A 255,577-nucleotide genomic window follows, 5' to 3' on the forward strand; every position below is an offset into this window, starting at 1 on the left:
CTCAGTGTTTCTTTTGACACGGTGAAACAACATATACTAGACCGTTGAAAATGCGTGGCCCTTCGGGTTTTGTACTAAACTGGTTTGAATCCTCCAAAAGAATGGGGATTACGTGTTACAGGAATTAGCTTGAGGTACAATATGACGGCGGAGTTCCGCAGGCCCCTTTCGGGGCCCTTTTTGTTTAACATTACTGTTTCCCATGGCTGTTTATGGAAAAAAACAAAGAAGTTACCATAGATGCGGCGCACACAAATTACATAGCCTTACCCCAGGGGACTATAGTCCAATACAAAAAGGGGACAAAGGGTTTTCCAAAAAAAAATTAACGACGGATGTGCCGAATTTTCTGAAATAAGAAGGAAAAAACTGGGTGGTTGTTTTAAAAAAAAAAGGGAACGTTTAAAAGCTCCCAGCTTCAAACAACAATTTTAAAAAAAACAGACAAACCAGAAATTGGGGTAGCATGGCCCGACCTGAATTAACGCCCCAAATTAAGACAAAAACAAAGTCAGCCCCTTCACTTTGAATAATCAAGGGTTTTTAAGGACTTATGGAAACTTGGAAAAAAAGGTCCATGCTTTTCTTTAGTAGAATTGAAACTGTAACGGGGGTTTTACAGGTTCCCTAAAAAAAACATCAGACAGTACGCTGATTCGAACGGCGCTGGTCCTCATAAAACCCAAAAGGGCTGGATACACACTCCGTCCTGAATCTTTTTTGGCTTTCCCGTGCTCAAAGAATTTATTTCAAAGTACTCTTGCTGTTTATAAATCCCTTAAAAGGGTTTAGGTCCAAAATACATTTTGAATTTGCTATAAATGACCCCCCCAGACCCTTTAGGTCATCTGGGGGAAGGTTACTTTCGTCCCCGAGTCGAAAAAAACAGGGTGAAAAAACAGCTTCAGTTCAGCTCCTATTTTGGGAAAAACTCCCGAAACCCGCAAATTTGTGTACCTCGTTTTTTAAACAAGGGGAAAAACCTTTTTTTTTGATGGCCTTTCTTTAAAGAATGCTTTCTTGAATTTTTTTTGCTAAACGTAACTTTTTTTTGTGTTTTTTGGTCCCAATGTTCTATTGTTTTTTAAGGTTTTTATGGTTTTTAGTTTTTTTTATTATGATTTAACGTTGTGACTTTTGGACATTTTAATTGCCCCGTTGTGAAATAGTTACAAATAAAGCCCTGCCTTTCCTTGCCTTTCCTTTCCGTGTTTTCATTTTTTAATTTTTACCCTTCCCCATGTTTTTATTCATCAAGAATGGGCTTTTCGCGCCAAAAACCGAGGAAAAACTTTATCGGTTTGCTAACCAAGTAGTAGCTAGCGCGTTAGTGGGGGACTTTAAACTAATGTTTTACGGGATTACCAAAAGAAACTAGGTAGGCACCCCTTAACCCCTAACTTTACAAATAAAACGTTTGCGGGACACCGATTACTTGTAGAATATTTATATAAACTGGCTCAAATATTAATGATAAAGCCCATTCAATAATGACTGTTAGAAAAAGGGAGCTTTTGACCTGTTGGTGCATTGGCGGCTGGTTGGCTCTTGATGAAAAGTCAGGGGATCACCAAGTCTAATCTGCTGAGGAGGGATATGTTGTCGTAGAGATGTCTCACTCAGTTAACGTGTAGGACAACAACTAGGCCTACAGACTGACGGGTAACGCTAAAGGACATCATTCACATTATAAGTGTAGGCAATCTAAGACAATCTAAAAAAGATTTGAATTACACATTTACATTTTCTTAAGTGACTGGCAGTGGTGCATTAAGGGTAGGGCCTACTATTATTTTGAGCTTTGAGGCACTACTTTACTTGAGCGTTTCCACAGTTTATGGTTTCCAGACTCCAGTTATGCTTCCAGCCTATACTCGAAGGAAATTATACACTTACAGTACTTAGTTTCTAAATATATAATGTCTTGAGTTATGTGAGATAACTTTCCTACAATTTTTGTTGTTGCATAATGTAGCCTACTTTTACTTTTAATATTTTGATCATAATAGACTACATCAGTAGCCTACTTTTACTGAAGTAAAGGATCTGAGTACTATTAGTATTTATTAAAAGGATCCCCATTAGCTGACGCCTAGATGACCAGTTAGTCTTCCTGGGGTCCAAAACAACATTTAATCAGACAATATTAAAACATTACATGACATATACAGAAAAGAAAGGAAAGGAAAGAAAAAAATACAACAATATCTACATACAAAGCTGAATAACAAAAGAAAAGAAACAAATACAATTAAATAAAAACAATAGCAAACCAAAGAAATAAAGAAATATCTTGAAAACAAATACATATATATATATATATATATATATATATATATATATATATATATATATATATATATATATATATATATATTACAGTATATTACATGGTGACCATTAAGGTAGCTCACATTGACCACTTTTCACCACACAATCAAAACCTCATAAATAATTTAAGTGAAGGTAAGATTTGTCTTTCCTGTGATAGAACAAATGTTACTTGGGATTTTATTCCACAAAAAAATAGCTCTGTAAATGAATGTTTTTTTTCAGGTTATTAGATTTTGGTAAAGGTAGAATCATCTGCCCCCCCCCCCCCCCACTGGCTCCTGTCTACATCCTCCATCCCTGACAGTGAGCTAAAGTTACAAAGGGATTTTACATGTTATTGTTTTCTGCAATAATGTTCACTACTGGGTATATTATTCAGGGAGTCTGGTATATGTTGCCAGGGACTCCATTAAGTCATAAAGAGAGCTTCAGTATCAATAAAGGCCAGCTGTCTCATTAACCTCTGCTAGTTGGTACAGTGTGGTTTGTGAGTTGTTGAGCTAGTCTGTTCAAACCCAAAGCTGTTCTGAGAGAAAGATTGAATGCTGGTAATAATGGTGATTTTTACAAGGAATAAATATAATTGGAAGTGTTTGGTTCCATGCAGGACAATAAAGACTGAACTGAAGAGGCAAAAAGACAAGATGTCCAGCTGGAGGAGGATAAACACCAACCAGAAGGATCTCTCACAATCTGGCAACCCAAATAGGCTATTCTTTAAAATGAGTTATAGACCATTACTTAGAACTTAGCGGAAAGCAATACCAATTTCTCATTATGAAAATTATGAAGTAATAATAGTTTACTTTCCTGTCAGACTACTAAACTATTATTTTAGTGGGCCAGGCTACAAGTGTGCAATATTGGAAAAGGCCACAAGATGTCTTCCTCGACTACTGTCAGTTCCTTGTATTTCTATCGTATGGTTTCTATAGGGTGCATGCTATAACATGCTCCAACTGTAGACTACAACATGTTAAGCTCTAATAGAATACAGTGTAAACAGAACTGTGTGACATTGCTACATTTTAATCAAATATACAGGCCTAAATTAAAATGGGTAACACACACACACACACACACACACACACACACACACACACACACACACACACACACACACACACACACACACACACACACACACACACACACTATTTGGCCGACGAAAAAAAAAGTCCCCATGCCCCTCCCCTTTATATGTGCCTGGTCTTCTCGGGTAGTGCCATGGAGCCGGTGGGGGTGCAGTTTCAGTGAAGATTGGTCGTAATGTAAATATGATCCCTTCCCCATCTATTAATCTGAATCGGACCCGTTGATTTCAGTGTGTGATCGGCCGATGCTTGCATGTTGGAGTCTTCCTCGACGCGACCTGATCAGAGTGGCATCCTGTCACTGTTTTTCCCCGCTTTCATGAGAAGGTGAAGCCTTCAGAAAAACACCGCTATGAGACGAATAACGGGAACGGCGAAGGATGAAACTTTGATAGAGCTACAGAACGCGACGGAATCCCAGACTTCAGGTAGGCGTACTAAATAAAGATACACTCATTAACCTTTATCCTTTAACTGGGGTCATGAGGAGGTTTGTCAAATGCGTTATATTTGTCATCAAGACTCTTCGGCTACTTCTACTGCTTGTTGTAGCTGCTCTGGCAAAGAAGCCCTCTACTAGGCTACATGGTTAGTAGGCTAGTAGTTGGTAGTCTAATCCTTATCCCAAATAACCGGTAATCCAATTAACAAACGATTTTGAAGAATATACCGTCATATCAAAATAAAAGCCTATAGAAAGCCAATATAGCAACCCATAAACGTTAAATAAATAGACCCACTGTAAGGTTGGTGTAAACACTCTTAAGTGTAAATCCTTATATTAAAGGGCATTGAGCAAAACGTGACTGTTCAAAATCTGAGTGGTACTCTGTAACATATGATTTGGTTACTTCCTGGTATGTGTGTTTTCCCTACATCTTAATTAAATTACTTTTTTAAGTTTTTAAGTTATGTAGGTTATGTATCTTGGTGTCAGTTTGACAGCTGTTCTCAGCACTGAGATGGCAAGCAAGCATAAATAGACAGGATCTTGATCTTGGACATCTCAGTCAGGAGGTAAGAGCTGGCAAGTCTCAAGGATTGCTGTATAACAGATAACAAAAAATCCATTTAAAAAAAGTGCCCACAGGCACGTTTTATTCTAGCTGACGTGTGAGACAAAGTACAAGTTACCACAATGCAAACAGATCTAAAACTTGCTTGGTCTTTCTGTGAGAATTTAGTCTTTTGGTATGCCCCTTTAAACTGCCAGGTCTTTCCCAAATTGAGGCAGATTTGTAGGGTCTGGGTAATTGAAGTCACTTGTCAGACGTCATCACTGTAAAATCTCCGCAGATAGGCCTACTGAAGCAGAATATCCCAGAAGCATCTTCATTTCCATGTTTTTTCATTGTAAATTAATTGATGTTGCCAAAAGGGCAAATTATCAGTTGGGAAGCATGTGAGCAAACAAATCATTTTTTTTCTCCTTTCTGCCACCTTTTGAGCTTAATATGTGTGTCAGTATTGACATAGATTGCCTTTCCCTGAGATAGTCAGGTTCACTGACTCTGTGCTAAACAGCAAGCCACTTTCAGCCTGTGGTTTCAGACAGGGTGGTCCTGAGACCTTCAGGAGGTTCGCAGTCTGGACAGGTTACCCAGTCGTAGTTTTGCTTTTAGCCATTAGGGTGATGGAATTAGCCATATGTATTGCATGTTTCCATGTACTGTTATCATTGAGGACACCTAGTGAGTAAAGAGTAATGGTTTCTACTTCTATTTAGCTCCATAAGTCATAATAGAGGAGGGCTGTGGTCCCTTAAGTGTTGCATTATGTCTCCCATATCTTCCACAGCAAATCTGCCAAACTGAGAATAATACAGAGTAGGTTCTTGCATTCAACCTTTATGCTAAAAGCCAATTCATTTTGTTTGTTTTTCATAGCCAGTACAGGGATACAAATTGTTGTGTTATCCGTAATATTTGAAATGTCACACAGCTACTGTCAAATGGAAAGGAATTTGGTGTTTACAAATGGAAAAACACTTATAACACTTATGGCCAATTGTGGTTAAAGACTAATTGCTCTACCATAATGGAAGGCTCACTTAAAAGATCTAGTTGCCAATGTATTAATCCAAAAACTTGTTTTTCTGTGTCCAAGGAAGCAGATCAGTCTGATGTGCCGTGATTAAGAAATGGCTTTTAGACAAAGTGCTACAACACCGATCTGATGTTTTCAATCCCTGTTTACATAATCTATGACTCCCTTATCTCGAGGACTGAATTCTAACGAATATTCTCATTGACATTTTAAACTCTATATTCAAATATGCAGTTTTATATTCAAAACTACAGTAGCTGAAGCCATAATGTCTGTAGAAGTCCAGTAGTTGTGCCATGTCAGATAGGTCAGGAGACATGGTTTCCAGTAGAAACTTTGGTTAGAAGCAAAACTCACATGGAGGATAGGCTTAAGATACAATAAGTGCATGGTGTGTATTGACTGACCCTATGTTGACTCTTACTTGTCCCCTTTCATTGGAAAAGTCTGGTGCTTGTGTAATAAGAGCAGTACTGCATTTTAAAGGAGAATTCCAGTCTATTCCAACACATAGCTCGGTTGTTTGTAAATTTAAACATGTTTTTAGCCTCTAAACAAAAATGTCATTAAAAGTGCCTACCCATGTGAAGTGATTCCTTCAGAGTGAACACAGGGAATCTGACTGTTCTAGATGTGAAAGAAATGCATGAAAGTTCTGCTAATTCAGCTGTGTTTAGTTCCGGCAGTTAGAGTGCTTAGGGACCGTCTCCAAACTACAACACAGAAAAGAGATAAAACAAAAATATGTAGGCTATCAATTTAATGATTAAACAAGGTAGTGTCTCCAAACTTACCTCAATTATAACTTGTCTCCTGCTAGTTGTACTACAGCACTTACTTTAAAAAAATAAGCATATGTTTATTTTTTGAAAATATGTTTGTATCTCTTTTTGGTGTTGTAGTTTGTAGACGTCTCAAAGCACTCCTTGCAGTATCAACACCGGAACGAAACAGCGCTGAATTAGCAGAACTTTAATGCATTTCTGTCACATCTACAGCAGTCAGATTCACTGGGTTCAATTGGAAGGAATCACTTCACAAGGGTAGGCACTTTTAATGACATTTTGAACATGTTTAGAGGATAAAAAGAAGTTTAAAACTTGCCCTGTTTAAGCCTGTTGGGTGCTAGCTGTAGCAGGAGGATAACACGGTGTAGACAGCACTGATTGGTTTCATTTTTCTCTCTACTGACCGCACTCCAAATTTAGAAACAACAGAGCTACGGGTTGGAATCGACTTGAGTTCTCCTTTTAATGAAGATGGCAGTTTTTTGTAGAATAACTGGTCTTAATGGACACACCAATTATTGAATATGTCCATTTAAGCATCATTAAGATGTAATATTTAAACTGCATCTTAGAACTTTATAAGCAATTCATACATTAAGATGTAGTGACAGTCCTGTTATGAGTGTAACCCAAAGATAACAATTCTAAAAGTGAAATTACTCTATGAAAAGTCACTAAAATTACTACTTGGAAATAATTATATGTACTCTTGATGACTTCATTTAGAAATGTAGTAAATTAGTGATTTTTTGAGGTGTTTTCTTTTTGTGTCAGCTTCACGGTTATTAAAATCTGTAGCTACGTTATGTGTCAACATAATGAAATCCTGATCAGACCTTTTCCCTTCGTAAACCCAACACTCTATTATGTTAATCAAAGAGTTGATAATGAAGACACGTTTATTTAGGGTGAGCTGTGGGTGAATAGACTGCTCTTGTTCTGCAAAAGCTTTATTCAGGCTCTTATCAGGGCAGACCTTCAGCCTCATGTGAAAGAGGAAACAGAGAAAGCAGAGGAAGGGGTCTGTCCTCCCCATAACAATACTAATTATAATAACAATACATTTTATTTATATAGCGCTTTACATGGTACTCGAAGACACAGATGAAACAAGCATATTAAAACAGTAAAATCAGTAACTAGCAGTAAATAATATGTAAGACTATTGTAGGTGGAAGGCTAATCTGAAGAGGTGTGTTTTGATGAGTGATTTGAATGTGTCCAGGTCAGTACAGTCACAGATGTGTATGGGTAGAGAGTTCTACAGGGAGGAGGGTGCAATGGTGAAAGCTCTGTCCCCCCAGGTAGGGTGCTTGGTCCTGAGTGGTGGGGAGAGGAGGTTCGTGTCAGAGGAGGGGAGGTTACGGGGGGGATTTTGGCAGTGGAGCAGTTCTGTGAGGTAGGATGGAGCCTGGTTATGGAGGGTTTTGTGGGTAAGGAGGAGCACTTTAAACGTGTGTTGGGGAACAGGGACCAGTGTAGATTCTGGAGGACGGGAGTCATGTGTTTGCGGGAGCGGGTGTGGGCGAGGAGGTTGGCAGCAGAGTTTTGGATGTATTGAAGTTTATTTAAGGCTTTTGCAGATGAACGATGATGATGTGATGTGATGTGATTACGGCATGAATCAAAGTATTTGCACCAAAGAAGGTGAGTGATAGGCAGAGACAGGCAATGTTTTTGAAGTGGAAGAAGGCAGTTCTGGTTATTTAGTTGATGTATTTCTTAAAAGTGAGGTTGACTCCGAGGTTAAAATGTGTGGGGATCAAGACAGGGTGGAGTTGTTGACAGGGAGATCAAAGTTGTTGGTGTTTTTTGTGAGGGATTTTGGGCCGATGATAATCAAGCCAGATTTATTGTAGTTGAGTTGGAGGAAGTTGGTTAGTATCCAGGTTTGAATATCAGTGAGGCAGGGTGGAGGATGTAGCTGCGGTGATGGATTTGGGGGAAATATAGATCTGGACATCATCGGCGTAGCAGTGGAAGGGGAGACCATGTTTGCATATGATATTCCCGATTGGCAGGATGTAAAGGATGAACAGGAGAGGACCAAGCACCAAACCTTGGGGGACGCCTTGTGACAGAAGAGCACCGGTGCAGTTGTGGATGTGGATGAACTGTTGTGTGTTGGTGAGATAGGAACGGAGCCAGGAGAGTGCGGTGCCAGTGACGATTCAGTAGCTTTCAATTCGGAACAGGAAGATGGAGTGGTTGATGGTGTTGAAGGCTGCAGTGAGGTCAAGCTTGATGAGAATGGTGAGGTAGCCAGAGTCAAAGGAAAGGACAAGGTCATTGGTGACTTTGTGGAGGACTGTTTAAGTGCTGTGTCGTGAGAGGAATCCAGATTGAAATGGTTCATGGTTATTGGAGGTGAGATGGGTTTAAATTTGAGCAGCGACAACACGTTCCAGGATTCTAGATAGGAAGGGGAGGTTGGAGATGGGTTGGTGGTTGGACCTGATATCCGGGTTGAGACTAGGTTTCTTAAGGATGGGGGTGACAGCTGCAACTTTGAGTGGTGTGTGGACTGATTCAGAACCGAGAGAGGAATTGATGATTTTAGTGATGAGCATGGCGGTGGATTGAGAAAGGTCTTGATGAAAAGCTGATGAAAGCTGATGGGATGGGAATAGGCAGCCAGAGTGTTTGTTTAGAGCGGTGGTTACTTTGGTTGTGTTGGAGTGTATTACCTCGATCCCAGCTGAGCTTTCCGAACACTAATTTATAGACAGTCATGATTGATGTCCTACTGTGCTCCTGGATGAACACAACATTTACTGTGACATCATAAACAATTACAAAGCAGTTATTTGGTGTCATCTTCATTAGACTCAACGCTTATCTGTAGTGGGTTGCCTGTTTTTTTGCATCTATCAGGGACAGTCAGCCAATAATTCTTATTAAATGACTCTAAGTGCTCTCAATAGTAATAGTAACTCATGTTTTAAGAGATTTGGTTCCATTTAAGGGGATCTTACTCTGTTCTCAGCAGCCATGTCGGATGAAGTCATCTTCCAGTCAGAGGTGAAACAAGGCCAACTAGTTGCTATGGAAACAGGCCTTGTAATTGCATTACCCCCTTTGATGGAGGCATGATACTAAATAAGCCATGGAAAGCAACAAGAATACAGTAGAATTGTTGGGATATGTTTCATCTCACATGAAACATATCAAAGGCAAACAACCAGGCCAAAGGTTGCATGTTATGCAAGGAAGAGAGCAACTTTCTGTGTCCTAATCTCTGTTGACTCCTTGGCAACTCATATCCTCAAATGCCTTCCTCAACAGACTATCATAGATATCAAACAAGGAATTTTAGTTTATGTTGGGTCTTATGCAGAGGTGAAAAGGGAGATTATTGTGCTGAAGTAAAAGTACTGATACCTTGGAGAAACTCTACTAAAGTAAACATACTTTTGTACAAATGTACTTAGATAAAAAAGTAAAACTTAGGTCAGTTAAAATTTATTCTGAGTAAACATTACTGCGTTACATTTTTGTAAAAGACATGACCACTTATGTTAACTATGCTGAGGTACAATAATGCCATAACCCATAAGGACCTGATCCTTATTCTGATTGCATTGTTGTGCATTTGTACTGTTCACTAAATAGTAACCTGGATACGACCGCCATTCCTCAGCCATCCCACCTGGTGACGGCGGACTCTCTACAGGTGAATGTAAGCTGGAATGTCAGCTGGGTGCAGAGTGTCACGTCTATCAAGCTCTGCAGTGACAGATACATTCTCACAACTTAATGTGGCTTTTGTTTGTACTGTAATGGATGTGACTTGAAATGTAGCAAAGTATGAAACTTGTGATAAAAAGTACTTAAGTTAAATTAAAATTACCGATTTTTAGTACCCGAAAAAAGACATCTGTGTTACAGTAAGAATAGTAAATTTAATTTGTTACTTCCACCCCTGGTCGTATGAAGATAATACAGTATCCCCTCTACCCTGCACAAAATCTTCTTGTGTATGAGTTTGTGGTGTTTTGCACTTTTCAAGCTTTCCGGGGATTGTCAGGAAATCTCCCCTTTGGGCCAACAATATCCTGATGATAAGAAAGGAAATTTGTATTTGTCATGACAATACAAACAAGCATATATTGCAATGCAAGCAATACATGTTTGTATCGTACACAAAAAACAACTCGCACTTTAAGCGCACTACTTACAAAAAATAAAAGATGATATTTGTGTTACTTTGTCAATGGTTTTCTCTCCTCAGTGGTCGTGATTCCTAGGATTTATATGTGCTATTAGTTGGTATTACATGGTATTATTTTACAAAAAAAGGTTTGATAAATTATTTTCACGTCAAGGACCATTTAGTAGCTGTTCTGGAGCTGTCAATCATATCATGTAACTCTCACCAGCAGACGAGTTTGCTGAGTTACAAAGTCAAATTCAATTTCCAGTTTCTTTCAAGCCAACAAGACGAGAAGAGCTTAAAGCACTCACTTACTCTAATAACAAAATTCATAAGTGACTGAAGTGGTTTATGAACTTTCCGTTTTGTATATAGTTAGCAAATTTGACAGGAAATGTGGGGGGAAAGATAGAGAGGATGTCTTGTAGAAGACCTAGCCCTGTTGGAGCTCAGGATGTTGTGGTTTTACTGTACACACCATGCCTGCTAGACAATAAAGACTCATTTCACTCACATGTTTTTGTATGAAATTTAATTTTTCCATCTAGTCCGTTATTTCATATGTGAGTGCCTTCCACATTTGCGTAAATTACCTCAATATTGAAGACACACATTTGGCTTGTCTGATACTGTAGAGTGGATGACTTTCACTGTGATGCATTAAATTTAGATCAGAGTGCTAACCTATATCATATGAATATTTAATCAACATCTAAACTCCATCAAACTCTTGCTTAGAGGGAAGTTGTAGGCCAATCTGGGACATGTTTGTATCAATTCCCTTGAGAAAAGATTTATGTCGTCATAATCCGGAGCTGTGGTTATTTAGTCAGCACTTGTTGAAGTGCAAAGCAAAGCAATGCTCTAAGGTGTATCTGTTTGAGAGGAGTATGCAGGGCGGTCTAGCTGAGTGCCAGCCTCGTGGGAGAGCTACACAAGAGCTGTTAATTTCTGACTTCTCTGAATTCTCTGGCTTTTTCTGACAGTCGACACCCACCACAGCCTGCTTGAGTCAGAGTGAAAAAAACCTATTTGATTTGTTATTGGATCAAATGTATTTTACCTATTGCGTCATTTTCAGATGATCATCACTGCTTGTATAGATGTTGTGATACAGATGGAAGCCCTGGTCTGATCACCACAAGAGATAAATGTTCAGTTGTTTTTTTATTTTCTCTGCAGTGCTCAGGGTAAGTAGGCCCTGAGCATTGTTTCACACTGTGAGACTTTTTTGTATAATTCTTGTCCATCAGAGTGTCTAAGCAGTTTGAAAGCCTGCACATTCACCACTCACAGTTTAACACTAACCTGTGTCTATCTGTCTGTCCTTTAAAGATGGTCCTGCAGTGTTGACCGCATTCAGGACAAACCTGCACTCAGGTACGGGCAGATCAGAGGCTTTATGTGATGCCTGTCTGTCCGTCCTCTCATCATCACCCTCGATTTCTCTTTACATCTTCTCATTGTCTCTCATTGAAGTCTCCTGATGAATGGACCATATTTTCTGTTTCTGTTCTTTGAATTCAGCTTTCTGGTTTGTCTACTAATCAGACCCAGATGTCTGTGTGTTTCTGTCTGCTCTTCAGCCTCCATCTCAGTTTCCTATTGTATCTGCAGAGCCTGGCTGCTGGTAGCTATAAGTGCACTGTGTTCTGTGTTCATGACTGGAGCGTCCAATCTGCACTGATGCATTCACTTATTGAGTTGAATGTTCACACGGAATTCAAGTCAATTAGGGCTTTGTGATTTCACAATGTACTGTATACCATGAGAAGAAATACATTTTTCGATGACCAGATAATTGGCTATACTTTTGTGAGCACTATCTCTTTAAAATCTCAGGTTGCTGGGCAAGGGTGAAAATCAATGGGCAGGACAGCTTTATGTCAATATTGGATTTTCATAAAATGTTTTCATCAATGTAAAGAACCTTTTGATTTTTTAAGGTATTGCATTTTCTGGATTTGCAAAAAAACAACAGTTTATTTGACAGTTATTCAATTGACCCATAAAAAGTATTATATATTACATTATATGTCAGTATCACAATATAACGTTACATATTGTTACGGAACGGCCCTGGAGGTTTGACCCAAATGCAGAGAGGCGAGGAGAATGCAGCAGTTTGAAATAATACAAATTTAATCTGAACAAAAAGAGTCTTACAAACAGGTAAGCATTAGGTAAGTAAATCCAGAGACACGGGAAACAAGGCAATCCAAAGACACAGGTAACACGGCAGCAAGGAATACGAGGGAGACCTTACACAAAAGAACACAACAACAAGTACAACGATAATCTGACAACAGACAAGGGGAACACAAAGACTAAATACAGAGGGTAACAAGAGGCAGGGAAGGTGACACACAGCTGGATCCCAGATGTCCAAAACAAAAAAGGCAGAAACAACCCAGGAAGGGTGGAGGGGGCTCGGAGGTAGGACGACCAAACAGTCAAAACAAAAACAAGTCCAAAAAACAGTCCAAGGAGGGCGGCAGGGCTCATGAGGAGGAAAAACAAAAAGTCCATGGGCATTAGAGAACAGGGGCCATGGCCACTTGGGAACTGGGGCCAGTGGGCACTCAAGGACTGGAGTGCTGCGGCCAGCAGCGAAGACCGTCCCTTCTGGAGGCCAAATTGGCCGGCGAAGGTAGAGCTCTTCAGGTGGCCGAGGAGGACGTCGAGGGCTCTCAGGTGGCCAAACAGGACAGCGAAGGTAGAGCTCTTCAGGTAGCCGAGGAGGACGTCGAGGGCTCTCAGGTGGCCAAACAGGACAGCGAAGGTAGAGCTCCTCAGGTAGCCGAGCAGGGCGGCGTAGGCGGTACCCCTCTGGAGGTCGAGCAGGATGGCGAGGGCTCTGAGGTGGCCGGTGGTGAGGGCAAAGCCTCTCGGAATGGTGGCTGCAAAGGCAAATCCCCTCAGGAGGCCGTTTGCAAAGGTCATATCCCTCTGGCGGCCGAGCACGAAGGCGATATCCCTTAGGAGGCCGTTGATGAAAGCTGACCCATTCCGGAGGCCGGGCAGGCTGGCGAAGCCAGAACCCCTCTGAGGGCCGAGCAGGCTAAGGGTGAGCTAGGCTGAAGACAGGCAACGGCTCAGCTGCTGGCATGTAAAATACAACGGTGGAGCACTAAATGCGTGTTTCAACTGGGTGTCTCACGTGAATATAGAGACAGATTTTCTGTTTCAGGCCACTGATTTCTTTAATTATTAAGGGTGAAGGAGTATTGTGTCACCATACAAATGCCCCCCCCCCCCCTTCCTCACTGGCCTTTAATGCTCTGGCTAGTGGAGGTGCAGCAGCAATTATGGACCTGTTTTATTTTTCTATGTACCTGAGAGTGGAGCTTGACCTGTACCAGGAATTGAAAATCAGCCTCTGCTGCTTCAATTTGTACCATTCTTTTTAAAAGCTGTCTTGGTGAGTCCCCCTTCTTTACAGAAGTTAAAAGAAAATCACTGTCCCTCCATCACATTCACAAGCTTATGTGAGTTGGAAGCCCTATAAAATATATTTGAAACATTTGTATATCCCATCATCAAAAGCAAAGAGAAAATTTCATCTCATTCAAATTGGGGCTTTGTCATTAGCTTATGGAATTCTGTCGCTGCCATATCAGGGAGCAATGGTCTTCAGCTGCTGACCATTTGGGACTATATGTGGTGATTTAAAGTGTCACTTTGATTTAGTCCCCACAAGAGGTTACTGGCATATATTTTGGCATTCTGCTGTTGGGTATGTTCACAGGAGAATATCTCAGCTATACTGTAAATATACAGCAGCTGATGGATAATTGGCTTGCTTGGGTGGAAATTGTATTAGTTAATTTGTGCCCTCAAAAGCCATGGTTGCCAAGGTAATTTTGCGTGAATTAACAATTATGATGTAATAATACTGTAGTTATTTTGAACTTGTATGCCCATTTGTGTCACTGTGGTGTAGTCTACATTGCTACTCAGTGCTACGAAAGGCAGGCTACTCTGTGAATATGACCCCTTTCTCTCAGTGGAATTAATACACTGTAAGAACTTTGCTTCTGTTTGCTCAAGCCAGGTTGTGATAACTGGCTGTGCTCTGTTGGAGTGAGACCAAGATTAAAGAGAAAGTCGGCTTCACAGTCAACGATGCTTCCAGAGAGCCCATTGGAAAAATCGTGTTGTGTCGTTAACCCTTTGTACAGCTCAGGGATTCCAGGTGGCATATTTTCATTCCTTCCTTGTGAGTGTCCAGCCCTATCATTGAGCTTCCACATGGCGACACCGCAGTCCCTCTCTCATTGGCTCCTACTGCTGTCTGTCACTTTATTGTGTCTAATCAGAGGCAGCTGGTTTGAAGCTGAAGGAAGAGATCTTTGTGTTCTTTGTGTGCTGAATGTGGGTTTTTTTAAGGCAGAGATACAGTAACAACGCGCACCCCGGGCCCCTCCCCCTCACTGATATCATCATGCACGCTCTAGCCTCCCCCACAGGAAGTGCTGCTTTCCCACCATTCTGGAATAATAGGGGAGCAAGCAGCAAGCAGGGCAATGCTTCATGAGCAAATTCCTTCTGCCAGAGTGGAGGGAGAGAGAAGTACTCCAGGAATGTTATGTGTCATTGTGTTGAAGAGATGAAGAGGTGTGTGTGTGTGTGTGTGTGTGTGTGTGCGTGTGCGTGTGCGTGTGCGTGTGCGTGTGTGGTTTAGCTAAATTACTTGATGGTGTTGGGATAAGTTGAGAAGAATATTCCTTGTACAATGTACAATGTACTTGTTAGGCTACTGTGAACATTTTAAAGAAGCAGATGTCAAATTCTAACAATCACCTTATTTTTAGGGCTATTTTACCTTGTTGGGTGTGGGTGCAAGTAAACAAGATGGTGGAACCGATGACTAAAAGTCAACTTTTTCTTGGTACAGTACATTGGTACATGTAGTTTAGTTTTAGGTTAACCAGCCATAAGTCTCTGGGTCTGTGGTATTTATCTCTGTTTGAGTTTAGAAGCCTTCCACTGACTGAGCTCATTTACATGACCCTTTAGCACACCTTCAAACAGCAGGCAAAGACATTATTTACAATTTAGACAAAATTATAATTATAAGAACTTACCTTTTATGAGAAACATGCACGAGAAGGGTCAGAGAACTTTATATATATGTATATAACATGACAATAAACACAGTCACTTCTTGCTAAACATAACATATTTAAGTTATTAGACCATTTTAGCAGCTTCTGTACATATGTTTATTTTTTCAATAATAATATAATATGTACATTATATTATTATTATTATATTATAATAAATAAAAAAATACATGCAAATAATTTTTTTTTTTGCAGATGGAAACGGTGGAAATGATGTTGATTCCCTTAATGTAAGAGTGACACTACCTGGATTTACAGAGGTAAGTCTGATATTTCTGTGTGTGTTTCTACACAATTACAAATTGTAAAGGAAGAAGTTTGGGAAAACATTTTGGGCAATAAGCGTAGTCCCTTTCTTGTTAAGAGTTAGAGGAGAAGATTGATACTACTCTACACCATAGACTGTATGGTCTGTATGCTACATTTGAAGCTACAGCTAGCCGTTGGTTAGCTTAGCTAAGCATATCAACACCTCTAATAACCACACAAACTACCACATTTTATATTGTTTTTTTATTCCGTACAAAAACAAAAGTTTAAAAACATATTCTGCTGGTTGCTTTGCAACTTCACATAGACAGCAAGCTCAACCTGTCACATGTCTTGTCTGTTACATTACATGTGCTGAGCTAAGATAATTAGCTGCTGGTTATATATATATACACTGTATATTCCCAAAACGTGTAACTGTTCCTTAATTGTTACATTGTTAAATAACATGTTTACAATCTAAAATCAACTTTCCAATATAAAAAATTTCAGCAGTAGTCATGGAGTTGGCTTTTGTTATTTTTGAAAATCTTTCATGCAGCCACAAAGTGGTTTAATTTATTGTTTATGTTTGTGTAAAATCGTAGGCTTAGATGACTGACCTTTTGTCGACTCACCGCTCACATCGCTGAGTCACAAGACCTCTGAGTCTCACAAAGTCTCCTCTCATTTCTCGAACAATGTGACAGAAATAAACTGTTGCAGCTCAAACAGGAGCCTGTTGCCAGTCTGTTGGGATCAGTGATTTACTGAGGCCAACAACCAGATGGTTTATCATCTTAATTGATAACACTGATTACATTGTGTTTCTGTGATGTATGACTCTAGAATTCAGTGCATGAATAGATCAGTGCTAATCTGTCAAACACTTCTGTTTTCAATGTTCTCATTAGGTCCGAACATGACTAAATAACAGTATAACGAACAGCGTTACAGGAGAGTCTGTTAGTGGATGTGAGGGCGTGATAAACCAGCAGGGTGGGGTTCAGTAAACTACTGAACATACTGGCTACTGCTATGGTCAACCCTTTATGTTGTTGCTTTAGCTATGCTTTGTCACTCATTTGTGAGCAAGACGGGCCTTCGAAAAACATTGCAGACAGAAATCACCACTCCGAAATGGACAAACTGGAAAATTTAGGTTTTTCAAATTCTTTTCTTGGCTGCAAACAGTGACATCCTAAATCTGACTGGGAAATTAAAGGCATTTTGTAAAGGGTTGGTAAAGGATGTGAAGATATTAATAATTAAATTAACATTTTTAACAATGCATTTTATAACAAATTTCAAATAAAGTTTTGCATTAAAAAAAAAAAGGTAAATTCCTGTCATCAAAATATCTCAGTTTAACTTCAGATTAAACCGATTGTACTCTATCTAGTGTCTGCAAACTAATGTTTGTAACAACTAAATGTATGGTAATGGAAAACTGTACAAACATTTCACAGTTAGAATCGGATCATTCCACTGTGTGACAAGTGTAGACTGATAGTCTTATCTTAAATTCCAGGTTTGTTAGAGGTTATGAAATGCATATTGATGAACTAATCCACAATACTGTAACAGCACTACAAATAAAGACATATACTGAATTTTGTAGAGACCGATTACATTATAGAACATACTGTAGATTACAAAAGTTGATATAGAACATGTAGAGCACATTTCTCACTCCACCATCAACTATTTTGGTATAATGACAGGCTGTGGTTGTACCATGTCCAGACTTTTTCAGTTTTCTGTGGGTTCTTTTACTGTCATCATGGCCTCCCTCTTAACTTTTTCCCAAGATAACAACATTCTCTTGAAATACTTTTCAGTCCTGTGCACCGCAAATGTCTACTACCTACTACGAGTACTAGTCAGTAGCTCATAGTAACCTAAATTACATGTATAATTCTGGGACACAATGTGCTTCTCTGTATGTGTTATACTGTATATCTATCAGTGTCCCTTTATGTCTGTCTTCAAGATTTATTTCTTGCTTTGTCAGTATTTATTGTAAGTATTCCATGTCTTTTTGCTTTCGGTTCCCACTCTGTGAAAAAAACTAAATGTCTTATTGTGTTTGTTTGTTTCTCCTTTAGACCGAAAAGCTACAACCAAACACAGACACTGTGTTTTTTAGGGACGGAGTTCGGAGGATAGACTTTGTGTTGTCTTATGTAGATGACAAAGATGGAGAAAAGAAACAGGTAAGTGTAACAGAAAAGTGATAAGTGGCAGTCAATTGACTACTCAGCATTTTTAGAGTGCGACCAGTGACTAACTGTGATACTGTTGGCAGCGTTACACAATTTATATCCAGTATAGGAGTACATGGTTCTACAAAGAGGAAGTGAGAGAGAATATGTATTTTCCACAGACGTACAACATTTTAGAGGGCTACATTGTGTTATTTGAATGTGTCAGATACATATTTACTCAACATTGATGTGAAAATAAGTATCAGACTCATTATCGGCAGATATCCAATATGAAAATAACTGTTCCTAACTGTCTGGCAAACTGTTTACTCTTGTGGACGTCATATGTTTGCTAGGTTAATCACTGTTGTACTTTTTCGTTAATAGTTTCCTCCTAGCATGAATCACAGTGTAATTAATTTGACAGTGAGATAATCTATGCTTGTTGGATTCAGTTTCCTTGTCACTGTACACTTTTCCTTTATGCTATCTAATTGTTTTTTAATTTGTAATCACTATGATTGAATTTGTGGTCCATTAGGGTGTTCACAATTACTTCCAGTGAAAATCTCAAAGGCCAACTCCTTGTCTTTAAACTTTATTGGAAGCGTGTTTAGCTCTCTGCAAAGCTGTCCACCTGTATGCATTTTGAAGGCAGAGAACCATTCTAACAAATTCTTCCTATTTTGAAGCATGTTATGGCTACATCATTATCATCACCATCATCATCATTGTCATCAAGCAGCGATATGAAAAGGTCATAGAACTGAGACTGGAATGGCCACATTTTCAACCTTAATATACCCAGAAAGATTTCAACACTCTTTTTCAAGAAGGCTGTTTTCACACTAACATTCACACTAAGAAGCTGCACAGAACAACAACAGTACCAAAGATCACACTCTGCTCATAGGATAAAACATTCATCATTCAAACATCTTTGTATTTCTGAAAAGGCACCTCTTTGTTTCCATGGACCAAAATTGTGGAATAGCTTTAACAGACCAACCTCAAGTAGTCTGTCGCCTCGCTTTTAATTATTTTGCTTGATAGTTATTTATTTATTTATTTAATATTGTGTCCCTTTGTTTTTGTTTGCCATAATTTTTTTTAAATTTGTTATATTTTAATTGAATGTGTATGAAAATATTTATTTGTGTAATTTTCAAAGCACTTTATGTATGAAAAACAGTATTGGTGTTGTATTATCATTCTTTTATGTCAATCAAAACAACAATTGTTTTCCATGGTGGACTTTCTATCACTGACTTTTGGAAGATTTGGCAGGGTTATGTCTAAAAGGGTTATGTCTAAAACATAAATGTGCTCCTCACTGCCCCAACAGTATTTAGCTAGGTCAGCAATTGAGGATTTGCCTCCTCCTGTGTCCATTGATAGGAGCATGACATGTCCCCAAAATCCCTTTGGAATTTAAAACAGTGTCTTTATTACAGCAGTTTTTGTGAGAAGCCACGCCCATTATCACACCAACTTCATGCCCCCTATTTAATCAGTCTGTAACCCCACAAAGAGTCAAATGAAGTTTTTGCAGAGGAACACAGGGGCTTTGTTAAATATCTCTAACATGGGTGAAGGAGACTGCGTGAGTGTGTGTGGCTCTCATGCTTGTGGTTTGTGTATTTACAGGAGAGGAGGAGGGAGTTTGAGGCCAACCTTGAGAAGATAGGACTGCAGCTGGAGACGGAAGATAAATCTGTAAGAAAGTCAACCACAGAGTAGCTGCACCACCTACTGGATTGTTTGCTGAGGCACACCGTATTCTACAGAAAAAAGTCTTAAAGGGATGGCTCAGTTATAGGCACAGTAGACGGCCATCTATTCCATCACTTGAAAGGAAATTGTCTAAAATTGTATTTTTTCCTCTTCTCCATCCTTGTTTCAGGACTCCAAAGACCAAAAGACATATTTCTTAAAGATCCATGCTCCGTGGGATGTACTGGCCACCTATGCTGATGTCTTAAAGATCAAAGTTCCGTTCAAGTTGAGTGATATCCCCCACAGTCAAGATGTCCCACTGGAGTGGCTCTCGCATCCTTTCCGCCTGCCAGAGCACATCATGCGTCCCCAACCTGACTACTTTACCTACCCCTTCGACAAGGCCAAGACTGACTTCTTCCTTATCACTGACAAGGATACTTTCTTCCCGCCTTCCACAAGAAACAGAATTGTTAGTATTTCTTATCTAAAATCCACTTGCTACATTGTAAATATTTCTTGGGTCCAAGATTTTAGGGTTTGTGAACGATAAATCATTCATAATTCTTCTGGACAGACTGAGCAGACTAGACATGTTTGCCTGTTTTGGTTTTTACTCTGCAAGATTAGACCATGCACAACAATGAAGCAACATGTAAAATGTATTTAGCTAAAAAGTTCCTATGAATCCAAATCCCTGAATCTCTTGTCAAATCCCATCCTTGTTATAAGGTGTACTACATTCTGGCTCGCTGCCCGTACTACAAAGAGGGTCGGAAAGAAAGAGAGAAGACGGGAATCAAGCGACTACTCAGTAATGGGACGTATACTGCGGCCTTTCCACTACATGATGTAAGACATAAATAAAATATTATAAAATATTTTAAAACATGATAATAAAACACTGACAGGAGCAGTAATGTAGAGCTAGTACATTTTACTGTTAATGCTACTTTATTATTACTACTACATATATACTATTTGTATTTTATTTCATTTTCTTTTTTTGTTTTCATTTGTTGCATGTGTATATACATATATATGTACATTGTGTGTGTGTATATATATATATATATATATTATATATATATATATATATATATATATATATATATATATATATATATATATATATATATATATATATATATACATTTTTGTATTCATGTATTTCTCCAAATGATTTGTAGATGCGACCAGAATATGTTTGTTAAATAGGTTAGTGGTGTCTTGTAATTCCATATGGAATTGGCCAAGTGTTTGACATTACACAGAAATTAAGTAAAACAAACTAACTAACTAACTACTATGACCTTTCTGTGGTAGTAAATTGTAAAAAATGAATTTGTTTGTACATTTCCTAGTTATAAACCCATACTATCTTAATCAGCATGGTCTCAACATAACATGACATAACATTTATTTGTTCCTTGCTAATGACATCATATAGCACCAAGCATTTGTTTTTCTTTTTCACTTTCATTTTTTATTGAAACGTGTTGAAATGTTTCTAAAAATGTTAATGTAAGAGATGGAATAAAAGGAATAGTGTAACATTTGCAGAAACACACTCATGCACTTTTATTTAGGTCTTTTTCTTTAATTTACAAAGATCTTTTGTTAACAACTCCATATTGCGTTGTTTCTTTTCCTTTCAGTGTCAATACTGGAAAAGGGCAAGGAACGCTGAATGCGAGAGTGAGCGCTACAACCTTTACAAGCACTGGGCCAGGTTTCTCTGCTTTTACAAAGAGCAGCCTCTCAACCTCATCAGGTAAACAGGCAACACCTAAATGTTGTCATCTTTTGTTTCCACACAAGATTTAAGATTTTTTTCACTGAAGAGTGTTTAATTAAGATTCTGTGAAAAATCAAAAAGAGAGAGTTGCAGAGTTAAATGGGCTGTTTTTTTGGTTGTAGAAAGTACTATGGGGAGAAGATTGGGATCTACTTTGCCTGGCTGGGCTTCTACACAGAGATGCTGTTCTTTGCCGCTGTCATGGGCTTTTTATGTTTCACCTATGGAGTGCTCAGTTATGATGACAACGAGTCAAGGTTTGTACCAACAGAGGGCATCAGGGAGCTAACAACCATGTGGCCAAAAGTATATGGACATCTGAATATTACACCTATGTGTGATTGTTGATCCTTAAGGTCTTAAATCAGCATTAATCCGCTGCTGTAACTGTCTCCACTCTTCTGGGAAGACTCTCTACAGGACTGTTGAACCTGGCTGCTGAGATTTCTTCCCATTTAGCCACAAGAGAATTAGTGAGGTCCAGTGATGTTAGACAATAAGCCCTGGCTAGTTCATCCCAAAAGTGGTGGGCAGGGATTGAGGTCAGGGGTTCTTTCACACCAAACTTAGGAAAGCAATTTCTTTAAGCGTGGTTCATTGTTATTTTGAAACAGAAATGGGCCTTCCCCAAACTGCGGACACAAAGTTCTTATCAAAATATTGTCATAAATACAATTTAATGCTCTTGCTTTAATATTTCCCTTCATTGGACCTAAAAGGTCCAGCCCAAACCAGGAAAAGCAGCTTCAAACCAAAAGTACACACACATATGTGGACAGAGGAATCCATATACTATATAATATATTATACTTATGCCTTTAAGATTACCTAGAAGATACACCTATTTTGATTTTGTAATTAACTGTTGTTCCAAACTAGATGCTAATTGTTTTTAAACCATTTTTTTCTCTCTCTCCTTTCAGCAAAGAAATATGTGATGCCAATATTGGAGGCAACATTGTGATGTGTCCACTTTGTGATAAAAAGTGCCCTTTCTGGAAGCTCAACTCTACGTGTCTCTCATCCTGGGTAAAACATTACACTTCATATTGTTAACTGGACACCACTGTAAAACCTAAAAGTGTATATTATAAACTTTAATTTTAGTGTGTGTGAAATTTGCTCAGATATCTTTAGTAAATTGCATCCTGCTGAGTCAGCAGTATGTCACCCTGTTAATGCCCAGCATGTCACTGAGGAACTTATTTTTTCCATATTCTCTCTTCCAGCAATCCCATCTGTTTGATAATGAGGGAACGGTATTCTTTGCCATATTTATGGGGATTTGGGGTAAGTGTCAGTCGATGCTGCTCTAACTGCGTTTAACCTGTGTTGGAGATCCAATTGGTTCCCCCTCCTGTGAGACAGATTTTCACAGTTAAAGCCTTTTCACACTGAAGTATCATTTATCCGTACTGCTTGAACCCAGAACAAGATGCCAGCACAATTATGTTGTCATATACCAAGCAGTTGGAAAGATTGCCCAGCACGCTAAAGACCAAGAGCGCCTAAAGAACTGGCCTCCTGAGCAGCAGTTAGCTGAAACACATTACACTCCTAAAACTCAACACAGGCACTCTATGTTCTTAGGCAGTGCAGCATGATTCAGGTCATAAAATAAAATGCTCTGTCCAAAGAAAATTAATGGAAACACCTGCACAACACAAGACTTTTCCTTATTCAACAAAACCTATTTGTTAGAGGTCACTCACAAACAACGGTTTCACAACTTTTTGTGTCCTTCTCTTTATATCTATTTGGCAGTAACTCTGTTTTTGGAGTTCTGGAAACGGCGTCAAGCCCGGCTGGAATACGAGTGGGACCTGGTGGACTTTGAAGAAGAACAGCAACAGCTTCAAATCAGGCCCGAGTTTGAGATCCGATGCACTAACAGGAGACTCAACAAGATTACTAAGGTGCTTTGAACGTGGAAAATAAGCATGCCAAAATACATGTACTTTGTGTTTTGGAAATAATAACATGGCACCTGTACTTCTAAAACAATAAATAATAATAATCTTTCAGGAGATGGAGCCATATCTCCCCATCACGAGCAAGTGTGCTCGCTTCTGCCTCTCGGCTGCCACTGTTATATTCTGGGTAACTCTGTTGTGTCTGTGTTAGTGTGTCACGTGTTTTATGCGATTTACAATAACACATAGTACGTATTTGTCCCTGCCTGTCCCATCCTATTAACAGCTTTATGTATGTGTGGTTGTGTGTGTGTGTTTGTGTGTGTGTGTGTGTGTCTGTGTGTGCGCCCCCAAAGATTTCTCTGATAGTGGCCTGTATTATTGGGGTCATAGCATACAGACTGGCAGTGTATGCTGCCTTTGCAAGTATCATTAAAGATCCTTTGAGGAATATCCAGTTGGTGGGCAGATTCATCACTCCACAGCTAGCGACTTCTGTCACTGCCTCCTGCATCAACTTTGTCATCATCATGATCCTCAACTTCTTTTATGAGAGGGTGGCCATTTGGATCACTGATATGGGTAAGAAGATTTCATCTGACATTTACTGAATAAAAGAAGGGCTGAGAAGAACCTAAACACAAATGACAGGAGCGTACAACAGAATCATTTGGTCTATTCATATGAAAAATAACATGGAACGGACATGTTTACACATTTTACTATGATCTACTATCTGGTGTTTGCTTCCTGTAGAAATCCCAAAAACCCACCTTGAGTATGAGAGCAGGTTGACCATGAAGATGTTCCTCTTCCAGTTTGTCAACTACTACTCGTCATGCTTCTACGTGGCCTTCTTCAAAGGCAAATTTGTGGGTTATCCTGGCAAATACTCATATATGTTTGGCAAATGGAGCGGACTGAGAAATGAGGAGGTGAGTTGTATTGCCTTCTACAATATTGATTAGAGTTTGTGTACTGAACTGAGATGTATATATTTTAAGGAAACATCCCCATAGAAAAGGGCTGCTTCATGTCGTCACAATTTTTTAAAAGTAAGGACAACTTTGTAATCTGGTGCTGCCAACAGGAAGTGCATCACATAAAAGTGTGTTTTGTAAAAACTTAAAAAACCTCTTGCTGTCCTAGTGTGACCCTGGAGGCTGTCTGATTGAGCTGACCACACAGCTGGTGATTGTTATGTCAGGAAAACAACTCTGGGGGAACATTCAGGAAGCTCTGCTGCCGTGAGTCCACCCAATCTCTGTCCTCCGCCCTGTCTTTCACCTCTTGACTATTCACCTCAATAGAACTCAACTCAAGAGAACCATTTTCAACACACTTTTGTTTTTTACAAATTGTATTTTGGCAACTTCTAGTGCATTTTCTTAATGCAAATATAGTGCACAAGTTATCATCAAGTGAGTGCATGTAGATTTACCCTCAATAAATCTAATTTCCTTCCATGAAGCTAGCCTGCTTCATATGCACACACCCATGTCAAAATGGAGAGAATTTTTGGTTATACTTTACTTGAAGGTATTTACATAAGAGTGACATGACACTGTCAAGAATGTGTCATAAACGTTAATGACATAACGCTTCTTTTAGTAAGTGCCATTTGGTTTTGTCATGACAAGTTATGGTTAGGGTTAGGTGTGTCATGACAATGTCATGACAGTGTCACGTGTTCATGAGATCATGTGTTCATGACATGACAGATATTTTCAAGTAAAATATTACCACTTTGTTTTACTTCTGATTGTCATTAAAAAATCCTTGCCTCACTGCCCCACAAACAGGGATTTTAAAGAATAGGCTAAGAGAAAATAGAGGTCTGCAACCATTGAGTCTCCATCATGTCTATTTGGAAATGTCTTGTTTGTTGTGCAAATCCCAATGTCAGATTTTAGCAGTTTGACGTCTGTTTCTTCTTCTTCGTGGGATTCTTGACAGGTTAATGCGCAACTGGTGGAATAGCAGAAAGGGACGGCACCGTCCTGAGAACCATTGCAGCCGCTGGGAGCAGGACCACGTCCTGCTGAACTTCACCCAGCTGGGATTGTTTTATGAGTACCTGGAGATGGGTGAGATCATAGACAGGGGAACAAGATAAATGACTGCACGATTACATGGATGCTGTCTTTTTTTCTATCTATAAAATGTCCCTGTTTTTCACTCTTTTCCCTTTTTTCTATCGCTAATGCTCTCTGTCTGCTCTGCCTGTCTTTTCAGTGGTCCAGTTTGGTTTCATCACCTTATTTGTGGCCTCTTTCCCCTTGGCTCCGCTCCTGGCTCTGTTCAACAACATCCTGGAGATCAGGGTGGACGCCTGGAAGTTTACCACCCAGTACAGACGACCGGTGGCGTCCAAGGCCCGAAACATTGGAGCGTGGCAGGAAATCCTTAACACAGTGGCCATTGTGTCTGTTGTTACCAATGTGAGTGTTGTGCAGTATGTGTAGAAGTGTATGAGTATGTTTATCAGTAACATTCAGTAAGTATTTGGGCCTTTTTTGTGCTCATTTATATATTTTCATGTATTATAAATGTGTAACAGGCTTTTTAGCATGATGCTATTCATCTAACTAACCCCTTTTTGAACAGCTTCACTGCAGAAGCAAACATTTCAATGAAAGCCATTTGTGCTTACTTCTGTCCCAGGCTTTCATAATGGCGTTCACCTCAGACATGATCCCCCGTTTGGTCTTCCTGTATGCCTATGGTAAAGATGCCAGCATGAGGGGCTACGTTAATGACAGCCTGTCAATATACAACATCTCTCAGATACATGAGAGCAACATGCCCGAGGAAAAAGACAACTGGTTTATTAACTCAACTGGCACCTGCAGGTATTACAGTTTAAAGAGCTTGTTGTGCATTTGGCTTTTCCGTATTTAAACAACTGTTTAAATAACTGTGCAATGTGACAGGAGTCGCTTCTTGTGATAAACCCACATAAAATGGTTACTAGTCTCTTTAGTTACCCTCAGCTCTATGGAACTTTTATCTGATAGTTTTAGTTTTTAACACTACAGTCTCATCTGTCTCACAGCGTTGCTTTTAGCTGCATCAGGTAGTTGTTTTCAGGGAAAAGGCTCTGTTAAACTATGCTAAATAAACAGACAGACTAAGTTAGCAACTAGCTGGTGAACACAGAGGAGCATCCAGCAGCTGAAGAGCTGTGTTTTCTGGATGTGTAAATCAGAAAATATTTAATATGTTAGGCCTATCAACTTTATACTATTACGTCATTGTTTACAGTTTGTTATTCTGCCCTAAAGTGGATACAAATTAAGTCATTGTATGACAGAATGTAGGTCATTGTTGGCTTGAAAGGTGCAACATATCATCTAAATAAATATTTTTTGCTTTAAAATTCCAGAATAATTATTAGTGTTTAAGTCTGTTGTTTGAGGTATCTGAGTTCCAGAGTCTTATAGCATTTACTGATGTGCACTGGTACCAGCCCATTTTGTTTAATGATTACATTAATGAAACATTACTGACGGTGTGATGTTGTTTTGTACAGATACCGTGACTACCGTTACCCTCCAGGCCACATAAAGGAGTACACTCAAACAATGCAGTTCTGGCACATATTGGCAGCCAAAATGGCCTTCATTATTATCATGGAAGTAAGACAACACAGCTTTTCCCAACTCCTTACTCAAAGAATAATGGTTCAGAATTAAAGGATTATATGTTTACTGTGTGATAATCATTTCTCCGCAGCACGTGGTCTTCATGGTGAAGTTCTTCGTGGCGTGGATGATCCCAGACGTCCCGTCAGATGTGAAGGCTCGGTTTAAACGAGAACGCTACCTAATTCAAGAGTACCTGCATAACTATGAGGTGGAGAGGGTCAAACTCCAGCTGAGTGCCAGTTTTATCACAGAGCCACAGTCAGAAATGTCCCTGATGACAGACAAGCATGAAGTGTTGTCTGAGTGCCTGTAGCCACTTGCTTCACACCTCCCTACTAACCAAGGCAAGAACGGAATGTCTGGTTCCACATACAAGGGCTTCCATCTTTGGGATAATAACGCTATTATCTTTTCTTGCTGAACGGACGTCTCTACTAGGATCTGCGTAGAGGTATCCAAAAAAAAAATCGAATGCAACATTTCACTTTGCTTAAAAAATCTACATCTTAAATCTGCCATAAAAAGATATTTGGAAAATAACAGCAGAAAGAGCAAAAAGATTGTAACGGCAGCTTGTATCAATCTCCATGCAACGCCTTCAAACTCTCCATTTGTCATGACTGAAAACAATAATCTCTGTATGTGCTGTTAAAGTTTAAGTGTGTGGTTTTACATTGACATTAGGTGTAATTACCCTTTAAAGAGGGGGTTATGTTATCATTAATTAACGTGGCTCCGTGTGATTCTTGAGAATACACAAGGGACTCGACTGTTTAGAAAGACGATATATGTCAGGTTTAAAATGTTTGTGTTTGAAAGAAAATCTTATAATTTTATGAATACATATCCTTTTTTTCTGTCATTGTATATTTTTTTTAAAGTGGTAACTACATCACGTTTATTTCCACTGATCTATAGCTGGGCTATGAGACTCTCAGTTTTATAATTTGAGTGTATTGTGTTTAGGGAAAGGCTCTTAAAAACTGTGCATTTAAAAAAAAAAGTACCTCCATCATACTGTAGCGATGCTGTAACTATCATATCGTTCCACCCTGACGGAGTTAGTAATATGGTGAGACAGCAGCTCCAGGCTCATGCATCTCATCCTTCAAAAGTATTTCCAACTGGCTGCGGGACCAATTATAGAATTTCAACCAAGAAAAAAACAAAGAAAAATATTGAAAGTTTCTGATTTAATACAATCAGTTTGCGTGTGCATGAGTTTAGGTTGTATGTGTGTTGGCTTTACTCTTCTCACTGATAATAAATGGCTTATATTTCCGTTTTCAGATTTCACATTGTTGGTATCTCCGCATAGGCAAAAAACAAATGTACCTTTATTTCAGAAATGAACAGAAAGGGGAAGAACTGGTTGTATTCTGGTTGGGATTTCAGTGAAAATAATTTAATTCATGACTTTTAGTAACCCAATCCTACTCGCTATCTGGTTACTAAGTGTTACTGTAGTAGATATAAAGAATACATCACCTATTAAAATGGGTTGTTGTGCAATTAATTTATTGATCTCCTTTTGATCTGTAGCCTGAAGCTTTTGTATTTAGAGTTAATTCACACTACTCCTTTAAAGATATCTTTTATCAATTTACTTGCAACACCTTATTCCTTACTTTGTACTATTCATTGCCTTTGTACTATCTATGTACATTTTATGCTATACATTAGTACTTTATCAAGGGACCAAATTAGTAAGAAAACACCTGAGATTATATTTCCGTACAGATTTGTCATTTGTGTTATGAAATGCAGGATCACTTTTTTATCTTCTTAACTGCATTAGATTTTCTGTGATTATATGGAAACCTCTGTAATTGACTATGAATGTTGCAGTTGGGATTTTTATCTATCAGAAAATTCTATTTGACCGTTAAAAACAAAGCCTGACCAACTCACGTCTCAGGATTAAACATCTGCTCTTGTTTGTTGAGCATCACTTGTTGATGAAGTTTGCAGATGTCAGATGTGTGCAGAGCTTGATCCTGCAACATGCTCAATGCATTTCCCAACAAGCAAATGCCTTAAACCTCTGTGTTTACTTGTTTTTGTATGATTTTGTAATGAGAAAGTTTCATATCATTTGTTGCTACTGCTGCTACTGTAGTCATTGCAAAGCTGTCTTGTCTGTTTTGTCTGGCTTGTCTGGTTTGTTGTGCATGAATTGCTGTAAATATTTTGTCAGTTCTATTTGTATTGTAGCCAATTGTACATAAATGCAGTAAAGCTTGTAATATTCAAAATAAATAAATAAATGACTAGTTTTGTTTTGAGTTGTATTTGCATGTAGCCTATACAACAACATATGGATTTAAAAAATCAAATAAAACCATTGTGTGACACAAGGTCAAGAAAAAGGCTTGTTTCACTCAAGATCCTCTCTAGACATGTTGCAAGATGTCAAAATACTTGGAAAAACCTGCTTGAATACTAACTAGTGTCTCATAAGGTTTTTTGCCACACAAAAAAGTATTTCCTCATCGAAAAATCCGTAATCTATTTGTCTATGTTCTATGTTTATTTCAAACGTTGAACTACTGAACAACTGTGGTCAATGTAAAGTCCCTTCTCATTGTGTGTGAGTTGAATACTGGACCATGATTGGCTACCAAACTAGTTGTTGTGTTACAGTCCCATACCTACAAGGTTTAAGGCGAGCACACAGCTCTCTCGCTTCAGCAGATTTTTTAGCCTTTATTTATCCAGGTAAGTCGATTAAGAACAATTTCTCATTTGCTACGACGACCTGTCACATTCACACAGTTACCCATTCCCACCTGGAAGCTGCCCAGTGCTGCTCTTGTTTTATTATTTTCCTCATTGTATATATCTTCTTATTTTTACTTTTTATATTGTTTACTTGAATGTTATGTTTGTCTGTGGACCAAATTGGTTAAAATGTCTTGTTGTCACCGTGGGATTGAGGGAAACGCAATTTCGATTTCTTTGTATGTTTTGACATGTAAGTAAGTAAGTAAGTAAAATTTATTTGTATAGCACTTTTCTCAGATAAAGATCACAAAGTGCTTCACAACAAAAGGAAGCATTAACAACTCTCATACATACAGTGCATTACAAAAAACAAAAACAAAAGAATAACACGTACACATAAGACCAGCCTAACCACCCTACAATCTAGTTAAAAGCCTCTTTAAAAAGCAGAGTTTTCAACTGAGTTTTAAAATTTTCCACACAATCTAAGCAGCGCATGGAAGGAGGCAAAGCGTTCCACAACCTCGGTGCAACAACCTGAAAAGAACGGTCCCCCCTAGTTTTAAAATGTGTAAGGGGGGCAACTAATAGTCTCTGACCTGTTGATCTCAGACTGCGTGAGGATGTACGCAGCTGGATCAGGTCTGAGATGTATGGGGGGGCTTGTCCTTGTAGGGCTCTAAAAGTTAAGACCAAAATTTTGAAGTGCATTCTAAAAATCATGACATGTGAAGAAATTGACAATAAAGCAGACTTTGACTTTGACTTTGTACAACTACAGTCCGATCTGCGGGCCACTGGGCAGCTCCACAAAGCAGTCCTTCTCGTGTCAAACTCTTATGTCATTCTGCACAGTGAAGCCTAAACATTCAAGATACGCTACAATGAGCAAAACACAATGCTGTGTGGAGGGTTACGTAAAGAAAAAAAAAACATGATTTAGCAAAAACACATATATGTGCAAGAATGTGAGAGCAAGCTGCAGTGTCCGGTGTGACCGCCAGATGGTGCCCAATACCAACAAATGACAAGAAAGACACTGATCACTTTTCTTTTTTCTCTTTTGTTCTCTAATCCCATCTTGATCTAATTTAAAGATTTAGGATTATTATTGCTGTTGTTGTTATTATATATTATTATTATAATGTTATTGTTTTGTTATTGTTGTTGTAACAATTCCCATTAATATTATTTTTTCAAAGGCTAGCCTTTTATTATTTGACTACATTTGGTCTGCAGAAAGATCGTTGTCGGATGACATATCTTTGAAATCTCGTAAAATATATGTATATATATACTTTTTAAATGCTTCCGAAATTTTGTGCATGCTTCTGTGGGAACATGTGGTTACCGGGGGGATGAAAATAGGCTTACATTATTGATGGATTCCCACATTGAGCAGAGGAGCTTGTTGGAGGGGGGGAATCCACTCCTGCTCATTTGGTTTCCATAGCACCGCCCTCGGGAGAGCTGCAGCTTTCATATACGGGGGTTGACTGTCCTTGTTTTTTTTTAGGCTAATACTTTCTAAGCATTAAAACGCCAAGTGAAAATATATAGGCCTAGGCTAATCGAAATATCTAAAGTTGCAGGCCTATTGTGTCTCGCATAATTTATGCTGCGTGATAAAGCAACCGGTTGAACTGTAAACCTGTCCTTTTCTCGCTAGTGTTTTATGAAATGACTAATGCAACCAAACTCATATATATATATATGCATTAACATGTTGTAGTTTGATTTTGGCCTTTGTGTGTGCTCAGCAGCTGGCCAGATGTTGGACGCAGAGCTGCTGTCGCTGACCTCGGTGCTGAACACGACGTCAGATGAACCTGCGCGCACCACAGGAGACACGATACAGCCTCACTCCCTCTTTGATTTATCGAAGCATCTCCAAACACTTCTGCTTTCTTAACTTTGAGCTTCTTTTTTATTTCTCTATCTCTCTCTTTTTCTCCCGGACAGATCCACAACAGATTCACGACGGTGGCTATCGTTTTCACTCATTTTGGTTTTCCGTCGTGATGGCACTTGGCGCGGCTACTGTACGCCAGGCGGGAGATAAGCTGGTGATGGCTGAAGGCGCACAGATCGTCTGATTTCTCTCTCCCCCCCCCCCAGCTTTAGCGCTTTCATTGTGAAGATTAGACTCGTGTTTTGGATCGTCTCCTCCCTGGACTCAAAATTATCACAACTTCGTTTGTTGTTTTCGTTGTTGCCGCTGCAGTCGGCCATCCGGCGCCGTACCATGACGATTAGGCAGTAAAATAATAGTGAGAAATAGGACTACACATAGAAACTGGATATGGAGTCAGTGAAGACGAGAGCCGCGGCCGGGGTGAAGGAATTTGCGGGGAAGACCCTGGGTCATATGCACAGGTAAGGAAAATCCTTTTTTCTGTCATGATTGGCGCGTGCCAATTTCCTCGCGTTAAAGTGTAGCCTAATTATTTGCATGCTTGTTTTATTTTGTTTAGTTTTTAACCAGAGAGGAGTCAGGGTGGTGTGTAGGTCTGCAGGTCACCAACCACTGTTTTACAACTTACACGGACATAGTCACGCCTCTAGAAGTGAGAAGAAGATGATTCAATCAAATAGGCCTGTGTGTGCGTGTGTGTGTGTGTGCGTGTGTGTGTGTGTGTGTGTGTGTGTGGTGTGTGTGTGTGTGTGTGTGTGTGTGTGTGTGTGTGTGTGTGGTGATGATGACAGGGGGTTTGGATGAACCTAAATGCCTGTACGTGAGTCTCATTGGCAGAGGTTATAGCCTACAGCACGTGCAGGCCACGCGTGAAGCATTTCATATCACCTTTAAAAATCAGTGACGCACGTAAAATGATAAACCTGCAGCATGCGTCTCATATTAATTTAAAATGATCACGTCGTTCGTTTCACCCAATATGTTTTATTGGGGGTTTCGACAGGACATCTTGCTAGTTTTTACATCTCCAGCTAGATTATTCCCTTTTGTCGCTTAAGCATTTGGGGCCTCGCTGTGCTTTATTTCTTACAGTGTGGAGTAGACAGGCTACAGTAAAATCACATGCAATTGATGATCTGCAGAGGTTTCCTTTCAACGAAGTTTAGTTCTTTCATATTTTTCTGAGGCCTTTGATACAAAGTCATACATCAATTTGCATTTTATTTGATTCTTTTTTTGTGATCCTAATTAATTAGCCCTGTCCCTCCGTTTGCAGACACATGCATTTAAATGTTTTTATATTTTTGAAATCGGAATTCGGGCAAACCACGTGTGGCATATAAATGTGACTTTCCTGGAGAGAAAAAAGGTGGGCTTTGAGGAATGCCCACAGACGTGCGTGTCTGGAGGTGCTGCTCGGTCCAGTGAATGCTAATGAGTGGAAAGTCAGCAGGCTGCTGCAATGCGGTACGCCTGGTTCCAGCTCCGCAGGCGAAGTTTGTTCGTTTCTTTCTATTCATATTATGTTCTTATGCACAAATTCAGAAGCAACTTTTTGCTTTTAATTCGTTGTTCGTGTCTGTTGCGTCACCTGACGTGAGTCCTAGAGACATGGCGCTCCTAATAGTGTGACAGAAGAAAATACAGTATGGGGGCCTCTCCTCCAGTAGCCAACAGCTGCTAAATTATGGGGGTTCTGAAAGAGTTGCCTCCTGCATTGTGTTGACTAAGATGACAAGAAATTTCAGATCCATAATGAATTATTCACACAAGTCGAAATATAACTGGGCCTTAAAAATGTTTTCTATTATGGGAGCGAGCTTAGATTTTTTTGTGTGGGGAATCAAAATGATATTTTATCAGGGGACACTCGCTAGACACTGTCCTCACCTGGCTGTTGCAGACTGATAGAGAGGAAACAGAAAACCGGGGAGGTGATCGAGCTGACGGAGGATGGGCGGCCCCGGGAGGCTGTGGAGAAGAAACCCCCGCTGTGCGACTGCAACTGCTTCGGCCTGCCCCGGCGGTACATCATCGCCATCATGAGTGGCCTGGGCTTCTGCATCTCCTTCGGTATCCGGTGTAACCTGGGCGTGGCCATAGTGGGCATGGTTAACAACAGCACCATCCACCAGAACGGCAAGATCGTCATCAAAGAGGTGTGGCAACGGCAGCGAGCACTTCTGACGTAAAAGCATCGTAGACATGCATGCCTCGAGACACAAGACAAGAAAATGTAATGAAGAGGAAGATTCATTCCTCCACACATGAGAAAGCTCACAGCACAAGCTTCACGGGCCTATGTAAGGCCTACTGTCATATTAAGCCATACACTCAGTTAAATGCTCCCACTAACCATGGCTGGTGATTTCATTTTAAAATGTCAGCAGATATTTGGGCGTGAGAAATAATTGAATGCGCCTACGATATTTTAAAACATGCCCACATCGTTAATGTGCCATAGAGATGATCCTGTATCATAATGTCAGATAGCGTTTATAGCATTCTCTTTGGGTAATATGATGCAATTTTAAAATGATCAAATGCATCTTTGTATCCTGTGCTAAAAGCCTAAATCTTAGCCTACATAGCCTATATATATAGATTATTGCCATACTGTTAACCTTATTCGAAAATAATTTTTTCCTTGACATCGCCCATTTGCTTAAAAGGCAAATAAGTTCAAAGACACACTAGGTCTAGGTCCTACTGTTTAAAAATATGTCTCAATGAGTGAATTTACAACCGCCTACAGGCAACATTTAAAATAGATCCATAAAGGCCTATTTGGGTTTTTTGCGTTTTGGTCAAATTAACCAAATAATCTTACCTGCATCCAACAGCTAACTTCCACACAGCTTCTCAGTGTTTTTTTTTTTTTTTGACAGTGCAGGACACATGAATGATTTTGATGCACAGATCAATCGAAATCAACCGTTGCAGGCCTTTTATCAACGGGCCCTAGACCAGTCCTTTCATATTATAAGAATAAGCCTAAATGTTTTTCGTTTGTTTCTTGATGAATAACCAACAGAGGTTGAATGTTCAACAGAGGTCATTTAACATGTTCCTTCCTTGCATATTGTCGCCCAGAAAGCCAAGTTCAACTGGGATCCAGAGACGGTGGGACTTATTCACGGATCTTTTTTTTGGGGCTACATCGTTACACAAATCCCGGGAGGATACATATGCTCCAGGCTGGCCGCAAACAGGTAGGCGGCGCTCCCAGTGAATAACCAGAAACACAACAAAGTGACATTCATTTGGTGGATTATGATTGTTTTTTTTTTTTAGCCTACCATTGTTGGCCAATTAAACGAAATTACTGTTGACGTGGCTATCCCTTCCTCTCACTCCCATTTTGTAGCCTTTTGTTTGTATTTTTTAGTAGGCCTAAATGAGTGGCATTTAGGAAATGAAAATGAACAGCATGGGACTGGAATCAATTCATTAAAAATGCAGCCAAGGCCAGAAATAAAAAATGGCGTCATTCTTGCTGAATTATGAATTGAATTGAGTTAGGCTGAGTTTCCCTATCCGCATAACGGCAGCAGACAGTCGGTGTCTGTAAGTGATGCGGAGGTGCAGGAGAGGCTGAGCAGCGGGCTGGCAGGGCTGCAGCCCCGTGTCAGGCCTTTCTGCCACCCGTTAATGAGCTCCCTGGGGCTTTAATTCACATGGGCACTGCCAATGCGTCATAGTAATTGTTAGAAACACTATGAGCCACATAGCCTACAATATTATGGTGTACGTTTTAGGTATTGAATGTTTAAATAGGCTGTGCCAATTGGTGACATTAGCCTACGTAAAGAGAAATGATTCCGCTTACAGCTCAACACGAGAGGCCTGAATCTTGAGCAGACTATCGTTTATAAATTTAAAGGCAATTGCCTATTAACTAATAATAGGCTAATTATGAAAGAGTGCAGCCAAAAGTAGCCAGTAGGCCTAGTCTAACAAATCTACCTGCTGTAGGCTATAGCTGATTTTAATGTAGCCTAGTCCTATCGCTCTTTTTTCTTTTTTTTTTTTACATTTTTTCCCCCTGCACCCTGTTGTCTGTTCCTGGTATTGTTGATTGGCACGTGGATGTAATCGAATCAATTGGTCTCGTGCCCAACAGTAGTCTCGACCGGATTAGGGCTTGTCCCCCGCGTGCGGATGAAAGGGGCGGGAAAACGTGACAGAAATGAGAAATAGCTCGGCGTTTACGGATGGCCTGGCCCTGCCTGCGCGTGAGCTCACTCTGCTCAGCTGCTGGTAAAAAAAGTCCTTTCTTTTTTTCTACCTTTAACGACGAAGACAAAGAAGACACCTCATGTTATTTCCTAATGATTCCTTACAGTCTAGGCTAGGCTACTGTCTAAACTGAATGAGCAGTGCTGCAGGCGTTTTAACAGCAGTGGCAGACACTCTCCTTTTTTTATTATTGCTAATTAAGTCAAAATACGCAAATGTTAAAAAGAAATAGTGATCCATACATTACCTGTTTGCATCTAGGCCTATTTCAATGACAACTTAAAAATGACATGTCATTCTGCACGAATAACATCCTTCAATGAAAGAGTAGGCCCACCTAAGTAAAAATGGTTGCTAGGCGACCCATGCGTATCGACGTATGTGACTTTGGGGCGTTGCTGCTTAAAATATTTATTTTTATGACGTCGGAGGAGCACGTGCCAATCACAACCGAGGACACAATGTACGAACAGCGTTGATACGTGATATTTTAATTGAATATACACTACAGAGCTTTTTAAATGTGACAGAGTTCTGTTCTTTCCAAAAGGAGATAAAAACAAAGAGACTTTCAATGGGCTTTCATGTAGAATACAAGTCGATAATCTTCCATGGTTAATTTTGGAAAAGTAAGGTGTAGTCTAATTAAAAAAACCTCAAGGCCAATTTTATATTTTAAATATTTTCCTTAAAAAATAAAGGTATTATTCATCTAAGGGTTCTAATAAAAAAGGGTTCTCCTTGTAAACCATGGCACAAAGCTACAATATGTTAATAACATACATTAAGTTTAGAAGAAAAGAAGAAGAAACGTTATTATTTGTCATATAAAATCGTACAGTTGCCTTCAATATAATATTATTCAATCTCTGAATTTATTAAGCCACCCTAAACATTAGGAGCAGTGGACAGCCACATGCAGGTTCCGGGGAAGAGTTAAAATAACCATGAGGGGAGTTACTATAATGTGATATTTAAAATATATCTTATCATTTTCAGGGTATTTGGTGCAGCCATTGTGCTAACCTCGATTCTCAACATGTTGATTCCCTCGGCTGCCCGAGTCCACTTTGGGTGTGTCATCTTTGTCAGGATATTACAAGGGCTGGTGGAGGTAAGAGAATGTTAACATCTTTATTCCTTCCCTTCAATACAAATCATGGATCAATTTAATTTATTTACAACAATCTGCACTATTCTCACAATTTATAGAACATAAAGGTCGTGTCTTTATTAAGGCTGTCAAAAGCTGATGGTTTGCAATGACACACAATACAGAGGGGCTTTCTGCAAATGTTACTCCATGAGAAAACAAAAGAAAGACTGTACCATGCTCAGGGTATTTAATAGAAGAAATGTGAGATGGGCTGTATTGATTCAGTGCACTACAGCTGAGTGTTTGTGGGATAGTCCAGAGTCCAATTTGGGTGTCACACTTTGTATCCTGGAAACACAACAGCAAAGGTTTACAGACAGATGCAAAGGAATATGCTGATAGGCAGAAGAACATCAATCCTGTAGCTTCGTAGTGAAACATGACACAGCAATCTGCCTGCTGTGTAGTTGATGTTGGTGAGATGTGTCTGTCTGCAAAATACAGCAAGCTGATGCCACAGTTCTTACATATGCAAATATGACAGACAATGGAATGTAAAGATGATGTTGTTGGTGGGCATTTTTTGAATAGAGGGGGGATCTTTTTCAGGACAGGGGAATGCCTGGCTGAGGGTTTTTTTTAAATCTTATTTCAATGCTTTTGGACAAATGGTATCAAATGCTTAATCATGATGGTAGATAATTATTTCACCAGTAGCATAGCATCATACAACATGTCTATGAAAGTCTTTGCAGATTGTGCTTTACGTCAGAGTGGTTTGTTCAAATTAGTGACTGATAAACATATAATGACTGCAGTGCTGCTTCGTTCCACGCACAGCTCATCAGGACCTCTTTGCTCACGGTACCGTAGCAATTTGTTCATGTTAATTACAAGGGTGAAAATGTTAATGTTTCTTAGTTATTATATCAGACATCTGTTGGCTCATGATCAAATCTGAGAGTGTATTCCCTCAGATTGTTTGAACATCCTACAACTCCCAAATGAGTTGTCTTTACAAGAAATTTGCGTGGAAACCCGTTGCCTTAAACCGTCTAAGTTTTTACACAAGGTGAAACATAACAGGTCAAGTTGTATCATCACTGATTGATAAATTGATGCAGCAGACAAATCAAGTGTACATTAATAGTCGTTACTAAAAAAACATTAGTTAACATAAGTTATTTGTGTTTTAATATAATAAATATGAAACATTAAGCCTACTTATCAAAACTACAGCAAGAAAGCATTCTTATAAATATGCTTTTTTCAGTATAGATTTGAGAACAATGTTTTCAACACGTTAGTTCCAGTAGAAAAGAAAAGATGACATAGACTGTAATTTCCAACATGTTCTGCATGGCTCTAAATGATTATGCTCTACCTCACTGCACAAACCCCATTGCCCCCCCCCCCCCCCATCCCCCCCATACAAACCAAAACCCATGTAACATAAATGCAATCCAAAAACTGTAACAGAACATTTTTCCAATCCCCTTTAACTAGGACAGAAACCGTTCAGAACATATGTTTTTTCTACCATGAGCCTTTGCGTTGCTTCAGCATAGAACATTTCCAATGACCCCGCCCCTCCCATACACTAATGCAACCCGCAACTCGTGTTTTCACAACCTTCTACCCGTAAAAGTTCCCTGGAACGGCAGTCAAACCCGTGATTTATTACTCGTGAACTCGTGCCAGATTTTTGTACTACCAGTTACAGTTTTGATGTCACATACACATAAGCAGCACCTGTTGATGCTGTACAGATGCCGGTGATTAACAGTGAGAAATAGAAATAAATATACTTAAATGGGCAACGTAAAGGAATTCCACACATTGTAATTAAAACAATACACATACGATTGTGTACTACTACAGGTTATGTTTATTAAACGGAGCCCAAAAAATGTTGCAGGCTAGAAATTGCTAGTATTAACTAGCGCTAGCTAACGTCAACGGTAGGTAGCCGCTAGCTAGGGTTTCTCGTGACTTTGCCTGGAACGCTACCAAGTCATGAGTCGTGACTTGAAGTCGTGACTTAATGATTTTAAGGCTATTATTTACTGGAATAATACTATGTTGCATAACACCCATCAAGAAATGGGTGCAAACTAATGCCTATAATTTGTTCATTTTCTTCATTTCCGATATGGAGTATTGACCACTCTGTAAATACATACATTTCTCTAACAAGCTGTGTGTGTCAGGAGCACTTAAAATAATAGTGTAAAGAACATAGAGTTCCAGTTTGCTGCTAATGTTTTTTGCATGTTTCTTCACCATGAATTAACACAGACTGTGTGTTTAGGGAGTGACCTACCCGGCCTGTCATGGGATCTGGAGTAAGTGGGCTCCACCGCTGGAAAGGAGTCGCCTGGCCACCCTCTCATTCTGTGGTATATACTTATTTCTCCTATTGGTATTTATAAATTTGTATCAGAAATGATGTGTTGCATATTACTTTATTGGTCAAGAAGCCTCCAAGCTTTAACTCCCCCGTTTCACTGTCTGTCAGGCTCTTATGCTGGTGCTGTGATAGCGATGCCCCTGGCTGGAATCCTGGTCCAGTACTCAGGCTGGTCCTCTGTGTTCTATATCTATGGTAATATTGCTTGATGATGCATGTGTGTGTGTGTGTTTGTGTGTGTGTGTGGTGTGTGTGTGTGTGTGTGTGTGTGTCTGTGTGTGTGTGTGTGTTTGTGTGTGTGCCCCCCTCCCTACAAATGTTTTAGTGTGTCAATAAATAACCCCCCATGTTTCTCTTTGGACTGGATACAGTCCTGGCTGGGTTTAATTCTCTCAGGCATTTTGGAAAGATCAGACTGCCATACACTCACTGTGTGTATTACTGCTGAGGTCAGAATTAACTGCAGTTCTTCATCTGAAATGATCTAAAGTTCTGACATGTTATCTGTCTGTATTGTGCAGGATGCTTTGGCTTGTTCTGGTATTTGTTCTGGATCCTTGTGTCTTATGAGAGCCCCGCTGTACATCCTACAATCACTGATGAGGAACGCTGCTACATTGAGGAGAGCATCGGAGAGAGTGCCAAGTTATCGGGTCCTTCCGAGGTAACATCAGAGACTTAAGAAAGACAATAAATATAACTCACTCCTCCCAACATTCTTTGTTTTTTAACCTTTTGTGTTGTTGTAACGACTACTAGAATAACCAACACAATACCAAGCTCCAGTTTCAACAGCCATTACCATCACCTTTTGTCAGAGAGACATGACCAAATGTACAGTATGTGAAAATGCAGTCCTTTGTGATTATCTATTCCAGAAATTCAAGACCCCTTGGAGGAAGTTTTTTACTTCCATGCCCGTCTATGCAATCATCGTGGCCAACTTCTGCAGGAGCTGGACGTTTTACCTGTTGCTGATTAGCCAGCCTGCATACTTTGAGGAAGTCTTTGGCTTTGAGATAAGTAAGGTGAGCTTACAACACAACGGACAACTGACAAACCGGCAGCATAAATTGAAAGATCAATAAACTATTTTTGAATGCTATGCGGATAAACACTACACTAGTGGCAGCCGTTTCATTGTGACACTTTGCTCTTGAAATGATTTATCCTCAACGTCAATGTCAGTGCAACTGGTGGCCTGAGGGTCATTGTCATGGGCTGATAGATTACATAAGAAGGCAGCATTGGTTCCAATGGAAACAAACAAGTGTAAAAGTCACTGCTATCACAAATTGTTTAACAGTGATGTTTTTTTTAAGGTGAAATGGCATGGATTTCCTGTAATAGAAAGATAAAATATAACATAGAATAAGGGATTCATATGGAATAAAAACATAAAATCAATGTAACCTATAACCTCAGATGTAAATTAGCTCTATACTAGTTATTATACAATGCATGAAATGGCAACATGTTTGATCAATATTGTACACAATCTCTTAAAGCCCCTAAAAACTTCATATCTTATTTCATATCTTATATTTCATATCATTTCATGTGTCATATTTTATGTTTCATAGTTTCATTTCTTAAAGAGATGTTTTGCTGATTCAAATCCAGCTCTGTGTCATGGCAGTGTGGGCAGTGTGTGCAGATGAATGATGTCTGGTTTGCCTCTGTGCCGCAAGTGCACAGATCTCCCCACGGAACGGAGCGGCGGAGGTGTGTGGAGATCTGCCGGATAACACAAAACGTGCACTGGTGACGCAGAGAGAAACCAAATGCCCTTCATCTAAACACACTGCCCACACAAAGATGAGCTGGTTTAAAATTGTTAAAGTACCCCTTTAAGTATTTATAACATAAAATATTTATGATGAAATAAGAAACAATCAAATAAAAAATTGGTGAAAGCATTGTGTTTATTATTGTTAAGTCAGTAACACTCAGAATATCAGCGAATTGTATTCTATTCACCATGCAGTGCACTGCTTTTACCCATTTCATTTGTGTCCAAGTTCTGTGTGAAATCTATCCATTATCGTGCCCTCAAAAATTTAGAAAATGGAACAAAAAAGCAGTACCCATGGCATCAATCCCACAAATAAATGTTTTGGTATTTCTAGATGCAAAAAAGAAAAAAAAACAGTCCTGTCATTGTCAGTGATGACACTAAATTATGATTTATTAATTTATTGTGCTGTCCTATTACACTGCAGTTGATTTGGTTGACTTTCTGCATGTGGTTGCAGGTCGGCATGCTGTCTGCCCTGCCACATTTGGTGATGACCATCATCGTGCCCATCGGGGGCCAGCTGGCTGACTACCTACGCAGCAGAAACATCATGACGACTACCACTGTCAGGAAAATCATGAACTGTGGAGGTGATAAGTCTGAATTGAGGATGAAATATCATTTTCCACACCTCTCTCTCTGCACAGTTATAGGGTGTTACTTTCATGGTGCTAGATTCATGCGGATTCTTTTGTAGTTGCTCTTCACTGCCAGAGACATGGTTGTGTTTATATTTTTGTAAAATCTATCTGCTCAATACTTAGTTGACCAGCTGATTGTGACTGTGCATTGATTTCAAATCTGTCACTTACATAATTGAGTGCAAGCCATGTATCATGCTTAATTCAATTGGCACCGCGATGACCAACAGCCTGTGGGCTTTGTGTGTTTCTGTGTGTGTGTGACCTGCTGTCTGTCTCTGTTAGGATTTGGCATGGAGGCCACATTGCTTCTGGTGGTAGGATATTCCCACAGCAAAGGGGTGGCCATTTCCTTCCTGGTGCTGGCAGTGGGCTTCAGTGGATTTGCTATATCAGGTCAGTACAAATAAAACACACACACATTCTCCTCAATCAGAATGTAACTTACGTACAACTTAGGATATGACATACTGTAGTTAAATAATAAATAAATGTGACAACGATGAGGTCGTACTGTGTCTAATGTAGTGTGGCTAGTGGAAAGTATAGTTTTCACAATACAAGGGCTAATAGATAGGGGTGTCTAAGGAATGGCTAATAAGCCACATTTGAAGGGTATACATGTGTGAATATGTAGAATACGTTTCACAACAACAACTGTTGGAGTTACTTTGCTTTTTCCTCGCATAATTTTGAAGAAAAAAGCCTGTACTTTGTAAAAGAATGTAAACAAGGAAATTCAGAATCAGATTTCAGATATTAGATTTTAACTGTCTGACTAAAGGAACCTCCCAGCTATTTTATGCCATTCATTCAACAGATATTTTAACCTTAATGCTCAGGTTTGTGACTTAGTACAAAATCAGTTTCTTGCTTGTTGTTCTTGAGCTTTCTGCTCAAGTGTTTAATAATTCAGTGCTAGCTGTCTCGGGGGATTTGCCAGGCAGGCAGCGTGAGGCAGATCGCGAGGACACTTACTCATTCAGCCAGTCGGAGTGGGGGAGGAGGAGGATGTGTGGCGAGTTGCTGCCAGTTTCTGCAACAAGATGGTCTCCATTTGTGCTACTTTTATCAACAACTGTGTCTTGCTTCCGTTGCTTTTATTACGTAATACTGTCACAGTGTTGCCACAATTTGGCCTTTTAATGTGGTAATCTGACAATCAACACTATTTTAATTTTGTGTTAAAATTTGTTTTCTTGCTCTGTCAGGCTTTAATGTCAATCACCTGGACATCGCTCCACGCTACGCCAGTATCCTAATGGGAATCTCCAATGGCGTGGGTACCCTTTCTGGGATGGTTTGCCCAATAATTGTTGGTACTATGACAAAGAACAAGGTAAGTGGTTCTCCATTCAAGCACAAGCCATGTCAGTGATAAAGATCCTCTCATTTCATGTTTGCAATAAGTGTTTTAATTCTTCAAGAGCTAGATAAATCAACAACACTTACCCTATTATTAAGGCCCCTTATAATATGCAGTATAGAATGTTTAAGACAAGGTTTACACTAAAATGTAGCAGTAAGCAGACATAGGTGTTTATTCATGCATTTTTCAAAAACTGTATCTTATCATATACATCCAGAGACAATTTCTTTTACACTGCAAGGGAAGCTCGGCTTCCACTAAAATGTAAAAAAATTAATCGACAAATTTGTACTATTGTGTTTACATTTTATTGACTAAAAATGCATTAGAACACATTCATCTCAAAGACAAGTTCGTTCAGAATCAGCTACATATAGCAGGTCGACTGACTTGATTTCCTTCTCATACAGCCCCCTAGTGTCACAGTGCATGTCCCTGTCGAGGTCTAGCATCCATGGACTTCAGTGGGGCTGCTTTCTACTTTTTTTTCAGTGCTTTGAAACTAGATGGTCATTGGATAAATGCTGGGATTATGTCCTGCCCACGGACGCTCAATGTCTTTGGGGGTGAATGGAGGAAGGGTTGGCCTGAACGCTGGGCTTCTGCGTGATGATTGGAGGGTTTGTCAAAAGGCTGTATCGCCTTTTGATTGACAGTGATTTTGTACTATAAAAAGTCGCCGAAGATATATAAGCCTAGTCCCTTTGTCCCAAGTGGAGTTAAACACTGCTGCAACCTATTTCTTGGTAATTGCTTGGCGATTTAGCCAATTTTCATCATACATTTCATACAGTTATACACCACATTCCTTGTTTTAGTTTAACCTAGTTCCTAGATTTCCTTCTTTGAGTTTAACATTGTTTTGTTGGATCATTCGTTCATGAATTGATTCATTCATACAGTAGGCTAGGCTAGTGACGTAGGGGTGAACTAGCCAGCTAGCAAACTGCACATGATGGCACCTGATTTTGGCAAAGCCATTTGAAAGTCTTCCTTGCGAGGAGAAACTTTAACTAATGAATTAAACAGCATGGCAGATCAACACCTAACATTGATTTAGTGCAAAAGATATGGAAAAGTAACAGGTCTTTTCAGCTCTCGTAATTGCAGGTCATGGTGTACGATAATAATTTATTGTATTATAATAATTAATACAAAGCACATACAATTCAGTTTCAGATAAAGACAAATACGATGACTAAGCAATAGGACTTTTACTTAAAGCAAAACGCTCGCCAAAATGCAACCTAGAATCTTTTTGCGAATGTACCCGAGTCAAACTTTTGTTTAAAAGCATAATTAGGATATTGCCACTTTTAAGATTGACAGAATTTTCATTTCAGTCAAATGGCCTTTTGAGGGGATTTTTGTATTGGCTTTTTTCACAATAAGATACATATAAAAAATGTCCAGACGTTTCTTTTCAGGGTTTAAGATACAACAACTTTGTTTTCCTTCTCTCTTCAGACTCGAGAGGAGTGGCAGTATGTGTTCCTGATCGCCGCCATGGTGCATTATGGAGGAGTGATCTTCTATGGAATCTTTGCATCGGGAGAAAAACAGCCGTGGGCCGACCCAGAACTGACCAGCGAGGAGAAGTGTGGCTTCATAGACGAGGACGAGCTGGCAGAAGAGACGGGCGATATCACTCAAGGTTATGGTGCCTTTGGAGGTCCGCCTAAGTCCTACGGTGCAACCACGCAAGTGAACGGAGGCTGGGCTACAGGTTGGGAGAAGACGGAGGAGTACGTCCAGGAGGAAGCCCAGGCAGGAGGCTACGGATACAAGAAAGATGAGGGATACTCCTAGACCAAACACACATTCACTGACACATGAGTAGACTTATTTTCCTGAGTGTGCATCAGTTTAGTCATAAAAAAATCAACAAATGAGAAACAAGAAAACCTACAATCTAGTGTTGTATTGTTTGCACAGATTCTAAAAAGAAATATTTAAAAAAGTATCAACTAAAAATTTGTAAAATGTGTCAAGAATTCTAAGATATTAAATTAATAGAGGTGTAACACATATCAAATTGGCAGCCTGTATATGTATTATTATGCATATTGTTAATAGATATATTCATTTGGAGTGCAGTGTGTAAATGTGAATATTTTTATCCCGTCAGCCTAGGCTTTCTGACCACACTGAAGCCTGTAGGGTTCCATAGAAGCTGCCCATCAGAACCAACCCCTTATTTATCAAATTAACTGTTACACAACAAGGTCCTACAAGCCAGCCATTACAGTGTATAGATATGTCACTGCACATCGTTGTAAACAGAAACTAGACACTGTGTTGACATGGATTGAGCTGTATCTCTCCTGAATGCACTCAGAGTAGTGTTTCCTTTTAATGCACAATATGATGATTTTTGCTTTCTTATCACTGGCTTCTGTGTGTGTGTGTGTGTGTGTGTGTGTGTGTGTGTGTGTAAAAATGTTCTGGTGTAAGTGACCTAGTGTAGACATAAGAGTGTCATGTAATGACTTGTGATGACCGTTTGGTTACACTTGCATAAGGTAAAAAACAAGGCTGTCCAATGTATGCTATATGGGATCCATTTTGTACCTCTGCAGCTGAGCGTTTGATTTTAGCAATTTCAACCCGTCACATCTCAGCAGTATAGTGCAGGAGTAAAGCCATTCTCATCATTATACTCACCATGACTGTCAAAATTCTCGCTGTACCAATGCATTGTTAAATGAGTCATCTTAAATAAAACATATATGACAGAGATAACTAGAACGTAACGATGTATAAGAGTTTATAGATTCAATTTAGACCAAGAGATGTACGGTCATACGACTATATAAAGAGTTTGTGCAATGCAAAGACTTTGGTAACGTACAGATTAGCCAAAATCAGTATGAGAGTGTTACCATATTAGAGCAGCAAATCTAATTGTAAATGAGAAGAGGAGAAAAAATTATATTTAAAATAACGTAAAGGATATTTACATGATCAAATGAATGAGATAGTAATTCTTAATGTTAAGCACCTGAAAACTAAGTATTTCTCAAAAACAACTATTTATAAATATGAAGCAATTAAACTAAAAAAAGAAAAGACATCTTTAATGTGAAATAATAAAAACTTCTAACATTAGCAGAAGTCCAAGTGTTAATGCAGGATCACACTGATAAAATTGAGATGCTAATTGAGAAAACGTGTTTTCAGGGCCTTTAAAAACTAAAGGGAGAAGAGTTTAAAATGTCAAATGACAGAAGTTAAAGTGAACATTCCACAACGATTGTTTAAATGTTTACATAGATCTATGCTTTGCATAAAGTTCACCAAACAGAATATTTCTATTCGCAATTATAAAAAAGCAGGATGGGCAATCACAAATGAGTGCAATTTGGACAAACTGCCATTTGTCCATTTCCATCACAAGTAAGATGGAAGTAAGATGATACATTTTATGATTTGATGTATAATGTGAAGGCCTTACTGGCAATGAAAAGTGTATTAGGCTCCTGAATAGAAAGAACAAGCAAAACACCTCCAGAATCTGTTTTGTCCTCATTCTGCACTTACACCGACAAGGTCTGAAGGGGATCAATTTTGTCACATCTATGGAGACCTTAAATCAGCACTTCACAATATAGATGTGTGTGGATGTGTATTTATGCATGGAACCAAGTGAAATTTGTAGTGTGTCTTTTTTTCTTCTTTTTTTTCAAACTTATTTGTCTTTGTCTCAGAAACTGTTACTGATGCTTCAATTTCTTTGCACAATCAACCAAAGGTGAAAAGCAGAGTTAGGTTTTAGCCGAAAGTCAAATATTTTTTAAGGGAGTACAGACCATCAGCAGCGAGGTTCCAGCATTAGGACCCCAAAGTGTGCAGGTGGCACCAAAACATTACTCAGTGTACAAAGCAATAAATCCATAGTAACAGTTCTGGTCAAAACATCATGAACAGTCATTATGTAACTGTTTTTATGCATTTGTTTAAGAGTCGTGTTTTTTGTGATAACAAATGTAGAAAATAAATACTTGTAAGGAAAAAACATAGAAATACACTGTATGTATGACAAATATAGTAGTAGAGTCCAACACAAACGTCTTTGACAACAAAGAAGTGCAAGGAGTTTGTGACGGGGCTGCTCACCCGATGAGAATGATAAAAAGAGCTCCAGCGGATGCTCTTCTTCTTGTTTTTTATTGTTATCGTCTCTCTCTCTCTCTCTCTCTCTCTCTCTCTCTCTCTTCACTTTTTTGTTTGATTAATGTTCTTTATTCAGTGGCTGGAACCCCGTTTCCCTACTTAACCACACATACCTCCCCCTTCACCCTGTTAAAAACTGATTTCATTGTTACAATAATCATTAACATTAAGAATAAAACCTGAACAGGCGAGTCTACATTTTTAAAAATGACAAATGTGCAACCTGAAGTAATTAAAAGTTTCCTGTTGTTGTGCCTCTGAAGTTAAAGTGTGATTCTATGGCTTCTCTTGCTGTGTAAATTGAGAGGTTTGTTGGTGTTGAAATGAAATACTCTATATCCTTTTTTGATAAAAAAGCAAAGAAATCTGTGTGTCCCGACTATTTGTGACAAAGACAGTGCTGAAGAACATAACATGTAGAAGGGCATTGTGTTTTTTAACTTTATACATTTTTTAGCAACTTCCATTGCTACGCATACCACTAGGTGCCGTAATCACATGGTGCTGTCAACACAAGTTAAACATGCATGCAATACTGATTGTTTTGAACAGGTGGGGGCAGTGGGAACAATTTGTGAATACGATCATCACTTTATAAGTTGACATGGCGACCTTGTTTGCTTATTTACTGTACACATCCAACAGTTATGGAGAAACATTACTATTCATTTGAAGTTGTATATCTGTCCTCCTGATGACTGTAAGTCCAATATTCACTCTCTTTTTAGTAACTCCTTTAGCTGCTAAATGCTCCACTGAATATTTCATCTCCATGTGGAGTTAAAGAATACTTTATAATCATGATCGGTGGCCTGACAAAGCTACGGTCACAGACTGAAGTGACATTGTGAGCCAATGTGTGGAAAATTGAAATGATCTGCTACTTCTTTTTTAAGTCATAACAAGAGTTATGTCGAGACACTTTACAGATAGAGTAGGTCTAGACCACACTCTATAATTTACAAGGACCCAACAGTTCTAGTAGTTCCTTCCAGAGCAAGCAACAGTGTGACAGCGGCGAGGAAAAACTTCCTTTTAGGAATAAACCTCGGACAGACCCAGGCTCTTGGTAGGCGGTGTCTGACGAGCCGGTTGGGGTTGAAATGAATAGTGGCAATAATAGTCACAGTGAAAGATAATGGAATAGTGACTAAAATAGTTTGTCGTAGTTCATGGCATAGCAGGGCACTGCACCGCAGAGCGCAGCAGGATGTAACAGGGCATCGCAGGACATGTAGCAGGACCACAGCGACAGCTGTAACCATGATTTTGGATCCTCCCTGAGCAAAGGAAACATGCTGGGGGAAAAAAACATAAGGACTCCGGGGAATTACTCCCCAGAGCTAGGTTAGTAACGGGCATTTCCCGTTACCTTAGACATTAATGTTGGAAGGTCTACAGCATGGGTCTCAAACTCGCGGCCCGGGGGCCAATTGCGGCCCGCGGGATGATATTTTGTGGCCCCCTACTTGACATCAAAGTTAAGTGTTAGTGCGGCCCGCGCGTTCTGAAACTTTTTATCATTGTGCTTGTCACTTATGGGCTACCGTAGTAGTCTCCTGACAGCGGCGTAACGGTTGTCAAGCTAGCTAAGTACTCTTTGCGGCAAATGCCTGAGGTTTGACAATGTGATGTCTGTTGTTGTGAAATTCACTAACCATATCAGATCTAGGGGCTTATAGCACCGGCAGTTCCGCGCCCTGTTTGGAGGAAATAGTTGGTTTTTTTTGGAATACTTGATGCGGCCCAGCCAAACCCAGACTCTACTTCCAGCGGCCCCCAAGAAAGTTGAGTTTGAGACCCCTGGTCTACAGGATAGAAGAAATCTTAGGATAAATCAGGTCTTGTTGTTCTGTCTAGTGCTACTGCGTTCAAAGGTGAACCGTTTGAAATTGAGGGCAAAAGGTGATGAAGTTGATCTCTAACTGTTATAATTTTATCATTAAAAAAGCTCATGAAGTTGTCACTACTTAGAGGTATAGGACTAGATGGCTCAACAGAGCTGTGGCTATCTGTCAGCCTGTCTACAGTGCTGAAAAGAAACCTTGGGTTGTTCTTATTTTCTTCTATTAGTGATGAGTTCTGCCAATTTTCTATTTAAAAAAGGGGAAATCTAGTGATAACATTTGAAAAAAAGTTCAACAAATTTATGGATGTTGATTAAATCGTCTGTCTTTACAGCAGATATTGACATGCCTGGCCAAATATGAATTAGTCTACAATGACTTCCCCCGAAGAAGAAGAAGAACAAGGTCACATTTTCAAACTATCACAATTGATCAGGTAGAAAAGACTGTATAACTTGGGCAGTTGCAAAAAATCGTTGGTGGAAAAAGGCAAAAAAAAATGGCAGGTACAGATACTGTGTGACTGATGAGGGAAATGAGGAACAGGTGAGCAGGTGGGCGGGGAAATGGTTATAAAGGAGCCTAGGGAAGTGGCTTAAAGGAGGGACACGGAGACTGAGGCAGGCATTGTGACAATTGTATACTGTGACAACATAACGTACCGTATACATTTTTTTGCAGGATTTTTCTCACCACTTATTAATCAAGATGCAATAACATAAACATAAATGTATGAGGTGAAAAAAGTGGGATGAGTTTTTCAGTAGAGTGAGTGTTAGCTGCTCCACCAAGGCCACATAAAGTGCACAGTTAATGGCTGCCCTCCCCCCCCCCCAACGGTGAAATCAATAGGCTTAGTCCCCAGTGTTCGGCTAGACCTATCGAGGAGCCCTTATTGAGCTATATGGAGGTGTTAGTTTGATTCACGAGCCGATCCCCACCTCCACCAACAAAGCTTCTCCACACAGTTCTCCCAGACGCTCATCAGAGGAGATACTGTACAACAAAACACGGCAGTATGAACTTGAGAGGTGATAAATTATTTATTTGTTTCTGTCAGGTAAATGTCTCACTGAGATCCTCCACTAACGTGAAAGGCATGTTTTTTTGTTTTTTAGCATAAATCTCTTTTTATGGACAAGAGCAATATGTAAAACCTCAGAAATAAAGTTTCTTTACTAATATCATAACCATAAAACATTTTAAAGATGAATAAATCAAATAATAATAGTCATTATAATCCCCACTTTATACATTTCAAGCTAGACATATCATGTGGGCAGGAGGTTTACCAACAACTTAGATTGGGCTTTTCTGAATCATTAAGAATATTATCTGTATCACTCTTTAGTGGAAATGTAAAAAAAAAAGAAAACATTAAAGTGCTCATATTATGGTCATTTTCAGGTTCATAATTGTATTTAGAGGTTATATCAGAATGTGTTTACATGGTTTAATTTTCAAAAAATTGCTGCAGCTCCTCTTTTCACCCTGTGTGTTGAGTTCTCAGTTCTAGCTACCGAGGGACTTTTGTTCCATCTTTGTTGAGAGTCGCATATGTGCAGTAGCTAGTTAACAGTGTTTCCTGTTGGGGTGGACTTAGGGCTTTTTCACTTTGTAAACCTATAACATACACAAAACATCACAACTCAACTTAAATACACTCGGAAGGAATCACTTCACATGGGTAGGCACTTTTAAGGACATTTTGAACATGTTTAGAGGCTAAAAACAAGATTAAAACTTGCCCTGTTTGAGCCTGTTGGGTGCTAACTCTAGCAGGAGGATGTTACGATTCAGGCAGCATTGTTTGTTTTAATTTTTCTCTCTACTGACAGTACTCCAAATTTACAAACAACAGAGCTACGGGTTGAAATCTACCTGAATTCTCCTTTAACAAGGTAAAAACCAAACCAGACACAAGTACAAGTATTTATTAAGTATTAAAACATGTCTGGAGAGGATAATTAAGTAACTCAGCAACAGCTATGGATATTTTTGTCATAAATATTAACTGAAGCAGACCAAAACATAATGATTGATGGTAGCATGTAGTCCAACTCTGCTAAATCATCCCCTTTAGCGTTGCACTGTACTGCAGTGTATCTGTGTATCTTCTCATCTCTCTCCTGTGTAGTTTACCTATAGATGTCTATCTATGAAGTCATTTTGTATTGATTCCTGTACTGTGTCAATCCGTATTAGTGAAGTAAAATTCAGACCACATTCTCTCTTCTAACATCACGTCAGAAAACTCAGCAGAAGCTCTGAAAAGCCCAAGGTGAAACAGAGATCAGTGTTTGATTGACAAACAACTTCTGGTGATATTACACACATTTCTGTCAATGTATGTGTGTGTGTGCTTGTGTGTGTGTGTGTGTGTGTGTGTGTGTATGTGTGTGTGTGTGTGTTATTGTGACTCTTGTCCTATTTCAGCTCATTGCTTTTGTTAATTTGACAGGCTCAATAAACGTGTCACCAGCCACCCATGAATGGTATTTTCTCAGAGTCAACCAGTCAGAACCGTCATCTTGTCCCGGTGCAAGTGAGGGAGGTGACCCATAACCCTTTGTGACAATCAATCCTCTTTTACACAAAACCTGCCACTGCCTCTCTTGACAAAAAAAAGGCAAAATAAAAATAAAAATCAAGATTAGATCAGTCTCGGTGTCTGCAGAAACACGTCACCCGGCAGCTCTTTTAATGTACTCTTGGGTTTTAACGTTGTCACTTGCATCATATATATAAACTTAGCATGGGGGCGTGTGCGTCTGACAGCATGGATGCTAAATTGAGAGAATGTGTGCGCATATGTTCAGCGTCTTAAATGCCTGCTCAAATGTGGGTGGGGGGCAGGTGCTGCTACAGTCTCAAGGGAGCGGAGGGGGTGTGTGTGAGAGGAGTGGAAGTGGATGCCAAAATCACTCTTTAATGACTCGGGGGCTGTGCTCATGTTGTGCTCGGGCCCCTGAGAGCCTCTGCTGATCATAAATAAGCTCCTGATTTGCACAATGTGCCTCCAGCACCTCTCACTGAGTCAAGGGTTGATGAGAAAGTATATGTCTTTAGATATTGACTTAAGTTAAAGCACGACACATGAGCATCACTTTAGTTACGACTGAATTAATGATGGGAATTCTTATCCTCAAAGTATCATAAACAGAGCATTTCCTGCTGTCTTTTTCCATACTTTATGAATTATTAAACATTTTCTGTGTCACTTATTAGCATTTTTCAGAGTTGCTTCATTAAAAATAACTGCATGAAGGGAAACGTCTTTGTTTTGGTTCAAGGAAATGTGTTGTTACTTCATGCAGCCTCTCCTGCTTTCTGCAGTCACATACAGCCACACGTGAGCTGTCCATGGTGCTCAACGAACGATCACTGCGTAAAGCAACCATGGGCGTATTCACTGAGCTGTACATAGATGTGCAGAATACAGCATGGCATCTTTGCATTCAAGCCCTTAAATGATCCTGTTCTATATGTTGCACCTCTACAAGAATCCGTGCCGGTTGGCTTGGGAAACAGCAGCAGGATCCTCCTCCTGCACGAGTCAGGAAGCATGATTGGTTGCACATGCCAGCCTTTAGCACTATCACAACAGCTGGTATATATTTAGCTGGTCCCGACCACCTCCTACTCCTCTCTTCATATGAAGCCTCCTCAGGAAGTGCGTCATAGGCTTGTCAAGGGGGAGCCTCTGGGGCGAGGCTATCTAATATTACTAAGTCAGAAACTCTCCTTCATCAGGCCCTGTTCAAGATCATACACACACACACACACACACACACACACACACACACACACACACACACGAAGAAAGACACTTGTATCAGTATTATGCAAGATTATGTGCATGAAGCTGAAAGGTCTTTAGATTCAGTTCACATGAAGAAATCATGACAATGACCAGTTTTAAAATAAGCTATTGTAAGACAGAATATACAGGAGAAGAAATGAAAAGAATAGCTTTCTCTCAAGAGGAGGCACACAATTGTCCTGTAATAAAGGGTTCTGCTGGTTTGATCACAAATTCCACCGTTATTCAGAGCAAACAAACATTTGTTTTTTAGAGGGTTGCAAGGGATAAATCTAGTAATTAGGGTTACAACTTTCATAGTAAACTCATTCTGTTTTTTTTTCTCTCACAGAAGCACTGAGAAATATAAATATAAAATTATAAATTATAAATAGTCATTTGAGTGTGTCAGGATTGCTAATTCCTTGCTTCAAAAAAACCCTTTTTTGTTTTTATTTAGGTTTTTACTTTAAGAAGAATCACTTGTTGCTTTCTTTTATCTTTGCAGCTAAATTTCTCCCTGTAGTGTTTTGTAAGCACATGTAAAAGGGATATTTAGATGGAGACAAAACCCAAAGACCAGAGTTTTGCAGCACAAGTTGCTGAATAAAAGATGCAAACCTTAGGAACATGGGCAGGAAGGGGAGGGAAGCATTTTTCTCTCAGTTAATGTAGCTAAGGCACCTGGATTAAAGGGTGTGTGTGTGTGTGTGTGTGTGTGTGTGTGTGTGTGTGTGTGTGTGTGTGTGTTTGCATGCACATGCATGTGTGTATGCATGCGTGTGCGCCGTAGTTCCTTATTCAGGCTCCCCTCTTAATGCCCTTTCACCAGATGGGAGCTAGCGTGTGTGTGTGTGTGTGTGTGTGTGTGTGTGTGTGTGTGTGTGTGTGTCTGGTTAGGAGGGGGGTATTTTCCAAAACCCGAGCATCAGGCCTCCTTTTGTCCTCTTGTCGGTCACTGATGGCTTCACAGTGGGGTGACACACACACTCCAAATCTCATTAAAAAGTGAGAGATGGGGGAGGGCTTAATGTCTAATGGGACTGGAGAAAAAATATAACAACAAAGTCCAATTTTTGATATTTTGAATGTTGTCTAAATGCTTTTTGATGACATTGTTACACTTACAATAAGGTATCAATATTAATAAATTAAGGAAAACCAAAATTGTCTACATAGACACACACACACTTCCTTTCATTCTTTATTGATTTAATGGACAATAGTTGTCCATTTAGTTGCAGTGATGTGACAGATAGAGAGGTCTCAAAGCGGAGGGATAAGACAAGGACGACACTATCATCGTCTGTTCTTTTGTTCTGCGTTTAGAGAGACGGCTCAGAGCACCCTCCTCACTGCCAGGGCTGATTGTGATGAATCAATTTTCTACAAATTTTGTTTGTGTTAGATAAAGACAACCCTGACAAAAACACGTGTTAAACAATCTAAATCTAAAAAACAGGCCTTTTATCATCTCATGTTAAACCATTTGACGTAATTGCCAGTATGAATGGCCCAACAACAAGCCCCTATTTACACACTGCAATTTACTTATTATGGTTAGAAATTGCTTTGCAGTTTCGGGCAATTACCCCCCAACCACAGCAGCAACCACACACTAAAGCCCCTTAATTGGAAACAAATAACTGAGTCCAACCCGTTTATTTTATTTGTTAGTGACTTCCTGTAGCCATATGCAACTCCAAAATGTAACTGCCACATGTGACCTGTTCCTTTCCTTTATGTGTGATGCTTGGTTGTTTGTTTTGACTATACTGTATTACTATTTAACTTGTAACTGGTGTGCCATCTTGGCCAGGTCTCCCTCAGAAAAGAGATTTCAATCTCAAAGGACTTCCTGGTTAAATAAAGGTTAAATAAATGAAAATTTGTAATGAGAACTTCACAGCACTGATTTGCATCCAGCTAATGGATACTGTTCTGTGTCACTGCGGTGAAAAAATATTGATGCGTAGCGCCTTTAAGAGCTGAGTCTGTGAATGGCAAAACCTCAGGGCGAGTGTATGTGGGAGAAAGGGGACAGACAATAAACAAATAAGAGGAAATACATAGGAGACACTGCCAGCAAAATTTGCTTTGAAAAGATGATGGGAAAATGTGCAGCTTGATATTTCACCTGAAAACTCCCATTAGTTTGATATCATACCTTGTAAGATTATACGCAGACTGGTTACATTTAATTGCTATTTCAGATTGTAGTTTTTATTGAATGATTTAATTAAATTGAGTGGAGATAACCAGAAAATCAACTCATATCAATGAATCATGTGAAGTTGTAAAATACTGTAAAATGTCAATAGATCCCATTTGTTTTTCTTTGCATTATTGATGTTTCTCTACCTGTGTCTTGCACCTTCCCGGATTTGTCTCATTTAATCCGAAACATTCTCCTACCTATGTAAATATTTTAAAGAAATAGTACACATATATGACCCTACCTTTCAATGTCACATGTTACTGACTATTGAAGAAATGTGCAGTATTATTTGAGCCACATGTTGACAATTCTGGTAGATTTTAAAACACTTACAAAGTGTACACCTCCTGTGAGCTCTAGATGGACACATCACTCATAGACAAGATAACGCCTCTGACAGACTAAAGTAAGATCCGTGAATGCTGCAGAAAAAGAGTCAGATGAAAAAGATAAGATAATGTCATGATCTTTCTTTCAGCATGTCAGCTTCCTTTGTTATTTGCTCTTTTCCTTTTGCTCTGTCTCTCCCTCCCTCTTGCTAACTCTGTCACTGCTGCATGGTGACTCAGACACTGCAGAGATGCTACATCTGAATGCTATATCGGATGAGTCACACACGGATTGGCCGCTGTGCATCTCGGAAAAGTTTTTTATCTACATGCAAAAGTACACAAACGCTGCACAAACACACATTGGCAGGCTGTAACCTCAAACTCCAGCAGATTTGGCTCAACAGACAGTGAGCTGCCATGATCAACGTGTCAGACACAGCTTATTTTCCAAAATCTCCTCTGCACCTTCTCTCCTGACTGAACAAACAAGCTGATCTTAATGGTGTTCCCTTCACACTGCCCTGACCGCTGCTACACAAGAAACGTGTACACACTAAGTAAATCTGTCAATCCACTGCTTTACAGAGGGGCAATGTTTTTCTTCATTCCCTTGCTCTTTCTGGCCATCTGTCAGTCTTTATCCCTTCTGCTCAAACCGAGAGTTTTTAACACACACACACACACACACACACACACACACGCACACACGCATGCACACGCACGCACACACGCAACGTCTTTGTTTCAGGTGCTTCAGCAAGTCAGTCAAGCTCAGCAACTCTCAGCAAGCAGTAATGGAAATAATTCTGAGGTAAGTGAATAGTTTCATGTAAGAAAATATTGTACATTTGACCTAATACCCCTCAAAGCTCACCCCTGCCTTTCTTAGCATGAAGTAGAACCTACGGTGGCCTTTATGTAACGTTAATGTCTCTAGATCCAGAATGTGGTGTCTGAAGGGCTCAATCTACTTAGTTTCAGGTGATTACACATATATGAAAACACAATTTTGAAAATAATATTCAATGTCTGCCAATAGATCCCCTTAACTCCTACACACAGCTACTTTAAGTCCCCCTATTTAGTATTTACATGCAGTATATACACACAAAATAAATGGCTTATAACATCATTATCTAGTTGTAAACAGATATAAATGTATTTGTCAACAACTAAAACTCCTCCTATGAGCACCCATAAATGGAGGCTGGTGCATAAATATTAATTAATGGAAATGTAGTAAAACGTAGGTGTGTGTGTGTGTATATATACATACACACATATATATAATAATTAGTGCAAACATACTTTATTAGTGTACAGTGTACAGGTTTCAGGAGTGGGAGTACTACTGCATGTGTGAAAAATCCCTTTGTGGCTCCAGAGGGAGCTGTGGGAAATCATATACAGTGTTGTCACTTTAGGCAACATCAGTTGGGTGTGAAGTTTGAAAAGGAATTTTTCTTTTGTGAGTGTGGAGTTAGAAACAAGTGAGCTCACCAGACCTCTGTGGACCGCTCCCAATCTCTGCTTGGGGCTAGCAGCACTAGGAATAAAAAAGACAGTATCTTTTACTCTGCTGCATCAATTTTTCAAACTGTCCAAGGTCATACAGTCGTTTGTTCACATGCATGACATCTGAGAGTTGAGTTAAACAGTGAAAACAGAGTGGGAAATAAAAAGATGACTTTGTGAAATTTTCAGAAATGCACAAAGAGATACATTGGATATTAACATGACAAAGGATCCTATTACTGTAGAAAGACAATACAAAAGCAAAGGCATTTTCAGGCTGGAGTGATGTGATTTTGACGAACAAATATCTCAGTGACATTGGACTCAGATCCCTCTGTGAAGAAAGCAATAAAATCAATAAAATGACAATATGCAATGAAACAAATCCGAAACATTATTCTTGTGTTTTTTAAACCTTTTTCAATGGTGAAAGGCGTAGGTGACATTTGAGTGCTTCTGCATCTGTTTGTAAGATGTGTGTGCATGTTCTATTGATTAATATGTGTCTAATTGTATTACTTGTGTGTGTCCTTGCCTGTTTTTCTTCTTTTTTCCCCGTGTCTTTTGTCCATGTTTCTAATACTGAGATCAGTTGCTATGGAAACTGGGATACTAAAAAGGAAGAGGCAAAAGAGAGAAATGTGGTTGTCAGAAGACATTCTGGGACCACGAGGTCAGGCGTGTCGCACTCACGAGTGTTACAGGTGTTGCAACACCCGCACTTTCACAGAAGCATGATTCCACCCCCTGACTCTTTTGACAAGGTTGATGCCAAAAGACTGAGCCTGTGCAGTGTGTGTGTGTGTGTGTGTGTGTGTGGTGTGTGTGTGTGTGTGTGTGTGTGTGTGTGTGTGTGTGTGTGTGGACTCAAGGTTCACGTTTCTCCACAGTGAAGTACATTCATGTTTCTTCTTTTCATTCATTATGTCATACAAACCCACAAAGATATAGACACAATGACAGGCATTCACCCATCCACTTTTCTGTTCTCTGTATTTGCAAATTAATGAAAATGTTATCCCACAATAATGCTCATATTCACTGATAAACCTTTGTTCGTCATCAGACAGGGAGTGAGGGTGTGATCCTTGACATGTTGACAGGGGTTAACCGACTGGCCAGTGATAATACAGCAGTTTCAGGCACTCCATCACTTGATAATTACATTACACTGGTACTCCATTGCTTCCACTCGCTCCCAGTAATCTTGTTAAAATCTCAGTGATTGGAATCGCAGTGACAGAGAGACGAATGACAGCCGCCTGGAGCAAAGCCCTCTCCACATCTGACTGAGGGTTTTTGAAGTGCATTAAGCTTTTGTCTGGTAACCATGGAACTGCATAGGCATACAGGTACTAAAAATGCACTTTTAATGCAGGTATTCCCTTTTTGGTTCCCATCAAAGATCTGTCCATTTGCTGTTTGCAGTTTTAAGATGATTGAAGGACCTGCACAATGTTGGATTGATTTTTCATTTCCTTTTTCTTTTTTTAAACTTAAATGCAGATGCATGAAAACACAGTGGTTATGCCCCACTCCTTTAAAAGTAAAGATGGCTCCCCTTTTTCCTTTTTTAGTTCAGCATCAAGGGCGTTTGAATAAGTTGCTATGCTACCCTCTGGTGGCCATTTTGTAACACTCCCAAGAAACACATTTCCTGTATCAGTGTATTGCATGTTGATTTGTTTTATGTAGAGAACTGCAAAACAATGCCAAACATTTTCATAAAAAATACTGTTTTCATGCGTCTTTATTCCCACATTCTTGCTATGGACTCAAAGGTAAAGTGCAGTCATTCCCCCGCCTGGAGTCCAGACTGGCTCCACATTTAGACGACTCAGTGTGACAGGTAGTTTAATTAAAGTAAAGGTGTGCCCTGCAGCTACTGACCCCCTGGCCTGCCAGCCTGAGCCGAGGTATCCAGCATTCATTTGTCATGTGCACAACTGGCTGACATATTATTTATGAGTCTATTATATGAATGCCTCTAAGCCATGCAGCCAACGACAGGCGGTGACAGTAAAACAGGTTTTCAATGCTTTGTAGGGATAATAAGTGGTAATTAAGACAATGCCAGGACATGATATAAATCACAAAAAAACCTTTGAGATGAAAAAGGCAGAGTTGACTATTTTCTTACAATAAATAGAATGATGATGAGAGCACATTTTATGAGATACAAAGTACAGAGATAGATAACAACATTTATGAAAAATTTAATGTGGTTTGTGGTGTAGTACCAGACTCCTAAACTGCCACCCACATCTCTAATTCGTTCAGCAATTCAAATAGAAGTAAGGTTTAAATAATCGAGTGAATAAAGGGTAACAAAATGGCAAATGTCTGATTATCAACTAATGTAAAACTGGCTGTTGTCTTAAGTTCAGCATTGCACTTTAAAGTTGGGGTATTCAAAAGAAACATGTCTAAAAAGGAAATGATGAAGCTTGATGCAGCAAAAGGCAAGATATCCTGAATCTTGGTCCCTTAGCTCATCATACATCACATCCTACATTTCCCATAATGCAACTGACACAACCAATAGCCTCTTTTTGTTACACCCTCCCTGCATGACAAATGCCCACATCATTTAAACTCAATGCCCTTTGTTTGTAACACAGGCACTCTATTTTAAATGAGCCTGTGCTGGAGACAATTCCTCTACAGTAGTTTCACAGGTTGAATAGTTCTCCATGACGAATAACCTGATCGTTTTTCCGTTGTTAGGTTGGGTTGAAATGTATAATGTTTACATGTGGGGAAAAAAAAGCCAATTTTGCACTAAAACGTTCTGAGTGTACATGAAGAACTCTTAATGTGTGAAACTCGACATGTGCTTTGTGACATTTTTTTCTAAGAGGCAATACAAAGTATTTAAAACCTGAACAAAAAAATGGATGCATGCACATATTACATGGGCAAAAATAATCAATTACATGAACCCAGCTCATTCCACCTGCTTTTATCTGACAGAATGATAAAACACTTGTGAGTCTCTAATAAGTGTGTCCCCATCTGATGGGCCTCAGGTCCTTTTGACCCAAGGGACCAATTTGAGTGGTACACAGCACATGGTGCCCTGTGCTGAATTATCGACCCCCACATCCACCACTGCAGTGCTGAGAGGAAGGCGGATTAGGGTTCAGTTGTCTTGGCAACCTGCAATGCCATCTGTCATGTGTGTGCTGATCCACATCGTGTAGCTGAGACATTGTTTTAATTCAATCATTTTCTTACTGCCTGACAGACCTCCGGTTAAGATACAAGAACTCATTTTAGCATGTCAGGGCCGAGTTATAAGCATACAAACACACAACCATAAGACTATAATTGGATCCTTAAACCAAAGATTTGACATTTTGAGAAATACACTAATTTGCTTTCTTGCCGAGACTTAAGTAAGAAGTTTGACACTGTCATGACTGTGTGTTCAATATAAGACTACAGCCAGCAGCTGATTAACTTAGCCTGACTGGTAACAGGGAGAAACTAGTTTTGTACTGATAAAACAAGCTTTAGTGAGCTCTAGAAGTGCTGCTAGGTCTTTTTTACCTTCAGACTGAGCAGGCAAGCTGTTTCCCCATGTTTCCAGTATGTGTGCTTCCCTACCCTGTGGTACTCTGCCCCAAGCCTACTAGATGTAAACCTTTTTAGCAAATGTTACTTAAACAAGAGTAACTGGACCATCTTGTGATGGGATCACACCAGCCGCGACTCCAAAGTGGGCCAGTTGGGTAATGTTTTGGGGCCGATGGCCCCTCCATGCTTTATACCTCCCTACTTTCGGCGCCCTTTCTTGGATCACACCCATCTTTAAACTCTGCCTTTATTTTGAGCTCAACTACACATCTGTAAGTTTTGTGACTGCATTTTGCTCGGTTGTGGCGCTATCACAGTGACAAAATCTATCCGGCTTTGTCTACACAAAAAAAGACTTGTTAGTGGGATCAATTCATTGTTGGTGGTTATGTTCTATATTTGGGATTTATTGACAAGAAGAGAAAATATGTAAAATAAAACAAAGGCTACACAAATGAACATTAACACCTTGTGAAAAGAAAATGAATAAACTGTGTACCTTACTGTGTTGTCTGGTTTTCCTTTACAATCCAGGCTGTGTTCCAGATGCTGAGGGACTATTTGGTAACTCTGTGGGTGCTTCTGAGTCATAAAATTGGTTTAACAGGTCTTTAAAATCTCATCAGTATGTCCGCTATACCATGCCTGCTCAAAGGCACATTTTGCCTCTATAGCAGAGACTGATCCACACTCAGTTTAGCACTCAGTGTTTCAGAAGCTTCTCTTAAGCAACAATTCACTCAAACGGTTCATTGTGTTTGGTATTTCAGGGGGGTTGGGTGCAAAAATGAGAAAGTGTTTTGATAATATTTAATCTTAACTGCATGTAGCATGAAGTGAAACGAATGCACAAATACACACAAGCAAACACACACACACACACACACACACACACACACATTAATATTCACAATAGCATCAGATGAATGCTAAGCAGTGCAAATGAGCAGGAGGGCAGCAGTGAAGTGTACCGATGGAGGAAGAGGGAGTGTGTCTGATAGACGTTGTGACATGAGGGACTCTTCCCCTGGGAGAGGGCTGCAAATGAACCAGCAGCCACACCTGGGACCACACACACACACACACACCACACACACACACACACACACACACACACACACACACACACAAGAAATGATTGATGCTGCTTTCTGCTGCTAATAAAAACTAGAAAAAGACAACTTATCCTTTTGAGAAAGTGTAATGTAAGCCCACACCGTCCTGGCAGCAGTAATCAAAATGCAAGGAATAGTACACAAGGTATAATTTGTCGATCTAAATAATGTTGTAATACACTGTTTTCCCTAAAAGTTCGAAATTTTCTTGGACACCCATTGTCTAGAACCATCTAAAGTTTTTACACAAGTTGAAACTTAACAAATCAAGTTGTGTTAACACAGAGCGGTAAGTTTAAAAATCAAGTTGTAATTACTAAAATTCATTAGTAAACATAAAAAACAATTCTCAAGTCAAGTTGTCTAAAACAAGCATGTTAGGTTAAAGCTTTAATGTGTAACTTTTATTTATATTAACAAACGTTTGTCACATACAAGTTGCCAAATGAGTTGACACAATTTGTTTGTTTGTTTGTTGACACATAAACAAAATCAACACACTGGGAACAATGAAAACTAAGAAACGCAAACACCACAAGAAAGCCACTGCACAAAGAGACGTTCTACTTCTGGTGGGTTCAACACACGTTATGGCAGTGTTGGTTGGTTCAATCCCCTTTTGTGTCTATCTTTAAGGAGCTGCCCAGCCTATAGGGAGAACAAGTAGCGTCTTATATGTACAAATTGTCTCTTTTTCCCATGGGCCTGTTTCACAAAGACTTTGATTATGGCTCACCCCCAATTTCAAGAGGATGCGGAACGGCTGCGGAGCCGCTCCGGAACGGCGGTGGAGTCATTAGGTTTCTGTTAAAGTCTCCGTCCCAACTCCGTCCCAGCTCCGTCCCAGCTCCGTCCCAGCTCCGTCCCAGTCCCGTCCCAGCGCCGGCGATCCGCAGCGCTCAGGAGCAGCTATGCAGAGCTTCTATTTTTGCCGGATGCTGGAGAGCTCCGCAGCAATTCAGCACAACACAGCACAGAGTTGTTTCCTCTCTATTCCTCTGGATGGAGACAAACTGTTGTTGTTTTGTGGTTCTGTTCTACATGAATTTGCGAGATCTCGTGGGCCCTCGAGACTTCAGCTGTCAGTCACGGACGCAGCCACAACAAATCCGGACCTGGTGGGTGATGATGGACGGCAGAGCACGGAGCCGCCACGCAGCGGAGCCGATCCACAGTTGTTGGAAATTAGGTGTTAGATCTAGCAAACGTTCAGACTTCAGTCCTAGCTGCCACTGAGGCCTCTGGTCAGCAGGTGCTACCGATTGATATCATGGAAATATGGCTCTTAGGTCTGAGTTTCCCTGTGGGTAGGTATACTGTAGGTGGCTAACTTTATAGGATTAAAGTAATAATTTCAAGGTAGTAGCTCAGTCCATAGGGAGTTGGGTAGGGAACCGGAGGGTTGCTGGTTCAAGTCCCCGTACAGACCCAAGTATGGTGGTGGACTGGTAGCTGGAGAGGTGCCAGTTCACCTCCTTGGCACTGCCAAGGTGCTCTTGAACAAGGCACCGAACCCCCAACTGCTCGGGGCGCCTTTCCATGGGCAGCCCCCTCACTCTGACATCTCTCCATTAGTGCATGTGTAGGTCCTGAGCATGTGTGTGTAGTTCAGGCCTGTGTGTAATGTGTGTAATAACAACAGAGTGAAAAGTGTAGTTTCCCCTTGTGGGATTAATAAAGTATAATAAATAAAAATTAATGAAAACGTTTCTTAAGTCACTACTATGAAAGCCCTTGTATTTGCAGTATAAAGAACTGGGTGTGTGTTGCAACATTACTGGGAAAAATTACATGCGGCGCACGGTCAGTGATGAGTTTTCCATCACACAGCTGTGGTTGGTCCACCAGATCTGGTGCTAACACAACCTACTCGCTCTTCAACTATTGTGTGTGAAGCAGCTTACTGTGCTGGCCCATTTATCAAATACAAACTGACTGACAACACTGTTTGGATCTTTGGGGAAGTGAGATCCAAAATCACACCTCCATTTAGCGGCTACAGAGCTCCGTCAGAGCTCCGTGGTATCAGCGGCAGCTGGTAGATGTGTTCACCTACCAACAGGTGACTGTGAGTCGGGTACAGATACCACCAGATGAGGGCTCTTTCAGGGGTGATGTAGTGAAGATCAGACAAAAAAAAGTGACAACATGCGGCTACAATAGTTAAGTTCAGGAAGTATTTTGTTTTTGCTCGGTGGTGAACTTCGCTTGAAAGCAGTTTGTGTTTTATATTTTCTTTATTTTTACAGACTCAAGGTCCAGATGATAAAAAAAAAAAAACACATTACAAAAGGGGTTAAGACCAGACACAGACATAAATACATATAAACAAACTGATCCCCAACAATATCACAACAAGAAACACACATACATACAAATTTACCAATTGCAATGCTCAATGATTAAAACAAGTACAGGTGCGTGTTCCAGTGATTCCAGAGTTTTGACGAATATCTGGTATCACTAAGTGCAGGATTGATTATAGCATTTAAATAGTATTATTTGACTCAGTTAATCGGCATATAAATCTGTACATAAACTTCCTCAGCACAGCGTAGAAGGTGGGAACATTACAGGTCACACACAGATGGCCAGCACTGGTCCATCTTGGACGCTTCATCAAGATTCTAAATGCATCATTGTATGCCACCTTTATCTTGTTTATCTTTGCTTTACTGTAGCTGCACCATAGATGAGCTATGTTGACACCACATTGTGCATTGCGTTTTGAGATTATTTTCCATTAAATATTGAAGTTCATAAATGTGTGGTGTTTTGGCATGCTTGGCCAAATGGCACTTTCCATAGTGTTAAAATGGGGATTTAATTATTGCATATTTTGTTTTGTTGTGCATGATCAAAAAACATTCCCTCCCCCCCTCTGTTTTTTTTTTACAAATCGCACCCTGCTTAGCTTTGTGAAACTATCCCATGGTTGTACAGATCAGTACAGAATTCATTGAGTAGGCTGGAGAACATGTTTGATAAATGGTCCCCTCAAATTACAAATAATTTCTAAACTATAGAAATAGAAACAACTATAGGTACATGCAATCAGAACTAAAAAAAAACACAACCTAAAATTTGCTTTCATGTCTTTATGCACCGTTTCATTGGAACTGTGTTTCTATGGAAACCAAGTCGACTTCCTGTCAGCTGTCGAGCTCACAAAAAAATCAGCCAACAACCGCACCAATAAATTCAGCCTGCGCCAAATTTGAATGGTTTTATTAGAAACTGACTCATAGTTTGCTTACACTATGTCATGTAAAGTTTTCTAATGTAACTTTTCTCGCGTTGTTTAATCGTGTCAAAGAAAGCCAAACAAACTATGTGTTCAGTAGCTAGCTAACACGATCTTGTAAGTTGACGCCACACGTTTGCAGGCGTGTACAGGAGAGAGTTTAACAGTGAGGGCAGCCTCCAGCCTCCTTGTTCCAGTGTATTTTACATTTGGCCAACCTGACGGCGATGAACATCTGGCACAGAGTGGTGTGCGCGTGTCAGTGAGAGGAACACTGCAGGCGAGAAGATACTGAGAGGAAACTTTGATGAAAAAGGAAATCTGCTGTTTCTGTTAGCGTTAAGTAAGTATATTTTTGCATGCTAATGCTACTGTTCATTTCTAATATTGATAAAAGTTAGGACTTTAATGTTGCACATGTTGACAATTAGGATGTTAGGTTGATAGGTTGGTAAGACAAACTGTAATTATGAAAAAACGTTTGTAGAAACAGTGAAATAAGAGATATCTCTTATTTCACTGTTTCTACAAACGTTTTTTCGTCATGTCGCCAGTGTTTGTAAGTATAGGTCGTTCACTTTAACTTCTCGTTTTTGTTATAATGTTAAACATTGTTATGTTTTTGTTTATGACATGGATAGCGCAGCAGTTTCGAATTTAAATATAATTCCAATTGGTTTAAAATTATTTTACAAAACGATGACTGAAGTGAGTTGTCACATGCATTTTACATTGGCATATAGCACTCATGAATGGGTGTTTTCCCACAATTTAAGATCAGAACTATACAATTTAAAGCGTTAATTTTTTTAGTTTTTTTTTAGTTTTTTGTGCAGTTAATATTTTCCAGAAAAAGCTGTTAAATTGCCTTGTAGTCAGAAGACCCTAACCCTAATACTGTATGTTTTAATGTGGGTTCTAAAATTGAGTTAAAGCTTAAGTTTAAGCACTCAGTATACCTACACAGAAATAAATCCTCCAACATGTTCATGATGTCTGACCATTGCCTCGGTAGGAAAAAGAAAAAGTTGAGTTAGAACTCCCTCAATGAACAGACTGTTCAGAGGGGCTCATTGTTTATTTAATTTACCCCACACTAAAACAATCAATCAAAAGTATATGTGTGGCCTATATTTTAAAATCTTGGTGCCAAAATTGTATTTTTTTGTGTTTTACTGGAGCAGGAGCACAGTAAGTCTCCACTGTTCAGGGTGCAGCAGGCAACAGACCTTTCCATCCTGTGTTGATATGAGGTTTATTTAGTCTAGAAGCAGCGTAAGGAAAGCCACTGGGTGAGAGCATCGCTGAAACCTTTACCTCACTATACCTTACTATGCTGTTCTATTCATTTAATGCCTTTTATTCATTCACTTGTTTTACATGACCTCTTTTAAGCTGGGACATTTTACACTGAGGCACCAGATCATTGACTCAAAACTGACAGAGAAAGCTTTAGCTTCAGCAGTGCTGTCGGACATCCACTTGAAGTTATTACCGTAATGATTTATTATGAATGTTTTTTTTCAAACAGTTGCCACAGAGAGTGAATATTGAACAGGATTTGAAAGACAAAAACAGAATGCATAAGCCTGCAGGTGATACAGTAACAGCATTTTTACTGAAATTACTTTGTGGAAACAGCGACACATGTTCCTGACTGAAGAGAGGATTCTTTTAAGTGACACATTTGCTATTTTCTTTCCAAAGTAAACATGAGAGTGGTGTCTGTCATGTAAGGAAACAGAATTGTGTAATCTAGTTGTGAAGTTAGTTGTTTACCAGACATATGCTTTGGTTTCATTCTCCAAAGATTTTTGCTCTCATTCCGAAAAAAAAACAATTAAAGGCTGTGAAATACCACTTAAGGAATTCTTACTTAAAGTTATGTAAAGTTAATCAGGTGGAATAGAAACACTGATACAAGCATGGGCCTGTGTGTGTGTGTGTGTGTGTGTGTGTGTGTGTGTGTGTGTGTGTGTGTGCGCGTGCATGCTTGTGTGTTGTGTGTTTACAGACATGGACCCTTAGCTCTCCAGGAATATAAAGGCTGCTAGTGTCTGAGAGCTAGGCCAGTAGCTGACCTTTGCCTTCCCTTCCCCACCGAGCCATCCTGTAGCCGAGGTGTGAATATTGCACCTGGATGTTTTGTTAGAGACAGACGCTCCCATGCCCTGCTGATCAACCTGTAAACCAGCGTCAAACTTGGCAGGCAGCCCCTTCTCCATTATACCATGTCTCTGTCCCACGTCTGCATGTTTACAAAAGACCCTTTTCACTATGTCCAGTAAGAACCGCGTGTCTACAACATCCTCACATTTATCTCACACAGGCTCTGCTCAGAATTCCCTGACATACATAACTGCATGTACATCTTTGCCCTTTCTTCTGTGATCATGTGCAAGGGATTTGTCATCTGCTTTTTGCTGGGATACTGTAAGGCAACTTTACAACAAACTACATTTGAACTTGTTATAAGGATCAGCAACAGTGAGTTACAGGTACTTCAGTGCAAAAACACACAGGTGGTGTAGAACTAAATGAGCTCAAAAAGCCAGCTATGATGCTGCCTTTCTGGGTCCTAAACATCTGCCCTCCAGGTGTGCTTCTATTTGACAATTCTGCTAACAAATAAAGTCTTTGTTAAAGAACAGATTTGTATTAGACATGCTAGCTGCTCCAGTGATGGCAGCTCTGTCCCTCAGTCGGTCTATCCACCACTTTGGTCAGACTAAAATATTTCAACGTTTGATTAACTGCCATGACATTTTTAATAAGACACTCTTGTTCCCTTTAGGATGAATTGTAATCTCTATGATTTTTTTCACTTTCCATTTACTGTTATCCACATTTCAATTTGTCTAATACTTTGATTTATGACCAAATACCTGCAGAAGTGATTGCATTAGCCTTGACTGTACATCTAATTTAGTACTAATTAGTAAAGTTAGCATGCTTACACATTAACTAAACTAGAATGTGGACATGGACATGTTAGCACTGTTACTCATCTTTGCATTTAGCTCAAAGCACTTTTCTTTTGGCATCTGAGAAGCCTTACAATTCACAGATCTTTAAATATACTCAAACTGGACTTCCCAGATCGTATTCCATGTCTCACCAATACCTTACATAAACAACACAGCCCCCATCATCGCAGCCCCTTGTTTAAATGCCGGGGATGTTCTCAGTCTGAATGTTTGCTTAGTTTTATTACTTTACAGTGAAACTTTAGTCAGTCATCTGGAAAAAATCAAGCTTATCCCAAGTCTCTACTGTAGATTACTCAGCAGACCCAGTGACCCACTGAATGTGTTGTTGCCTTAAATCTAGCTGATTAGCAGTGAGTGTTACTGGCAGTTTCAGCATGTCTCTGCATGGGGCTGAGCTTTATGATGGAGGCTGCTCTGGGAACAGGACAAATGAGCCATATAGCCGCACCAGGAGACTGGCTCAGGGCTGCAGCTGTACATATTATTAAACCTTTAGTCAGTCAGTTTAATCCCTTTGATTAATGACTGTGTGTTGTGAGTGTGAGGTCTGTACATAGAAGCCAGTGTATATGTTGTTTCAACATGTATTGTTGCTTTTTTATTTGTGTGGACAAAATGTCACAGAGAAATATCACAAAATTCTTTTCATTGCAATGCTATTTGGATTTAAAACATGGAATTGTAGTTTTATTGTTATTACAGTAGTTCAATTCTTGATTTGTAACCAAATCTAAAACCAAACTCTCCAAATTGTGACAAAAACTTTGGTAAATTAGACTAAACTCAGTTCATGCAAAATGTCCAAATAAAAACCTAGGAGCATTAAAAAGCATCTAATATTTGGTCCACCAGGGTCTGTCAAAGACGGATCTTAGCTGAAGCATGGACAGCGAAGTGGAAGCGATGAACACCAGTCAAGACGGTCCTCTGAGCCCGAGGCTTCTGACCGGGTTGGGGATGAACTGTCTTCTTGACCAAAAGTACAGACATTCTGGGCCTGGCCTCGCCAGTCCTCAGGAGTACAACCAGTGGCTGCCTTATCGCCATGATGCCAGCCTGCTGCCTATGAAAGAAGACCTGGCCTTCTGGTTCAACACACTAATGGGTGAGACAGTTTTCCTCCACCTATTTTCACCAGGGGTTTTGAAATTAATCATTGCATCGATGCATTGCAATGCAGACCTGGACCATTCTGCATTGATGCAGTGACAGACTATAATCGATTATTGCCTACTTATGTTGCATGTTGATTTTTTGCCTTTTGTCTGTGGTCTGCTGTGTTCAGACTCCGCTACATTCATGAAGTGTATTTTTTAAGAGCAGATACAAAAAAGAGGAGTTTAAATACATATATCTGACTGCTTGAATTTGTTGATGAAAGCCATGTCTAGCAATATACAATAATATTTAGGAGGTGATGCATTGTGATGCATCGTGGTATCAAATCAATTTGAATAGTTGACAGGATAATCACAATCAAATCAAATTGTGAGACCAATGAAGATTCACAACCCTAATGTTCACAACACTGTCTGGACATCAGCTACAGTAAACAATTATCTAGAGATTAAAAACTAAAGATTAAGAAGATCTTTATTTTCAAGAATAATTTGAAAAGCTGCACTAGCATTAAACACGCAGGCAAATTAACCTACTTATTATCCAAAATCCTTGAAATACTTCTTCATAAGGCTGTGACTCCAGGGTAAGGGATGATCCTTCGTAAAGGAACATAAAGGATCTGTACATGCCGCAGCCTGTTGGAAGGTATCTGGAAAGTGACAAGACTCCAACAGGATACGTTGTTGACTTACAGTATGCAACTACAGAAGCTACAAAATAGCTTGTGAGCCAAAAAGTTATATTTGGAATCAGAATAGAGCTTTTGAAACCTGATTTGTTTACCACCTCACATCTTTTCTTAGACAAAACATTTCTGTGGCTACATTTGGTATTTGGTAAATCCATACATCTGAAAAACAGATGTCTTCCCCTTGAGATTTTCTATGCAATAGGATATTGTAACAAATATGTGATTACTGCAAAAGGCATGTGCAGTTGAGTATACCATGTGTAATTCTCAGAGAGAAACAAAAATGGAGGTTTACCAGCTTATCAATCACGATCAAAAGATTCCTGGGAACTTTAATTTTTATATTGAAATTCAGCAGATAACTCAAACATCTGGGTTAGGATTCATTTTCACCTTCACTTAATGAATAACGGAGACATCTGACAGCATTATCAGCTAATCCTTTGCATTTTACCTTGTTTTCTTTGCATTTCTTCAACATTGTTCTGATATTTTGTCAGCTTTGAAAGACCCAGCTTACGAAAAAATTGTAGTCAAAACTTTTATCTGTTGCTGCAAAACAATACAACAAACTGTTTTTAGCTGCATGTTATGTTATTGAGATTTTTATTTTGCAGATTTTGCATTGGAATAGCCTATATTGTTTAAACTCCTCTTTTGGAAAGAGCTTAGTATTTTTATGTGATAATTGGCAAAAAGCAAGATGACAAGCCTTGAGTATTAACTATGAGTGTCTGTACATAATTCAGTGTTTGTGTGTGTATCCTCAGGTGTGGACCTCAAAGCAGACAGTCTGATGGAGAAGTTGGATAACGGCGTTGTCCTCTGTGAGCTTGCACAGCTGCTCCAGGACAAGATGATGCGCACCAACAATGGCAAGGTGCTGCAACGACAAAGTAACGCACACATTCACACACATATATGTATACAGAAGGGAAGAATCAAGCAGATCACAGAAACACAAAACCAGTTCTCAGAAATTAGATATACACTCTAGAAAGCTTGAAAGTTTGTTACGGAAAACAATCACAGTATGTCCGAGGATGTACAGTATGTCAGGATCTGGTGGTGCATTCAGTAATTACTTAGCCTCACCTTGCTACAGTAGATTATGTTTTGATAAGATTGTGTTCCGGATTTGTCCGCCACACACAAATACATAATAAATAGATTTTTGTATTGTTTCAGATGTTGTTAACATGTTTCCACTTCCTGTGTGGTGTGTGTGTGTGTGTGTGTGTGTGTGTGTGTGTGTGTGTGTGTGTGTGTGTGTGTGTGTTGAAAACAGTCACAGCCTTTAATCAGAAGAGTGATCCACTGGCGAGCTGATGCAACTTCTGGATCATTCTTCGCCCGAGACAACACTGCCAACTTCCTCTACTGGTGTCGAAAGATAGGCGTCGATGAGGCTTACCTTTTTGAGTCAGAGGATTTGGGTGAGTTAAGACCAGAGATTGTGCCTAACATTATGGATTTGAGGAGCTCTAAAGGGAATCATGTCATGCAACACTTGTAGTATTAATTAAACTAAAATCTTTAGACGTTAAGTTTCATCTCACTGAGGCAGGATTACACAACAAGTCACAAGAGCTGTTTCTAGCCATTTGATTGTGTATTTGTGTTCGTCTCTCTACTGTAGTCCATTTGTTGGGTGAGAACATCATGTCATTTATATTTCTCCTTAAATATTTCCATTCCTCCTCAATCCCTCAGGTGCTGTTTAATTAGTGTGTTTAGTGACAAACCTTTTTCCCACTTCTGACCCTTTGTCTGAATAAATTTGAATGACTCAGCATAATGTGTCTTATTTTGTCAAAAGATATATACATTGCACATAATTTGTTGCTTGTACAAAATAACATGCATGCTTGAAAAATTAATGCATTCATTTTTACTTGTTTGTTTGTGAGAATGATAATGTATAGGTTAATCCCCCCCAACAATAGGTCCCACCCCCCCTCCCCTGCAGGCAGACTATCCTACTTCACTTGACTAAATGAGTGACGGCGAGAATAAACTTACTGTACTTTGACAGGCTTCAGTTTACTGCCTCAGTGACACAAAGAACAGATGATTACTCTTCTTCTTGTCTCTCATCTTCTTTTCTTGCTGCAGCCATGATGATGGTAATGGTGGATATCAAATACAGGTGAATGAAAATAAAATACCAGTGATAGTGACATATTTTCTGTTCATTACAATTGTATTTTGTTGTTATATTATACAAAGTTTCATGCATGCTCAACCAAATCATCATCATCATCAACAGATTAACTAACTGGGACTTTTTCTGGTCCAAACTGAGTGCACAGAGCCTCCTTTTTAATGTACAGGTAGTGGATTGGAGGCAGGAGAAGCTGACTTGTCTATGGGGCTTTCATGCCCTCATGCCCTCAGCTGCACATCCACAGGATTTCCTGCTCAGCTTCAAAGATAGAGATGCACAATAGAGACAGATTACCTCCTGAAATGGGCCCTCTCTGTTCAGACTGCAGCTGCTGTTTTCTTTTGACACAGACAAAAGTTTATCTCCGGAGACATCTTTCCTTTCAGATGATTGACTTTTTTTTATTTCTACCCCTCCAACCCCTTTGTTTGTACTTCCTGCGCGTGCTGTGTGAAGTGCTCCACAAGCAACCTAGGGAGGTGTGCCTGTGCTTGATGGAGCTGGGACGGATTGCAGCCAGGTAACTGCCCTACCTGTGTTAATTCAATTCAATTCAATTTTATTTATAGTATCAAATCACAACAAGAGTTATCTCAAGACACTTTACAGATAGAGCAGGTCTAGACCACACTCCAGAATCCACAAGGACCCAACAGTTCCAGTAGTTTCCTCCAGAGCAAGCAAAAGTGCTGTTACAGCTCAAGTACATCACAACTGAGTCACACTGAGCAGAACACATCAACTCTCTGGGTTTAATTTTTCTTGATGTTAGAGAAAGTGTCCTTCATCTGCTGACAAAGACAAAATGCCCAAAGATGCAACATGCTTAAACAATGCTAGGCATTTCATCAATTTATCCTATACTCTTAATTTTTTTTCTTTAATTTAAACTGGTCATCTGAGACTTTTACTTGTTTTACCATGTTTATCCATTTCTTTTAGATAACACTTTAAGCATTTTATCCACCACTTGCAAAAGTTTTGCTCACACTTGCAACAAGTTACAGATGACTCAATATGTGAATATAGTTTTTAAATTAAATTAGTTTAAATTAGTCGAGCTACTTCATTTTCAGTCTTTCTACATCCCCTGGTGACTGCAGAAGTATCCCCTGGGGTTCAAGTGTTCACTGGGGTGGAAATCTTCTCCTGTGTGTTGATTTATCCTGAAGATTGCTGAAATATATTTGTTAAAACTCTCTCTTAGGTATGGAGTGGAGCCTCCGGGGCTGGTGAAGTTGGAGAGAGAGATAGAGAGGGAGGAGGCGGGGTGCTTATCTCCATCATCCCCTCTGCCCTTCTCCTTTTTTCCTGCATCATTGTATTCACCATCACATTCATCCCTACCCCCAGCCCCCTCTCCTCCTCCTGCGCCCCTCACTCCAAGCACAACCTGTCTGTCTGAACCCTTCGCTGCCTCCCTTGCCTCTGATCTTCCATCAGCCACAACAAACCCAGTACCTACATGTTTATCCCCTCCTCAGCCCTCCCTCTCAGCCTCTAACCCTTGTACAACCACAGCCTCAACACAAACACCTTTGTTCTCTTCATCTTGCACCACTAACACATCTGCTTCAGCTTCACTGTCAGCACCCTCGCCAGGCCAAACACTGGTATCCACTCCCAAAGTCTCCTCTACCGCAATAACCAGACACACTCCCACAGCTACAGCTCCCATCACCTCCTCACCTGCAGCTCCTCGTTCCTCTAGCACATCCAAAAGCAGGAGGAGCACAGGCACCAGCAACATTTTGGATGATATTGTACGTCAGTGAAAGTTATCTTTTTTGAGCTTACAGATACTTACATATACATATCTTGTATGATTTGCCCTCTCTTTGTCTAACCTTTTCCAGGTGAGAAACATCATCGAAAACCCCCCCTGCAGCTGTCCGATCAAGTTTCTTGTAGAGAAGCAACCTAAAGGCTGCTACCGTGTTGGGGATAAAGTTCTATATATACGGGTGAGTATGTTCACGCTAACCCTGTCTCCAAGCTATTATATTTATATTTGAGAGACACATTATGAAAACTTAAAAAAAAGAAAATTGTTTCAGTATATCATCGGTTTCATTCGTAGCAACCAAAGCAGGATTAAACCTTCTAATGGTTATGTTTTGGCACTCGCAGTAGGTTAAAGTTAGGGAAATATGGTGGTTAAATATTGAAAAGGTCCAGACTTGAAGCACAAGACAGGACATGTTTATTATTATTTATCCGCAACCAGCTTTCCTAACCATAATCTAAGATCCCACACAAGATTTAATATGTGAACCACACTCACACGTCAATCCTCTACACTGACCTCTTCTCAATGACTTGTGTGCAGTGCAAACAATTTAGCACTTTCTACTCCTGAGGAAAGATTGCCACTGAACATAATTATTTCTGCAATTATGTTTCACATCAAAACACAACAGTTAAAACAAATTAGTTGTAATTGAATGTATTTTCTAGAAGGCAAGGTTTGTTCAGGATGGAAAATTAATACATTATTTGAAATTAGAGACATTCATGTAAAATTAGCTGCGTGGAATAATAACTTGACACTTTGATACCATGACTTGTTAGAAATAAACCCAATCTAATGGTTGGCCAAATGAAGATGCGTCAGAGATGCTACACCACATAATGAGATGTGAGGTGCGAAGGCCCTCAGGTTATTAATCAACAGCTGAGTCAGCAACAAGTGCAGTGTGTCAGAGTGACTGATAAGCAATGGTTTGGGATGGAGACGTAGATGCCTTTCAGCCTCCCTGAGTCGTGCACAACCCGTGTGCGTCTGTACAAAGGCTTGAGGAATGGCCTTCGGGGAGGCAGGGTTGCTTGGCAACCAATGGTCAGGATAAGACTGAGCTGACAATGATTTTATTCAGCACATAGACCTTCAGCAAAGAGTTCCAACCTGAAGGAAAAACAAACACGTCTCTTTCAGAATGATTTGGCGAAGATATGACCGTGATGTGCGGTTCAAATGGCAGCCCACTTGGGAGTCCAAGTCCATTGAGGTGTGGAGGGTTTTGAATATAAGAAGGTTTTACTTCACTGGCTGCATACAACCATCCAATTATACAAAAAGAAACAACATAACAGCTTCAGTGTATATTTATTTTACACTGTGTAGAGTGAATTGTCTGCAAGGCATTATCCATAAATCCATTAAAACTTACTGTACATGCTTTACATTGAAGAATAGTTTATTTTGAACAGGATATGATCTCACAATATATAACATCAAAAGGCAAAGTTCCTCCCCTTCCGATGGACCTGATGGGACCTTAATTTGAAAAAATGGTAGTGAACAGGGAGAGACTAATTATTTTTTGATCCCGTTTGATGTGAGCCATGAATTACACATATGATGTCTGTCAATTAAAAGATAATTTTGCAAGTCAACAAAGTTACTGTTTGTTGTTTGTTGTTGTAGTACCATTTAGTTTTGTGTGCTCAGTGAACTACATCTCTCGCCTCCCACAGTATACATCACCTTGCATGTTGCTTGGTTTGCTCGTTAGCTAGCTAGCTTAGCTACGTTCCACAACACACGTAACCTCATCTTACCAGTTGCGTTCCATCCAGCAAAGGTTAATCAGTCGAGAAGCGAAAAAACAAGCAAGATTCGTTGCTTGTGTGAGTAACTTTATATCTTGGTACAAAACACATAGACACCAAAGCTTCAGAGAGACGTCACCCATTTGACTTTGAAGTGTGTAGTCTTAGTATTTTCACAGTCCTATACCTTTTATTAAAAACTGAGACTTAATTTGACAAACATCATATGTTTAATTCATGGCTTAATTCAAAAGGGATCAAACAATAAGTTGTCACAGCGCTGTGGAGGAGGGTCTGGCTAGTTCACACAACATTTCGGGATGGGTGAAAAACGTGCTCTGGTTAATTGGCATTTCTTTAAACCAATCACAATCGTCGTGGGCGGCGCTAAGTGCCATACAGTGCAACGATGCCACTGCAAAATAGTCTCCGGATGGAACTTGTTTTGGTGGAACACATGTACATTCAAAGGTTGTTTTTCAGAAAACTCAGATTGGACAGATGGACTGACCCTGCAGAAATCTGAGGAGAAGTTAACCATAGTCCTCATAAATTGACCAGAGATTAAAATTCCCAGACAAAGAAAGCAAAGGTAACAGACATCCACACAAAAGGGTGAAATCCGGCAGAATTTCCAGCAGGAACGGAACAATCCCAGAAGTTGAACATTGTGGATATAGACTACACAGAGGTGTATCACAGCTTTGGTGGCAAATTGGCCACTAGTTGAAACCAATTTAATTGTTTTTATTGACCTATCACCCTGCTAACTGGTGATCAATACTAGTGTCAGCGTCTGCTTGCGTACAACATAGTTTCAGCTACATTTTAGACTGGCTGACAGACAATATATAGTAATGTCTCCCTTCAAGTCACAGAACACCTGTTTCTCCACAGCAGACCTGTCAATGTCAAAACGGCAGCACTTGTTAGAACACCACATCAAAGAAAGGCAATAAAGATATGATGATAAAATCCTGTTATTACTTCATATCAGGTACAGCAGAAGGCAAAAACAACTTTTATTTCTTTCATATATTAATATCTCAAGGATTGTTTTTCTAAACTCTCTCAACTGCTGACCTTTTGCGTTCACCTTTTCCATGCAGCCTACAAGCAGAAACAATGTTCCGCCATAACTCTGTAGCCGTCTGTCAATTTCAAGGTATAATTACTAGTTTGTAGATGCTACTTGCACTGCTCCCTTCCCTTTTCTCAAACACACCTCGGCTGTGTGAATAGAGCGCTGCAGCCCATCGACCCTAACTCCATCCATTACCTTGAGCTGCCTACATGTGTGCAGAGAAAAACGCCATGAACCTCAATTACCATACCACGATAACCTCTGTGCAACTCCTAGGAGAGCGTGCCATTCAGTGTGTACAGATCTTTTTAAAGAGCAGATACTATTGATTACCGAGACAAAGTCATTAGTGAGGGGTTTAATCAGACACCGTGTTAATGAGCAGCTGAGCGTGACCGCCCCTCCTCACATGTAAACTTTCTACCCCACCTCTTCCCCCCTTCTCTATTCCCTCTGGAGTCTATTCAATCCTGCTGGCCCTGGAGTGCTCCGCCATTCTTTGGTGTTAAAAAAGAGGGAGGCTTTTCTTTCTTCTCTGTGCCCAATTAGGCTCTCCTTCAGCTTTGTAGCAGCGACACTGTCTGCCTGTGTCAATGGAAGGAAAACACATTCAAACACCTTTCAATATCATGCCACATCAATTATTTGTTCATCATGCTATCTACATAAAAGATAAACCTAAAAAGTAAAATGTAGACATCTTGTTGTGAAGACGAAGGCAAAATCAGGACCAACATGAGGATGATGACATTGTTTTTCTTGCCTTTAGCTTAACATTTTGGTAGAAGACCCCTTCACCATCCTTTGTTCTAAAGTGTCCTTGAGCAAGGCATTGACTCCAAAGAATCTCCAGGGTCTTTGTTGTGTAGGTGACCCTGACCTTTGACCTTACATTGGAATGAGACTGCAGTTAGACCCATTGGTGTTTTGATCTAAATGCTAACGGCAGCATGCGAACATGGTCACTGTGGTAATGCTAACATGTTAATTCTAAGCAGGTATGATGTTTACCTTGTTCACCATCTTAGTTTCGCTTCTAAACACAAAGTACAGCTGATGCTGATGTCATTTTTTTTGCAGGTATCGTCTCATTAGATTAAAGATTCACCTTAGTTATTTAAATTCATCCTGAGGGGAAGATGAAACTCAAATGTGTATCATATGGTGGTGCTAGAGGAAAACTTAAGGAATCACCAGCGTCATTAGGCTTCGCCCCATAGGGACTGTGGATGTCTGTATAAAATTCCATGTCAATTCATGCAGTAGATGTTGAGATATTTCAGTCTGGATAAAAGGTGGTGCACCGACCGACTGACGTTGCCATCTCCAGGGCCATGATGCTAGCATCTTTCTCCTCATCCTTTAAAATAAGTCAACTCTATATCATTTATATGGCCGAATATCAAAAACCTGCCTCAAAGGGCTTCCAAAACTGTACAACATACGACACCTTTTGTTCTTCCGAAAGAAAAGGTAAAAAATCTTGAATAATTAATTAGAAATGGCAAAGTTCCCCCCCTTCTCTCTACCCTTTCTCACGTAGCTGTGAGCAAAATAAATAAAAGAAATGCCAAATGCTATTCCACAAAAAAATCCATATGCTGTCCCAGGGGCTCTCAAACATGCAATATATATTCATAAATACACTTTAATTTATCTCAGGTAGCCCAAGACCTGAGTACAGCAAAGAAAATAGAAAAATAGAAAAGAGACACACATGTGCCTGCATCAGCTCATATTCTTTAATGCTGCTTAGTTTGTCTATGTACTGTACATTGTAAAAAGGACTAGCTGTACTAAAAAAAAAAACACCATCAAGAGCAGTGTATGTGGCTAAAGCGTGCCTCCTACTGGCAGGTGTTTAAATGACTCCTCACTGAGTACACTCATGTATCTTTCAGCAGGAGAGAGAGAGAGAGAGAGAGGAGAGAGAGAGAGAGAGAGAGAGAGAGAGAGAGAGAATCAATGGATCTGCCAGGGAGGACACAGGGGAATCCAGGCGGTAGTTTATGAGCTGCAGACGTAGCACACTTTGTACGGAGACCTGAAGGGGGGGGGGGGGTCTGCCTCACAAAGAGGGCTTGTGTTGACTATTACAGTGCAGAGAGAGGCTGACTTTGTTTTTCATTAAATGATCAGTTTGATAGATTAATTGGCAGCATATGTCCCTGCTTTGCAACAGTTATGATGCATAATATACCATTGCATATAGCAATATAAAAATTATATACTATAATAAAAGACAGATTTATTTAATCAGGCAACAGAACAAGAAACTGAGATAGTCAAACAGCCACACAACCAGCACATATAAAGCCAGATAACCAACAATCAAGTGACATATGGATTTCTAAAAACAATTAGATGATTAATTTAATTTTCTTCCTTTTTTTAAACATCTGAGAAAAGCTTTGAAATCTCCAATAATCTAAGCTGGTTTAACAGAATCAAGCAACTTTATTTAAACATAAAAGTGTTCACTACATTGTATGAAAAAGAGATTAAAGGTGAGCATAAATACTGACAAAATGACATTTAGTTGGAACTGACAATTGGATTTATTTATATTTAATTTCTTAACAATTAACTTTAGTTAATGAATGAATTTTTGAGAATGAAGACCAGTCAGATTTACAATCGCTCCATGTCTGACAGGTAAGTGGTTTATTCAGGATGTCGGACTTGACCCCTGTCAACCTCAACATTTTAATATGCAGGATGACAGCTGAGACAGACCACGTCTGGGCTTTCCTTTCTGTGTTGCGTTGTGTGTCCATGCTTGTACCATTGACTTTTCATCCCATACATGTGACACACACCTCCCAAAGAAGAGTATATCTGCTTGGATTATCACATTCTTAATGGCTCCGTAATGAAGGGTTTATTGGCGATAAGGCAAGAAGGGGGTGGGCCAGTGCTGACAGGACAACGGATGGATTTGCTAGGCCTCCTGGGAATGCCATTGCCTCCTGGGAGTTGAGGGTCTGCACTAAACTCATCTCAATTTCTCCTTTCATTTTTCCTCCCAGGCTTTATATTGTGGCTGTAGTTGCCATGGCAGCGGTTAGTTTTCAGCTGTAAGGACGGCTGTCTTTAAAGGATGTGTTGATCAAATCCAACTGACCTCTCTACTGCTAAAAGAAAGACTGGCTATACATTAGTCCTTTTAGTCAAAATACTATGTTGCAGGTCCATGTGGGTGTGCCTTTGTGCGTCACTGCGTGTGTGTATTCATGTTCATATGTGGATTAGTCCTGCGTGTGTGCTCAGCTGGTGCCATGAGATGTTGTTTCATTTGGTTTAATGAGATTTTGACAAAGCTATTTGAGAGATCATTTGCCTTTCATAGCCAGAGCTACACATGATTGCAAATATTAGATTGGTGTATGTGTGTGTGGGGGGAGGACTGCTTTCCATATAATTGAGAATTCTATTCATAAACACATCCTGGAAGAAAATATATGCACACTTTTCCCCCTGCGTTCCCCTCCTTGACTGTGCTTCCATGTGTCACCTTTGCAGATGCTGAATGAGCGTCATGTAATGGTACGTGTAGGCGGAGGCTGGGAGACCTTCTTAAGTTACCTGCAGAAACACGACCCCTGCAAGGGAGGAGGGCCATCGGGCAGATCCGAGGTCAGGGTCTGCAGGGACAAAGCGAAGCCGCCTAGTTTAAACATCTCACCTGACAGCTACATGGTGGTCGGTGCCCATTACCGAGGCAAGAAGTAGACTCTCAAACCGCTCGCTTTTTCTTCTAGTTCTGAAAATTTGACTTAATCAGACCAAACTGTACAAGGTCAATGATTTAACATATAGTTTTAATAATCGATTAATCGCCTCAGTCACGTTTCAAAAAACGATGCCTTTCTGCTCTTTTTTGGGGGACATATATGATTATCAAACTAAATATATTTGCATTTTGGACTGAGGGGTGAATTAAACAAGCAATGTGAACACATCACTGTGGGCTGTGAGACATTTTCACTACAGACTAAATATGAAATAGAGAAATAATCAGCATTAATCAGTAATGAAAATGATTTTTAGTTGCAGCACAGGTTGTTACTGTATATAATAACTTTAATTTACTCAGAATCATCAAATATTCTATCAAGGACGGTTTTATGTGGTACTGTATGCAATAATGTCACTATGAGTTAAACTATACATTTGTACTGATAGTTTAGTTTGTAAACATAAAGCTATGTGTTTATGTATCATGATACTGTAGTTTGTATATTTGAGCTTTTGTACTTTGTTCCAGCAGTAGTTTGTGTAGTACACGTAGTATTGTGACTTTTAACGTATGGAATTATTTTCTTATCTTTACTAGATAAAACCTGTGTTGGTTTCTGTTAAAAAATAAACGTGCTGTGTTAAAGATAGACAATCTATACACACCCTAAATCACAGCTTTTAACATTTTTTCTTGTATTATGCATCATGATTTTTCATTTATATAATATGCTGGACCATTATGGACCTGTAGCAGAGACTGTATCACCCCAGTCAAGAGGCAAAGACGGGACACATCAGGTCCTACCTCTAGATGGCACCAAGTCCTTAGTGAAATAAGGCCAGGCCTCTTCGCCTATCTGGAGGAGGTGCAGTCAACACTGCTGTTACAATCCTGTCTTATGTCTCCATTTATCTCTTAGTTGGACAGACAATCTCTTTTCAGTTAAATAAATTAAAATATCACTGTTTCTTGCTGTATTGTTGTACATAATCATACTGTAAAGGGCAATCCATTCTGAGAGAAAGTAATATTACAGCACTAACTGCAAATGTTACCAATGACAGGTATTTACTGTTAATAACAATGCATCTTGGGAAAATAAAGGAAAAGGTGGGTATTACACCACTGCCAGTATAATACTGTAAATGCAATTAATACAGTAAAAAACTGTATGTCTATTTACAGTGAAATACCTTAACATTTAAAAAAAAGTATGGGTACTGTAAATAAACAGTAGTTCAGTGGCGAAGCTGCTGCCAGTATATTGCTGTAATTATAAGGTGAAAGGTTTTACAGTGTACCTCATGCCCAGAGGAGAGTAAAAAAAACACACTGCCGCCTCATCAGCAAGATTTGGAGGGTCACATAATCATTTTTTCTAGTGTGCAAACTGCAGAATACAAACATAGAAAGTCAAAACAAGTAATTACATGTTTTATTTCAGTAAAATAAATAAATTAAAAATGCACACAAGTTTTAATATATTAAAAGAAACTAACTGTAATGAGATCATGCAAGACTGTTATGTCTTTTTAGTCCCCACACATCTGCTGTGGATTCAACCAGTATAAATGACTTGTAGAAAATAATAGCTGTGCTACTGAAACAAGTACCACTCTAAACGGTGGCGTTTTCACAGGGCATTTCTCACTGCACATTGAGTACATTTCTAAGTTCCTCATGAAACACCGGAAGTTGCCACTTCATAAGGATTTTACAACAATTTCAAATGCATTGTTACACTGTGTTGACCTCATTCCTTTTCTAAAGCACATATTGTAATTCTTAATGTTTTGTCAATCTTGCTACTTTGTGCTACTGTTTTTCAGTGTTAAAACGCAATCATTTTAAAATACAGACATTGTTCTGTTGATGGTGTCCTTGGGATTTACTATTGGAGAGAAGGGGCATAAATATGTGCTTTAAATTTGTTGCTTGTAATACTTTTTTGACAAAGTCCTGCACATGTGCAGTGGTGGCACATCAGTTCTGGAAAATACAGATTTCCCAACTATAATACACAAAAAACTTGTAAGAATTATGTGCAATTGTGTTTCAGTCCTAACAACACATTATACTTGCACCATGTTATACATTACAGTTCACTGCTCACAGTAATACGTATATTACTGCGCATCAGTTGGGGTGTGAACTTAACACTTTATAAAACCAAAACACCAAACAGCATTGCATTCTGTGAGTCGCAGGATGTCAGAAAATACACTGACTCAGTTGTTAGTGTAATGACCATATATATAAAAAGTTTTATATTTATGGTATGTCCTTGTTTCTGGCATTAATATTTTAACAATAAGAGCCTAGACTGACTGACCCTAAACACACAACATGGTATAAACCCAAACTCTTTGTAAAAGACACAACAGGGTGCTTATTACATGCTCTGATCATCCACCTGTTCAAAACCAGCCAAGTGCAAAGATTCAACAAGACACTGAAGATACAGTTTTCAATCATGCCTCAAGTAATATCCTCGACTTCTGAAAAGTGGTAGCCTCATGAGGAGGTTAATGGTGATGGTGAAAGGACTGAACATCACACACAGTGTTGTCAACACACATTATAACACCTTTTTTTTTTTAAGAAAGTTATTTGACATAGCTGATAGAATATCTTATGACTCATTTCCAGCAATTCATAAAAATGCCATCACACATGGCTGTATATTCTTGTTTCATGAACCTGTGACGATTTCAAAATAAATGAGTTCTAATGACTGTGTGTGTGTTGTGTGTGTGTGTGTGTGTGTGTGTGGGGGGGGGGGGGGGGGGTCATATCTGCATCAAAGAAATCTAACGGCTGCAAGTTATTATCCAAAAGTGTCACCAGGAGAACCGCTTCTACCTTTATCAATGAGCAAACTAAACCTTTCCTGTGGCCCCATCCCATACTACACACTATAAAGTTAGTACACAAAAACTGGTGTATCTTACAGATTCGTACTAATGATACACAATTCAAAATGGGCACCACACATTAATCCAACTGTCAATTTTAAAATGGCACTTTTAAATAAAAAATATTTTTCCAAGAATGCATTACTTTATTTTGTTGTATTCCAAATGTTGTCCATTAACACAACACTTAAAAATCAAACCATTTTATACCTGTGATTTTAAGTACACTTCATTTTGTCATTTTCCATGTGTGAGCTAAATACACAAAACTATTACACAGAATTACAGCTTAAACATACATCACTGCATACTGTCATTCTTAAATTACTGTTTGTGCTTTTTTTTATTCCAGATTTAGAGGTATTTTTTAATTTAAACCATTTAATCATGTTCAGACTAGATAATACACAGTGTGCCATTATGTAACTTAGTACACAGTAAATACATGTTTTACTGCTCAAGAAATGATACAAGATGTGTTCAACACATCGATCAAACTGGAAATTTGGAATGCCTTGTCCATCTTGAACTTTTAAATCAAACTTGTTTTATGGATTTTTTACATCCACGTTTATAAAAAACAAGCTTCTCCATTTCCTGTGTGCATTGCATTGTGGGAACAAGGATGTCCATCTCATAAATGATCTTCCATATTCTGCTTGTTTCCGCCGTGCTGAGACTTTAGTCAAGATATGATGACACTTTGGCCCTCTAATGTGTGATGTTACTATGTTACTGTACTTAGTGCGGATGATGATTTGTGCTTTTGTTTTTAACGGGACACTGAAGTTGCATCTTTTTTCCTTTAAAATTTGCTTAACTTGCTTGTATTACACAAAAAGGCTGACCAATATTGAGGGTAAACAATGGAGCAATCAAATACTTCCTCTACAGTTTGGTTTCTTGTTTTGCTCTCGTCAGCAAACAACCGGGTTGTGTCTGTCAGTTTGGTACCGCAAAACACCTTTACATGATTCCAATAATGGATTCATGCTCCTATAAATGTAACTCTTTATCCTATCCTACTGTCAGCCATCATCACTTCAAAACAAACAGAAAAACAAACATTCGTATTCAAAATCTACTTTACACAAACAATGATATGGATCTACATAGAGTTGCATTTGTACATTTAGAATCTTTAAAGAAGCATCAAATGATTTTCTTTTCAATGCAAATTTACTCCACTAGTGTATTTTATTGTACTGACCACGCTAATCGATCCACGTTGTGCTCTGCAGAGGCTGCAGATGTTACCCTGGGGCTCATGGTTGATATCAGTTAGTGTGCTACACTAAAGATAAGCTATGGGCAGTCAGTGCCAGATTTCTTTTTTTTTTAACGTACAATAACACCTAACTGAATGAGGAATGCTGACAAGACGCTCTGGTATGATGTCTGTGTTTTAATTTCCTTTTGGAGGATCTCTCCCATAATTCATCTGGAGTAATTGAGCATGTGTGAAAAAGCATGTGCTGGTGTGTGTGAGTGTGTGTGTGTGTGTGTGCTGCATGGGAGTGTGTGTGGCTTTTTGTATTTAAGAGAGCACCATTTTAAGACAAATTCTCTTCAGAGAAAACAGTCACCTTTAGATCGCCATAAAATCAGCATGTCAAACTGTCAACAATGTCTTCTTTGTGCTATGAGAGCCATGTCCCAGTCATACATTACTGTAGGTGTTAGTCTTGGTTTTCCTGAATCTCCCTCTGGGATTTTCGAGATTAGGTGTGTACGTTTGTCATTACTTTGCTCCTTCTGTCGCAACTCAGGCACACTGAACACTGAAGGGAGATGGCGATGTCGTGGGTGGTGTGAGATGGTGATCAGACAAAAACTGTTTCAGAGTTAAACATCAAGGTTGGAAGGGTGTGGTTTGTGCGTTCGGTGGGTCAGTCGCTTCACAACGCCTCCGTCACACGGTTCCATTCTCCTGCCTCGGCTTGTGGGTCGTTGTGCGAGCGGGTGTGCTCAGGGAGGGGGCCAAGGTGCAGAGGAAGCCAGCCAGCAATGTGAGACCGAGGCCCCCCCAGGCACAAAACATGGACCAGCCATAGCCATGGCTAATGTCCTCAGGGAGGCCGTACATGTAGCGGGGGTAGCGGGATAACTCAAAGTTGATTCCTGCCACGCATGTGCACAAAGAGATGATGCAGCATGTTCCTGTGTGAGCGGAAGAGACAAGCAGTGATTTTACATGGTTCTAGTTTGATTATTAAATACATGTGCTGTGCATCTTACTGCAGGAAAGGAATCATGTAACTGCAGGACATTCATCTAGTGTATCATGCGAACCCAAAGATGCTCTCTGTTGTCACCAAAGAAATACAGAAATTTGATTTTGTCTGCATGTTTGTGTATGGATGTTGGCATATGTGCTCTCACAGTACCTCCCATGAGAAATAGTAGCCCAGCTACATATTGCATGAGGTCATGCTGCTGGCAGCATCCCAGCACTCCAATGATCCAGCCAAATAGAATGATGGACACGGCCATGCCCACGAACCCAGCCGTCATTCTTCTTAGATCTGCAGACAGAGGGAAAAACGTCACAACTGAAAGTGAACAGTGAATCTGAAGACTGTAGTTTGATCTAGTAATTACTAATTTTGAGTTGTTGCAAAGTTGGAATCTGTTGCCCTTGAACTGCAGAGCTGATGGTGAAGCATCTCTTTCAATCTACCACACTAACATGTTTAAAACCCAAACACATATTTATTCTTTATTTAGTTGTTTTTTTTTAAACTTCAAGTATGCTGAGATGTACACTTATCTGGAGATACAGATTTCAGATTTCAGTTTCAGCTGACCTGCTGGTCACTTATTTAAAAAAATATACTAAACAGTCAGAACCACTTCAAACTTTTACCCCGATAAGCTACAACAGATGATACAATTGTAATGGATGCTAATAGTTTAGCTGTAATAGGTATAGAGAAATCTAGAGTACGGGTATACATACTGTAATACTACTAAGAATAGGAATAATAACTTAGAAAAGGCTTTGGTAGCATGTTTCAAACACAAGATATCAGAGCAGAAGACTGAATTCAATAGTAAAAAAGAGGGTTTAAAAACTGAAAATCACACTGATGTAATCCAAGGTCAAACAACTCCTTCACTCTTTCTCTTTGAACAAGGATATAAAGTAAGAAATACAAGCCTATCATTGATCTGTCAGACCTAATGACCGCAGATAAGTCACACTAAAGCTAACGGCTTCCTAATAGTGATGACCTGATAACCTCTGGCCATGAGTCTAGACGTGGGGGAAAAGAGACGGGAAAAAAAATACAGTACATATGTGTACATATGTATATACATATATATATATATATATGTATAAAAAAGACAAATTATCAGGTTCCAAATCAAGTACTACATGAGCAAAATATATATATATAAAAAAGACAAAGTATTGGGTTCCAAAGCAAGTAACATAAGCAATTACAAATAATAATGTAAAAACAGTCAGATAAATTAAAACAAACAGACAAAGTAAGCCAAATAAGTAAGTACAAAATAAACAGATATGAAAGCAACAGAATCAAGAATTAGAAGCAGCTTTGTACAGGTGAGTTTTGAGAAGTGATTTAAAATGGGGCACTGACTCAGCGTGCCTGATCTCCTCAGACAGGGCATCCAAAAGTCTGGGGGCTCTAAAAGCAGAAGCACTGTCACCTTTGGTTTTAGGATTACTTTGGAACGGATAACAGGGATTTGCGTGAGGATCTCGGGCAGCGTGTTTGGTCAGAAGGGGAGAGGAGCTCGCAGAAGATGGTGCCAAAACCAACAGGGCCACAGGTAGCCAATGTAAAGAAGCTTAAACAAGTGTAATACGGTCACATGTTTTGAAACTAATTAAGAGCAGAGCTGCAGCATTTTGTATGAATTAGAGGCAATGTAGAGGCTTTTGGGAGAAACATGTACAGGGAGTTGCAACAGTCGAGAAGTGATAGGGCCCACAGTTGTGCCTTGAGGAACGCAAAATGTCATTTAGTCAACTAAACCCCTGAATGCAAAATAAAAAACATGTCTCAAGCTTAAAATGGTTTTTGAATGAGAAGACTTAAAATTAAGTATTGGCCATAATTGGATGGTAAATTGTTGATTTTCTCAACCTTTTCTCTTTATTTTTTCTTCTCTCTCATTTTAGTGCTAAAATGATCAATTAAATTAATTGTTTATTGGAAACAGAGGCAGAAAGCAGAACACTAAATGTTGGTAAACAAAAAAGATAAAAGAACAGATACTATGTAAGTCAACAAGTCTTACCAACTACATAACGACAGAAAAACACTTTAAGACTTACGCAGTGCATGCCACTCATCCTGTCGTATGGTCTTTGTGATGTTGACGGGTAAATTTCGTGGTAGGATGGACGAAGAGTAGTGATACTTGACTGGGGTACATCTTTGAATTATTCCTGGTGAAGAGAAGATGGAAACAATTATAACTGGAGACCAAACATCTTTAAATATAAGAGAGAAAATGAAGTAGAAATCTCATTCTGAACCTTTGCCCATCTTGTGGGATTATGAAATAATATAAACACATGGTAGAAAAGCTTAATATTTATTTTACACCCTCACTGAGTTTTAATGAGTTGGCCCCATTAACCTCGTGTTCCCAACCACTCCTACATTGTTATTAAAGGGGGATTAGGAAACAATATGGATTATTCTAACTAAAGCTACACAAAGAACCTTCATTGTTCCGATTTAAAGTGAAAATGATTTCAGTGCAATAAACTGCATTACAAATAAGTCTGGTAATTTCAGAATTTGAAGTATTTCGGAGTCCAGCTCCTACTCCATAAAGTCACAACAACAACTTTATATATTTTAAGGACTTTCTACAGTACTTTATATAATGTCACAACAGGCTAGATGGCAGACATCTTCCTTTTTTAATAAGTACCTCGATAGTTTGATAATTCTAAATTTCCATATCTTTTGTCCAACCTTTAGTCAGACTTTGTTAAACTCTTCTAATAGTCAGGTATGTGATCTTCTAGGCTTCGATCTGAACATTCTTTGTTGAGGCACCCAAGGCTACTATAGAAGGAAGAGGTTTATATTATCAGGGTGGCGTTTTAGTCCAAATATTTCATGTTCTTTCAGACAGATCTCTCTGGTATAGAAAATCCAACATGTGATGCCAAATGGAAGCTTGCTACCTTTAGGCATTTGAGGTACATCTAAAGCTAGAAGCACACATGAGACGGATGTGTGAAATGGAAACTACTGCATGCATAACACCATTTACTGTTGAGATGATGTCAGTACATCTAAATAATCTTGTATCAGCAATTCAGCCTCCAATACCAAGCTGCTTGTGTAATTGCAATTTTAATAGTCTGTCTATCTCATAGGAAACTGTGTTTTTTAATTACTATAACTGACAAAATGGTGAGCAAAACGTCCAATGCCCTGCACACATATATGTGTGTGAAAGGCCTGATAAAATAAAATGACATTTAAAGATCAACACTCAATGGCGCTCTACACTCAGTGCAAATGCACTGTACGTGGAGCATATGCTCAAAACTCTTAGTGTTAATTTGAAACCACAGCAGCGCGTAAATCTGTCCACACCAGCAGAATTTGTTATTTTCCTGACATCAATGCTGTCACAACACTGTGATCATCAAGACTGTAATCATAATTAGACAACACTATTATATCTGTGCACTGTCAAAGTTCACGAGGAAACAATTTCTGAACACAGTTTTCTAATTTGCATCACTTGAAGCCGGTATATTTATTGTTGGCCTGTAAGAGCCCTGACATAATTTAAAGTAATGTAGTCCCACGCAAATCTGAATAGATGTTGACATCTGATCTCTTTTATGAGTTAAAACTTGATCATCCAGCTTTCAAACAGAAGTGTATGAACAACTTGTGTTGTATATTTATGTGTGTAATGTAAATGTCAATTTGATTTTAAATGCATCTCTAATGTATTGAACATGGCAAATGACAGAGGAAAGCTAAGCCAAAAGCTGTATTTTGGCTTTTTTTACTTTGGCTTAAGCTTTTACAACCCCTATATTATATACAGTTCCCTCTTTTAAACCTTGAGGCTGCTATAAAAACTTTGTGAAAACAGTGTTAATGTATGATATTAATTGCTCAGATATTGACAGTAATATTGCCCCTAAGCATGATTATTGAAAAGTAACAAATATGATCTTAAGAATCAGACAAGGCTAAGTAAGCTACATATAGTTCTAGTTCTAGGTCTGGGTCTACTAACATGATAGGTAAATAGATTCCATTACATACCAAGCCAGAGGTGCAGCAGCTGGTAGTAGCAAGCACATTTAATATATTTTCATACTTTATGCCATCCAGTTAAAAAAAAAACAGTATCAAAGTACAGTCTCAAACTTTAAAACAGAACTAAATCAGCATCATGTCAACTACAGTATTAAGATAACAAGCTTCATCAAGGTAGTATGTGTTGCAGTGCTATTGCATTGGACTTAATGCTATAAAGTCTAGCCCTGTATGACAATGAGGTACAGTCAATTAAATAAAAACATAACTGTATCGCCATTATGTACACTTTATGTGGATAAAAATGTATTTGATGCACACTAACTACACTGTTGTAACTATACCATGATTAAAGAAGAGTTAAAAGCATTATACTTATTTTGTTCCAGAGCCTATAGACCTTGAGTTATTAATTTTAGAAACATTTGAACAATTCCAATGGTTCAACGTAATACAAAATGGTATTATTCGCAGGTAAGTAAAGAGGTGCGGGCTCAAACATAGATGGATTTTGATACAACATGGTGTGGTTGACAATTTTCAGAGTCAATGCTTGAAAGAAAAAACTGTCACTGGTCTGTTTTTAGGTAAACTGAGGTCTACTTTGACAGCAACAACAACAATTTGTGACACCTATATTTTCTCTGCATGGTTTCCCTCTTGTGTATCTGCTCAGTTTTAGTATGTTGGGTCTGGATCAGATACAGCAAAAAACAAGTGAGGCCTGAAATATGGCTTCTCATTGTTGTTCAGTGAGGGGGGCTGTGCATTGTGTTTTCTCTGCTGTTGACAAAAATTAAAACCAAATGTGTTGATAATTCAGCTTCATTAGTAGCATGAAATCCCCTGTTTAATGGCATTAACCTTTACGCAACGTTGAGTCTCTTATAGATGCAAAACGGGTTCAGAAAATAGAGGAGCAGCCATTATCTCAGAGAGGGGGTTCACTCAGCACCATGGACAGCGAAATGTACAAATGAAGAAAATAGATACAATCTTCTAATAAATTACATCTTCATCTAGTTGTATAACCTTCAGAATGAAAACGCAGTTAGACATTGATGAGAAAGGAGAGAGTGGGCCTCTGTATCATCCTGTTTGTGTCAGGCTAGGTGTGAGCTCATCGCTGAGCCCCACGGCCTGGTGCACACAAGAGAAGGCAGACTGCTCGTGTTTACCTTTGTAAATAAGGTCCTCGGTCTCCAGATCGAATCCCTCCCGGTGACACTTCCTCCAGAGCCCGGAGACGGTGGAGTTAAACTGCCGACTGCAATGAGACTCCATGGCAGACGCAGCGGCCAGAAAGTGCCGCTTCCCCCTGATGAGAGCTCCAGCATCTGGGCCGTTACCTTTCCTCTCCAGGCTCTTTGGAGGCATCTGGAGGGGGAGGTTGTGGTTCGAAATGTAGATGTACCCTGGGTCGTTTCGCTTGTTGGCATAGTTTTTACACCTCTCTCGATGTCTCCTCGCGTCGGTCTCGTACCAATAATCGGTGCAAATCGCCATGGCGAGCAGCCCGAGCGCACAGAAAGCCAAGAAGAGCCCTGTGCCTGTTAATATTTTCATAGCGGCCATCTTCCCCCGTTCGATGGAGAGCCCAAACAATCGCAAGAAGGTTCCTCCGTGGCCGTGGTGGTGCTGGTACCGCGTGAAATGAATCACGACGGCACTCACAGCCTCATGCAGTCCTGCACTAGGAGCATGATGGTGCAAGGCCAGCGCTGTCTGGACTGGATGCTGCGGTCAATTGTTGTGGTACCCGGCGGATGCAATGTTGTTCCCACCATCTGTTATGGTACAGGAGGAGAGGGGATGGATGGCGACCAACGCTGTGAGGAGGAGGCAGGGGCAGAGATGTAGTTGCGTTGTCTCTCCTCCAGGTTGTTGCGGGATGGAGAGGACAGGAGAGTGCTGCTCTGTCACGGGGACGCGGTCATTTGTGACGCTGGAACGGTTACCTTTTGGATTTGATAAACATGTAAAATACAGGTGCAGTGGAGGGAGGATTTAATCATATGCAGTTGCTTTATTTTCCTACCTAGAAATTTAAACAGCAGCAAAACACAGTGGTATCTATAAACAATGAGTGCTAATATTATTGGTGACTTTATTACAGTGTTTTTTTATTTGCGTGGAAACCCGTGTAGGTTTTCACACAAGGTGAAACTTAACAGGTCAAGTTGTATTAACACAGAGCAGTACGTTGATGCAGTCAACTAAAATTCATTTGTAAAATAGATTTTTTTTTTCCTGAAATGAGCATGTCAACGTTAACATGCAAATGACCATTACAAATATAAAATAAACCTACTTCTCACTACTAAAATTATTTGTTTAGCATCTATGAGAAATATTGTTTTTCCTTTACGACAGCCTCATTTTAGGAGCAATGTATTCAATACATAGATTCCAAAATAACAGAAAATACAATGCATAGGAATTCCCTATATACTGTGTGTACTGTGTAGCATTGAAAGTTTCACCAGGAAGACAGTTACTGATTTCCAAGCTGAATGAGACCTGTTTTAATTGCCCTGACCCACCCATCCCTGCAGGGTGTCTGTCATGGTGCAACAATAAATAAACATGAACACTAAAATCCACCATACAAAACTACCAACATAAATGCACACCCAAAATGTTACCAGAACATTATTAAAACACACTTTAACTAGGACAGAAACCGTTTAGAACATTTTTGTTCCATGAACAATTCAAATGACCCCGCCCCTCCCATACAGAATCTTAACATCCTTAGTTATCTCTGCTAATATGATCTGTGCACTGCATACAGAAGCTGCTTATTACAAACAACGATTATGGTTTAGTAATGAATATGTTTTTTTTAACAAAGCATGAAATAAGTAGTGACCACTAAAAAGTTTAGTTACTAAATCTGGGTTTGCAGTGTTGTAAGACTCAGCCAATCAGCCTAATGGATATGAGATGAGTGCTAGCTTAGATGACCTTCCTTATGACATGTTTTCATATGTTTGAAAATTAAACGTAACATTTTAGAAAATGTATGAATTACTCATCATGCAACCCTATCATTCCAAGTTACAGGTCAGCATCTAAAATGACCTCTAGGGTTTTAATTTCTACAAATTGTTAATTCAAACCATCTTTTTTTATACAGGGTGATCCAATAATTGTTGCACCTTTTAAAATTGTAACTAGTTATTGTTACACTGATCTTGTTTTTCTTAGTCTTCACCTTGTAAAGTGCCTTTGAAAGCACCATATAAAATACATGTTTTATTATTAGTCTGAGATACAAGATACTGTATATAGATGTTTGCCTAAAACATTTTTTTAAAAGTGACAATGATTTGTTTGTAGTGATTAGTTTATCTTTCATTATAGTATACTAATTAGTAGATCCAATCGTTGTACATTCACTTTACGATATGGTGTATACAATAATATAATGCTTCTTTTTTTGCTTGTTATATTCTGACTGCATTCTTATAACATTGTAAACATTGTACACGCTACTTTGGAAATACTGTTCTTAGTCATGGCAATAAAACATTAGAATTGATTAAATGCCTACATTGTTACACACACATGCACCTTTAGATCCTGATTTATAAAAAAGGACTCACAAAAACAAAACTCAGCCACTGTAAATGACGGACCATCTGTTACAGAGCTTCTTCAAGACAATGCCTGCTAGCACAGGAACACGATCTAACGGATTGTTTTCATGTGTGCAAAACTCAAAGTTAGGGTCATGTTAGAGACCATCACAGTTTTAGTGTATGACATGTTGACTTCAGCACAGGCGTTAAATCAAAAAAAGTTGACAGAATATTTGAGGATTTTGTGAGCAGAGCCACAAAACAGCTGAGCAAACGGTTATATTTGTCATCCACAAGATCAGATTTTTTAATACAGACTCCAGAAATGTAACATGACTAAACTATGCAGTTTTGGGAACACAGCTGACTATCAATAAATGATTTGTCACTTGTCTTTGCACTACAGTGTACATAGTGGTTGTTTGTTGTCTTCCTGTGCTGTGACCGAAGACGGCTCCCACAGTCAATAGGCTGCTCAGCACAGGCTGATGACTAAGGAAGGCAACCCGTGGTGGAGTCGTTATGGCAACAGAAGCTTGCCAAACAGATTGTGTTGAAATTGGACAAGTGTGAACACACAATCAATACCCCCCTCCCTCCAATGCCATATGACATTTTAGGCATATATTTGCAGTGAAAACATATGCTCACAGTGTACAGGTTTTTGTGCCGCGAGGTCACAACACAATGTGCTGCCACAGCACTTTAGGCAGGTCTACCAATTAATATCAGGATATCCTAATCCCATTGAGCTAGTACATGGTCTTTTTGACATAAAGTTGATAAAGAGCAGATCCTTCTAGATGTCAGACATGTTAGTTTATTTCTTCAGGAGTGGAAAATGTCACCAAATATTTATTAACATAATGCTATCAATAATCCTGCATGGTTAGGTTTTTTTTTTTAAAGTTGGTGTTATCCATCCCTCCCTAGTATCAAAATATTTTAAGTATACTGTATGTCAAACTTGAATATTAACAAACAGTAGCAATCTTTTTCATTAATTCATCTCAACTTTATCACAATTATTTATTTAAGCAAAGATCAAAAGGTGCAGACAAGATACAAAACAGAAAAGAATTACTTTGGTGTAGACCTGCCACTGGTGAAACAGACCATCCTGACTTCTTGGCACTTACTTCTCAACAACATCAAAATGATGAAGTGGTGGTGCATGTCTGATAAAACTATGTTGCTTGTCTAATTTTCAATAAATATGCAGCAGCCACATCATAAACAGCAACAATACATACAATGGTTTAAACAATTTATGGTTGAATACATTTTAAAGAAAAAAGGTCCTTTTAGAGGTCTAAAAATACCTATTCTGTGGAGTGTGTACATCAGGTGTACCTGCGTAAATGTGTGTGCAAAACAATGATTGTCTGATAAACAATATAAGACAATTTGGTAACAGAGATCCATACGAACCCTCTTAATTCCCTTGAGGTTTAAGTCTGGAACAATTTTCACCCCCAAATGCCCCATCAGCAGAACAAGAAGGTCCTCCTTTCAGTCATAAGTCGTAAAGTGCCGTTCTTCTGTCAGATATTTGTTTTAGTGTAATGTAATGAAAGGTTTCCTAGAAATGAGAGGTACCAGATACAAGCGTTTGTTGGAGAATGCTGAGTTTTAGTTTCTGGTTAAGGCGAGAGGGTGTTTTCCTCCATGTTCACTCAACAACTGCAGAAAGCACAGCCATGACAGCCACGCCACAGAAAATGAGCATGATCTGCAGTAGGGACTGCCTGGTAAAAGAAAAACAAAGAGTACAGATTCAGACGGATTTAAGGACATTAAAGAAATACGGCATCTGCTTATTTCCACACCACAGAACAAGATATATAAAGTTTTGATTGTAAACGACCTTCTTACAGTGTCACCATTGTATCAACTCTAACAACACAAAACAAGTTAAAGATACCATGTGAAGTTTGTGCCTACTATAGTGCTATGGAGCCATGTTTTTTTTTTTTTTTTTTTTTTTTTTTTAAATAAAAAAAGGGTTGTGTTTGTGTCCTCACAAGGATGCATACCTTAAACTGGACTCCTCTAGCAGGTCAGGCACCACATTCACCAATGATATGTAGAGGAAGCCTCCAGCGGTGAAAGGCAATATCCAGGCAGTGGCATTTTCTAGAAACAGTAGGAAAGACTTATGTGTCATTCTGGCAACTGTAAAAGGGTTTCATTGTACGGTATGCATACTAAGACTCTTACAGTACCTGTGCCTTCTGGTGACTGAGCGCACAGAGCAAAGCAAGCTCCCAAGACACCAACTAGCGCCGTGGACAGCTGCAAGCGGGCAGCACTCCACCGGTCAAATCCAGCCCTCAGCAAAATGGCAAAGTCTCCCACCTGCAAACAATGACAGTTCACACAGTGGAGGAATGACTAAACATTCAGCGTGTTCACAAGCACTGTAGCAGTCTGAATCACCCCATGTACTTTCTGGTATGCAAACACCTTAAATTTCTATATTCAGAAATTATATTGTACAATCTAACCAAGGACTTTGTAATCTCACCTCGTGGGGGATTTCATGGAGCAGGATGGCAAAGGTGGTGAGGAACCCGACCTGCAAGAAAAGTTACATTAACACTGCTTTGTCTTACTTAAAGAAATGTGCTCTGTGGCATTAAAAAGGAAGATGTATGACAAATTCATCCTTTAGAGCAGAGGTCTTCAACAGGGGGGTCCACAACCCTTTGGGGGTCCTTAGAGTTACTCCAGGGGGGCCGCCAAATAATTGTTTAACTTTTTAACGTTTTTCAAAAATAAAAAGGTCTGAAAACATACATTAATCTGCAACCTTTTGCCTTACACATGTATGTTTTACATTAAAAACATGATGTATAAATAATGTGTAAATATCAGTCCATCCACCCAGTTTAATATGCAACTCAGTTTTTTACAATATAAACCACTGGTCAAAAGTTTGGGGTTACTTACAAATTTTCATACAACTCCATTACAGACAGAATACCAGCTTATCTGAGTGGGTGACTGATATTTATTGCAATTTCTACATTGCCCATTATCAGCAACCATTCATCCAATGTTCTGTTTATTAATCTGATATCATTTTAAAAAACTAACTGAGAAAACATTGGAGAATCATTTTACATGTAAGCACATAATGTAACCTGTAAACTGCTGCCCTGGTTTTGAAGTGACCCCAAACCTTTGACCGGAAGTGTACGTAGTAGGGGGGTCCCTGTTCTGTCTCTCTTTCAGCTCAGGGGTCCTTGGTCTAAACATCCTTGAAGACCCCTGCTTTAGAGCACCTGAGCTGAGTGCTAAGCTCTATGTGTTAGCTTGCAGTGCATAGTGCAAAGAGGCAAAATGTAAAAGACAAAGTACAAACTTTGAGCTGCTTTAAGCTGTCGCAGCGTTACAGTTCTTTAAGTCCTTAAAACATTTTGTAGTCCAACATGAAGAGCATGATGAGACCTATCGATTGTGTAAAGATCATAACCATACATAAATTCCATGTAGGTGAAAGGCTATTGGCTGCAATTAGTTGTCAACTATTTAAGTAATTGCCAACTACTTAGATGTGAATGGTTTTTAGTTTCTTTACTCATCTATGACAGTGAACTGAATATGTTAACATTTTTCTTAAATGTAAACATTTCAAAAGTTAAGAATAGTAGAAGATTAAAGCCAAAAAAAACTAAATAAATAACGAGAAATGTATACTGAAAGTATTAGTATGTCAATATTAGTACTTAAAAATCTGTTAATAAAATTCAGTTCAAAACAAATGCACATTAAAGCCTTATTCCATTACAACAACAATAACCTTACACCAGGAAGCAGGAAGATGTAAGAAGCTCAAAATCCTTAAATTTAAAAAGTGAATAAATCGGTAAGGTCGGGCCAAAAAAAGGGAATGTAAGTGAATGATGTAATGTGGTCTGCAGTTTAAGCCCCATAAAGCTATTATGGCACTCGCAAGGCCCAGCTCACTTTAAGATAAGACTTTGTTGATTGTTGAGGGGGAATTCACAAGTGTTATATCCTTAAGTGGCATTTACTAATAAATAACATCACAATTTTCTATGCTCATTGGCACATTCAGAATAAAAAAAAAAACGTAATCTCTGAACTTCTTCATTTTAATTTAACACTGCGTCTATGCATATCATCTTCACACAGCATTTCAATGTGGCAAAGTCACATTGTGATAAATGTGCATGAGAAATAATAGAAAACACCAGTGAGATGTCTTGTATGTGTATGTTTGAGGAATCGAGTTAACTTCCTCTCTGGCACATTGATCCATAGTTCATGCTGCTAGCCTTATGTCTCTCCAGCTGGACTCTCTCCTTCCCACAGCTACAAATATACAGTAACCTAGTGAAGCAACGCAAATACATGTTACTGCGCTTTAAAGTACACCTTTTTGATAAAGCCTGTGGGATAATGCAACAAGAATAAGTTTTCAAGTGAAAACGTTTGCTGTATCTTGTAATGAATGTCTACTGAGTGGTCTTCTTAAGACTGTGGGACTGCTGATACAGGTCTGCTGATCCGCCAGTGAGTCTGCAAACACTGCCCTCACACAGAAGGCATTTTGTATCCAAATTCCACAGATACGTTTGTGCCCATTGCATTCATTACGTACAGTATTACAGCGTTCCTTGGGGCCATTTTGCAGCTCTCCTGCATAACACTCAACCTTTGAAGTGCAACAACAAGAAATATAGAAGATGTAGCCTAATATTTACATGGAATGGACATTTAACACCTCTCTAAATACCTCTTATTCAGTTTCTGTGGGGGTCAGGATTTGCATATCACCAAGTTAATTATTAGCATCTAAAAAGGGCAACTCATCTACAGGTCCCTCATTATACTATCACATTTCTCCTTCATTATAAACGGAGTACATTTTGTGTTTTCTTGGCTGTTGGTCAAGAACAAATAATAATTATGGAGTTAGTCAATGAGGACAATATCTGTTATTTGAAGTTTCATATTTATTTAAGTAGCTTAATAATCCTAAAAGTTGACATGATAGACAGCCTAGTGTCAATGTATGCACTATATTTATCAACAATGATTGTCAGTTCATAATTGTGTGCTAATTTGGTCTGCAACCTCAGGGAGCCATTTCCCCCGCAATCATCCTTAATGAAGACCAAGAGCTCATGTATAATAAATATGCATGCTGAGGACTCAATGTGAACGTAATCACACTCTCACGCATGAGTTATTTGTCAAGATAATGTTTACATTCCAACCACACTATCAGCACAAAACTCTGCTTACACACTGTTGATAGCTGGAGCCCCAAATCCATAACTGCACTCTCTCTTTTTTAAAACAATTCCCTCACTGCTAGGTAGCAGTTAAAAGGCATTTCATTGTGGAATGTACTGGAATGTACAACTGACTGCATATAATAACTAAAATGAATTAGATAAGCTGCATTCTGAGAGTGTCAAAACATTATTGTAATTTCTTCTGGAATATTGAGTTAATGTAAAAAAAAAATTGCTTTATTTGAAGATATCTACAACAAAGGGATATGACACTTATAAACATCATAAACGTGTCAAATGCTATGAACATGTCATAAACGCTTCTTTCAGTAAGTGTCATTCGGTTTTGTCATGACAATTTATGGTTATGGTTAGGGTTCATGTGTTCATGACAGTGTCATGTGTTCATGACAGTGTCATGTCACTCTTATGTAGATACCGCCAAGTAAAGTGTTATTAAATATTCTCTAGACTGTCTTTATCCAAGAGAAAAATCAGGACAGAGAAACGGAGCACCACAAAACAAAGTAACTTCTTAATCTACATCCTACATATTACTCTAAATGTAAAACAGGGCGAATGAATGTGGGTGCTCTCATTCATTTTTTTGTGTATGAGAAATATAGATATTCCAAGAGTATTTTATTGCCTTGTTGAGATTGTCACAGCCTCTTACCTTTTTGCTAACCTGGAAACTTCCTGCTACTGCCAGTCCATGGGTGAAGTTGTCAATGCAGTTGGCCAGGAGGTTTAGGTATCCACTTATCTGTGACACATGAAACATAACGCCACTGTTATTCATATTGTCCTTGATTGGTCAAAACTACAAGAAGTTTGGTCAACAGGAATGTAATTATTTAGCAGTCACAACATTCTCTTTTGATTTACAATTCTGGTTGTATAGGTTGAGATTTTGGTGACTAAATAGATCCTGTGGTGTCAGCTAAAGTTACTCCCAGCCTTGTAGTCGGACCTCCTTAAAATGAGGCAAAACATGAGCCGTCCCTCTCAGGAAACAAAAGGCTGCTGGTGATGTGCCACACATTTCTAGGTCAATTTTTTTGTTGGTGTAGTACATTGTTTAATTGCACAGGTGTGATGCAATGTGGGTCAGGTCGTGCTAAAAGACTAGTGTGAAAAATAAGTATTAGAAAAATGCAAAAGAAAGGCTAAAAATTCAAGATGAAATATTATAAATGCTGTATATGTAAAAGAAAAAGTTCAAATATGTAATGTAAAAGGCCGTGCAAATGATACGGTTTCATTGAAGCAACTATGTTGGTGGTTATCAACTAAACAACATGAATATGTTTAGAGGATTGAAGAAGCAAAAAATGCATTGCTTACATAAACAATCCCTATCAAGCATTTCCTACAGTGGCGTCTTTAAAGAAAAAGATCATTTTCTGTCTTTTTTGTTAACTGGAAAATGTTTTGGTTGTCAGAATTACCTTGATTTTCTCTGATCTTTCCTGCAGACTCTGCTGCTTGGAGGATTTCCATGACTCAGCATGGTGCACATTTTTGAGTGTTGCCACTGCCTTTCCACTGAAAGCTGAATTAGACTGTGACTGTGGAGAATAAAAAAGGAAGAAAAATAAGGCAAAAATGGCTCATCTTGTCACCCACGTACACCATAACTCCAACCTCTTTTTTTCAAAGTTTCTTATAAATAATCTTTATGTTCCCATTACTATTAGTGTCCACCATCAGAAATGTATGCTTTTAACTTGAAAAGGCTTGTCTCCCCTAAAATAAACAAACACCTTAGCCACTAGCACCAGTCTTACTAGATAAACAGTGAGTTTATGGTAGCCTGGTTTCAACAGTGCAATAAACGTGCATTTTATTGTTGCTCCCACTCTGTGTCAAAGGCTTTCACCTCCTGCCAGTAGAACAGCTGGTGAAAAATGTCCTGATTATTTTCTAGTCATAAACAGTCACTTTTTCTTCCGCATCATTTTTCAGACATAGCAGATGACCTTTAAATTCCAACACTGCTTAACATGTTTATATTTTGAAGTCAAAAGAAAAGACTGATTTATTTCAGGCTATAGCCTCCGTTTTTTCCGAGAACTGCCCAACTTCCCTGTTCCCTCAATCTGAAACCACTTACGTTGCCATTTAGACTGATATTAAAATGAAGGGAGAGGTGATTAGCCTGCGGTGTTCTGCGGCAAGGAAATGTTTGCCCCGTGTCTACGATTGAAGCATCAGGAAATAATAAAGCTTGTCGACTTACCAATCTCCTCCTGTGGTAAAAACAGGTAAGAGCTCAATTGTTGCTGCAATACAGCCAATTTACAATGTCCTAGAAATAAAATAAAGTGACTGAATTTCTTCTTTGCATTTCCATCCAACACACTGACCCAATTCAAGTAAAAAGAAGTTCAGCTTGTTACAGTCTTTGCATTTTGGAAAGATTTGCCTAAACACAAAGTATTGTAAAAGGACAAATACTTATAACAATCTTTCCCACACTGTCACGCTCTGTTGTTGTCTGTCTATAAGCTGAGTGCTCTCCTGTGGACACTGAAATGGCTAAAGTAGCTGCTTCACCCCGGCACTATAAATAGACACTTATTGAGCTGAGCCGTGGATTCCAATCTTCTCCCTCACTGGCAATACAAAGACAAGAGGGAGAATGAGACGGCCTTTACAAACATACTGCAACCAGCTACTCACTGTCTACAAAAGAACCATGTGCTAAAAGAATTCTGTTTGTCAATCTTGCGGGGGCAAATTTCATGTTACACTATTTATAATATCATCACTAAACAATGAATTTCAAGTTTGATGCTCATTAGGAAAATCTCATTTTGACACTAGTCAACACAGTTATTTCATGAATAAATCTGGGCAGATGTAGTACAGAGCAGACATAATATCTCATGTGGTTTAGTTTGCTCATTGATCCATTTTATAATTACACATACTAAGATGTTAAAAAAACAGTTTGACATTTTGAGGAAAAAAAAAACGTATTTGCTTTCTTCCGGAGAGTTAGATGAGCATTTTCACACCTGAAAGTCCGAACCAAGGTTCAAGTTTTTATTACATTGTGAGTTAAGGTTAAGTTAAGTTGAGGTAAGTTGTGGTTTCATACTGCAGTTCTGCAAGCGCACTAAAGATCTATACGTGACAAAACCATGTCCTGCCATTATCACATGCGTGAATTATTTGATTGGTTTGTAGACGGACTTCCTCGTCCCCTCATATGCACCTCTCTGAGTTTTTTCTAGTGACTGCTATTCTCCCCTACTGCCGCTGCTCTTTTTGTTTTGTTGCGATGATGAGAAACAAGACACGAGAACTTTCTTTCTGGAGCATTTATTCAGAGACAAACGGAAACCTACACTGTGCATTTACTACCACTTAACAAGTTATTTGCTGATATCTTCTCTGCTGTCTGCTCCGAGCACATTCACCGTCACTCACTCTCTCATGTAGCCTACACACTAAGCGCCAAGCTATTTCTTAAAAGGAGCTTCCCCGGTCTTGTAAAACCTGGAGAGCCTGCCAGAGCTTTTGGTATTTGGTCCAAAAGTCTGAATCACCCAAAAAATGCTTTCACACTATAAACAAACCGGATCATGGACCATCTCTTTTGATTGGACCAAAAATTGGTCTTTTGATCTGGATCGTGGTCCAAGGCACCTTTCACACCTGCAATTTTGTTTCGGACAAAACTGACAAGTACGAAAGTCTGGACCAAATGAGGTTGGTGTGAAAATGCCCTGCATCTGTCTGGTTAGCTTAGCAGAGACTGGAAACAGCTAGCCTGGCTCTCCCCAAGGGTAACAAAATCTGCCTCTAGCGCCTCTAAATCTCATTAATTTAAATGTTTATCTCTAATACAGAGATCACTGATTCTGTAGGTCGGTTGTACAGTAAGTTATCCAATGCTACAGTCACCAAAACACTGACAAATATGCAGACCAAGCACTAATAGACCAAGCATACCAAGCAAAAAAAAGGTCAAGGCTTGTATTAACATGTCTGTGTGCAGTGAGACTCCTTTGGACAGCAATGAGCATATTCCTCTAAAAACATTTCAGCTGCAACACTTACAGCAGAGTTAGAATTCAGGTCTGAATCTGAAGTGGGGTCCTCGTGGCTGACTTGATCTGGGAACATCTTCTCCAGGATGAGAAAGGCCAACAGGCCAACAATTACCCACAAGCCCTGGGTCATGTTGTGGTTGTGTTTACCAGCTAGGACGGAAGCAGAGAGATTAAACATAAGACTGAGTGAGCGAATGCACTAAGTGACAACCTACACAACATTCACAAAATGTATGTTTGAAAGCAATGCAATGTAATGTAATGCATGATTAATATATGTCAAAATTATATCATATTTGAAAAACTACTGTTCCTGAATGAGGTTCACTGACATACCCGGTCATTGCTGTATGTTAAAAGACAAGTAAGGCAGTACAGCAGAATAACATAGTTTCATACCAGCCAATTTCAACCAGAAATATCTTATTCTTAAGATGGGTCAAAGAAAGATTAAATAGTTTAAATACAGAAGGTGGTGATGGTATTGTTGGAGAGGAGACCCACCAGAAGAGCCAGAAAATGCCCACGCCTCAGGAAGGAGGTGAAGGAATACATCACCAAGGAGACCACCAATAGCAAAGCTCAAAAGCTGTTTCAGCTTCTGGCCACCAGCTGAGAAAACACACACACAGCGAGAGTGAGGGAGGGAGAGAGAGAAAGTAGCAATAATTTGTTTAATAAAAAACTGTATATTGATTTGATTTAACTGTGACGTCCTGCTTCAGGAGCCAATAGAGAGAGGTGAAGGGCATCCGGAAACTTCCTACACCTGAGTAACTTGGGCCTCAGTCTACGTGGCTTTATAGCTAACCTCTCTTTTCTTTCCCTACTGACTAGCACACATTACACTCATCCACAAGCTAGCATAATTATTTTACAAAAAATTAAATGTGTGTAGAATTTATTTCATGTTTGATTCCCTTTTTGTCACTGACTTTAGGCCAGGTTGTGACATATTTCATTTTGGCTTGAGATCAAAGCCACAAATTATTATTATTATTATTATTATTATTATTATTTTAAATAATTATATTATTTTTTTTAAATGGCACCTCTTCTGGTCATCTTGTCATCAATTCTAACAAGTAAAACATGACAAACACACACCAAAATCTGAGTGTCTCTGGCTCAGGCTACCAATAAAGCAATACAGTGATTACTTGTGTGCTCCGCTAAAACATTTTTGCTGTAGGAGACATTTCCTCAGTAGTGACTAACCTCCATTCAGGACTGCACTTGAAAACCCCAAAGCCTAAAATACATCTGGAATGCCACGTTCATGAGGGTGGAGACACTCAAGAGGCTGCAGGCCTCTGACTGACCTACAGTAACTTAGGCCTGGTTATTGAAGCCTTCGTATTTATCCTTGACGTTCCACATCCGGGATTGCTCTGTTGCATCCGCCGGATTTCACTCATTTAGGTCGGACAGCTGACGCCTTGGGCTACCTTTGTTTTGGCATTTTAATCTCCGGTCAATTCATAAGGACTATGGTTAACCTTTTCTCAGATCTCTGCAAACTATCGGTCTAATCTGAGTTTTCTGTCGCACGACTAAAACAACTTTTAAAACCTACACGTTCCACCAAAAAATGTTCCTTCAGAACCTATTTTGCTGCGGCAACGCTGCTTTTCTCCAGTGCTTAGCACCGCCCGAGACGATTGTGATTGGTTTAAAGAAATGCCAATACACCAGAGCATGTTTTCCTCCCATCCCTAAATGATGTGTGGAGTAGCCAGACTCTCCTCCAGCACGCTTTGGAGGAGGGTCTGGCAAAGGTAGACTATTAAAGCGTTTACGCTCAAGTTTCTTTTCTAAATAGGTGTATTCAAACACACGTGTGTTCAAGCATAAGTTAAGGAAAAAAAAAATAAAGAACATCAACTATTCAATGTTTTTTAAATTCTTATAAAAAAAAAATTGTACAGAAATTCATGGTCCCCAAAGGAAGAAGCCAACAAACGTGGTTGTGTGACTTCTCATCTAGTGCGACCAGCAAATTAAGGTTTTCATCCATTTGTTAATATCTCAACATCCATCACATGTGTTAGGGGATGAGGAGAGCGGAGATTTATTAGAGAGACACTGCAGAGCTGGAATTTTAGGTATATAGTTAACGAGCTAATGAGACAGAAATATTTTCTTCTTTTACTGCAGAAATTTGAACTCTGGACTCTTCTGCTGTCAACACTGCAGTCATTTGTCAGTGTTTAACGGTTTAACATTTATATTGCGCCATTTGTGTCCGTGTTGACGTGTATGCATTGTAAATACTAAGGATATTATTATTACTCAATGACTAGCTCATCATGTAGTGCAACGATACAGTACGACATCCTCCTGCTTTTTCAAAGAAATGATATGACAATTTAGAGGAGATATTTTTTCTTCAGTTACAAAGATATCATTAAGTATCACTGAGGAATGTCTTGCAAAATGTTGTACATTACAGAACTGTCTATGTTGTGTTATCATTATTGCCATAAGCAAAACATGATATTATAGTATTGTGAGTAATTCACAGGCATGTGTAGGTTATATGTTGCCATCTCTTACCTTCCGTTTTAAGGCTTGCGCCAGCTTCAATGGGGATCACAAGAAGGGGGAAAATCCCACTGAGGCCAACAGCAACAGAGCCCACCAGGGACAAGAGCCAAACATGAGCATGTTCGCTGTATAAGAAGTTTGCTACTGCCTGGAGGTCTGGGAGGTAATCTGTCAAGCTGGGGCCGGGTCCCGCAGCAGTGGCTGTTGCGTGAGCCATAGCTGATTGTGTCATCTTGTGGCTGCTTGATGCCCCCCTGGAGCTCAGCATCAGCAGGGTAACTGGGATCAACAGAGCAGCTAAAGCCCAGCTGGGCTTCCTACAGCTTCCACCTTTCATCCGTCCCACGGTCCAAACAGCCCTTGCACCCAGTAATGCTGCAAGTGGAGCACACTTTCAGAAAAACAGGCCTCTCCTGCGCCTTCTCAAACCTGTATGAACATTTTAAATAAGCATTTAATTAAGGGACAACTCACAATTATTTTCATTATCGATTAATCTGTTCTGTAGTTCGGTAAGTTAAATGTCAGCAGAAAATCCTTTCACAATATTTTCACGCTCAAGGTAATCTTCAAATAGCTTATCTAGTCTGACTGCTAAATCCCAAACGCACTGGGTTTTATATCATGCAAGACAAAGCAAAGCGACATTTCCATGAAATTGAAAAAAGCTGGAACCAGCTTGCCTGCACTTTTGCTTGATCTAACTAGATTGTTGTTACACTGATCAGGAGTGACGCCAATATTGACAGTGGCTGATGGTATGACGATAAGGTATCCCTGGCACCGCTTGCGTTCCACTGCCACATACCATTTCTTAACAGCAAGTGCAGCTTAAATGTAATGTTTTGTACTTCTTAGTTTCTAAGTTAAAATACTTAACTCATATCTTAAAGTTGATTAATCACGATCTTGATTTACCCTGTCCACGATTACATTTTTAAATGACTACTACTTTCTTCTGTGAGTTTTGAACAGACTGTATAAAATAGGTTTTAAAGCGCTCAAAGTGCTGCAATGCTCTCCCTTCCCTTCGTCCGTGTTAACAGGCTTGTGGTGATGCGCAATGTGCTATAGTTGCCAAAAAAATCTGGTAAAAATTAGATTATCGAGTAAATGTCCTTAGTTTTAGTCTTTGTCAATGTCTTTAATAGAGCAAATAATGTTACACATAGACGTGTATAGTTTCCAACTGGGAATCCAGGAATTTGGTCATTCCATGTAAAATTGAACACAACAAAGTCCGTGCCCCTCGCCTGGCATCATGGCGGTACCAAAATTTTGTAAGAAAGCGGCAGAGTCCTATTTGATTATGACCGTATTAGATAAAAGCAAGAGCCCTGCAGTGGAAGGTGGTGAAATCTGTGGCCAGTTTATTACAGGGAAACATCCCTCGAATTTGAAAGTAGCCTACATTTGAGAAACGAACACAAGGAGGCTCACCTAGCTTACCTAAAGTAGAACGCCAAAGCCCCCCCCCCCCCCCCCCCCCAAAATAAAAACAAAAAACAGAAGCTAACCCCGGTAACGTTACGGTCATGAATATATGGATACATATGGCCAGGAGCATGACGGAGGACAGAGAACATTACAGGCGTGCTTTCACCGGCGACCCGACAGCTGGTGTGTGAGTTGATTGACTTCAAAAAGTTCGCCACTTTACTCGAACCAACATTCAAAACACGTGTTGATGTATGTCTTATTAAGTCCGTTGGCTAATTACGTAGGTTTTTCTCCTGGAACACGTCAAACACATTCTGCACTCACTGCTGCGCCTTGTGTTGACTGTTTACAGATCTGTGCTCATAATCATATGTACATTCTATGTACTGGTGTTATTGTTGAATACATTGCGAATACTTATTTCTAAAATTGTATGATGTTTTTTTTGAGTTATTATTACACAATACTTTTTCTGACCTTTTCGAATTTTGAGTAAGATTACAGGGGCTAGGCTAACAATAGGAAATAGTTTGTGCCAGTGAAACACGAGTGGGATACTGCTCCAGGGATCAACACTTACAGTACTGTGCAAAAGTCTTGTTTAAAGGTGTGAAGAAATACTGTAAACTAAGATTGCTTTCAAAATTATAAATAGTGATTGTTTATTTTTATTAATTTACAAAATGCAAAGTGAGTGAACAAAAAAAAATCTAAATCACATAAATATTTGGTGTTACTACCCTTTACCTTCAAACCAGCTTCAATTCTTGTAGGTACACTTGAAAAAAGTCAGGCAATGTTGAGGATCATAGACGCAGTGCTCGGCCAAGGAAACTTAGTGCAGCAGATGAAAACACATTAAGCTAATTTCCCTTTAAAATCTGAAGATGTTCAGCAGTGACATCAGCTCAGAACTGGCAGAAACCAGCAGGACCCAGGTACACCTATCTACTGTGTGGAGAAGTCTAGCCAGAAGTGGTCTCCATGGAAGAGTTGCAGCCAAAAAGCCAGACCTCTGACATGGAATGAGGCCAAGCGACTCAACTATGCACAAAAACGTAGGAACTAGGGTGCAGAAAAATGGCAGCAGGTGCTCTGGACTGATGAGTCAAAATTTGAAATATTTGGCTGTAGCAGAAGGCAGTTTGTACGCCAAAGGCCTGGAGAATGCTATAATAATGAGTGTCTGCAGGCAACAGTGAGGCATGTTGGAGGTTCCTTGCAACTTGGGGCTGCATTTCTGCAAATGGAGTTGGAGATTTGGTCAAGATTAATGGTGTCCTCAATGCTGAGAAATACGATAAATAAGAGATACTTATCCATTATGCAATACTATCAGGGAGGCGTATGATTGGCCCCAAATGTATTCTGCAGCAGGACAATATCCCCAAACATACAGCCACAGACCGGTCATTAAGAACTATCTTCAGTGTGAAGAAGAACAAGAAGTCCTGGAAGTGACGGCATGGCCTCCACAGAGCCCTGATCTCAACATTGAGTGTGTTAGGGATTACATGAAGAGACAGATAGATTTGAGGAAGCCTCACAAACAGACCATCTGTGGTTAGTTCTCCAAGATGTTTGGAACAACATACCAGCCGAGTTACTTCAAAAACTGTGTGCAAGTGTACCTAGAAGAATTGATGCTGTTTTGAAGGCACACCAAATATTGATTTGATTTAGATTCCTCTTCTGTTCATTCACTGCATTTTGTTAATTGATGAAAAAAAAAAAAAAAATTAACACTTCCATTTTTAAAAGCATTCTTTAGTTTACAGCATAACCTGCCTAAAATTAATGTATGTACCGAACCCAATACCACTCCCAGGACTGGTACATAACCACTAATGGCAAACCATCAAAGTGCATGGCATTAGGGCTTATTTGCTTATTAAGTAAAAACATATTGTACATGATATGAAATCTATATTGCAAGTATACTAAAATTTGAAGTTATTCTACTTTACCATTTTTTATTAAAAAAAAGGAGCTCTTTGACAGGTCATAAAAACCAGGTTAACTGAAATTTCCAATGAATTCCTTCCTGTTCATAATGACCCTAACTTTTGAGACATTAAAAAAGGGAAAGTCAGTTTTTTTTATCTAGGTTACCGTTTTTATGACAGGTCAAAGATGATTTGATAATGATTTTCATTTCAGTTGACACTGTGTGGATACTTCCAACTGTTTTTCTGAATTCTGCATGAACAAACAAAAAAGTTAATATTGTCCTATTTTCACGGACAAGTTATTTTTGTGCTTGGAAAAGTGAAAGGTGTAAAATGTAATTGTCCGAAGAAGGAAGTGCAACAAAAAGTGAATGTAGCACTGTATTAGCCACTTTTCAATCACGGCGCTACTGCATGAATTGGGTTAAAAGTAAAGCTCTGCTAGGTAAAGAAAAGTCCAGAAACCCCAGATTCCAGTGAGTGTTTGCTTCACTTTGGCAGCAGCCTTTAGATATCCCCCACTAACACAGAACGTTTAGGGAACGTCCAACTGTAATGTTCTGCTGCGGTTGTACTGTACCTCCACACAACATTCCTGTTTGGTTGTTTTTTGGGAGTTTTTGAAGTAGCATAAAAAGGTTTACGGTCACTTGATTTACATTCACTCAAAAATGATTGGTCTTATAAAATCTAGGTAAGATAAACAGCATAGCAAGATAATCTATTTATTTAAGGCTGATATAAATTTAGCTTAAAACAATACTTTAATGCTTGACTTTGGTTTTTTAACTGAATTAGGTGAAAATACTTTAAACAAGAATCTATCAATAGATCAATTTTCACAACTAAGAAAATTAATTTCTTTCATTTCACTTCTAACAAGTGGATCAGTTTACAAATCGAACCGTTACACCCCCACGCCAGTAAGGGGAAGACCTCTGCTCTGAGGTGACCGATTCAAGTGTTCCGTGTTGAAGACATAGCTTCAGGACCGGACCACGCTAGCTTCACGATCTCACGAAAAAGTAAGTGAAATACTTTACAGTTTAATCATGTTGTGGTTGTAATGGAAGGTTTGTGGTTTAACGTTAAGCCCTTTACCTCGTAGGGCTTTGTTATATTCCGGTTCTGATCAGGTTGACCAAAAAGAAAGGTTTTGCTGAAGTGAACAACTTACTTTAGCTAGCGGTTGTTTCCCCCTCGTCACCATCTTGCCAGTCAAGCAGTGAGTTGCTCAAAATCTTTTCTTTTTAGTAAACTCTTTGTGCGCAAACAATGTTCTCAATGCTCGAGTTCAGTGTGGAGCCCCTGGTGAGACTTAAAAGTGGCGCTTCCGTCCTAATTTTGCATTTAAACGAAAGTTTGACTTGGGTACATTCACAAAAAAAAATCCTAGGTTGCATTTTGGCGAGACTTACGCTTTAAATGGACCGCACATATATATTGGGATTTGTTTGGTGCTTTGCACAATGTGTCTGCTTTGCCGCATTTTATGTTTTGTGTCATTGTGTTGACCTGCTTGCATCCTTGTTACAAATAAGATATACCAGTTCTTTTAATTAGTTTTAGTGTACAGTATATAAAGCCAGTACAATCAAAGTCTTTTTAGGCAAGTCACTCCACGGCCATCTTGCAACGCACTTCAAGCAGTTATTGGCAAGCTAAGTGAAGGGGAAAGCAGACAGGAAGGGACATAATATGTTTAGGCTACACAGCTGCAATACTGGCTTTACAAACTAACCCCATGTATTTTCATGGATGCTATGTCTCCCCATTAGGAAGTCTCTGGGTTACAATGTGCAAATCGGGTCACATACAATGATTACACTGACTGTATACATTCAAATATTATTTCTGCAATCAGTACAAATTGTATGGTCTTTTATTTCAGATGAATCCGTTCCACAAACAAGAACGCATTACAGAACGGAGCGTGTGTCTGGAATCACCTGTCAGTAACTTAACATTTATGCATGCATTTAAGAAACAGTCATATTTTTCCTACCATGGAACTACTGACATTCAACCTGGTGCATATCATTTGACTGTACTGATGTGTGTGTGTGTGTGTGTGTGTGTGTGTGTGTGTGTGTGTGTGTGTGTGTGTGTGTGTGTGTGTGTGTGTGTGTGTGTGTGTGTGTGTCTTCCTTTCAGGTCAGCAGACGTCATTAATTTGACTTGTAACTTAGCTTCATTTTGAATTCTATTCTAGCGGCCTCTCAGAAAAAAACTTTCCTGTGCTGGGCAAGCGCTGAAATTTTCCTCACACAGACGGTAAATTTAAATTATTCTATGTGATGTTCATAATAATAATGTTAATAATACTCAAACTATCAATATTTGTTATCAGAAATTTGTCTTGCTTTTGTCAACGTGTTCATTCTTAGTATGACATATCAAACTATTGTTTCTTTCTTTTTAGGCCAGCTGAGAAGGACTGAGCCTTCAAAATCCTGGAACTCTATTAACATTTATCTACGGTGGCGCTTCAGATCCCTGCACACAAAAACCACCAGACACAAGAACCGCTTCTTTCTCACTGCCATCACTCTCTTGAACTGCTGATAAGTGGGGCCATCCCCACTTTGGCCATTCACCTACACATTACATACTGTATTTTCCAGTCTATAAGTCACTTTTTTTTCCTCCATAGTTTAATTTTCATAGTTTCTTGAAAAAAACAAAAGGAAGCTAATCGCGGGCTGAAAGCAAGATGGCTGAAGGAACAGGTCCACAGAACGGGCTTACGGGAAAGGCTTGTCAACGGTATAGTTACTTTTCCACGCCCTGGTAGTTGTTCTGTGTGCTATTGTATAGTTAAATAGCTTATTGTGTTACCGTTAGCATAACAGGCACCTAACATATTCAGCTTGTTGTTCTGTGTGATAAATGTCTTTTCTTGGATTTTGTAAAATACATCTGTAATTAAATGTAACTACAGTCCAGTGTGACTTTTAAAATACGGTACTTTGTCATTCCAATATGCATCTTGCACACTACATTTGCACTATTATGTGTCTAGATTGCCAATAAAACTGATTCTGATTCTTGTATATATTTTTTGTAATTTTTTATATTGTATATTAAAGTTTTAAATCCCATCAAGTTTGCCTGTTCATTCAAGCTAATGTATAATAATTCATTCCTGCTCATGCACAGACAGTTTAAAGTAATAATAAACTTCATCAACAACATCATGGTGGTTAAAGTTTTTTTTTAAGTTAGGGAAATGGAAAACAGAACGTTAGGGGAACATTCTCTAAAGGTTGCAACGTTAGGGGAACGTTAGGGGAACGTTCGCTGTAACCAAAAACTAACGTCACCAGAACGTTAAAAAAATAAACTTTATTATGCAACCAAAACACAACCAAACTTAACATTCAGGGAACGTTCTGGGGACCAAAAATTGTTAGCTGGGGATCTGGTCATGCTTACGGGGTAACACTTCATTTAAAGGTTCGTTAACCTTAATGAAAATGATTAGTAATCTTTTCCAGAAAGGTTGCAAGAGAGTTATTAGCTAGCTAGTGTTTGAAAGCGTCTGCTGCTCATCATTTTCCTGTCTGGCATTTAGCAGTACAGTCGTTCGGATGAAGTGGTATATGCTCAACTATTACATATAAAATATACAGAAAATTAAAAATACTAAGTCCTACACTGACAAACAACGCAGCATTTACGTTACACTGAACGCTGTGCTTTTGAAAACGGCATACTGAACTAGTTAGCTAACTCTGTGAATAAAAGTTAGCAAGCTAACGTTAGCTGGTAAACATCCATCCAGAGCCATGTTGACGCTCACAGCTTGCTAGAGATTAGCTCCGACAGCAGCAATCACTGCAAATCAACGATACCTGCTAAAAACTAGCATCAGTTGGAGTAAGTTAGTGCTAACGTTACGGGCCAGAAACCCTCGAGAACCTTTAATAACGACATGAATGTGACATTTTATGTTTTAAATACCTTGTGGTTTCGACAGTCTTTGCACCAGTGTGTCCCTGCCATCCAGGACGGCTTGATGAGGGGAGACTTGCAGTGCAACGTTGACTTTCACAGCAGACTCAAGCTGCGCAGGGCAGGGATCCGCTAGCTGCAGCACAGGAGGTCCCTACGGCTCTCCCAAACAGCCACGTATCAGGATCCTGGAGGAGGGAAAACACTAGAAACAGAAGGAGAGCCAGGACATGGATCCCGCCCCACCAAAGGTTTCAGGAAGTAACTTATTTTTTTGCCCCAAAGACTGTTTTTTCCTCAGCCAGAAGTAGCCTGAGGGGAGTTTTGTAATCAATAATAATGATTACACTATGTAATCAAGTAGTTGATGGCCACATATAACACACAAAGTCACAAAAAAGATCCAATATCAATCAACCTGCAAGTTGTAAGCCTAGTCTAGTTGAATTGGAAATCAGCGTCAAAACTTGCACATAGGAAGATTAGGGCCACATGTGAAAAATGTATTTGTTTAAGTCATTGTTGTAATATTAGCGTCAGAATTTGAGAATAAACTTAAATACATTTAAGTGGAATTTAAAAGAAAGTTTAAACATTTATTTTAGTTATAAGACCCACATGAGTTTTACTTGAATACATGGATTGGAACATTTTCATATACCCCAGTCCTATCGGAGCTGTTTCAAATGTGTTAATGATGCACTATGCTCACAGTTTACTCCATATGCCTATGCTTGTCATTTGTAACACAGTGACACCGATTCACATTTCACTACAGTCTTATTTTTCTTATAATTCCCAACAGGTAGTCTGCATACCAGACAGCAGTGCACTCAAATGAGGTCCTTGAGAACAACATTGACGGTATGGCTTGCACCCTTATTTGTAATTTGCTACTCCCTTTGTTCTACACTGCTGCTTGTTCAAATGTGCCTGTTGGAAATGGGCAGATTGCTTGGCCTCCTGTATTGCTGCTTGCAGCATTCTCCAAAACCATTTTCCCCCCGAAGTAACTCATAGAAAGTCCCCAAAGCACTTAATATACAACTCAACCATACACAACTGACTTACGGTGCATTTGTACTTCAGAGGAAAACATTGAACAACTACATTTTCCTGCATTGCAGATTCAGATTTTACTCACAAAATACCACAATTAAAATACATGCATTATTGTTCATTAAACTATTCAGCATTATAGTTGAAAATGCTACCTTGAGCAGATGTTAAGTACATTTAAGTGCATTGTCCTGGTAATGCCTTTCTTTTCATTTTAAGTAAACATTTGAATATGTTAGTTTAACTTAAAAAAAAATAAAGCAAGCCACTGTTTGCCTGTATTATATTATATTGACCATTTCAGTTAATCTAGTCTCGCCAAAAAACGATAATTCCCTGTTTCCATTCAATCTTTATTGTGCATTTGCTTGCATGCGGGTCACCACATTTGTGAGATGGACAGCCAGACTGTATTAGTTAGATGAAATGCTTTTTTTCCCAATTTTACTATTTATGGATATATAGTACAATTTAATATGCATACTGAGCATCTTGGGCACAAAGATGATGTAGGCCCTTTTCACAGAAGACATTTTAACATGTCACGGTAGGAAAAGCACATGTAAATATTAAAGGCATGTCCCACTATCATGCCTTACTGGGGCACTTGATTAAAACAGAGCCATCATGTGTGTAATTAGTAGCCTAACAATGGTTTTCCTACTACAACAAAATATGTCATTACATTTTATTCATATGAATAAATAGAACTGTCTTGGAAAGACAAAAAAAGTGTGCTCAAGAAGGTCAGTCAAATGTTTGAAGGTGCTCTTCACAGACAGCATTCTGTGCCGCTATGTGTGGGTTTCTTTTCCCTATGTCTTTTAAATTTTCTACTATGAAATAGCCAGTAAAATAAAAGCTTTTTAATTTTGAAGAAGAGTGCCTTGGATTTTTTTTTTTTTTCCTCAAAAAAGAAGAAAATACCTTTTTCATATTTGGAGTTGCTACAGTATTGGATGTCATCGCTCCAGACAGTTTTTACTAAGATGTAAAATGTTGTAAAAAAAAAGAAGGTAATATAAGTATGTCTAATATGTTACCTCAAAGTCTTATACCCAAGAACACATAAGGTTCCCCATTTGAGCAGTTAGGGTTTCACTACCTTATGTGCATAGTCACAGCACTCAAAGCACCGAGGAACTGACCTATTCAACACATCATCAGCCCAAGTGGATGCAGTCAGTGCCAAATCTAGGTTGCAACCTTTTTTGTATCAATGACCTCTGTCAATGAAGCTGTGTTAGACTTCATTATAGACCTCTTCTAATCAGATATAAGCTATTCAATGTGATATACATGTGGAATCGTCTTTGGCTCAGAGCATTGTTGTCTGGGAATAATTACAAAACATCATATGTAATGCTTCATAAGTCACAAGACCAACCTACCACCAAGTGAAAGTACATATAAAAGAAAGAATATATAAACTTTATATGAAGTTACAGTATAACTGGTATAGCCCATATCAGCCTCAAACCAATGTTCTCTTTGGTATACATAGAAACCCAAGATCAGTTGAAATGGAGAAAATGGAGTGTATTAATAAACCGAACATGCCACAGGAGATATTTGGAGAAAATCAAAACTAGGAAGTTGTGTTGTAAAGAAATTACAGAGCCTGTGTCTATCAATACATGTGCTTTCACCCCTCATCCACAGTTCATTTGGTTGTGGACTGCACTGGAAAATTTGTGATTTTATCAGTGGTGGAAAGTACATTACCTCAAGAATTGTTATGTCTTTTTGTGCATCCTTGTGGAGGCTTGGGGCATTGAACCTGAGTGGACAATGTTCAAAGTTTCCATTGCTGAAGCTGCGGTGGAGAGCTGTGGTCTTAGGGTCTTAGGTGCTTCAAGGGGCGGTAACCCACGAACACCCTGGTGGACACCAGTATTTAGGGAAGCCATCTGACTGAAGAAGGAGTCTTTCCGGGATATGTTATCCCAAAGGACTTCCGGAGGCAGTTGCAAGGTACCGACGTTCCCAAAGGGCTGCAGCCTCTTCCGTGACAGAGGCAAATCAGCGGGTGTGGGAGAAGTTTGGAGAAGACATGGAGAAGGACTTTCAGTCAGCACCAAGGTGCTTCTGGAAAACCGTTTGCTACCTCAGGAGGGGGAAGCGAGGAATCATCCTAGCTGTGTCCAGTAAGGATGGGACGTTGTTGACCACAACTGAGGAGGTAATAGAGCGGTGGAAGGAGCACTTTGAGGAACTCCTAAATCCAACTGACACGTCCTCTGTGGTAGAGGCAGAGCTGGAGGATGATGGGGGATCGTTGTCAATTTCCCTGGTTGAGGTCGGAGGAGGCCCCTTAATGATCAGTGTTACTCAAATTTGGTCCACAGCAGGTGGAAAGTTGCTTTTACTTCCTTACTGTCCCATTCATAATCTAACAACCCCTCAGATTTATTTTTTGACCCTTAGGTTGGGAGTCATTGAGCCAAATCTACTAAACAGTGTATAAAGTATTTAAAACTAGCTCTACCAAAGATCAGCTACAGTAAGTGCAGCTCACACATGAATAACAAAACATAAAACAACTTAAAATACTATATATTATAAAATAAAAATATCATCATATATTAGCATAATCTTTCTGCAGAATGAGTACATTTGGCTGACAATCCTGTACTGGATTTTGAATGAAGGGAATTTAATTTCAGTAGTTTTTTATTCATTTATTGGTAGTTTTACTAAGCATCTGTATACTTCTTCCTCTCTTCTTCCCATCAAACTAAATCAGTTTTGAAATAGTAAATCAGTAACAGTATTCACTGCCCACAACAAGCATCTTGCTCCCATGGTAGGGGCCCTAGGTAGTAAGCACTCGCATCCCCAACTCACTTTTAGTAGAGCAATAAGGGTTCTTAATAAACTGTCTGACCAGCAGGTGGTGTGTATGACAGTAATATGCTACATAAATTATCAAATGACATTTGCCCTGACAGCCGAGAAAACAAATCTTATTGTGTTATCACAGCAATAACATTTTGTCTGCTTCTTAAACCTGTTTTGCATGTGTTGCTAAACACAGCAGTCTCTGCTGAGTAAAAGCAGGACTACCAGTCCAGGTGTATTTTATATTTTGGGTAAAAAAAAAAAAATACAAAAAAAAGAAACATAAATAAATATAATAATAATAATAATAATAATAATAAATAAAAAGAGACTTTTTTGTTTAACGTTTAAGATTTATTAAAATAGACCAGCTAGTTGCGACAGGCGGACTTAGCAGAGTGAGATGTAAAGATAGCAAAAAACATGATTAATATCCGCACTGAGTCATCCTTGTCTGACTTGAGCAATACATAAAGAAAGAGGAACTTGGTTTTTTGGTGGGATAGAGGCCCAAAGCCATATACGAGTGTATAGGGTTAGTGTGAATGTTTGTGTGTGTGTGTGTGTGTGTGTGTGTGTGTGTGTGTGTGGTGTGTGTGTGTGTGTGTGTGTGTGTGTGTGTATATTCATTCAAAAACTCAAATGTTACTTCAGAGATTGATACAGCATATCAGACATACTATTGTAATAAAGTACTAAAAGTACTATAATAAGGGTGGTGGCGTGTGTGTGTGTGTGTGTGTGTGTGTGTGTGTGTGTGTAAACGAGCAAGCAAGCGTGCAAGCTTGTCCATGTGCCTTGTGATTCACCCTTGCTAATAATACCCATAGTCTTGGCTGATAGTTGATCTGATCTTGTGGAGTCCAGAGAAAATGAGGAATCAGGAATAAGAAGTGAGAGGGCTGGATGTCCCCTTGCATGCATGTTGAGCGACTGTTCCATGTCATTGTGAAACACATGATGGCCACTGAAACCTCTGGTGACTATCAGCCAGGAAGCATGGGCCCTCTCCTGTCCTACCACGTAATATTCAATGTGATTTTCTCTTTTTTTTGTAGATTTCAAAAGAATCATACGTGAAACTGAAATAATTTTGTTAAAAGCCCACTTGTTGCTCCAACTTTAGGCTACATGCATGCTTGCTTGATTGCTTGTCAGGCTCACTGATGATGTTGTGCTTGTTGACAGCTCAGATCGTACGGCACAAAATTGCATTGCATGTCAGAGTGAAAATTTCTTCTGTTGGCTGGTAATTTGTGGCTCACACTGTGATAAGGCATGCAGACATAATAAATCATCTGACAAATGTATTTCTCTTTTTAAAAGAGATTACATTTGCATTACTTTCTGCACTGGAATTCTGCTATTTTCATTGTTAAATGGCCAATATTTAAATGCATAGTTACATCAGTAAGATGTTTACCGAGCTCTCTTGTTAAATTTAGTTTATTTTTCAATCATTTTAGTGCACAAAACAAACAACATGCGCATTTAATTGTTGTAAAATTAGGGCTGCAACTAAGGATTATTTTCATAGTCTATTAATCTGTTGATTATTATCTCTATTAATCAATTAGTTGTTTGGTCTATGCAATGCCGCAAATGGTGAAAAATGGGGATTGGTGTTTCCAAAAAGCCCAAGATGACGTCCTCTTGTTTTGTCCACAACTCAAAGATATTCAGTTTACTGTCACAGAGGAGAGAGGAAACTAGAAAAGATTCACATTTAAGAAACTGGAATGAAAGAATAAGACTTTTGTCTTCAAAAAGTTACTCAAACCGACAATTGATTATCTAAATAGTGGGTAATTAATTTAAAAGTTAATTGTTTCAGCTTTATGTAAAATATTTGCTTATTTGTTTATGTATTTGTAAGTTATAGTGTCTTCTAAAAACTATTTGCAATGTTTTATGTGTGATCAAACCTTTCAGTATCTTTAAAAACAAATAACTGCCATTTGTTACTCAGCACCTTCTGCAAATGAAAGGTGGTATTATTTTGATAAAAGGCCACAAAACACCATGGACCTGTAGTGGCTTCTCTTTTTTTAAGAAATGCGCTCCTCTTATTCAGGCAGTGAGATCTAATAAAAAACATGAATGAGCTGATTTGAACGCTTGTTAATTATTCCAACTTTGTATAACACATGGGTTCCACAGTTTCTGTTAAAACTCCTGAAATCTGTTAGTCACACCCAAATGCATGCCTCATATTACAAACATAGTTCTGTAAATACATGCATTTTTTTTATTCTATTCTATCACTTTGCTTTTTTGAAACAATTGCTTTCGTTGTATCATGAATGTTTAGTTATTAATACACAACAAATTTGAAAATGAAAATAGATCTAGTTTAGGCCACAGGCTTTCAACTAAGGATATTCAAGATGTGACAAAATGAACTCAACTCATCAGCATCAGGAGTTCACACTGTATTTACAGCTTTAAAAACTGGTTTTGTAGGAAGAGTTTGTCACCTTCTGGTTTTAATAAGGAACAAGAAGAAGGAGAAGAAGAACAAGAAGAAGAAGAGAAGAAGAAGCTTTATAGGACCAACCTAAATTGGTAAAATTAAGGAAGTTTTTAGTTCCCCTGCTAATTCAGAGATATATAGAAAGCCTGCATTTTTCAACCACTTTGGCAATTTGCTTCCAGTAGATCAACAACTCTCCTCTGGACACCTTTACAGTTCATCAATGGATGTTGTACAGAGGGCGACGGTAAGACCCAAACATTTGTTCTCCGAGTCTGACTGTGGGCGTTTCCTGACCATCCTTATACGAGCACGCTGAGATGATGTTTTATTATTACTTTGTGTATTGAATATAGTGTTGAGTTTATGACATGACACTTCTGGTAAACAGTGCTTTATTTGCAAAATAGTTTAATTTAATTGATTACAGAACTGTGTTTTTTTGTTGGTTATGCCATTTTTGTAAGAATTCATAAAAGAAACTTTTAAACTAGTTTACTTTATTACTAAAGCCTGCTTTGAAAGCCTGGCCTGATAGATGGCAATTGAAACGCTTTGTACTATTTTCCTGTGCAAGGCTTGTATTTACTAAAACTGCCCAACTTAACAAGAAATGTAGTTTGTTTCAATTCTTTTGGGGGGGGGGTTAGCAATGTATTCCTGTTTTTATAAAAGCCTACTAACTGTGAACTTGTTACTGTCTTGGATAATTAAATTTTTTTGCTATACACAATAAAAATAAGTTATTATTTGCATTCATCTAATATAAAGAATGGAGCACTGTGCCTGAGGGATTTGTAAGTTTCGTTTTTTTTTCGGACAAAACCTTTCATTATTTTAACTGAATTACTCAACTAGCTCAAAAGCAATGGTGAGCAAAGACGATTACGAAATTTGAATACTGCCACAGGAGTTACAGAGTGTGGACATCAACCTGCAGTCATTCTGGTCAAACTGATGTTCTGCAGAGGAGGAGTGCAACACTTCCTGTTGCGACGTTGCCTGTATCCTGTTTTCCACAGTCAGTGGTCATGCGTGTCATTCCCCTCTGCGAGACTGTGTTGGCACCATCTCGTGACCTTGTGGTGTGAATCTTATGAGACTGAATTGAGGGAGACTCCACAAGTCTGTAAAAAAACTAAATGTCAGCAAAAGAAATATCTAAGAGCACAATAAATGTACCCAGAACTGTTGGGAAATAGCTATGACTTTGGTCTGTAGATCTAAAAGTTGATGAGGAAGACTTAACAGTTTTTTTTTTTAATTATTATTGTATAATCCCTTTGTTAAGTAAGCTGTAGCAGTACTTCCTTCAAAATGTTTGTTGCCTCTTAAAATAAATGCATACAGAGATAGTATTGAGGACATTGACATCACACAAACCGAAAGACTTGAAGGGCCAATGTAACCATTTGTGTACTTGGGAGGGCTTCAACCATCAAAGATATGTATCTTGTTAGTGCATTCAGACAGAAAACTGTGCTCAGTTACACCCTGTTGTGGGACAAAATCAGCAAAAAAAAGCAGCACTTGGTCAGAGCTACTGCATTTCACAAGTATGTAACTTCACAGTGTGTCACTGACACTTAAAAATATAGTAATGCTGGCAACTTTATTTTATACAGTATGTCTTGTTGGGTGTGTTGTTTGTAAAGAGATTCAGTCACCGCAGGTGAACACAGTAACATGTACACCTGTAGTCAATCCAATACATTAGCTCTTTAATATTTGTTTTGCCAGCCATTGTTAGTATTTGCTTGCTGTAATTTGCACAAAGACTGGAACTAGGAGAAACAGCAAGCCTGGTTCTGTTTAAAGGCCTACCAGCACCCCTAAAACTCACTAACACGAAGTACCTCGCTTGGGCCTGGCTTAGAAATAGTCTGTCATCACATAACCCCCGTCAAACCACGCAATGCCGTTATAAGCTGTTGATAAATGAGCTTTAGAGGTGCTGGTAGGCCTACGTTACCTTTGTTACCTTTGTTGCCGGAATAGAGCCAGGCTAGCTGTTTCCCCAATTGACCAGTATTTGGGCTAAGCTAAGCTAATTATCTGCTGACTGCAGCTTCATATTTATTGTACAGAAATGAAAGTTATCAATCGATCTTCTCACCTAACTCTTGGCTAGAAAGGAAATAATTGTATTTTCCAAAATGTCAAACTGCTCCTTTAAGTAGCAATACCACACCGTAAACAAATTATGTAAAAGTCCAGATTTGAAAATATTACTTAAAGTGGACTATGTAAAATTTCAAATAAGAAATGGCAAATTCTTCATTTTACAAATTAAAACATTAAATTCCTAAGCAATACAACTTTGCTCATGTCAACACACTCAGGGGTTTTGCTGCTAGTCTGGCATGACCAGTATGGTGGCTAATGTTGGCTTATTTTAGATAACGTAGACATTGCTGTTTGACTGAATAACATTAGAATAGTAACTGACACTTATTGCAACAGTTGCCGCTTCTCATCAAAAGTGTCATAGGTTACGTAAGTGTTATAAGCTAAATGTAATTAAATAATCAAAAGAAAAAGTATTCAATGCAGACAAATGACCATTACTGATCCATGTTCAAGTCGTAAGAAGTATTGTAGTTGGTCCAAGTAGAGCTAATTCTAAGTATTTTGTATATTTTTGGGTAGTTTAATATATAACAATGCGTCATTACATTATATTATAAGGCTTTCTGTTATTTTGTCCATGACCCAGTGTCGGTGTTAAAATAACATTTAGCCAAAATTGGATGTTGTGAGTGGCTGGGCTATTGTATTGGATTCACTGTATTTAGCAAGTTTTCATGTAACTGTGTCCACCACTGTATTATACGTAGGCCTATATATGGTAAATATAGGTCTCTTTTAATATAATATCCCTGGTATTCCTATAATATTTCATGCAATCCAACAGATCTGTCAGAAATTCTATTTTTATGAAGTTTATAATGTACACTTTTTGTTGACACTGTCAGAAAAGGTGTAGAGTAGTTAGTGGTGTACTAACTTTGTACTAATTTTTCCCCTAATGTTTGTAAATGGGCAAAACATAGAAACAATGCTATATAAAGTAGTCCAGATCAACACCAAACTACAGCCTCAATAATAAGCATATAGTTACAGAACTAATTCTCTGACAGTGTCTATCAAAACTGAGCTATTACTATTATTATCTTTGTAAAGGAGAAATTTATGGCTGAGCTATATGTATTGAGATTGATATTATAGACGGGACTAATAAAGTGTGTCATTTAGTGTTGACAATGCTAGTCAAAATCACTGAAAGCATTAAAAGTGATAACATTACTGTAAAATCATATGCGCATGACCAATGGAAACATTTTGGAAAAACACACTGGATGGCATGTGATCTGTCAGGCTTTACAGTCTTTTTGTGATGTTGCAATCAGCCTGCAGAAAGTGAAAAAAGACAAGACTAAAAGGCTTAACTAAACACACTAAGCTTAAAAAAGTTAATTACATGTATTTGATAGATGTGGTAATAAATTAAAATCACGATGTTTGTGACAGTACTTGTAGTTGATTTGTGGATTGATTTGGTGTGAAGTGTTAATTGACTTCGTATGTTTACTATAGTTTATGTTATGTTATCTTACACACTTATGTCATTTATCTTTATTTGGCAATGTCTCTTAAACTTTTTCTTGCTTTAACTTTCTTTCAAGTACGAATTTTAAAAGTTTGGTTGCTCTTTCTTACAGAGGATGACCTCAAGGCAACCAACCCTTATAGAAGTCTGGGTAATCCTGACCATCTGACACGTAAATGGATTCATTTAAAGGCAACCTTCAAGGAACTGAATCTGAAAGACAAATTCCCAGTTCCTGATTTAATAATATGTCACTGCATGTCCTGTATTCTACATATACTTCATCTCTCAGGCCACATTTCACAAACAGACTGAAACTACTGTGGTTCTGTGTATAAAAGTCCTCAAAAGGCATTCCAGAAACAAAGAAAAGGTAGAAACCAGAGATATCATTTTTTAAACAATAGTTAATTTAGATTTAAATGTTAAGGTATAATAAGGAAAAACAAAACAATGATTAATGCAAAATAAATCCCTATCAATCATCACTCATGGCCCACTAGTAGTGTGTGGTGTCTGTATCTGCGGAGACTCTGCCCTCTGCCTGGATTAACTATTTTCTTTGTTTTTGAACTCAATGTGTGTAACCCTTAGCCAATAATTGTGTGCAGGGTGTGCAGCCCGTTATCATCACAACTTTCCCGCTTTGGCCTTCGTGTCTCACAACAAGGCACATGTTTTATTTGTACACTTCAACAGATGCATCAGTGATAAAATCAATAATATATTTGACAATCTCTTCAGTCAATGCCTCTACTCGCTCACAAAGTAATGCATTTTCTCAACTGACTCATTCTTTTAAGCTGTTGTGAAAGATGTATTGCATGTCTCAAATAAACTACTGCACACAAAAACGTTATTATGCTTTTAAGTGTGTATGAAGGTTTTTGAGGTCAGAAATAAACATACAAAAGCAACACCTCAGTCCTGCTGCCTAACCTTTTATCAAACTCAGTCATGATTTTACGAGTGAAAGTCGAATCCAATCCCACTAAATAATAACTTCTATTATTTCTAATTCAGTTTAGTTTTCACACTCCAGAAAGTCTTACAGACAGGTGCATCAGATCATAAACTGATTGTGACAGAACTTAAAAGAGCACCGAAACATTAATAAAATGAGTATAAGTGATCAACAATGATTTTTTTGTTTCTTTTCCAGATTAATTTTCAACACAAGTATTAGACATACATTTAAACAAAAGACTGGAGAAGACAGTTGATGTAACTCTTGCACTCATCGGATGGCTTTTCTTAAAAAGCGTGTCCAAAGGGTTTCATATACAAATGATAAGTGGTACATTTGCTCAAGAACTGTACTTCAGTACAGTTTTGCCTGTACTCAACTCAAGTGTTTACATTTCATGCATATTATTACTTCTACACCACTACATTTTTTTACCCCCATTACACACGATACAATGGCTTTTACTTTGTTAACAGTTCATAGTTTAAGTTGAACACAGAACATGTTTTGAAAAGACACTTTTCTGTTGTTTTGTTGCACGACATGAACAAAAAGTCACCAGAAACAAAACATAACTGACTTAACTTAACTGAAAATAGTTGTGATGGAAATAGTGCCTGGTACTGCAGCACACTCTGTGTATTAATACTCTTGGAAAATGCTACTGTATATGTCATCAGTTTTGCTCAACCAGCTGTGATGAAGATGGGGCCGGTCGAGGTTGCCCACAATCTGTGTGGTTTTAACAGCTCCTCAAAAAGACACTCTGAGGATCGTGGACGTCCAGCCAACAAGAGTGTCATGTTGATCAACAAGAATGAAGACAGAATTTAAGTTTAGTCAAACAAAATGTAACATTGAATGTGCATGTGGAGATAAATGTAGTTAGGTCTGCACACAGTACAACTATTTGTTAATGTGTCCAACTATCCACTGCAGCTTCTAAGTCTTTCTGTGTGATTAATGTAAAGCATGAAAGCAGTATTTGAAAGAGGATTTGACCGTAGTTTTAATGTGTAGCTGATATCTCAGCATCTAATGGAATAAACACACTGACCTCGGTTAGTAGATCAACATAACCTCAGTATTTTTAATCTTACAGAAAGTAATATTTTCAGCACATTGCCTTATCACATTGCTGCAGTCTTCCTCTTAAACAGGCAGTGCTAACAATATACACTTAGATATGTGCTACACTGTTACTGTACTAGTTAACAGTTATCTTGGCATCTGAAAAATATGCAGTACCTTGGGTTGTTGCAGTTGTTAAAACCAATATATTTAACTTTTATTTTGCCCTATTGCCTTATGAACATACAGTTGACCAAATGCCTAACCATAATATGTTGCATAACAATTCCTTACTGAACCAAAAAAACAGAGTTTTTAGTAGCAGAGGGAATCAATTCCTCCCCAGGAGTTGTTGTTGATAACAATAATCTCCATTTACCTCCAGTGTGGTTACAACACAGACACTGTACCTTCATCTTATCTACCAGCTGTGTGTTTGTGTGTGTGTGGTGTGTGTGTGTGTGGTGTGTGTGTGTGTGTCGACATTTCTCCTCGACAAACTCCTGTTTACGCCACCATGTCTTAGCCTTTTTTGCTGCAGTGTAAACTTTCAGTCCGTCAGTTTCAGGTCTGCAGCCAGAACCCGGCGTATAAGTGTTTACAGTCCAACCCTCACACTTCACACTCAGTGTGCTAAAAGCTAAAAATAATTCCATTGTCACAGTAAATCCTGTCTTTGTTGAGCTGTAAATTTTAGCATATATTTCAAATGAACATGTTTTTTCTAGAATACTCTCAATGTTTATGGTGCTTTTTATTGGCACGGTGTGTAAGTACATTGATATGCTTACACACAATGATTAAAAAGCATACAGTTGTGTATTACAGCAGTATACAGTAGTGTATTATACATTAAGGGAACATAGTCAGTTTGTTGTAGTAAAAATATTGTTGAAATTGTAAACAATTCATTTGAAACCCCTTACTTTAGCATGTATGAGCCATTAATGTAGTTATACACTGAAATAAAGACATTTGTAAGTGTTGATTAATATACAGTATTCATATCCTGCTTATAAATGGCAACTACCACAATTTTCACAGTGTGACTCTACTGTTGTTGAGACCATAGCGTGCCATAATTGAAATGAAAAACATGCTAAAAGCAAAGGAAATGAAAGTCCACCAAACTTAATACATTAAACATTCAATGGTGCATTGCACCCTCTTTTTATCACATTTTCTTTGCGGGGGAGAAATTGACAGTGATGAAAACCCCAGATGATGATTGGCTGCTAAGGGAGGGGACACTGCATAGACCCTGATAAATGTGAAGTTTCATGGTCTCCCCTGACAAATCATCAATGGCCAGGAACCTTCAGCAGACACACTCTATTGCTCCCACCCACCCACACACATTTTACAGAAGTCAAAAGTTCCTTTTTCACTTTACAGTCCAACAGCGGGCCATGTTTATTTAATTTTATTTGACACAGCTGAAGGCCTCTGAGAGTAGCTCAGGTCACAAGTGTGTGCTATACAATAAGAGAGAGGGACACATTTTTGGGTTTTTCGTTGAACGAGAGGAAATTTTGAAACATTGTGCAATGGTGCCGCAAAAGTTTTGAAAGGTTGTGAGAACGTTTTTGCTTGCAAAGCGTCTGAGAGTTGGTCCATTGGGGAAGAGGTCTCCATGTTGCATTCATACATAATGGAGAGCTATCTCATCCCGCCTGTAAGTATCATTTATTTTTTATTATTATGTAAACTCTTTGGAGACTTTCAAGCATCTAAAGTTTAATATAGTTCCTTGAGTAGTTTGCTTTTTATTCCTGTATTGACACATTTAATAATCAAGAGGATGGACTACGTGTTGTTTTCAAATCAAAAGACTTAATGTGAGTCTACTTCGATTTGAATACAGTACACAAACTGTAAGAGTCTTTTATACTACTGGTGATATGAGAATGAAACTCAAGACGTCTTGAGAGTTTCAGAACAGCAGTGGCATGAAAAAAAAGGCATTACTATAACACAGTTAACGCTAATCAGTAATCTGATTTACAAATGAAAACCTATTTAAACACAATGTGAACATTTTGGATAAGTCAGCTGGTGTGCATTTTTATTTTCTTTAAATGATTAAGTAAGTAATGATGTAATGTGTAATATCTGCATCATATACACTATACAGTAAATTGTTTTCCTTTTTACAAAATGTGGTGGCTAAAAATGTTTTAATTATTTGCTGTTGCAGCACTCAGAAGAAATGTACGATCCTGAGATCTACAGACATCAAATTGCAGAATATTACAATCCATATGTCCTAGATGCAGATATCCAGGCAGGTGAGTTTTACTTCAAGAAGCAATTTTTCTCATGTGAACGGTGTTCCAATTGAAACAGCCACTTGTTCTTTTAAATTACAGTGAGAGGTATTTAAATGAAAATCATTTTAAAATGCAAATTAATGATGGTGATTGTGGGGGCTAAATCCACCAACAGAAATCCTGTTTTTAAGACAGTGCTTTCAATTTTCATTTAAAAGAACATACTTTTTTGTTATCTAATCTTAATCTTCATATGAATCACCATGAACTGGTGTGGCAACACTGTCTTTGTGTGCTGTCTTTTTGGTGGATTGTACATTAAAAGCCTGCAGTGTGTGCAGCTGGAGTGCACCACATTAGGGTGTATGGAACACAGGAAACAGATGCCATTTCTTTCGGCCGCTACAACTTACAGACATAGAACAAACTTTTGCCCCATGGGGTTTTGTTGATACAAGAAAGGTGCTTTACTTTCCCTTATAATCAACTGTTTTGAATATTGCACCAAAACAATCTAAATAGGGTTTTTCTGACCTTAGAGCAAAAAACACTCCCACAAAAAAAGCGGCAGTTCACATTCTGATAAAAATAACTCATGTCTTTAATCTAAATATTTCATATCTATATCTAATTTTGTAAAATAAATACAATATAAAACACTAAACAAACTGGAATACAAAGCCGTTGTCGTACAGTGTTACAGTGGATGTGTGACATGGCTTAATTATCTAGCTTGATTTATTGGTCTTAAGAGTAAACAAGAGTTTCAGTAGTTTGCATGTGAAATATGTATTATTTTGCTCTCTTTTTCCCCATAGTTAAAGAAGAGATGAACTGAGAAACAGTATATTTATCTCGTTTAATTCTTTATGGTTAACAAATAGAGAAAAAAAATAGGATGTGTAAAAGAGTGCAAATTCAAAGTCAACGGCTGTGGCAACACTGCCAGTGAGGCATCAAACAGGAAAGCGCTTCTTGCTGAATTCTCCATTATTCTCTTCATTTCACCCGGTTCATGCAAAGTCAAGCACTACGAGCAAGCAGCTCATCAAGTCCAGTTGCTTTTGACTTAGTAGTTTTAGGTATCTTATGACAAAGATGAGTTTTAATAGACATAGAATCTAGCTTTTTTATAAGTCATCTCTAACTGTTTAAACATGTATCTATGTGATACCAAATTATTTTAAAGGCATTTTCATGTCTTTTGTATGAAGCTGTGTGTTCTACATAACCTTGCTGTGGTTCATTTCTTTTCTTTTTAACAGGAGAGTAATGATAATAGAAACAACAAAAAGCTGTGGTCATTATGCTGTTTCTCACCTCTCTCTCTTAAGATCACTGGGACTACCACCCTCACCCTCACGTACACCCTGTAGAGTTTGAAAACCTGCAAGAGGCCAACTTCACAGAGCTGCAGAGTGTGCAGGCTCTCCATGCGCCCAGCCTCATTCGACATGACACCATACGATACGACGCTGAAAATCTGCTTGATCCAAATCTTGGGGCCCATCCACATGTGTTACAGCAACCAGTAAGTCATTCTTTCACCCAACAAAAGCATACATTAAAGGAATTAACAGAAATACAGTGCATCATAGGTGTGTGTAGCTGCACACATCAAACACAGATTCAAATATATACAAATCAAATGTAGTTAAATTGAATTAAAATGCAAAAAAAATAGTATGTACTGTAGTCAGGGGCTTCAATGCAATGACTATAATCACTTATTGTTCAAGTGATAATGACTAAAGCAAGGTTTTCCTTATCATAGCATAGTATTTATTCCACTAAAGGAAATATAGGACATATTCTACAGAGGCTTCATGACCTTCAAACACACCTGTAAATCTCCAAATATCCTTCTAACTCACTGCGGCCGTCTTTGAACTCAACATAACTCACAGTTGGTTTTCAAATCAAAGAGAACAATTCAGAGAATCTGAGGCCTTTTAGTGCCCTGTAAAAAAAATCAGGAAGTGACTCTTTGAGTTACAAGAAAAACTCAATTTTGGGGTTTTTCATTTCTTTTTTGTTTTATTTCAGTTTAAAAAGGACATTTATTTGGAATAGTCTGAAGGCTAACTTAAGCTCCCTCAGTGTCACAACTGCACGCTCCACCTCTCCAGTTGTCAACCAGTCAACCAGAACAAAGATATCTGGTTTTGGACTGTATTAAAGGGCAGTATCTTACACCAAGTCAACATTTTCAAATTTGAAACCTCTTCACTTCCACTTATGATTTGTTTGGTCCAATATTACAAGCTCTTGTTGTGCAGATATGCAGCGGTGAACAAGGAAAAAGGCACAATTATTTATATAAAACAATTAACACTTAAAGCAATTCCAAGGTTCTTTACATGCATTTAAAAGAATGAACATGGACATTAAAATAGTATATTTAAAAAAAAAGTACAATACTAATTCACGGCTTACATTTTTCTTATTTTGTTATTATTTATTTTAAATTTTAGTCAAGATTACAGGCTACATGTGCCAAACACATCCAGCCGAACGCACCTTAAATATCTTCATTTGAGGTCACAGCGAGGCAAAAGGATTCATAGGTTTAAATATTTCACACTGTCTCACGTAGCGTCAGTATATGTAAAGTAGTTAAATAACATAAACAAACATGAAGTATATTCTGTATGATAAAACATCTTTAGCAATACTCACACATGTTGTTTCCAAGAGTAGATGATTTTGCTTTTGAAAAGTGCATTTTATTTCATGTATTTTTCTCATGTGCATCTAGCACTACTATAAATATGTATGTATACTGTGCATACAGCATGTAAAGCTGCCATTTTTACAACATGAGGAAAATGTGTTTGAGTGTACAAAATATAAAAGGTGTTAATGCATTCATAACAACAATGCTCGATTTGTAAAAATTCTGCATAACGAAACGGTACTTAGTACCAGCACCAGGAGTGTAATTATAGACAGTGTGTGTGTGTGTGTGTGTGTGTGTGTGTGTGTGTGTGTGTGTGTGTGTGTGTGTGTGTGTGTGTGTGTGTGTGTTGGTGGTGGTGGTGTTGGGGCTTGACAGTGTTTCACCCCTGAAATGGATAATTTCTTACTTTCTTTGGTATTTTTTTCATATTTAGCTGTGCAATGATGAATGCTGGGCAACATGTATGTTGATGTTGTCCATTGTCAATGTGATGAGACGATACAATAAATGGTAGTTAGTTTAAGCTCAAAATCTGTCAATACTGACTCAACAAATCTCATGTCCCCAGTGTTTTAGTCCGAGTCCAAGTCCGTGTTACCAAATAAGAGTCTAAGTCGAGTCCGAGCTGAGTCAATATTACCTGACTTGAAGTCGAATCATGAGTCCACAGAATATCGACTTGAGTCGGACTCGAGTGATTAGAAATGAAATATAAGTTAAAGCTATGGCAAGCCGTTTCTGTCGCCATCATGAGGAATTCTAAGTAATGACAACCAACCTATCCACATGGCGCAAGCCTTCGGTGATTACCAGTTGCTACTAACTCAAGGAGGAAACGGTGGATTTAAAAACATGAGTGACTCTTCAGAAGAGGTAACTATTTGATAGTTTTTATGTCTGCATCGTCTTCAAAGCTGTTGTTCTTTCTTCTTCTCACTCAAGCTTCTGCGCATGAGTCGTGGGACGGCAACATTTTGTAAACATAGTCATACTGAGAAATACAGACAGAATTTTGAGCAGCTGATCGTTAATTAACGTTATATGAACTCATTTGGCACTTGCTTGAATGACATTCATTATTATAAAATTATACTTATGCGCAATCACATAAGGCTTGTGTCATGTGGACGCACCCACAGTGTTGTTGTCATTACTTATAATTCCTCAAGGGGAAGACAGAACCTATGCACCTTAGCTTTCAGCAACAATGGAATCACTCTTTATCTGTTCAGTCCCAGACTTACCGGTGCATCATGACATGTACATCTTTTTGCTTTATTTTCCCGGTCAGCTCCCAAAATGTAATAATAATGTAGTAATAAAATTTAGTAATAATTGCATAACTAAACAACTACTGATTAAATATATAACATTCTCATATAGTGTGGAAATTGTATTTTTTTCCAAAACCTTGGAGCAACATGAAGGGACTGATGATCAACACCCTAAGTTAAACTATAGACTTTATAAACTTTGACTCCTGTGTTGTAGGTAGCCTTCTTCCCACGGGCTGTGTATCAACCTCACGTGTCCCAGCGCAGCTCTGACGATGAGGAGCATGGAGGACGAAGTCCCCCACTGGAGGTGTCGGATGAGGAGTGTCTGAGAGATCGTATGCCTTATGTCACACCAGGAGAGCTGGGTAAGGATATAGATTGTATAGGCCATGTCATATGTGCAGTAAGGTGAAACACTCCAGCTCTTCACAGAGCAGTTAACACATTTACTTTAGGACAAACCAACCGTGCTGGCCATGTGTGGATTCTCAATCATCCAGGTCATGGTATATCTAGAAGTGCTAAGTCACTAAGCAGTGTCTAAGCTGTGTTGCAGAAGACCAGTGTTGTTTTCCACGCATTGGACTGGTGGAGGTGTGGCATTGGGTCAGCTCTGTGTTCTGATTCTGAAATACCTTTGTAAATATTTGCATGATTTTCTTTTTTACTCACACACTCCTGTAAGCATCTCTGTGGCAGTGATTGTGTGTCATCTACTACACTAGTGCAGAACTCATAGCACACTCCCCGCATCAAGGCAGCCTTGAAACACGGTTCTCCAAGTGTGTCTGGCTAAGAGTATCTCAGTAACATGTTCCAAACAAGGTTAATCAGAGAGGAAACATGCATGGTCCTTAAATTGCAATGTGTTGCAAGTTAACCACTGCAGTCACAAACATAACAAGTAGCGTAGAAAGTCTCCAAACTCAGAGAACAGTGGTTACATATGTTACTGTCAATGACAGAGTTCATCATTTGACTGTCAAGTAACTTTCCTGTAAACTAGAATCAGATTTCATTTTCTGTATTGGTACAGACAGACATTTGTAGAAACTTATCTTATCTTAATGTTTAAGAATTTAAATAACCTATTTAAAAAAGAGTTAACATGTCATCAACTAGGGTTATCATGTAGCACGTGACACGTGGAAAACACTAAAACAAAGACTCACGGAAGATTACATCTTCCAGTATTTCTTAAAATTGAATACTCTTCTTTTGTAGTCACTGTATTGTCTCACTATGTGACATCCAATTAAAGAAGTAAAAGATATGAATAAGATATGAAAGAGGCAGAGTAAACAAGAATTATGCCTTTTATATATTTATTATATATATATATATATATATATATATATATATATATATATATATATATATATATATATATATATAATATAAACTGATGTGGTTGGTCTAGACTGGTTGAAACTCACAAAAACAACTGAACCACCTCCTTTATAGTATCAATACTGTGCTACAGCCAATATTTCAGGCTTTAGGCTTAGGTTTTAAGAATAACAAGTTGTTGTTGTTTCTTTTTTTTCAACAAGTCATAAAACTAAATCTGTATGTAATAAATATCATTACAGTGCATATCAGTTTAAAATGAACGTTGCAACTTTCTGATGTTTCCAAGGCAATAAAAAGAAGATCCGTTTGTACCAGTTCCTGTTGGACCTTTTAAGGAACGGCGATATGAAGGACAGTATCTGGTGGGTGGACAGAGACAAAGGGACGTTCCAGTTTTCATCCAAACACAAGGAGGCTCTTGCACACCGCTGGGGAATCCAGAAGGGAAACCGCAAAAAAATGACCTATCAGAAGATGGCTCGGGCCTTACGCAACTATGGCAAAACTGGAGAGGTGAAAAAGATTAAGAAGAAGTTGACGTACCAGTTCAGTGATGAGGTGCTGGGGAAGAGTCATCTGGAGAGAAAATATATGTAGGGATACTGAAATGTCAAGTGTTGAGGTGTAGTTTCTAGTGTTAGATGCTTAATCAAACATGCTGATGTGGTAAGTTGCATTTTTTAAATAGCACCTATACTGCTGTTCAGTGAGATCAACAGCTTATAGTGTACAGTCAAAATGCAGCAGGGAAAAGAGAGATGGGGACATTGCTGTTACACTGTATGCTTCTTAGACACTGGGTTATTGGGCTTCCATTTCTAAATGTGTGAGCACATATATCAGTGCATATTCTACTTGGAAAAGTCTGTTAATACATTTCAATATTATGTTCAAAGTTGTTTCATAATATGTAGCTAGAGAAAGTTGAAATGTTCCAGTTACCCCAGGTCTTCTCCCTACTGTGTTTAACTCTCTTGTGAGATGAACAGGCTTACGTCTCTTGTGGGTAATCCTGTGTACTATTGTATGTAAATATAATTGCAATTTCATATTTAAAACAGCAAGGAGACAAAAAGAAGTCATTAATGGGATAGACTAACCTTGGAGGACCATTATAATACCATTACTATGATTACTAACATTACAAATGTTTTGTACAAATACATGAAACTCTGTATGTAATAATTAAGAATTGCTTATTAAAGTATGTGTATAGTAACTGTTTGTAAGTGATAACATCTCACATTACTGGTAGAACACAAAGAACAGGAAGAAGGAGTAAATATTACATGAATTTGTATTGTTTTAACTATCATAGACTTCAATGGTAGAAACTCGCTCTAGCCATTTGCGGTTTTGTTATGGTAAACGTTGCTATGGTAACAGCAGATTGGACCAATCAGAGACGTTGCTGATTTGCTTAGTGTACTTTTCCTCCAAAAGATTATGGATAAAACATGTTTTTCTTAAAACAAGGTTGATTACACACCGACTTCTAGCTTCTACAAGAGCAGAAACTTTTGTTTCACAACCACGTAGCTCGTTGTCAGTCAACCTCGGATGGTTTAGACATTATGGCTAATAATCTATCCTAACCTAATCTAATCCTAATGTATCTAATCTAATCCTAACCGTATGTTCACATTGCCACCAATTTGAGCATCTAAAGTTACCGGAAGTCATTCATTTTCAATGGAAGCCGGCTTCTGTCAGCAGAAAGGAGCGGCAAATCAGTTGGCGTTGCGTTTTGGCCGTTTTGAGCTTGCTGAGAGTCAATCAGAAAGTTGACATTTTTCATCTTTATGGTAATGGGGTATGAGCGGCAAGCAGCGGATAACGCCAGCCGGCAATCGGAATATAGAAGTCCTTCGTGCTGGCTGATCCTACCAAAACATTAATTCTGAGGTTAACTATTGTTGAGTTATAAAAAGGTATAAACTGTTTATTGTGCAGCCAGGATGGGATTAATATACATATGTCTGTGAAGAAGGCAGGATGGCCATTTGTTCCTCACCTTCCCCCCCTGTTTCTCTGACTGTAAAGTATTGATCTGGTCAAGTCTAGCAATTAACATATGGAAAGGGGCTTCCTGCTATGCAACAAAAGGTGGTCCTCTCTGTCTCCAGTCCCCTGGGGTTTTAGGCTGAATCCCATTCCTTCCCCTTACCCCTTCCCCTTACCCCTTCCCCTACCTTTTGCGCGTTCACGCGGCACCTAGTGCCGGTCCAATACGTATTACGAGCTAGGGGTAGGGCATAGATCAAGGGCTGTATACCCCTACGGATCTAGTGTGGACGCGACCTCACTAGAAAACACACAGGCAGTGTGTGGCTGCTGCATCAACCAGAGAGACACATGAATGTAAGTACTTTCAGCTTTAAATAATTGATTAAAAAGTTACGACAGTCTGTTTTGTGGTCTATGCAGTCCTGTACATGTGTACCCATGTTCCTAACTGAAACTTTTTAAAAATCGCTAGCTTGCAATGCTAACGCTAATCGCTAACGCTAACTAACGTTGAACAGTCCCACATATTTCTGCCTTGAATGGACTGTATAGATCGCATAGATTGTATAGCTATATATATATATTAACGGTCTATGATACATCGCTACGTGCTTAACATATACCGCCCTGTCTCACACAGGAGGACACAGGAGGACACAGCAGCTGATCCAGGTTGGGGCTGCAAACGAGCAGACTTTCCTAATTCATATGTTCACGTTGTACCCATTCATTATTGCATTGGTAGCCTACTATTATTGTAATAATATTTAATTAATTCCTGTTCATTGTTCATGCACTTGTTATATTGTTGTTGGTTTTGATATGGGACACTGATGATATGTGAGGGGGGGTTACTGGCCAAAAGGCTCCAGACTGGTCTGGAATATCAGAGCAGCTGTAGCTACAACAGTGTAGTGTGTGTGTAGTTTGTTTGTGGTCTTGTGTGTATTTTTTTAGTTTTACACATATGAGTGCCTTTTATTGTGTGCGACATGTTAGTTATGGTTCTAATAGTTGACAATGGTTCTGTAACATTATTTTATGTAACGTTTTTGCCTGTTATGTTCAATTTATCACCAATAAAGACAGATTTTTGTCAACAAAATGTTTTTGTGAACATCAATGACATTCAAAACGGTGATAACTGAAACAGATATACACACACCATGTATACAGGGTGTATATGTATGTATATGTACACATGATGCATGTGTATACACATTTGTATTGCAAACAGACCTAAGTACTACACAGATAAGTACTCTGCACTACCAAAGTGAACCTAAAATAACTATAAAATATATAACACACACACTGTTGTCCAAACCCACACAATCAACAGACCTAGACGGCATCTTGGAGGTTTGTGATCAATACTGTATGGTGATGTCACCAAGTGGTGTCCCAATTCATAGGGGTATGTTTTCACCCCTTACCCCTACCCCTTGGTTTCAAGGGCCAAGGGGTAGGGGTAAGGGGAAGGAATGGGATTCAGCCTTAGTCTAGGCTAAAACAATACAATGTTGATTGGAATATGTTGATGTCAGAGTTTCACATTTACACGACATAACCATTTGCCCTGCAACCAAAAGCGAGCCCCAAAGGTGCAGACCATCATTGGTCAGCAATGATGCACTCAACATGCTGTCATGACAACAACGGACCAATGAGAAAGGATTTGAATGCACCATGGGAAAAAGAACAGCCCCCGGTGCAGCGCTTAAAAGTGTGAACTAAGAAGTTTCTGCACTGCTTCCACGTAACTCCGTCAGGAGAAGCGTGGATCAGTCCGCTGTCAGCTGCAGTGTTATTTTGTTTGTATCATGTTTGTCTTTGTCTTATCATCTTCATCACTGCTGTTGCATTAAACCTTTTCTCAATTCTCAATTCGACCCTCAGCCTCCTTTTCCTCAGAAGTCCGAACGAACGCGATGTTAGTTATGAATTTCTAACTCTATCGTTTGTGATATATAACGTTTGTATATCGGGACCAGTTAGCGTTACTTGCTGGTCACATCGTCTCTAACTGTCCCTCACAGTGAATCCTGCACGGGTCACTAGGTCAGTCTGGCGGCTGCTCGCTCTGCCTGCACGCCGCTACGGCTCAGCGGCTAACGAGCAAGCTAACTGCTAACCGACTCCACTGCAACCAATCAACATAACAAAAACTTCTATCATTATATATGCAGCTTATAAAAGGTGTCTGGTGTCAGTGTATTGGCCATTGCTGCGAGAATGCTGCCACGTCAAAGCGTCTAAAAGCTTCCCCGTACTTTTTGACAAGCGTCCTTGGCGGGGCGGCCAGAGATTTTTTGCAGCTCAAGTCGGTGGCGGTGTGTACGTACGGTTATGGAGAAAGACTGCTGACTGGAAGATCTGATTCCCTACTCCGCGTTCCGGAAGCAGGAGGAGTGGGATAGGCCTACAATGTATCTCTGTGTTTTTCTGTAGCTATCATAGTTGTTTTTCTATTGATTACCTGTCAGAGAACTATGAGGCTAATAAAATGCTTATGAACTTTACAACCATCATACCTCCCTTTTAACAGAAAAATAGAAACTGAACTATATTTATTTACCACATTCCAAAACCACTTTTGCTGATGAAATTCACTTGAGTAAAATATAATAAAACAACACTAAAATAATACCATAATACCAAAAATAAACTAATAACAATAATAATAATAATAATAATAATAATATAACACAAAACAAAAAACACTGCCATAGTAAAGAGTAATTATTTGCTAAAATGTGCAGTCTGTAAGTATAAAAATACCACAGCACCTGGTGTCCCAAGAGCAAACAGCTCCCTTTGGTCAAGCTGTAATTGATACCCAGAACTAACAGGTGAAAAAATGGAAAGACATGGCCTTGGACCGAATAGAACATAGAAAACAATACAATACCATGCAATAGAACTTAACCAGAGCTGGATACTCAGTCTTTACTTCCTTTCAGTCATTAAAAGGCAGGGAGGGGGAAATTCTAAGTTTGTTAGAAAGGACAGTAAAGACATCACAACAATGGCTCCATTATAAACCAACTTGGCTCTCAGTTCAAATTCTGAGCACAGCACTGGTCATTGCTGTGGTCCAACTAAAACCACTTCCCGTAATTTGATGACTGGTCCAGAAACCATCTGCAGGGTTCAGTTGGTACAGAGTATGTTTTCAAGATAAAAGATCTAAGCAAAAGATTGAGATTGACTCCGCAACACTAAAAGTCTTGTGAGAGGTGACCCTTTTCACCTTGTCGTCTAACTTATGGTAATTACAGTCAAGAATATATAGTGTATTTACATGCTGTACCTTAGTGCATAAGAGATTTACATACTGTAGGTGTACAGTAGTATGGTATAGATTAGTATAGTGTAAACTAAAATATAGTAAAGTATAGTAAAGGAAAACATAGAAGTATAGTACAGTACATAGTACTGTAGTATAGTAAAAACTAGTATGTGTATATAGACTATTCTGTATATATATATATATATATATATATATATATATATAGAAGAGAGAGAGAGAGAGAGAGAGAGAGAGAGAGAGAGAGAGAGAGAGAGAGAAAGATAGAGAGAGAGAGAAAAGAGAGAGGGTACCTGTTTCTGTCAGTTCTGAGCTGATGTCACTGCTGGACAGCTTCCAATTTCGTGGAGAAATAAGCTTGATGTGTTTTTCATCTGCTGCAATAAGTTTCCTTGGCCGACCACTGTGTCTATGATCCTCAACGTTGCCTGACTTTTTGCAAGTGTACCTATAAGAATATTTGCTGGTGAGGGCCCTGTTCATGTTGTACAGACATATTATACCTGTTTGCTTGCCTGCCTGCCTGCCTGCTCCCCAGCTCACTCGTCGCTGATTACAAGGATTGGATTCTGCCTCAAATTGTTGGACTCTCGAGGATTCCTCACCACATGGTCATCGTCACCAAGTCACTGGGCACACTGCACCGACCACTCACCACAGGATCTCCTCGACGCACCCCCCTCTTGTTGTTACCTGCACAATTATTGTATCAAATCACTTTATTGTGTATTCTGTGTCGTCATCTGCTTTTGGGTCCAACCTCCAGTGCTGTTCCATAACACATCCTCTTGTATTCATTGTTAGATTTACAGGTTGACCGGGTGCAGCACAGATGTTGAAAGAGCAAACTTTTTATAGGATTCAAGGCTCTAAATTTAACCACTGCCTTACATCCCTTCCCCTCCCTCTCAAGGCCTGTCATTCATCCGAGGTGTTGGAGGAAAGGATGGTTGAAATATAGCTTGAGGTCAGACGTGAGTGGGGGACGGGGGGGGGTGTTGTGTTTTTGGACATTGTGTTGGGCTTAGGAAAAATAAATTGGCATGAGCGGTGGGATGGTTCATGAAGGAACAGGAGGAGGCGGGGGGAGGCTTTTTGGAATGAACAGCACTATTAAAGGCACGGGGTTAAGATAGACGGCAGACTGTTTGGGTAAGTCACACTGTGGAGGAGAGGAGATCCTTCAGGATGCCAGAGCCAGTAAAAAAAGCAGGTTAGTGTGTTCAATCAGCTACTTTTGAAAGATGTGTCATTAAGTGTCCTTAACTGGTGAAGAAGGATATCACAACATTTTTAGACAATGTACTGTAAGTACATTGTCTAAAAATGTTGGGGGAGGGTTTTTGGAATGAACTGTAAGTACATTGTCTAAAAATGTTGTGATATTAGCATTATCTGGTTGTAAGATCAAATGTCTAAAAAAGTATTGTACAAATGAGCTGTGAACTTATCAACATCCTGAAACTGAACAGCTATCAGTTTACTTCCATTGTGCAATGTTCTCCTTTAACACAAACCTCTTCTAAAAAACTAATGTGAGAAAATATTCTGCTGTGTTTTGTCACGCTCCTATTGAGCAACTATTAACCACATCTGAACCGCTCAATGGAGACCTGGAAGTTGTTTTCATGATAATACACTGTTTGACTCTTTACAGAATAACGTGATTATTACATTTCACATGAAAAATGAAAGATTTTATCTTGTTGTTTTTTTTAAACTGCATACCCACAACTCTTTTTTTTACTATTTTAATCACTTGTCACAAATAAAAACATATTTTTGCCATTAACTAGAATTTACAGTGATCACTTGAATGTACAGGTTATCTATTTCCAGATAATAAAATGTTCATTTCCAGACAATAAAATCATAACAAAGCATTAGATCAAATAAAGTAACTGTACATGCTTCCAATACTGTATATAATGTTAATATATCCCATGGCTTATTCAGATGACCCAATCAGACTGGTGCAAATACTCACGTAGACAGAAGCTACTGAATGTGGTGTGATAGTTACTCCAATCCTCTTTTGGCCGTGTCAGTAACTCAGTTACACGTCACATCAAGGTTGAAACATCTACTGATTTGAAATTGACACTGTCACATTTCCAGCGTCACTGCATTCACAAATGCATCGCTGATCCAAAAATGCCCACCAGGATTGCAACTTGACAAATGAGTTTTTCCTCTCTTAGGTGTAGTGAGAGGCTCGACATATCACACATCAGATGACACATTGCAGCCCAAATGGCCAGCTTGCGTGTGCTAGACCTTTAGTGTTGTGGTTTTGGTAGACTATCACGGTATGATTGCCTGTCTGTTACATTTTTATCACTTATCATCAACACTCTGCAATTAACATGATACTTTTCAGTGTTTTGTAGTGTTGAAATAAACATGCTTTGTCAACTTTAAAGTAATGTCATATATATGTTAAAGCATCTTTAATCATTTTTTCATATAACAGTGTATTAAATGACAATGTGAGAATAATGTGATGATGTTAAAGGAGTTGTTTGTAGTAAGGTACCTTCAGAAAATTGTCACCTGAATTTGCAACTTCCATTAATTTAGTGAGTTCAAGCTCTTAGTCTGTGTGCTTTCAGCTGCAACTTAAAAATATTAAGTGACGAGCTGATGAACATAATTCATATTTAGCAGCTGACAAGCCGTATATTTCCTCAGGAGACCAAAGACATAGTTAAGAGAGTTTACTCAACAGAGTTAATATTGGACTAATATTTGACAATGATGCTGTATAACTCATGGATGTGAAAATAAGAAATAAGTTTGCCACATCAATTTAACGTGGCTAACTGTAGCACATGCTAGCACCAACATGCTAGCTCGTGCTCAATGGCAAAACACTGCTACAACACACAATAGTTCAAAAAAGAAAATGTAGGAAAATCCAACCGTTTAAGGACACCAATTTTCTTTGTGAATGAATAATGTATTGTAAACAAATAAATGTTCTTCCTTAAAATACAGGGGGCATAAGTATGCACACCCCTATGATAAATTACCATAGAGGCAGGCACATTTTTATTTTTAAAGGCCAGTTATCATGGATCCAGGAGACTATGCATCCTGATAAAGTTCCCTTGGTCTTTGGAATTAAAATAGCCCCACATCATCACATACCCACCATACATAGAGATTTGCATGGTGTTTTTCAATTCATTTCAATTAGCTTAATAGCTGGTTTTATTTGCATTGAGAGATGATCTTATGGAAAGTTCCCCATGCCTATCTCTATGTATGGTGAAGGGAATGTGATGATGTGGGGTTATTTTAATTCCAAACTCCAAGGGAACTTTATCAGGATGTATAGCATCCTGGATCCATGAAATAACTGGCCTTTAAAAATAAAAATGTGCCTGCCTCTATGGGAATTTAACACAAGGGTGTGTATATTTATACCACCTGTATTTTAAGGAAGAACATTTATTTATTTACAATACATTATTCATTCACAAAGAAAATTGGTGTCCTTTAAAGGTTGGATTTTCCAATTTCTTTTCAGTTAAGGCATTGAGATCCATTTCCATTTTTTTATTCCTCTTTTTAATCAACTTCAGCATGGGTGTATAAACTTATTCAAGCCACTGTATCTAGCTGATGTGATCTTACCTAGCTACTGCGCATGTGCTTCTCCCAACAAAGATAGTATAGAAGTGAGATGTCTCACTCTGTAGCTAAAACAGAGACCTAAACACACAGGGTGAAAAGAGGACCTGCAGAATGTGGGTTACAACAAAAATATGGTGTCTTTTTGAAAATTAAACCATTTAAACCTATTCTGGTACAACCTCAAAATACAATCATGAACCTGAAAATGTGCATGCCATGGGCGCTTTGAATCAACCTTTCTAAACAAAGTAGTTGAAAGTATACCCTCTAGATATTTCCAGTGAACCGGAATTTTACAATTAAATGTGATATTAACTAAAACTAGGAGAGGTATTTTACTTTAAATGTGATAGTGGTGTTACAGGAAAAGCAGCATGACTCGCTGACAACACGACAAGAGGTGTCGCAACAGTAGAGATCGCTGGCTGCAGACAGACTGAGCGCACATCATTCATTCTGTGCCTCCAGAGTCACAAATTTAGAATCCAGATAATCCCTTGACTATGTACCTGCGCCCTTGTTGCAGCTGAAGCCGGCGAGCCTCATTCATTAGTCTAATAGTAGATATGCATCCTATATATAAACTCATAAGGTCATCTTGCAACACATGGAGTTGCTTTGTTCTGTCTGTACGTTGAACTATTCACAACACAAACCTAGAAACGACATGCATCTGTTATATGTCTACTTACATTTTTGCTGTTAACCCTCATGTTGCCCTCAGGTCAAATTTGACTTGTTTTTAAAGTTTCTATGTCAAAATTGTGGGTTTCCTTAAACCAAATTGCCTAAAAATACCACTGATGGTTCTTTTGATTATAACTATTAGTCAAAATAATTCATAATTTCGTTTTTTTGGCAAAAACTGACAAAAACAGTTCATTTTCCATAACTAAGTGTAAAACTATAGTAGTCATTAGCTGGAATGAAGTTGGCTAAAAAGAACACAAAATTGGGTGATAATTTATACTTTATGCTTTATGGACAGGCAAAACAACCAGAGGACAACACAAGGGTTAAACACAGGCTGCCCTTAGGGCTGTCACTCACAGTACAATCACTATTTTTAGGTTTAAAGAAGACAAGTGTTGGAAAGATGGAAATACCACTCTGAACGCCTTTCCAACAGCTGGTGTTTTACACAATGTATTTAAAACGTACTATTACTGTAGTAGACTGACTGTAGACACCTTGTCAAAATTGATTTTTTTTTTCTTCATTTAGGATCATGACCCATGCCTGTTATTGTTGTTGATGAGTGTAGATAGTTTTGTGGTTGTGTGCTGATGTTGAGTTTGTTATAAATGATTCAGGTGTGTCACTGTTGGGGTTAATTTTATTTCAACTTTTCTCCATCATAGTTCCACTCCAAGCCCCAATCAAACACAAGCTAATGTTTTGATTGAATGCTAATTAATGAAAGTAAATGGATTTTAATTCACTGGATGGATGCAGTATGTGCCATCCTGTGATGATCAAATCTCTTTGTTGTTTTTGTTTCATCTCTTAGCAGTTTTGGAATGTAACAAAGTAATTAAGTACAATGTTGAGGTACTTAACTTCACCCTCTTCAACTTTGTACTTCTACTTCAGTACATTTTGGGGAAAAATAATGTACTTTTTACATCCCTGCATTTTTTTAACAGCATTCGTTAGTGTGCAGATTTACAAGGTGTAATACCTTGTCATATATTAAACTTCCATGTCATTCATAACTCACTTAAAATTAGTTCCATGTCCAATAATAGTATTAATACAACAGAAACATTCTGTAGTACTTTTGATAGATCTAGTCTTATCTCTTTGTACTTAAGTATAATATTGATTGCAGGACTTTATTTTTTGGATTGTGAATGCTACCTTTACTTTAGTGAAATGTATCAATGTGAATAGTCTGTTCTCAGACAGTGCAACAGCCTTTTTACACAAATACAATGTGAATGGGCACAAGAGATCACATTATAAACACAAAGACATCACTACTGAGTGGCCATTCCTAGGAACACCTTTAAATTAGTCATGACTGTGATTAATTGGTGCTCATGTTAAATGAATGAACTGTAAGGTTTCAGTCCTTTTACCTTCTGTTCTTTTCAACGATCTGCTATTCCTTGCACAAGTATTTACATTTACTCTTCAATGACTCCCCAAATGAAGCCCAAACTGTATACTTTAGAATTCAGTATTATCTTGTACAGTAAATACGATGTAAGAGAATTACAAGAATGCACAAATAAGACTTCATAAAGCCAGATGTAGATGCTTTGAGACAAATAGAAAAGGCAAATTCATTGGTTTTCAGCTAGCCCCACCCAGTGTGCTGCAGACTGTACAACACTACTTTTTCAGCTCATTAGCCTTCTTCTTCTTTAGCTAAAATATGAATGGTCTTTGTAAAGTATATGTGTTGTTCTTTCTTCAGGCGTGGCGTTTCATGTTGAGTTAATATATATGTATGTATATGTCTACATATATATACAGTGGTGTGAAAAAGTGTTTGCCCCCTTCCTCATTTCCTGTTCCTTTGCATGTTTGTCACACTTAAGTGTTTCGGAACATCAAACCAATTTAAACAATAGTCAAGGACAACACAAGTAAACACAAAATGCAATTTGTAAATGAAGGTGTTTATTATTAAAGGTGACACTTAAGTGTGACAAACATGCAAAGAACAGGAAATGAGGAAGGGGGCAAACACTTTTTCACACCACTGTATGTATGTATATATATACTGTATATATATGTGTGTGTGTGTGTGTGTGTGGTGTGTGTGTGTGTGTGTGTGTGTTTGGGGTATTTTATTTTATTTAAAATAACATTTAAAATAACAAAACACTTAGGGCGCAAAGAGTGTGGCTACTTTTACCTGTTACTTGTTTTTCTTGCAATTTAACAACATTCTCATTAATGTCCATTCAGCAAGACAATTATAGCATGTGTGTTTACTCCTCAAGGTCATTTTATTATACCCTTACAGCCGACATGTTAAGACTAAGTCTTATTGACACTTCAAAAGGCTTACTTTTCATTTTGAACCCACCCTCTCTTTTCAGTTTCAGCATTTGCTAAGAAACCAAAGACTCAGGAGGCAGAGGAGGGGTCCTGTGTGGTCTTTGAAGCAGAGACAGAGAAGAATGATGCTAAAGTAAAATGGCAGTGCAACTCGAAAGACATCGCCAGTGGTGACAAATATGTGATCACAGCCGACGGAAAAAAGCACTCCCTCGCTATAAAAGCTATTACCAAGGAAGATGCCAATGTCTACACGGTGATTGCTGGGAGTTCAAAGGTCAAGTTTGACCTGAAGGTGGTTTTAAAGCCAGGTACGAGACTTTGATCCTGCAGCTGTGTGTTTGAGGTATCTGTTGGCTCACCTACAGGCCATGTCGTCGCAAAGCACAAAGCTAAATAAAGCACTCAATGCAGAAAAGCACTGAGGCAGTATATACGATATACTGCATACAAATGAACTTGCGTTCTACACAGTGAAACAGCTTTGTGTGCGCTGTCTTTGCAGCACATTAAGGGTTTGATCTTAAAGGAAGAGTTTGACATTTTAGGAAATACACTGATTAGCTCAACATGCAGAGAGTTAGATGAAAAGATTAATACCACTCACATATTTGTCTCTCAAATGTCAGGGTGAAAACAGCAGTCTATTAGCTTAGCTTAGCATAAGAGAAAGCAAGGGGAAACAGCCAGCTTGGCTAGGTCCAAAGTTAACAAAAAAAAAACGTTATATAACTGTTGATGGGACACCTCCAATTGCAAAGTCTCTTTTCTCTCTTTGTATGAATTAATTATGAATAGTTGCATGACATGATTTATGTGCATGACTTAACCCCTATGTAAAGTCTACAAGCCAGCAGCAGGAGAAACACTAATACGCATGTGAAGTGGGCTGCACAATGCGGAAGCAAAACTATAACTAAGTTGGCCTTGAAGTTTTATACTAAACAAACAACATGTCCAATGTGCTTTGGTGATGGATTTTGTTACCTTTGCACAGAGCCAAGCTAGCTGTTTTCCCCTGCTTCCAGTCTTCATGCTAAGCTAAGCTAACTGTCTCCTAGTTGTAGCTTCATATTTACCATGAAGACATGACATTTACAAAATGTCAAACTCCTTTAACAATCTGGATTTATCTGGATTGCAATCACTGACTTAATCACAATCATTTTGTCCAGCACTTTATAGAGCACTGTTCTGTATGCTGCAGTGACTGTGTGCTGTGGTAGTGGATTACAGAGCAACATTTGTGCCATTAGCATGGCCATTAGTCTGTCAGTGTAACCCGCCTAGGTCGTTTGTTTGGATTTGATAAGATGGAAACAAATCCTAAAGAAAGGGAGCAGACTAATGGGCCCAGTGTGTACAACAAGAGACGTCCCACAGCTGTCTGTGGCTCATGTCATAGTCACCCGTACTCTGTCTGCACGGAGACCTTGACCCTCACACCAGCACATTATTTCCCCATGAGTAACCACCACTTGACTGGCGCTCAGGATAGGCATGAGTGGCAGCTGATAACACATGGAAAATCATCCAGCCATTCAAAGATGATAAGACATAAGACATATTTGAGCGATACACTGTTATCCCGATTAGTTGACTTTACTAGAAGTTTGCTGGGAAACCTGTTTCCTTAAGTTTTTATACAAGGTGAAACAGGTCAAGTTGTAACAACAAAAGAGCGGTCATTAGTAAACATAAATTATTATTACTATGGAATCATATAGTCTAAAATAAGCATGTTAAGTTAAAGCTGTAGTGCGTAACATTTTTTAATTAATAAATGTCCTTACATTCAAGCTGTTGCCAAATGAGTTGATACAAAGCTAATTAAGACTATCATCGCCACAAAACTCTCTGTATTTCTCAGTATGGTTATGTTTAGAAACTGGTGTGGTCCGGTGACTTTTGCGCGCAGGAAATTGAGTGAAGATAATTACCTCTTTTAAAGAGTCCATCATGATTGTTTGTTGTGTGTTCTCCTTGGCTACTAACTGAGGAGGGGTGTGTGTGGTACGCAATCACGGAAAACTTTTATCATGTTGATGTGTCGACAGTTTTATTGTCATAAGAATTCCTCATGGGGGCAACAGAAACTACGCTCTGTGCTTTAAACATGCAAAGAAACACAACAAATGTAAAACATTAGCCCACTTCGTAGAACTAAGAAATAATTTGTTTGCACAAATAATGTTTTTCCTTTATGGCAGTGTGACTTTAAGAACAATTTAGTCAACAAATCTTCTCAAGCAAAACGGTAGGGCATACTGTATTTTACACACTAATCATTGTGATTTTCTAATGTGTTGTACTGCTCACTGAGGGGACTGAACTACTAGTTTCCGATTTCTAAACTTACAGAGCATTAAATTCATTGGCACCGTTTGCACCGTCCATTTCCGATCTGTCCCCACCCGGATCTCGGTCATAGTACAACAATAAATGTAGATAAACATGAACACTAAATCAACCATACAAAACTAAAACTCAGATAACATAAATGCACACATAAACATTAACAGGACATTATTTAAACACACTTTAACTGTGACAGAAACCATTCAGAATATTTTTTTTTTTACCATGAGCCTTTGCATCGCTTCAGAGCAGAACAGTTCAAATGACCCCACTCCCTCCCATGCAAAACCCTTCAGATCCTGTGCACTGCATACTTAAGCTGATTACACAAACAACTAATGTGATTTAGTAGTGGAAATGTTTTTTGACTAAACATGGAAGAATAAGTATTGACCACTTAAAAGTTTAATTACAACTATTCAGGGTTTACAGTGAAGATGTTCACCAGAGAATACATTCACTTTGACCGAACAGTGTTTAAAAGACTATCAAATAGTTTAAATTGTATGAAAAATAATACATTTCATAGATCATGTGCCTTGGTACAGAAAATATTCACACGTTAGGTCATTTAAAATGTTGCTTATAATAAAGAGAACGAAAAAACAATTATGCTTTTTATGATAATAAAGACTTAATAAAAAAAAAAATATTAAATTAAGTTTGGTACATAGGTCATTTGCCTTTTTGGAGCTGATTATTTGTTAATAGGTGTAGAGAGCACAGACCCAATATTGTTTTTTGTCCTTCTTACTTGTGACTTGTTAATCCTTTTGGTGATGATGGGAACACAGCTGAAGCCCCTGTTGATGCACCTGGGGAGACCGGTGTAGAACCAGAACTGGCTCCTGCAGCAGCACCCACAGAGGACCAGACCGCTGCCCCAACACATGATGCTCCTCCAGCTGAGGGTGAATTACTCAGTTCCTTTCCTTTGTTCAGTCCTTATTGACCATCACGCTGTCCATCACAATATCCATGATCTTTGAATTAAGCTTGGCCTGAAAACCAAATACTCAAAAATATCCCATGAATATACATTACAGTACATGTCTACACAAAAGGCATTGGGCTTACCTGCCGTACGTTTGAATTGCATATTCTATTTTTTGACACATATCCATACAGTACCAAATGTTTTCTTGGTTTGCTCTTTGATTTATCTTGCCTCTGTATGTAGTGAAAGAAGAATATTGTAAACCTGTGTGAGCCAAAGAACCCTTGGGTGTAAAACATATATAAAATAATAAAAAAAAAATATTAAGTGTCATACACCCAATTTGACTCCTTTAAATAACCATTGTAAATGATGTAATTTAAAATGAAATGGTTTTGTATCCTTTAATTCCATGCAACACATATCTGTGTTTGTTTTTATCACAAATAACAAAAAGAAACAAATCAATTGATATACAGTCACTTTTAAATATTCTGCTTCAGTCTGCCAAATGAAAATGTTTTTCATTACCTGCTAATTTTGTAACGTACATTTGAATTAAACATTGTTTGATTTTCTATCCCTCTGTTGTGGCATTTTGTTCTGACCCTGTTGGATTATTCAGAAGGACAGCCTCCGGACACCAGACAGGACCTGACCGGACTGTTTACAGAGAAACCCCAGAGTGGGGAGGTCACTGTAGGTGAGTGGCTTCGAATGGGAAAGATTCTAAACTATGTGTCAATGATCCCTTGCAGAAAGTTGCAGTTGTGTGCAATAAACTGTTCACCTCTTAACAAGGTTTAACATTTGTTTTTTTATTATTATTATATCTTTTCAGTTCAAATACTGGGCATTGAGAAATTTCAAAAGAAAGGGAAATTGATGGAAATAATATTAAGGTGCTATAAATATAATCGGTGCTTTTATTTTAAAACTACAATTGAACCCTTGTTGTTGATAAATTCAGTTTTTTTACTTTAATATATATATACACGCATATATGTACGTATATATGTACGTCTAGATCCAACTAATAAAATATATGGCAGTTTGCAAAGAGATATATAACATTATAGCCATGCTTCATTGGATATCACAATCTGAAGGATAATGTGTTAATTCACATGACATATTCATCTTTTGTACAGGTGAAAACATCACGTTTGTGGCTAAAGTAAATGCTGAGTCCTTGCTGAAGAAACCCACCATCAAATGGTTCAAAGGGAAGTGGATGGACCTCGCCAGCAAGTCTGGAAAACACCTGCAGCTAAAGGAGACATATGACCGCAGCAGTAAGGTACTGCAGACTATTGCTGCAGGCACTAAAACAGAAACATCGTCTACAGGTCATATGTTGATGTCATATTTGATGATATAATATAGGTGTGATTATATTGCTTTGTTTAAAGAGCCCATGAACAATTGCCCATGATATCTATTGCAGCTTCTATTATCTTTTAGACTTTTGAAACATGCAACACGTAACGTTTTACTTTGAGGCAACAAAGGTGTTTTGCAAGGCTTACCCTTCTAACCCTCAGTTTTGCAAGCTCTTGCCTCAGTCACTCATCCTGATAACACGATACCGCAGGCACGCTAATCCTAAGCCTTAGAGGTGATGTTTTGGGAAGACTAAATAGTTTTCCCATAACTTTAATTTAGGAATATTAGAACAAGATGGAGAAACACAACTTTACAAGGGATAAGAATTGAAAACATTTGAAGCATATGTACAATAAGGTTTGGAATCAAAGGTGTTCTCACAAACCTGACGCTAGCCTTCTCACATCTGTCCTCATGCATGTGGTTGCAGGTCTACACGTTTGAGATGCAAATCATCGCAGCCAAGCCTAACTTTGCTGGAGCTTACAGATGTGAGGTTACATCCAGGGACAAGTTTGACAGCTGTAATTTTGAGTTGGCTGTACATGGTGAGAGGGCCTGTTGGTACATGCTAGATTCTTTGTGGCACTTATTAATGTTGCTTCTATCATCATTTCAGTTTCTTACATGATTCTCTTGTATTTCAGAGGCTTGTGCTACTGAAGGGTTCGACATAAGAACAGCTTTTAGGCGCACGTAAGTTTGTGAGACTTTATTACTTTGTAAAAAAATACAAAAAAAAACTTTAGTCACATTCAAATGGATTATACGCTTTTTGATTAGTTTCATTTTTTGCTATATTAGTTTCACATTAAGCGTTTGGCTGCTTGGCTAGTATCACACAGCTATAAAAGTCATATACATGCTTTACAGTGCAAGAGCAAACCCTTGTACCTTAGATATTGAAATACTTCATCAGTTACAAATACAATTCATACAGTGTTGATTCATACTATCATTTTAATATGGAATACATGTGCTGCTTTTAATTGATTTCAAAACTAAGTTCTATGACTGACTCGGAATTATGGATTTACATGAATAGTAGGCCTATTTCAAAATTATACTTCATTCTGCTCCAATGCTTCTTCAGCTTTATTATTTTTAACTTCAGCTATTTAATATCTGTTAATCTCAAATTGATTTAAAATTAAGTTTCTTTCTCAAATGAGATAATTACGACATCAAACCACAGTTAAACAACATGATAAATTTTCTTCTATTCAGTGAAAAATAATCCGTGATCATTTAGAGGTTGAAGGGCTTAAGAGTGCAGCAGCAATTAGTGTCCAGGTGAGCTTGAGTATTTGAAACTGTCATCCTTTAGGACGTTAGTAGCCATTTAGGTAGCAAAAAGACATTAACGTTGACAAGGAGCGATTGTAACCATTAGTTTGTTGTCAGACTCAATCAACACTAGGTCAGACTTAACATTAATAATTTTATTAGCTGATCAGGATTTAAGAGATTAACACAGATGCCAAATGTCAGTGTTCAGGTGTTATATTACCTTGTTTTGTTAACAAATAACTGTGGAAATGCTAACCTATTAGGAGTGAAGCCAGTAAGAAGAGAAGTGGAACGCTATCAAGGTAGTAAATGGGGTTTGGTGCAACTATGGGGGCTCATATTCCAGCTCTGAGGATTCTGATTGATAAAGCCCAAAAAGAGAAACCAGAACCAGGATCAGAGAGCCTGTCTCTCTCCTGTGGCCTGTTTCTTCTCTAAATCAGGTCAAACAGAACCAGTGTTGTGGATGGTGCAGCTTCCAATCTGCTGGATTTTGAGAGAACGACCACAGAATAATGACCATGAGAGAGCTGAGAGGAATCAAATTCAAAATCCTGGATGTAGCTGTCAACTACAGTAGCTGTCATTGTGTTAAACTTTGACTCAGGCAGATCTTGATACCTTGAGATTTGTAAATTAAACTGTTGAGTAACATGCCAGGTTGTAGCCATCAGCTCTCTCTGATCTACCCCTGGGTCTTCGATCAAAACAGCAGAGCCAGCTGCACAAACAGCTACCCGGCAGAGTGGGCTTTGACGGTGGTTTGATCGTACTGAAAGGGCAGGATGTGCTAAGACACACAGGCTTTTCAGTAAATGAACTCTTCCACAGGGTTGCCACATAGAGGAAGTGCAGCTATGATGTGTTGTAACTTCACCACATAAACCAGAGACTCAGCTTCTAATCCTGCTGTTGGATCAGAAGGCAGGAGACAAACACACTTTTTGTCTTTTATCCCACTGATTTAAGTCAAGCAGACCCTATGGTGACCTTTGTTTTCTATCACCTTGAGTGTTTTGTATTGTTTTTGCTTGGATGACTGCTGCTGCTCATGGCTAAGGGGAATAATTGGACATTGTGCATTTGCTTTCTTTCCCAGAGTTAGAAAATTGAGACCACTCTCAAATGTGTGTGTTAACTTTAACGCGCGAGCCACAAAGCCATTAATTTAGCGTATCAAAACTGGAGGCAGGTGTAAACCTGGCTAGTTAACATTGTCCCGGAAGCCCATTGGTTAAAGTTCACATTATCACCTCACAATATTGACAAGTCATTGTACTAGCTAGACCGTTGTTACAGCACACAACTCCTGGTAAAACCACAACACATTTGTATTGTTGAAACAATAATTCATTTTATTTATTAAGCACTTTTTTAAAACACTCAAAGACCCTTTACAACGTTTTTAAAAGGAAATACACGTACTACAATTAAAATACACACGTTGTCAGAGACATAATGAGATGTGAAATGAGACATAATGTATTTATTAGAAGTCCTAGATAGATTTTGAGAGAGCCAGGCTAGCTGCTTCACCCTGCTTCCAGTCTTTATGCTAAACTCTCTCAGCTCTGATTCTATAGTTAACACACAAACATTGGTATAAATAAATAAGCGGATTTCCAAAAGTGCCAACTATTGTTCCTTTAGACATGGCAACACCTGTCTCTCCAGCAAAAACATCTGCCTGTTCATGCACTTCTTTTATTCACCAATTCTTTTCAGTCTTCAGAATGGACTCTGTCCAATCCAATTTCTATTTTGTAATCTTAGTATCTTAGTATCTTAGTAGTATTTGTCTTGCACATTGGAGCATGGGTAAACCGGAAATGATTTATAAAAAGCCCAGAAACGTAGATTGATTTTATTTAAAACAAATCATGCATTAACATGTATCTTTTTTTGGAGCAATCACGTAGCCTTCTGTGCTGTTGATGTTGATGTTTTGCTGCTGGTGGCTGATGTTTCTGCAGTAGTACAGATGGGAAGGAAGACTCAGGAGAGCTGGACTTCAGTACCTTATTAAAAAAGAGGTAAGCAAATCACAAAATCTGACAGTAAATTCTAGACCTTCAGGATAAGGTAACTTTGTTTTTCCTTCGCACTTTATAATCTGCTTCTGTCTCACTCTCATTCTTCCTGGATCATCCTGCATCTTCAGAGAGTAAGCTACTTCTGCATTTACAAACTAAAATCTGGAATGAGGAATGATCGCTTGATAACACAGGCCAATATGTCTGCGCACAATAATAAGTTAGGGTGAAATGGTGTGTCCACAGATTTTAACCTGAAAATGAGGTTTGGCATTCTTTTGAGTTTGCAAAGGCTTCTTTGTTTCTCTGCCTTTGCCTTCTAACTCATACTACAATAACTCCCACAGCAACACTTCTCTACCAATCAGGCAGTTTTTAGAGGTTTTTTTTTCTCTTCCCGCTACATGTTGTTGATGAGCCCTCTTTCTTTGACATTTGCAGTCTTCACTCAGAAACACAAGTCAACTTCCCAACACATCAAAGAAATCACTTCTGTGCATCACACACCATCACCAGATACTTATTGTCCCCTGTACAAGAAATACAATTGGACACCATTTCAAACCCAAAACAAAGAATGACGTTATTTAATACTGATCAGGGCTGTAATACTCAAGTCCGGTCTTGGACTCGAGTCCGGACTCAAGATAATTTTTCTATGAATTTGGACTTGTCTTGGTCTCGGCCACTGGTCTTGCCAACTATGGCTTTTGGTCTTGACCGAGTCCAGGTGTCTTTATTATGTTGATAATAATACTGGAGGGAAAGTGAAACCCAAAATGATTGTCTTGATACTGTCATGCATTGGACATTTTTTTCTGTCATGACTCTGTCTTGACTCGGACTGGAACCTCTTTGGACTCAGTCTTGACTTGGACTCAACTAATCCTGGTCTTGGACTTGTCTTGGACTCCACAAAGCTGGACTTGACTACAGCCCTGGTACTAACACGTGCATGCTCGCTTCCTTGCAGTTTAACCATTGGTGTATTATTTATTTGCTTTAAAGGCATATTTCTAATATGCTGATTTTGTTGCTGTTGACATGCTGTGTTTTAACATGTTTGGTTTGTTTTGCCTCTTGGTTGGGTTCTACCTTTGAATGAGCAGCAGTTTCTTAAAATCCTCAAATCGGTAAGAAACTGCGAATATGGTGTGTGAGTGATGCAGGAAAACTTGTGCATACTTTCATCCGTCAGGATTCAGTTGTTTCAAAATCTACATTTTACTGTATTTTGTGTCATTGTTTTATGCAAAGAAGTGTGTTGTTTGTTAATGCATATCATTATTTATATTTTTTACAGTATGTTGTACCCTGATTGTTGATTAAATAGTGCAGTTCAATTACTTTAACTTTTAAAACATAATGCTTCTCACAATAGTGATAAACAGCATTTTCTTCACTTGGTCAGATGATTGGCTGAGGTAGTAATGTTGCTGAGGGCACCTAGTGGACAGGTGAGGTAAAACCACCCAGACTGGTGAGAGGAAGAGAGGAGAGGAAAGACACTGCAGCCATAACTGGCTTGTGTTCCTTCTTTCACTAGATTTTCCTTCACGTTTTTTTTTTCTTCTATATTTTTATGGGGATTATAGTTTACAGCACCTGATTGTTTTAGCAAAGCTATCACAATTATTATCAAAGCAACTTCCATGAAGGAGAAAAGTATGTGCTGCTAACAGCAATTTTTCATTAGAAATGAATTCGTTGTGAATAAAATTGTGAGTAGTAATCTGTTGATGCATGTGTATTACTGTACCTCTGTTATAGCATACTTCCCCCTTTAGTTTGTATTCATAATTTGAATTTTAAACTAATGGGATTCTAACATCCCCCTCGGGTTGTTTTACTTGTATTAGAGCCGTGCAGGTGAGCTCAGAGCCGGACCTGGATGTGTGGAATGTTCTCAGCCATGCGCCTTCTTCAGAATATGAGAAGATTGCTTTTCAGCATGGCATTACCGACCTGAGAGGCATGCTCAAGAGACTGAAGAAGATGAAGAAAGAAGAAAAGAAAAGTGCAGGTTTGTGCAGAGTGTATAGTAGGCTGCACTTGATCTAATTCTAACAAAGTAAAGTAAAGTAGACCTAACTTTAATTTGATTATTGTACTTCTAACGTCTCTGAAACGCAGCCTTCCTCAAAAAGATGGATCCTGCTTACCAAGTGACAAAAGGACAGAAAATAAAACTGGCCGTTGAGGTCGCCAATCCAGATGTTGAGGTGAAATGGCTGAAGAATGGACAAGCAATTCAACCAACTGGAAGGTTAGAATTTAGAGAAGAGATGGAAACTATTATTACTACTACTACTATAACCTCAACTCCATAAAACATGCTGGAACTGTAAATCATGAAGCATTCAACAAATACAGTAGCAATCCTTGATAATGTCAGTAAACCTTTTTATTTCTCTCTGTCTCTCCCTTGCCCCTGCCTCTCCATCAACATATGGATGGACTCCATCTTTTACAACATCCCTAGCAAGTAAGTGTAAAAAAACAGAAAAGCTGTCTATGTGGTCTTTCCCCAAAATGTTTGCCTTCACTTCATGAGTTATAGCCCTGGAAAAAAATAATTAGCAATGTGTTGTAATCTTACTGGTCTTTGTAAAGGTACATCTTTGAGAGTGTTGGCAACATGCGCTACATCACCATCAACCACTGCTCCTTGGCAGATGATGCAGCATATTGCTGCGTGGTAGGAGAAGAAAAATGCACCACTGAGCTCTTCGTTAAAGGTATTTTAAGTTTAGAGGAAATTTAAAACATAAATCCAAAAACAAAACATACATTTGCAGGATTAAGAGTCACAGTTCCCCTTCTCATTCTTTTATACTTTCTGCAGAGCCACCCATCATGATTGTGAAGAATTTGGAGGATCAGATGGTCATGAAGGGTGAGCGGGTGGAGTTAGAGTGTGAAGTCTCAGAGGAAGGAGCCAATGTTAAATGGTTAGATATTCTTCTTTACACATTCTCCGTAAGCTGTTACATTTGCATGCTGTTGGATCTGACATATTAAAAATGCCTAGATACACAATCAATTTGTCATGAATGGATTGATAAATGGATGCTGCCATGTCAATTTGTACTAAATCCAAACGAGTAGAATTAAACCTTTCTTTACTTACACAGTGTTCACTGCTCAGACACCCAGCAGATGGCATTTGAGTTTGTCAGGTCCGCAGACATTTCATCACCTCAATGAAAAGGTCACATCAGCATTCTTGTATGTGTCCTATGTGACCTTTATCTGAAGGAGATAGTTGCTGCAATTGCTTATGGGCATTTATAGTTAAAACTAGAAGGGCACTAAAAAAACGCAGACCTCCACCTAGACAATACCCTATCTCACAATGTTAACGAAAGTGAAAAATAACTTGTGTATCAGACCCGTGATTTGGATCAACTCCAAAATTGAATGTGTTCTTCCTTGGCCCTTGCTACATCCTTCCACCAAGTTTCATGGAAATCAGGCCAGTAGTGTTTCTGTAATGCTGCTGACCGTCAGACAAACAAAACAAACTGAAAAAAACATTTTCTTGAAACAGTGGTCAAAGATCAATACAAATTCCAACAATTAATATCTAACTTGAGATAAATTTAACATTGCAAAAGGTACGAAGTGTCAAAATTGACAAAAATCATGAGTATGAGTGATACATGTAGAGTACTAACCTTTACAAAGTACTTCTCAAGGATATTAAGATCATGTTTCAGGTCTGCGCATGAATGTTTGTTTTGGACATTTTGGAGCAGGATTTTGGCTAAGGTCATAGGTCGATTTGGTAGTTTTCTGAGCTTTCAACCAAATCTCACTGTCTTCATTCAGCTTATGGAGATAACTTAGTTATCATCACAAGACCTGATGTGGACTTTCCACTTTGTTAAATACAAGGGTTCATATAGTTAATGGGCAGGAGATCATAACAGCATGAGCTTGGGTTGAAAGGTCCAAAATAGGTATTAACCTTTAAAAAACCTGCACATAAGCTTAATTAGGATACTTTCAATCATGAATATTAGTCATGATTTTTGTGGTTATTGTGTGAATTTCTGTGCAGGGAGAAAGACGGTGTGGAATTAACAAGAGACGAGTCTTTCAAGTATCGCTTCAAGAAAGACGGCTGCAAACACGTCCTGATAATTAATGAGGCCACAAAAGAAGACTGCGGCCACTATAAGGTTAAAACTAATGGTGGCGAGTCTATGGCTGAACTCTTGGTGCAGGGTGAGTGTGAATCATGAGTGCTGAGTACAGTATAAGTCACTTTTGTCAGTGATAAACTCTCCAAGTGTACATTCTCATACCCTGCCAATAGTTGTGTGGCCTTTCCAGTCCTGGCATGCTGTCTATATTTGGGGTATAGTGGCTCTTGCATTTGCCCGCATTATTCTGCCAAGGTTACCGCTGTGAAGTCCACATGCCAGTTAAAGTTAGAAGACGCTTACCATATTTCACCTGAAGTGTACAGTTCTACACAAGTGACCTGGTTTCTCTCACTGGTCTGCTTTTTGTTGTTGTTTTGTTGTGTCGATATAATGTCCCACTTTTTAATTAACTAGATGCTACATCAACGTGTGTAACAAAAACAGTATGCTGACTCAGTTCAGAAATCTACAATATTATTTTCATGACAGTAGAAAACCAAGTCTTTCTTTTATACAAAGACTAAGTTGTTTTTTGTGTGTGTGTGTATTTTCAAGTAGGTTTTATTACTAGATGATAGACTTCCTCCATTACTACAAGTCACAACATCCTGGTGATGCTGATGAAAGATCTGCACTGGGCATCTTTTGATGATTTTCATTTTCAATAATATGATGGTTCTTAGTGTATTTAAGACATGGCGTGTTTTTGCAGTTGAAGGTTTGAAGTGGATAAATGTGCTTAATTTCAATCTACAGGTGATCTAAAAATGATGGATGGGGACGGTTCAAATTCACCTGTACATGGACGTAGGCAAACTAAATAAACCCAAGCTAGTTTCACCCTCCTTGTTACCACCCCGTAACAATTTCATCTTACAGTAGTACCATTATTATCTCACAGAGCAGAAGTTGTGGACAAAAATCATTACTTGACAGCCATCAATCTTTGGTCATAATTTAAAATTCTCTTGTAGAAGCTATATATATTAAATATATATACTCCCTCTTTTGCATATACGTGTGTGTATGTGTGTGTGTGTGTGTGTGTGTGGTGTGTATATGGTTGTGTGTGTGTGTCAACCCTCAGTCAACAGCAGAACTCCCATTGTAGTATCATTCCCTCCTTATTTGTAGCGAGTTGACGTGACACTCCGGTAACCTTTATGAGGAGCGAGGTGTGACTCATCTCGCCCAGATAACAATTCCTTTGGGATAACTTTAATAACTCCTGTGTACATTTGCTCTTGTGATATACAGTAATAGCCCAAAGCTCCTGCATCTGGTCTTTCCTCCCACTTTTTTCTACACTAAATTCAATTAACTATTCTATTTGTGCCTGTTGCTTAGATACAACAGGGGCCACACAAAGATAATGAACACCCAACGCTTCAACATATTATTACTATATTATCCTCACATACAATAGCTGCATCTAATTTATTATCATTTTATCATCATCGTCTCATTGCATCTTATTCCACCATCTTGTACAGTAGAGCCTCCTCTGAAGCCTGAAGGTAGATAGTTTCTATTATCTGCCATGTGAGCTGGTGTTTTTCTGACTGTGTAGAGAAAGACCTCGAGGTCTACCAGAGCATTGCAGACCTCACAGTGAAGGCAAAGGATCAGGCGGTGTTTAAGTGTGAGGTGTCGGATGAGAAGGTGAAGGGAACCTGGTACAAGAATGGCGTAGAAGTCAAGTCTGATGCCAGAATAAATATCACACATATTGGCAGGTAAGGAAACTTTTGCACCTGCTTTAATTGTGCTGCATTACATCCCTCAAAACCATAAACTGGACTGAAAAACTTTGATCTATTTAGGATCCACAAACTGACCATTGATGAGGTCAAACCAGAGGATGAGGGAGACTACACTTTTGTGCCAGATGGCCACGCCTTTAACCTTTCTGCTAAACTCAACTTCCTGGGTAATATTGACGCTTTTGCTTTAATACTTCAAAATTAACATCACTAAAAGTTGGACAAGCTACCATTTTACTTAAACAATTCATCACTCTCTTTTCATCACTCTCTTTTTTTTCTTGCTTTCCTAGAGGTGAAGATTGATTATGTGCCACGCCAAGGTACCTCAAACTTACTCTCTTGTAGTTAACCAGATGAAATTTAAGGGTCAGCTACTTTTAACCATTTCTCTCCCTCTATAAGATCCTCCTAAGATCCACTTGGACTGTATGGGTCGCACTGCCGAGTCAACCATTGTAGTGGTGGCTGGAAACAAACTGCGTCTGGATGTCCCATCACTGGAGACCCTGCACCAACAGTGATCTGGACCAAAGGAGAGAAGGTAAAACACACAGATAGACTTGTGTTCTTAATCAGCCCCTAACAGCTTAATTCAATGATGCAACCCCTAACAGATTAATTCAACGATGCCAACCTGCATACTGATCTTTGAGTTGAGGAGAAAGAGAGGGTTACATATTCTCTCTTTTCTCTTCGGCTTTTACCGCTTTGCTCTGCTCAAATGTAGGCTAGTTCTATTAAACCTGATGGAGAGAAGGAAGCAGGGCCGACATCCTCTTGGACACTGAACAATGGGGAAGTAAGTGTGTATGTCCTGTATGAATATACTCCAAGTCAGTAATCCAAGTCAGTCTGTTGCCAACACTTTTACATATGTGTGCCTTTTAAACAATAAACTTACCACCTCTTTGTCCTTGTTGCAAAAAAAAAAAAAATAGGCTCATCTGAAGTGTGTTGAATGTACAAATATAGCCAATGCAGAATCCGCACCCAATGAGCAATTCACCCTGTGTAAACTTGCAACTGCGTTACCACTTGACTTCAGCACACAAAAAAATTTATCATGTGGCTGCTTAACAGGTTGTGTGTTATATGGATTCACTGCTTTAAGGAGAAAGAACAGGCTGCTGCAGTAGCAACAACAAACAGATGCAGACAAATACATGAAAAGCACCTTCTCTGCGGCTTGATGTACATGTGTAATTTTCTTTTATGTCTCAGTTTTACATAACATTAAGAGCATGGAAAACAAAACGCTGCATGCGGTCAGTGTCCGTCTATGTCAATAAGGTAAGAGCATGTTCTGAATATTCCAATAAACAGACACAGGTCAGAGAAAACTGGACCGTAAGTATGTTTTTTTTATGGAGACTTTATGAAGGGACTCTGTGGAATAATCCTTGGATTAAACCTAATGATAAGTAAGTATAATTCCATCACTCTCCTTCTTGGTCAAATAGCCCTTACACAGCCTGGAAGTGTGTTTGGGGTCATTGTCCTGTTGAAAAAGAAATGATGGTCCATCTAAATGCAAACTGGATGGGATGGTATGCCGCTGCAGGATGCTCTGGTAGCCATGCTGGTTCAGTATAACTTCAATTTTGAATAAATCCCCAACATTGTTACCAGCAAAGCACCCCCACACCATCACACCCCTCCTTCATGCTACTTGGTGGGAACCAGGCATGTAGAATCCATCCTGTCACCTTTTCTCCGTTGCGCAAAAGACACGGCGGCTGGAACCAAAGATCTCAAACTTGGACTCATCAGACCAAAGCAAAGATTTCCACTGGTCTAATGTCCATTCCTTGTGTTTCTTGGCCCAAACAAATCTCTTCTGCTTGTTGCCTCTCCTTAGCAGTGGTTTCCTAGCTGCTATTTGACCATGAAGGCCTGATTCAAGCAGTCTCTCTTAACAGTTGTTCTAGAGATGTGTCTGCTGCTACAACTCTGTGTGGTATTCATCTGGTCTCTAACCTTAGCTGCTGTTAACTTGCAATTTCTGAGGCTGAGGATTCAGATGAACTTATCCTCAGCAGCAGAGGTGACTCTTGGTCTTTCTTTCCTGGGGTAGTCCTCATGTGAGCCAGTTTGTTGTAGTGCTTGATGGTATCTGTGACATTAAAAATGTTTGCAATTTTCCGGACTGACTGACCGTCATTTCTTAAACTAATGATGGCCACTTGTTTGTCTTTATTTAGCTGATTGGTTCTTGCTATAATATGAATTCTAACAGTTGTCCAATAGGGCTGTCGGCTGTGCATCAACCTGACTTCTGCACACAACTGATGTATCCAAACTATTGGCCGATACTAAATACATATATATATATATATAATATATATATATTGCATTTGCATGGTGACATCTGGAATTGTGTGTTCAAATCAACGTGTTGGGAAATGTTTATCATCTCTCCAAATGTGGCATGATGTTAATCTAGTACATGTAGTGTACCAGCATCTATACCTATAGAATGTGCAACAAAACTATCAATCTATTTACAGTAAGACTCAATTCCAGTAACTCTGCTCCGTTTCTCATCGTGTACTGTAGGTCGTCACAGATGAAGACGGAAGGGTCCATGTGGAAACCACCCAAGGACACTGTGTCTTCACCATTGAGGGGGCAGAGAGGCAGGACGAGGGAATCTACTCTGTCGTGGTTCGAAACCCCGCTGGGGAGGACACTGCAGATATCAACGTAAAAGTTGTTGGTAAGACTGAACTGTCAGCAGTCGGGTTTTCATTATCATCATCGTGTTGACATAAATCTTACCACACACATAGTCATACATCTAAAAATCTGTAAATCTGTTTGGCCAATCAGTTCATCACCCGCACGTGTAAAAATACATGTTTCTTTTCTAAAGATGTGAGTCATTTTCCTCCCAGATGTTCCAGATCCTCCCCAAGCTCCCAGAATCCTCAGCGTGGGAGAAGACTCCTGTGTAGTCGAGTGGGACCCCCCTCTATTTGATGGTGGACAGCCAGTTATTGGTAAGAAAAAGAAAAAACAAACATCAAAATGCTTCACTTGTTTAAATTATTTGGAGGTCTTCTCTTCCTTTATTGTTATGAAAAGCCTGGTTAATAACATTTTTTATTCTCAGGCTACGTGCTGGAGAGAAAGAAGAAGAAGAGCTACAGGTGGATGAGACTGAACTTTGACCCTTATCCGGACACGACCTATGAAGCAAAGCGGATGATTGAAGGAGTGGAGTACGAGATGCGGGTCTATGCTGTCAACGGCATCGGCTTGTCTCGTCATAGTTCAGCTTCACAGCCTTTCGTGCCAGTCGGTGAGTCTTTACCAACAGGTTCATTCCGCCTCCTATCCCACTTGGTGCATTCAATGAATCTTTTTCAGACATTTGCTACACTGTATATTCAATGAACTGTTTATTGTTGAAACTGTTCTATAAAAGAGATCATGCATTTATTGGTAGATTAAATGAAAAACAAAAGAAGATGATGATTTATCTAAAGGAGTGATGGTAGATGGTGATGACGTTGACATGTTTGTGCCATGCCTGGTTTGGTCGGTCTAAGGTTTCACTCTGGTCATGGGGCCTGGTTGATTTGTGGTCATAACAAGAAGGGGTCTTCTTTGTTCAATGTAATCCAAAAAGTCTTTGGATTTTCTATGTAACAAAATTGTGCATACATGATCCACAGGTAATTTCTAAGTATGGTCATTGTGGGTGTTGTGTTTGTTACATCACACATGGGCTCAGATGACAAGACTATAACAAAGCTTGCGTTGCTGTGCTCAGGTAAACAGATTGGTGATTGATGCTTGTCTCTGTTGCATGTTGAAGTATCCTTGAGCAATACACTGAACTTCTATTGGTCCTGATGGTGTAAAATAGCACCAATTTAGCAGTGCGCACATGCTTATCCCAAATTGGTTGACTTTACTGAAAATTTGCGTGGAAACCCGTTGCCTGAAACAGTTAAAGTTTTAACACAAGGTGGAACTTAACAGGTTAAATTGTGTCAACACAGAGCAGTAAATTGATGCAGTAGACAAATCAAGTTTACAATGGTAGTCATCACTAGAAATCATTGGTAAACATAAATTATTTCATCTAAAATAAGCATGTCAAGTTAAAAATAAAGAGAATTACAAATGTAAAACATTAGGTTGCTCATCACTACTAAAGAAATGACTTCTTCATAAAATATATATTTTTCCTTTATGTGAGTATGATTTTAAGATGTGTTTAACATATTTATTCCAAAGAAACAGAAAGGAAATGTATCAACATTAATTATTATTGTTGTTGATTCCAATCAACATATGACTTTATCAATATTCTCACTGCCCAGTTCCCATCCGTCCCCACCCGGGTCTTGGTCGTTACACAACAATAAATAGTAGATAAACATAAACACTAAATCAACCATACAAAACTAAAACCCAGGGAAATGTACACCCAGAGCAATTACAGAACCTTATAAAAATGCACTTTAACTAGGACAGAAACTGTTTGGAAAAATATTTCCTTCCCATGAGCCTTTGCATCGCTTCAGAGCAGAACATTTGAAATGACCACCCCACTCCCATACAAAAAACTTAACATTCTTAGTTATCTCTGATTATTACAATCTATGCACCGCATACTTAAACTAAATACTGCAAACAACTAATGTGATTTAGTAATGATTATGGTTTTTAACAAAATGTGGAAGAATAAGTAGTGACCACTTGAAAGTTTAATTACAATTACAACTGGGTTTACAGTGCAGCATTCTTATCAGATTCTCATGACAGTTTAATAAAAAAGAATCAACATGTTTTTCTTTTTTATTCAATGTATTCTTTCTTTGGGTCAGGCTTGGTCACAACAGCGCGACAAGGCATTGGACATTTTAAATTTAAAACAGCTTATTATGTAGTATTATGTACATAGAGAGATCAGCAACTCGGCTACCCAAAGCTTAGTGTCCTTGCCCGTGGCATCCTTGCCGTTCCAGCCAGCGGCAGTAGCAGTGAGTGCAACTTCAGCACTGCTGGCAGGACCATCAAGCAGAGGAGGAGGTCCACACAACCTCTTGTGTGAATTTTTTGGGATTTTGTTCTGTTAGCTTGGGCCATTTTTGGTAGGCCTATGTTAGTTTCATTTCAATTGGCTATATGATTGGACCTCTTGTGTGCGCTTGCGTTAACATGCGCTTGTTGCCCTGTGTGCACTGATGCGCTCATCTGTTGACATTTCCGAATGTCTTCCTAGAGTTGCTTAATAAAAGCGGGCTTTCCACATAAACAAATGTACCGGCTCGGACATAAACATCTGTCCGCGCATCAGTTTGTCGGGCTTGGGTTGGGTTTGGTTACTGCTCTGTCAGGCTCGGACAGAAAAATGTGTTCCATTCTAAAGTAATCCAAAAGAACCTTTCCTCTCTACCATAGCCTTCACAATATTGCATCCATGTAAAGCTTGAACAGCCCTGAAAAATCCATATGACATGACCACTTGAGCAAGTTCTTGATGAAATTTGTTGACCCAATGAAGTCACAACTAAGAGGCTTTGACTTAAGTATTCTGTAGTTGGAGGGTTGTTTTATCACTTTCAATCAAATATGATCAAAGCACACCACAAAGTCCTAATGAATCATATTAAATGTTTTTAAGTGATAAACGACTAATGAATAATACCTCAATATATTTAAAAACTTTGACCATGAATTTTAAATGTTATAGAGAAACAGTTTCAAATTCAAGTTTTTGATGTCTTTAAGTCCCTTTCAATTGGGAATTTATGTCTATTATTGATCACATAGTAAACAAATCTTCATGGTGTGGTGATCCAGAGGTCTGGGACCAGTTTAGTAAGATGCTCTTACTTCCTATATCCCCCTATAAGGCAGAGGCTCAGGTTTGCATTGTCTCTTAGTCTACCACTGATACCATCTCGTTCTCCACTTGTTGATTTAAGAGAGGACATCATTGTATCCAGATGGCCACATGCTTGTAAAACAGCCAATAAAGAAACTATCCTTGGCGTCCCTCTCTATAAATAATGGCCTGGAAGCACTCGGCTCTGCTTGGGCCAGCTGCTTAACACAGAGGGGTTCATGCTACTGTGGAGGCTGTTCTAGAGGAAGAATTGTTGTTGCTACAGCAAAAAGAATGAGATGCTATATTTCTGTGTGTATGTGTGAGAGAGAGAGAAAGAGAGAGAGAGAGAGAGAGAGGAGAGAGAGGAGAGAGAGAGAGAGAGAGAGAGAGACTGAGAGCATAGGTTAAAGCAAGGCAGCATCTGGCAGAAGAGCCAGACATGTACAAGCCACCAGGTTCAGTCATTAGCAGGACTGCCACACTCTGATGAAGGATGACAAAGCCTAAACTTCCAAAGACAGCTGAGAAGAAGCCAGTGGAAAAAGAGAAACATGCTCTAGTGGAGGCACCAGAAAAGGTAGAAGCCAGTAAGCCCGAGACAGAGACATCTCCACCTCCTGTGGTCGAACAGGAACCAGGAACCAGTAGTGAACCACCAGCAGCAGCCGCCCCTGCAGAGGCAGCCCCCAGTGGGGAAGAGGGAGCTCCAGCTGAGAATGAGACACCACAATCAGAGGTTGTCTCCCCAACAGAAAGTGGCCCCCCTGCGGAGGAGACCCCTGTGGAGCCCGTTTCTGCTGCTGAACCAGAAACACAACCGGCTGGTATTAGTGTCATTCATTTTGAGATGTTGGATTACCATGTAGGTTCTAGAAATATAAATGAAACTTAATTGGCTGCATATTTTTACATCATTTTTCCGAGGTGTACATGTTTGAAAGTGTCAAGCACGGTTTAGTCATGGTGCTGTTTATGATTTCCTTTTAATATACATCTGAATGAGATGTTTGCTCTGCACCTTTTGTCCAGACCACCCTGAGCTTTTTTACAAACACTTCCTCCTGCTGTGACTTTCTACACACAAGGAAACCCATGACCCCACACAGGTGTTCCCGTAATTTGCTTACACTGAATACTTGTGTCCTGTGACAACGAGTTGTTGCAACAACATGAAAATATAAGGTTGACTAAATATTACCTCAGAACGATAAAGTTCTACTCTGTTGCCATTTGGAGGATTCTTCACTGCACCATTCACAAAACTAGTCATAGTATGTGTTGGTTACTCATGCCAAATTATCATACTTCCAGTATTAGTAGCTGATATTGTAAATTTGTTCATTTTTGATGAAATTATTTTTGTTGCAATAGTTTGTCACTTCGGTGGTTAAAAAGTTTTATTTACTAAGTTTGACATGATGAATCAGTAGTGACATTTTTAATGTGTCATCAGGATTTTATCTTTAATTTAAATTGAATACTACAGTTTTACAATAGACATAAATACAATTTTAAATGAGAGTACATCTCAATTTTAAACACTATAAACAAAATAATATTGCTTCATTGTTTGCTTTTTTACTTGAAAACAAGGCTTTTTAGTCTCTGCAGCTTAAAGGAGAATTACGGTCAAATCCAACCCGTAGCTCTGTTGTTTGTAAATTTGGAGTGCGGTCAGTAGAGAGAAAAACAAAACCAATCAGTGCTGTCTACACCGGGTTATCCTCCTGCTAGAGTTAGCACCCAACACGCTTGAACAGGGCAAGTTTTAAACGTGTTTTTAGCCTCTAAACATGTTCAAAATGTCATTAAGGGTGCCCCCCCATGTGCAGTGATTGTAGTTTGTAGACGGTCCCAAAGCACTCCTTGCAGTATCAACACCTGAACTAAACAGAGCTGAATTAGCAGAACTTTCATGCATTTCTTTCATATCTACAACAGTCAGATTCACTGGGTTCACTTGTTTAAAACTTGCCCTGTTCAAGCGTGTTGGGTGCTAACTCTAGCAGGAGGATAACACGGTGTAGCAGCTCCGATTGGTTTTGTTTTTCTCTCTACTGAAAGCACTCCAAATTTACAAACACCAGAGCTATGTGTTGGAGTCGACCGGAACTCCCCTTTTAACTCGTTGTGACCCTGGTTGTTTGCTTTTGGCACTTCTGTGGGGAAAACAGTGTCTGGAAATCAGAGTCTTTTAATGCTAACTCATATCACGTCATTTAATCCCTGTGGGACGGAAAATAATGCTGGCACTTAAACTTCAGCGCTGCTGTGAACTCCGGGTCAGTCAACCGGCTTATGTTTCCCGGGATGACGTCTGCATGCTTACAGGTTAACAGGCTGTTTTGATGACTGATAACACAACCACAAATATCTGATAATGAAATTGACATCATCTTTGTTTTTGTGTTGTCTTCAGTTGCAGTCTGTTGTTACTATTTTACATCACTCTTTGCTACGTAAATCAAATGTAAAATGCATTTCTGTATTCTCACACAACCAGGCAGCACAGGCCCTGGATAAACATTGTTTTTAATGTAAACATATAGTTAAGCCAATATATTTACACAAGATTACCAAATCACCCCCACCCCTCCCCCTACACAATTGCTAGTAACCAAGGAGGACACGGAGGAATGAAAAAACATGATGGACTCTTTAGAAGAAGTCATTAGCTTCACTCGAGCTTCTGCGCGGGAAAGTCACATACCGAGAAATACAGCCAGAATAGTGTGGAGCTGATAGTCTCAATTAGCTTTGTAGCAACTCATTTGAGTAACAGACATTCATTAATATCAAAAGGTTATGCACTAAAGCTTTCAGATTGTGTGGACAGAAACAGTAGACAGACACCAACACATATAGCCACAGACACAAACTGATTCCCCTTTATTTGGCTCAAAGATCCAACAAATCAACTAACGCTCTGGGCCCTGAGGCCATTTTTACAGTTTAATTTCCGTCTGGATTTATTTTATAAAAAAGCTTGTAAAACATCAACCCTGTTGTCTACAGTCAAGATATGAACATCATTTTTTTTAGGACAAACTGGGCTATTAGAATATTTGGGTTGCAGTGAGGTCACTTGCATGTTAAAAATGGTTGTAGGGCCTTAAAGATAAATAAATAAATAAATGAATCTTCCAGATATGTATTGATATCACAGACATATAAGTAAAACCTAAGCCATTTTCCTTTCTAAAACACTTCTCATATCTCTTGGGAGTCACACTGTGAAGAAATAATCATTATAACTTATACAGTTGACAAAATACATGCATTTTTTCCAAAAAAGTCAAGACGTTTTGCTCTCATGACATTTACTTATGCCAATAATAACATAATAATGTCATATTTATTGATATTACACCCACAGCAATGTTATACAAGCAAATATGTGTCTAAATAGTGCAACATTTGGCCTTTAATAGAGTATGTAGGCATTTTTGTCCCCTCTGGCCTTCCATACAAGAGGGGTGACTTTATCTCCCATATATGGGCATGCACTTCCTGAAAAATAGACAGGACAGACAGAGAGAGAGAGACCAGAGATTAGACGAACGATTCAGCGGCTAAATTGAGCCAAAACGCGATGAATTATGGATATAAAGTGGACCAATCTTGGATATAACAGTATGGATTTAAAGCCCAAAGAGGCTGAAGTTCCAGGCTGGATAGAAAATCCCCTGTAGAGGCTAGAAAGACCCGGAAAAGACCGCCGTAAAGCCGAAAACGTCAGGAATTAAACGAAACCGAAAGTAAGTAAATCACTTGTATGGTTCAAAAGTTATTAAACTATGAATCAGAGGTACTTTTTTACTCGTGGGCGAGTGTCTCGGTCTCAGAGGGCTAAATTGCTGCCTAGTTAGCAATTCTGGTGCCTGTAGGTAAGTTAAGGTTTAACTGAAAGTGATGAGCCACCAAAGATGTACATGGTCATGTTGCTCATTCCACCTTAAAACCACTTGGTCCAGTATTTGTTGCTTTTTCTTGATCAGGTTCATCCACTTGTTAAGTAATTAATTCCACATTTAATTCAGTAATGCTCTAACTGACTAACGGACACCTTTAATCTGCCCTCTGCCTCACTCTCAGCCCCCACAAGTGCGCCCATTGGACTCTGCGTCGACGACATCTGTGACACTTCCATCTGTCTGAAGTGGCGGCCGCCTGAGAGGATCGGCTCAGCTGTACTCGAGGGCTATGGGGTTGAGTACTGCAAGGAGGGCAGTAAGTGCTGGAGCCTGCATGCTTTTGATAAGGAAAGGTTTTTTAAGGCATATATCATTAAAGTTTTAATATACCAATAAATTAAATCATAGTAACGAATAGTTGTTGAGCCAAATATCCAAACATCCCATACAGGACAGTGAGATTACCAAAAACTGTTTTTGGTGAGAAAAAGGATGAAAAAAATCTCTGACTGGAGGGCACCCCGGTAGCAAAATGGTTGCATGTTATACTCCTTTCTCTTATTTTTGTTTCCTGTTGACCTCTATACTTACAGCTATCCAATGAAGGCAAACATGCAAATCAAAAATCGAAATAAAAATATTTAAAAAGCATAATATCAAAATACAGTGTATGGACAATGTTTGCCAGGGCAAAATAAATACTAGAAGCCTGAAAATTGAGTGTTTTCATGATTTTTTAAATATGTCAGTTTAGATGAATGCATGAGCCCTCTTTCTTGTAATTTCTTTCTTTTGGGATGTCTCTAGGCTGTCAGCATGTTGATTGTATGAACCTAATAACTTGATTGGTATTTGTTATGACTGGAATTATAGTATATATCTGAATTGCATTTGCTGTAATGAACTGTTGTTCCCCTTTTTGTGTGTTTCCTGATTGCAGCGGATGAATGGATACCAGCCATTCAGGGTCTGACTGACCGGACATCATTGACCATCAAAAATCTCACCACTGGAGACAAGCTGCAGTTCCGTGTGCGGGCCCACAACATGGCAGGACCCAGTGCTCCCACCACTCTGGCTCAGCCTGTCACCATCAGAGAGATAATGCGTGAGTATTTATAGAGTGGTGACTTTTGACGACACTCTGCTCATTTAGTTTCAACCAATACATCTCATATAGCTAAATATTTCTCCTAATTTAAACTTTTTTCTTTTCACAGAACGCCCTAAAATTTGGCTCCCCAGAAATCTCCGCCAGACTTTTATCAAGACAGTTGGAGAAATTGTCAATATTGTGATTCAATTTCAGGTGCAGTACAGTACGCCTTCTTGAAATCATCATTCAAACACCAAATGCTTTTCTTATGTCTTTATACAATGTACACATCAGGGTGAAACATAAATGTACAACATGAACATGAATGTACACACCTGTAAGGGTCGAAGATTTGGATAAAAGGCTCAGTTACGATAAATAAAATCAACATTACGATAACGATAAGAAATTTTGTATTTACGATAAGTAATTTTATATTTCTTGACAAACTGGCTGACAATTTTCTACAGCCTCATGGTATACAGTAAATTGTCACATTATTATCTATATCAAAAACCGGCATTTTTAGTGTTGTTAGATCCTTAGCAGCAGTTAGGTGAAACATGTAAAGTTTGGTCTGAAAAGGGTGCCAGAGAAAACTTGTACCAATACCTATAAATATCTTTACATTTAAGTTAAATCTTGAACTCTCCTTTTTCGTTCTCTTTGACGGCACCCATGGCCTTAAATGGTAATTGCAGGTGTGATTTTGAATCTCACTTTAGTGAGATCCAAACTGGGTGACATCAGTTAGCTCAGTTGGCAGTTGAAAGCCGGACTGTTGTGTTAGCTCCGCCTACCCGCTCTGGCGGACCAACCACTGCCGGGTGGCGGACACTAACTCTGCCGCCGCTTGTGATTTTTCCCAGGCAAGGACACTGCACACACCCAGTTCATAATACTGCAAATACAAGAGCTTTCATCAGTCAGTCATAGGCTCAATCATCACCGTGTTGCCTCATTTGGCCATAGATAGTGACTTACAGTAAGGGGCATTTATTTAAATGAAATTCCTCGAGATTTTTACATTAACATGTAACTTTCAAAAGGAGTTGGGCCAGGGGAAATCATGACCTGTTGGTGGCTACGTCGAAGGTCAAGCATCATATTTGTACCAAATATGGTGTATAGTGATAAACTATACAGCCATATTTCTACAGTAACGTTTCCTTGAAAAATCTTACGACTAGCCTTTCAGTAAATGTAGTTAAAACCCCATAAGGGTCAGTACTGACTTGTTACACATGATGAGGCGTGTTTATGTGAAGCTGATTTAACCCGGCTGATTTATGTTGGCCCAAGTGGAAGGTGGGAGTATCATGGAGGATTGATTCAGGAAGCAGAGGCAGAGAGCCTCAAGCGGACGGATGCCACAGGTCACGCACACTTGAGAGAAACTTTTTTTGGAAGACGGATTCTTATTTTTGTTTTCCCACAGCAAAACCTTTTGTAAATAGACCTTTTAAAAACTTGAAAGGGCGGCTGGGTGAGTCAGTTAACACAGCACAAACCGCTCTTAGGTTGGAAAGTATCATCCAGGCCAGCTGAGTTTCATTCTCGCACAACAAACAGAGAGAGGAAACACTATAACTAATGTTTCAAGCTAGGTTAGTCTTTAGTAGCTGTGTTTCTGTGTTCAACGAGCCCAGGATAACTTTGCTTTGTAACATCTGAAATAATTTGTTATTTTTGACCTGACATATAGCATCTTGAACTAAAACTTTCTGGTCATGCAGGGTAAACCCAGGCCAAAGATCACATGGAGCAAAGACGGGGAGCTTCTGAGCCCCACATTAGCGAATGTCAGGAACAGCGATACGGATACGATCCTCTTCATCCGCAAGACAGAGAGAAAACACTCTGGAAAGTATGTACTCCAGGTACAGATTGAGAACATGGAAGACACAGCAAGTATCACACTGCAGATTGTTGGTAAGCAGGACTGAACACATTGAGGGCTGGCAGTGGGTATTACCAGAGATGGCAAAAGTACTCACTTTTCGTACTTAAGTAGAAGTACAGATACTTGTGTTAAAAAATACTCTGGTAAAAGTGGAAGTACTGATTAAACTTCTTTACTCAAGTAAAAGTAACAAAGTACAGGCTTGAAAATTTACTTAAAGTATAAAAGTAAAAGTAGCCTTGCGAATGACAACCATTTTTTATGCAAAGCTACCTGGACCAGACAAATGTTACTAGAGAGACGCTGAGGAACTTCAGTGGACATGGAGGACATTTCTTTATATGGCAATTTGGCAAAGGCTACATTTTAAATGGATGTCTGCCAATAGGCCTAAAACATCCCATATATGATTATTATGACAGAAACTGGGACTCCAGGTTAATAAGATTCTGACTTATTAGCAAGATATGAATTCAGTTGTGATTCTGTGAGAATTCACAGATCCATTTTTTATTTTTAATCTTTCCCCCTAACATAAAAATGAATCTACATTTATGTATATGCTCAATATGACTTCTGGAAATAAAATAAAGGATTAAAATATGAATGACTAAACAGACATTAATGCAGAGGTTCCCCAGCACATTGGGCAGGAGTCCTTCTTGATGCCTACTGTCTCAAACATCTCTCTCAGATAAGGCCGAGGATGATGGGAATGTCTTGCTGTTTCTTCATTTTCAATCATGTCGTCCTCCATACTACTATGTGCTAACGTTAGCGCCCTCCATACTACTATGTGCTAACGTTAGCGCCATCCATACTACTATGTGCTAACGTTAGCGCCATCCATACTACTATGTGCTAACGTTAGCGCCATCCATACTACTATGTGCTAACGTTAGCGCCATCCATACTACTATGTGCTAACGTTAGCGCCATCCATACTACTATGTGCTAACGTTAGCGCCATCCATACTACTATGTGCTAACGTTAGCACCGTCAAGCCTCAATGATCTGCTGTGAATCAATGCAGAATGCTGAATCTGTTGTGTTGTCTTAGTCGTGCGTCAAATGCAACGTACAGTAGATATATTCCCATCCATTTAGATTGAATATGGTACTGACGACATAAACAATAATAAGGATAACTCCAGAGAAATGATGTGAAAGTTGAGGACTAGATTAGGACTGGATTGAAACTGATTCTGGTTTCCAACTTGGCCCCAGGTGTGTCTGTTAAAACAGACGGAGACAACTTTCCTCTAGCTAAGTTTCCATCCACTTCTCAACTGAACTACAGTATCTGGAGTTCAGTAAAACAAAACTCATGCGAATAAAGCTAGTGAAAGTGTTGATTAATATCAACGTGCAACCCAGCTAACAGGTGAAGAGCACACCAAAACCACTAGCTAACTTACTTAAATGTGAAGAACTATAGACCAGTAACAGGCTTAAGTGAACTGACAACATGAGTTATACGACTTACAGTTCTCAAAGACGCACACACACAATCTCAGCTGGTTATCCTCCGGACAGCTTGTCTCCTTTTCTTTTCTCTCACTTTTTTCTCCGTGTGGCGCGCGCACCCGCTCGCGGTGTGTGGCGCGTGTCCGCGCTATTGTCCGACGTGACGTCTTGTAAAAACGAAAGTAACGAGCCAATTTTTAAAATGTAAGGAGTAGAAAGTACCGATATTTGTGTTAAAATGTAAGGAGTAGAAGTAAAAAGTCGCCTCAAAAATAAGTAGTAAAGTAAAGTAAAAATATAAGAAAAATCTACTTGAGTACAGTAACGAAGTATTTGTACTTCGTTACTTCCCATCTCTGGGTATTACTGATTTCAATACATTCAATCATTGTAGTAGACAGTTACTTACAATTCAGACTTCTCCTCTGTAGATCTCCCGGGGCCCCCTCAGGCTCTAAAGATCACAGATATCTGGGGCCTGAATGTGGCACTCGAGTGGAAGCCGCCAAAGGACAACGGTAACAGTGAAATAACTGGTTACAAAATTCAGAAAGCTGAAAAGAAGACCATGGTGAGTCTCCACACTCTTGGGTGCTAGCAGCAAAGCTTACATCTGTTTTTATATTACATTCAAGTGAAGCTGAAAACAAGTTTCTGATGTTGATGGTATAGGCAGTTATTATGCTAATTAAATCGTGCAATTAGCCAGAAAAAACTCTAAGAATGTATATTCTTATGACATCAGAGGCTTTTCCTGGAAAGCTTTGGACTCGGGCTGAAAAAGCTGCAATGAAAACCTCCTTGAACGCAATGTAGATAAATAATTTACTTTTCAAAGAGACTAAATCCAAATGTTGATGTTAGCATGTTGCACCACCAAATAATGGGCAGCTGCAGTCAAAATGAGTAACAAAAAAGAACCTTTCCTGCACTTGTCCCCTCAAAAAGCACATATTTTTAGACAAATTGACAGTACCCACACTGATTCAATTTAAAGTACTTTTACCTGGCCTAACTCCAGTCTCAAGTCTCAGTTACTAGCAACAACGTATGACAGCCAAAGGTCTTTTTGAAGGAAGGCAATGTTTTAATTTCTTGCTCACTGAAACTGGTCCATTGCAGGTCTTTAGTTCTAACTGACATCTACCAACTGAGCTGCTGGAAAGCCACATTTGCAACCTCCCTTTCTATTGACATGAGTGAGGAGGTCTCTACATGTGTGAGGATGAATACTGCATGGACACATAAACTGTAATCAGCCAACGCTGAGCATGCAGTCTCCTCTGCGGGCAAGGAGTGATGCATCATGGGCCTGTTGGCAAGACCTCCAACTGGCACCATCCTCCACCTCGAGCTGCCAGGAACGATGTCAGCCAGGAATGTCCTAATCTTATACCGTAGCCTTGACCTGGACTGTACGGTGACGCAGGGTCATTGTTTTCCTGCCCGACATGGGTGATGGTTCATGTTTCACTGTAGTCATTATTAGATCAAATTCATTTTCCTTGCATCTCTTTATAGCAAGCTTGGGGGTGATGATCATCATGTTACCAATAACAATGTGCTGTGTACCTGTTAGATGTCAAATAATCGCTGACGCAGTTTAAAAATGCCCATATCCTATTTCCTTCTAGTACCTAAATAAATACATTTAAATTGTGAGCAGTTACACTCCTTTAACTCCTTTAGTTTCAGGTACATTGTGAAGGAATTTTTAAATCAAATCTTTGATATATCTAGAATATTATTGTCTGATGTTATTTGCCGTATTTCTTTAGCAAATATAATTAGTTTCAGTGAACAAACAGTAGAGTCCACTGAGTAGACCCTTATGAAGGAAATTGGCTGCAAAATAGGGAAATCTGACGTGGTTAACCTTATTCTGCCTTTTATATTAATAGTAATTTGTTTTTTCAGTATGTTTTAACATTGTAAGACAGAGAAAGGAGTGACAACTTCCCACTTAGCTCACCATCAATATTACCTAACCTAACTTACTTAACATTTCCATCAAATCATTTTGTAACCTCCTCATTATGCCATTTCTCCAATCATTTTTTTTTTTTACATTTTCCACATGTACAAAATAAACTACATATTAAATTAGAAAAAAACTGAATGTGCAACATGTTTTTGTGATTCATATGAAGGAGTGGTTTACAGTCTATGAGCAGTACAGGCGAACCAACTGCATCGCGTCTGACCTTGTCATGGGGAATGAGTATGTCTTCCGAGTCTTTGCCATCAATATGGTGGGTCTCAGCCCAGAGCCCTGCAACACAGCAGACAGCGCTTACATCCAGAAAACAGGTGAGTTCAGCCTCTGACAGCACATACAGTGGGGCTTGAAAGTTTGGGCACTCTAGGTAAAAAATTGAATTAATGTGCATTAAGAAGCCAAGAAAAGATGGAAAAATCTACAAAAGGCATCAAATGACAGATTAGACACAAGAAAAAAGTTTGATTTTATTTCCATCATTTCAATTTTCAAAATAACAGAAAACAAAAAAATGACGTCTGCAAAAGTTTGGGCACCCTACAGAGTTTATAGCATGCACCACCCCCTTTGGAAAGCTGAGACCTGACAGCGTCCGGAATGTAATTAAGAAATGGCAGTCATCAGGAACAGTGGAAGTTAAAGCAAAATCTGGAAGACCAAGAAAAATATCAGACAGAACAGCTCGCAGGATTGTGAGAAAAGCAAGACAAAACCACGTTTGGCTGCACGATCCATCCAAAAAGACCTGGCAGACACTGGAGTTGTGGTACACCATTCCACTATAAAGAGATACTTGTACAAATATGGTCTTCATGGAAGAGTCATCAGAAGAAACCTCTTCTACGTCCTCACCACAAAAATCTGCGTTAGAAGTTTGCAAATGAACATATAGACAAGCCTGATGCATTGTGGAAACAAGTTCTGTGGACCGATGAGGTTAAATAGAAATTTTTGGCCGGAATGAGCAAAGGTACGTTTGGAGAAGAAAGGGCACAGAATTTAATGAAAAGAACCTCTGTCCAACTGTTAAACATGGGGTGGATCAATCATGCATTGGGGTTGTATTGCAGCCAGTGGCACAGGGAACATTTCACGAGTAGAAGGAAAAATGGATTTAATAAAATGTCAGCAAATTTTGGATGCTAACTTGATGCCATCTGTGAAAAAGCTGAAGTTAAAGAGAGGATGGCTTCTACAAATAGATGAGGATCCTAAACACACCTTCAAATCCACGGTGGATTACATCAAGACGCGTAAACTGAAGGTTTTGCCATGGCCTTCACAATCTCCTAACCTCAACATAATTGAAAATCTATATATAGACCTTAAAAGAGCAGTGTGTGACAGACAGCCCAGAAATCTCAAAGAACTGGAAGACTTTTGGAAGGAAGAATGGGTGAAGAGACCTCAAACAAGAATTAAATCTTGGTTGGCTACAAGAAGCGTTTCCAAGCTGTGATACTTGCCAAAGGAGGCAGTACAAAGTAGTAACTCTGCAGGGAACCCAAACTTTTGCAGACGCCATTTTTTTTTCTGTCATTTTGAAAGTGTAAATGATGGAAAAAAAATCTAACTTTTTGTGACATATTATACAAATGTCTAATCTGTCATTTAATGATTTTTGGAGATTTTTCCATCTTTTCTTGGCTTCTAAATGACACAAAACACAAATTTTTACCTGGGGTGCCCAAACTTTCGAACCCCACTGTATATACTTACTGCAAAACAATTGTGGTTCTGATTGTCTGATGTCCTGATGTCCTGAAGAAAACAATATCCAATTACCCAGTTGTGGTCTGTCTCTCTGCTCAGGTATCGAGTACAAGCCGCCCACCTACAAGGAACATGACTTCTCACAGGCTCCCAAGTTCACACATCCGTTGGTGAACCGTTCTATCATAGCAGGATACAGCACGACCCTCAGCTGCTCTGTCAGAGGATCGCCAAAGGTTAGTAGGCTCATCACGTAATATGCACATTTACAGATTTTATAGCATTAACAAACACAAATCTAATCATACTTTTAAAGAAAAAAAATTAATGGAAGACATTTTAAGTGAAGATTTGATGACACAACTCCTACTTCTAATTATTTCCAGAGCTTTCAACCATATTACAGTAGCTGTTATGATTACATTTGAGCACTTTGAGGACATTTCATCTGTGTTTGCTTTAAAAGTTAAGCATTATCACACACAAACACACACACACACAAACACACCCCCTCTTCATGAAGACTTTTGGCGATTAGTAGGAAGTAAAAAACACCATAACCTCAGTAAAGCAGTATCCACCAGATAAACCCAGTGATGATGGTAGTTACTAAGAGACTTGTACTAAATTATGTCCTAATTGTGCAGTAGTAAGAGTACTGCATTGTGAAAAGTATCACTGACGTACTGTAATACTTTGTCCTATATTGTTAGCCCAAAGTGACCTGGTACAAAAACAAGATGGACATCTCACATGAAGCCAAGTACCGGATGCTCAGTAAACAAGGTGTTCTGACGCTGGAGATCCGTAAGCCCTGTATGTTCGACGGCGGAGTGTATATGTGCAAAGCAGTCAATGACAGTGGAGAGGACATAGTGGAGTGTAAACTGGAGGTCCGCCGTAAGTATCCTGCTGGGTGGTACAGAGACAGAAACACATGTGTCTTCTTTTTCATGACCCACTTAGACCCATCCTTTCCTCCTCTGGCATTTTCCCCTACTTTTTTTTATTTTTTTAATAATACATGTTTTATCATGAAAGTCCACATAAAGAAAAACATCTTAGTATAAATGTGAGATTATTGTAAGAATTTGTAATAATTTTCAATTATTTTGGCTGACAACTTTATTGTTTTCCTTCACTTTCACAGCTCTGATAGCGTTGTTTTCCTTGAAAATGCTCTAAAAACCCACTGTACACTACGTGATTAGCACCAACAGCAGACAGACGTTAGCGACTAGCTAGCGGACATAGTGGGGCTAAAAGATGTTTGCTGGACATGTAAATAGGTTTGAAAATAATTTTGTCATCTCAACTTAGGGGGTGATTTATAGGTATTTTTGGGCTTTCTTTCCACTTTTAATTGACAGGACAGATAGGTGAGAAAAGGGAAGGGAGAGAGAGAGGGGGACGACATGCAAGAAATCGTCACAGGTTGGACTCCAACCCCGGACCTCTGCGTCGAGGCATAAACTTCTATGTAGATATACACCTGCTCTACCAACTGAGCCAACACGGCCATATACAATTTAATTATTTTTTATACAAAAAGAATCCATAGTGATACACAGTTGAAAAATATGTATTTGCATTTGAAAATCGTGCTACAAATGTAACTTTGTGCAATTGACTTATCAAGGCCTCTAAATCTTGACTTGTGTTGCTGGCTTGCAGCTCAAGTTGCAAAAGAAGAGAAGAAGTGAGGAGGTTGGAGCTGATGGCTGAAGAGGAGATCGATTTGTCTTCTGCATGTTGACTGTTTTTTGTCATGAGAAACTCTTTGCCTGCCTCCCAAACTGTTTAACCCAAATCCTTTTTTGTGTTTGCACCACTTTCATCTTCTGGAATCATCTTGCATTTTCGTCACTGTTGTGTTAGTATCACGTGTAGCACTGGATTACTGAATTCTACTCTCATGTAGAAGAGATTAATGGATAATTGTGTCTAGTAAATATGCATAATAGTCAAAGAAGGTAGCAATGTTATCTTGTTTCTCATTTATGTCAGCTGATCTAAAGAAATGGATTGTAGTGTTTGGATTTGTTTGTGTGCTTACAAAGGTCAATATATATGCTTCAAAAACACAAGTGAGTGATTTCATTCTGTCATATTATCATGTAGTGCATTACAGTGTAGTCAGTAGTGGTGCACAAGTGGACACCAGTAAAATTGCCCTCATGATAGCTTTATCAGCAGTGGCATTCAGGAAATGAATGAGAGCATGCCAATGATACTCAGAGATCCAGAGGAATGGACAAGAGTTGTTGAGGGCTTAGTTTTATTGTAACAAAGCCTCGCTAAAGCCAGAGGTGTGAGGCATGTGCCTAATGTGCACGCCACAGACGGATGTGTGTAAAGGGCTAGAATAACTATGATGTCCTTCTACCACTGGGGACATGTGAGAGTGAAGAGGAACACATGGTGGTGTTCTTTGAGCGGGAGCTGCTGTAACATCACTCCTCAGTTATTCCTTTGATGCCTTCAATGTAAATATTTCCTGTGTCCTCTCAACGTACAGCTGCAACAGATCCAGTGAGCCTTTGTACATGTCACCGGGCCAGTATTAACATACATGACGAATGCCTTACAGCGCCTCCACTTTTGCCAGGTGTTTTGACACAGGGATTCACCCAAATCCATAAATTACAAGTGAAAAGGCGACATGGTTCAAAGCTAAACAGGACTTCTCAAATGGCACGTCTGTTTCTTTATACAACCCCATAGGTTGTATCTCACTCATCACCAAGTTACAGCTCACTACACGAGTAAAGGGAGCCAGCAGTGGTGGACAACATGACTGGAGTTGAAAGGAAACTCCATCAAACAGCACAAAGGGTCTTCAACAGGCTTGGAAAGGTCCCATTTAGACAAAACAGTAGGGCTTTGCAGCTGAAACTATTTTAACAAGAACAAGTCTACAGCTAGCAGCTTTGTGGGGCACAGCAGTGCGTTAAGCTAAATGCTAACATTAGCAGTGGTGGAAGAAGTAGTAGAAAAGTAGCAACACCAGTGTAGAATACTCTGTCACAAGTTAAAGTCTAAAGGCAGTCAAAATGTTACTTAAGGGAAAAAAAGTATTACCTTCATCATACACTTAAAGTACAAAACTAAAAGTACTTTTTATGCATTAATGTACACACTTTAATATTGCAGCTGGCATAGGTTTGGCGAATAAATGCATTATTTATTAATTCAAATTTTGTATTAATAATCAGAGCCTGCAAAATAACTACAACAGTCATATAAATTCTTGTGGAGTAAAAGGGAAGAAGCAGACTGCAGATTAGCATGAAATGTAAATACTTAAGTAGCTCAATATTGTACTTGGATAAATTAACTGAATAACATTCCACTAAGGAATGTCAGTATGCCAACATGCTCACAACGACAACGCTAACACGATGATGTTTAATAGGAACTTATATGTTCACCATCTTATTTCTTCGTTTAAGCATGGGACCATGAACGTCTATACAAAATGTCATGGCAGTCTGTCCAAAAGTTGTTATTTTATATCATATTATATTATATTTCAGTCTAGACCAAAGTGCTGGACTGCCTAGCTGCTAAAAACTGATTTTTGGGAGATGGTTCTGAGCAGACACATTATCTTTACCGTCAACTATGTTTACTTAATTTCTCTTTAGTGATCAGACTATTTGACGGTACTTAGTTTGGAGTATGTATCAAAGGTTTGGTAAGTAGAACGATAAGTCCTCACTGAGTTCAAAGTTTATCCAACCACTGTAGTAAATTCTTCTTTGATTGGTCATACTGACATTCAGAGACAATAGGGAACTCTGCTGGGAGAAAAAAATATGCCAATATTTTCATTTCCAGGCAAGTTGACCTTTCTATGCCATACTGCAATAAACAATTTTTCTGTATTATCTCTAATCTCAGGGATCATCTGTGCAGCGACTTAAAAGTGGCAGAGCTGCTTTAGCCAGATAGATGTAATATGACAAATTTTAAACAAAATAAAAATACAATACTTTCACAAATATGATAACATATTTGATAAAGATTATGGTCACTGCAGTGTTTTAATTTTAACACCAATGTAAATAAAAATGGTTGTGTTCTTCCAATTTTATTCATTCACAATTTATAGAATTTTTGTTATCTACTTGAACAAAATAAAACAACGTTGGGAGATCGCACATGAAAAACTACAAACAAGATTTTTAATTTGAACTGAAATTAAGTGAGATTCTTTTTATAATCTGTATTATTCTGCAAGTCTGTATCTATAAAAAGATAAAACAAGTAATTTCATAGTTTATAGTTAGGTTTAAAAAAAATAATCACAGTATACAGTACAAAGATTCCTCCCACAATTTGCACCTATCTAAAATGATGTTGAACAACCACGTGTCAAAAGCTAAGAATGCAAACAAAAAGAATCACGACAGATGAAAACAGACTTTTCTTTTACAAAGCACTGCTGGTAGCCACTGCAGTCGAGGAGGTAGCTTCCTTAGTTAGCATCCCATTCTTGATTACTAGTTTTCTAATCAAATAATTTACATACACATACAAAAAACAAAACAATAACCAACCTACTAAAATATTTGTACATTTTCACCAGATGGTACATCTCAAACAATCAACGGACATTTTGGTTGGTGTAAGAATTTACATACCCGGTCGAGACAAATGACTCCATGGAAAACAGAAATAAAAATTCAGAGATTCAAATGAAATGGTGCATTAGAAGGACACAAGAAAGTGTTGTTGGTGGGAGAAAACGTCTCCCTACATTGCCTAAATTCCTGAGCACTCACATGACATACACTTGTGGATACAGGCTCTGAGGGTGTATCCACCTATAATGTGTACAGTCATGCTCCAAAACACCAAACATCAATCTCTCGTCACACGCAGTCTCAGGTCAGCTCTCAGGGTAGAAATACATCTACAAAAAAAATACATCTATATAAATTGCTCTTTTGGTGACCTGTACAATAATAACAGACTTAAATGAACATACAGTAAGAGTGTACAATGCAACTGTATTGGAAAGACACTGGAGGCAGTGAATTAGTTTAAATATAGGCCTTATTTTCATACTTTTATACCATTGTGCCCATTTATTGGGGTCAAACTGTTGCTAATTATTGCACTGTAGAGCAGAAAAGTAATGCCACAATGCAGATACTTCTTTAAATATCTGTGATTGAATAATAATTACCCATATTTCAAATATAATGCTCCATGTTACACTTTTTAGCACTGCATACTTCTTGTTGACTCATTTGGCTGCCATTCTTGAGCTGTGTTTGGTGTTTTTTGCCCCCAACATCTCCTTCCAGGCAGCGCGGCATTGGTTATCTTTAGGGTTAAGGTTAGCTGCCAGGAAGGCGACGTTGGAGGCGTGTTCACATCAGGTTGAAAGAAGTGTAAGAGTGGGATTACATTCATGTGTTTAACTTGGACGGTATTCATGGGTTTAATTTGTCACTCACAAGCCAAATTATGCTTAATGATACTTAATGATGATTTTAAATCAAGCAGAAATGTACATCAGCTTTCTCTTTCCTCTTTCCTCTTATCATAAGTTCAACTTGTATGAATACAGTTTCGTTTTTGGGATTTCCTGTTTGTTGCTTGTTGTTCATCAAACCTCTACAATTTGTGGAGCAAAATGAAACCAAAGTTTAATTTTTTCTTTAGTGCCATTTTTGGAAATGTGCTTTTGTGCAAAGATTTACATTTTAAAAGTGATACCACTCTCATTTATGTATGCTAAATATGAAGCTAAAACCAGCAGCAGGTTAACTTACCTTAGCATTAAGTCTGAAGACAGGGGAAAACAGCTAGCCCTACTCTGTCCAAAGGTTGCATACCCGAGCATTTAAAGCTCATTAGTTTATACATTATATCTCGCTTGTATCAATCCTTTAGTTTTTGAAAAAATTAAACAGGCCAGCTGTTTCCCTATGCTAAACTAAGCTATCCAGCTGCTGGCTATAGCCTAAACATTAGCAGATTACGGATATGTGATGAGTTGTATTAACCTTCTCACCCAACTGTCAGCAAGACAGCAAATAAGCGTATTTCCCAAAATGTAAAATTGTTCCTTTGTTCAATGTTGGGCAGATTTTATTTACAGGAAACAGTCTACGCTTTATTAAACACACTGTATTCAACAGTCAACACTTATTAATTGTTCTGTCAGACAAAAATCTAAACATCAGATAAAAGCAGGTCTTATTAAATGATTTAAGTGTTACGGTACTGAAAAGGCAATGTTTGTTGGGTTTGATTTGTCTCATTGCCCAACAACAAATAGAAAGTGCAGCTCTGCAGTCCAGAAAAAGGTTTTATACAAATCAGACAGCATGAGAGCAAACAAGACAGAAAATAAGGCCCAGATTTAAAAAGTATAACTGGAATTATCTTTGAGGCTAATGACAATAATGACCCAAAGCTGTATTATGTGTGTACTATTTTTGGTGAAGAATTGAACAAGGAGAAGTCCTGTAGTTTTGGTGAATGCTTGGGGTATATTGTATATTCATCATTCAAAGGCCACCTGAAATTGTCTCCACCGTCCTGCTGCTCAAACAATAAATAACATCTTTCACCACCACCAAGCACAGCTGTTGCTATAACAGTGATATCTGCTACGTTTATCACATTCTCAGTCTTAGTAACTTAAAGCAAAGACGTGTTTATTATAGACTGGCGTTTACTTATACTATTCTCACACTGATTACGATCACAGGCAGGCATGGCAAAAGTTATTGCTGACATTACAGTTTCCCGCTCTGGTAGGTGAAGACCACCTGAAAAGTTACATTCACACAGAAACATCTAAAATGATTATTACATTTGCTACATTTATGTAAAAACAAAACAAAAAATCAAAGTATAACATCAACAGTTGCTGTGGAGAAGCTTTGAAAACAGACAAGATGTGTAACCATTAAAATTGAAAAAAGCTTATAAGTACAGCTAAAACAGAGAAATCACAAAACCTTTGACACAAACATTGAGGCTCGCAACATCAGGAAAGCAAGAGGCAGGCACTGGTGGCAAGATTTTCCTTTGCGAGATGCTTTGTCGACTAGTTTGTAACATGATGTGCTCAGTTCAGCTCACGTGGTCTCTAAGTTCATAAAGCATACCAAGTTCCCTTTAAATGATTGGTTGCATCTCTGTTTACACAGTAATTACAAACATAAGTGCTTGCTGAATAGTCTTTTAGTTGGCACATTTTGTTATTCGATATAAAAAAAAAAATTATATATTCTTGTAGGATCTAAATTCACATGACAGAGAGATCTGTGCCCACAGACGTACTGGAGCTCTGAAGCGTCCTTAGTCCTTGACTCGAGGTATGTTGTACGAGTAGTGTACCAGAGGAAGGCCTCTGCTCTGACAGAAGCAGGCTCTGCCGCAGGCCTGAACCTGGTCTGAACTGTCTGACACAAATGAGTCCCCCTCGTCTGCGTACTCAGACTGAGCAGAGGGTGTGCCGCTGTCTGCCCAAAACCTCTCAGCGCGCTGGCACACTGCAGCTCCCGCCAGGAGGGTGGGACAGCTGTGAGACTTCACCAAGTGTCTACAGACCGTGGAGGACGAGGGAGAAGAGCATGTTCTGGCATGCAGCGCAGCCTCGCACTGATCACATATAACCGTCTCTCCACAAAGCTGTGAGTACACCCCACAGTCAAAGCCCAGGTGGGTGGAGGAACCGTCGTCTGTGAGCTCAGACCCTCCGCCACCATCATCTCCGTGACTTTCAGCGCCAGCCTTCACCTCCCTGGTCATTCCTCTGCGGCCGCGTAGTCTCAGCCAGTCCTCCCTGAACGCCGGGCTGAAGAACACATACAGAACTGGGTTCAGGCATGCAGGCAGTGGGAAGAAAATGAGGATGACGGACTTGGTGATCTCTGGGCCGCCGGCTGTAGAGCCAGTCAAGAGAGGGGTGAAGGAGAAAGCTGCCACGGGGCAGAAGAAGATGCAGTTGGTGAAGATGAGCCAGGCAACGTGTCGCAGGGCGCCTGTCTGTTCTGGATCGGCCAGCTCCACCCTGCCCAGGTGGCAGTACAGCTGGGTGTACACAGCTGCAGTGAACAGGTAAGCCAACGCGTTGAGCAGCACTAGAACAACTGTAACACTCAGAGCTGGACCCTCTCCGCCAGCGGAGGGCAGGCAGAGAGGAGAGGCGGACTGGTCACTGGAGGTCAGGAGAGGCAGACAGGCTCCAGCAGCAGCCAGCAGCCCCAGTAGTCCTGCAACAAGGCTGAAACGTCGATCTCCTCTCCAACATCCGCGATGGCTGCCGCCGTTCCTTCTGGGTGACATCAACACCTTGCCAAGAATTGTCCGCACGGCCACGCTGCGCTCCACAGCTGCCAGCGAGAGTAACAAGACTGCCCACTCAGATGAGAAGATAGCCAGAGTTCCTGTGACCTGACAGCCAGGCCCCATCTCCCACCACACACCAAACTCGGCAAACGAGCCCCAGGTGGCAACGTCGAGCACGATCAGCACGCCGACATACAGGCCTGTGAGCAGGTTGGCCAGGGCCAGCAGCCCCATCAGCAGCCGGGCTGGGGAGAGAGACGGAGTGAGGGAGTGGGAATGGCTCGCGGCTCGGTGTGTTGGGGAGAAGGTGGCCACAAGCACCAGGCTGTTAAAGACCAGCGACACCAGGCAAATAAACCAGACTGTCAGACGAATCATCCAGTTACCCAGCAAGTGCTCACAAGGCTTGAAGGCTCCTGAAGACAGAAACAATGTGGTTGCACAAAAGTTAATAGTTCATTTGGCTTAATTTTCATTTTTAATTTATTTCAAACCTCATTAACACAAACCCATAACGAAAGACATTAAAAAGCGGTTTGATGCTTACCTGGTGAAGGAGAGCAATGCATGATCATTGAGATTCTTTCCACATCCTCCTCGCCTAAAATAAAAAATGTCATGTAAGAGATGCAAATGTGAAAAAAACAATCTGGTTTCAAGATAGCAGCCTGGCCAAAAAAAGGAGTCAGGTGTTTACATCAAGAAGTATGTTAACAAGTACATTTGTGTGACTTTCTAAATTCTTGTTTCTGCTATACAACAATCTACAATAGTTATTTAATTATTACACCTTCCATAACCTGAAATTCATGTTCTGTATACAGTCACTACTTTTAAAAAAACTAATTACAGACGTACATATCTGAAGCAGGTAAATACCAGAGTGGCTAAAAGAAAAAGGCAAAAAGTATAACGTATAGACGTATAACAAAAATGTTATACGTCTAACATTTACATCCGATAACTGGTGGAGAATGAACACTCAAAGTATGCCTTCATGTATCTGAAGGCTCATGTGAAACATTCTAATATTTTTAGCTGCTTTTATGTAAATAAACTCCCCCCAAAAGTTTAGCTAACATGTCAACTGTGTCAAAGAAAAGGCTCTGACTGCAGCATTCCCACCTGTAGATTTCTTCACGTCATATTCCTCGGAAGAACGTGTCATTGAGTCACATCCAACAAATGCACAGCACTGGTAGGCATAAGGGAGAGAGATGGACCTACAAACAAACATTGGTCATTTAAAAAGGCTGTGAGCATCTTGCTGAGGTCCAGTGTTGATAATACAGATGGTGCTGGAAAAGCACAAATAACGTGTTTATCTGCAAATAGTTGGCTTGTGATTTTTTTCAAAAATAACATTTGGATGTTTCCATAGCGTGTCTAAACTTCAGCTGGCTTTCTCATTAAACGTAGGAGAAGAGGTGCTGTTTGTTTTGGGGTTTTTTCTGTCAGTCTGCCATAAACATATAATCACAACAGACAGAAAAACAGCTAGAATAGAATATTATAATCTTCTTTTAGACCTTTCGTTCACTACAGGATTAGTCCAAATGATATTGTTTACAAAGTTAGCATTGGTGAGTGCTTCCAGTCCATCTGCTGTACTGATTAACAACAACTCAACCGCTTGATTCAAGTTTGTGCAGCACAGCATCTACGCTGTGTTTTCTACATCACCATTTTGGAGTCACAGTGCCTGCCATATTTGTAATACAGCCAATTTGTTTTAGATGCAGAACACTGCACACTCGCATCATGAGAAAAGTATTTCCGCGTGAAAAAAGTTAGAAGAAGAAATACTTTACATGGGGAAACTGATATTTATGCGTACATACATTACAAGACATGTCAGGCAATTTAAGAAGTGTAACGATAAGATACAAAGAATACATATAAAAATCTGTATATTTATAAAACACAGAGATGTGTTCCCTTTCTCACAACCCATGGAAAACAAAAAGGTATGGAAACTGAACACTGACTGAACTTATCAGTAGCGGTACCTTCTTCAGAAAATCCTGACTTCCTCAACGCCACAGAGGCCTGGTGTTGCTATGCAGAGCCTCACCAGTATAGCTCAATTTTGACGGCCAGAAATCAGTCTGAAAAAATTGGCCAACTGTGTGCATGCCATGGGCTACATCCTGCAATGATGTGATATTTCCTTTAAAAACTAAGATTTCAGGGATTTATTCCAATCTTGAAGCTAACCCTTGTACATTTTCCAGTTTATAACATCATTGAAATGTCTCTTTTGCTGATTATTTAGAATAGAATGCCTTTATTGTCATTATACACAAGTTTGTTATTTCAATGTAGCTTGATTTTCCTTTTACCATTCAACAAATCACAATCTTTTGAAATATTTTTGGGGACATTTTGTGCCTGTATTAGAGCGTGACAGTAGAGAGCAGACAGAAAACGAGGAGAGAGAAAGGTTGGGGATCACACGCAATAAAAAGGTTCTCAGTAATCGAATGGGGGACGTTGCAACTACATAGTCAGAACCAAACATGCAACACGACAGATAACAGAAGTTCTTCCTCACCTGAGCTTGGGCAGGTTTTTCGCAGTCAGCACATTTTTCATCTGCGGGTTCCCTGAGAGTTTCAACTGACTGAGCGCGCTCAGTCCAGTTGTTGGAATCACAGTGAGAGAGTTCATACTCAAATCTCTGCAAAAAATGAAAAGATTATTCTATCTACATATTATATGGAAGGTGGCAAAATAACACTATACATCATACTCACAGGTTGGTGAGCGCAGTGAGGGAGAGGAAAGCATCTCTGTGGATAACTCGGATTGCATTTCTACTCAGGTCTCTGTAAAATCACAGCCATAAAACGTTTGTTTTTACAGCATCCAGGTTGTGTTACTATTTATATTACGGAGGGTGTGACTGAGTAGACTTACAGTAAACGGAGAGCAGAGAGACCTTGGAAAGTGCCCCTGTCAACTTGTTGAATTTGGTTGTGCTGAAAACTTCTGTAGATTGAAAACAAGATTTTAACAAATTATAAACAAGCAAATGATTACCTTTATTACCTTAGTTGTTCAGTTTTACAATATAGGTTTATGACAGAATCTGTCTTTTAACCATCCTGGTCTGAAATAATTTGTGCACTGACTGCTACATGTTCAACACTCACATCTCCTGCAGCCGGACGCAGCCCTGGAGGGATGGTAGCTCCTTGATCTCATTGTAGGACAGGTCTCTGATTGATGAAAACAAACCACTTCAACAATTAGATAACAGGGACAATTTACAATGAACGTCCCACTCTGTAAGATATAGGTGGTCTCTGAAACTTTCTGTAACAGTGTTAAAAACACAGTATACCCATCAAGCTTTTTTGGGACAATTTCCCGGTAATTATTTGTAGTGTGATTGGTGTGGTGCGTGCGTGCGTGCGTGCGTGTGTGTGTGTGTGTGTGTGTGTGTGTGTGTGTGTCTGTGTGTCTGTGTGTGTATATATACATTATAAGATATTTTTGGGGCATTTTAAGCCTTTATTTTTAAAGGAAAGCTGAAGACATGAGAGAGAAAGAATGACATGCAGCAAAGTTTTGCAGTTTGGAGTCGAACCTGCAGCTGCTACGTTGAGGAGTTAAGCTCTATATGCTCTACCAGGTGAGCTACCCAGGTGCCCGTAGTAAATATATTTTAAACACTGCTGCAGGTGACAGGGAAAAAAAAGTCTCTTACAGCGTCCGAAGCAACTTGAGGTCTTCACAAAGATTGGCGGGGATGGACGATATTTTGGTACCCGACAGGGTTCTGGAAAAAAAAAAAAATGAAAAAACCTAATCCGTCACTCCTGAAATACACAAATGCACAAGCAGGAACAGATGGTGAAAGTTCACTCACAGACTCTCAAGGCTGTTAGTCCATGTAAGGATGGGGAAGTCCTGCATCATGCTGGCCCCACGCAGCATCCTGAAATACACACAAAAAAAACAAATGGTAAAATCACAAAGTCAGGAACATCAAAGCACGAGTCAGAATGACTGATGCAAGATACAAGGACCCTTTAATAGAGTTTAGGAATAAGGGTTCAAACAAAACTTGTTAACACTAATTTGTCATGAGTCATGCCTGACAGTGTGACTTACAGGGAGTGCAGGTCAGACAGATTCTGAAAAGCCGAAGCACCCACTGAGGACAGAGGGTTGTCATAAAGATGTCTGGGACGGCAAAAAGAGCACAGGGGGACAGTTCAAATCAAAATCATTTACTATGCGAGAATGGCACCATCTTCTGGACATTCATCTACAGAATACAGTATGTGTGCTTATCAGATTGCATTGCTGTACACTGTGCATAGTAGCATTTGTACAAATGTGAGTTATTAGTGTGCTAGTGTCAGTGAGTTTGACCTTACATGGTTCGCAGCAGGGGGTTGTTATGGAAGGCCCCTTCAGGTATGGAAGCAATGTCGTTGCTGTGAAACCCGCTGTGGGAAGAACACCACGGAGACAGCATGAAGAAACTTTGCTCAATATGAAACCATTACATAATAAGTTAAGTTGACGTGTGCAAAATAAAAACTATAAAAGTAATAATGCAAAAGGCAAACTGTACACAGTTAAACCAACCAAGCACAAATTGGAGGTGTCAATTACCTTCCAATCTCTGCTACAGAAATTGAGTTCTGTCAATTTATTTAAATAATATTTTCATTAAATAATGAATGTGCTCCTCAAGAACAACAGGAAGTAGGAATTGTGCTTTTTTCAGCCTTCAAAATAAAAACACAAATCACCCAACACCCAATAGATGAGAGCTTAAATAAGTAATGATTAAATAATATTATAATAAATATATTATTTTTTTTTTTACTCCCAATATATCTCTATGTAAATAGGATGTTTTTAACCACATAAGATGTGTAATTTTAACAATTCTCTGAGAGTCACGAAAAATGAGGGCAGGTTTCAACTGTTTTGCTACTTTGTATTTGTGCTCTAGTTTTCCTCGTATTTATTTCAAAGCTACTTTTTTAGACATTTGTCTTTTTTTTAATCACATAAAAACTGAGAAGACATTAAAGATCCCCTTCACGTTCTGATGAGTTAACCGGTCCCTGACTTTATTGTTAGTACAAAATGTTTCCCTCACAGAAAAGAAACAGGATGATATACTTACAGTTCCTTGAGTTTGGGCAGGGCCTCTATTGCTTTGGGAAAAACCATCAGGTTGTTGAAGTTAAGATCTCTAGGATGAGACACACACACACACAGAGATGCAGGAAGTCAGCCCTGTTTTCTTGCATTTTGACATAACACATCCATCCCTCTAATGCCAACTAATTAATGGTACATTCAAACAAAAACGTCTACAGTTGACATTGCTAATAAGAGTGTTCTGGTCATCTGGTTCCCTCTGTGACTGTTATCAGCACCAAGTCATGCACTAATTATTAATAACTAGAAGTAGGGTTATATGCAATATGCAATGAAATACTGAACAGTGCAAATACTCACCGTAAATACATAATCTTAATAAGTGATCACTGGTCCATTGTTTAATTGCAATCTGAGCCTACTGTAAAAAACATCCCATTGCACTGTTAACATATTATGTTGCGAGCAACTGGACCATTGAGCTAATGCTGCAGTTTTACACACTTAAAAAAAAAAAAAAAAAAAAAAAAAAGCAATACTAGAAGGTAATCTAGTACCTAGAAAAAAACAGCAAATCCTGACATTCGAGAAACTGGAAGAGGCAAAATACTTAATAAATGACAAATCATCATCTAGTACTTAAAATGTTATTTAATTTTCTTTCGATCAACCAACAAATTAATGGTTATTGTTTTAGCCCAACATGCAGCAACACAAGCAAATAAAGAGCAGACCAACAATTGTAATGATACGGTATCCACACAAATAACATATGACTAAATAGGTTTTAACCAGATTTGTTCTAAAGAAACAGGGTGCACGTCTCTAAACGGTTGCTGTTGCTGTAAAACTGCATTTGAACTCCAGTATTTCATTCACGCACAAATGTACAGTCTGCCCCAAACTGTCACAGCAGCTCAACCCCCTCTCTCCACAGATATTATAGAAAAAACAACAGAACACTATAGGCAATAAAACACCATTGGAAGACTGCAACTCAAATTTTATTATAGGCCTACTGTGCGGTGTTATTATGTAGGAACATGTAAACACTGGATCAGCAGATACTTTACTTTGAATGAAAGAGATTGTGATTTAGACCAACAAAAAAAACAAAGTATGAGGGCATGCCGACTAGTCTCCTGTAAAGGTCTGCGTGTTGTATTTGCTGTAAGCCATTAGGTAAGGCTGCCACTAAAAGATTTTTCATAGCTGTGTGGCAGGAGGAAGTGAACAGTGGGAGGGCAGATTTGATAAGCATCATGTACTTTGCTCTATTTATCCTAGAGCAATTAAAGGAGGAAGTGGACACAATGATGTCTAGAGGACCGGAGCAGAGGTGGGTGGGGGGGGTCGGGGGGCTGTTAAAACATGCACACGCACACACCAAAACACAACAACACACAACACCAACACACACACACACACACACACACACACACACACACACACACACACACACTCAGTATGACTATAACTGCTGTGCACTTACAGTGTCTCCAGGTTCAGTAGTCCAGCATAACAGTTGTCCCCAATCTCCTTAATTCTGTTGTTATGAAGATGTCTGGAAAAGCAAAAGCAGTTTTTACCTATCTGTGAGATTTTTTTTTATACCATGACAGATTTCAAATAATATTCCACATTCATCACAGTTTTTATTCCAGTTATTGTTTTGCATCTTTTGTAAGACGTTCCACAAATCATCTCTGAACGCCAGGGTGTGATTTGTGAATCAGGTGTCTGTACGGTTTGTGTTTATGCAATAGGCTTTCCATTCCTAATAGATTCAAGGTCTTTTCTTCCTGTTTATCCTGACGTGTTTATACTAACCCTGCAGCAATACCACTCAACGTAAGTCTATGTGTGTGTGTGTTTGTGTGAATGTATAACAGTTTGGAACAATCCCTCAGATTCGTAATCATCACATATTTGAGAGTTCCTCTGACAGAAGGTTTTAGCATTTCCCTCCCAACATTCAAATTCAAATCCCAATGGCACATTTCACTGCAAAAAGGGCATGAAAAAAACACAGCAGGGTGTGAGTAGCAACCCATTTTGTTAACTTATTAACTATAAGCTGTGGAAAAAAAATACTACAGTATGTTTATGTTTCAAAACTAATTTGCAGTCGCTCAGAGGATACATTCAGAGCTAGAGTAGGAAACAAGGAAAGGTACTTTGCATTGATTGGTGGTGACAGAATAATGCGTATAATGCATGAAAAACTAAAAAGGAATTGCACTTTTTTTTAATTTAGAGGAGAGCACTAGGTACAGCCATATTTTACTAACTGGATAGTAATATACATGGTCAGGTAGTTAATAGATTTTCAAGTTAGTTAATTGGAAAAATTCCCCAAAAATGTAAAAACGTTAACTCCAAAAACTGTCCATCCACTTATTACACAGCATGGCTCAGAAACTGTTGCTGTACTTTAAACCCACTGTAGACTTTGCATGTGTTGGCTCTCTACTTGAGAAATATCCTGATCTACTTAACACCCAATGACTTCTTCAGCTACTCCCTCAGGTCATTTTAGTCAACAAAAGAATGTTCTAAGTCAGTGTGCCTGGTTAATTAAGGTTTAAAAAAAGTACACCAGCAGGTTGTTCCTGCTGAGTTATTCAGTGTATAGGTCTATGAAGATTGCATGGAAAGTTCTCCTGGCTGTCCTGGGGGAGTTCACTTAAGTGCTCTGAAACTAAATAGTGTGACTTTTCAATGATGAGTATAAACAATTTTTTAAAGAACTGAATCCAGTGACGGTTTCATGATAGGGCTAATTATTATTAGGGGTCCAAGCCCGAGGGGGCTGGGAACCGCGGTAGCAAAGCTACGCGGTTCACACAGCAGGGCTGTGGAATCCTATTGTTTTTCTAAGGATTAATCATCAGCATCATCACAGTATTTTCCATTATTCCTCCCCACGTCAAACTCTCGCTACAGCCTAAAGTGTACATGGTGACGGCGTACCATTTTCAGGACACATCAAAGACCCACTTCCACCACTAGGTGGTTCTCAGCAGAAAAAACTGCATTTGGCCCTGTAACTCCAAAACCATACATAGGATATGTATATATAGGATAGGATACCTGATATAGACCCCACCCATTTCCGCTCAAATTTTTTTCCGCAATATCGCACTAAGCACAAAAACAACTTTTTCGAACTGGTCCTAGGCCGTGCGACAGATCTGCATAAAACCTGGTATGTAGCATCTCCAGATGGCCACAACAATAACTTATTCATAGATTCTTGCTACGTTAAAGTATGCACATTTTACAACCAAACAAATTTACTCTGCCAAGCTAACCAAACATATATCATATCTCGGCCAAATTAAATGTTATCAGCAATAGACTTGAGAGCAGTGTTTAACATCTCTCTACAATGCTCTGTACCAAATCTGGCAACGATTGGCCATTAGGGACCGCTATAATCAACATTTATTTGTTTTGTTTAAAAACTCAATGCTTTTAAATAGGAAATTTGCAATTGCAATATTTCTGCCACAGTAAATGCTATCAACAGAAAACCTGTGATGATTGTTTTGCGTGCTGCACGGAGGCTCTGTACCAATTTTGGTAAAGACAGGCCATTAGGGGACGCTATAATCAACATAGTTTATCCCTTCTGAGGTCAAGCACTTCTGATTCATAACTTTGTAACTTCATAATATAACAAGTAGAAACATACTGTCTTTTAGAGCTAAAAACTAACAGTTACCCCATTATGCTGACATCTTTGTTGTCTTCCTATCCCTTACAGAAGGTTTAGCATCCAGCCTAGAAACCCAGAGTTTTTTGGGGTCATTGTGCAATTAATCTATACTGTTACATGCAGGATTGAATAGTAATTTCATCATGAAATAGCAATCAAATAAAAAGGATATTTTTTTATTTTTTGCCTGAAGAGTGCCTTGGACCTTGCGAGCACTTATATACTTCAGTAAATATTTGTAATTTAACACAACAGTGCACATTTTAATTCCAAACCACAACTAGAACAGTAGCTGAATATAACTTACAGCACAACTAGACTGGTGAGGTTTGCGAAGGCATTGTCTGGTATGTACGAGATACGGTTAAGTGCCAGCGTCAGAGCCTGAAGGTTGGCCTGGTGTCTCAGAGAACCGACGGGGACCTCCGTCAGGTTGTTGTCATCCAACCAGAGGTGACGCAGCTGCTGAAGGTCTTCAAAACTGTCGTCTGGAACTGTGGTAATGTGATTTGCATCCAGGCGACTGCAGAACAGAGAATTAAGGAAAGCATTGCTTAATTTAACGAATATAATATTGACATTGGCTCAGGCATATGGCATTGCTATAAATGTCTTACAAACAGCAAAGAAAACAACAAAGAAAAATTCACATTTATCATATTATAAAAAATTTTAAACTCAAAACTTCTAATTTTATTGTCTCGTTTCTAGGTCATCGTCATCTAACTATAAAGCGAGGACCCTGTGTGTTTGTGTGTTTGTGTGTACGCACAGTACAAGTCCTGCATTCAAATGTTTACTTCAAGTGAAAAGAGAGGCATTATGTCAGCACAATGTACTTAAATTTCTGTTTTCTGTTGAAGGTAGACTTTTCAACTTTAATTTAATGCTGGATAGGTGAATGATATTGCATCATATTTTTAATTGTGATATGTTGTGAGTAAAATCTGAATCTCCCACTTAACCAGTAACATTTTAGCAACATTTTGACCACACTTAAACTTATTCAAGGAATTAAAAGGTCATAGACTATGTTAATGCAATAACTAGCACCTAATTTTGACATGTATTGACCAGACAACTCATGTTTACTCTACCCAGTAAGCCACAACCTGTATACCTCCAAACGTAGGCAACCGAGTGTTTGCACCTAAAACAGTTCCTTGCAATGCAGAGGAGCAGAAGCTAAAAAGGTAAATCTGATAAATTAACTTGACATTTTTCTGACAAGCTGTGCGTAATAAAATGGACCAATATTTTCAAACCGGAGCCATGAGTTGGGGGATAAAAAGAAAATGTTTTTTATTCAAGCAGTATTATGAATGCACAAGTGTTCTTTTCACCATCCCCATCCTGTTTTCTCCTGCTAACCTCCCTCACTAAGTGTCTCGTCCTCCCTCAAAATTCCTCAAGTGTCTGGGCTGGAAGAAAAACAGTCTTGATTGACATTTAGCTCTCTAAGACTTTGTACAAACCAAGTCCTGGCTCTGTCAAAGCATATTACTTCAGCTACAGACCTTAAAACCCTCACTGAGAAAAGACATCTGTTAAAAAGAAAGAAGAGCAGGAGAAAAAAGAACAGGGGAAGCAAGGGGTCAAGGGGAGGGTTATAGAGGGGTGATAATAGCTGAAAGCTGGACTTTCTGTGCGTTCTCCAGCTGGGTATATTTCTCCATTAGTCCCTGAAGGTGGCAAAAATAGAGCCATGCACAATGATAATGACATTTAGTGGGCACAGAAAACCAATGCTGAAGACTGAGGGCGAGTGGAGCAGGAAATTGTGAGGGGGCGGAGTAAAGACGAGAAGAGTTCTTGGAAAACGCAACAATCCAACATAAGAAGAGAAACGTTAGCAACAGATTTGCTGAATAAGACTGACTTACATTTGCACATGGCTATTGCTGGGTTTATAGTACAACAAACACTGCAGCAGGAGTAAAGTATACATGAGTGGAACCGGCCCTTGGTGAACGGCAGTCATCTGTGTGAATTTGGTCTGTACAGTCTGGTCTGTGAAATTTGACAAACTATAAGACAATGCATCTTTGTATTTTGAGTGTGAACTTTTATTCTAAAATTGTGGCACAAATGCATGTTATTTCTGTTTTTTGTTGCAAAAAATACCTGATTTTAAAGTGTGATTTTCAAGTAAATTTGTCAGAAAGTCAGCACTTTTTTTAACAAGACTAAGAGTTTACAGCCATACTAGCAGCAATATGACACTGTACTGTGGCACAGCAGTAGTTTAAGCTTAATGCTAATGCTAGCATCCTCACAATGACAATGCTAACATGCTAAAGTTCAAGAGGTATAATGTTTACCATGTTCACAATCTTAGTTGGACATGTTATCATGCTAATTTAATGGCAATCCATCCAATAGTTGTTGAGACATTTCACTTGAAACCAAAATTGTGAACTGCATGGTGATGGCAGAGGAAAGGTCATTGGGATCCATTGTCTGGGGACCATGAATGTCTATACAAAGTTTCATTGCAATCCATTCAGTAGTTGTTTAGACAGTAGGGATGTAACGATTACCGATGTAACGGTAAACCAGGGTAAATATTGATGACAACAATTACCATTTTCATTTAAAGTATCATTATTATCACGGTGGATTACCACTGTGTGGAAACCTTGTGTTTAATCCTTCCCAGCTTCATCCGAGGCTCCTGAAGTTGCCACGCACTGCGCTCAGACAGGAGAAGGGAGCAGAACGCAGCAGCAACAGACTTTTTTCTTTATCTTTCCGTTTTCGGACTTCTTGAAATGATGTAGGTAGCCTGAACCGTAAGTTTAAATTATTCTGTAGCTTGCTAAACTGTCATGGGTTTTACTGCCTCGTTATCTTCAATAAGTGTTCTGCTACAATGAGGATAAGTTTAGCCCGCGTTACAACGTGGGGAGAGGGAGAGGGAGAGGGAGAGAGAGAGAGAGAGAGAGAGAGAGAGAGAAGAGAGAGAGAGAGAGAGTATTATCACCTTGATAATATTGCTGTTGTTGTGTTTCTTAGTGCATAGCTGATTGATGAGCAGATTGTTTAATATTACTTGTGCAGCCACGTGTTGATATTCAGGTTGTTTGCTACCAAGGTGCAATCGCCAGTAAACAGACTAGCGCTGTGGAGCCACATTCTTAGCTATTAAAGGTGTATTACATGGTTTGCTACATGTGTGCTGTAGTAGATGTGGCTTATTCTCAGTTTGTGCTACTGAGAAATGTGTTACATGTATGTTAATTATTAAAGAGAAATGTATGTAATTCTTAGTATTGTTTATTGTAATATGCTGTTGGCTCTAACATTTAGTTTTGGTAAATTATGTTCCTAGTGAGTCAGATGCTTAATAATGTGCATTATTATTTGCTTATATTTCAGACCCACATCTAACTTCACATGTAACATCAAATAAAACTTCATAGATATTTCATACTATTTCATCTTGTGTATGCCTATCAGTGCTTTCTGAACATATTGAACAAACTTTTAAAAATACCGAAAGCCGTGATAATTTTGGTCATTATAACCGTGAGGTTAAATTTTCATACCAACAACTGGCAAAAAGAATCTGACAGTAGTGATTTTAATTTCAGTGCATCTCTTCTGTAGTTCACAGTAAGAAATCAGTGGCCAGTAAGCTTAATCTAAACTCCATTGTTGCCTATATACCTATTTTTACATACATTTGTTTAGCAAATCTTCAGCCCCACAATGTTTCGATCTTTACATACATTAGATAAACTGTTCTGCAGTACTCCTGTTGCGTTTATTTTATCTTTGTGAGTAACTGTTGAAAATGTGGTTGTTAGGTTGGCACAAACACTATAATTTCCACTTTGGATGGTACGCTGTGGAAATACACTGCAGTGCTTTCTCTGACAACAGCACTGATGAATGCAGCGCATCTTCCTGTCCAGGAATTCAGGACAAAATAGCTTTCCCATAAAGAGCAACATCTAGAGAAAATAGGGGCTATTCATAAAACTTCCTAACAGGGCTGGTGTGACATTATGGCTTGAGATTGTCAGAATAGAGTGATTTCTTACAAATAAACATGAATTACTGATTTTTGTAGCAGCTAACTCAGATAACTTACAGAGACTGCAGAGAGTGAAGGTTCTTCAGGGCTGCACTGGGCACAGTCTTCAGCTGATTATTCTGGAGCATACTGAAGGCAAAATGGCAAACAATTATGATTTCAACCCACAACACATTTTCTTGCACCATTGCATCTTTGTCCTCTGTGTGTTCCTGTTGTTTATATGGATTTAAACTGGTTACAGTTTTTCCCTTTGGAAGAGACACAGGCTTCACAGAGTTATCGGAGAACTCTCTTACTGCTGTTGCCAAGCTAATGAAGAAACTTTTAACACCAATAAAGGTATACAACAATAACTTTATTTAGACTTTATTTTAAAAGTATTCGGTTTATTAAGATAATGTAAAATAATGTATGCTTACATAGTTGCAGTATTTCTCAACACTGACACAAATCTGATTTGAATGGGGTTGGTTTGAGCTGCATGTAGTCAACATACTTCAGTTTGTTTTTACTTGTGTAATTGTAAGCAACAATGTGAATAAATTACTTGATATGATAAGCATATACAATACCTCCATGTGTTTGTGTTTTCAGTCATGTAACCAAGACCTCACCTGTAAATCAACAGGACTTTGTACTCTTGGCCTGTTGCAGAATCAACAAAGCAGTGCTTTGTGTGATGCCCAACATGTTCGAGTCTGTGCAAGCACACTAGAGTGTGCTGCCCGACTTAAATTATGCAGAACTAATTTTTACACAGGGCCTGTACGCAAGTCTGTTAAGTGTTTTCACAGCCACAGATACTGTTGGGAAATGGATGGAAAAGGCATTTAGTCTATTCCAAGTGGATGTAAATGGTATGACTATGTTTAGGGTGGCAATAACTGACAGCACCACAATGTTACCCCAAACTGCAATATTTACTCTCTTCCCCAGTGTGTGGAAAACTTCACGCTGTCACAGCCATAAGAGTGTGTGTTTGTGTGTGTTGACGGTGGTGGTGGTGACAGGGAGAGTGCATGCTTACAGGACTTTGAGCAGATGCAGTCCAGACAAGGCTTCAGGGTGGATGAATGACAGGTCATTCCCCGCAAGTCGCCTGTGGTAAGAGAAAGAGTCACACTTATATTTTGGAAATTTCTAAATGTTTTAAAGCTACAGGAAATATTTCTGCATAAAAAGAACACACTGTGACAAAACCACAGAGTACATTTTATTTCTGACTAAAGCAATGCATAGTGCTTAAAGACCTTCTCCACATCCAGCACCTCAGTAGATTAGGTTCCAGCTCTGAAGCTGAACATGGGGCCTGGGGTATCAAAGACATGTGTCTGTGCCATGTCCTGTTGTCACTTTGTCTGTCACCCACAGGAGATTAGAGCTGTTCCTGGATATACCCCTCCTTAGCTCCCTTTCCAAGCCTCCCAACCATTACTATTCAGTGCTCCCTATAGAGTGAGTGAAAAACTGATTCACCCCTCTGAGGTTGATGCAAGCAGTGCAGCCTTGTAACAGTCTTTGCCTTGTAACCTTTTTCAGTGGGCAGCTTCTTCAGTCCATGCATGAATTACATGAGACTAAGGGGGAACCCTCCCTATTTGTGATGGGAATAGGAAGTGTATTGGAAATAAGGGTGTAAATAAGCATGGGACAAGCTGACTGGGACACACAGATAGTATACTATCTGGCCTGAGAGATTAGCAACAGATTTATCACTCTGCAACATGAGTCGGACCAGGCTGAATTCCCTGCAACAAGAGCTGCTGGGTGTGAGCCTGAGAATCAAGGCTGACTGTGTTTGAAGACCACATACCATTCATATAGACTCAAAACTGCTCTTTTGTTGGTTTGCCATAAATTTAACTGAATTAGACCACTGTAAGGCATTTTTTGTAGAAAAACTATGAGTTGACAAGTATGAATAGCTGTGAGTCCCTGATGAGACTAAAGTTATTGAGTGAATAACCTGTTCCCAGTCTGGGTACTTTGGTACCAAAATTCTGAAAATGTGACGATACTCGTTTTTCTACAGTACTGTAAGTACCGGGGGATGCAATTCTTCCTGACCTGACGGAGGCAGTAAACGCTTACAAGTGTTCTAGTCTGCCACCGCTAATTGCTGGAGAAGAACGGCCACCAGCACAAAAACACAATGGAGCCAAGCTCTCCATTGGCGTGCACGACGACTTGACCGTGGTACACTCTGGCTTTACCGTAACATTACATCTCAACAGCTTTCTTAACTTCACCTGGAGCTTGCAAACCAAAAGTAATGTCCTGTTTCTCTCTGCCGTTTTATGTCAGCTCTAATAGCTCACATTAGCTAACTTCAGTGCTTGTTCTAGCGAACCTCCATAACATCAGTTACACTAACCTTAACCAGACCGGTTCTATGTGAAACACAACAACAGCATAGAGAAACAGACTAACTAAACATGCATGCTGTCTGGGAGTTCCAGGTGAACTCATGGAAGACGTTTCTGTACACTGGCTGTGTGGTGCGCTAGGCTTCTAAGCAGCGGGCTGTAAATCACGCTCTCCTTGCCCCATCCCCTCCACAACAAAACAGTGACAGAAAGTTGAAACAAAACTACAAAAACACCTTGTCATCCTCTGTGACTGAAGAGTTGCATTAGCTTAACAGGAGAGCATGTGAGAAGACTACTGAAAAGGAGAATGAAAAAAATGGCTTATTAGGCTGAAAACTGAGAAAATTAGTTATTTAATTAGTTATTTTGTTATTTTTATTAATATTTGCACATTCATTTAGATGATGTTGAATGTGATATGTGAAAAACAACATGTCCTATACAAGAGCCTCTACCAGAATATTAGGATGTGAATGCTCACTAGCTTTAGAAAAAGGCTGTCAATTCAGGTTGACTTGGCTTTGAGACAAACCAATAAATAACTTCCAAAGCTGCATTACACAACTGACAATACCACTAAATCAGCCAATCAATGTGTCTCTATTGAACCACAATTTGTCAAGAAGATGTCTTGTGACAGCTTGAATAAAAAAAATATAAGATTTTAATTCCAAGACCATTCATGACTATGACCTGCAGTTAAAGTTATGTAGTACAAGTTGTCACATGCAGATGGATGCATCCAAATTCAAAATGACACAAATCTTGTCCGTAGCTGTAGAGTCATTCTACTTGATTTTTTCAACATTCAGTGACCTATGTGGCTAATGTCAATATGACAATTCCTTTAGAACTCACACAACCCAGAACCTGCAATCACTGTCACAAGCTGCAAACCACCACATGCAAACATGGTTTGACAAAGCATTCAGATATCCTTCAGGTTTCACAACAAAGAGCTTCTCCTCCACTCGCATCTTTCAGCAAATTCAGTACATGCCCCCCCAGGCTTCGACGAGGAAAGAAGAATGTGCTAAATCTCGTTGAGGAAAGGCTAAATCCTCTTCTTGTGCAACACCACTCCCACATGTCTACCTTCGTCAATAGCAAATTCACCAAGAGCCCTGCTATGCACTCAGAGAGTATAGGCCTACAAACATGATTTCCCACCACAAAATTTAAAAAAAGCATTTGGGATTCAAATTTTGCTAAAACAATACAATTTAACTTTTTATTTGGGAAACTACTGTGGCAAAACCCAAACAAGCAGCCCTCCTCTGCAACATGCTCCCACATGCACAGTACACACCTTGTTGTACCATTGTTGGTATAGGTAGCTGTGATAATAAGCCTGTGACTTAATGTCCTATGTTCATGTTGGCAATGATGTTTATATCACAATTTTCAATAACCACGTAATTATAACAAGTAATTTTGAGTTATGATGTGAGAGCAGCTATTTCAGGCGCCTCTGGTTCAAGAAGTAATAGTTGAATTAATTTTCCCACAGACAATGTGACTCAAAGTTGGAACACTCCTAAGGCTTGGAACAGCATGACCCTTTCCTGGTTGACTCGTCAGTACAAAAGATTAACAACTTTGTCAGATAACTCTTCAGTACAAAAGATAAACAACATTATTAGATATAAAAGTATCTTGTTCTTTGATTTAAAAAAGGTACTAAGTCTTCATTAAAAACGTCAGGGTAGAAGACTATGACCTCCAAAGGGCATATCAGCAGGAAATATCCAATCACCAAGGTAACCGCGGAGCAAGCTGAGCACGGTGCATGCTAAACATTATGCTGTTGGAAAAAAACACATTTAACAATCTGCATTTCAAATCAATTTTCTTCTGTATACTTGGTTTATTTTGGAACAAATCTGCAAACTGCAAAGTAAGACAAATTCTCTGTTTTTTTTGCTGGAAAGAAAGTGGGTTAGACGATCACTAGAAGCACATTTAGGGTCCTTTGACAAGAGTTACTGTGAGGGTATCTGTGCTAAAGCTAAGCCAGCGGCTCTACTACAAGACGCTTTACAGTGTTTTACTGTGGGGGAGTGTCAGTACATAGCATAACCCTGCTGTTTATTATGTTAACATTATTGTTAGCCTCAGCCCTATATTTCATGTTAAACTTTGAATACAGCACGGTAATTGGCAGGTCAATGTGTTATGTTAACTGCCACTGCAGAGGAATTAATCTCTATCATGTACAACGGGTCGATGTATGAAACAGACCTCAAAGTTTATTATGCCTATTATGTCACAATTAGGGAAAGGCAGCAAGAACCCAACATTCAATTCCAAGCAGACACATACCAGGGTTTTTCCTTTTGTAGAGCCGGACACATATGAAGTGGGGGGCCTGGGGTGAAATAATTTCCATAATGGAATGTAAAGCAGTAAGGGGCTTACGCATCTGAGACCTGGGCGCGGATCTGAATATACACTTGATCCCAAATTCCAGTTTGTTTGATTAGAATGAACATTGTGTACCGTACCCAGGCACAGTTGGTCAATCCGTGCAATCCAAGTACACTTGAAAAGGTGATCTCGCAAACAGTTCATGTGTACCCCCCTATAGTTTGCATCACGTGTTAAAACCAACTGTACCAAATCACAGAATTGTGCGGATGCCATCGGACAGAAAAGACAAGTTTATTATTTTATGTATTTCACAAATTTCAGTATGACACATTATGCCGTAAACAGTTTAAATCTGAGCATTCACAACACACATTTGTACTCAACTCACATTGGGTAGTAACAAGCGCGGCTGTGGCTCAGTGGTAGAGCGGTTGCCTGCCAATCAGAAGGTTGGTGGTTTGATCCCCGCCCCTGCAGTCATTGTCGAAGTGTCCTTGGGCAAGACACTGAAGTATATGAATGTGTGAAAAGCCACAGTGTATGAATGTGTGTGAATGGTGAATGTATCCTGTAGATGTAAAAGCGCTTTGAGCAGTTGTTAAGACTGGAAAAGCGCTATATAAAATACAGCACAAGACTGTTCCAAAAACTGTAACATTAAATTATATTTTTTAATATTTGATAAATTATTTAGGGTTATTTACTGAATATTTTGAAATGAAGAGGTCTTGTAAAAAAAGTTAAATTTTAGTTTGAATGGAAAAGGCAAGTTTCCTAAAAAAAGTAGAAAATAAATAGCTTACTTAGACTAATGTGTGGCGGCCGCTATCATTACGTTTCATTATTAATAAAAAAAGATTTTTCAACGCTATTTAAAACACGCATTCTTTCAGCTGAATTTCCTTTCCCTGCTCTCCTCAGTCTCTCTGTCACTCTACACACGCACGCACGCACAGACCCTCTCATCTGTGCACACGGTGTCTGCCTCCATAAAAACAGTGTTGCTAACCTAGCAACTTTGTAGCTAGTTTTAGCAACTTTTTTTTCCATAAAAGCAACTAGCAGCCCACTCCCACTCCCCCCACTCCCCCCACTACCACTACACCACATTTCTCCTCCCCCCACTGACACTTCAAGCTCCCCCCCTGCTTTGCATTCACACCTGGCCAGGTGAAGAGACAGCTGGAGAGGCTACACCAGCGCAAGGCTGCTGGCCCGGACGGCATCAGCCCCAGGGTCCTGAAGACCTGCGGCAGTCAGCTGTCTGGTGTTCTCCAGTACCTCTTCAACCTGAGCCTGAGCCTGCAGAGGGTGCCGCTGCTATGGAAGACGTCCTGCCTTGTCCCGGTCCCCAAGAAGTCGACTCCATCTGGCCTTAAGGACTACCGCCCAGTGGCTCTCACATCTCATGTGATGAAGGTGCTGGAGAGGCTGGTCTTGGCCTGCCTGAGGCCGCAGGTGAGTTCTTCTCTGGACCCTCTACAGTTTGCCTACCAGCCTTGTCTGGGAGTGGACGACGCTGTCATCTATCTTCTGCAGCGGGCTCATTTGCACCTGGATGGTGGTGGCGGCACTGTGAGAATCACATTTTTTTGATTTCTCCAGTGCATTTAACACCATCCAGCCTCTGCTACTTGGTGAGAAGCTGCGGGTGAAGGGTGTCGGTTCGTCCATAGTCTCCTGGATCACTGACTACCTGACAGACAGACCACAGTTTGTCCGCCTGGACCATGTTCTGTCTGATGTGGTGGTGAGTGGTACGGGGGCCCCACAGGGGACTGTGCTGTCTCCTTTCCTGTTTACCTTATACACCTCAGACTTTCAGTACAACTCGGAGTCATGTCACCTACAGAAGTTTTCTGATGACTCTGCAGTTGTTGGGTGTATAAGGGATGGACAGGAGGGGGAGTACAGGGCACTGGTGGAGGACTTTGTGGAGTGGTCTGGTAAGAACCACCTGCTGCTGAACGTAGATAAGACCAGAGAGATGGTGATCGACTTCAGGAGGAAGGGAACGGCTCCGCAGCCCCTTTGCATCCTGGGAAGTGACGTGGACATGGTGGAGGATTACAGATACCTGGGTGTCAACATCGACAGCAGGCTGAACTGGAAGATCAACAGCACTGCTGTTTACAAGAAGGGGATGAGCAGACTCTATTTCCTGAGGAAGCTGAGATCCTTCAACGTGTGCAGCAGGATGTTGGAGATCTTCTACCAGTCTGTTGTGGCCAGCGCTCTGTTCTCCTCCGTCATCTGCTGGGGCAGCAGCATCGGAGCCAGCGATACAAACAGACTGAACAAACTGATCAGGAAGGCTGGCTCCGTGATCGGCTGCAAATTGGACACTTTTGAAGCTGTGGTGGAGAGGAGGTCACTGAACAAACTGTTATCTATCATGGATAACCCCGACCATCCTCTCCACCCCACACTGGTCCAACAGAGGAGCAGCTTCTCTAAGAGGCTCCGACAGCTTCGATGCCGCACGGACCGCTACAGAAAATCATTCATTCCACAAGCAATAACACTTTTTAACACGTCATCTCTGGGTGCTAGATGAGACTTTTGGACACCACACTACTGCACTAATGCAACCTGGACATTTGGTTTATTTAAATTTACATTTTAGCATATTATTTAAGCAGTTGCACATTTTTGTTCCCCCATCCTGTACATATTCAAATATTTGTTCTTTTTACTTTATTCGTATTATTATTTCATGTATATTGTATGTATGTATATTTTTCCTAGTATTTCATTTATATTTATATTTGTGCTTTTTGACTGATTTTGCTGCTGTAACACAGGAATTTCCCATTTTTCTTGGGATCAATAAACATCATCATCCATCCATCCATCCATCCATCCATCTCTATCTATCTATCTATCTATCTTCTATCTATCTATCTATCTATCTATCTATCTATCTATCTATCTATCTATCTAGCAACAAATCTGGCGACTTTCTGTAGAAAAGACAGCGACTTTCTGTAAAAAGTTGCCATTATTGTCCAGCGAGCACACAAGGTATTTCCCTACTGTGGCCGCCAAAACAGTCACCTCCTTCTGAATCTGTTTTGTGAGGAGCAGCCCCTCCCCACCCCTTGTGCGTAGGCAGGTAGAAAGAGGAGGGACAGGGTGCTGGGTCCTGTGTAGGCAGGAGAGACAGCGGGATGCAATGGGAGAAAGATGCAGCTGAGCTGGCCAGGCCCTGGGCAAGCCAGCCTTCTTTGAGAATTCTTTTTTGATCTTTTTACCTCCTTTGGTAGCATTTCTTTTTTACTTCAAAGATAAGCTACCTAAGTATTAATTATAAGGTAAGATAAATTCCTGTACTGACTTTTTGATTGTTTGGCTAAAGATTTCTATTTCTTTCTATCTACCATGCTGACACAATCACTGAGCTTAATTCAAATTATTGTGTAATGACGTTACACATACTGTATGAAAATGAGCATATGATGTCACACCCCCCCCCCCCACACACACACACACCAATTCACAAATTGCTTTCTAATATGTGCGAAACACTGAATTATTTGAGATATTGCCATGTAAAAAGTAGAAAATAAACAGCATCTCTTGTAAACAAAAAGATAACTGAAACAACCGAGACCTCACGGTGACCGGTAACTGTCTCAAAGTCTCCTTTTACCAGCACAACTTACTACTTTGGTTTGTCTTTACTGAAGCCATAATGTGTCCAAACGACGGGCACTGCGTTTATCTTTGGTGCAACCTGATCCTGTTGCTCAGTTGACTCTGCGTTTGAATTCTCCTCAATGGTGGTTCCATGCCACAGACTGAATGGGGCGATGTCCCAATGTATACACACGCAGTAGTATGTACAGGAACACACACACACACACACACACACACACACACACACAACACACACACACAGTAGGGAAAGTATTAACAGGATTTAAAAAAAACTAAAAAACTGAGGGAATTGACGTTGGTTAAGAGGTTCTGAATTTCGGTTTTAATTAATTGTCCAGCCCTAGGATAAAGTATACCAATAAGGATTTTATGGCAGATTCATACCGATTAAAAAAAGCAAGAACAAAAAAAAAAGTGTTTTACAAAACATAAAGTTACTTAACCAAAACTCAAAAGAACATTATTAAAATAACAAATACACTTTTAATCACTGTCAACAAAACGCAACCTTATGGACAAAAGACTGACCCAGATGTCATTTCACTGAAGAAATATAGAGAGCCCATCGGTCACAGGTGATTCCAAGACTATAAACAAACTGCTAAGGAGACAGAGAATACCTGTCTTCACGTCTGCTGAGCTTTGTGATGCCTTTGGCAAGAAAGAAAGAGAGAGAAGATTGCATGACTATGAAGGAGAGAATATTCCTATCTTGTCTCCGCTCCTGTCCTGTCTGAGGATGTCCTGCTCTCTCTTCTCTTCCTAATCTCTTCTCTGTCAACTCTTTCTCTCCTTGCCTTTGCCCTTAGGGCCCATGCTCTGGTTCACTGACACAGCCCTGAAGTGAAAAAAAAAAGTCTTTGACCAAAGTTCACTGAGACAAGCCTGCAGATTTGTTCTCCGAAAAAAGGTTAAACAAACACACATATGAACTAAGGGTATATGTCAATCAATGACACCCTGATGACTATCAATCCATCATGATGACCTAAGATGAGAAAAAAGTAGCAGAGACCGCAAGTTTTTTTTCACCTGTGTTTCCATGGAAACCATTGTTTTGCCCCCTTCCTTCCTGCCTTGCATTCCTCCACACAATGCGATGAAAAGTAAATTGCCTTTCATCAAAGCAGATTGGAGTGGTGTATGGAAAAGAAGAGGGTGAAGATTCGGCTAGCTGAAAGATGCAGGAAGGATGAAAAAAACCCATGCCCGCAAAAGGCCAAGTGGAGCTGGAACGCTTGGATTTGTTCACTTACTGGTCATTTTGCTTTCTCAGGGCTGCATGTTACCTGATATCAGGTAGACAGATTTTATCTGTGACTTCCAGCAGCACCGAGCCAGACAGTGGAGTGTTTAAAGAGTAAAGGAATAACAAACACCCACTAAGATTAGATGTACGCCACTCAACAAAGCCCCAGAGCACAGATGTGCTGTTGCCACCCTGATAATCCCTTAAAAGCAAAAATCCACACAGGATGTCACATGATCGTAGCTTCAATACATGTTGTCTCACCTCATCTTTTTAATTGAGCTTTACTGCACCTTTTATAACCGCCCTTGTTCAACTCATGAATGGTTGAGTGATTCGTAACCTCACGTAATCCTGCGCTTATCTTCTCCAGCAAAGAAGAAGGGCATGTTGTGCACATATACTGTGTGTTTTGCAGCGCAAACTCAAATACCCAGGTGCATATCATAAGCCCTCATGTCAACATTGTACAGAGTAAATACATCATTAGCAAGATAAAAACGAGGCATGTACTTACAGTTCTTCCAGATAGGGGAAGTTCTTGAATACAAATGCTGGAAGCTCAGTGATGTTGTTCATGCTCAGGTCACTGTGGAAATTAAAAAAAAAAAATCTGTTAGAAAGACAGTTGAGTCTTTAAGCCAACTGAGGAACTTAAAATCACAGTTTTATACATTTTAATCAAATAAAAACATTTTAAACTTCTATGGTTTTCAATCTGTTTCCAATAACAGAACACTTTTGTTAACTTTCACTTTGTTCTCAAAAGATATTTTATTAATGCCTCCTTGCCCCAATTTTTTACTTAATACTTTAACCATTTTGGTGGAGCCCTTTTAACCTTGGTTTTGAAATTGTTATATAAATAAAATTTTACTTACATAACATTTTCTGCGATTTTAATAACAGACTTAATTCTCAAAAACCTCTGTATTTATTAACTTAACTATAGCATTCAGGCTGACGTTTTTGACTGTATTTGTAAACTACAAGCAATAGGGTAGTTGTGTCACCCATCCCTAATGGCACTTTTAAGTCTTTTGCCTATGCCTGCATAAGTGTAACCTCAACCAAAGAAAATAGCCTTGAAAAAGCCCTTCTCCTTAGCCCCAGGGATCTTCATTTTCAAACCAACTTCAAGTAAAGATAGGCATGTAGCAGCATGAAAAATATGCACACAGAACTTGATTTGCTTCCACACCTTAGCTAATATGAGTATATGGCTCTACAGCTTCATTATGATAATTTAAAAAAAACTCTGCTAAGTTTGTGTTAATGGAAATGTGTCAAAGTAAGGGACTGTCACAGTTAAACAGGGGACAAAATGCTGCCTTGGGTAGAAGATCTGCATTTTTAATTAGGTGGCCCCCGTAACCTGCTTCAAAGGAAGCCCCCATCAACGCCATATGTAATAAGACGGCACATATCAAGACTGAAAAAACATCCGGGATTCACAAATGAAGCAACCCCCTGCCACCCTTTCACTCTCTAACTGCCCATCTTGAATTTCACTGCCTGATCTCCCTAGGACCTTGTGTGTGGGCCCCTGAATCCTACAAGGATCATATTGCCCTTCCTCTGCAGTCCAAACTACACACACGCATGCACAAACACACACACAGAAGCCTTAAAAGGTGGGCCCTGACAGAACCCTAATCATCCCTGCAACCTGTGTCCCATCTCCCCTTACCTGGTTATCCAATTACCATACAGACTGTGCAGCTACAACAAAACTTCCATCAACATCCACCCACTCCTTATCGTTCTTTCCTACCGAGACAACATCTCTGGTGGTGTTCTGCAACCACTGCTGCACATCTGCCACCACTGGTGGTCAGATAGATACATCCCTAACCACATTTTAAACTGTTCATGAAATATATCGTAGACTGTTGACTGGTCTGAACCACATGCAGTGCTGGGGAGTATGGGAGGCCTGCATGACTCTGTCACACTTCCTCCCTCCGTGTGTCTGGCTGCTTTACTCATCAAGGTCTTGGCCTGTCCCTACTAAGATAGATTGAAGGGACACTAAAAATGCAGCTGTGATAAATGGTGACAAGCCTAAACGCTTCTACAAACAGGTATCAGTAAATGTATATCCCATGTGCCATTTTGGCTTCATTTGACCAAAGAAAGAAGAGGATCTGAAAAAGGTAGCCGACATGCTTTGAGAAAAACAAAATATGGCTGCTGAGGTCAAGTATGAGCATACTCTAAAAGTCAAAATACTAAAGTATAATAAAGTTTATTGTTATTTATGTTAGTTAACATAGAAATACTACCTATCAGGGTTCATCAATAAGGGTTGGCCAGGGGCAGGCAAAACGCCATTTTGGCTAAGAACATAACGACCCACTTTCCCGTTTGGGATAAAGTTTGCTCCACCAAAACTCAAGAACAGTCATCTGCTCTCTCCCCTTTCAGGATGAGCAACTTGAACAGTGAAAGAATGTCATCACTCGTAAAGTCATTATAACCAAATAAACAACAGCGCAAGTACAGCATTTTCTCCTCAGGCAGAGTGTTAAACAGCGCCAAAAGGCTGATTTACCATTAAAACCGCGCAAACACAGGCTACAGTAGTTTGGAAAATAGGACAATGGGCTGAATTTATGGTTTATAGGGACCCCAGATGAGACAAGAAGCTAACGTTAGCAAACCCTGCGGTCTTTCTGCCTTGGACTTCCGGCTGCAGGAGACGTTGTATTCCCCACTTTGGGAAAGTAGAATTTTTTTCTCACTTGCACGACCGGGCAGCAACATGTTGATCTATTACATCTATGACACTTACTACAACGTGACGTAGCTGTAGCCAACGGTGGCCAATTCATTTTATTATACACACCTTTAACATTTAAACATTACAAAAGACACAAAAGACTGCATATAACAACTGTGCACGGCACTTGCAGCCAGACTCTTACTAAAGCTTGTCACCTGAGCAAACTACTAACTGCCAAGAAGCAAGAATCTGACAGAGACATAATAAGAGTTCATTGCCTCCTGTGGGAGGTTTCTAGCCTGTTCCAACCAGACTCTCGTACATCTCATTTGTACAGAGGAGTACTGAAGCAAAATTGAGTGGAAGTACATAGGAAGGCGGAGCCAGTCTAGGAGATTTTACCAAAAGAACAACAATCAATGCAGCACACAAATCAAGCCTTTATGAACAGAACAAACAGAAAAAAGCACATGCGTTGAACAAAGATCTTGTGGTCTGATAAAACTAATATCCAACATTTCAACCATAATGGAAAATATCATGTTGAGTGGAAACCAAAACACAGTTATTCATCCATCTAACACCAGTGTGTCCCCTATAGTTGCACAGGCCTTGCAGGCGGCCAGAAAAAAACGGAACCCCGCCACCCAGAAAAATCTTCTTCTTTTTCAAATGCCAAAAATAACGCCAAATACTTATAGCGTTTCCCCTATATTCATTCTACGGCGATACGCTGCCATGAGTCCATGAACGAGGAAACTGTCTGTGGCTACTTCACGTCTGTAAGAGCAGGACAGTCGAGTGTCTTATCCAAACTGCTCAAGTCAGTTGAACAGGTGAAGCGAAGATTACGTTGTCGAATGCAAACAGGCTTGGTAGTGAACGACACGCAAACGTGCTGACGGATTTTGTTTTGTTTGAATATTCGGTAAAAACAGATCAGTGATGCTATTTTGCCCTCATTGTTCTCCATGAAGTTTACTGAAAGTGATGTAATGTAGTGTTTTATGTGGAGTAAGAACGATGTTGGACTTTAAAAAAAACGGAGGGTTTCTTCAAAGTCAAAGTCAGCTTTATTGTCAATTTCTTCACATGTCAACACATACAAGGAAATGGATATTGTGTTTCCCTCTATCCCACGGTGACAACAAGACATTTTAACCAATTTGGTCCACAGACAAACATAACATTCAAGTAAAAAATATAAAAAGTAAAAATAAGAAGATATATACAATGAGGAAAATAAGAGCAGTGTCTCTGATTGTTATGAATCCTTTCTAGGCTTGAGTACTTGTTAATATAATACACGGTAGGGAAGGTAAGGTCATTTCTCCGTTCTCAGCTGAAGTGGAGACATTTACGCTGCATGCATTAGCCTAGCAGCTAGCGGAGTTGCCCCCTGCTTATAGCTCAACCGGAAAAAAAAGCCGAAAAAAAAGCTTAGTTAATTATTAGCCTGCACGTTTTTGTAGTCCAAAACAGAGCAGCTTATACTGGTAGAGAGCGCAACAACTTAGCAGGCCGCCGAGCTGCCCTCTCAGCCTGCTCAGCTTTAGCTGAAATGGAAAAACGGAGCTGCAACATGTTTCATAAGGTTTAAACCGATGCTTTTTCAGTTGTTAAACCCTTTACCGGCAGTATTGAAAACATATGAAGCCACTGTGTCTTGAGAAGCTTGTTTTATTGTGTCCTTTTAACTGACTTTACATCATCTTTGCTATCTCTTTTCCTTTTCCTCACAGCCGCACTCATGCACTACTATCACCGCTCGCTCTTCATGCGCGACCACACCGGAACTGACGTCACTCACTCAACGCACCTGCCATTCTCACTCTAACTTACGGTTTTCTCGTAAAAAAGGGGTTGATTTTAAACGCCACATCGCGGTGATACGTTTGTTTTTTACCGCCGTAAGAAGTAACATATATACCGTCACAGCCGTTATGCCACCATGTAAAAATGTTCAAGAAAACTTATGTAATCACTATTTTATTGATTTTAGATTTGTACTTCAGATCAATTGGTAGAGATTTGTTTTCACTTTGACATTTAAAGTTATTTTATCTCAGTCGGAGTTCAAAAAGCATATAATTTAATTCATTGCTGTGAAACAATAAGCCATAAAATAGTATAACAGGAAAAATGAAAGGGAAATGAAACATACAGTACTGTACATGTCTTTTCTCAGAGTCTGTGGAATTGACTGACCAGCATCTTCTAATAGTGTTTAGACGCTCAGGTGTGTAAAACCAATATAAAGATACAACAAAACTGTATTACCTACTACACTATAACTAAATAACAACATACTGATGGTGGTTTAACGGTTTACCACAGTTTCACGTGTCCTGTTTTATGATCTTTTTTTAAGAATATTTTTGGGGGTTTTCCCTTTATTAGTGAGAGTGGATAGACAGGAAAGGGGGAGAGAGATGGGGAATGACACTTAGCAAAGGGCTGCAGGTCAGATTCGAACCCCGGGCTTTTTTATGATCTTAATGGACCCCAGAAAAAAATGCACAAAAGCCCCTCTTCTCATATGACATTTGATGGCACTTAGAGAAAATCTGTCACATGTTCTCATTCACGTTTCTGTCACAATTTATTAGTAATGGACATAAGGACAGTATGTGACACAGGCGCTCCATTGATCAGTCAGTCAGATGGTCAGATAAGAGGAGCAGCTCGAGAGTCTGCAAACACTATTTTTTATTTCCCTTTCATGTTGCTGCCCCCTGTAATGTTTAAAAACTGCATAGGTTTGGTAACAAATAAAAGTAGTTTTCATTTGTTAGAGCTGCGACGATTAGTTGATTAGTCAATCCACAGATCATGTGTTACTGACTATTTTGTTTCTAAAAGAAATGCCAAAAATCTTTTTCTGCAGCACTAATATTCACCCATCTACAAGTCATCCTGTTTGGGATTGGGAACCACTGACTGGCTCCTTTCACCTCTGCTGATCAAGAACAAAAGTATCATTCAGTTAAGAATGGATTGAGGGCAGCAACGGTGAAGCCGGCAAGCTCCACCAGCAGAGTGCAAGACCCCTGACACCCCCCCTTCTTTTTCAGTCTCAACCTTGTTCACGCTATGAAAGGACCTATCACAACTGAAATGTAAGCTGTAATAGACCCCTCTAGACTAGACTCCCTTAAAATGCACAAGAGTATAAAACCTGTGCAGAGCGTCAGTGGCAGGTACTACATACCTTCAAAAGGAGTGTTTGCTTTGTTACTGGCTGAGGGGCCTCCTTTTTTTTCTCATCTGCTTTTCTGTGACAGGGCTGTTTCCGTTACAGATGCCAAATCTCAAGCCCCTGTGGGCTGTAGGTAAGAGTCACTCCAACATTGTCATATGATTTGTTGTATAATCTGTGGTCTTCTTGTGCCATAAATTTATATTTTTCCAAAGCAAAGACACAAATCAACAGTAGAGAGGCAACAATAGAATAGAAATAGCCTATCCTGAAATACTTGTCCTTGTAATGAGGACTTCTTGACCTTTGGGTATTGCTACGCTTACAAACCACTATGTTAAATCTGTCTGTTCCTGCTATCATGAGTATGTACTGTTTATGAGTTTGTATCTTCATATTTATCTTCCTTACCATTGTTGCCACTGACTAGACTCGATTTTTTTAAGCCATCAAACTGATTCTACTGACATAACTGCAAACAAATGTGTACAAGTTCAGTTCAAATGTATTGACAAAACACTCATATGAGATTTTTTTTCTTTACACATCAGCAGACCATGGTGGGTGCATTAGCCCTGAGAGAAGGAGCCCTTGCAGCTGCAATATGTCTCACTAATCCATCATGAACCCTAACCCCAATGCTCTACATACAAAGACAGAGGGAGTGGGAGAGGACAACTTAAGTTCAAGAGACCAGAAGAACAAATGAGAGTAGGACAGACAGAGAGAAGGACAAGCAACCTTTCACATAGTTTTAAGAGGTTAAAGCAAATATATGAGGCAGTTTACTGCTGCCACAGAGCAATATGCAGAGCAGAGACAAGAAGATAGCACAATCTAGAAAACAACATTTCCATTCTGGAATCAAATCGGCCAGCAGAGCTATGATATCACTTTGGGAAAACAATGCTTCATGAGATTAAGATGTCAGACTGCCCATAATAAGAAATACGTATGCTGAGAATTCCAGCTGTAAGGAGTAGGCCTTAGTGTGACATGTCTTGAGAGCCTGGCATATGAGTCCACTTCCTCTGTTTACTTTACCCAACACTTTCCTAACAATGGTGATTTCAAGTGGCAAAATATTGGTTCGGGTGTAGCGAGGCTTTGGCCACAATTCTCAAAAGGTGGTAAAACAGCACAGAGGTTTCCCCAAACAAGAACAAACCTTAACACTTTCAGGCAAGGTGATGGGGAAAAAAATACAGGTTATTTTCTTATCCAAATAACATTTAAAATAGACGAGTGCCTTTGTAAACTTAAAGTCATAATTTCTTGAGGGTGCACAGTACAAAAAGCCACAATAAATTACTGTTTTGAATGCTGTTGCTGAGGTGAGTACTGTAGTTTATGATTAACCCAGAGGTTGTGAAACAAACTGAGGAGTTTCTTCATGGGGCAATCATCAACTGTATCTGCACCATCCCATAACAATATGACTTGGCCTAACTGGTATATAGTTTGCTCCACCTTTTATTAAGAAATAATTGTGCCCTTACATGAAGCAGTAGTTACACTCTTAATCAGACTTGTGGTGAGAATGCGAAAATGGCCCAATCTTGACTCCTAAATTATTTTACATTAAACATACTGCTGACTACTGTCTCTTACACTCTGTACATTCCTTGGTGGTTCAGTCACAAATCATGTCTGACCTTAAGTAAGTTGTCTTTGAAGAGTATTTTTGTGATCCCAAAACGTTTTCTGTTTGTCCATAAAAATCCTATGTTTGTCAGGGGCCAATCCTCTGTTTAAATTTGAATATAATGTATCATTCCTGGCAACAAGTATATCTTTAAGATCAAAAAAATACCTCTAAAGATGCAATCTGCTGCTGGCCACCAGGTAAAAAAAATAACGCTTTGAGGAAACAGAGTACAGAATGCTGGATTATCAAAATAGCTGCACATACATTTTCTATAGCTTGCTGAATCTGCAGATTGTTTCAACACTAAATAATTGATTAAATAACTGATATTTATATAGGCTATGTCATCCTCATTAGTTGCTGCCCTCATGTCTAGAACAGCATGAGTAGAAACTGTGAGCTTATTTAATGTTTCAGAAAAAGATTACTGTTTGTTGAAAGTTGTCAAGCTTTAACTGTGTTTAGTTGAACTCAGTGGTTCCCAAAGTGGGCTCTTTGAGGGAGTTGGTGGGGGGGTCTCCGGCAAAAATGGGAATAGTTATTTTGACTATAATTCCATTCATAAGTACCACCATGACAAATGTAGGTCTTGTGGTCATAGATTTCATACATGTTCGGTAATGAAACCTCTAAAAGCAAAATACTATCAGATGGGTGACCATGGGCAATACATTAAATGGGGTCTTGTCTAATTTGAGTCAGTTTAGGGGTCCTTGACATGAAAACAAGTTTGGAAACCACTGGTTTAACTGAACTGTTAGAGTTAAGACATATTGAATAATGACAAGAAACCAATAGGCACTTCCTAACATCTTCATTCGGGCAATTTTACTCTGGTGTGCTATATGTAGAAAGTTTAGCCTGCATCGTGATGTTTTATGTCCATATTTCCCTTGCAATGTAAACACAACAATATCCCATACTCAGGCCTTTACGACGAGGCATTTCTTGTGCACAGACATGTTTAAAGGTTGTATTTCACTGTGGACGTGAGTTAGTAGCTACTTACAGATAGTAGGTGAAAGCTCTGAGCCCAGTTGGGACGGTGGTCAGCCCTCTCCCGGAGCAGTCTGCACCTCCATCTTCATCGCAACTGCATGAGGGCGAACAAACGGCCGTCGATTGCTCTTGACCGGTGGCACCAGGACGAAGGAAACACCAGAAACACATCCAAAACAAATCCACACGCATTTTTTTCTCGTAGGTTCAGGTGAAAGCGATAAAAAATGAGGCCTTTCTTTGTGGTTTAATCTATTCCGGACGTAGACTTCTCATGTGGTTGGTCGGTTGAGGCATGAAGAGATGAAGCCTAACCGACGCTTTTCAAAACAAAATATAACGTCCGAGCACTTCATACATTAACGAGCCCGTACAAAAAATATCCACGTTAACGGTTTGGCAAGCGTTAAAAACCAAACATCGTCTTCGAAGACGAGTGTTTTACCTTGCTGTTAAACATTTCTCAACCCCCCTGTGCGTCGTATTAGTCCATGAAAATAAAGTAGCAGGGCTGGCGAGAGGAGCGGTAGCCTACCTTGCGTTTTTTTTCGTTGTCCCATTAAATTACCCAAAAAACAAAACGAACGGTGCCTGCTAATGCGTCGCTAACATGCTGATCCCGTGGCGGTGACATGTTCAGTTAAACATACCGGACACTCATGGTTTGTTTCCTAACAAGATCACCGACAGTTTTCAGCCATTCCTCACGTTCCCCTCCTTTGCTCCTGACATCAACAGCATGTTGTACTGTAGCTCGGCAGGCACCCTACCGGACAACCTGCAGCACTGGGCCCGGCCTGTGCAACGCTGAGACCTACACCACAACGTCAGAGTCTGCCAACTGCTGCACAGTCACCAGCGAGGGAAAAAAAGTCAGGTAAAAACTGGTTACACAAGTGTGGAGGTCCAGTATGGGTAATGCAGCTTTCAGTACATTTCTTGTAAAACAACTTGTTTACCATGTTTCAAAATGAGTGGTGGAATGTAGCGTACAGTGGTGAAAGAAGTATACAGATGTTCATAAGTAGTAAATACTACAGTGTAAAATACTTTGTTACAGTTAAAATTCCTGCATCCAAACTCCTACTTAGTAAGTAAAAGTTCAAAAGTTTTAGCATCAAAATACACCAAAAGTAAAAGTATGGTTATGCAGAATGGCTCAATTCAGAATAATAAATTACTGGATTATAATTAGTGATGCATCAATGTGTATCAAAGCTTGTAAGGGTGGAACTTTACTGCCAGAAATCTTATTTGTAATACTATACGTTTTAATTAATTTATATTTTGTATAAATAATCTAAATCTGCTAAATAACTAGTAACTAATGCTTTAAAATGAAGGTAGTGGTGTAAAAAGTGAAATAATGGCTTTCAAAATATAGTGGAGTAGAAGTAGAAAGTAGCATGTATATAGTTGCATAATATGGAAATGCTATGTACTTAGAATGTGTAGTTAAGTACAGTATTTAAGTAAATATACTAGTTACATTCCACCACTAAGTACATTCAAATTTTAACAACAATTAAGTAATGTAAAATATTTACATGATATCATAAGCAGCATATGAGTATACACATTAATAGAGTGCAATAAAAAATTACTGAACTTTCAAAGTTACAAGTACAGAGTTAAATTGTTGATAGGGTAACACAAATAAGCAACATAAGCTGGTCCATACTGTTAGGGAAAAACTCAGGAGCAGCACATCTCATTTCACACATGTGAAGAATGTTCTGGAGACTTTGATCACTTACACAGAAGCATTTAATAATTTCCCAAATGAGAAAAGAATTAAGCAGGCACTACAGTTGAACCACGATGTGTTCTTGTGTCATGCCGTCCCAACTCTCTGAAATTCCCCAAGGTATTTAAATCATGCTGGAGGTTTTAAGTTTAGCTGAACCTTTTAAGGTAAATGCATTATGTGTTTACTTTCTCTATAGCATTGGCAGGGTGAGCAGCACTGTTCTATCCTACAGCTGCAACGTCTTCCGTCATCTATAGAGGCACAAAGTTGAACAACTACTCTGCCTGGAAAGGTTAGAAGGTTATGTTATTTACTGACCTGAATTAGACCTGGGGTACCACTGTCTCAACTTACATAGCATGGGTTCATAAGCTGGAAATTCCACAACACCAACTGCTACGTCTGTCTCCTTTATTAAGGCAATGCATCACATTTAATTATGTTATCATATGTTTATTATGCCAAAAATTTATCTGGGGAGTAACAGGTAATACAATTCAATAAACAGAGTGGAATAAAAAGTACTCTATTTTCTCATTCCCTATGTGTACCCTGTAATGGAACAAAAGTTTAAAGGTTTCCAGAATGGAATGTAAAGCACAAGTGTGTTTAGTTGCAGTACTTTACGCCTTTCATGCTACAATTGAATACCAGTAGTTTCCCTCACTAATCTGATGAGGCAGATAATTGACTGGAAGGATACTTGACAAGGGAGATTCACAATGTGTAAAGTTCAGTGGAGATCACATTAGGTATGCCTGGGTGATCCAGGTATCCGTACGTGCCCTGTCAGTGATAACAAAAGTAGAACTGCAAGCAGTTATGACAGGGTCCAAGCCTCGCCAGCGTGAGTCGCCCCCAAAGACCTGCGGAACATGCAAAATTGGAACTCAAACTGCGACGGCGAGGCAAATGCCAGGAAATATTGAAAGGCACAAGCTGCATGGTATTTAGTAAATTGCAATTGCAAATGTCCCTTTTACATGTATTATATTCTACGTTGATCATAGTTCCCCCTAAGGGTCAATCTTCACCCAATTTGGTACAAAGCCTCAGAGTGGCATGTCAAACAATAATCTCCGTTTTGCATTGATAGCATTTACTTTGGCTAAGATATGTTATAGTTTGTGTTTGGTAGCAAGCTTCAAAAGTTTTTTGTTGGTAATTTGCGCATATTTCAACATAGCAAATTTCTTTTTATAGCTTTTGGTCAGGTCAATCTGGAGATGCTATGTGCCAAGTGTCATGCAAATAGGTCGCACGGCCAAGGAGGAGTTTGAAAAAGTAAGTTTACGATAAATCCTAATTTCGCTGGTAGTAAAAGTTCAGGCGCAAATGGGCATGGCCTATATCACGTGATTAAGCAGAATTCAGGGAAAGCATGGATATAAAGTTTTTGAATGTACGATGTGGGAGTTACGAGGCAAAACCCATTTTTGTTTTGATAGCACCCCCTGCTGGTTGATATGTGTAATTTTCCTTTCCAAGAAACGTGTCAAACTCTCTACCATCCCTGAAACTTTGCAAAACTAGTTGAAGAATGCAGGGATAAGCACTTCCTTCTTCAAGCGGATTGCATATTGTTGTTTTTAGGGTTACCCATTACCTCCTTGTCTGTTTAACCCACAATACACAGGAAAGCACAAAAATAAACAGCTACCATCAAAGAAATCTGATTGTAAAAGTTTGTTTTGGTCTTTTAAGCCAGAATGCCAACAATCACTAATGAATTGTTCAAGCTGACTGTGGAAGGTCTGAGCTGTTCCCAGATGTGTTTTGTGTTGTGTGTGAGTCTTATTCAAATAGGGGTCAACTCACCATACACTTGTTATAAAGAGCCAACCAGCTAAGCTTGACCTATTGAATGTGGAGAATCTTATACAGAATTCAGTCTTTTCCCTAGGTTGAATAGTTTAGTTTGGGGGAGGGGGAGACGTTGCTTTAAATATGTATCATCATTATTATTATATATAGCTGCTAGTGTACATTTAATTGGCTTTGTATCACCTTATTTGACAATGGCTTGAATGTAACGGACATTCATTAATATAAATTAGCCACCCACTATAGCTTCAAATGGCGAGCAAATTTCATTAGACACATACTTGTAGATATTTTTGAAAAGATTTGAAAAGTGCTGACTGAAAGCATGAATTTACAAGTTCACTCTTACAGGACCCGACATTCGGAGCATCTCCACACTTTATGTAATAATGAATGGTGCATGAGGGAAAGGGCAGTCAACCAGAAGGGCACAAGGTGCACAGGGTGTGGTGACTATGTTTTGCATTCTTGTAGCCAGAGGCATATAGCGCACCTGCGCTGCAGCATACATGAGAACTGAGATTGGATTACAAACAACACATTATCAATGGGGTGGTTTACAGTACGGCATCATTCATGGCCAGTCAAATCAGCCCACTGTGGCATACAAGGTGTTGCAACTTTTTCCCCAAGATTGTTTGCCATTGAGTCAGGCTTTCACCATCAGATGGGCCGTGTACACACATCTGCATTAGAGACCCACTGGCTCATTATTCTCATTATACCCACGGACAAAAGTTTTCCACACCTCAGACTTTGCTGTCTTCGCTGGAGCAACCAAAACTTAATCGTCAGAGGCCATCCTCCGTTTCACCTCCTCAGCATCCATTTTCACACTTATTGAAACGCATCACCTGACCGCTCATTTACCATGCAACGCGGATCACTAGCCCGAGCCCGGCCCGAGCCCGACCCGAGCCCATGTAAAATGATAGAAATTGAGACTGAACCCGACCAAACCCGTCTGGTCCCATCAGGTTTGGCCAAAGATCTTCAGCTCTAATCTGCATTTATAGAAAAGGTAATAGGAATGCCTTCTTTTTTTTTCTTCAAACGTCTTTTTATTAAAGAATATGATTTAACATACAATTTACGTGTACATTCTAAGAATATAATTTATAACTAATTCAAACAATCAAATAAACAGTAAACTTAAAGTTACACTTAAAACATTAAAGCAACGCAAAGCAAAACAGCAATACAAAAACCGTGGAAAGAACACCACCAAGATGGCCACGATCCCCCACACCATCCCAATCCCCTATCCGCTCGTCTAACCCCTTCCCATGTATCTCCACCCCATCCACCCTCCGTCACAGAGACCTTTACTCTAAAATCATTACAATTGTCATATATTGTGGGCTAGGATGCAGACTGTTGTATTGGATTTGTAATTTTGAGGTATGATATGAGGGGTTTCCCTGTTTTTATTGAGTAAGTTGAGCCTGTCTTACAGCGTGTACCTTATCCTTTCTAAATGAAGTGTGTTAATTAAATCCTCTAACCACATCTTAAAAGGTAGGTACAGTTGTGCTCTTTCATAAGATGAGGATTAATCTCTTTGGTATTATGAAACAATAAGAGAGAAAATGCTGCTGTGCCACACTCAGCTTCCGGAAGGTCTCCGATATTCCAAGAATGATGAACAGAGGCTCAGGTTTGATTGAAGTATTTATGACCTCAGACATAATGTTACTTATCTCAATCCATATCCAATCCAACAGCTGGACCCTTGGGCATAGAGCAAAACTATGGAGGAGTGTTGCTACGGAAGAGGGGCATTCACCAAGTTCCTCTTCCCACTTACGTTTATAATTTTCCGTCGATGGGGAGCTTATTAATCTTAAGAGATTGTTATAGATGCGGGATATCAGTTTACTTTTGAACGCCCTCTTTTTGAAATGACCTGTGATTGGCCAAAGTCTCCAATCATGGACTAGATTTACTAAAGCCTGAAAACAGGGCCAAGAGGAGGTGCAGTAGTCTAGTTTTTAGACTCTTAGACCACTTGAATTACAATATATTCAAAGGTTATTGTGACATTTTTACCCAGTGTTGTCACCCGTAGGTTTCTAAAGAGCCAAAATGAAGCTTAAAGGCAGTCTACTGTGGGGCTCGAAAGTTTGGGCACTCCAGGTAAAAATTTGAACTAATGTGCATAAAAACGCCAAGAAAAGATAGAAAAATCTCTAAAATTCATCAAATGACAGATTAGACATTCGTATAATATGTCACAAAAAATTAGATTTTATTTCCATCATTTACACTTTCAAAATAACAGAAAACAAAAAATGGCGTCTGCAAATGTTTGGGCACCCTGCAGAGTTTATAGCATGCACCGCCCCCTTTGGAAAGTTGAGACTTGACAGTGTCATGGATTGTTCTCAATCATTGTCTGGAAAGACCAGGTGATGTCAATCTCAAGGTTTTAAATGCCCAGACTCATCTGACCTTGCCCCAACAATCAGCACCATGGGTTCTTCTAAGCAGTGTCTGACACTAAAGAAACTATCGACGAACACTTCAGGCTTCATGGAAAAGCAGACAACCCCGTTGATGCATCACAAAAGACCTGGCAGACATTGGAGTTGTGCACACATTCCACTATAAAAGATACTGACATAGCTCATGGAAGAGTCATCAGGAAGAAACTCTTCTAGTTGAAGATGCAATGAACTATAGACAAGCGATGCATTGTGAAACATTTGTGGACCCATAGTAAATGAACTTTGGCAAAAAGAGATACATTTGGAGAAGAAAAGGCACAGAATTTAATGAAAAGAACCTCTGTCCAACTGTTAAACATGGGGGTGGATCAATTATGCTTTGGGGTTGTATTGCAGCCAGTGGCACAGGGAACATTTCACAAGTAGAAGGAAAAATTGATTCAAGAAAATTTCAGCAAATTTTGGACGCTAACTTGATGCCATCTGTGAAAAAGCTAAAGTTTAAGAGAGGATGGCTTCTACAAATGGATAATGATCTTAAACACACCTCAAAATCCACGGTGGATTACATCAAGAGGTGTAAACTGAACGTTTTGCCATGGCCTTCACAATCTCCTAACCTCAACATAATTGAAAATCTATGTATAGACCTTAAAAGAGCAGTGTGTGACAGATAGCCCAGAAATCTCAAAGAACTGGATGACTTTTGGAAGGAAGAATGGGCGAAGATACCTCAAACAAGAATTAAAAGACTCTTGGTTGGCTACAAGAAGCTTTTCCAAGCTGTGATACTTGCCAAAGGAGGCAGTACAAGGTATTAACTTTGCAGGGTGCCCAAACTTTTGCAGACGCCATTTTTTTGTTTTCTGTTATTTTGAAAGTGTAAATGATGGAATTAAAATCTAACTTTTTGTGACATATTATACCAATGTCTAATTTGTAGTTTAATGCCTTTTGGAGATTTTTCCATCTTTTCTTGGCTTCTTTATGCACACTAATACAATGATGGCAGCCCATCTATCATGTAATTATGCATCACTTTAAGCCTGAATATAGGCTTACACCATTGTCATGAAGGGTGAATTTAGCCATTGAGACCAAAACCGTTTTTTGTACTAGGCCGTAAACCTGTTAATTCTGCTGTAAAGTTGGACATTTTAACTTGGGAGGATTTGGGTTGACTCCCTTTTGGTGCTAGCCTCAAGTAGCCATTCAAGTAACTGTAGTCATTTTTTTAGCACCGTTTGGTTTCTACGCAATGATGACCTGTCCTTGTTTTTTGTTTTTAATGGGCAAAGATTTTTTTTTTGTTAGAGCAATGCTAAAATGAGCAATCTATTTTGCTTAAAATGCACCAATTCTTTCATGTCTAAAGTTTGTAATTATAGGACAAATGATTATTCTGGTGGAGAGTTGAGTAGCAAAGGGGGCGAAAGTTGAAAACACAGTAAATTATCCACTAAAGTGAAGTTATAGACAACCTTCAGTCTAGGTAGCAGTGCCTGAGGTACTGTACATTGGGATATAAATGAATAAAATGAACCCACACAGAGGTTATCATGTGGAGATATTTCAGTCTGTCTTCTTGAATCAGTTAACATCCAAAAGGATCAGCAGCTAATTCTTGCATTATTATTTCTGACTAAAATCCTGTCTGTGTCTATCAGCATGGTTGTTAACATGCACTGAGGGCTTTAAATAATATTAATACTATTCCCTCATATTTATTCATTATTGTATGTTGTTTTTGTGAAATAGAGGAACTTCTTTAGAGGTGAAAGTGAAGTAGAGACATAAAATAAAATGACTGCATTACCTATTTACAGTATTATTTCAAATTCTTGCACTCAGCCTGTTTTTAACAATTATGCTTTCAACTAAATTACATATACCTACATAAACAATAAAAAAAACAAATAATTAAGCATAGTATTTTCACTCATGTGAAAGGTATATGTGTGAAGATGTTAAAGAAAAAGCCATTTTCCTTAATTACCCATTACCTCCCTGTCTGTTTAACCCACAATACACAAGAAAGCACAAAAATAAACAGCTACCATCAAAGAAATCTGATTGTAAAAGTTTGTTTTGGTCTTTTAAGCCAGGATACCAACAATCACTAATCAAGTATTTAAAATGTACACCAGGATATTTCAGCCAGAAGTGTACATTATTATTTATAATAGTTTCTTTCTTAACACAGTTGTGGGTGTAGACTAGTTCTTATGAAGAGAAACACTACCCCACAGTGGTTAGAGTTTCTCAGTGCTCCAAACTATTTTCCATTCACACTCAATGGTCTGAATGAATTTTGCCCCCTAGGAGTATAACACTGTACTAAAGAAGAAACCTTGCCTGCGTCAGGGAAGAAAAACTGGATTTTAATGTATTCCACACATAAGATTAAGGCAGGGACTAGGTATGGAGGGATACAAATGTGACACTTAAGTTTCATTATTGTACCATGTGTAACAAATGTCATCTTGTTGGAGAGGAAAAAGAAGAAACTATCTGAACAGCACACATCAAACATATATTGAATCATTAAATAGAATACAAAATATGATGAAATAGAAGGTTGAAAGTAACTAAGTACATTTACTGAAGTAAAAGTAAAGTACTGCGGAAAATGTTACCCAGGCTAGCAGTATATTATCCTCACCTCAATCAAGCTGCACCAATTTGACATTAAAACTGCAGGAACACTTTATAATAAGGCTACATGAATCATTATCATGCATGAAAAAGCATTCATTCATGTAGTACTTCATGAACTATTAGTAATGTACAAGGATTAATAGTTTCTCATGCATGACTTGATGCAGGAACAATACGCATCAGTCGTCAATCATCATGATTTCTGATTTATTAATGATGTTCATGTCTTCATTTCATCATTTTTATGGCTTATCAAATTAAGTGCTGGCCTGGTTTGTCTTTAACATTGATAAATAGATATGATTATGATATGTCAGATGGATATGTGAGAGGTGAGAGAGCTTTCAGCCGACTCTACTCTTTTCTATAGCTCTATAGAGCGTTTGAGCTTCTTTGAACTCATTGTTTAGTTGTCCAGCCGGCAACTTTACTGTTTTGATTCACTCTTCACTTCGTGAATCTCTATTTTAGAGTAATCCACCAATAACGTTAATAGCAACAGTTATAGACATTTAAACTTCATGCAGCATACACATCTAATTCCATGTAATTGTTTTGATATGACGAGCAGAACATGCACAACACAACCTTGGCTTTTACACAGGCCTGTCCTCTTCCCCTGAGGTTGAGTTGGACTTCTTTGTCCCCTTATTATACAAGATACATAGCTCCACTGTATGCTGTAAAAAATGTTGGTGATTGTCACTTTTTGTCTCTCTCTGCTAGGCCGTTCCTTTGAGCTCTGATGCTCAGTAAGAAAGGCAAGCCTTGAGGGACAATTTGATGCTAAGGCCAGAACAGTTATTTGCAAGTAAGGGATAGTGTGACCGTCACGCCAGATGACGCTATCTCACTGTCCTCAGATGAGTGTCAGTGGTCACAATGATCACCTTCTTCTATAATGGCTTTGGATGTCTGATGTTCATTATTTCCAAACTATAATAAAGCTTCTTTTGTCTGATGACCATAGCTGACACAAATAAGAACTATGCCAGGCAAAATACCACAGAAACAGAGCAGGCTGTGAAGTAAACTAAGGAAAATCAAGTCTTCATTGACATCCCAAAGGTAATGAAGCACTTGTCATTTTGTTCAGACAGTATTATGTAAATAACCTTGGGACATTGCTGTGTTTTGAGCCTGTGAAAGGGGCTTTTAGGACATACATAGTTGTAGCCATTCAAAGTTTCAATGTGCTGTTGTTGCTCATGAGTGTCATTTACACCAATTTATATCACCCGACGAAGAGCTACTACATGTACTAAAAACCCACGGTCATGGAACTAAAGATAAACTGGATCGGGTTGTACTGACTCAGATAGATGAATCTTGCAGATATGGTGACCTAGAAATGTTAACTATTAGGGCCTACAGCTAACATTCTCATATTAAAGGTTACTCATGGATATAATTCCTCAGCAGCAATGGAGGACAAATTGCTCTAAAGAAGCATCTAAGTCTTAAGGCCTAAAGCTACCACTCTCATTAAAAGTTACTCATGGATATAATGCCTTACCAGTAAAAGAGGCCACATTGTTCCAGGTTTTTTTTATAATCAAAGAACGGTGTAAGTTAATGAAGCCACTCTCACAAATTAGTGCATATGTTTCAGTTGCCAATTTTATTGAAAGTCTCTTAGCAAAGGAACATTGTGGCACCAATTGTCTGTAAGTTAAGATGTTGTATCCCAAATTACCCTTTAAAATCTGGCGGAATGCATGTCCAGTAATTGCATTCTTGAATGTTCGGCCTATGTGGTCCTGTCATTCATCCTTCTGTCTGTATAAATGCTCATTGTGACACTGTCCCCTCAAGCTATATTCTAGGTTCTGAGCATGCATCAGTACAGTGCTCACTGTTGTTTCTCACCAGTTGGTGACATATGTCTGATATCCTCTCAGATGAACAAGATGTTCCTTCATCAAACTCACTTCTGTCAATGTTCAGAACTGACAATTCAATGACATGATGGAGTCTACTGTCCGTGTCATGACCCAATATGCATTCTAGTTTTCCTATTTCTTCTTTGTATTAAAGGGAATGGAATTTCCTTAATAATCAGGCCAAATCCGGTTGCTCCAATGTTCCATTGACAACATCCATGCATGCATATTGGATTACACCATGCATTGCAAAATATATATTCAAGACAATAAAGGGGATAAATATTATTAACAATGCAATAATTAGAGACTGTGACAGTTTATCAATAATAGGGCAGCAAGTAATGATTAATTTAATTCTCAGTAAATCAAATAGATTCATTGTTGGTCTTTAAAATGTCAGAAAATAGGGAAAAATACCCATTACAACAGTCCAGATTCCCAACTATTCAATTTACTATCATAGAGGATAACGATAACCAGCAAATGATTACATTGGAGCGGACTAACAAACTTCATTTCTGTTACATTTTCTTAAAAAAGGACTTAATCAATAAAATAGTTGCTGATAAAAAATTATGTCAATTAACTTATAAAAATAATAATAATTAACAGACTTATTATTTCAGCTCTAATTTATATTCTGTCTTTTAAGCAATGCACGGCACCTTGCACCTTTTAAATGAATCAGCTTTGGTACATGCCCTGGCAATAAAGCATTTACAAGTTGTTATACAAAATATTCACAGTATACAACAACAACAAAAATCCCAGTTTATGATAAATAAATGTGGGCCTTTTTAGGCACAAAGAGCAGCCAAGCAGTGTGAAACTCTGCCCAAACATTCCCAAAACATAATAACTGAAATCCACAGAGGCAAGAGAATCATAGAAACACATATTAGCCCATGTGTGTCCTGTAGCTCCAGGCTGTCTTTTGAAAGCATGCTGTCAGATTAATTTTCAACCTCTCAATCTGAAAGTCCTGCTGATGGCAAGGTTTGGTTTATCCTGCCTGTTCATTGTGGGGCTACATTTGCAATTGATGGAGCACCAGAAAACCATGCTGCTTTCCTTTTGTGTGCCCTCAAACTCTGCTGGGTGTAGACAATAAAAGGAAACAGTGGTATAATTTGAACAGTGCAGTGTATAAGGGGTGGGGAATGAAAATCAGTTAAAGGGTTGCAAGTTTGTTACATGTTTGGGCTGAAATTATTGACAAAGCAAATCCCATTTTAGTCAGTTGTTTACTACTGATGGATGGAATTCATTTGAACAAAAGCTGTTTTAAAAACTGGTCAAACATTTTACTTTATGGAGCTGAAGTTGTGGTGGAATTCTTGGTCCTTCAGGGGACGATGTTGAAATTCAATAGTCTAACATTAGGATTCATATGATGTCAATTTGAATGCTATATATAAGATTTTTGGATGATCTGTGATTTTGCCATCACGTTAGGTTATATTGTGTAGCAATAGTATGAACTAAAGATAGTATGTATATAGCCTATGTTCTGTGGGGATTGTAAATTTGCTCTATGATAAAGGGGATTGGAAGGGTCAAATGAGGGTGAAGCTGGTAGTACAAACCATAAATCTATAAGATTTGACAATTAAAACCTAAAAGTGCTGTACTCGAAATACCGAAAAGTGGTCTGGGATTGCCTCCAGATGGCTCTCACAGACCGTTTCCCGACTCATCAAATACCGACTCTTTGTCACCACCCTCGGTGTTTGATACCAACGCACAAGGCACTCACATGAATTTAAAACAATGAACAGAGAAGCTTGGATTACAACACATGCAGAGGGAGTGTTACTTAATTCTCTGCCTAAGACACATTACTCCACTATATCTTTACATAGAAAACATGTATTTACTGCTTTATCAGAGTAATGTTCTGAATGTTGAGTACAACCGCTGGTTTTGTTCTCATTTCCTACCCTGGTACCTCAGAACCCCTTAGATTAATTTCAGGGCCCCTTGTGGGGGATGCTAACTCCCAGGTTGGTTGGGGGCTGATTTGACTGGTATGCCAACACGACATCATGACTTCATGTAAACGTACTGTACACGCACACTTTCTTAAGCCAAGTGGCATGTTATCTGTACGCATTTTGAGCTATTCTCCTGTAGGTCTACGCTGTATACAGTGGACGTAAACATAAATGCAACTTGCCTTGTTATCCCCACTTGGCGTGTTATCGCGAGAAAAAAGCGAGGGTTGAGTTTAGGAAACGTGACACGTGGTTGGGTTTAGGAAAAGAAGAATAGGTTTGGCTTTAGTTAAAAAAAATAAAAATAAATGATGGTTGAGTTTAGAAAACGTGACACGCAGGACATCATCCCCAGTCTCTTGGGTGAAAGTCCTGTGTTTAACCCATCCACCGCCCCGACCACCCTTCCTAAGCGGATTTTTGCCCTTTAATACTACTCGCCATGGCGTAAAATCACATGCAATCGCAGGGTAATGTAAGTCAATGGAGGCCAAACAGCGTTGATAAATGTGTTAAAAAGCGAGGATGCGTCTTGATGACACACCAATAATGACATACAATATTGGCTTGTTATACATACGCCGTTTCATGAAATCAGTCTGGGTTTTGACAGACAAAAATGAAATAACTGGAAACAAAATCTAACTTTAATCCATCAGCTAAACATAACAATGATGCAAAAATTACATTTCAAACATATCCTGAACAACAATAAACAACAATCAACAGCACAAGACATTTTGACACAAGCATTTAATGTGGCAAGATTACATACAGTTCAATGCCAAGACGCAAATGGAAACAAATTACGTGAACACGCAAAATTCGCATTTGGAATAGCCTATCAGCATTGACATTTTCCTCCACAGCATAGCCCTGATCGATCTGAACAACATTCAGAAAACAAGTTTTTTTTAAAGTTGTTTACTTGTCATCTTGTGGACAGACTTGACAATTACCTAATATGTATTCTAGTTTTCCTATATTTTCTTTGTATTAAAGGGACTGGAATTTCCTTAATAATCAGGACAAATTCTGTTGCTCCAAAGTTCCTTTGACAACATCCATAAATACATATTTGATTACAACATGCTATGCAAAACATATATTTAAGACAATAAAGGGGATAAATATTCTTAACAATACCATAATTAGAGACTGTGACAGTTAATCAATTATTGGGCAGCAACTAATGATTAATTTAATTCTCAATTTATCGAATAGATAAATTGTTGGTCTTTAAAATGTAAGAAAATAGGGGAAAATGCCCATTACAACAGTCCAGATTCCCAAATATTCAATTTACTATCATAGAGGATTACAATAACCAGCGTATTTTCGCATTGGAGCAGACTGAGCTACTTAATTTCTGTTACTTTTTCTTAAAAATCGACTTAATCAACAAAATAGTTGCTGGTAAAATTTCTGTCAATTAACTAATAGATGAATATACTTATTATTTAAAGCCTGAATTCTAACTTTTTACAAATCAGCATCATGATGTAGTTATTCTGACATACTTTTGATCCGTTTATTGCAATTAAATTACAGCAAAATCTGTACCTAAAGTCGCGCTGGGTGCAACAAGATCTACTCCCTGGAGAAAATGGTGGAATCCCCGAACTGTGTGCTTCTCCTTATAATCGTATGAATCCAGACACGACTATATATTCAGAAACAACAGCATTTCATTTTCCGATGTATCTGGGACTTCCATAGCTGGTACTCTATAAAGCAGCAATAGTGGTTATTTCGATGATGAAAAGAAACATTGTTGGTGCAGACACCGACACCAGTATTGTGAATAAACTGATAATATGATCCCGCAAGGGAGGCAAGGCAAAATGTCGCCTGCCGTTTAGTGTCTGAAGACAGTCTGAGCCATGCTAGCAGCTTTGTGAGGCTGTAGTTAGGCACAGTGGCTTTTTGAGTTAAATGCTAATGTCGGCATGCTAACATGCTCACAAGGACAATGCTTAACATGCCGATGTTATGCATGCATGTACTGTAAATGTTTGCCATGTTTACAATCGTTATTTAGCATTTTAGCATTCTATTATTTGCTAATTACCACAAAAATGAAGTACAGCTGAGGCTGGTTGGAATGTCATTAGTTTTGCAACTATTTAGTCAAAAAAAAAATGTCGGGTGATCACCAAAGCCATTACAATTCATCCTTAGGGGGCCATGGATGTCTGTACAAAATCATAGGGCAATCCATCCACTAGATGTAGAGATACAGTATTTCAGTCTGGACCAAGGGGGTCATAATTGTCATCTACAGAGTAAAAGTTTAGCCTCTGACCTATAAATGGCACAGTTTGAGTTCACCCTGGTGGTAGAATCTGTTGCAGTGTTGACTAATGTGTCAACACTGCAACAGATTCTACCAGTGTTACAGTAAGACACATCATAGCAGTAAAATCTCTATCTCTCAGAACCTCACATGACCTCCTGTAAGTGCATTTAATGCATTTGATGTACCAAATCCTCTGCAATGACTCTGGCATGCATTGCATCAGACAACACCCTTCTTAAATCACCCTATTTCCTTTCTGTCCTTGCAGAGTTAACCCACTCCCTTGTGAGAGAAAACAAACGATTTTCTATTAGTTCTCAAGATTCAAACGGTGAGTGTGACTCACCGTTGGCTTATACAACACAAGCCTTCATAGTTGTCTAAGCCCTTCTCTCCTCTCTCCTTCTGTCACTCCTCTTATTCTATCTTTCTCTCTCCATTTTCTTCACCATCGTGCAAAGTCTCAAGGGTAGACTGAACGTCCTCTTCCATTTAGCTGCTATTTTGGTCTCCATGTCAACAAGATATGAGTCACCACACCCTCCAAATACGTGGACGCAATCACTAAAACATGTTACTATTAATACAGCAATCAACCAATTCATGTGTTGCTCGCACATTACTGTGCGTCAGTCATGCTCACTTTCAGCAGCTGGTCTAATGATGTGAAGATGAATAAAAGTACATGAACATTCGAACAAAGCATCACACTGTAAGCATTTTCTTGCAAAGGAGCTGTTTAAAGATTCTGACTCCTCTCAGCCTATTTATACACTGCTGTTGAAGCACTTTCAGCAAACAAAATATAGGATCACAGACTCTCTCTGTCTCTGTGGTGTGTGTGTGTGTGTGTGTGTGTGTGTGTGTGTGTGGTGTGTGTGTGTGTGTGTGTGTGTGTGTGTGTGTGTGTGTGTGTGTGTGTGTGTGTGTGTTTGCGTGTGTGTGTGTGTGTGTGTGTTTCCTGGCAGCATAAATGTATAGATTACGCATACATTACATATACAGCATTTGGACAAGGTTCATGTTTTTTAAGATGCTTTCTTTCTATCTAAAAATCATCTTGAATTTTAACTGACAAGCACACAGTCCAACCAAACTCAATTAAGTATAATTAAGAGCATTTAAATTAGTTTGAAGTGGCTAATTTGACATTATTCACCTGCAGTTGCCCATCACTGTATAATAATATTTCTGTAGGCTGAAAATTCATTTGCAAATTGTTCTAACTACACACAATGTGGCAGCTTGGCTCGGCCACATAATGCAATTCAACCTTTATGATAAACACGTTATGTTAATGACGGCATGTTGGCTCAGCAGTTATCCCTGTCGCCCTTGCAGAAAATAAGGTTCTGGGTTTTAAATATGCCAACAGGCTGGGGCATCTCTGTGTGCATTTATCATGTGTGGGTTTCCTCTAGCAGACTGAAGACATCCAGATCAGATTAATTGGCCAATTGTCCAGGGTGTGGACCACCTCTTGAATGGAGTCTGGGATACGCCCCAGAACCTGTGACCCTGAACAGAATAAATGTTTAGAAAATAGATGGAAGGATGTTATATTAATGCATAATAAAGCAGCTTTGAAAGACTTTGTTGTTTGTCTCAAGGATTCAAGGCAATAACGGATTTCTTTTGACATTTGAGGTAGAAGAAAACAAGTTGTCCACGCATCTTTTAAGTTGATGGTGAACTTGTTAGGAAACTTATTTTCACATCCAGCAGTTATGGAGCAACATTATCATTTATTTGTAGTTTATTTTTGAATGCAAGTCAGATATTCACTCTCGTTTAGCTCTGTTTTTGGTGTCTACCAACTGCTGAGGGAAATATCTTGCTCTTTAGCTGCTAAATGCTCCATTATGTTCACGAGTTAGTCACTAACCGTGCCTGTTTGGTGCAGAGCAGCTGCCTGCTGTGGCTGAAAACAATGCTATTAGAGCAGTGAGAGTGAACAAAAACAGTAAAGTTCCAGGTACTGTCAAAGGGTTTAGTTGGTGTGGGCAAAAGAAATTAAAGCATTGTGTGCTGCACTTTTGCCATCATTCATCAGTTGGTTTCAGGGCAAGTGTTTGAACACCAAGTGAGACTTTTTGTGTTACCACCAATCATACACCTCCTCCTATATAGCTCTTCCTGGTACAGTTCAAAATGAATATCTGTAGTGGGGACACTAGGTGAAATGACTGAAGACAAGTTAGATGCAGGGAAGGTACTACTCACCGCTGCGTGTTCTTCAGCCTTTAAAAGAAACCAGATGCAAAAATAATACAATTCTTTAGGTGAGGAAGCAATTTATTACTACCTTTTTAAAATAACAGCTCTGTATAGTTTTGTGTCTGTTGGTTTATTTTCCACTTGTAGTCTGTTAGTTGTTTAATGTTACTTTGCAATCTTTGCTGTTCATCATACCTCTTTATTAGCTTCACATGACTCACTTTAGTAGCTGCGTTTGTGAGCTACTTTTATCAAAGTTCAATTCCTTGATCATGCAGCATACCTATTTTATTTGCCACATGGCAACTGAGTTTAATTTTATTTTCTCAGGTAGGTATCATCGTGTCTATTTTACCGCATTGTCTTCCAGTGCTATTCAAATAAATAACATTACTGTAAGCAGTTATTCTTTTACAATGGGTAGGAATATACAGCTTGTATATAAAAGCTGTAAACAAGACCTCCTGTCCATTAAAAGAAACCATACCAGTCTACAGGATCCACAGTTTATAGCCGTAAGTATAGCTGATAGTATTTGCTGCCTACCAGTCTTGTGCAAAACTAATTAATTATTTCTCAGCCAATGTCCTCCATGAGAGACATCAGAGGGTTGAATCACGTCACTGGATCTCTTGCGCACATATTTCTTCCAGCACAGTTAAGCAAGGCTTTCCCAAAGACCTCTAGGCATTTGTGTGTTTGATGAGATGCTGCTAATAAAAAAAATCATGAAGAAAAGAAATGCAGAGGGGCTGAGAAGGGAATAACTATAACCAAGTCTTGTAAAATAAGGAGTTGTTGTTTTTGCAACACTGGCATAAATACGACATAGTAGCTTGATCAACAGCACATTTACTATAAGAGAGAGCTTTACATACTTTAGCCAGGCTTATTTCATAACGACAACCACAAGAAGGAGTGCCCCTTTGTTTTCTTTCTCCACAAAATTGCTGGTAGTGCCTCTCACTATTGATGATCTGCGTCATGCAACACAAATGCACACACCCAAAGCACATGCAAACACATTTACACATTGCCTTACTGCACACAAGGTTATATGAAGCTATTTATTGCTCTGCACTAGCGTTGGATCTTATAATCTCATAGTGACAAGATCTCTCACACATGAACAAGCAAACAAAACAATGCACATTATGCACAAACACACTTATTGCATACATTAACACACACAAACTATACACGTACAGGCAAAAAGTTAATTTAGTCAGTTTAAATGAGTTTCACATTTAGGTGTACCTTAAAATGAGATTGTGTAACATGACTAATGAACTATTAGTAAGTCTTGAACTTGCAATACAACTGTTTTTTGGCACTTCGGGGCAGCAGAAACAAGTTTAACAAAACATTGATACAATCATCACCTAAAGTTAATATGGCAAACATGTTAGCAAACATTTGCTTACTTACACATCCAGCTGTTATTGAGCAGCATTATCATTTATTTGGAGTTGTGTTTCTGGCCGCCTGGTGAATGTATGTCCAATATTCACTCTCTTATAGCTCTGTTTTTGGTCTCTACCAAGTCCCAAGGAACGTCTCTGGCTTTTTAGCAGCTGAATGTTCACCAGCTCGACGCTTACTGTGTCTGTGCTGGGAAGCATATAACAAAAAATGACGTTATAACAGTGACCTAAAATATTCAAGTAGTAGGCTATTGTGATTTATTGTTAATACGTAAATATTGATTATTGCTTCTTTAAATTGTTTGTCAACACGCTTCTGCATGCAGTAGTGATTATCAGGCATGTGAACTGCTAGTAAGTGATGAACTCTGGATTAATGAGAAGATAAAAACAATTTTCTTTGCTGTAAAATTGAAACAGTGAAGCTTACAGCAGATTGCTATACCAAAGAATGATCCCCATATGAGCCATTGAGAAAGAATTGCTAGTGATTATGTCTGCCTCTGTGGTGGAAACAAACCTCAAGACTTATGTCTTGATGCTGCACTGTTGCTTAGTGTTCCTTGTTTCTGTTATCCTATGCACCTCCAACCACTTAGGTTTTTACAGTTTTATTTACTAGGCTTTATCCAAATTAACTTTGAATGAGCATATAAATATATAAAGCTTTAACTGTCACCTGCTACACGGAACAAAATAGTGAAGAGGGAAAAGATGGAATTCACAGCACCAAGACAACAGATGTAACAAGTTCCTGTGTCCCTGGAACAGGCATCGTCAATAGGCAGCTGTTGAGTTAGATCTGGCCTGTTTATATTTTTACAGGGTTTATTTAGGTCCTGGAAAAGTGAAAAGTCACTGCCAACAAAAGCTCCAGTACAATATTTGTCCAAATAACCATGGAAATTCTGCATTTGAATTTCTTTGAATGTAGATGTATTCATTCCACATATTCCAATTGGTGACATTTAATCTAATTTATTCAGTTGAATCAGAAAATACTGTAGTTAAAGAAATAGTTTGACATTTTGGAAAGTCTCAGTATCTGAGGCTGAAATGTGCACAAACTTGTGTCAGTTGCTTTCTGCTTATGTGCAAGCCATGACCTTGGCATAATTGTGTGAAATGTTTTATTCAGAGGTGTGTTAACATAGCCATGCTTTTAAACCTTACATTTGTATCTCTTGAGCTGAATATCTTGTCTTGTGTTTAACACAGAATGACATTGTTACTGTCGTGGAGCAGGTACCGTGTGTGTGTGTGTGTGTGGTGTGTGTGTGTGTGTGTGTGTTGTGGTCTGTGTGTCTGTGTGTGTGTGTGTGTGTGTGTGTGTGTGTTTGTGTGTCTGTGTGTGTGTGTCTGTGTGTGTGTGTGTGTGTGTGTGTGTGTGTGTGTGGTGTGTGTGTGTGCCGGGGGTATTGCAATAAAAAATTAAACTGTGGCAACCCGCACATAATGGGAAACCCTAAATTTCCAAGCACTCTTACTGAAAAGTTGAGCAACCCGATAGCATTTGCAAAAGAAAGTGTCTGGCACTGCCATTGGTTGGTATCGCTGAATGTTAGCCTGCTGCCTCTTCACATTAAAAAGGAGCCACTTGAGGTGGTTCTGGCATCTGATCACTAAGTGTCCAGGACACTTCCCTCCCTGCATCTGACTTGGAGGAAGTGCTGATGGGTTTACATGTGGCCTGGAAAGGCCTCATGATTCCCCAGAAAGAAATGGAAGACATGGCTGTGGCTGCCTTGTTTAGCCTGCAGCCACAAGCCCCTGCATAAACTCCACAAAAATGAATGAATGTAAAATCTGCTGTAAATAAACTACTTGTCTATTTATATGGTACACATTCACCATCATCTTAATTAGCTTGATTAACTGAAGCACATTCGCCCCTGTACAGTATTTATCCAACACACATTCCAAAAAATTACATCACTTATCTCAGCTACTGTAAAAATTAGCTGGTTTTAGCTGTCTGATGGCAACATCGTGGTGATAAACTTGGAAATCTTTGACTTTATGAGGTGAGATAAGCTGCCTGGGTTTAGCCTTGCCTTCCGGTCCTCTGAAGGACATATCTTTGTAACAAGCTTTTGTGAAGAGATGTACCTGTGTTAGTACACTGCACAAAAGAAATCCATTTCTCAAGTTATTTTCTCTGATGGAGTATCACAGTATTATTTTCCTAAATTAACCATAAATAATTAAAAACACTAAATAAATTTAATTTATGAACTTATTAAAATAGTATTAATCTGTCAAGAGGTGAGATGTTATTCCACAGTCATGGCAGATTCTGCCCACTCTGTCTTGTTTTGAGATATTGACACTCACTTCTATTATATTCCTGGAACAAGTAATTCTATACTTGGAAAAGAGGAGTGTTGTCTTACATGTTGAGATGAATATTTTCTTGTCTTACAAAAGTCTTGAAAGCCAAACCTGAGGCAGAATGAGTTGTTAAGATGGATGTATTTGCAGTGATGTAAGTAGTATGTTTCCAGCTTCTGATAGATACCAAAGTTGCAGAATAATCAACGTCGCTCACATCTCCTAATGGTCAGACATTTTCCCGCTACCTCTCTCACACACACACTGAACCTTTTCGCTCACCCTCATTTCTTGGTACAATGATTCAACACCTAAGCTCATGCGCCATCCTTTTTCTTTGAAGCCAGCTCACAGGCAGTCCATGTCATGATGACATTTCACACCCAGATCTTGAATACATAATTACTTAGAATTCACATATTTTCACACCTTTATATGTCGCTGACATTTTATCAATGAAAAATATTTCTTACAGGTAACAGCCAGATTTCACATGATTCATATGTTTCAAACATCTGCTACATTTAGGTGCCTGCAACACTGCAGCTGCATGGCTGGAAATAATAGAGCCACCTTGGAGTTCTTGCTCATAATAAGTGAGTTTCTACCTGGTAAAAAAAAGTTTTTTACCCACTAACAAGAGAGATTTTGCCCACATAATATTCTTCACTTATCTGAACCTATTTCAGCCCTTTTTCAGTCAGAAAGACTTAATTAGGACAAAAACCATAGTGCTGTTTAAGGAAACTTAAGTTATTTTTCAATGATTAAGATATTGTTTTATATTAGCCCTATGTTATTACACAAATGATTAACCAATGTTTTAATTACAACACACAACATACATTTGTGAAAAGATTTGCTTTAACAGTTAACATTTTGGGAAATACTGTATGCTTGCAGAGAGTTTCATAACAGGATATGACTAAACGTGACGCTAAACCAGAAGCCGAATAACTTAGCTTAAAGACAGGGAAAACAGGGAAAGCTAATCGTCCCCCTGGTTCAGCTCCATTCTGAGAAATTACACAAATTACACAGTACAGTGTCTCTTGATATGGACAAATAATCTTCAGCAATTATTCTGATACTCATTTGACCTTGTTCACAGTATACATTTGGACATATCAAAGCTAACAAAAGCACAAGTAAAACGTATTTTTCAGTAATGATGGCTCTGTTAAGTGTCCCAGTAAGTCACGACAGCAAGTCAGCATGCAACACCAGGACCTTGAAACAAGTTTACCTACATGGACTGCAGTTATTTTTCATGTTATCAGTTACAGTTGTGCCTTTCCTTCTATGATCAGTCAAAATGTCAAATTTACATTTGGTTAATGGATGCGCATCTCAGGACATTTTGACTTGTCATTGTAGGTAAAGCGGATTTCAAAACCCAGCACAATGGCGGCTCGTTCGAAATATGATTTCGAATTTTACGAGAATAGTTAACCAAAACATGTTTCTGAAAACATTTTAAGCAAGAAATAGGCCATACAGTTGCTGAATCTGTCTGGTTTTTTTTTTTAATTGACAAAGGTCAGTTTAATAGATTTTTGTCAGATTTTGAGAGGTGGCGAGCAGAGCCGACTGCTCTTTATTCCTGGTAAGTGTTTAAAGATCCCATGCCATGAAAATGTCCCTTTATGAGGTATATGAGCCTGCCTATGGTCCCCCAGTGGCTAGAAATGGCTATAGGTGTAAACCGAGCCCTGGGTATCCTGCTCTGCCTTTGAGAAAATGGAAGCTCAGCCAATCTGGAATCTTGCTCCTTATGAAGTCATAAGGAGCAAAGTTACCTCCCTTTTCTCTGCTTTGCCTGTCCAAGGTGAAGTGGCAGTTGGTCAAGGCCACACCCCCACCCTCCACCTTGCCCCCCTCTCTCCTCTTCAATAGCTACAGACTCAAAAATGGCACATACTAAGGAAAGCTCATTGTGGGACTGGCTCTAGTGGCTGGAATTCTGCACCAAGGCTGAATTTTGGGAAAGAGACTTCAGATATGGTATTAGTCGACCACTAAGGTCTATTTAAAAGCATCCTAAAAGCATCATGTCGTGGGACCTTTAACATTTTGGAACAATGCTAACCATCGAAAGTGGGCACTACAGCAGTAAGTGGTCAGTGCACAGTGTTTTTCCTACCTGCCATGAAAAAGAACTATCTTATTGTAATCCATTGACATGGTCAAATGTTTTAAATAAGAGACAAACACAAAGTTATTTTAAGAAAGCACATTGTTGTTGGTGTGCAGATTAATGAATTTGTTTTCAATATTTTTTTCTAAAATTTGGGACACCTTTCAGATGAGACTGAAATATAGAAATAAGCTTTAACAGCTAAAGGATGTCTTCCTTCATTTTATTCTTGTTTTAATAGCAGGAACAGGAATAGCTTGAGTGTTTTGAATGAAAATACCACACTGTCTAAACTATGGTGTGACATACCCAAACAATGTCACTAGATGCCTCTGGCAGTAAAAATGCAGTCAACTATTAAATAGGTCCATAATTAATAATACATTTACCGTAATGTTTGAAAATAAAGACCTCAGGTCACGGACTAAACACGGGCATGGAAAGCTCTCCTGTCATAATGGTATTTGGTGGGATATGGAAGGAATGCTACAAGTCTGCTGCAAGTAGTCAACCTGATGTTAAACATTTCAAAGAGGACAATTAACGAGGTGTCTCAGGAGGTAACTATTGCATTCCAACAATTCTTAAGCTGTATGACTACTAGAGAATAAAAATCCTGTTTCCATATTCAGTGTTATACACAATGGAATCCCCCATTCCCTGTCTTTCTTTCTGGTTGTGATTTCTCTCTCTGTCCCTGCCTTCCTCCTCCTCTAGTGTTATTCTCACCTCCAGCTCCCAAAACTGCAGCCTGGCTGACTCATCACTGGCCTAACCATTAGGCTCCTGTCAACTCACACTGATTAAATCATAAAGGACAAGAAAAATGAGGGTTACTGAACATACTGGGCCTTATGCATGTGCCAGTGATAAATACAGAGAATAAACAAGGTGATAAAGCATGCACAGAGAGCAGTCACCAGTATATTTAAAGCATATTTCAAAAGTTAAATTCTCTCATGTCTGGCTAGTATATAACATGAATTATAGATGTACTGTATACAGAATGGACAGCAGTGTACAAATTTTGAGAATGTGGACAGGAGTTTCAGCAAGTGTTATTTTAACAGTGACCATGGAGATGGTGAGTCCAACACTTAAAGCTGCAATAATTAATTTGTGGCCACTAGAGAGCAGAAGAACTCCAAAACAAGCTGATAGACACGAAGCTCTTTAATATTCATAATTCCATTGGAGTTGGTTTCTGGCAATAAGTCCTTGCAATTAAACAACTAAATATATTTTCTGATATGACGCCCCTATCGTCAGGACAGCGTCATTTGTCTGTGCCTTAAAGGGGAACTATCATATAGCATTTTCAGGTTCATATTTGAATTTTGTGTTTGTACAAGGACATGTTGACTTTGTAACATGAAAAATTACCAATAAAGGCTTCTAAGCCAAATACTACACACTACACGTCTCAGCATCAATGTGACCAGAAACATGGGAACGAATGGTAGCAGCTGTCGCCATGGTCCCACTACATGTTCTGCGGTGCCCTGCTACGTCCTGCTACGCTCTGCGGTGCCCTGCTACGTCCTGCTACGCTCTGCGGTGCCCTGCTACGTCCTGCTACGCTCTGTGGTGCCCTGCTACGACCTTGCCATGCCGCACAGTGCCCTGCTTTGCCATGAACTACTACAAAGAACTACTACAAACTATAATTTTTTTGTGACTGTTATTGCCACTCTTCATTCTACCCCAACCGGTCGTCAGACACCACCTACCAAGAGCCTGGGTCTGTCCGAGGTTTCTGCCCAAAGGGCAGTTTTTCCTTGCCACTGTTGCTTGCTCTGGAGGAAGCTACTAGAACTGTTGGGTCCTTGTAAATTCTGGAGTGTGCTCTAGACCTACTCTATCTGTAACGTGTCTCGAGATAACTCTTGTTATGAATTGATACTATAAATAAAATTGAATTGAATTGAAGTGAATTGAATTGAATGACCAATACTGGCCGCCAAGATCGGAAGTTAACATGCAGCAACTTAATATTTAGCAGTAGGCTAACATTAGATTATTATGTAACAAAGCCGCATTTTCTACTGTCACAAATCGCAGATAAAGGCTTCTTAACCAAATACTACCCAATCGGACATGTTTCAGCAGTAATGTGACCCAAAATTTAAAATTTAGCAGCTTAAGAGCAAGATGTTCCACTCAGGAGTTGGTGGAGACCAAAAACATAGCTAAAAGAGTTTGGATATTGAACTTAAGGTGAATAAAAACACGACTTCAAATTAATGATTATGTTGCTTCATAGCTGTTGGATGTGTAAATAAGCAATTGTTTCCTAACAAGTTCATCCAATCAACTTAAAAGGGGATGTTGTCATTATATCAGAATAAGAATCTAGCCAAGTAGGTCTTCACATACAAGGAATTTGCTTAAAAATTTAACATAACAACAAATAAAATAAGAGAAAAGTTAAGAAACATACATGCATACAGTACATACAAAAATTACAAGAAAAATGTGAAGAATTTAACTAAAATAATTGAACAAAAAAACATGTAGGCTACAATATATTTGTTCCAAAATTAATACGTGCAACATACAGAGAAACATGTGACAACCATAAACAGATGTTAAGGTGTGTTGTGTTCTCCACTTTATTCTGCTGCCCCCAAGCGGCGAAAATAACAATTTATTGCAAGTTTAAGGTTTGGTTAGGTTTAAGGAAAGATCACGGTTGGGGTTAAAATGATTACTTCTCTAGGGTAAGGGATGCTCTATTGTCATGGTTACACTTATAAAGACATGGTCAGGGTTAGGGACGTCACAAAATGTAAGCCCATGTCAAGTATCAAGTCTTTAGATTAAAAGGGCGCTATGCAGGTTTCTCTACAGAGCTCCCCCTACAGCTTCGGAATATATATTTGGCAGCTCCGATGTTTACTTGTGTCTGACTCCCCACTCCGTCAGTCTGCCATTTCCTCTTTCTCTGTTCCTCCGAGAATGCTTTCCTAGCTTTCTGCTTCTTTTTTGCTGGCTCAGCCATGACATAAGAGTAAAACAATTCCATCACTACCTTGTTTTATAGATAGCTGGTTCCAAAATTGCAACGTTGTTTTTTCTGCTGATAGGCACTAGGGGGAAGCAAGACGACCACCATTCAACCCCAAAAAAGTCATATAACCATTCTACAGATTCCAAAGCTGTTCAGTTAAGGTAAATTCAGCTAAAAAAAAACTGCGTAGTTCCCCTTTAATGTCTGATTCAAGTGGTCAAAAATTCCACAGGGTACCTTAAATCTCCAAAGATTTTAAAACAACATGAGAGCATTTTATGAGCAAAGCAAGTCATTTTATTGTATATAAAGGCATTGAACATTGTGAAAAAACTGTATTGTAAATGAAGGCTACGTCTCAACAGTAGTGCTTTGATTCTGGTGACACCTCTGGCTTTTCATATCATTGGGCCTTGGTCATGATCTGAGGAACATTTACAGTTTACAGATCTCTTTTGAACATTGATTTGACCACCTTCTTTAGAAACCTTATGTCTCTTGTAATCTGTATGATGTACGGAGCCTAATTTTTCTTTGCTGCAGAGTAAATTTACCTTTTCAGTAAATTTCAATAAATCTACCTCTTCATGACATCAGAATCCCTTGGTCCTATTAATAGATATTCAGATAGTTTACAATCAATTTGTCACATCGTGTTGGCTTCTCCATTTTATTGTAAGGTGTGTCCAGTGAAGTAATTCTGTAGTCCGACGATGGCGAGTGAGTGCTGCTCCCTGTAATAAGGCAGGGGAGATGAGTCATCAGCAGAAGTAAGGCTTGGAAATAAGGAATGTGGAAGCTGTGGCCTCTGGCTGAGATGAAAACCTTTGGTTCTGAGCAACAGACACACTCCTGCACTACTAAGGTGACCCACAGAGAACACTGCATCACTTGTTGTATCAATGAGTTACCATAAGTCATTATTGTTATAATTCCTCACTTGCTTTAAAACAGTGATTCCCTTAACTAAAAATGAAAATAATACATTAACGCTGACATTCAAAGTAAACTTTATGGACACTCATTGCCTTAAATCCGATATAATCAATGACTAACAACACTACTTCCTGCAGATCTTCCAGTAGGGGGATACCTTACTGTATAGCTAGAGACTGCAACCAGGAACCTGGAAAATATGGAAGTCATAATAAGTCTAAACAGCTTCTCCATCCCAAGATTATTTTAAAAGGACCTAAGATTCTGTAAAAAATATTCTATTAACCTAGTTATGTTTTTTCTGTAAATTCAGTTTTCTGCTGCGATACCTATATTTCCATTGTCTTTGGTGTTCAGTGACTTCTTTAACACCTCACTGGAGACATGTCATGTACCAGTCTACTTTAAGTCCTCCACCATCACTACGGTCCCCAAGAAAGCAAGGATCACAGGACTAAATGACCACAGACCTGTCGCCCTGAGCTCTGTAGTTATGAAGTCTTTTGAGCGTCTTGTTCTGGCTCACCTCAAACCCCTCAGTAACCGAAGGTCTGTAGATGACGCAGTCAACATGGCTTTTCATTTCATCCTATAATATTTTTTTTAAATTCCTGTCTTTTATCATGTATTTATTTATTTATTTTTGTTTTTCTTGGCTTAAATATTGTCACATTTCCAGATACTGTTTTATTTAAGCCTCTGTTTTCCATCAACGATAAAAACTACAACACACACTTATTTGTCAAATGAGCAATCTTTGTCATTTTAATAAAAATATTTTCTTTATTTAAGAGACACTGTTGCATACTTGCAACTTAGGGTTACATTCTTCCCAGTTTTCAAATAAATCCCTTTGAAATAGTATAGTAGCTCAAAATTAGCACTAGTCACCAGCAAACTGCTGGTAAAATATGAGGGTGGCTGGTAGATTTGCTTAACCCACCAGCCAAAAATGTAATGGTAACTATTGAGTGGTTGGTAAAATTTGAAAATCCATTAGCCATTTGGCTGGTGGACAAAAAAAGTTAATTTTGCATCCTGATTCTCATAATGGTGTAGAGTCAAACTCTGTGTTTAAAGCAAAAAGGTTTTAACCCATGATCCTTTTACTCATTTTGTTAAAAAAATAAATAATTAAAAAGCAATTACTGCTTTGTCAGTCTCTGAAGATCCAGATTTATACGTCTACATGCACAAATTAACCCAGCATTAGTAAATCACTTTTGACAAATGTTCTCTGACAGATACCCTATGACTAAGCATCCCTGTAGCCATTAATACTGTACCTGAATAATTAAATATCCCTGTCCGTTTGTGGTGTTTCACCCACACGTAGAACAGTCCGCCCACTAAAAAGTTTGAGAAATGAATGCTATCTTATCCTATCCCCTTTCTTACGTGATTCAGGAGACCTCTAGAAATTAATGTTTTTGAGTCAAGGCACTCACTGACAAATTTACATTTACATCAGCTCAAATAATTGATGATACATTATTGAGATATGCCAGTTCTCTGACAAAAGTCAATCCATTATCTCAATGGAATGACATCAGTGTCTAAACATCCCTGTGTTCTGTCATGCACGGACATCGGCCAACACCAGAAGCCGTCTGCTGAATCTAATTAAAAGTAAACTGGTTCTTTTTGTACACCATGTTGGAAGAATCCATAGTATGTGCAGTAATTTGCCAAATGGACACCGCCCAAGTCATGTGTACGTCATTTATAAGAAGAGGGTTAAATAATAAATGATGAGGAGTCAGGGGTTTGCCCTCCAACCTCCCAACATGATGCTTCACAATTAAGGTAATGTAATAAAGGTTTACTATGAGGATAGAAGGGCTGGTGAGTCACAGGTCATCAGTGGGTGTAAGGTGAGAACATCGGAAAGCCTAAGGCGTTTAGGGAGATATGAGGCCTCGTGCATCTCCCAAGTGTCCAACATTAAGAGTCATTACTTCCTCTCCTGCGAGCACCTTGTTTCATTCACATGCGTGGCACGACTGCTCTATACACAAATACACGTGTGTACATTCAAACGCACACATGTACATGCAACCTGCGGTTTGCACCTTTAACACTTGACAGTGTAGTAAAACCCTTAACTTAAAGTGCTCATATTATGCTTTTTTGGCTTTTTCCCCTTCCTTTGTTGTGTTATTTTGTGTGCACGTTTTAGGTTTACAGATATACATATATAGAGAGATATGTAGATATCCTATAAATACAGTATACACTATAGTAACTCACAATCTCCAACAGAAAACACTGTTCACAAACTGCTCCAAACAGCTCTATTGTAGTCCAGCCTTTACTTCTGTGACAAACGTGCATCACTTTTTACCACGTAACCCTCATACTCTGCTTCTGACTGGCTAGTAGTCCTTACCTAGCCACTGCACATGTGCAACTCCCAACAAAGATGGAACAGAAGTGTGAAAACACAGGGTGAAAAGAGCAGCTGCAGCAATGTGCAGCACAACAAAATGTGGTGTTTTTTGAAAATTAAACCATGTAAACCTTTTCTGATATAACTTTTAAATACAACAAAAATGAGCATAATATGAGCACTTTAAAACAAATATTTCTCTCATGAAATATTGTAATATGGACTACCATTCAGTTCAGGCAGACAGCATGTACAGCATGCGCTATTGTATTCCTGCAACTTGCATCCAAAGGGCTCTTTGCAATGAGGTGGTCCTTTAAAGGTGTCAGTGCACTCACTATTTCTCTGTTTCCGCAGCTGTTCATATTATATTTCATAACCCCCTCCTTCATTTATTATTTTCATTTAATTCAGAAAATTCAGATTGTTAGTCATCGTTACACAGCCTCTTAAAAAGTATCGTTTTAAATTGGTCTTTTAAATCTTAACAGTGTTTTTAATGTTTGTAACCTTGTGAATCATTTTGTATAAACTGAATAAAATGGAAAGAAAGAAAATGGAAAGGTTACGATAGCTTAATTGTAGAATTATAGTACATAAACAAATGTGGATTATTATCAAACATTTATAAATTATTCCTTTAAACGCTTGTTTGTGCATCTTTGCTGTCACCTTTGTTTAACATGGACACACATTATGGATTTCAAAACGCTGCCAATGTGTAAAGTCCACCTATTGTATACTGGCTTTACTGTAGAAAAAGCTGCAGAAAATTAGGAATAGCTGAAAAACTAAACAACACAGAAGCAATAGGAGCAGCATTCACAAAGGACTTGTAGGATGGTAGGAAAGAATTCTCAAGGTCTTACAGGTCAGAAATTGTTGAGGGTACACCAGGATGTTTTGAAGTTGTAGGACGAGCATACAGTAAGAGGAGGGGTGTGCGCATATCTTCTTTTCATTCCGGCTTGCATGTGAAAGAAGTTATCGGAAAAAGCTGACAAGACTTACTGGACCTACTGCTTTATTGAAGTAGGTTAAATGCTCAACTGATGATGCTGTTGTGAGATATTTATGTGAGACTCATTCAGAAATATGTTTCTCACGACTAAAATATGTAAACTGCCATTTGCTAGCCGGCTTTGACTCCTGCTCCCACAGCAGTTCCTGACAAGTTTCAATATTTACATTTTTCTGTGGCATCAAAATCCAGCAGACTTAACCAAAGAGGGATTAAAAAGGAGCAGAGCTCTTGCTTTGTTCTTCAAAACAAAACAGTTCCTCATCCTCAAAATATCTGAAGTGCTGTCACTTGGACTCCCTTCATGGAATTTGAAGCATTCACAGGCTTTGTCTTGTAACTGTCAAAACGCTAAGTGGCGAGGGTCAGTGTCGTTTTACAGTTTTAGAAGACCTGTTCTCAGCAGGCGATTTGAGGTAGATGAGGGGGGATGCTATTATCCTTGTTAACAAAAGGACCAAAAAGCACCCCCCTTGTTAACCTCCAATCCCCACTATCCATCGCTTTTTTTAGAGAGTGCAAGGGCAGAGGGTTTGTTTAGTTGAATGTGTCTAGTCTCCCTGACTTATTGATCGTTTATCTGACTAAGGTTTGTGCAAGTTGGAATCTATGGCCCGGACCATTTCTCTGCAATATCAGTAGCCTAACTGTGCTGTGTGTTGAGAAATCCGTTGTGCTGTCCATGGTGCTAGCAGTAGCAGAAAGATTTGTAATTGCGACTTTTTCTCTGAGTCCCGCTCTTCTGTCAGTTTTGTCTTGGATCTATAATATTCTGGGGCAGGGGTGTCGGACTTTGAACGGAAAGGGGACTGAGTACCCATGGCCCTCGTGAGGAGGGCCCAAAAAGATGCTGGAATGAATAGCGTTGGATGTAGGGAGGGGCCCATGGAGAATGCCTCTCTACTGGGACCCAAAATTTTGTGCTACGCCCCTGGCTGGGGGGGGAGGATAGAACCAAAATAGAACCAGAAGAGTTGTTCATGGGGCAGTTCATTAGTTGGGAGTGAACTAAAGGTACAGAGTCTGTTCCCCATGTTAAAAATTAAATTAACAAATCAAATCAAACCTACTGCCTGTTCTTTTTATTGTGTACCGTGGATGTAGTGTATGTTACTGTGGGGCAGCAATTAAATATTATTTCCCTGATCATTTAGTCTGTGAAATGTCTGGGAAGAAATGTTTATTTTAATTTCCTAGATTCCAAAGTGACAATATCAACTGGTTTTGTCCAACCAACATCACAAACCCAAATACATTCCATTTACAGTGATATAAAACCAAGGGAAGATACTCACCTTTGCAGAGTTAAATAACTTAAAGTGATTTTGAAAATTATTAACTGATTATAAAATATTTGAAGATTAATTTTCTTTAAATTTATGAAAGGAATACTTCACCTTCAAAATGACAATTGTTATACCAATTACTAATTTCTTGAAAGAAAAGCCATCTTTTCATGGTAACAACCAGTAAAACCTACTGACCTGTCGAACCAAATGACAAAGAAGACCAAAATGAGGCTTATAATTTATAGTTTCCGTTGCAAAGCGCGCAACAATAAAGTTAAGAGTTTTTAGAGGCATTGTAAATATACAGCAGTGAAGACATTGTCTGTCATTTCGATTCACGAGTTAGCAGTACTGGGCCCTGATGCAGAAGCCACACTCGGTACCTGCAGAGGTGTTCTTAAATTCTGCCATTCTATGAGTTAAAAGAAAAGACAGCGAGGGTATAGTTGTCTGACTAGTCCGTATTAACTCATCACACCCAATCACAAATCATTTCTGCATAAAGAAAGTGACACTTGTATTTTAAGTCATTTATTCTGTGGTCATTTAAGTAAGAGACAGTTAGAATACTCAAAATGTGCTGCTTCCACCTTAAAATCCTCATCATCACACTGGATGTTGCTTAAAAGATGGAAGGTGTGACAGAAAATTGAGTAGCAGATCACGAGTGGCGTCAGGTCCAAAGGCTGAGGATCCCCTCTTCACTCTTCAGGGAGATTTGAGGTAATCAAGGATAATCCTCAGAGGAACTGGACAGCAGAGATGAGATGAGGTGTAGACACACGTTGGAGTAATGGATGGAAGGTTGAATGAGAAATGTTGAATAAACTTCCTGTGGCCTTTACAAACATTTTCATACCACTGCAATTGTTGTGTGCTGCTTCCTACACATGACAATGCGTTATGATGTTGAGGTTGTGCGGTTAACTTTGCACCTATATATAGTAAAATACATATAGATAGTTAAAAAACACTTCTCAATTCCTCTCAAATGTATCTTTACCATGTCATGGGATGTGCTACTGCAGTACACAACAAACAAATATTACTGGGACCACAACAGATGAATATTTAATATCTATATTCACATTATACAGTAGACACCACCGCTGACTATCCTTGTAACAATATGGCCAAAATTAAGCACATTGAGCATACACGGTCCAGCCATATACTGCAACCATATACTTTTTATTTTGAAAAAACATAATCTGTGCAGTATAATGTTTAATTCAACATATTATAGTATGTACTTTTTGTATATAAGCACCCTAATATTTCTTTAATTAGTCGGTTCCAAATTATTGCTCCACAGTCATTCATTCAGTCGTAAGATATTTGTTTTCGGTGAGTGGTAATAAAAGTCTGTTAATGTGCCCTCCTTCCATTCTAGACTATGACTCATATCTAAGCCTCACTGCAGAGGGTTATATGTGATGTGAATACTTATCAAGGCAACAATCCTAAACTTGTTTCTACACTTCAGCCTCGTAGTAACATATCCGTCTTTTTTCATCAGTGGGACATTATGTTTGCTTTTAATATGTACATCAACAATTTATCACAATATACCCTGGAAAGGATGCAGATTTGCTGTTAAAAAAAAGAATAATAAAGGAAATATTTGAATTTTGTTCTGGAATTGATGTTGCTTTTTTTTGTTTAGGAAGAGAACAATAATTGGTTGCATTATAGGATCATTAATAAAAGATACAATGTCACATAGTTATCCTGTTGCTTGTTTACCATACCAAGAAACATTTTTTGTAGGCCTGAAAGTTGTTGTTTGTTATTGAGTGCATTTTGAGAAGGGGAGGGGGGAACGCTAGCTGACCAACTGAAATAACTGTTGTTTGACGTCATGACTTTATTTTTAGAAGGTAATATATGGGTGTGGAAGTGCCTTTTCATGTTAGAATCAAAATACAAACACATAACATACACACACTGATGCACCCATGTGCACATGGGCAGACAATCACGTGTCTGTGTGTGTCTGTGTGTGTGTGTGTGTGTGTGTGTGTGCGTGTGTGTGTGTGTGTGTGTGTGTGTGTGTGTGTGTGTGTGTGTGTGTGTGTGTGCGTGTGTGGTGTAGTCAGATTAGAACTTTTCTACCAATTCCAGAAAAATGCATATTCACACCTGCTGACGAGCTGAAATGTTTGCACCTGTACTAGTATGGAGCGACTGAAAGGATGTGCGTACACTTTAAAGAAACACTACAAATCTGGATATGTTTTGAGTTGCATTAGACATGGAAGGATTTCCGATATATTTTTGTCTGTAACCTGCAAAATCCTCACAGTAGGTAAAGGAGTTACTGGGATTATCATGTTGACTCCTGGTTTTTCACTCATATCCAAATCTCTGAGCTCTCATGGAGCTGTGCAATTCTACAAGAACACAAAAAAAGTGTTCACTTTTAAATATGTGTGAAACACTAAAAAATACATTTGGGAAAATGTGTGGTTGGAAAGAAACATCTTTCAACAGAACTGTTACAAATTGCATCACAGAGAATTTATTTTGGGCAAGATAAAGTTAATAGATAAAAGACGCTATTACAGAGACGTAGGGCTGCATGTCAAACAACTTTACTTTTTGGGTGCCATCCAAAATGTGTCTGTTGCTCAACATATTGAAAACTTTCACATCAAGCATCAGGTGTTTACCTCAAATGTATTCATTGTGTGATCAGATAGATTTGAATCATAATTTTGTCCAAATAGTCTTGTATATCATTTGCTTTTATGGCTGTTTGTGCAAAACCTTTCTTATTTGATAAATTTGGCCTTTTTTATTAAATTAACAAAAATGATTTGTAGAAAAACATTTATATTCCTGCCCCAGTAATAAAGAATTAAATGAAACCCATTGCCACAGACAGAAGGTACAATTAAGTTGGAGGTTGTATTAACCATAAAATTAAAATCATTATAATTATCACTTTTATAAACGGGATGATAAATCAGTGAGGTTCTTCATATAAGCCTTACTGTGCAGTTCTATAGTTAAAATTAAATTGAATGTGATAAACTCTTGGGACCCTTTGGGAATTTCTCCTTTGTTTTCATGGGTTTATTGCTCAATTAAGATGTAAAATTATATTTTGATACATGAAAGTCCTGCCTCCTAAAGGGACCACCCTTTTTTTATTTGTCTTTAAAGCACTTCTTGCAGATATTTTAAATTTCCAGACAGACAAAAACTCTGGAATAAAGAAATAAAAAATGGAAATGATTTAAAATGCAGTATTTTGAATATAGTGTGTGAGATTTCAACTGATCATTTAATACAGTGAATGTATTCTTCAGATTTCAAAGCTATAATAACTACGAACCATTGTTCACTCTTCTTCACTTTTTGTGTTTTCTGAAACCATTTATTACATCATGTACTGAAAAGAGGAGTATCTCATAAAAAATCCATTTTAATGAATATATTGAAACTATATTGAAACCACATTTTGGTGATCAGTATGGACATCTAGGACGGCCAATATTAAAATTAAATCAAATTTGCCATTTGTGTTTTGAATGATGTACAACAAATTTCAAAGTTAAAAGGCTACACCTGATATAACTCTTTCTACTCACGAATGTTTAAAGCCAGACCTAAACAGATTCATTGAAGGATTTGATATTATTTAAATTAAATACTGGTTCGGGTCAGATAAGACTCCTGGGAAATTAGACTTGCATGCAGCTAACTTTTTAAATGTTATTAATTTATTTATTTATTGAGAAAAAACATGTGTGACTGTAAAATTGTATATCAGGACATGACACAGTTTCAGTTGCTAGTTAAACTACTAATTTAAATTATTGTGCAATGTATATTAAACAGCTGGTATCCATATAACAATGCTAATGCTATTAGCTTATTGATGAAACTAACCTAGCCATGTTTATAAATATTTGAAAACAGCCCATCTTTTATTCAAGGCCCAGATTACAAGTACAATGGTAAATTTATCTGCCGGGAACGGCATCTGAAAATTAGCCTGTGTGGCTAAATCTGGCACATTTACATGGTGAAGTCTAGCGCTAATGTTGATTAATGTGCATTGTCTCTTCTTAAATAAATAAATAGACAATACAGTAGGTGTCCTGATTTAGTCAGTTTATAATAATTTTAACTCAGCTGCTATACAGCAATGTACTGGCACAGAAATTTGTGCATTATTGCCAAGATATCCTCAAATTAACTAAATAATATGATAAAACTGTGTATTACTGATTTTAAAAACTACATATGTTGTAAAGGTTCCATTGTTCGATAAAATTAACAGAACGTAACGATTTTCCTTTGACCTTTGAGGTTTAAAGAAATCTTTAAACAAAGCTTCAATAAAATAATGGTAAATATGAATGAATGGTTGAATGAATGAAAATTTCAGTCAATAGGGGGAGAAAACATGTCATCCCACTCTCAGTATCAGAGCTCTTGGTCTCTCTCTGTCTCCTGAGTTTCCCTCCCTCACTGAAGGCAACACCATGAGTCAGAGAATGGAACATTGACATGAGTGGCATGGCCAGCCTTACACAGAGTCTTACACAAAGAGATAAAGCATGGACTTTATTTCACCGTCCAGATTTTGTGAATGTGCATCGTTCTTGAGGAAATCTTAGATTGAACAAGCTTTTAGAACACACCGTAGCTCAAAAACATGATTGATTGTTGGTGAACGCAACTTGGAAGCTGCTACATTCTACAATCAGAGCTTTGAGGAACTAGTCAAGAGCAACACATTGAAAGATTTGAAGGACCGTAGAGGGATTTAGCTGTGATTCCATCAGTCTTCTAGTAATTACATTCATATATTACTAATTTGAAATACGTGTTGTTGAGAGAAACATGATGCCACCTAAACTATGTTTTTTACCTTAATAAATTGGAAATATTTTTAATGAACATATCAGTAGGTTTTACAAATGAAACAATCTGCTCATTGCAACTACAGTAGGAGTAGTTTTTTATGGTTATCTTTGGACATTCTCAGCTCTTGGTTAAGGTTAGAGAAACATTGTTGTCAAAAGTGACTTAAAGTACAAGTTACTGTCACTGAAACAACAGTTTTTCCCTGACCCAAACCTTAAATGCTTTAGCTGCCTAGACGCAGCCATACACAGGATGTGAACCGTTATCTCTGGTGTCATAGTTCTGTGCTTTGTACACCTCCCATCCACCCCGAATATCTCCTGAAGACTTTAGTGTAGTACAAAAACATAACACTATTCAGCTCAAAGGCACATATTTTTCCTTCGAAACGTTTTTTGGCAAAACAAATTAGTAGTATTTTAACATGATTCCTTGGAGACAGGGTTTCAAGAGACATAAACCAGACCAAAGTTAAATGTGCTAAGAATTGCAAAGTAGCCAAACATTTAACAATAGTCAGGCTGACTCAGAAAACACGCATTTCTCATAACAACATCCCATTTAATGACCTGATAGAGTCGGCATGGTGGTTGGGGGTGGTTGAGTACATTTAGTACCTTTCACTCAGCTCTTTCTATCCAAAAGTGCTAAGGATTTGGAGAAACATAACTTCAATGGCATGTTTTTTGTATTAGTGTCTTTAACTCTGCAGGCATCTGTTTGAGTCTTGTTTTGTCTTTGACTCAGCTTGGAGGTGACAGTGATATTGTCCTCTTTCATATAAAGCTTCCTACCAGATTCTGACCATAATAAAAACATGCTCTTAAAGCATGCAAAAGTATCTTGGGAGGTACAAAGGGCAAAGGCTCGGATTCAGCAACTGCCAATGATAAAGCGTGGGTCAGGTCAGGTCATAGGCAGGCCAGTGGGCAGGCCAAAGAGGGAAAACAGAGGACATGCTTGGCAAGTTAATGAAGTCAACATTCATATTGGTTTAATGGTTCAGGTTTTACACTTGTTAGAAAAGTCTAATAAGACATCACTGAAATGTATTTGTCCATTAAGTGCCTCTTTTTTATAATTGTGTTGATTTCCAATTTGGTTTTTTCGTTTGGAATAATAATTTTAAAAAAACTGCACGTGTCAAGCAAATTGCTTGTCAATGCAAAGACAAAGATAGATTTGTGTGCAGTGGGTGATTTGAGCTTTTTTTGCTGAAAACAAGATTGATTAAACGCTGAAACTGAACCAAAACAATAAGACGGTAGGCAGTTAGACCAAAACAATAAGCTGAAAGAGGCTGAAAGATGTTAGTCAAACCTGAAAAGCTTGCTACAACTCTCCCTGCAACAAGTTGTCCATCTGAGATTGAGACGTTTTGTTCAAGACTAAAGTGTCTTAAGACTTATCTACACACTACAATGATACAAGGAATAATAAATCATAAAGCATTTAGTAAAACACCTCAAATAGATTATAAATAAGGCCACAAGGAGAAACATGTTCCTCATGAGGAGCTGCTGCTACAGTATTAGCTTTTACTCAACTATAGGAATTTGTTAAGTGTGTGAATCTTTTTTAAATATGTATGGTTTGTTGCTAAAAGTTATTGATATATGTTATTAATTTGAGCCTCACAAAGTTCATTTAAGAGTGATTTAGGAAAGTTGTTCGACTTTGTTTGTTTTATGAATACGTGTATATAAGTGTGATTATTTACACAACACTGCTATCTAAAGCTAAACAGTTAAGCTGCAGCAAACCAGGTTTCATGTCAGTGAGCCACATACGCCAAACGCACACCAAGCACAGCAATACATGAAATACAAATGAGGAAGTTGTCGTGTCAAAGCATGATAGATGGGATAAATATGATGGCTGAATGCATCTTAAAACCAATCAGAAGGCAAGGGCAGACGAGTAGGGAAAAAAGTGAGTCACAATTTCTATGTCTGCCTTTGCCATATGTTGGGGAGTGCATCCTAAATAACATGGAAGCTATAAATAGAAAAATGTGAAACTGGCATCACACACACATACACATACAACACAGACATGTTGTGCATTTTAATTGTCTCACCGTTTGAAGTAACTCAAAGTGAATATGTGATTTGTCAATTGATTCTTTTTCTCCCAGGCTATGAATAAAATGCTTTAATTATTGATGCTCTGACGTCAGATGTCCGCTTGAATGTTGTATGTGGTGCAGACCTCTTTCTCCGGGCAAGCTACTCCCCCACCTCACTCTCAACCCAACAGCACCCCCCCACCACCAGCATCGCCGCCCCCACCCATCCCCCAGCAGACACCCTCATGCTCCCCATAGCTGAGCATATTCTACCTGGCATGAATGGAACTTGAACACGTTGCATACAGCTTGCAGACAGGCATCAACCAATTGGAAGGAAGTTAATATAAAAATTAAGTCTGTTTCTCCATAACTGACACCCCTCCCCTCGATCCACTGCAATCCTCCCCACACAAAGCTTGTCTGTGCCATTCCATCGTAGCACTGCTACCCTGTAGAGCAACTGATATCTCTTGTTAAATTGCATGTCAAAAGAGCTGGCTGGGTGTAGAAACTGGCAAGTCAGATTCTGACAGTTGTTGATTTTGCCAAGATTAAAATTTCTGGTCAATTTCAGAGAGTGTTCTCCTCTGGCAAAGTGAACATGTCTATTTTTTTCTCAAAAAATAAAAACAGAGTTGTAGTATTGATATTCTTTTCAGTTCAGCTCTGTACTATTAGATGTAAATAAAGCGTCCCTAGGGTGGACATGAGTTTGGTCTTATTGAATGAGTTTCTCCCCTTCCTGCCACAACTAATTTTACAAAAGATGTTGTTGGTTTGATTATTGTGAACATTTACATTTACAAATACATTATCAGTTAGTCTGCTGATTTTACCATTAATCATTTGGTCTAAAAAATGTCAGAACATGGTGATAAACGACCATTACAAGTTCTCAGAGGCCAAGGTGGCGTCTCCAAATCTGTTGTTTTGTCTGACGAACAGTTCATAACTTAAATATGTTTAATTTAGAAGAATATATGACAATACCTTTACAGTTAAGGCAGCATGTCCACAAATTTAAAAATGCTGGAGTATGTTTGAGATGTCCACTAAAAAAGAAGTTTATTTAAAGCGATTGAATAGTTTCTAATGAATTTTCTGTCAATCAACTAATTGTTTCAGCTTTCCTACGACCTGAGACCTGTTCTATGTTCAAGTTTGATAGTCACTGGAATACAATAAAAGTAACCATTTGAAGATGTCATGGCTAAGACTAATTTACCACTATTTAGAAACAAAATAACAAAAAACAAAACATATTTTATTTGCTCTCATTTTGATGCCAGAGTGGCAAGAGTTTAATTAAATATGGTCTTTGGTTAGTCTTAAATACATTAATGATTGTTATGATAAAAGTCAGTAATTCTTGTTTGGAGGACCCATTTGTCCTCTTTATTTTTTTCCAATAAGTTCCGGCTGTTAGGCATGGCCCTGGGTGGGTTAAGCACTGAAGGTTTACGGGGTATTTTGTGTCTGAGCAGTTCTGCAAAAATATGTAAACTGTTGTTCTGCTAGTGATGGGTGAATCATCACAGCTTAGATGGGCCACTAACAGTATATTCTGCATTTTGAGCACCTTATCAGCATAAACCTCCACTGCTGAGATACAGAGGCATTTGCTTTCTTAACCTGTACATGGTTAGGTCTGGAGGATATTAGAGGATGTTGGTCTGTTGTGCTGTTCTTTGTCTAACTACCAGTGTCGATGAAAAGT

At 38.9% G+C, this 255,577-nt stretch overlaps 8 protein-coding genes and 1 long non-coding RNA gene across 14 annotated transcripts; 5 read left to right on the forward strand and 4 right to left on the reverse strand.

The window, feature by feature from the left end:
• The first annotated feature begins 3,529 nt into the window (after nucleotides 1–3,529).
• ano5b (anoctamin 5b) lies at nucleotides 3,530–29,345 on the forward strand. 3 transcript variants are annotated; one of them, XR_004329321.1, is made up of 22 exons: nucleotides 3,530–3,856; nucleotides 11,751–11,795; nucleotides 15,737–15,801; nucleotides 17,899–18,006; nucleotides 19,645–19,713; nucleotides 19,901–20,185; nucleotides 20,446–20,565; nucleotides 21,372–21,487; nucleotides 21,634–21,768; nucleotides 22,435–22,540; nucleotides 22,741–22,801; nucleotides 23,276–23,427; nucleotides 23,537–23,611; nucleotides 23,781–24,006; nucleotides 24,181–24,359; nucleotides 24,574–24,671; nucleotides 25,381–25,511; nucleotides 25,660–25,865; nucleotides 26,089–26,276; nucleotides 26,957–27,062; nucleotides 27,160–28,824; nucleotides 28,870–29,345. XR_004329321.1 is itself a non-coding variant. In XM_032508395.1 (21 exons), the coding sequence occupies exons 1-21, from the start codon at nucleotides 3,781–3,783 to the stop codon at nucleotides 27,382–27,384; spliced, it is 2,772 nt and encodes a 923-aa protein (XP_032364286.1). In that variant the 5' UTR covers nucleotides 3,530–3,780; the 3' UTR covers nucleotides 27,385–29,345. The 3 variants fall into 3 exon arrangements, 2 of the variants coding, with proteins under 2 accessions (XP_032364286.1, XP_032364322.1); XM_032508395.1 differs by having other exon boundaries at nucleotides 27,160–29,345; XM_032508431.1 differs by lacking the exons at nucleotides 11,751–11,795; nucleotides 28,870–29,345 and having other exon boundaries at nucleotides 27,160–27,415.
• Nucleotides 29,346–31,287: 1,942 nt separating this feature from the next.
• On the forward strand, nucleotides 31,288–47,805 carry slc17a6b (solute carrier family 17 member 6b). Its single transcript, XM_032509092.1, has 12 exons — nucleotides 31,288–32,171; nucleotides 33,614–33,869; nucleotides 34,804–34,922; nucleotides 36,949–37,063; nucleotides 39,357–39,444; nucleotides 39,564–39,650; nucleotides 39,977–40,119; nucleotides 40,334–40,483; nucleotides 41,711–41,843; nucleotides 42,180–42,290; nucleotides 43,106–43,233; nucleotides 44,731–47,805. Exons 1-12 carry the CDS (start codon nucleotides 32,098–32,100, stop codon nucleotides 45,070–45,072), a joined length of 1,746 nt encoding a protein of 581 aa, XP_032364983.1. The 5' UTR covers nucleotides 31,288–32,097; the 3' UTR covers nucleotides 45,073–47,805.
• Nucleotides 47,806–65,008: 17,203 nt separating this feature from the next.
• gas2b (growth arrest-specific 2b) lies at nucleotides 65,009–81,864 on the forward strand. 2 transcript variants are annotated; one of them, XM_032509403.1, is made up of 8 exons: nucleotides 65,009–65,431; nucleotides 68,931–69,183; nucleotides 70,662–70,771; nucleotides 71,180–71,327; nucleotides 72,515–72,578; nucleotides 73,266–73,821; nucleotides 73,915–74,022; nucleotides 80,217–81,864. In XM_032509403.1, the coding sequence occupies exons 2-8, from the start codon at nucleotides 68,961–68,963 to the stop codon at nucleotides 80,424–80,426; spliced, it is 1,419 nt and encodes a 472-aa protein (XP_032365294.1). In that variant the 5' UTR covers nucleotides 65,009–65,431; nucleotides 68,931–68,960; the 3' UTR covers nucleotides 80,427–81,864. The 2 variants fall into 2 exon arrangements, with proteins under 2 accessions (XP_032365294.1, XP_032365314.1); XM_032509423.1 differs by having other exon boundaries at nucleotides 71,186–71,327.
• Nucleotides 81,865–83,495: 1,631 nt separating this feature from the next.
• tmem276b (transmembrane protein 276b) lies at nucleotides 83,496–91,513 on the reverse strand. Its single transcript, XM_032509755.1, has 4 exons — nucleotides 90,808–91,513; nucleotides 87,661–87,774; nucleotides 85,739–85,876; nucleotides 83,496–85,511 (listed from the first exon to the last, which is right to left on the reverse strand). Exons 1-4 carry the CDS (start codon nucleotides 91,202–91,204, stop codon nucleotides 85,264–85,266), a joined length of 897 nt encoding a protein of 298 aa, XP_032365646.1. The 5' UTR covers nucleotides 91,205–91,513; the 3' UTR covers nucleotides 83,496–85,263.
• Nucleotides 91,514–94,017: 2,504 nt separating this feature from the next.
• Nucleotides 94,018–112,708, reverse strand: slc39a13 (solute carrier family 39 member 13). 3 transcript variants are annotated; one of them, XR_004330078.1, is made up of 10 exons: nucleotides 112,447–112,708; nucleotides 105,104–105,469; nucleotides 103,052–103,159; nucleotides 102,555–102,697; nucleotides 99,935–100,054; nucleotides 99,160–99,249; nucleotides 95,723–95,791; nucleotides 95,439–95,638; nucleotides 95,250–95,349; nucleotides 94,018–94,961 (listed from the first exon to the last, which is right to left on the reverse strand). XR_004330078.1 is itself a non-coding variant. In XM_032509640.1 (10 exons), the coding sequence occupies exons 2-10, from the start codon at nucleotides 105,429–105,431 to the stop codon at nucleotides 94,886–94,888; spliced, it is 1,149 nt and encodes a 382-aa protein (XP_032365531.1). In that variant the 5' UTR covers nucleotides 105,432–105,469; nucleotides 112,447–112,708; the 3' UTR covers nucleotides 94,018–94,885. The 3 variants fall into 3 exon arrangements, 2 of the variants coding, with proteins under 2 accessions (XP_032365531.1, XP_032365541.1); XM_032509640.1 differs by having other exon boundaries at nucleotides 95,439–95,571; nucleotides 95,741–95,791; XM_032509650.1 differs by having other exon boundaries at nucleotides 94,214–94,961; nucleotides 95,439–95,571; nucleotides 95,741–95,791; nucleotides 105,104–105,523; nucleotides 112,447–112,621.
• Nucleotides 112,709–125,735: 13,027 nt separating this feature from the next.
• Nucleotides 125,736–133,257, forward strand: spi1b (Spi-1 proto-oncogene b). The gene is made up of 5 exons (XM_032509894.1): nucleotides 125,736–126,133; nucleotides 126,656–126,746; nucleotides 128,063–128,259; nucleotides 130,900–131,050; nucleotides 132,325–133,257. The coding sequence occupies exons 1-5, from the start codon at nucleotides 126,092–126,094 to the stop codon at nucleotides 132,633–132,635; spliced, it is 792 nt and encodes a 263-aa protein (XP_032365785.1). The 5' UTR covers nucleotides 125,736–126,091; the 3' UTR covers nucleotides 132,636–133,257.
• Nucleotides 129,476–150,178, reverse strand: LOC116684745 (uncharacterized). Its single transcript, XR_004330841.1, has 3 exons — nucleotides 150,053–150,178; nucleotides 148,994–148,995; nucleotides 129,476–129,488 (listed from the first exon to the last, which is right to left on the reverse strand). It is a non-coding gene; the product is annotated as an uncharacterized LOC116684745 (long non-coding RNA).
• On the forward strand, nucleotides 138,379–178,070 carry mybpc3 (myosin binding protein C3). Its single transcript, XM_032508006.1, is given in 35 exon segments — nucleotides 138,379–138,568; nucleotides 144,048–144,317; nucleotides 147,159–147,275; nucleotides 147,927–148,004; nucleotides 148,453–148,601; nucleotides 149,118–149,235; nucleotides 149,335–149,383; nucleotides 150,241–150,279; nucleotides 151,951–152,010; nucleotides 152,139–152,141; nucleotides 153,120–153,143; nucleotides 153,870–154,033; nucleotides 154,144–154,276; nucleotides 154,493–154,495; nucleotides 154,624–154,748; nucleotides 154,856–154,961; nucleotides 156,074–156,240; nucleotides 157,732–157,897; nucleotides 157,985–158,091; nucleotides 158,218–158,247; nucleotides 158,330–158,413; nucleotides 158,416–158,468; nucleotides 158,655–158,726; nucleotides 160,484–160,643; nucleotides 160,822–160,926; nucleotides 161,040–161,228; nucleotides 167,868–168,002; nucleotides 168,627–168,794; nucleotides 168,907–168,995; nucleotides 170,519–170,714; nucleotides 172,585–172,724; nucleotides 174,304–174,463; nucleotides 175,965–176,101; nucleotides 176,579–176,765; nucleotides 177,540–178,070. Coding segments are annotated over 35 exon segments (3,837 nt in total). The 5' UTR covers nucleotides 138,379–138,543; the 3' UTR covers nucleotides 177,569–178,070.
• A 4,183-nt stretch (nucleotides 178,071–182,253) lies between these two features.
• Nucleotides 182,254–216,153, reverse strand: lgr4 (leucine-rich repeat containing G protein-coupled receptor 4). Its single transcript, XM_032508141.1, has 18 exons — nucleotides 215,307–216,153; nucleotides 207,243–207,314; nucleotides 198,105–198,176; nucleotides 197,132–197,203; nucleotides 193,343–193,558; nucleotides 190,807–190,878; nucleotides 189,337–189,405; nucleotides 188,573–188,644; nucleotides 188,304–188,375; nucleotides 188,059–188,127; nucleotides 187,897–187,968; nucleotides 187,340–187,405; nucleotides 187,104–187,175; nucleotides 186,941–187,012; nucleotides 186,739–186,864; nucleotides 185,310–185,407; nucleotides 184,732–184,785; nucleotides 182,254–184,600 (listed from the first exon to the last, which is right to left on the reverse strand). The coding sequence occupies exons 1-18, from the start codon at nucleotides 215,486–215,488 to the stop codon at nucleotides 183,192–183,194; spliced, it is 2,937 nt and encodes a 978-aa protein (XP_032364032.1). The 5' UTR covers nucleotides 215,489–216,153; the 3' UTR covers nucleotides 182,254–183,191.
• Between the last annotated feature and the right edge of the window lie 39,424 nt (nucleotides 216,154–255,577).

This window comes from Etheostoma spectabile, chromosome 1 (genome assembly GCF_008692095.1).
Source record: "Etheostoma spectabile isolate EspeVRDwgs_2016 chromosome 1, UIUC_Espe_1.0, whole genome shotgun sequence".
Lineage (NCBI taxonomy): Eukaryota > Metazoa > Chordata > Actinopteri > Perciformes > Percidae > Etheostoma > Etheostoma spectabile.

Bases quoted from the DNA above. Each gene is read 5' to 3' on its own strand.
- gas2b (XM_032509403.1), top strand. From the start codon at position 68,961: ATGGACAGCGAAGTGGAAGCGATGAACACCAGTCAAGACGGTCCTCTG. The intron at 69,184-70,661 runs GTGAGACAGTTT...GTGTATCCTCAG, and splicing joins CTGGTTCAACACACTAATGG to GTGTGGACCTCAAAGCAGAC. The intron at 72,579-73,265 runs GTAACTGCCCTA...ACTCTCTCTTAG, and splicing joins CTGGGACGGATTGCAGCCAG to GTATGGAGTGGAGCCTCCGG.
- spi1b (XM_032509894.1), top strand. From the start codon at position 126,092: ATGTTGCATTCATACATAATGGAGAGCTATCTCATCCCGCCT. The intron at 126,134-126,655 runs GTAAGTATCATT...TTGCTGTTGCAG, and splicing joins AGAGCTATCTCATCCCGCCT to CACTCAGAAGAAATGTACGA. The intron at 126,747-128,062 runs GTGAGTTTTACT...CTCTCTCTTAAG, and splicing joins AGATGCAGATATCCAGGCAG to ATCACTGGGACTACCACCCT.
- lgr4 (XM_032508141.1), bottom strand. From the start codon at position 215,488: ATGCGTGTGGATTTGTTTTGGATGTGTTTCTGGTGTTTCCTTCGTCCT. The intron at 188,128-188,303 runs GTAAGTCACACT...TGTGTATTTCAG, and splicing joins CTGTCTGACCTGCACTCCCT to GATGCTGCGTGGGGCCAGCA. The intron at 187,013-187,103 runs GTAAGTCTACTC...GTGATTTTACAG, and splicing joins CTCTCTGCTCTCCGTTTACT to AGACCTGAGTAGAAATGCAA.
- slc17a6b (XM_032509092.1), top strand. From the start codon at position 32,098: ATGGAGTCAGTGAAGACGAGAGCCGCGGCCGGGGTGAAGGAATTTGCG. The intron at 37,064-39,356 runs GTAAGAGAATGT...CTGTGTGTTTAG, and splicing joins TATTACAAGGGCTGGTGGAG to GGAGTGACCTACCCGGCCTG. The intron at 39,445-39,563 runs GTATATACTTAT...ACTGTCTGTCAG, and splicing joins GGCCACCCTCTCATTCTGTG to GCTCTTATGCTGGTGCTGTG.
- slc39a13 (XM_032509640.1), bottom strand. From the start codon at position 105,431: ATGAAAGGTGGAAGCTGTAGGAAGCCCAGCTGGGCTTTAGCTGCTCTG. The intron at 95,792-99,159 runs GTAAGAGGCTGT...CTTTTCTTGCAG, and splicing joins GTTTCCAGGTTAGCAAAAAG to GTCGGGTTCCTCACCACCTT. The intron at 94,962-95,249 runs GTATGCATCCTT...TTCTTTTACCAG, and splicing joins CTAGAGGAGTCCAGTTTAAG to GCAGTCCCTACTGCAGATCA.
- ano5b (XM_032508395.1), top strand. From the start codon at position 3,781: ATGAGACGAATAACGGGAACGGCGAAGGATGAAACTTTGATAGAGCTA. The intron at 15,802-17,898 runs GTAAGTCTGATA...TTTCTCCTTTAG, and splicing joins CACTACCTGGATTTACAGAG to ACCGAAAAGCTACAACCAAA. The intron at 27,063-27,159 runs GTAAGACAACAC...ATTTCTCCGCAG, and splicing joins CCTTCATTATTATCATGGAA to CACGTGGTCTTCATGGTGAA.
- tmem276b (XM_032509755.1), bottom strand. From the start codon at position 91,204: ATGGCCGCTATGAAAATATTAACAGGCACAGGGCTCTTCTTGGCTTTC. The intron at 85,877-87,660 runs GTAAGTCTTAAA...CTCTGTCTGCAG, and splicing joins GGATGAGTGGCATGCACTGC to ATCTAAGAAGAATGACGGCT. The intron at 85,512-85,738 runs GTACTGTGAGAG...CCGCTCACACAG, and splicing joins GCTACTATTTCTCATGGGAG to GAACATGCTGCATCATCTCT.